Here is a 263,166-nt window from a genome sequence, read left to right as displayed (position 1 = left end):
AAGAGTCCATATCAAAGATGATATATAATTTTAGGGTTGATCAGTGTCTTCTTGCCAGTTTATCCTGTTTTATTTTACCATCAGAATTGTTTATGTTATTTTATCACATCCTTCTGTACATGTTACGTGTTGCTGTATACTTTTTAATGAAAGGAACACAAAGCCAAGTGTAATTAAAGAAAGTATGCCTTGTCTTGGACCTCTCTTGTTTTTTTCAATGTGACACAGCAGTGTAGAAAACATAAACTACCATTCTTACCTTTAGAAAATACTAAAAGTTAAAAGCAAATAGCAAGTTAAAGCTTATGTTGCTTTAGAAATTTCATGAAACAACACTATTGCCAATGTCTATATGTAGTCATTGGATATATATATATATTCACAAATATGTACATCAACAACATATGTACACAACATTAGTCACGACAAATCTGGGTCTGCATACAGACTCGAGTCCTTCGGGGTCACTCAATATACTGATCCGAGTCAGTATCATCAAGAACCTACCAGTGAAACCCAACTCCAAAGTCCTCTTGGGTCATTCAAGTCCAAGTCCACACAATTAAAGTTGCAGGCAATATCTCCATCACTATAAAACACCTAAACGATGTTTCACTTCCAACTAAAGATTGGAACAGAGCATAGTCCTATAGAATGTTTGCTTCCAACATGACACCAAAAGATATTAGCTACACGTTACATTGCTATGTGTCGTCATGTCTTTGGGATGAATAAAGTTAATGGGGTATTAAATAAACGTAATGTAATGTAACATTACTGCTGAATTGTGCCATTCATTGTGCTTAAAACCTACTCCATTCATTCTAAGTAGTTGTTGCTGTTAGCAGCAAGTGTGGGGCTTAACAGATCTGCGTTAATGTTGTTGGTTTGGTCAGTTTTTGGATGGAATAATTTCATACAGAAACCACAAATCATCAAGCAGCAGGAGACAGCTGATGATTTACAACAAGCTACATCCACCAGCAGCACATGCACAAACACTAAAACAAAGACAAACTGTGCTAATACAGGATGTAATGTGCCATCATGATGTTCTCAAGCATTCAAACAGTTAACTTGCTAGAAACAGATGAAAGAAATGTCTTTGTTGATGCTGTAGCAGAACACATATGGATCTCAGCTTCTCCTTGGCAAAATAACACATCACCATTGTAGTATCTGCTGAGCCCTAGCAGAGGAGATGAGTAATTTTTGACTAAAAGTATGCAAAGAAAGACTATTTTTCTTCCCATCTTTGTATTGAAGTATGATTATGTATTGTGTGTATAGGGCCAGTTATATTGCCAACATACTGACCTTATGTGGTCTGCCCATTTTTGTTTATTGATGGTTGTAAATACGAGTAAAAAGCTGCACTCCTGTGTATACGTTTCTCATTTGTCCAGTCTTTCTTCCAGCCCTGTCAGTCCCGTTCATTATAATCTAAAGGTGTACACAATGCAACACATTCCCACTCTCTATGCAGACAGGAAGTTAAAAGACAAAATAACACGGTTGGAGCACTTCCTTGCTGTTGAAACGTATAAGAACAACAGCGCAGGAGCAGATAATACACAACATGAGCATATTGGCATTACAGTGGATTACATGTTTCCTCTTGTGTATTTTAGATGTCTGAAGATGTTTGAAATAATCTGCTGTCTGATAGTGAGGAAGTTCACCCCCCACAAAGTAAATCTGTGTACTGAACACATGAGCCTTTAGAAGTAGGATGACCAACTTGTGTATGAGACAAACTTATAAACAATGGTTTTAAATAACAGCTCAACTTATGCTTGGGAATCTTTCTCATATGATCAAAAGTCACAAATAGATATATCACAGATCAGAAGCTGATAAGTCATTTTAAGGATTAGGGAACTCCAGGGACACTTAAAGTTTTTTCTTGGGTTGATGAATAAAAACAGTCTCTGTGAAATCTTTTTCATAAAATTGTTTCATTCATCTTATTTTATTAAAGGATTATTTTCCTTAGCACTGTCGCCTCATAGCAAGAGGGTTCCAGGTTCGAATCCCGGTCTGGGCCCTTCTATGTGGAGTTTGCATGTTCTCCCTGTGCCTGCGTGGGTTTTCTCCGGGTACTCCGGCTTCCTCCCACAATACCAAAAACATGCACATTAGGTTAAATTGCCCCTAGGTGTGAGTGTGAGAGTGTGTGGTTGTCTGTCTTTGTGTGTTGGCCCTGCGATTGACTGGCGACCAGTCCAGGGTGTACCCCGCCTCTCGCCCATAGTCAGCTGGGATAGGCTCCAGCTCCCCCGCCACCCTGACGGATAAGCGGTATAGAAAATGGATGGATGGATTATTTTCCTTTAATAAAATAAGATGAATAAAACAATCCAGCTGGTGTACCGGAAGCTGTTAAACACTCATCCCTCCCTGCAGCGGCGAGCCGGCTGCCCGCTTGGCGCCATTGCATGCTCAACTGAACTGAGAAACAAACGAATCACTTGAGGAAATAATTTAGTTCAGTACGTTCACTTAAAAAACACTTGTTCTTTCAGATCATTCACGAGTGACACAATACTAATAGCCACTAGAGGACTTGTCAAGGAAAACAGGTGTTTTGGGGAATTGGCTAAAACATCCAATGCTGTCATTTTTCTTGAGAGGACAGACTCAAGAAAAAATGCTCTTTGTATTGTGTTTAGCTGTGTTGAGTAGTGGGGAATTAACACTCTATATTGTTTTATTTACTTGGGTCATTTGATGAAAATTTAAACCAGAAAGTGATTTAAATACAAACACCAGGATGTGTCCAGCTGCTGTTGCTCCTGTTGTGGCACAAAAAGTGTTTGTAATGGACACAAGAGTTCTAGAACAGAGAGTCCAGTGACTCAGCAATGAGAATCTAAGAATCCTCACACATTCTTTGCCCTGAACACACTCTGTTCATTTGTGTCTGGAGGATCAGCTGTGTTTGAGTACTCTCGAGGGCATTATTCTACTTACAGTCGTTGTGAAATTGTTTTATCAGTTGCTTGCCAGTTTACCTTTTTCCATATTGTGATATACAGCAAGAAAACTGGTATGGAGTTCATCAAAGGAAGCAGAGGCATCTACAGAGCCATCAGGGTGTTGTTCAACACACCAGTATATGAACGAGCCCTTCAGTTCTGCTGGCACAGCAGCTCTTATCGATATAAGGTTGCAGTGATGACTGAACTTTTAAGGCTTCAGCAGAAGCAGCAGCTCCCGTATGAGGTGACTGCTGAAGACATGACTGACCTGCTGGTGGAGAAGAGCAAGACTTCACTGAGAGTGCAGCTCTGGCAGTTTGACTTGGAAGGCTTTGAAGAGGACATCCAACATCTTCTCAAGCTGGTTTGGGAGGTGAACACCAGCATGCAAATGAGAGACGTTGAGTTTGATGCCAGAAAGCTTCTTGACTCACCAGAGGACATGCCTCCTTCGTTTCAACACCGAAAAATCATCAGCCAGGCTCAGACGTATGCCAGGATACTGGTAGAGCAGAAAGAGGCTCCCAACTCTAAACGGTTGGGTCCACAAGAGGTGATGATGGAGGTGGTTCCCAAAGTCGTGCAAGCCCTCTGGAAGCCTCCTCGAAGAACCTTGCTCAATATGCCTTCCCAGAAGCTCAGTCAAATGGCTGTTGGGGTCACAAAAGCTGTTCTTGATCGAGTCTCCACTGCTCAGTCCACCATGCTCCTCAAGGTCAACTTCTCTCGCTCCACCAGAGATGAGATGGTCCTGTCTATTGAGAGTAAGGTGAGGCAGATGGACCCTCCAGACATTCTGCGGAGGAGGCTGAACTGCTTTGAAGCAGAGGTGTTGAACATCCTCAGTGATGTTGCAGCAAGGGAGATCTGTGTGTTGTTTGAAAGTCAGATTCACACAGAGGTTCCCACCACCAGTCACACCAAGAACTGCACCACCCAGGCAACAGATATGGTGGAGGATACACAGGCTATGATCAGACATGTTGAAGATAAGGAGCCTGGTCTGGAGGAGCCCACTGCACTGTGCAGAGAATCAGACTTTGCTGTCACTACTCCTTCACCAGCTCCTCTGACCCTCACTGCTGAACCTCCTGCCAACATTGGTTTGGATAAACCAGCACAGCAGCCTTTACCCAGCGCAGAACCAGTCTCAGTTGAACCAGTTGTAGCATCACCTCCTCTGTGTATTCCTGCTGAGCCTGTTGTCTCTGGTGACATGAATGAGGAGCCCAGCAAAGAACCACAGTCTGCTGTCATTCCTCCTCCACCTTGTTCTCTCCCCACTGCTGGACCTCTTTCCAACATTTGTTTGAATGAATCTACAGAACAGCCATCATCTTGTCCTGAACCAGACTCTGCTGTGGTGCCATCTCCAGCATCCCTGGCCTCTGCTCATGAATCTCCTGCCATCACTGCCAGCCAGGAGCTCCCTTTGACAGCCAAAGGGTCTGAACTAACTCCCAGCCTGAATACATACTTTGCTGTGGTGTCATTTCAGCCACCTCCTCTGACCCTTTCTGTGGGACCTGCAGTCACTGCTACACTGGAGGGTGGAGCTTTCACAAAGGAGCCCACCAGAGATCCATCTGTTCAGATCTCCCCTATTGCAGTGCATGACAACCCAAACCTCAAGCAGGGTGCAGTCACAGTGACGGAGGGTGGAGTCCTCTAAGGCTTCTTCGACTGGCTTAGAAACACACTCTGCTGCTGTTTCCAGTCTGAAAATGTTTAATGTTTCCTTTGTTCATAGTTAAAATAATAAATGCATGGTTTCTCTGCAGTCAGTTTCATTTTTATTTACTGTGAATGAATGAAACTTAAGCCAAAGACGTTCTTATACATGAAGGAGTGGAATGAAGGATGCATTTACTTGTTTGGCTCTATATAGGTGCAACATTTAAACAAAGCTTAATCAGCTACAGAGGTATGAAGAAGATTCCAAAACATGCATTTTTCGTGAAAGTATAAACAACAGAAATAATAATAGTGTTACCTCTGGGAACAAAAGACATCCAGATGTCCAGATGAGCAGGGCAGTCATAGAACACTGTTGGAGAGGGATATCAAACTGAAATCATAAAAGTCAAAAGGACACAAACAGGATTTTATATATTTATTTATTTTACATCAGTCAAAGGTGTAATGTTCACTTGTGGACGCTCATGGACAACAGAATAATGCAGTACTAAAATCTGGTCCTTGTACATATGCAGCCTCAGTGGGCATCCTTTGCCATTTAATCCTGTTGTTACTGCTTAACAAATAACTGAACCAGCAAGTGAACACATGCATCTGTTGAAGTGGTCATAAAGCACGTTACAAAGTCTGCTTAGTCTGAAATTTTTCAGCTCAGTTTTGTTAACAATCTGCATGACGTCTCCACTGAGGTTTTAGAACATTATAGAAACACTATTTCCGTCACAGTTTTAGGTCTTCGTTAGAGCCTGGGCAAATAACAAAAGGTAGAAAGCCATGTTACTCTGGCCTTTGCACTGAGAAACCATTACTGTGTTACTGTATTTCAAAAGGGCGGCACGGTGGTGCAGTGGTTAGCACTGTCGCCTCATAGCAAGAGGGTTCCAGGTTCGAATCCCGGTCTGGGCCCTTCTATGTGGAGTTTGCATGTTCTCCCTGTGCCTGCGTGGGTTTTCTCTGGGTTCTCCGGCTTCCTCCCACAATACCAAACACATGCACATTAGGTTAATTGGCTACTCTAAATTGCCCCTAGGTGTGAGTGTGAGAGTGTGTGGTTGTCTGTCTTTGTGTGTCAGCCCTGCGATTGACTGGCGACCAGTCCAGGGTGAACCCCGCCTCTCGCCCGTAGTCAGCTGGGATAGGCTCCAGCTCCCCCGCGACCCTGACGGATAAGCGGTATAGAAAATGGATGGATGGATGTATTTCAAAATAAAGTAATACTTCACTGGAACCATGTTTAGTTTGTTTGCTTGACTGTGTACTGTCTGCTGTGCTGGTAAAAAGTAGTCATGACTGAGAGAGGTTATTTTTGTACAAGTCTATACATTTGTTTTTTGGTAGAATCCAATTCATTCTGCTTTTAACAACATCATTTAGTCTAACTGTGTGCCGTTTTTGTGATGTTAATCGACTACAAGAACAAATCTGAAACCAGTGTCATGTTAAGAAACCTCATTCTCCAAACAGGATCTTTGGAAATCGCAATGGGCTCAGGCCCATCCTACATCCTGGATATGGTCAAGCCATACCCACCGTGCCCACAAACCTCTTGCTTGTCCCTCACTCAGATGGGGTCTCAGCTACCAATAAACAAAATAATGACTTAATGTTTACTACGTAGTGGTGGAGACAGTCTGCACATCTTCCATCACTGACTGAATCATCTGTTCAGACTGAGGCTTGGCCCATACATCCAAAAGCAACAACAACAACAAAAAAAACAGTGTATTATTGGCAAAATGTACTTAAAGTATAAAAAGTAAAATGATTATGCAATAAAATGTTCTCCTCAGTGTTTGAATGTTGTATGTGATGGTTTTGGATAAATATTACTACTGCATTAATGTGTATGTCGGATTTTACTGCTGCAGATGTCTGAGCTTGAGCTACTTTTAATGACTTAGTATTCTGTTGTCAAGTTAATCTACAGCAATGAATCATATTCTATGAGATCATCAATTGTTTGTACTGTCACAGTCAAAAGGAAATGAGTGAAAACAGCAAAGGGCAGCTACAGTCATTTAGAACTGTAGACCATCGGTTCACCTTCTGCTTTTTTGTATTTCTTATTAAAGTGACATATTTTGTCATTGGAGGGAACTCACTCCAACGAAATTTGTTCTCTGCATTTAACCCACCCAAGTGACGTGCACACACACACAGCAAACCCGGGGCAGTGGGCGACCGGTTTGATCTCTGCCAGTCATTAAGTACAATAGGTCAAACCCACCTAAGGCTGAGGTGTAGATAAAAAAAAAAAATGGAGGAGATGAGAGGGGATACATGAAAGGGAGACAATGCTAAATGCTACAAAGCCATAGGCATTTTCAAAGCAAGGGCTAGCACATGTTAGGGCCAGCCTCAACCCGTCATAATATCACGGCTGTCTTTTCCATTTTGATTCTATCTTTAAACAAACTAACAAATGGCATCTTCACTTTGTAATGAAGGACCTCTTTCATTACTGATTTTCCTAGCATTTCCTCTCTTTTGTGGGTATTGAAAAAATGTTTAGTTTGGTGATGTGGGAGATGCTTAGGTAGGTGCTTTCCCTATGTTTGGTAGTGCCTAAGGTCCTAATCAGTGACAGAGTATAAAAGGCTGCCAGTATTTGGGAGGGCTGGCTGTCAGAACTACATGCTGCTTGAGGGACATGGCGTTTGTTCAATGTTCTCCTGTTATGTCTTCATGAGGGTGAAATAAACACCTGGTTGGTCTGCACCTAACCTCTGCCTCAAGTCTTGTGTTTTTAAGTTCATCCACTACATGGCCATCCTAACACACTTAGTCATATTAGGAAAGCGGGAGATACACTATACTCTGTCAGGTAGAAACACCTCCATTTACTCAGAGCTTCATGATTAACCACATAAGTACAGTCAGAGCTCTGAGGAAAACCATAGACTAAACAAACACTCCATCACTAACCTTGGCTGCCTATCACTGTGAAAAAAGAGATTATAATCTTTTTAATTATTAGAAATAACTTCTAAACCATAACATATGAGTTGCTGAAAATATATGATCAAAGTGAAAGTTGTACAATGTTGAAATGTAGGCATTTTGCTCAAAGTTTCTCATGGAAAGGAAAAGCAAGAGGAAGGAAGAGGAACAAAGGGAGAGGGAGCAGTGAGGAAGTACTTGAAATGATTCTGTTGCAATGTGACAGAGGTTTTGTGGTTGGAAAACACTGACTGAACATGCGTGGAACCTGAGAAACAAAAGAGAAACCCACAGAGAAGAAGGGAACTGAACATCATTTCATCTGTTATATCATCATCATCATTTTACATTCACCCCACATGTTTTCTACACTGGGCCAGCCAGATTGCTGTTGCGGAAGTGGCCTCCCAGCAGGAAATAGAAAATATATTTCCCTGGCTGACTTAGCCTCATAGTAGTGGCTGTGGGTAGTTTTTGTTTTGGGTGGGTCTTCTCTTCCTAATAAAAGCCAGTGGGCTGGAAATCCCAGTATGACGGAGGCATGGACATTGTCAGCAATGACTGGTTTGGGAGGATTTCTTAGTTATTGCTATACTTTTTCAACTGATCGATAAAAACACTCGAGAATATGCACTCCTGTATGTAAACTCTGACTTGTGTGTACAAACAGAAGAAAATGTATTTGGTGAGTTGGTGAACTGAAGCCATGTTGCACAATGATGCTTCTCACACACTGAATTTCACATAATACCAATCATTACCATATTATCAAGAGTACCAGAACTAATACTGCACATATATGACCAAGTACAATTTTAATTTTCATATAGTGATGTGTGTAAATTGCTGCAGTGAATATGAATGTGCTGTCAAGTGCACAGAGGGCACTGAATCCACACACACACACACACACACACACACACACACACACACACACACTGCCTTCTCCAGTAACCTCACTGTCACACCTTCACCACCTGCACATATGAAGTGTATAAATTGTGTAAAAGCAAAGTCTGGAAGTAAAGCCAGTGACAGCTCACGGACAGTCATTTCTACAAATCTTCATTGTTAGTTCTAATCATATTGCAGGCCAAAACATCAACATTCATGAGGTGTTTCGCAGCGTCCTTGAATGTGGTCGTGTACTTTCAGGATGGATCCTGTGCACTGTTTTATAAATGAGATCCCTGGTGTGGATCTCACCCTTAGATCTGATGTATGCAATTATGAAGGAGCTAAAACCTTAAGTTTATTATTGTATAAATACAGGAAATAATGCTGTCTTTCGGTCTCACCCATTATCTTGAACATGTTCTTTCAATCAGACTTTCAAAACATTTATTCTTTCCTCGTCTTCATTTTTTTCGCAGTGAGCCATTGTAATTGCTGCAAAATGGACATAATGTGCATTTGATTGTGCTGTATGTAATTTTGCATGTCTCTGTTCTGGAGTGGTTTAATTCCACTTTTGGTCAAGTGTTTTATGTACTCGTCATGAGTTGCAAACTGTCTGTGAATGCAGCCATTGGTGTACTTGTTTGTTTGTGTGCATGAGAGGGAGAGCGAGACAGTGAGCACATGTGGCTATAATTCAGAACGATGTTCTGGGGACTTGCATGAAGTAGCCTCAGTTTATCATTGATCTTACACAGTTCAAGTGTTTTCTCAACTTCGGTCTAGACTTTGTGAACGCACATTTCACAATCATAAACACAGTCACAGCACTGCAGAAATACACTTGTAAATTGCTAAGTAAACAGATTTTGTACAAGCTGGACTGTTTTATCAGGACAGACTGATAAAAGTGAGTATACCTTAAAAAAGCAAAAAACAACAACAGCATACAATACAGGGGCAAAAGTACGTGGACACCCAAGCAAAGTACATGAACACCCAGACATAACATTCATACGTGTGGTAGTTGTCATTGTAAATCTGCCAGCCTTTACACTTCTGGCTTCATTCTTTCCAGCAGATGTTGAACTTCTGCAGGGGTTTGCTACCATTTAGTCACAAGAGCATCAGTGAGTTCCAATACTGACATTGGGTGATAAGACTTACAGTCTGTGTTCCAGTTAACTGGTTATGTTGGCTGAAGTTTATAGGGCAAGCCACAGTGCAGACCAGTCAAGTTCTTCAATACCAAACTGGTAAACCCCTGAAAAATAAAACACAGCAAAGGTACACAGGATGCAAAGGCACCATTTCAGGGTTCAAACTAGAGTTCTTCATTGACTGAAACAGAAAACAAGAACTGAGCATCTGAAAAGACATGAGAAGATTTGACCAGCTTGGACAGACACAAACAGAGAAAGAAAACCAGCAGCATGATGGCCCACCAATTCACTTGCAGCAGCAATATGTGTCCTTTTTCCTGAACTGCCGAGCTCACACTGTCCATCTCTAAAAATGAATTTCTGTGATGACTGTGACACATCAGAGCTGAGTCCACTCACATGCACTTGTGTATCAGACGCATGTCAGCCAAACCAGAGACCAGAGGCAACCAACCAGCTGAATTACACCAGATTAGATCCCTGGTTAGGACCCATGGAAAGCTTAAGCATGTTTCTCTTTCAAAATGAACTTATATCGTCTGTCTAATGAAGACTGATGAGCATGAGCTAAAGAGCTAATGAACACCACTACATATCTGGGTCACAGCTAATGGCATATTCTTGTTCTTCTTGGTTCAATTAATTTTCTTTAACGAAAGGTGTACATATTTTCTAAGTAATTAAAGAGCATACACTCGCTGCAATTAGCCAGCTAGTAGTTCAGTTCATATCAAACACTGTTAAGCTAGATTTAGTTGATATTCTTCACAGATATGGAGTCAACATTGTAATGATATTAAATATACACCAGCTTTACTTTTGTTTCCATGCCTTAGATTAATGGATTGATTTCTCTATTTACCTTATTGAGCTGTTTTTTCAGCCAATGACTGCTCTGAAGCAGTGTCCTGTGTATTGTCTAGTCATTTTCTAAAGTATTTCTACACATCGGAAGAATGTAAACCTGTCTGATTTTCCTGAGTATTTGTAAGGTGCTATACTTTAACCTCGTCTATATGTTTACACACTACACAACATGGCACAGTCAGTCCTTCTGGTCCTGCTGACCTCCGTCTCCTCTGGCAGCGAGCCGTGACAGTGGTCAAAGGCTTAGTGGAGATCAAACACTCGCTTTAACCAGAAAAGACAAACCAAAGCTCAATTAGCCCTGTGTACATAACCATCAGCTGACTGCAATCACACCACAAGGGATTGTCAGCGGAGAAAAATACAGAATCAGACCAGACTCACAACTACAACACAACTCTCCTCCTCTCCTCTCTTCCCTTGTGTTTTCTATTGATTTACAACAACAGTGGGCATCTCAACACAGTGAATGTGCCAGACATCATAGAGGAACTTTAATATGGGAATTGTGAGGTGTCTGTCATGCCTGCTGTGTAGTGGAATAATGCACAGTTATCCACCTTAGTGTTGCTCAAAATATGATGGCCTGCATGGTTTTAGCTGAGGGGATTTACATTTACAAAGGTAAAAAATAAAACAAAATTTAAAAAACAGAATTGGCTGTCAATGAACTTACTATGCTACCTATTTCACTATCACTATTAGAGAATTATTTGCCATAAAAAAAGACTTAATGCACCCATTTTCTAATCTTACCACTGGGTATGGGGACCGTACACCATCAATCACCAATCGTCTATCAAAAGACTGACACATACACACAGCCATTAACAATACAGACAATAGAGTCTCTACTTTGGCTAACCCCTGTGGGAAACCTGAGCTCCTGCAAGAGTACATTCAAACAGTTTTCGCTGTGAGGCAACAGTCCTAACCAATTAGCCACTGTCCCACCCTACACGTATGACCTTTTGCTTGTGTTTACATCCACTTCCTCTTCCAGTTTCCTGCTTATGTTTTCCCATCCGGCTGGTACGGAGCAAGGAAACTAACAATGTCAGAGTTATTGGATTGAACTTCCTAATACTTTACTTTGGACTGATTTATGTATGCATTTACTCTGTCTTCATCAATGATCAATGAACAACAAACAACAATGAATTATTTAATCAATACAAACACAATACAGTTACACATTTCTAGTGCATAATGAAACAAATACCACAGTTGACTTTTTAAGCAGAAAAGAGGAAAAATCTAAAAATATATTGAGGATGGGTTGAATCGCTGAGGATCCTTTTCCAGAATTTGTTCTTAGATTCCTCCAAACCCAATATGGCTGCACGCTCTCAAGTCCTATATAGACTAAAGGCCCAGATGCAAACTCAAATGCTTATTTGGAGCAATAGTGAGCGTAGCATAGCAATTAATGTCACTGTCAGTTACTGTATTGCTTTGATATGTCAAGTCTTGTGCAAATGACAGAGCTAACATGGAGAAAAACCATACACACTCCTCTTATGTTCTCTTTCTCTCTAACAAAAAAGAATTGGCAGCATGTCCACTGAGGACTGCAGTTGTGGTGCGCTGAGTTTTTATGTTGGCACAGACACTGGATGCTTTCTGTGTAGACAACGTTTCCTCCCTGTTGTGCAAAACGTGTTTCTAAGACTGGTGCTTAACCAACAAACACAATGTATAAGTCACAGTGTGCTATTGGCTTGGGGCAATTTGTGCAGGATGTATATGTTCTCCATGCCTTTTTTCCTGAAAAATCCAGAAAAATCTGCTCCTTGTTTAAACTAGTGAGGTCTGTTTGCTGCATGCTTACATAATCCAGTCTTCAGTCATTATTTTGGTAGTAGAGATCCTGTTTTCCGTTACTAACAGAACCACACCTACTGCTCATGAATGAAAGCTGAAAAAGAAACAGAAAGAGACAAAACAAGATGGAAATAATGTTTTCTGCAGCAGTAAGTGCAGTGCAAAACACCGAGAAGAATAGTAACATAAAATGGATGATTCAAGGATTATGATGTTGGTGTGACTGGGTGGTCAGCGCCTCAGGATTTGAGATGTGATTGAGCGGTGATGGGTGTTGCCTAATAATTTAATGATTGAGCAGGGGATTAGTCATCATCATGCTGGAAATGGGCAGGAGCATCTAGGGACAGACATGGTGGTCATTTGGACATTTTTACATTGATCCATTTGGGTGGAGTGGGTGGAACTTGGTACTTCATGTTATTGTTAAGATTTAGAAAAGAGACAATGTGTCAAACCGCTATGAGCTGAATTGTACTCCAATACTATCATTTCATTTCAGAAAAATAGGTGTGACTCTTCCTCAGTATGACACACTCTACATGCTGCAAATTTTAGAATGAAGTCATTAATAGCTAATAATCATTTTTAAAGTTATCCTTATAATTCGTCATCGTGAGGTCTGTCCTCTCTCCTTCAAATCTCAGGCTCTTCCCCTAAAGGAGCCTTTTTCCAAGTCTGACACTGTGGGCCTCCCTCAGACAATACAGTGACATCTATACACCTTAAATAACCTTACCATGAATCATATGTTAAAAATGCTACAGAGACATTAGGGAAACAGCTTGATTAACAAAGGAGTTGCAGGAGTTGCTCCCCAGTGATGATGACTGGCTGGTCCTCAGGCTGTTAGCTGCCAAAATGATTGTCAGTTTTAATGCAGCAAGTGAGATAAGATCTTACCTTTACAGTGCCAGGTTGGAAAACCGTGTGAAATCTATCATGAACTAAAAACCCAACTGATTCAAGATTGATGACTCACTTCCTGTCTAACAAGACACAACCTGTAAATAACAAATGAAATAAGCTACTTTTGATTTAGATCTATAAATAAGTTTCTATACACTTGCAGTCTCTGCAAAGCAAGGTTAAACACGTCCTGGACACATGTCCTAGAACATAACTGCTATGGTTTGTTTTAAACTTAACATGGTCTTAACCAAAGAGGTGGCTGAAAAGTAAACACTCCTGTGAATCATTTCTGTAGCAGTTGTATTGGTCACTTTGGAAGGTACAGACAACTTGACAAATGGACAAAGGTTAGCCTTTCAAAACGAACCTTGCTGAAAAACATTTCATATATTATTATGAGGACAGACATCGTGAAGCCATTGCACCAAAATCACTTGGCTAAGTTCAGGAAAAGATCCACTAACTATGTGAGTTACATAATTTCAGTCATTCAGTCAATTTCGAGTTTATTTGTTTTTAACTGACTTAAGTGACATGACATATGTTGGTTCCTGGGGAAAATCCTGTGCTTGAACCATCCAACAACCATGACCACCTCCCAGCTCAAGACTTTTCTCACTCTTTGTCCTCCTACAATAGAGAAATAGACAGAAATGACACTAGAGACATAACTGCAGCATTATACTCGCAAGGGTAGGGCCGCTGACCAGGATGCCATATTTGATGCACTGGGAGTGACAACCTATGATTGATGAACACAAACAGAAGTAACCACACACACACACAAACAAACAAGCAAACAGGCAAACACACATACACTCTCAGTCTGCAAGAAGTCCTCAAATTCACAATGATCATGTGTGCCTTCTACAGTAAAGTAAGAACAGAATCCACAGAATTCTGTTTCTTTGTAGACTTTGCAGACGGAGTCTACACCGACTGCTTACTGTGTTGTGTCTGTTGGTAGATTAGTTCAGACTGATTAATGACTGGCGACCACATTGCAGGTGCAAACACACACCTACACATGAATGCACACATACACCCACATCGCTTAGTCTCGTTAACTTTTCCTGTCTCGTTCTTTAAATCAGCACACAGCTGTTGTGTAGACTGTAGAGTACATTATGGCTTTACTCATCCTCCTGTCATTCTGCTCCCCACATGTGTCCTCTTTCTCTCTGCCTCACAGAGCTGTCTGGGTGTCCTCTTTACACAAGCACCCAAACCACCAGAACCTCTTCAGTCTAGTCACAACCCGTTATTAGAGGGAGGACCTAGACAACACTGTGGTTGACTCTTCAGTTGCAGTGAAGTTCAGCTGTCTGTGAAAAGAGCATCAGCAACTGTATCTTTCTTCAAACTCTTCATCAGTGCTGACATTTAAAAACTTATCTGTTTTCTGTGCTCTGACTCTAGTCTGATGTGATCACTCATAGGTAAGAACTCTGATATTTCAGGATAAGGTTTCAGTTTGGGACATTTACATGAATATGGGAGTCTTAGTTATTCAGCAACTGTATATACAGTTTCATTACCATAACATTATCCAGGGTTTTGATAGTCTGCATTTTATCAGAGCTATTACTACGACCTACTAATAGGAAGGTCAGTTAAAAATCTGACCTGGCAAGGTGGGGGATTTGCGGGTGGGGCAAGTAACTAGAATGATGCGCCACTGTTGTTAAGCTGTGCAAAAAACTAGTGTGTATGCTTATACATCATACTCACTATTGTGTCCTTGTACTTTTATACACTTGTTTTTATTTCCCGTATTATTTTGTGTGCAGAAAGATAAACAGGAAAACAATGCCACAGTATCACATGGAAAGCACCTTAGATGGGTTAGCAGGCCAATGAAAAAAGGTGTGACCCTCCTGAAGGGGAACCACAGTTGGAGACTTAACTTTGTGATGTTAATTTTTCTCTTCCATTTTCGTTTTCACTGATGTTGAAAATGTATGTGGAAACTGCAGTATGTCATGCTCCAGAATTTTGTTGGAGTTGACTTGTGATTTCCTTGACCTGAGCAATGACAATAAGACCAACCTGTCTTGACTTGACTTGACTTGTCTAAGGCTTGAGGGTGAAACTTTCTTATGACTTGCATGTGTGTGACTTAGCCCCACCTCTGTATAGCATGATGTCAGGGCATGATGCATGGGAATTTAAACATGGTGCAATATTTCTTCTTTGCTGGTGTGCTGCTCAGATGCAGCATGTTCATTGTACAAAGGCTAAATTGTAGCACCATTACTGAACAAAAACTTAGTTTCGCTATTGCCATTATCATTTTACTGTCCCAAAACGTGCGAATGTAATCCTGAGTGGACAGTTGGGTTTTTATTCAAAATATTTGCACACTTTTTAATATAAAGGTTTTCCAGACACGTAGTCAGGGTATTCTGTGTCAAATTATTTCCTGCCCTTCTGCCATTCTGAATTTGTACTGCAGGTTGTACTGCAAAGTTTATTAAATATTCCTCTTGCACTGGTTCAGTGGAGCAGCAAATGTACATACAGTACTCCTCTCTTACACGGTTCTATCTTTAATGGTCTGTTTGTTCAGACAAGTAGCCCACCAGGCTTGAATCTAATCCACGCAGCCCTTTCACTCCTCTACCACTTTGATGTCTTTGACTCTTTGACTCCCTCTATGTGTTGCCCCTTAGCCCTTTTCACTTGCCCTTTCACCTCAGTTCTTTTTCTATCTCACTCTTCTCTCCATAATTCTGCTCCTCGCGTCTGTTTATGTCTGTTGTTAAGTCTGTCCCCATGGAGACCAATCTGGGCCCTCAGACCAAAGTCTGGGCTCGCAAACATATCTGGGGAGAAAGAGTGGAAAAGAAGAGGAGGAATGAGAGAGTGAGAGAGAGAGAGAAAAGAGACCTGATCCAAAACACTCTCAAGACATGGCAGCAAAAAATACATCTGTCTGAGAAAGCAAGTCCAACTCTCCAGCTTTAATTATCTTTTAAGACGCACATGGGGGAAGTGAGGGATTCCAAAATGTAGGGATGAGGAGAGAGGCCAGGGAGGCTCATGCTGCAAGAGCAGTTTAATTTCTTCTTTACGGGAGACCAACAAGAATAAAGAATTACACAAAAGCCCACAAAGAAAGAGAAATTAACAGAGTTGGAGGGAAAAACATATCCACAGTGTAGAAGAAATGTGAGATCTTGTTCTGGTATCATTCTTTACCAGTTGGAGATGAGAGTAGCCTTAAAAGAACCTGCTGTGCAGTGCAGCACCTGTTTGCCAGGGAGTAACTGAGGCCTCCACCCTGGACCAGGACAACACTGAGATCATTGTTGTTCCTCAGCCCTCACTGGGCTCTAGCAGTGGGGCTCCGCTGTGGTAGGTCCTTGCTAGGATTTTACAGTATTTTCCAAAGTCATTTCTGCTCTGTGAGATAATACACCACAGACCATATTCACTCATCGGCCATTTTCCTCTGATGTCATTGTCAAGTCAAGTCAAGTCAAGTCAACTTTATTTGTATAGCCCATTTTTACAAGCAGTTTGAACTTCCAACTCATTGTCAGAGTTGGAAGTTCTGATGTTGTTATCAAAAAGATAATGTTGTAAAACTGTGTTCTAGGTAGTAAGTCCTCTGGACTGATGAGCAAAACAATGCATAATGGCAGGCCAGGGGGATATCTGGAAATACACTATATAGACAAATGTATGATACTTGATCATTACACCATCAGGGACTTTAGTGACATTGCATTCCAAGTGCATGGACATTGGTGTGAAGTAGGTCCACCATTTGCAGCTATGGCAGTTTCTGCTTTTCTGGGAAGGCTTTCTGTGGGTTTTGGAGTGTTTCTGCTGGTGTTAAACTGTGGTGAGGGAAGGGGGAATAAAAATAAGATTGCAGCGTAATGTTAACAGTTCTTCATCAGATCCTCAGAAACCTCTCCATTAAGTCAGATTTAATTAATAAGAACTACATGGCCCAACATGTACACTGGATTACTTACACTGTATTATCATATGTGTATTATTACCATAATGTCAGCATTTTATTTTTAAATATCATGGTTTTTGTCAGTACAGGTATATCATGACTTCCTTATTTGGCACATATTCAAATGAGATGCAGTTCCACAAGCCAATCAGATACCCCTCAACACCAGCCCATATGCACACAGAGCACAGCAGATTATCCTGAGTTCCCCTTGTTGGCCAGGGTAACACGACTACGTTGTTTACTGTAAACTCTTCCTCCTGCTGGTATTTATCAATGGATGACGATGTTGGAATAAAGTTAAAAACAACTGCACGAAATTCTATCTTATTGCGGTTTGCTGGCGTTCATTACAACAGAGGAATTTGGTCTTGGCTAACTTTCTTGCAGTGCCCACATGAATAAACATGCACACACACAATGATCATCCCGTTTCTTGTCCATAACACAACAGTGGTCTGACTAATGGCATCGCTCGCCCTGGAGAAGATTCCACAATGCTGAGTTTTGATGTTATTTCTTAATACATGAAATATATTTGTGTTTTTTGGTCCTATGACTCAGTGGTGTTGCCGGATATTTGGTAAACGTTTTCATGTCACAGACCTCAAATGAAGATCCATATCTTGTGACCAAGAGTGTCATGACACTAGTTCCAAAATTACAGGTTATCCTTTCTTTCCTCCATCCCCTTCTCCTTTGTATTCTCATTCTCCATCCCATCCGTTCCATTCTTGTGTATTTGGTTCAAGGTGTTCTCTGGCAGAACATAATCAGTGACATACAGAGATCACAACTATGATCTTAAACTCAGCCCAAAAGCATGGTTTAACTTTCTCTTTTGATTTCATCTGGAGGTGATTAAATTGAAAAGATGACACTGTTTTACATCTTCATAAGATCCACCCCCAATTTTTCCCCTTGCTCTTTTCAAATGTCTGACTCATCTTTTAGGATACACTGTATAGACAAAAGTACCTGGCCACCTGACCATTACGCCAACAGACAAAACGGTCTGGCTCAAGGTGCTGGATGGGGTTGAGGACAGGGTTTTGTACGTACCAGTCAAGTTCTTCCACACCAAACTCATCCAACCATGTTTTCATGGACCTTCACTTTGTGCACTGGGACACAGTCATGCTGGAATAGAAAAGGACCTTCCCCAAACTGTCGCCACAAAGTTGGAAGCATAGCATTGTCCAAAATGTCTTGGTATGCTGAAACATTAACATTACCTTCACTGGAAGTAAGGGGCTGAGCCCAACCCCTGAAAAACAGCCCCATACCAATACTTTTTTCTACATAGTGTGCCAACACTGGAGATGTTTCCACTCAACTGCATCAGTCTGTCTGAGGTTGGGATGAGATGACCCAACAGGGCTTGAAGCAGCTTCACATCAGTGGATTAGCTGAAAACGTTATAATTAATTATTGTTAGCTACCTTTTGCTTTACTGAGAAACAGGTGTTAAAATTTGATTCCAGAGCTTTACTGGATAAATTGACAAATAAAACATATAGACATATAGATAGTCTGTAGCTCCCAGTCTGAAGCTCACCAACAGGATATTTAGTTGGCCTCCTTGGCTTTATAGCTAAGTTTCAGCTATTTTCTTAGTTGGCTAGCCCACAGCTTAACTGTCTGATAACCCACAGTACACCACCTGCTCAGCGCCAAACAGCAGACAGACAGTTAGAGCAGGTGAACGTGATGGAGCATTTAGTAGCTAAAGAGACCAGTATTTTTCTCAGGAGAACACAAACATGACTCCAAACGAATGATGTTATTCAGTAACTGATGGATGGGTAAATAAGCAGCTGTTTGCTTATGATGAAGCAATATATTAACTTAAAAGGTGATCATATGGTAATGTTGTGTTCTCCACTTGATTCTGCTGCCCCATGTGGTCAAAAACAGTAAAGTTGTGGCTTTAGCAGAGCAAATAAGCTTGAAGATGACAAAACACGTCAGGTTTGTCATTACAGTTATCAGTTTTCAAACTAAATGGAGGCATTTGACTTGTTCTTAATATAGTAATGATTAAGTAGTGCATCTTTCAAGTTTTAACCAGTATGTTCTGTAGTTTCATCTATAACAGTGCATCATATTTTATTTTCTGATCATACGGTAGTAAAGTTATGTATAGTAAGTACTACCTAGAGACTAGCTATACATTCAGCACTTACAGAAAGGCTGAGACCACACTTAAAGAGTGGGACAGCACATACAGAATAGAAATTAAAAAGCGCAGTAGTGGCAGCTGAACAAAAAGAGTGTGTGAACGGCCTGTTGTGGTTGTAAACTCTCGGCTGGGGTTTTCCCTGACCTAATTCATCTTTAGTTGCACTGAATAAAAGTAAGATACAAGAACTTATCTGATCACGGTGGAAATATGTGTTGGTGAAACAAAGCTCAAGTTGTTATCTCTGACTGTGACTCACGGTCTTGTAGGTTTAAGGTGGGTGGCTCCAACAGGGAGCTTCAGCACGCTGAAATGAGAATTGCCCTGACCAGCTGTGGATGCTGCAACAAGACGGTTGTACAGCAGCAGTGTTGACAAAGAAGTGTTTGATGTGTTTCTCACAGGTTAATGATTTCGGGGTCTCACACACTCAGAACAGTCAAGGGACAGCACAGCTCTGATAGGACAAGCCTTTGACCGAATTCTCTCTTTCAGCTAATGATTTTTACAAAACAGGTCAGGGAAGAATACAGCCTAGAGGATCACTTTTCTCCATTATATGAACACGTGCAGTACAATATAAATGAGTGTAGTTTGAATGATGCTGCAGTCTTCTGGTATGGTTCCAAACTGCTGATAATGTACAGTAGTGTAAAGCCAGAGGAATGCTGCCAGAGAACAAAGGTCTCACTGTGTGGCAGGGAAAGATCTTCTCTATCTGCCTCTCTGTGCCTTGGAAATATTCTCCTTCTGTTATACAGCCTGTGCAGTCTCACAGAATGAATAATGCAGTACAAATGAGCACACATATGTGCTGTACTGTACATGCACGCACTCAAATACTTTGTTGCTCTCTGCTGAACAAAAATCCCCACTTGTGTTTTCCACACACACTCACACACTGCTTCCTTTTATTGGCTTTTTGATTCTTGAGCTTAAATGTCACACAGTGTGAGCCGTGGGGGTCGCGTGGCTGAGAGGTCATGGTGAGGGGTCAAAGGTCAGCGGTGTCAGATGAAGCAGCTGATTGTACAGTGGGACAGTAGCTCTGAACAGCAGAAATGTGTGAGTAGGTGGTGAGGCAGGAGAGTGGCGGAAAGGTCAGAGAACAGATGAGCAAGATCAGCCCAGTTTTGTGTTATCACATTGTTTCTCAGACACACGCATGCACGCACACACACGCACACACACGCACACACACACACACACACGCACACGCACACACCACTGTACAAAAAGACAGCAGCCACTATGCGAACTGTTAACTTCCTGCATTCTTCATTAAGTCATTTTTGTTTGTTGTTTTTAACAGTCACCAGTTTTGCTACACACAGAGAAACTTCTCGTGTTATGCTACACAATTTTATCGAAATGTTTTTAAAGTATATGTTGAGCAGCAACACGTAGGTGCATGGAGCCACAGGTGGCTGCTGTCTGTCTTTAGTTGCCCCTTTTTAGTTACTTTATATTCTTGGATCTGGATTTTATCAATGTTTAGTCCTAACAGAACCACCACCAAAACACAGACACGTGATGCGTTCAGAGGGGTTTGGGTTTTTTTTTTTCTTTATTTCCAAAACATACCAACACTGCCACCTACAGGCAATTGTTCTTCAACACAGCTGACAGCAAACTGAGGGTTTTTTTCCCATACAACAGAAATAGGTGCCAAATTTGTGAGTGCGCTACTTTTCAGTTAGTACTCAAAGAATCAATTTTGACTTTAAAAAGCAAAAGAAGAACTTCCGCTTTCTACATTTCTGATTGAATTTCATGAAATATTTGTGTTGAATTAGTCCTGCTTACATTTAACATTTACGTTTATTTTTGACATTCTCCACATTTTTATCAATGTTTTTTTTCTTGTACTGGCAGAAATGGGCTTTCACATTATTAGTAGACCCTGTATATTCTTTGTGCACCACGTTATGGGTCAGTGGAAAGCATCAAAAAAGCATTCAAAAATCACATGGATTTACTGTGCAAACAGACATCTTCATTCTTTTAACATTTCCTTAATGAGTGAACAAAATATACAAAACCTGTTTAGAACTCTATCAAATCTCTGCTTGTTCCTGGTATTATGATATTCTAATCTTTGATAGATTATATAATTAGAACAATGCCTAAAACTATGCCTGTGTGGTCATGCACACAGGCATAGAAAAGCCTGGTTGAACACAAGAGGGCACCCTAAACCTTCTACAAGACTTTGTACTGGCCACAACCTCAGTGGTCATTCTTATAAGAAACCTTAATTGTCTGGTCCTGGTGATTATTTTTTCATTTATTGTCAATGAATGAAATTAGTACATAAAATTTTAAGAATCCCTGGGCTATTCCTAGCTATAGATTGTAGTGGGATAGAGGGAATTAAAATAGAATAAAAAGAAGCACACATAATCCAAATGAAAGGATTTTAATCAAACAAATTAATTTTAATTAATTTTAAACAACAAAGTTAACAAAAGGTTGCTTCTAACAGCTGATAGTTGACAGAAAAATATGCTGTCAGGTTAACTAAGATAACGCTAAATAAAAAAGAAAATTAAAAGGACTCGGAAAAAAAAGGTCATGCATGGGACAGAGACATGCAGAGGATGTTAGAGAGGCAGGGGTCCAAATTCATAACAGCCGATTTTTACAAATAATGAAATAAATATATGCCTGAAATGAGCTCTTTTGTGACAGTATTAAAGGGATATTAAAAGTATGTATTTAAAACAAACCTATGACTCAGGCTGGTTCAAACACTGCCAAGATGACAATTAGTGATATGTGCAAAGCAGTGACGTGTATTTCAGTAAATTCTCCTCACGTTAACCAGCCCAGCTCTTGCCTAACACCTTGTTCTCAGCAACAAAAATAACTCCTAGCTGCTGCTTCCCAAAGCAGCAGGAACAACAACAGCCATTCGCTCTTTACTCTCTGATAATCACAGGTCTGCTATCACATGCAAATCACTGTCGCAGGTTTTACAGCTTCTGAGCATAAACATGTTCACTGGCATCTGGGAAATCGGTACTTGCAATAAACATTATTTCTACAATAACAGTCATTTTTACCCAGCTGAACTCCCACCTCTTAACACAGTGACACTCGTGACATTTTATGCAGTCTGTTACAATATCAGTATAAAACAAAAAATGCACAGTATTTTTTATACTTTGCTGAGATCATACTTGATGTTTGCCTCAGACTTACTCATCACACTGACTGACTCACACTAACTGTCGAGTGTCTATGTATGCATATGAATGCATGCAATTCTTTCACCATCAAAGGCTCAGTGGCCACCAGGACAAACCCACCATGACATCATGTTTTGGTTTGTGGACTGCTGTTCTGAAGCCTCAAAACTTCAACACATCATGGCTGAGAACCTGAGGACACTGTGGGCTTGTAAATTACTAGGTAGCCACACCCTAAAGCATAATGTGCATTATCATCTATTTTACCCTAAATGGGACCATAATTTTAAAAATGAACATCATGCTGAAGATGACTGGCGACTGAGACTGGAAACTCATTAGGAAACTTGTTACTGAGGTAATAAATTGAGAGAAGTAGCATCAATTTCTCACAGTCAGACTTCTCTCTTCAGACCTGGAAGCTCCTTCCACTTTTACACAATTATGTGACACAATTATGCTGTCTATGGCAGGGATGCCCTGTTGGCCCACCATAAGGTTCAATTTCACCTGCCAGATGTTTCTGAAAAGAAATAAAAATATAAATGTATTCTATACAAGGCTGATAAATCTGTGGCCTAAGATAGAAGTAAACGAATTATTGAGCTCTTGTCAACAGCTTATCAAATAAGGACAGCAGGAGAGTGTGCCACCGTCAGTCTACAACCTCTTCCTCACGATGAAGAAAATGCTCAGTTGTCACCATTATGACAGCAATGATGACACTCTCGCTGGTGTGGACCCTAATTAAAGGCTATGATCACGGAGAGCAGAGCAACACTGGCGCTTACAGCCTCTGACGTCTACCTATGCAAACGCAATGTATGTGCTGCATGTCATATATGCAAATATCATCACAAATGCCTGCTCAATGTGCACGTCTACCTGTTCTTCATGTGATGGATGTGAATGCATAAACGTCTAGTCACCAGTAGAGGTCTGAACATATGTGACGGTTGTTGGTAATGACTCTCGGTTTGTCTTGGAGGCGTCAAAGTTTCTCAGGACTTTGATAACTGCACGTGACGTTATTTTTTAAAGTAGCCTTTATTTTAGTCAAATAAACTTTCCCAGCACACCACTTCTTTGATACGAATTGAGTTGTTAGAGTAGAGGGTAGAAACGTTATTATGTAGCGGAAGAAGACTTCTCATATTTCGCTCCGAGCAGGCTGCGGTCCTCCTTAAACACAGGGGCTTTTACTTTGAAACCAACTTTCCCAGACGCTCGCGTGGAGCTGCGCGTTCCCCAGAGAGGGGCGGCCGGGCTCGAGGCGGCCTGTCGATCACTGTGACGAAGAAAATGACCGTATGAGGGGGTCACCTGTGCAGCATAGGTACCTTTTTAAAGCAGCAGCTTGTGTTTAGCCAACTGTTGAACATTTTTCTTTAGCCAAGTTACCGCGCTGCTGCATCTTCAGGACCACCGGCTGTCCAGTGTTCGTGTGGAGATTCATCAGCTTGCAAGCCCACGGGATGTGTTTGCGATAAATGACTTTAAAGAGACTTCAGTGGACTGCACTCGACCGGGAATGTGAATCATGGTAAGACTGCTAACGCTTCCCTACAGTCTGAAACAAGACGGAACTTTGAAACCCCGAGAAATTTGGGCTCAGCTGTCTGCTGAGTAGGCAGATTGTGGACCTGTTGATGCGAGTTCAGTTCTGAGTCAAACCCCTGAAGGCAATCAGTTGTTCTCGGTGTGAATTTTAGCTTTATTTTCTTTCAGTGTTTATGTCGAAATTAAGCCTGCATGGTAGGTTTAATAGCCAAAGGTACAAAGAATATTGCCTGCAAAAGAGCAGTCTCCTTTAGTGCCTTCACAACAATGTAAATTTACACCATTCTTCATTCAGAATCATACACTGGGACTTAAACTTGGGACTTTTGCTAAAAGTCTCTTGCACCTTCTTAAAAGCCAAAATATACAAAATCAGTCAACGCTGAATCAGCTAATAAACCTGGACAGAGTACAGCTGTTCAAGGCATTTGGTGTGTTGCTTTAGAAAAAAAAGGACATTCCACAGCTGAACAATACAGCTCTGAGTTAGAGCTGAAAGGAAGAGTCCACTAATCGGTTTGTTGATTGGAGGAAGCTGCTAGTGATTAGAAATTTGATTAATCATTGAATTTTTAAAATTAAAACATTTTCTAGTTGGAGCTTTCAATTTTAAACATTGGAAATCTTTGGAACTCTGGGCTTTTTTTAGACTGTTGGTCAGAAACATTTTGAACAAGACTTTACAGACCAAAGGAGCAATTGATTAGTTGACAATTGACATATAAAGTGATGGAAAGTTCAAGCTCATATTATCTTTCACTCTGTGTATCGTATCTGTGGAGTTTAGTCATTTCAGATGTAAAATGTAAGTAGAGGAAAAGACAGATCACATAATGGTAACATAATGGTACAGTATATTTCTGTAGGTACACAAATCGCTGTGTCGCCTGACAGATGCGTTCTGCCAAGTTTTTGTAAAGAGATAAACTTTGAGAAATGCTTGCTTGCCAAGTAAAAACAGCGTTTTCCTATCTGCTGTCGGTTGATCGTCTGTCTTTCAAGCTGTCCCTAAAGTCTCACGTTTCAAATTGGTTCCATATGCAGACAAGCTGCATATGCTGAGGCTCCTGGTTTGAACTGCCACATGGAAACCAAGAAAGAAACTCTTTGCTCATTGTTCTGTTTTCTTCTCTTCTCATATTTATCTATTTAGGACATTTCTGACTACAGCCTCTCCTTCTACTTTTGTTCCTACTGAAGGAATGTATTGGAAATGCAGGGCATACAAATAAGTTGGTTGTTGGTGCACATTAAATTCAGTGAAGGTGGCAGATGGACCCAAATGTAGACGTATCAGTGTTGCTTTTTAATAGAGCTGCATTCATTGCTGGCTTGATTTGTTGGAAGCATAGCTGTCCAGTCCTCTGCAGAGCTGAGGTCTGACTGGTTCCCACATTGGAATTCGGTGCTGGGTACACAGAGCCCTGCAGACCAACAATATAGTCAGTCAGTCTTTGTATGTTAAACACGAGGGACTGCTGCCCTGCTGCTGCTCATTGTGTTCTCAGCTGTGCTTTGCTGTTTCTTTGGTCCATGTCTGTGTGTGGACAGAGACAGAAAAGTAGAGGCTAGACATGCTTTAACTGACTGGAGCGATAGAGCCTTTTTCAGGTGAGCGTGCCCTTTTGAAATTGAGAAGTGTGGTTTGTAGCTCCGGGCTGAGTCAACCAATCGTTCTGTTTTCCCTGTCTCTCTATCTCTCTCTCTCTCTCTCTCACACACACACACACACACACACACACACACACACACACACACACACACACACACTTGTCTCCTTCACTTTTGGGGACATTACATAGACTCCCATTCATTTCCTTGAGGCTTAACCACCACCTAACCATAACAAAAACATTAAACAAACATTCTTAATCCTAACCCTTACTTTAACCTAACTCTCAGTTAGGTTAAGTCAGTCTATTTACATTGTGGGGACTTGCAGTTTGTCCCCTTAAGTAAGACTGGTCCTCACAATGTGACTGTGTAAACAGGTTTCTGTCTCTCTCTCTCTCTCTCTCTCTCTCACACACACACACACACACAGAGAGAGAGAGAGAGAGAGAGCACTCTGCACTCACTCTGAAACAGTCATGAACTCCACTGTCCAAGTATTATCTTTTCGATCGTCCTGCCAAGGGAACTTAATTGAGTACCACACACACATATACTTGATACCTGGACAAACCACACAATTTTAAATTACAGGAAATATCTGCCTCATTACAAACTCAGGTTTCTGACAATAATTAACAGTTTTGCCAAGGCATCACTCTGGTGCCAGATGTTTACCCACTCATAGCCTGTATGTATGTATGTATGTATGTATTCTCCCACCCACCCATGCTGACACACACACACACACACACACACACCCAGGAGGGCAGAACATTTGTTGCTCTGTTGCATTGTGAATTACCCATGAAATCGCAGCTTCTGTCAGCTGAAAATGTGCAGTGTTCTGCCCAATGACTAGAGGGGAAACTTAAAACAAATTTATCTCAAAACCATGACCCTTGTATTTAATCATTCATGAGCTGACCAGCAAGTATCTTTAGTATCTTAATTGGCAGCAGTATCGTAGTCTGTTGCTGCTTTGTGATCTGATACGAAAAGCATTACAATCAGCAACAAGTGACAGGCTCAGCATGACTTGTAGTCCCTATACATCAGAAAAGACTACACGAAGCTTGAGCCAGCATACACAGTGAATAAAAAACCTGTTTGATCTAAATGGATTGCAGTCCTTATAATTAGCTTAAAATTACGACGTGAAATATGACCATATTTGTCATATCAATGCAGTCGGTGTCTTTATATGTACTGAGCCTGGTTTACCATGACCCAGGTTAGAGGCTACATTTGAGTATTTGTTCAGTTCAGACACATTAGTTCTGTCAGCTGTCCGCTCTGTCGAGTCAGAGGTACAGCCTTGGATTACTTCTACAGTTAAAATAAGAAAGCCATACTTCCAAAGAGGTTGTAGTGCATGACAGTGGGCAGGGGGGATTACAGCAGTGCATGGAAATGCATTTTATGGTTAGCTGTGTCGCCCAGTCTCCCTGAGTAAGTTTTGCATGTAAATGCACTGATGCAGCAATAACCTGTTTGCCATGTCTGTTTCTATAAGACCTCATTTACACCTGGTATTAATATGTGCTTGTAGGTCTACAGGAAATGCGCACAGAATGTGTTGCAGTCAGCATGCTATGAGATCATCCAGGCCACATCTAGGGACGAGGGTGGAACAGATTAATCCGTTAACATCCTTTCTGGTCCATTTTTGGTTTATGCATCATGTAATTCATAAAACTCCACTCAGATTTAACCTCAGCTTTAACCTGTTCTAATTAGCCAGAGTCATGAAAGACCTTGTGTCCATATAGCATTAGATAGAGAGAGGCTTTACCAATATGGACATATTAGGTTTGTTGGTCTGTGTGGGTTTAAAACATGTGGGTGGACATTACTCTAAACACCTTATTTCATGTAAATGCATTTCCTATTATATTCCACTGGGTTTAATCCTTGATAAAATATCCCAGTCCAATGTGTAGCGCCTTTTCCTGCTGGCAGCTTCCATGGCAAAGATTAAATAAGTAGAGCCCGTGCAGGAGTGTTTCTTAACACTTGTTTTAGCAATCAGCAGTCTCCCTTTGTCTTATGTATCATAGTAGGTCATTATGAGGTCAAAATGTTGTGAAATGCTAAAAACATACTTTAGTTGCCAAATTTGTATCATGTCACGACATTGTGCTTTTGAGTGTCGAGCTTTTTCTACCAGCAAATAATCAGAAAAAACATTTGGTTCTCTAATCAAGGTTTTGTAGTGTAGAGTTAAGCAGGAGAAAGGATATTATTAGAGGCTATGTGTAAACTGTTCATTTAGCCAATTTACAAAAAGAAGTATGTCATCAAGCTAGGGAAAATAAACTTTCAACTCCCAGTGATTTACTTGGTTGACCCACAAAGACATTTCATCAAAGGCATATAAGCCCTGTGTAGGCCGATATTCTGCTGGCCTTATTGTTTATGATATATGGAAGCAAATAAACCAGTAATAGAATGAATAAAAGAGTAAGCACATTTACAAAAGCAGCAGTCAGTGGGAAGACGCAAACCCATGCTGTCTTACGACCTCTGGCATGAGTGAGTTGCTGCTGTCTGAAGCTTTGTGGAGTTGGCTTTGTAATAAAAACCAGAGAACAGAAGTAGAAATTTCACTGCAGTGAAAGCGACTTCAGAGGCACTTTGCCTCCCACTCAATCTGCGAGTACAACTCCGAGAGGGACACTGTCCATACAGCCATCTGCCGCTCGTCTCTGAGTGGAGGTGGCTCGTGTGCCGTTGAGCAGTCATGATGTGCAGTGTGACTTGTTGTTTAAGTAAACCAGCAGTGGGTGGTGAAAGAGAAAGACAGGCAGAGGTAAGGACAAGGTAAAGATGGGGGTGTTAACAGGGAATAAACAGAATGACACATAAAGACTGGAATAAGTATGGTAACACAGAGGTGTTTATAGTCAGCACTGGTCGTTATAGTGGAGGTGTAATAACAGCTCAGTGCTAAAAGCCATTTGTTTTATGATGCCTGATGGGTTGTGTTGCCATCTCCTCAGAGCAGTTAGACAGGGAGAGGTAGCCTTGTGAAAAATATTTCTGAGCAAGAATATTACACTTTTTCTTTCTTGTCTGCAGTATCTCTGTCTCCCAGCTTGTGTGTGTGTGTGTGTGTGTGTGTGTGTGTGTGTGTGTGTGTGTGTGTGTGTGTGTGTGCATGTGCAGGCAGATTACCCCACAGCTTGTTTGTAAAAATGAAACAACCAGGTTGGTTGCCACGCCATAAAAGTTACATATGTAAGGGTTGTATCTGCAGGTGGTGGCATGACAGTGAAGTACAAAGTCAGAGCCGACGAATGAGAGCAGAAATTGAAAATGTGGGAAGAGACTCAAGGGAGGAGAGGGAAAGGTGCCAAGAGCAGTCAGGCTCTTTACAATCTGCACTCTAAATGCTGAAAAATGAACTGAAAACATTATGAATTGTTGGGAACATACGACATGCGTATTTTTACACATCGCAGCTCCAGTAAATGGCTGATCTTTGTCATGCAACGTTGTTTGTGGTCTGCCTTGCTAGTGGTGAGGCCTATGTCTGTCTGTCTATCTGCACAAAACTTTGGCACAGAACAATTTATCCTGACAATACTGGCCAAATTGTAGTTACCCCTCCGAAATTGCTTAGCAGACGTGGTCAGCAATGATGTTTTCATTTTTTTCTGTGGTGCCACCATCAATTCTAATTTTATTCTTGCACTCAAGAAATATGAAATGCCACAGGCCACATTGCTATGAAATTTACAGAGCACATTTATAGTTCCCATAGGAGGAAACCATTTCCGTTTTGAACATCTCTTGTCCACTGCCACCTTTGTGCCAAAATGTTCAAGTTTGAGAGTCGCATGCCACAGAATGAGTTGTCAAAATAAACTGCAGCCAGTGCTATAAAGTTAAAAAGATGGATCCAAAAGAGGCAGTATTGGCTGTGGTAGCTATGGGTTAGAGATACTGAGTTAATGTACTACAGTATCACAGAACACCTCTCCGGATAATGCACAGAATCACAAACATAATCTCTTCGCATATTCCCTGTTTAATTGTTGTTTTGGATGTGGGGGGTGGAATCAAAAATTGAAGTAAAATTTATAAGCTTTAAGTTAAGTTAAGCCTTAAGTTTTTTTTATTTGTCAGAAGCATGGCTGAGAATGCTGAGGTCGCATCTTCCTTACCCACCCCGCGAGTTTGGGGAGTTTCTCTGCTGCTGACAAAGAAGTAACCTGTATTGGCTACTGTTGAATTTATTTGTTAAATCTGACATTAGCTATAAAGCTATTTTCTTTCAGACGTTTGGTATAAACGGTGAAATCAGTTGAAATAGTTTGTTCAGAAAGCTGCTAAATGTTGGCATTTTGCCTCCTTTTACATACAGTGTGATCTTGTTCAAGTTTTCTGTCTGCTGTAGTCTAAAACCTTCTCAAATTGCTGCAAATTATTGTTAAAGATATCCCAGCCATTTGAATTAATATCAAAAGCATGAATAATGTAAGACTGACCTCTCGGTAACCATGACTGATTTGAACTCTCCCTGCTGTTGGGTGTCAGTGGTAAGCTGAAACATGTCAGTTGCTTGCCGAATATTACTCTACATGGGCAAACCATACCCAATTTTTAAGTAACCCACAGTCTCCAATATCACTATTTTCTTTAAGAAACAGTCAGCTGCAGGTAAGGTGTTATTCACAGAAGGCCTGTAGGAATTTGGCTGTGAAAACAGAGCTACAAATACACTGAATGGCATGGACAGTTAGTAGTTCTGCAATGGTAGAAGTTCCAAAACCCAATAAAGCAGCAGTGGTGACCTCCACAGCCACTGACCCTTTAAAATTTAATACTTTAAGCTCAGGAGAGGGACTGACAACTACAGAAGTTGGATTTCTAGGAGTCTGCTAGTTTTCCTGTTTGAAGAACTGAATGTATGTAGCCTTGATAAGGTTTCTCTGTGTAACCAGAAGAATAAGACAACATTCGGGCTTGAATAAGTGTTGTGTAATTGAGTAACTTTGGTTACGTGAATGTGATTTGCTCACTGCCCAAATTTAATATGTTTCTTGTGTGTCAGCAATTGATAAGATATTGTTATTAATCACTCTTGTTATCTTTTGGCTTTCATTTTTCTCAGCAAATTCTCCCTCTTATGCTGCACCTTTTTGTCTTATGAGAATGGAATGTGCAGTGGGGAACAGATTCAACCACATGTGCACTCCCATCTCAACCATATGGAGCAAGGAATTTTGTGCCACGAAGTAATTACTTTCAGAGCTGTGATCTGATGTCTGGGCTTCATTCTACACACAGGGATGAGGAACATAAAGCACTGCAACCTTTCATTCCTTTGCCAAAGGGAAAACAAACATCAAGTCCGTTCACTCGCAATAAAGCTTTTTAACAAAGCCCCTTCATTTCAAGGTGAGATTGGTTTGGCACTCTGAACAGAAGGAGATGCTTTGTGGCTGCCTTCGATACATATTTTATTATGAGGTAGCTTTTGGAAAATGGGAAACAGTCAAGGGCAGTGGAAAGTGACTCAGATGAACTTTTTTTTTCACAAAGTAGACATGTTTAGAAATAACTTAGAAATCTTCCTCCAAAGAAATAAAGGAGTAAGACAAACTTTAAAATAATTACCATGTCATGCTCGGTTTGCAAAAAAATATTCAAGCTTATATGTGCATGGGTTTCTAGCACAGCTCCAAAGACTTGATATCTGCTTACACTGATGGTATTTTCAAAGGCTGGCTGGTTTCTTATGGATGATCCTTTCCCATTCCTGTAAATTTGTGTAAAACATAATATCTATCCAAGGCATACCCAAACTAAATCGAAAACTGTTCTTGAACCCTCTGGAGTAGAGGATTGGTTTTGATCTCTTTTGAAAGGTTATTCAGGATCAGTCAGAATCACTTTAAGTGCTACTAGCATTGACTTACAGAAGTGTGAACACACTGAATAGGTTTTTATTTTTGCCTGGACATTTTTTTTGAAAACGGAGACCTGCAGATGACCTACAGCTGGGACTTGTTAGCTGGAAAACACAATTGGACCACAGCATTTTGCCTTACCCAGTCCAAGTTCAAATACAAATACCACATGAAATCAGTATTTCACATGTTTTTTAAAGGGTATGTCCAGGCGTTTTCCCAAAAATCTGCCATTTGGAGACCCCAAAGTACCCATTTAAGTAACTAAAGCATGAACACATTATAGTGTTTTATTGCCTTAAATCTAAACTTTGTGCATATAAAAGTCCAAAACAAGTGCTGTAGTGGAAAAACAGTCTTTATAAAAAGAAGCATACAGCAAGCTTTTTTACATTATTTCCTTGTTGTGGTGTTCCAGAGCACATCAAAATGTCCATAGCCCATCAAAATGCATATGGTCACATTGATTGTGCCTGCTGTTGTGATTGTGTTATGAAATGTCAAATCACAAGAATCTTTGCTTTCCAACGATAGTTCACATAAGTACCCTCTTAAATAGTTCTATACATAGTAGGATTGTTATGTATGGAAGTATGAAGTATGGAAGTATCAATGGTTATTCATCACCCCATGTTTAAAACAAGATAATATCTACATTATATGGTGTCAAAAGTGCAGACACTAAAAAAAAGAACAGTAATATTAATAAATAAAAAACTGATCTACCATCAGATTTTCCCTTTTTCTCTACTGTGTGCAGGTTTGTTATCTTAAATCCAGATTTCATAGTGGTGACTTCAGGTTCTAGTATTACAATAATATTTTTCTTGGGTGAATGTAGTGTTTGAACTTTAGTAGTAATTGTGCAAGACTTGGAGATAGACTTCCCAGATATTATATGTAATTGTTTTATGTCCTGATAATCACAGTGAAGTGTTCATGTTTTCAATCTGACATTGTGTTTAATATTGGGAACTGTTGGACAGGGTGCTGTTTGACATAAATAAACATCTATAATTGTTGACAAAGTCCAGGGCTTCTGATTAGCCCTGACTGCTAGACACATTAAGTGTGACTTTAGAATCATTTGTTCATTTTCTACTGGCGTATCTAGTATCTTTCAAGCACAGACATGCTAATGTAGAGTTTTTTTTGTTTTGTTTTTTTTTTTTATTAAAAATTCCTGTCTTGTTAAGCACCAGTGTAAGATCCATTTCCTCGGTGCTGTTTAAATCTCGAATCTGCTTGGTCTTGAGAGGTTTTGTGTCTGCTTCTGTTTTGATGTGTTGAGCCTCTTGTTGACTTAAACTCCTGTCACATGATCCTCCTTTCATATCGTTTTTAAAGGCATATGAAGTAATCCATTGCCTTCATCATTATTTAATGGTGGCCATTAGTACTGGGACTGTTGTGAGCCACTGGCAGTGATCTCATGCCATTTTATGCCAGTACAGAGTCCAGGTTGAAACATGTTTTTTTACAAACAGGACTCTCAGTATTTAGTTGCTTTTGAGAAAAGTATGTTAATCTCTATATTGTTCACTCTGAGGCATAGTGCCGACAGTGAGGTGAGGTGTTTACAGGACTAGTGAGTCACTATAAAGGGATCAATAATCCTAGGCTCACTGCTGCTGTCACTCATGCACTTACACATACTAGCAAATGTTGTATGTATGCTGGCAAATATTCAAATTACAGAGTATGCAACACACACACACACACACACCAGCGCCACCCCTGTTGAGCACATCAGAGTACTTCAGTTGGCCAACTGAATGGCTGTCAGCAGATTGCCAGATTGCCCACTGTCACACATCAGCTTCTCATCTGACATATGATGGCAGGCAGGTCACCATACAGACAGACTAGACACACGCACACACACGCACAGACATTGGCATAAGACAATGGATGACAGCTGCCACCACAAAGGACATGTCTGTATGTCTTTATTTCTTATTCACACAGTCTTCACTGTGTGCTCATATGGTAATGTTTCAGTTTGTTATAAAGAAACTAGCATTCAGTTTTAACCAAACTTTTCTTTTCATCAAGGAAAAAGTCAATCAATTATCAATTATCCTTCCACACCCTGACTCTATAAGCATGGACAATATGCCAGTTTTGCCTCTGCCTTTGGTTGAGTCGTGCTTGTTGTCTTTGTTGCTTGGGTTGGTTAGGTTCAGGCATGAAAACTGATGGTTGTTTAGGGTTCGTGTAAGAATATCAGTCAAACAGATACAGGATATGGCAAGTCATTCTTTCACTGTCCTCGGAAAAGATATATCAAGTATGTTACATCACACGCTGCTTCTGCTTCACAGTAAAAGTTCCTGTGCTGCACAGGCTTACTTGAATACCACTTAAAATATCATTTTTGTTATAGTATTTATTTAAACTCACATTGATTCATTTTTTGTCAGATGGTGACAACTCAAGAAGTTGATGAAAACAACATTAACATATTATTATTATTATTATTAATATTAGTAATAGTAGTATTATTATGGCAACTTTGTCAGTAGCTTTGTGTTATTCAGAGCTGTTTCTGACCACTTTATAAATTTACAAATGTACAAATAAATCTACAATAAATTGATAAAATCCAATCATCTGTTTAGCTATGTTACACTGTCTGTCTCTTTAGCTGTGAAATGCTCCACTATGTTCACCCACTGGATGCTCTCCTAAGAGCAGTAAGACTGAACCAAACAGTAAAGCTCTGAAAAAATGAGCTGAACGATGCTGAGTAGCTGACAGCACTGTCATAATTGATAAACTTGCATGGGTGCATGTCGAAGAAGATTACGAAAGTCTTCATCATTATTCATAGCTGATGACTGACAGTAATGGATTTAGTATGTATCTGTGGGACCCCCACCAAAGGCTTATTGTCATCAATATCACAATCACAAAACTTATGTCTGACCCACGAGAACTTCTTTTGAATTAACGTAAGCATACCCTGCCTGCTACCATGAAAGCTGTGCTAATAGAAGTCAAAGGAAAGACCAAAGGAGGAGGAGGTATGTGTCTCTCCCAGTCTCATTGTCCCAGCAGATGTTCCAGGTTTCATCCTCAGCTTTCTCATTATCAGGGTCACAGCTAACCACAGGATAGTGGAGTTCAAGGAAACAGGTTCTTAGTATCCTAAGGGCTCTTCATTACTTGAGGATTAGTTTTCACCCATGAGAAGTACCTGGAAGAAAACAGTCATATACTGTCGTCTGTGAAAGTTAATCCCCGATGACATCATTTGGGTCATTTTAGGCTGGAGACAAATTAGGGATGGGCAACATAGCCTAAAATAATACAGTGATATTTCAAAGTGTGTCTGTGGTGATGAAACTTGACGGTATGAAATGCTCACACACTGACATGAGTGTTTACCAGCTTGGCCCACACTTTTTCAGCCACACTAGCAAGCATGACTCTTGGGGAAGTAATGTTCATCTGTCAGACAGTTTGTTGGTTGGTCAACTGTTTTGATCCAGACTGAAATATCTTAACAACTGTTGTTGTTTAGATTGCCATGAAATTTGCTACATACATTAACGGGAACATTAACTATGGACTTGATTTATGGTTGATCACGCAACACTTCCTGCATCATTTTCAGTGTTCATGTACATATATCATATATATATATATATATATATATATATATATATATATATATATATATATATATATATATATTTAGCTTATTTACCATAGGCTGTGAGTGAGCAGCACATTCCCCCTACTCCCTATGGTGGGTAAATAAAAGCAAACACTGCAGATTTTTTGCCTTGGAACAAAAAATATTTTGACTTGGTAAATGTCTGCTTTAAGTCAGCCTGATGAAGGCAGTTTGGCTGGCCACTGTCCTCTGAGCTCCATAGGAGCTGTTGCTGCTGCCAGATGGCTTCTTCGGTGGACGCTAAATGCATATTGGAGTTGTTGTTGAATGAAAACTATTATGTCCATGGCGAAGTTAGTAGAATACTCAGTCTCACTGCATGACAAAATGTGATTATGCCCGCGACACGAAAGGTGTCAAATGACTTCTGTCATCATTAGGTCAAGGCAAATTTGTCCAGTTGTTTGATTTATGAACAAAACTAATGCCATTCCAATTTTTTCACAAACAGTAAATAAAATAGTATGTTAATATGGTGAAAAGTAATACCTGTAGAAAAATGTACCACTTTTAGAAGACGTAATCCATTTCCAAAGATTTCTCGTCATTAGATATGTTTAGCCTTTCTCGTGAAGAACATCCCTCACTGAATTTAATCCATGACAGATTTCACCTTTGTAATTTGATGCTGTCAGTTGCATCCGACAGATGCTTTTGAGAAGAGAAAGTTGCTGACTTGAGAGCAGGACAGAGGACTGCTCACGTTTCACTGTACAGGAAGAGCAGAGTAACGTTTCTTTCTTTAGAAGGGTCACTGTAGAAGTCATTAGGTGGACTCTTATTCACAGGACAGTATTGACTGACGGCACTGAAATAAAAATCAGTGTACATGGTGATATCTAGGAGCACATACAGGATGGAGTCCATACTGAATGTTTTCATACCATCTGAATACCGCATTTGCTTGTCTGCACATTTAAGTGCTTACATGCATCATTTCCAGCTGTGTGACCGTTCACTCCTTTGACTGCGTGCTTTTGTCATATTGGTTCATGGTACTTCAGTTTTTCTACAGACTATTGATATATCCATCTGCTTCGGCCATGTTAGCCCTTGGTCTATTAAATTATTGCAGACCTGCTCCCTTTCTTCTCAGCACCTTACATATATTAATATCTTGTATTTATGCTTGAATTTTATCGCTCCAATTTCAAAATCTATTTACAGTCTGACCTTGGGATGCATTGTGCCTGTCACACCAATCACTGCATGCATGGCGTAAAAGTGAATGTTAAGGTGGATCAAAATGGCAGTTCAGTGCAAATTATTTGGGATTTTTTTTGAATGGTGCTTTGACCTTTGAACTACTACTTTATGGAATCACACAGCAACTGCATAGATCTATAGCTCTATATGTGACATTCCTTCTCTGCACAGTATATAGTTTGTGAAATTACATGCAAAAAATGTGATAAAAAAATGTGATGACGCATGACTGAATACATTGGAACGTTATTCATACCCCATTTGTTGGTATCACGCTGAGTGAGCAGTAATTTACATATGTGTCAAAATGTGAACGCACCGACACAAGGACATTTTTAGATTCAGTGTGACTTACACTTTGCGATGACATCATATCCATCATGAATTCACACCCACCAATTAGAAGTCAGAGACAAGTATGAAAATGATGCAGTTTTCTGTTCATTCAAGGATGCACAGCAAACAGGAAATGACAACAGCTGATTCAGGATACTTTTAATGGTGCCAGTTTGCCATCAACATAAGATTAAAAAAACGGGCTTGAGTTGGAGCCCACAACTAACTGACATTATTCTACCTTTTTTTATTCCGTTTTCTTCCCTTTAAGTCTTCTGCTTCAATTAACTTAAACCCTGCAGCACAGGTACTGCCTTCGCCTTCTGTACTGCAAAGCTGAAATTGAAAATACAGTCATTCTAAAATTAAGTAAGACAAAATCTTTCATCCTCGTCTCCTCTTCCTATGGCTGCAGTGCTCTTGTTATGTTCCATGTAGAAATATTGAATGGTATCAGACAGCGATCTCTCTGGATAGCTCAGCTCATTTATTTTTCCTCTTTCATGTGTTGTCGTCATCTTCAGACTGAAGCAGAACAGGAATTGAGCAGTTGCTGAATGAATTCTACATCTTGGTACATCAGTTTGCTTTTGTTACATTGCTTTTGCATTTCTTTTATCTTTGTTACATCCTTGCATCCTGTGCTCTTCTCTCTGTGTGTGTGTGTGTGTGTGTGAGAGAGAGAGAGAGAGAGAGAGAGGATCTGACTGGTTTGATTAAGGTTTGCTCTCAGCTGACAGGCTAGTGTTGACAGCTGAGACACACACACGCACACACACACACACACACACACACACACACACACACACAGTCCTTCTCTCCCTCTGCATCCTGAAGCTGCTTAGTTGTTTCGATGTGCTTTTGCCCTCCTTTGCTTTTCATTTTTTCATTCTTTCCTTCTTTTTCATTGTCTTTTCAACAATCTGAAAAAATAGTATTTCTTTTCCTGTTGGTTGAGACAAAGTAAATGGAATACAAGCCTTTTTTTTAATTTTAAGAAAAACAACATACCGTACATACTGTGCATTTCCTTCTTTTCTCCGAGTTTTCGCATTCTCTTTTTTTCCTGATAAATCTGTGAAGTCAACTTTCAATCTCACTTACGTGTTTAGGTGAAGTCTGAAATGTTTGATTCACACTGAAATGAAAAAAAAAAAAACACAACATTTGGAAATGTTAAATCAGTTAAATCTCCTCTTCGCCCTCTTAACAGCAAAATTGTTTTCCAAGTTACTCCACTGAGTTTCAGTTGGCTAAAACTCCTGGTAGGCTCCATCACCACGTATATTGTGTAATATAATATATGTAGTATAGCCAAAGACACAATTTAGTTGTTCTCAGCGACATATTGTTCTGTTTCTTTTGTCAGACATCTGAACAAGTTCAAAACAGAGATTTGTTTACTGCCTCCTGTTCACCGAGGAAGAAGCCACTCTGAAATGGCCAAATCACTATTCTGTGCTACAAAGATAACATGAACATCTAGACTGATGACTCGCATTTCTGTAAGCCGTGATTGGCTGTATTGACATTCAAAATGACTAATCTGCAGTTTCCTCATCCACACTGGACCCCAGTGTTTCCTAATTTATCCACTGTGGAGAGCATTTACTCAGTTTTTAGATATGAAGAACTTTGGCTTAGTGTGCACCAAAGGCCACAACTGCGGGGAAATTCTTAGTCATGCCAGAAGCGAGACTGCATTGGTGGTTAGTCAGTGGGTCCACCATTTTGATGGATGACACAGGTATTCAGGGTTTCCTGACAAGCTTTTCTAATGTCTCTGGTGGTCTCCTGACATGTTTGGGTTGAGTAAAATGTCAACTGTGCAGAGATATCTCCTGAAGTTGGCATGCTAACCTGCTTGCCTTGTGCTCTTCAAGAAAAGATAGTAAGGATAGGATCTATTGTAGACCTCAAGCCTCCAGAGATGGGCGCTGACTGATGCCCAACAGTCCTCCACTCGCACCTCTCCTGTCTCCACCTGACCATCGTCCACTGAGTCCCCTTCATGTCATCAAACTGGCCCTTGTTGGTCTTAAAGGCCCGTGTTCACTGGGAGGCTGCTGGGAGCAAAGCGTAAAAGCAGGGTTATGATCTGACTGCTTCTCTTCCTTTCCTTTAAGGTCACAACTGTCAAAACAGTTTACAGTCGTTCAACCTGATCAGTTTGAGTGTGAGAGGTCAGCGAATTTGAACTGTGTGCGAAAGCACTGTGTAACTTTACTTCATCCCTGCAACCAAATCCACTAAATGTGACAGCTCAACTGAAATGGACTAATTTCAGGCCAAAATATTGCTGTAATAAATGCAGATGTGACTGGGCTCTAACTGTGGACATGTCTGTCTCTTTCTGTCTCCGTCACACACATGGATAAGCTCACACGCCCACACCGAGACACTGTGTCTTCGTCATCTCAGTGTAGCATGCCTGTTAGTGAAATGATGATGCCTGTTAACACACGCGTGACGTCCCTCTCTCAGGGGACTGAGTGTCTCTCACACTGAATTAAGCCAAACTGTGTTAACCGATTATTCTCCGAGCCTGTGAAGCCTCTTTGATCCAGTTGGAGAGATATTTTTTGCTCAAGCAGAGATTGTCTGTGTGTGTGTGTGTGTGTGTGTGTGTGTGTGTGTGTGTGTGTGTGTGTGTGTGTGTGTGTGTGTGTGTGTTTGCTAGCTGATAATTGAAGCTAGCGCAGACAGAGACCTTCTGACCTCATAAATTTCAAACATAATTGCAGCTTTGATGACTCTATTAAAGCAATCTACCACAGGCTCCCTCTAACTACAGTGTGTAACAACAGCTCACAGCTCCCCGATGCCCTCATGTCAACTTCTTATCATTCATATGGTGTTAAACATCCTTTCTAAAATGTATTTAATTATCAGTTAACAACACCACATAATTTGTTTTGTCTCTTCTGTATACATGTTCAGAGTTTCAGAATAGATCCTATCCTTTTTTTTTTTTTTTTTTTTGGATTATTTGGACAGTGATACTATATTTGCTGATATCACATAGTCTGCCACAGTACGATTTTACTTTGATTCAGTTTAGTGGCCCTTGATTGATATGAGACGATATCATATGTCCATTTAACACAAAATGTTAGAGAAGAAGCTGCCAACAATACACAAAAGTAAAAACAACAAGAACATTTAACAAAAGTTTAACATTTGACTCAGCAATAGCTGTTATTGCTGTCATTGTTCAGGACAGTGTTTTTCTAGTCACCATTACTGGCTTAAGCCTATGACATTTTACATTGCATAAATTAGCTTAGCAGACATTTCTTCTACTTACAGCTTATCGAATTACATGTAGTATTTATACTTTTTAATGGTTGGTTTGGGTCACTGCATGTGCAACCTAATGTTGAAACAGAGCAGCTGACTTGACTGGACAGATGTATTGTGTTTTGACTGACTAGTCTATCTCCAAATTGCGAAATATCTCCACAATTACTTCTTACAGAGGGGAGTAAGCATCCTCGTCGTCTTTTTCTTGGCTGCTTGCCATAATCAGCCTGATAAAGTAGCACACTTGGAATGTCTGAAAGAAACTGTACTTGGACCAAAATGGTGAAGCTGACATGCCATAGTACTTTGAAATAAAGGTGTGTCCTAAAGATGGGGATGTGGATTGATTTTCACTTTGCATCTGTCATTGGACTGTTAATCACTGAATCGATGCATTGATCCAGTTCAATGGACAACCTTTATGCAAGTATCAACTCACTAGAGTGAGTAAACCACTTTTTCAAAATGCCTGTCTTGTGCCTCCAGCTTGTTTATTGGACGGGACTTCTGCAGTCAGAGTTCATTAGCTAACTCAGTCAAAGGTACTGACGAGTGAGCAGCCATGAGAGGCAATAAATCAAGTGAATCATATTTATACTCTCGTAGTATCTTTTCAGTCTGTTCAGTCCTGTAACGTTGGTCAGTCCATCCACTCTTTGGCCCAGACTTAAATCTCTCTACAGTTGCTGGATAGATAGACATGAAATCTTGTGCAGAGAATAAATATTTCAGTGGTTTGAGTGATTATATGAGGCAGTCTCACCTATTAAATTAAAGTGTAACTTTGTGTGGGAGTGGTTCAGGAGAACACTCAAAATGTAACACTGCAAATTATGTGCACTTTGAATACCGTGATAAGTATAAATTACCCTCTCCTAGCTATCATAAATGATAATGTGTGTCATTAAATTTCTTCTCTTTTTCTCTCCTTTTTTTTTTTTTTTTTTTTTTTTTTTGGTCTACTTACTATAATTTACCCTGATTTATAAGACACTCCACCAAAATATTTTTGACCTTTGGAAGAACGTATTGAGTGCCCTTCTTGTAAGTAAAGTGTTACGTTTCTTTGTTCCATCTTGGTGACACCTGCTGCATTACACCACGAGTTCCCTCCAGCATCATTTTCTGTCAGTTACATACAGCTTGGATAGAGCACATTCACTTTTGTCAAGAGGGATCTCTTTTTTACTACAATAATAATAATAATATTTTGTCAGAATTAAATTCATAAATATTTGTTCCAACTTAGGATTCACTCACTTTTCCTTGTAATAATTATCATTTTAACTTGATTTGAATACGTTTCAGGTTTCAACTGTTGGTCAGACAAAACAAATTTTGAAAAAAATATGAAAAATATAATTATTAAACTATAATCTAACTGATTGCTTCAGAATATAATCAGGAGATTAATCCAAATGGAAAAAAGCTTAACTGGAGTCTGAAAGCAGTAAAACAAATACATACTTATATAATGATATAAGATTGTGCTGCTTTGCAAACCTTTGTCTTTTCTACCTTAAACACAAGTTGGCTCATGACACTTTCCAATTAGAGCAGGCCTAGACTGACTACTCTTTACATTGCAGAACTGTGATGAAGTATTTGCACAATATGGCATTAGTACGTTCACTTAAGTAAAGGATTTGAAAAGTTCCAGCCCCACTGATGAAAGGTCTCATTGACAAGACAGTGTTATTGGGACAGATTTCTGCCTCCAGACTTTCTCACTCCTCCTCCTCTTCCTCCTCCTGTCCATCCCCTCCTAAGGCCGGCTGGCTGGCTGGCTGGCTGGCTGGCTGGCTGGCTGGCTGGCTGGCTGGCTGGCTGGCTGCAGCACCTGTAGCGTGTCTCGACCTAACGCTGCATACCTCCCCTGCAGCTCTCAGCTGGGAAAAGAAAGGGAGAAAAGGAGAAGAACTGGGGAGCTGTCAGATAGTCAGACACCTGGCCTGTCAGAGCGGGCAGGAGGTTATTAGGGAGAGACGTGTGTATGCTTACTATATGTATACGGTATGTGTGTGTGTGTGTGTGTGTGTGTGGGGGGGGGGGGGTTCTGGCCTTTGGCTGTTGTCAGAGCACTGCAGTGAAAAGAGTGAAGCCAGACAAAGAGGGAGGAACAGAGACACAAATAACCTGTCAGAAAGAAAGAGAACTTGGGCAGATAACAAGAAGAAATATATATTTAGCTTGCCAGTAATAGTGTAATATTTTTTCGAAAGAAAAGAGAAAACGTTACAGTAAGTTAGACTCTATAACCTTGTGTCTTTAAAGGAAACGTGATCCTTATCGCAACAGGAAGTGCACTGTGTGTGTGTGTGTGTGTGTGTGTGTGTGTGTGTGTGTGTGTGCAAGCACGCACACATGAATTTACCCAGAAATCTCTTTTTTCCTCTCTGTGTGAAACTTGTGTTTAAGTAAAGCTGTGTTTTCCTTCATAGTATTAATTCAGCAGGTCATAGTGCAGGACTGCATAGTCAAAGCTGAAGTGCAGCCAGCCACATCACATGAAACTGAATATGTGTTTTCTTATGTGAGTGGGTCTCCGGCTGCGCTCTGCCTTGCTCTCTATTGACCTTTCCCGTGGCCTTGCTTTGTGTGTTTGCTGTGCAGACAGGTTGAACGCAACACCGTTATCAACAGCGCGCTCTCATGTTGACACATTCACACTGAGCTACGCTAAGCTGCAAGTTTGGACGCTAATTAGTGATGCTCAGCTGAATCAGGTGCTAACAAAGAGGAAGCGTGAAAGCAGGGGCCGCTGGGTAAACAAGAATGAAGCGTTCCCACATTCATGTGCGGTGACTTGTGTTTTTTTTTGTGATAACAGCAGTTGTGTCAGGTCTCAATATGGACCAATACAAATGGAAGTTTTTTATCAACATGTGTTTAAATCTAACGAGAACCAGCTCAGTGATCAATGAATCAATCCAAACTCTCACATAACTGTAAGGCAGTTGTATCAGATTGAGGGTAATTCATTCATTTTTGTCATTCATTTTTTTCTACCATTAACATAAAAGGACTCACCAAGTAAGTGCAGGGATCTGGGAACACATACTGTTGGCCTTCATTTTCTGTAGATAACCTGGAGATTTATTTAAAACCTGCCTGGGTTATACTGCTCGTCCTCCGTTTGTCTCTTCTGACTCCCTTTGCTGCTCTGATTTCAGTAATCATGTTGGTTAGAATAGTGTTATTAGTGAGAAGAAGGATGGACAAAAGCTGTGCGAATCAATGGTTTTAGACCTACAAGTGAGGTTTAAAACTATTGAGTAATGTGAAAGTGCTCGCTCAGAGAAGAAGAGCTCTAGTGACCATTCTGTGGTCTTTCAGCTCAGTGTTTTAGTTTTACAGCCCTTAATGGGACTCAGCGGCAGGCAAAATGTAGAGAAACTTAATATCGCTCCTTTGCATATCCTACCCACGTTGTAATGATTCAAAACTGGTCTAAAATCAGTTGAGGAGCATGTTTGCTTTGGACTTGTTCCTCACAGCAGTGAGGCAGAGGCACTGCTGTATGATCCAACCCAGTGGTGTGAAATATAAAGGACCATTCTAAGGCCAGTAGGGACTGCTAGTCCTCTCAGCAGCGATTGCATTAATTTAGTGTTATTTACGAAGTCTCGCACCAACTGCCATAATGAGTCAGTGACATAGCAAGCACAAGCGTGAATTTATCAATAATCATTGTGTCGCCTCTCTAGATTATATCTCTAGATGTACAGTACATATATTTGAGTCACATTGAGACCCTACTGTGTTTATATAAGTTTGTATAATATGTCAGGTTCTCTCAGTCCAGTTCAGGGCATTCCAGTTCAGGGAAGAATAATGGGATTCTTTCACAGGTGGAGGGATCTGGGAATGTTGTTAACAGCTCCTAAGATGGGGAGGACGTCTCAAGGGTCTAAAACATTCCTTCACTGTGTGCTCGTCCAAACGGAGGAACAGAGAGAAGGACAGAGAGGCAGAGAGCAGTCAGGGGCAGAGAGGAAAGGCGGCAGCTATCTGGGTCATCCTGGTGGGAAATGAAAACAGCAGCGTTTCACCTATGACTTTACTTACAGGTGAATTTTAAAAAAGTGGGACATTCAGATAGAGCTCACACTGTTTGGTTCGGATTTCTCATGTCGTGTGGGGGTGTGTCCAAGTTTGGGGAATGAAAGGAAGCTTCGTTATTGGGATTTATGGTCTGTGCTTCCTCTACTGTTTGTCTTTCCACTGAACATGAAGTTAAGGCCACCCTGTCTGTGAGGCTTCTTCCAACACAAACCCTCAAATACTCAATAATAAATCTAAATGTGTATTTTATTTCATTATTTGGTTGAATTTTCACAAAGCTTCAGTTTTGCTGCCTCTGTTTAAAGGCATCGAAAGAAAGGAGCGCGTAATATGCCTACACAGCCTGACTCCACAGTAAACAAAGGCCCAGCGCTTTGGATTCTTAGAAATCACTTTTATAGAGCCTTCGGTGAGTACATTTTGGGGCAGTGACAGCATACTGTGTAAAATAAGCCTTTTCCCGTCAGTGTGCTTTGCATGCAGGAGGCAGCACTGAATTATGGACGCGTCGCAATCGTATTGGTCTCAGCTGGATAAGTCCAATTCCGCTAGAAACACAGAGCCGACCGACACAAGCTTTATACTCTGCCGCTTGCACGTTAAGAATTGTGCAGCATAAATAGAATGTTTTAGCTGTGCTTCCTCTTTGTCACCAGATTCCTGCTTTTCTCTCTCATTTCCATTTTGGGCAGTGAACACTCAAAGGTCACACATCACTATTATGATATCACAGAACAGACTAACATGCCAAAGAACAGATTGTTTTTTCTACTCCAATCCCCTTGCAGAGTGTGAATCATGAACACATTTGCTTTCCACATGCCCGTGGCCGCGAGATTTCAGTGCAGCCTTCACTTAACCCTGCAGGAATCTGAGTGCCTCATTCTGTTTAGTGTGAGCGCTATCTTTGCAATTTATGATACCCCTCCATTATAATCATGGTTCTGTTGGTCTCCCTCTAACTTGTGCTTCTTTTTCTTTGCGTCTATTTTTCTCTTCCAGGCCTGGCGAGTGCGGTCAAAAGTCTGCTGTGGTCCAAAATGGCTCCTCCTCCTCTCCCCCGTCTTCCTCCTCTTCCTCACAATCTCTGTGATGATAATGACCCTCCCCATTCCTTTGCCACCCGCTGACATTGACCGACGGTCGTCCCGTGCTCTTAGCTCCGCCGGGGGGTTCAGATCCAGACCCAGTGACATGGTGCACCCTCCAGCTGATGCCTTCCAGCGGCCGCTCGCTCACATCCACCGTGTGGCCTCAAGCGCTTGGAACGAGATATCTAAACATTCAGTGGCACCTAAACCTTTCAGGGACGCTGCTGGCGATGACGAAAACAGCATCAAAGAGAGACATCGTGCAGACTTACACAAAAATAAACACCGAAGCAAAGGCACCGCTTCCAAAAGGAAGGAGGTGGCAGGCGCCATCCAGAATCCAACCAGTCATCACCATCCCAATCTCCGAGCGTTTACAGTCAACAACACAGGGCCAAAGCATAGAATTAAGCCAAGCAACCACAGTGCTGTGGCAAAGCACTCTGTGCAGGCATACACTCATCTTGAAAGGAGCAAATCCAAAACAGCACATATTCCTGCTCCAGCAGATACCCCCATAAGTGACAGGCGAGCTGCAGACAGACATGCAGGCAGATGGGAGATAGATAGACACACAAACAAAAGTGTAGACACACAAATACATGACAGCCATACCAGTGCAAAGATAACCGAACAACGCCAGACTTTGAAAAGACACAAACCGCACTCTGGGAAATCTGACAAAGTCAGTAAGGAGCAGCAGGCTGTGAAAAAGCCTTTCAGGGATCTTAAACTCCATAATCTCTGGGAGGATCCCTCTGAAGTGCAGAAGAATCCTGGGTTGTTGGACCATAGAAAGGCTTTGTCCAAACCTGAGGCAGCCATAAAGAAAGACGACAGCAGCTTGTGTCTGAGCTTTACAGAGCAGGACTTCCCGGACAGTGACCACAGGAGGATCAGGATTAGTCCAGATCTCCAGCCTGTTCCCTGGCTGAGCGAGGACGACATCCAGAAGATGCTGCTCCTTGCTGGGGGTGAGGTGGTCAGCAAGACCAAAGTGCCTGCACATGGACGGGTGCTCCAAGTGGCGCTGGATCCTTTGGCAGAACAGAGGGTACGGTTTGACTGCTTTGCCATATGACAGCATCTTTCTCAAGACTCTTGGTTCTTAACCAGGATGAACAGCCATGCATTAGTAATCACATTTACAGAGTACACTGGAGTTGTAGTAGTAGTAATAGAATTTCAGTATTGAGACAGAAGGACATTAAAGATACGTGTAATATTTCTGCATTGTTTAAAAATGAACACATCTTTGTTATATATTTTGTTTAGTTGTGTACTAACATAACCCTACATGTCCCCAACAATGTTCAAACCACAGACTATTTATATAGAGTCTATATAGATAAATGACATGATCAGAACATCTTGATCGCCCCCTGGTGGTAGGCTCCAGCACATTTCATAAATCATCCTGCTCTGTGTTGATGGGGCTAAAAACTCCAAATACACATGAAATAAATGTTTCTGTAATTTTAAGTCATTCTTGTCACATTGATGTATGCTCAAGTGTTTTTTTCTGATAATTCTGGTTTTACTTAATTATATGATGCTATGAAAAGGGGGTGAAAAATTATGAATGGCAGCTAAGCGTTGCTTGAGGCTGGATCTCCCTGCCGGCTAAAAAAGTTATTATTTGGTTGTTTTATGTATTCATATTTTAATAGGTGAAGCCATTTCAGCAAAGCACTGCCTGAGGCACTTGGAATTTGTTGTAGTGTGTAATGCAAAATGCTAAATCAAAAGTATGATAAAACTTTTATGTCTACATCCCAGCAGCCATCACTGAAGAGGGATTCACCTCAACAAGGAACAGGCCACAGACATCCAGAAAGCCACAGTGAGCGCTGCCAGCAGGGGCACTGCTCCCTGGTCAAGCGCACAGATGACTGGTTTGAAGTGTTTGCCTTCCATCTGGACAGAGTGCTGGGACTCAACAGAAGTCTCCCCACGGTGCTGAGGACTTTCTACAGTGAGATTTTACCATATCGATACATCAGCGGCGTCCCCAGACCGGTCGTGTGGTGGGATCCTGATATTCAGCACCTTGCGGATAGAGACAATGATCAGAACTCAGTACCGCTCAGCTGGGTCAAGTACCAAAAGCTTCTGCAAGTCCACTGTGGGAGTGAAGCAGATCTGAGGTCAGTGCCCTGTGTGGGAATTCACCATTCAGAGTGGGGGAGACTGGCTCTCTTTGACTTCTTATTGCAGGTAAGAGGCTTTTTTTTTCCTCTCTGGAGAGAGACATAACCACAAACACAGACAAGCAGCATAATCTTTTAATTATTGTAGATAGGACAATAAAATGTTTTGAAGACAGGAAGAGGGAGGATTCCTACATAAAACAGGAGTGAGATCGAGACGCCTGGCTGTCTTCGTTGTGGTGTTTGTGATAAAATACATCTCACACACTTTTCTCAACAGTTTCTTCAGAGCTTCAATATGCCAGCACAGCATCAGTGCACCATGTCAGTGTGGTTACTCCAATGCTCCATTGATTGACAAAATGGTGACTAACTTAGGTGGAGAGCTAGCAGGTGAATTACTGTTGTTGTGAGCTAACCATTGACATGCTGGCTAGTTGGAGACATAGAGGTTTGGTCAGTAACAATACTCTTGATAAACCCCTACAACCTATAAGCTAAACCACTATGTTTTCACAGCCTGCTGGCAAACTACTCTTGTGATTGCAATGTTATCTAATAAATCACAATGAGAGTATTTATCATTATTTATGTGTTTATGTTTGGGGGAAAAAAGGCACATGAGTGCATTTTAATAAAATGTTATAAAAGATTACATCTGTTGTCTAATGTGCGCATCTGATTTTTCTCAGTCTGTAAAAATGAAATAAGGAAATAGAGGAGTAACATTTTAAAGGGGTTCCACGTGGTCCTTACAATCTGAAGAACTTTCAAGTTAGATTTGGATGAATATTCATAATGGTATCATATGTCGGGCTCACCACAGGTTTTCAGTTGGTCCCTCATGATAGTCATTTCTATGTTTTTAAGTATTTGTATTGTTGGCATCACAGCTTGTCAAAACTAAATAGAGGTGAAAGGATAAAATAAAGTGTCAGGTTAATTAACAACTTTTCTACATTTTTGTCTCTATGCTGCATGGATTTTCCAAGGACACTTGTAGACATTCTAGCAGTATGTCCTAGGTGGTATACCATGGGCACGTTACCTTCACCATGCAAGTCGTTGTTGTCTATCAAGAGATGGGCAAGCTAGCTAGCTTTTGTGTCTTTTTAAATGCTGGTATGGTCTATGACCTCTAAGTTAATGTTGTCAATCCAGTCTTCATCATTTCATGCACTTTCTAAAGCCAGTCATTTCTCAGGCATTGATTTCAGCTTTACTGGACACAGGCGCTGGACGGACTTGCATATTAGTTTCACACAGGCCATCAAAGCACACAAAGCACACACTTGTATAACCCTGTGCTTTGATTTGCTCACTGAATGGGAAGAGAAGATACATACTGAATAGAAATGACTCATGTCTGGTCTTTCTCTCTCATGCACATGCACAAACACATGCCAACTGATTTTACATATAAGAATCATAAAGTTGTTTGTAGCCGTCCTCCCACACTGCAGAAAGTTTCCTTATTCCCTGTGAGGATTACACAAGAGAGCAGCAAGAAGGCGCATGACTGTCAAAATAATAAACAAAATCCAGTTGACAGATTATTAGTGCCAGTCAATGTGTTTGGGAAGATTTCAATGTTTCGGTTAAATAAGAGAAATTCTGATCAAATTTTTTTCTGTATTTAAAAACAATTTACTGAGATCGCTGATGCAGCGCATCACCGACCCAAAGCTTCAACCTCAGAATGATTCACAACAATCAACTCTTATAATACAATACAAAGCATTAAAACTGTGCTTGTGTTCACAGAAGGCAAAGTAAGTTTTATCATTTGTGTTTCTTTGCCCCAAACATCCAGAAAACCTTCCTGTTCTTCAGCCATAAAGCACGCAATCAGCTGAACTAAGCAACATGCTGTGTGTGTCTACCATCTCGTCAACTCCATTTCAGAAAGATGGACATTAGTGATGTGTGTGTGTGTGTGTGTGTGTGTGTGTGTGCGCTTTTGTGGATTTTGAATGCCATCTCCCTGTTATGAAAGCCAGTCTCCATGGCCCGACCCACAATAATTTGCATTAATCATTGAAGCCGACCTGATTCATGAACTGTCAACTTGATGCATTATATTGGCACAATTGTCAGACCCGAGAACTGAGTCTGTGACAGAGACAAGACTGAGCGAGGCTAAATAAAGAGACAATTTGTTCCAAATTGTATTCTTTATAGTTGAATAGTAGCAAAACCAGTAGCCCTTCAGACATACATTTTATCATTTTTCTTACACACAGACAAACAATGTCAGAGACAGAGAGCCACATAGAGAGGCAGAGATACTAAAAGGTTGACTATTGCACACTATGTTCCTCTATGTTTGTCACTTGTTGACGTGCCAGTGCAATCTTGTGGTGTTTTCTAGCAAGTTGACCGACCCATAACCCACAGAACAATAGTAATTCATGGCACAAAAATTGACAATCTTTTAAAACTCCCCCCTAAATGCCCAAAGCAGGCTTTCAAGGAGTCGCTTGTGTTTTTTCTTGTCTTTAGCTCCCTGTACTTTGAGCCCAGCCCTGCCCCTCTCCTCGCCCTGCGACACAAGCGAAATGCACTTTGTGTTGCCTTTGTATATCATTGTGACATGCAAAAGAAATCTGAAGAGTTTTAAATTTTTGCATATGGAGTATAATAAGATGGGAAAAAAAATGAACGTTTTCTGAATGTCAGTTTTCTTCTTCCTGCTCAACTCTTCTTCTCTCAGTAAAGTCCAGATGTGCGTCATGGCCCAGTGTGAATGCATCTGCTCTTCTGATGAGACTGTTGATGTGACTGTGGCGTTGGTGTTCATCTCATTTTTGGCAGTGAACAGGTTCTGTAGAGTTACCCTGATATACATGTCATCCGTATCTACTTTTTTGTGCTCAGCACATTCAGCACCACAGCGTATCCCAGCACACAGTGGGTGGGAATACACTCTCGAATGTTCTGCTGTCTCACACTCGGTCTGGCGTCTGGCTGTGATGAAACAATAGCGCCGAGCTTGGAGCCGTTTCAGAACCGAGATGCAGCATCCACAATGTCTGTCTCTTCAAGCACAACAGTCTGCTGTGCATTCGTTTGGAAGGAGGTGCAAGTTTTAATCCAAGTTGTTGTCATGTAACCTTGATGAAGCTTGAAGTTAAATAAAGGAAAACTCACATTAGAATTAAAAGATTTGAAAAGAATTGACTTAACTAATACTTAGGTGTCCATAACTTCAGCCGTGCAGACTGTTGCACCAGCTATCAGTCCCATTGCATGCTTCTTGCTGCAGTCTCTGCAAATGTGCCCACTCGTTAGCAGTGGATTTGTCCACAGGGCCCACTGCGTTACATCGGAAGTCGCCAACTCTGCTATTGTGACTTTTGCTTTCATATTTGCTTGAAAAAAGATACAGAAAACTGGTTGCAGGTTGCATCGCAGGGGGCTTGTTTGGTAGTTCTTCAATTTTTTACATTTATGGTGCACTATTTCCCCCGGTGCATTTCCTGACACTGCCAGAGCTTGACAAATACAGTGGACTTAGAGTAGTTTGCCTTTTCACAAATCCCTACCTATCCCACCTCCTCCTCCCACCCCACTGGATAAAAATCAGTGCCATGGCCATCATGTTGTGGGATGGATTTTGCAAGTTGTGCAAAACACTGTATTTGTCCCCGGGGGGGCAGTTTAAACCATCATTTTGTTGAAAGGGCGTCCTCTTGATTCCTACAAACCGTGCTACCAATAAAGTGGTCCAAGCGTAATAAAAAAAAAAAAAGAAAGAAAGACTGGGAAGGAAAAAGAAAAGCGATATGTCCTGTGGGCTGGGATGAAAGTAAAACTAGCAGACCACGTGCAGCGTTTCTAACGCAGCAGAAATGCTAAGCCGTTTTCTTCAACGTGTCTAACAAACATCAGATTTGCTGTGGCCTATTAACACTGGCCATGACAGTGTTCAAGCTGCAACTGATTAAAAAAAACAAGATGAAAAAACCACATGATAGCATACTGTAGACTTTATTTGCTGTCAAGGCTGCACTGTTTGACATGTGACTCTCTGCAACAGTGTTTGGTTTCAGAAATCCTGAGCGCAATTAAATATCAGATAATTAACTTCTGACTGATGAAAGGCTCCACAGGTTACAGGAGGACAAAACTGCCAGGTTTATTTCGACATCGTGGTTTAACTTAATGAGCAATACCTAAGGAGTGTGTATGTGTGTCTTGGTGTGTGTTCAGGGCATTGATGTGTCGGTGTCTGCGGTACTGTCAGTTCAATTAAAAATCCAATAGAGCTCTTGGTCTGGATATCAGTGTGTGTGTGTGCTTTTGTCTCGCTCAGTGTGCGTGTGTGTGTGTGTGTGTGTGTGTATTTGAGCGTCTTTGGATTTACATTTTGAGAGCAGCTCGTTTATAAGGTGTCAGCTGCTAATGATCGTGAAAGAGCTGTTGTTCCTGTGCTAAATGACAGGCTGGTGGAGATATAGAGTCTTAAGAAGAGTGTTAGATGGATGGATAGACAGAGGTGGTTGCCATGGTGATAGTGAAGTGTTGATAGTGAAACAGAAGAAATGATGAGACAGAGTGAGAGTGAGAGGTGTAAACAACACCAGCTCATCTAGGAATGACACGATGGTGCAGTACACTGTTATGGAGAGAATGATTACATTATTATTTAACTTTGGTCTTAATCTCATTGTCCGTTGTCATTGTGCTCGATGACATTATGTGGACATGGAATCCTGCCTATTTATGTTTACCTGTGATTAAGAAAGTTTCATTCATTTATTCATATATGGGTATGTTTTACATCACTACAAACAGTGCGAGAAAAGCAACAGTCTGGCCGCTTACATCAGAGCGTACACTCAAAGCTCCCCACGATAATCCTGTTTACACCAATAGAAATACTGTTGTGATTATGCATAGGAAACAGTGTTCGAGATCCGACTAAAGTAAATAAAGAGTTCCAGCAGCTTTGATGGAGCTCAGGACGCAAATTATCTCACTCTATAACTGTGCAAACTGTGCTGAATTATTCACCATTCTGATGTGTTTGAAAGCATGGAAGGTTGTGTACTGAAATGAGTTTGTTAGGCCCTGGTGGTGCAGCATCTGAAGATTAATTCACATGTACACACACACACACAAATACACACATTGAAAGAAAAATTGATTTAAACTGAAAGAGATGAACCCTAAGTTTTCATAACCGCCTGTGAATTACATTATTAGTAATGGAACCCAGTGAAGATGAATTCAGATACAAAAACAAACACGTGAAACATTTTGTGATTTTGTTGTAATTTTGGCAAGGTTTCTGTGTTGACTAAAATCACGGAAATTACACTGCACTTGTGTTTACGATAAGAGGTAGTCTGAGATGCTTTCTTGGCTGTGTTTTTAAAGGGCACCACTTTGTTTCTGTGAAGTCGTGGTGATATATGACTGAAATTCACATGGAACATGTGGCTGTAAGAGTGCGGTCACAAGTCAGTGCACTTGGCAAGACAAACCAAACCTGTTGTTTGATGAATGGCAAAAAGAAACCAGTCAAATCATTCAGATCTCATAAAAAAAAACAACAACAACACTAAATATAGCTTAGAGCTGAAATGACTAATTGGTCAGATCACAGAAAATCAGTCAGCTGTAATTTTGATAGTTGAAGATTTGCTGCTTTTCTTTATGTTATATGATGGCGTGCTGATAAAACGATAAATCAAATATTCTGAGAACTTGTCAAATATAGAGTACTGATGGCAGTATCAGCCCTCATTCAGTTACCCTGCTAAGTGACTGCGAGAAATCAAAACCTGTTTGTCAAGAGGACCTGACCTCAGAAGCCAGTGGAGCTAAATGAGAAACTTGTTTGTTTATGTCATCCTCATGTTTTTTCTCTGAGTGTGTTGAGCCTGACCGCTGTGACTCCTGGCTGTCCTCTGAGAAGCCATTCACGTATCGTCCTTGCGTCCTTGCCTAGTAACATCCATGTATTTATTGTTGCTGTCATACATGAGCGTGTGCCGTAAATGTATTTCTTTCTGGTGAACGTTCCACTGTTGTTTTCACATGTCACTTTCTCAGTGTTGAGCTCACTCTTGACACATTCAGCTTCCACTGCAGAGGCTGAAGCATGTCGCTGATTTTAAAACCTCCAGTAGTACTGGTGTCCAGCTTTTTTTCTGTCTGAGATAGAATGTGTATCTAACACCCATCTACAGTGTGTGTGTGGGGTTGAATATGAATAACCCATGAGGCAGCTCTCCCCCTTGATGCCAGAAGTCAATCCCTGTAACAGGGCCAAGCTCTAATAGCCTCCTATTGATCTGCTGAGAGCCGATGAGCGCGCCTCTGAACACTTGTTCCTACCTGCTCCCTTAACACCTCCCTGGGCTCTGATAGCAGGGAACCAAAAACCAAAGGCATGGGAAGAACAGTGTGAAGGACACCCTCACTCATTCACACACACACACACACACACACACAGAATGGCAGTGGAGGACACCCTGGGGAAGATATGGGGACTGAGGATAAGGTAACAGTTTGAGTGCAGCTTTTCAGAATGGAAAGTAAACTGCTCCAGACTGCTATTGCACAGTTCCTGCTACAGCTGTGAGGGGAAAGAAATCGACCAGAGCTCAGCTCTTTCAGCATGTTTGCGATTGATTCAGATTATAGTTTGAAATCAGTCCAAAGCGTGATCGAGGTGAAAAAGGACTGCCGATCCGCCGTAGTGAAGTGCTGGATTGAACAAACAGCATAAAGTTAATTGTGTTTATCAGTGAGCCCCACCAGTGTCAGGATCCATGCAGCCTTGAATGAATGTGCTCAGAAGGTTTTCATGGCAGCTTAGCCATTAGTTTTAGATATTTCTTGTGTTTGGGTGGGATGTTTGTTGGTGACGCCAAAGAGGTTCAATCAACATTCAACTCTTATTGAGTAGTTAACTTCCAAGTCATTACATTTGTTTTGCAGGAAGCGATAAACAAGAGCTGTGTACCAACTGCATACTATTTTTTTATTTATTTTTTTTTTTTGCAGATGCTAAGTCTTGTTTAGCATGTATAATGACTTTATTGAATACACTGTCACCTTTCTAGTGCGAACACACTGCATATTCCAAATGTGCTGTTATTATGTAGTAGGATTTTAGAAGAGTTAGTAAATGAATTGTTTGAACTCGCTTGAACTGTGATAGCCAGTTGCTGAAAAGTAAAGAGCAGCACCCACACAAAGTTAAATTTCATTAGAATAAAACCTTAAAAATAAAAGGCAGCACGTACTACCCACACCGTTGGACACTATGAAGTTCAATCGAGAAACAGCAGAGCAACAAGCTCGTAGCACCAAACGCTGAAACAAGGAAGAGTGTGTGTACTGATAAGGTGAAATAAGGATTTAATGAGTTCAAGGAACAGTGTTAATTGTCCTACAGACCCTCAGTACACTGTCATGCTGAATATTTAAACTTGTAGTCAGAATGTATGTGAGTGAATTAGACTCCCCACATACACTTTACAGTTTGTTCTACTTTAATTTTGTGTTGACTCTGACCACACAGAGCACCACATCTTCTCTCTCCCTGAGGCTTGCTGGTGTTCAGTAACAGGCTAAGTCAATATTGGTTGAGTCTCTAGGCTGCTGGACCAAACTCAAAATCAGTGTATTCCAGTGTGGGATGGAAAAGTGGCAGCAGGGTGAGAAGTCTCTTGAAATCACCACACACAAGCGAGAAGACACAGTTAGAAGTACAGCATTTTCTCTACCACACACACACACACACACACACACACACACATACACATACGGCTGACCTGAGTGCACAGAGGTTGTGTGAGTCACTCAGGCACAGTTGCACACAAAACACACACACTACGCATACACTGAGAGAGAGGGCAAATACGCAAACCCACACAAACCCAAACCCTGAGGGCAGGTCTCATCAAGGTTGCATCTGTTCACTTCTTGGTGTGTGAGTGTCACACTTATACACCAGAGAGTAAATCACAAGGTTCTCAAACTGGAGGCTGTGATTCCCCGCAGCAGCCTGCTCAACTTGTTAACCTTCTACTCGGCACTTGTCGAGATCTCGGACTGCGGTGACGCTGTTCAAAAGACGTTAGACAGGGCATGAGACCTGAGCAGTCAGGTGACCAGTAAGGCTTTAAAGGTACAGTTCACCTCCAAATCAAAAAATGCATATTTTTCCTCTCACCTATAGTGCTGTTTATCCATCTGAATAGTTTTGGCATGAGTTGCTGAGTTTAGGAGATACTAGCTGCTAGCTCAGTAAGCTAACTAAGCTAGCTACGGTTACAGCTTACCTGAGGAGGATGCCTTTAATGTTTACATACCACCCTGTCACGAGCCTCTCATCCATAGTAGATACACATTTCCTTTTGTGCAGTGAGACCGTGTCGTTAGGGAGAAAGAAAGTAGAGTCAGTCAAATTCACCGTAAACATTGTTTAGTGTGTGTTCTGTTTTTGGCAAATAAATTCCGCTCAAAATGCGAGAGAGTCTGTAACCATAACTCTAGAGAAGCATCAAAAAGAACAATTACACTTAATGAATAGTAAAAAGACAACCAGATGAGCGGATATATAAATGTAACACATACCCAAGGCCTGCCATCTGCCCTGGATTATTTATACCATATACTCATATTTGTATTATTAATTCAGTATCAGTAAGACAAGATAAGCATTTATCAGTCACGCAATGGAGAAATTGTATATCAAAAGCACATTAAATAATAATAAAAAAGTAATTGTGAGTTTCCCAAGGTATCATCTGCTGGTCTGTCCAAGTCATGTGACCTGAATCTAAAACTACTAAAATTAAAACCCAAGTTGTACTGTCTAATTTTGGTTTTAGGTCTGATTAAACAAAAATAAAACAAATAACAAATTAACTGCTAATTATGCAGAGGATGAAATAGTACATTATATGTGTATGTGTCTGTGAATGCAGTTTAAAGTGAACTTAATACCAAACTGTACTAGACTGATATATCAGAAGTAATAACTGAATTTGCCCAAACGCAGGCATGTCCTGAGACGTTCCAAACTTCTAACTAATTATCTCTATGTTCTTGGCAGCGCTTGCACAGTATGTTGCGTCGACTTTCATTTCTGATTATTCACGCTATGGATGTTGGTGTCTGTTTCAGTTTATCCCATGTCAGAATGTTTTACTTGATATCCCTGTGATTTCACATCAGCACAGACGCTAAATGTGTGTTTCATCCATTTTCATACTGATAACTTCAAGAGATTATCTGTCAGAGTGGGAGCCCAAAGCAGATCACTGACTGGGAACATGAACCAGTGACAGTCACTTCAGACTAATCAAAAGCTGAAACTTTATTATGGCTTCATAATTATTCCACATCAGAAAAATCAATTCCACTCAAAAAGTGTCAGAGATTCCTCCAAAGGGGGAAAAAAAAGATTGCTTTTTATTCATTTCTGTGTGGCACTTTAACAAAGCAAATCAAGTAGTCAGATGAGTTATGCTTCTAATTAATAAAGATTAACAACTAACTGCTATCAAACCACTGAGCCACAGTCAAATGACACATCTTTACTGCCTCATCTTCCGTTAATATTCTTCAATCTATCAAAGCAAATGACTGCTTTTTGTCATATTCGTGTGTTGCTGCAGGTCAATGACCGGCTTGACAGGTACTGCTGTGGTTTCACCCCTGATCCAACAGAACTGTGTGTGGAGAACCTGCTGTACACCAAGTGTGGCAACATCAAGGATCTGCTGCTGGTCCACATCCTGGTACGTATCACAAACCGCAGGCTGTTATTTGATGATCTGATGTTATTTCAGCTCCACAGACTGTAAACTTTTTTTCTCTTTGGCCTCTGATGTATTTTCTCTTTATTTGTAATAATGAACCAAGACTAATAGATTTTTCTCAGTCAGGAGTTTACTGATCTGTGCTTTGACTGATGTGTTGCTGAAAAGAGAGAGAGAAAGAAACACTTTTCATCCTGCCATACCAACTTTTTGTTTGATTCCCTGACTTTATATGCGTTTCATCTGTTTTTGTTTGATTCCCTGACTTTGATTCCCATTCATCCACTGAAGCACAGGAGAATGGACCTGTATTTAAATGTAAAAGCAATACTAAACACATGGGTTGTGTGTGTTGTGTTGTTCGTAGCTTAACTGTGAGGCTGGCAAGTGCTAATTACATGTGATTTATATTGTTTACTGCAATATCTGAAAATAGATAAAGCTGTTCGTATAAAAATTACAGCAGAAACCTTTGCTGTTATTCAGTAATGTGATTCCAAGCTGACTGAGTCATGCACCTAAAGTTGAAAACACAGGATGCAATAGTGGGTAAAGCACAGGTGTTACTAATAACATTAATACTGGGAAGGTGAGCCCAGGACCCAGGACCCCTCAGCAATCATTCATTTCATCATTTGCACCTGCGACATTTCAAAATATCTTTAGAAAAACCCTCTAAAGAGCAACATTGGCCTATTTCATCTAATTCTTTTTTTTGTATCTCACCCTGCTTGTAATTACAAAGCTCCCAAATAGGTAATTAATGTGCACAAATGAATATTAAATTAATTAAAGTACTTCCCACTTCAGTTTATTGATATAAGAATATAATTATCATAACTTCGCGTTCACACTTGCACAGCCCTGTTTTAAATATAGTGTATGTTGTCAACTATTATTTAATTGCATGTTGTATCAATTCGTGTGCACATATTAGAGAGAATCAATTTTCAATTGTGCATATAAATCAGATTTTTTGCTCCTTATCTAGGCAAAATCATAATAAACGATATTATTTCACTCTACTACATGCTTTGTATTTTTTGCTGTTCACTTTAACCCACATATCATCCAGAATGGAAAGAGATAAGATACATTTTAACTACATTACAAATGCACTATTCCGAATACATTTTAAAAAAACAAGAGCAAAAGGATGTAAATCAAAATCCTTCAGACACAATAAAATTCACCATCAAGCTATGTTTTTGAACTGTGTGACAGTGTATGTGTTTGTGTTCAGGTGAGGAAGGCAGATCCCTCCAGACTGGTGTTCATAGATAACGCTGGCAGACCAAAACAGTCTGCTGACAACCTCAACTTCAGGCTGGTTGAGGGCATTGATGAGTGAGTACAAAGCGCTATTTTAAAGCTTGTGCATCTGAGGTATTTTATTGCTTTGTTCTGGCACCCAGGCTTAATAAATTACACCCCACAGAGTCTGAGACTTATTTGGGCTCACGGCAGGCACAAACACTGATGTAAGGAAGTGTTTCAGGAGAAAATACAACACATCTAACAACATGTTTCCCTGGTGAACAGCACACAAATCAGCAGCAGAGAAACGTCCACTGGAAGCTTGTTAGGGTTTTGTTACAATGTCTGTCTGATTAGATTAGTGTGCATTCAATTAGCCTGCTATTCAATATGCTGAATGAATCGGTTCTGATAGAAATTCCCCTTTGTCTGTCACTTAGGATTACTAAGCTGCTCTATAAAATGCTCTTAAATATCTTAAGCCTGGACGTGAAACTGAATAGAAATAGGATGTTTAAGTCTTGCATTATTTCTCATCGCTGAATAATAGGGAGCAAAATAGAAGGAAAATTGGTTGTTTTCCAGAGGCAGAGAGTGACTCATTTTAATTGCTTTTTCAATTGAACCTCTTGGAGTACATTTTATAAACACTGTCCAAACATTTTTTTTTCTTATTTGATATGTTTGCATGAACTGAAAAGGACCATGCACATGCGTACATGTTTGATGAAATCATATAACACGGTTTGCATTTTACACTGTGATCTATGGTCGCAGCTTGACTAGTTTTAGCCATTAAAACTACTCAGTAGTGCTGTTTTCTACATGCAAAACAAGTCAGTGAAAGCTAAAACACATTAAATTTAATGCTGTTTCTGTTGTCAGGTTTCCAGAGAGAGCAGTGTCAGTGCTCCAGTCAGGCTGTCTGGAGAGTCTGCTTCTGCGCTCTCTTTACACAGACAGGGAATTCTGGGACAGCCAAGGCGGGGCCAGCGGTCTCAGGCCTCTTATCCATACTGTGGAGCACAGAGGGAATATTCTCCTGCAGCACATCAAGGACAAGAATATACAGGTCAAGAGGGACCTGTGACTGAGCTGACTGGACAGAGCGGAAATAAAAATTACACTTTATTAAATTAATTAAATAACTTCATTCGTCACACTGATTGTCAAGATGACATTTCTTGAGTGTAATCCAAAAGAAATCTTTGGTGGTGCTGCATGAGCAGAAACTTAAGGAGATGAAATGGTTCAGAAAATTTGAAGCATAGCAACAACAAGTTTGGGTGTCAAAAAAAAGAAAAACTTTTTTTTATTAGGGATTGCGAATAATGCAATAAGTAAATATTAAGCTGTTTGTAACTGACCAGCTAACTGGCCCACAGTGTATGCTTTCCACTTGCTAACTTCGGGTTAGCATGCTGTGTGTCAGAATGCCATCAGCCTTGCCCCTGTGGGCCTCGTAGAACATGATGATCCCTGCTTTAGGCAAGTTTAGATTTGAAATGATTTGATGAAATATTTGCAAAGAATTCTCTGTAGACAGAGAACCAATGACAGGTTAATGCATAGACAGAGGACTCTGGAACCAGAACATTACATCATGGAACCTCTGGCATTATTGATCGTACACCATACAGAGGGTAAAATATGATGATTATTGCACATTTGGCAGTGCTGATAACCTGTGCCTAATGACTTTATTAATGGTTAATGAATCATTTACTAATTATTTTCTAAGAACAACTTTGGGTTGTACAAAGTCTTTGTCTGGTTTCATTAACAGTCAAGTCATTAAATGTTCATGAATGTCTCAATAAGCCATTAATCAGAGTAAATAAACCATCACTCCGCAGTCACAAATGTTAATAAAGGTTCACCGCATTGTATTATACGTGAGCCATTAGCAACGTATTTACCAAGAAAGTCAGTGGTGGAATGGAGGAGTCTTTATAATGAATGGGAGCTGTAGAGTGAAAGCAAAAAAGACAAAGGAGCTGTCGTGTTGGAAGAGGAGAAGCACCAGCCATGACGGGAGAACTTAGAAATTGTTCTTAAAGGACCGTCCACTCCAAGAACGATGAGTATGATGATAATGAGCATCCACACTGATGAACGATAATTTTCTGTCAAGCAGCACCCTTTCTCTGGGTACGTTGACATCCTCCTACAGTCCCAAAAACATGCATATCAGGTTAATTGGCTGCTCTGCATTGCCCCTGGGTGTGATTGTCTTTGTTTGTCGACCCTGCGATTGGCTGGCGACTAGTCCAGGGTGAACCCCGGCTGTCGCCTGTTGTCTGCTGGATAGGCTCCAGCACCTCCGCCACCCTGCACGGATAAAGTGAATTAGAAGATGTATGGATGGATGCACGAATGGTGTCGTTCTTGGTGTGGCTGGCTCCTTTAGAACAATTTTTAAAACAATATATTTATCTGTCTTGGTGTGGACAATCATAACTCATCAATAAAGTATAAGCTGATGATTCATTAACCAATAATAAAGAAAATTACATACAGCTTATAACCTCTTTACAAAGGTTGCCTTATTGAAAAGTGATACAGATGTGCAGTATTCCACTAAGCTGCTATGTTTTGTTTTTTTCAGGAAAAAGTGCATTACTGTAGACTTCAGTTAAGTCACTGAAGCATCACCATCTTATCATCAAAGTGCACACAGAGGACAAATGAATGTGCTCTGGAAACAGATTTAAACACAAGCGTCAAGGTTGTAAAAGTGTCTCTGAGTATGTTGGGTTGCCATAAAGCAAACGCACACCTAGGCTGACATCTTCAAAGTGTCTCGTTCATGTTAATTGTTTGATCATGTGCACCAGATGAAATGCCCCTGTAGCTCTGTCTGTTGATAAGAGACGATCGTCGCTGCAAACGTGTTCACGTTTCTCGTTCAGTGTTCCAACATCTCACCAACTGTCGCTTCACAGAGGGGACATGTGAGACAAGTTATTCCCCTGCTCCTCCGCGACAGCCAAGTGCTGATTTTTCCAAACAATTTAGTGTAAAGAAGCACGCTCTATCTTTTCTCCATTTTAATATTTCACAGCGAGCCAGCAGCAGATCGAGTGATTGATTTGGATGTCTGTTTTTATGAGATAAGCTTTTCTGCTTTTAATCGAGGGATTAAAAATGGCTGTCAGCAAATAGCTTCTGGACCGGCTCCTAGAAGCCTTTTGATAAAAATGGACCAGATTTATATATATATATATAAATAATTTTTTTTATATATATTTTTTCAACGCGGCTGTCCTTGCATGTTGTTAAAATGCAAAGCAGTGTATAGAAGCAAAAGATGAAAGAAAATGGATGAAAATTGGATGAAAATCAAGTGTCATAATGGAAGGAAAAGAGCTTTTCTGTCTGAGCGACACATTTCTAAAGCCGAACTGCCACAAAACATTCTCTTGGTATTTGGGGTCTTGTGAAAAGCGCAGATGATATCATTTGAAGCTGCTTTATGCCTTACCCACTCTGAATAGCAATTCCAGCCGTACTGGTAGTTCATGGATTAATGACATTTTCTTTGGCTCACTCTTTTATCACTGAATAAATGGCTCTAATGAGAAATGGTTCAAATGTGTGATCCTCTCTTTATCCCCACTTGATCTCTCTTACATGAAAGGTTTGGCTTTTTTCCATGTGTCAAACCGCCAAAGGGTGCTGCTGTCCACTGGCTTTAGATTGCATTAATTTTTCTGCTTCGGTCTGAGCACAGTTTAGGTCCAGCTCATTAATTAAACCCCATCTGGATTATATTAGACATAATGCATTCATACATACTATACATTTCAAAGCCTGCATAACTAAAGGATAACTACTCAACTTACTCAAAATAGCATGCTTTTGTGTTTAAAGCTAAAATGAGAGGGGAGGGAATATTTGCATTCTGAGTGAGTGAACTCAATAGCAGGATCCTAAAGTAGACAGACATACAAATTAGAACCGAAAGAGAAATTTATCAACAATAATTATTATGCTAGAGCTCAGGAAATCCGTTCAAATAGAGAAGGAAGAAGTGTAAAAGGTAAAGAGTGATGTCAGGGTTGCTATGTAAACCTGGTAAGGTACCTTGGTGAGTTTACCACTTCGGTTAAGATTGAAACAGCCAAACAATTACTGGAAGGATGCCTGTGATATTTGGTGCCAACATTCACGGTTTCATCACAGGACTTGATACTAGAGTTACTAGTAAAATCAGTCCCTGCATACATTTTCCTGGTCTGGTTACCGTGGGCTTTGGCTAAATTATTATTAAGTCAAAAGAGCAGCAGCAAATGGCTGCCAGTTCATGACTGTGTCAGAAGTAACTGCTCGATGTCTGAAAGTTCCTTTTCATTAATATTCCATGTTACATAGAGTGTGGAAAAATGAAAGTCCTTCTTTACACATATCAAGGCTATGTACTAGGCATAACTAAATAGTAAATGGATTGTACTGTAACCCTCTTCAAGAGTGACTGACCCCTCACAGCACTTTACAACATGAGCAGGTATTCACCCATACACACACACCACACACATTCATACACTGATGGCACAGGATATACAGGAGGGATAACCATTCACACAAACATTCACACGGATGTTGGAGACTTCAGGGGCGATTCAGACTTCAGGCTCAGTGTCTTACGGAAGGACCCTTCGACATGTAGACTGCAAGGACCAAGGGACTGAGCCATCGACCTTCTGATTGGTGGGCGACTGCTCTACCTCCTGAGCCACAGCACAAAACTGCACATCATGTAAAGGGTAAATCAGTGGGATTATTTGAAGTGGCTACCAAAGAAGCTGCATGTTTATAATGTAGATTGTGTGCCAACATCTACTTCTCTAGTTATTTTCATTAAATGAATGTTTTTTTTCCTTTGTACATGCATTTGCACATTTTTACATGCTGATGTGTTTGTTAGAGAGGGAAAGAGAAAGGTGAGGAGACAGAGTGAAATAGATGGCAAACGCAAACAGCCACTCGTCCATTACTCATCCGTAATGGCTATCATCACGGAGCAGTATGGCGAAGGTCATTATCTAGTGCAGAGTGAAAAGAATGTACTATTATAAGAGGCAGAGGCAAGCCACAGGTCTGCTGTCGCTACCCTGAGGCCGTGATGTGAACACGTGAATCACAGGCCTCCTCTCTGGGAAAAGGAGGCCACGCAGGTAATGAGGATATTTTTCCTCTCTTATTAGGACGATAGCAAATTTAAATTAGCTTCATTTTAATGCTATAACTGTATTTATCCAGCTTAATTAATGCAAGCAGTCCCCGTGTTTAACATCTGGATATGCTTTACCTGCTGACGTGCATTAGAGGTCACATTCACATGTTACTTGCTCTGACAGAAACCAGACATGTTTTTTCACGGCCACAGGTTGGCAATCTGAATTTGACCGTCTTAAATAATATGAGCCAGGTGACATTGTGATGGTTATTGTATGCAATGAGCTTTTAGTAGCTGGTACAGTCTTAAGGCTCCCCTGATGGCACTGGCTTGGTCCAACAGTGCCGACTCAGTGCATGAGACCTGGGGTTATATTCCCAACTATCATACACTTATCTTTAATCCTTCTTTGGTTCTTTGGTACACACAGCTGTTCCTGAGGTCGATAGTGTTGTAGCTTGAGTGGCTGCTGGGCAAACTTGCTGTTGAACGAGCCACTTGCCTCTGACAATGAATGAGTGCCAGTTTTTTTCACCAGGCAGTTTGTGAGCAGTAAATTGATATTATAGACACTAACAAATCACTATTTTCTGTGCCATCACAGACAGGTGCCATTTCGTGTTATTAACATCATTGGAACTGCACATATTGTACATGCTTTCTAGGTGTATACATGTATGTACACAGGATATATTGTTCTATTTCTTTTATTCAGTTCTGAATTAAATATATTAGATTTGACTGTGCAGCTTTGCTTTGTAAAATCACCAACAAATTAACCTTGACTTTAATCCACATCAAAGATGACAAATTGCATTTTTATTTTTAGCAAAAAGTATTGTGCATAATGTGGTTATAACATCCATATTTTACATCTGTACACTTTACACTTGGAAGTGGGACAGTTAATAGTAAAGGTTACATCACGGAGGAGGTTCAGTAGAGAGTGATTTCAGACCACGTATGAGAGCTGCGTAGTAGACTGCAGTAGATTTACAGCCTTTCAGGCAAATGACGAGTGCTCGCCTGCTGCATAAGCCTTAAAAAGTACTCGATAGTGACTCACACATGAGCGTGGGAAAGTTTTACAGATATGAAACCCGGTGGTTTAATACTTAACAAGACAAAGAACAATAAGTGAGGTTGTAAACAGACAAGGTTGTCCTGTCAACAGCTTTACAGATGTCTCATTTATAATAACAGTCTATGGCCAAACTGTTTTTTGGGCCTCCAGGATTTTTTGCTGTAGATCTGTGGTTAGCCACTGGGACTCACTGTAAACATACCAAGCTCCCTTTTTACATTCATCTTTTACGGGAGCCCAAGTAAAATCCATGATGGTGTGGGATTTCCTCTTTGCCTCCTCACTGAGTGATGCTCAGCAGCAGTGCTCTTTGGTGTGAACAACCATTTTAATCAGTAATGTTGCTGTAATGTGGCGTCTGTATTGACTGTAATGGAGGCTGCTGATCTGTTTTCTCACCTTAAAAAATGCTAGCGAGATTGTCTCATTATTTTCAATTTTCTTCCCCTGTAATGAACGTTATGAAGGCCTGAGCTACTGCGTTGTATGTCTTTTTCATCAGATGGCTGTGAGAACCAGGTGGAAACCCAAGATTTTTCATCTGACGGGCAAAATCTGAAGATGTAATTGAGACTGAAATCATGTTGGACAAAACAATATGGAAATATTACTGCACCTCAGTGGTGCAAACGAAGGAAGGAAAACTGTCAGAGCTGCAGAATATGATTCACAAGCTTAATCCAGACAATTTAACTCTACAACCGGCATGTTCATCTTCATATGAACCTCAGTCCCCCTCTCCCTAATTACTGCTCCATTCATGCATTGCATTATCGGCTGTGGTGATGAATGCTGCAGGCCTCCAGCGATTAAAAGAATATTTACACACTTTCTGCTCGTGGCCGTCAGCTAATAATGATGTTCTCACAGCAGGTAACAGTGAGCCATAAATAAAGGCTGTAGCAGAGAGCTCAGCCGCTCTCCAACTTCTAACCGTGGAGCAGGAAAAGTGGATCAGAGGTAGGTCGATGCCTCAAGCCTCTGCTGTTCTCTTTTTCTTCTTCCACACCCTGATTTCTGTTCCCTTTCTCCTGGTTATCTGTTTCCCTCTCAGCCTTTCTAAGCGCTGTACGTTTGGAGCACTATACATCCTGGTTTTGACTACCACAGCTCTTCTGGGAGACTCTTAGTATACAAGAATGCAACAGAGCTCTCGATGTGTCAAGTTCTGAATAACAGACCTTTAACACGATGTGTCATTATCTGTCCTCTCTCAGTATTAGAGGCCCCGCTGCTGGGCCACGGCGGGGGGGAGTTGCAGATGCTGTTGCGTGTTCAAAACATCTGTCACGATCACAGTTTTGGCCTTGATCACCAACCTATTTTAGTCACAAGCAGCATGGCTTCTATTGGCTGTGGTGATGTCTGAACATGTTGCCATGAAATTTGTTACAGATGTTCCATGGTGCCCAGAAGAGGGGTAGAAGCTGAAAAGACTGGCGCTCCAAGCGTTCTGGTTTCTGTTTTTTTGGCATGTTTGTTCTCTGGGTGGTGTTGATCAGTCACAATTGAGCATTGCTTTGGTTCTATGCTGGTCAAAAGTCAGTGTGAAGAGCAAAGGAAGCTGAATGCACTGACCAAAATGCAGTCTCAGAATGTGATGATAATTTAGCATTTTAAAACCTCCATTTATGTAGAGATTTGTTCACAGATACTATCTGAAATGTTCTCTCTTGTCCACTCTCAAGAGCGTCTCAAGTTTAAACCAGCCAGACTGTTATCTGCTTGATATCTGCTGGCCACACCAGAAGATTGTTGCCCTGAGGTGTTGTCTCAGATATCACTGGCTTCTGACTTGGAACCTTTTTTTGGTCTGAGGGAAATATCTGTCTCTTTAGATAAAATTGTAGTGATAATTCTCTGTTAGTTCATAATAATATTCATGTCTCCTTAAACAGACAGTTTTTGCTTTGTCATCTGAAAAAATTATTTTTAAAATATACAGCGCGGGCAGCATTAGCACTGTCACCTCATAGCAAGAGGTCTGGGCCCTTCTATGTGGAGTTTGCATGTTCTCCCTGTGCCTGCGTGGGTGAACCCCGCCTCTCGCCCATAGTTAGCTGGGATAGGCTAACTGGTGGCAATGGAAAAGCAATAAAGCTCTACATTTCTTTTTGCATTTCACTGTTTATTTAACCCAGGCTACTGTCTCTTGATGTATTTATAGCCTTTCACTGCATTTTGTCGGTTGTGGGGCTCCAACCATTTCCACCAATCACACTGTCAGGAAAACCACGTGGACAGTCCTTGAAGGAGACACACTTTTGTTTAATTGCTACAGACTTGCAGAAGTGCCTCTTCCGTCAGTGCCTCCTGATATCAGCATTAGTGGGAACCACTGATGCACCGAGCAGAATTAAAACAAGACAGCAGACAGAGGACAAGGATACACAGTGAGGTACAAAATGTTATTTCTCTCAACCCACACTCCTCTCACTGCTCACTCATTATCCCTCAGCGTGGAAAGTATTAAGTAATTGTGTTGGAGTTGGAGGCTGGGAGCCAGACAAATATAATGAGATGATAGAAACCAGTTGGAGACGTTGGCTGTTTCCTTTCCCAAAGTTAGTAAGGCTCCACCCTAGAGATTTGCTTGTATAAACTGTGTGTAGCACAGCCACAGTTGAACATTGGAGCTATAAAAAGAATGGTGGTTTACAACTATGGCTTGATATTAGAACAAGAAAGAAATGCTTGTGGTTATTATTCTGTGTTTTTAAAAATTCAAAATATAGTCATGTAAATGTACGATCTTTATTCTTTCATGCGGTTTACATTCACTCAGTACCAGCTTTAGCTCCTCACTGAGACTCTGCAGTGTGGTTTCTGTTCTCTAAAATTCATATGAACACACCATGTGGCCCTTTGATAAGACGCTGCCGCTGTGAAGATTCACGTGGAGGCGACTGCTGTTCTCTCTCCGTCAGGTCTTCACAGGTGAGTGATATGACAGGAGCCGACACATTAGCCCCCCACCTGCCACGTATTAACCACATGCCTGCAGCACAGACAGCAGGCACTGACCTACAGCCTGGATACCTGCACTTAAAATGCGGGTAATAATAATAATAGAAAACTGTAACACTATTATAATCATTTTGATCTTTGAAAAAGCTTTGCTTCGCCTCTCTCTAAAGTAGAACAGTAGGTCAGATGCAAACATTTACATAAACATATCAATTACTGCATGAAGTAATGTTAGTAGCTGAAACAACTGAAATAACTTTCCTTGTGTGATGATCTGTTAAGTGTGAACTAACCACATAAAGTCATGGCACCTTGATCATTTATTAATGGTGAGCAGATCACATTATTTAACACTAGATCCTGACTGATCCTGTCTGTGTGCGGAGAGGTGAGGCTGCTGGGCTTCTTAATGAGGAGATGTTTCACCGCTGCAGTCCATCAGATATTAATCATCATTTCATTTTTATCACCCTGCCATCTGATCCACGGATTAACTGCACTGATGGATGTCCATGTCGGTGGGTGTGCGCACACTGCAGCCAGCACCTTGATATCATTCAGCCTGCCAGCGTGCTGTCTGAGGGGGGAGGGCTAGTGAGAGGGGAGGGAGGGGCCTTGTGCCAGACAGTGCTTTGGAGGAAGGGGAAATGTTAAAAAGTATGCAAACGCTGTTAACGCACCTTTTTAAAGATCTCAGTGCAAAATATGCCAAAAGCAATCACAGCCTTTGGTCTCTTGGTAAGGCAGTCATTACCTACGAGCTTGTTAAAGTGTCATCTGCACCCCGCTCTAAGACACTTTAAGTAAGAGAGATCCCAGTCCTGAGTGGTATGAATAAAGAAAATAAGCCCTGTCTCCTTCCATGGAAAACAGGCTGCTGAGTGACATGAAAATGTGCCGGCTGGTCTGTTGAGTCTCACAGTCCTGGCTATTGTTGCTTGAAGAGCTTCCAACTAGACTGGCACAGCTGATGCTCCTGACTACTGCACTGATCCTGTGTCTCTGGCATGGCAGCCCTTCAGCCGCTGACTTCACTGTTTCCCTTAAGCTGTTTCCAGTTTTACTTTCAGCCCTTTGAGAATTTCCAAAACACCATTGTCAGCAAGCATTTTAAACCATTTTTTATGTGTAAAGTCAAGAACTGGTATTAATGAAGAAATTTCAAATTAATTTTTACATGTATAATCCCATCTAAGGTTGAAAAAGTGTGTACCACCTGGGTAACTTGGCCTTGTTTTTTTAATGTGTGCTTGTGTAGTTATAAAAAAGAGAGAATCTGTAACCAAGTCAGTATGTAGGAGATGCAGCTCTGGTACTGGTCTGTATCTCTATCAGCTTTGCACATATGGATCCCACATCTTTTTTCCTGTTCTTCTCTGTGAAACTGCTGAAGCTCTGTGAGATTTTCCTCTGGGTTTTCCCTCCACACTCACAAGCCTTCCAGGGCTTGAAGTGGATCACATCCCCCTCGAGTGTGATGCTGCCACCACCATGTTTCATGTTGGGAATGTTTGTGATGATGTGATGGCATTTAATCATATTAACCAAAAGCTTGGTGATTTCATGCATAACCTGTCACGAACTCTGGACTGTTTGCCTGTTTCATGTGGTTTGTTTTGGGCTGCTGTGAAAGCTGTCAGTTGAATTGCATCCTGCTGGACTCCAGTGCAGATTACTTGTTTAAAAGCAAACAGACCAGCTGGAGGATTTTATGATAGATTTGTGATGCTAGCATGAATTTAAATGCCAGATAACTACTAAATCATCTACTGATTCTGAACTGTACTGTATGCGATTTTATAAGCAGTCTGAATAAAGGATGTATGTATTTATGCAAATTATTTGGTAACCATGGTAACACATATGAACAGCAGCACATGTGAGGGGATTTTCAGTGATTAATCAGAAGTCTATTAAAAAACAGACCCACAGTAATATTAAAATAAACCCTGGAATACTGCTGTACAGCTCAGTGTCTGTCCTTATTCATGATATGACGCTGATTTGCAGTCTTTACCAGTTATTTCTTCAGGAGGTCTTTATGACACCAGAGAACAAAGAGACACATGAGAAGCAACCTGCTGTCAGTCACAAGAATTTGACGTCCTCACTTGTTTGTTTTTGTTCCTTTGGGGTACTAAAGCACTAGTGATGATGTTACATCACATCACCAAAACTGTTCAAATGAATCAAATGATCTGTGTTGTGTGTGTTATGTTCAGAGAAGGGTGGAAGGGCAGTGGTTAGCACTGTCGCCTCATAGCAAGAGGGTTCCAGGTTCGGTCCCGGTCTGGGCCCTTCTATGTGGAGTTTGCATGTTCTCCCTGTGCCTGCGTGGGTTTTCTCCGGGTTCTCCGGCTTCTTCCCACAATACCAAAAACATGCACATTAGGTTAATTGGCTACTCTACATTGCCCCTAGGTGTGAGTGTGAGAGTGTGTGGTTGTCTGTCTTTGTGTGTTGGCCCTGTGATTGACTGGCGACCAGTCCAGGGTGAACCCCGCCTCTCGCCCGTAGTCAGCTGGGATAGGCTCCAGCTCCCCCGCGACCCTGACCGATAAGCGGTATAGAAAATGGATGGATGGAAGTTCAGAGAAAGAAAAAGCCAGGAGGAACATGAATCAAACTGTAACTAAAAGGTAACAGCATATCTTCTTTTCCCTTGGTCTGCTCCAGAGTTGACAGTCTTTATCTCTCCTGCTCTTCCGTGAAGCTCTGACTGTTGAAGCATCCGGCCAGCTGCTGTGTGTGCCGTCTGAAGTCTCTGAAGCTTGGGAATCTGGTCACAGGTCTCTTGGAGATCTCTCGCACTACTCTCTTTCTTGCTTGATTGCTCATTTTTTGTGGACAGCCTAATTTTAAGCCGTTTAATGATTCATTTGACTGGGCTTCCAAAATATTTTCAGTGACGTTTAAATAGAGGTGTCACAATATACCTTTATTGTAGCTAACTGTGATATTAAAAAAAGCAAATGCTAATATCAGTTTATGTTATGTAATTTATGTTTGTTATGATAATATGGTGTGAATAATTCGGCATGGATGTTAAGCCTTGTGGATCTTTTGTTTATCACTTCATCTGGTGGCCTTTTCACTGTTCATTCTGCGTAGTTGTTCTATTTGTACACTTTTGTGTGGTTGTGTTTGCAGACTCTCTCCACTTCCTTAAGAGGCAAAACACACAACACTGTTAAAGAAGTCATGATAATATCATTACTGTCATTTTGTTTTGCCACGGTAATCATTCAGTGACAATCCGATATGACAGTTCTACTTCGGGATATTCTTGTGGTTTCATGTGTAATTGAACATTTTAAATCAATATATTAACTTTTACTTCATAAGAATTTTCATTTTTGTTAGGTCAAATGAAGCTATACAGGGTACTGTCGGTCTCTTTTAAAAAATACATTATTATATTAAGATTAAGACCTCTAGGCCTTTACTAGTCCCGCGGTGGAGAAATTCTCAGTGAGGAAATTAGGTCTAATATTTGTGTCACTGCTTTACTTTGACATCAACTTCTTCCTGTTTATGTCTACTTGTAATAGCTATGGCAGCCTCTATAGGACATATTTATTACCACAATTTTCTCTATGTGATTGTTAACCCCACAAGGTTTGTTGTTTTAATTGGCACTGTAAATTAACAAAAACTCAAAGTGAAAATCTTATCTTGAAGCAGCCTGTGTGCATCCTCTACAGCTGGCTGCAGGGTGCAAACATCTGAGGTGGATCTAAAGGATACCAGGAGACTCACATGTATTTACATTGTGTGCTAATGCTTTGCTGTCCATTGGAATCCCTTCATTTCTTGATCACACACAGACAGCTGATGAGGCAGCATCAACAGCACTCAACAGCCATTACCCAAAACGGTTTGTCTGATCCTCATGGAAACTTCTCTTGAGCTGTTTGTCAGCTAGGACACATTCATTCTCTTGAAGTGTAATGGAGCCTGAGGTCAGAAGAAAAACAAAACAAAACAAAAAAACAAGCCTGGAGCATTTTGTGAGCCATCAGTACCATTGTGGAGGAGTAGATAAGAGCCAGATCACAGTTCAGTTCCATTTATCGCTCTGATGTCACAACATGTCCTCAGTGGATAAGAAATGTGATGTACCGAAAAGGAGAACTGTCAGCAGCAGCTGAACTGAGCTCCATTCAACCTTCCAACTTCATATCTTTCATTTTCATCTTATGCTTTTGTTTTACCAGCATGAGACAGTGTGACAGTGTTTTTTGTCAACACCAAGTCTACATGAAAGAAAACCAAAAGTCATATTTACCTCCTCTGCTCTTAAGATTTCAGAAATATGTGAGGTTGTTAAAGTGTTGAGGATGGCCTGTCTGAAAGTGTTGATGATATACTCCCTGAGAGTTGTCTGCATCAGTCAGCGAGTCATTCACATCAGCTGTCGGCTTTCACCTCTAGAGACGCAAGGACACAGAACATATCAGGAGTCATCATAGGACCCCCATGAGGGAACATTTACAACAGTTTGTCCTGGCTGGTTTGAAATGACGCTTTCAGAAAAATACTATAAAAACACTTTCAACCTCAACAGGCCTCTCGTACAGAAGGGAAATATAAAAATATACTGTGTGTGTTGGTGAGGGAGACATGTGGACACAGAGGAAGAAACCTAATGAGGACATCAGAGCAGGGACATGAAGTCAGGGTCACATCATGCCAAAAGATTTTCTGTTAGGACAAGTAAAATAAGCTGTGAGCAGATAGACCGGAGTGTTTGGAGGTGTTGAGGGATTGAGGGATTCACATTTTATTTCTAAATTACATTAATTTGTTGTATTGAGACTTTTTTTGTCATTTATTGTCATCAATATGTGAAGCTGCTTCCAGTGACTTTGTTAAATTAGAAATGAATGGTGATTGAGAACAAAGTTTTATTATGCTAAGTTTGTATCATGGTTATGTGTATGTTTTCTCCAAACTACAATATAGAGGGATCTCTGCACAGCCTTAACCCTCAAACGCTAGCGTGTTAATTGTGCCTTTTTCTTTAGAAATCTATCTTAAATGCAAACTATGTCATTCCTGCCACTAGGGCTCTCTCAGTCAAAACAATAAGGACAAAATATTTTGATAAATATTTGTAGTAGCGATGACGAGGTGATGTTTTAAAGTTTTTTAGTCAGATTACGTTTAGTCACATCCTCACTCTCTTACTGTTATCACGACAGGCAAATAAATGAAGAACAGCGTTAGCTTGTATAAGATTTCACATTTCTCTGGATTTGAACATCATTGGAAACATGACACATAGTAACAGTGAGAGCTGTCTTATCTTAAAAGAGGCACTTTGAATCATTTATTCCTGCAGTTTTAATGGGAAACCGTCCACACCCTGAAACTGCGCTATAGACTGACCGGACTTGTGCATGTAAGGCACAAAATCAATTCCACATGCTTAGAAATCTGCCTATTAGAGATCATCTTCTGGTTACCACAAATTATACTGACAAATTAACAACGCCATCCCTGGAGCCTCGCCATTAACAAGATAAAATAAGATGTTGACCCTTTATTAGCATGACTAGAATGTCAGCACTAGAACTATAAAAACTCTTGGGCAGGAATGGCATGTACCTCTGCAGCTAAAAGCCACAGCGGTATCCCTCTTCTCAAATGATTTCTGACATTTATTTTGCAGTCAACCAAGTGATTTTGTGCATTGAATAAGCTGAGGTAATGACTCCCCCGGCCACCCAGGGGTGTAATCAGCAGTGTGATTTCTACCCATTTTATTTCCCTCTGAACATCCCCTGAGAAAACTGAAATATTAACCACATTTCGTTCAGGCACATCATAATGTTTGAGGTAAGGTATTTCAGCTGTGTGCAGCTGTATAGTATTCCATATAGTAAAATATTCAAGCAGAACAGGTCACATTCATCCAAAGAAGCTAAAAATGTTTTCAATTTTTCCTTACTCATTAGTAGGACAAATTTTTGTTATTCATTATTTTCTCCTTTTTATCCAAAGTTTAAAGATGTATTAATCATCAGCAGGATCTGTTCAAAAGGGGGTTTACAGCTCACCAACCCAGCTGAATTAATTCATAGTCCTCTGAATGGTTTTTCCAGGCTTTTTGGCGTCTCCCTCCTTCAAGGAAAACATCCCCGGGGAACCTTTGCCCTGTGCTCTCCTCCTTCTGATGGAAGAGAGTGGGTATGTCAGTGGTGTATGTGTGTGTGTTTGTGTATGTGGTAATGGTACACCACCTCATGCCTTATTTATGCTGATGTCTCTGCACTGGCTCCTCTGGCTCGGAGGGTAAAATGTTGAGATGGATGGATATTGCACAGAAGGGACGAATGGGAAAAAAGGGTAGAGAAGAGAGGAAAATGACATGACACAAATGCGGGGATTAAGAATGTCAGACGAAACCTTGAGGAGCATGCAGACAAAGAGATGGAGGAGCAGGAAAAACTGTGGAGTTAAAGGTGGAGAGGAGCAGAGCGGCTTTCTCTGCAGCCATCCATCCTCATGAAAAGGCGATGCCGGAGCTCACTGGAAGCTGTCTCATTAACCAGACTGAACACACAGATCCTCCCTTAGGTGCATTGCTATAACAATGATGAGCGGTGTATCACCACAATAACTCACACACATGCGCAATCACACAGGTGTACTCTGCCACAGCAGTAATGAGCAAAAGGATGTGTGTGTGTTCTCCAATTCCCACACAGAGCAGTGAAATTTATGAGGAAATGATTGGGGGGGGAATGATGCTAATGACAAACTGTCTCCATCTGGTTGCACCGAGGTTGAAATCTCAAAAACAGCATGATGCACCAGTCAGATTCTATCAGAACACATCCTTTGTGTTTTCTTGTGACATTAGCGCTGCAGTTCCAGTGTTTAGGTTTGCGCTAAGCACCAGGGTACCACACCTTCCTGTTGAGCTTTTGTGAAGGTGCTGTGTGGATCTATCTGAAGGATGACATGCTAACCCAATAAATGGAAATAAATAACCCAAAAAAGTGACATGCCTGCGTCTTAAATGCAAGTAAGGCTTCCCTGCTGCTGGTGGACCAAAGATAAAAAAATGTTTGGATACATTTTCTGTTTATTTCTGCAGAGGAGCAGCAATGAAAATATTTGAAGCAGCTAAATGTCGAGCTATTGAAATGCACTACTTCAGAGCTTTATCTTAAGCCAGGGCTTTTAGGTTTAAACACTGGGACTGTAAAGGCACTAAAGGGAGTTGAACTGCCAGTCAAAATGTAAGCGCTTAAAAGAGTTGAAGTGTTAGCTCACGTGAAAGTGCAGAAATATGTCAAAGTGTTGAGAGGTAAACACTGAAAAAGATTCAAGTGTCAGCTGAACAGCTTTTGCTGAGATCTCCAAACTGTCAGTTTAAGTGTACACACAAACTGTAAGCACCAACAGGAGTTTAAGGTGCTGAAATGTGAAAGAAGCTGAAGAACATTTGTAGAATTTTGATACAGTGTCAACTGAAGTGTATGCACAAATTACAAACCCTTAAAGTAGTTCAAAGGTAAGATGCATAGTAAGCACTGAACATTGGGTAGTACTTAGAGGTAATAGGTAGTACAGTAGTAATCACACAGATAGTACTACTAGTGTCAGTTGTAGGTGTCAGCATTTAAATTTACTCTTCTGACCTAAGTTATCATTAAGGGAGAGGCACTGAAGGGAACAGAGGGGTCAGCTAAGCCTCAGACACATTAAACCAACACTGAAGAACTAGCAGAACAATTGGCGACTGTTGCATCATGCTATCAACCTGTTTTTATGATAAAGCAACTGCTTGACTTTAGTCATCTGATCGCTTTCCTCACTACTGTTTCTCTTTGTGTGCACTGATTGTCAAACCATTCAGAACGTTTTCTCTCACCTACAGACTCTGCCAGCGATTCAGTAATGTCCAGCTGGCCAAAGAGCCAATGACCACCGAGGGCAGATAGTGCAGGACACACTGCAAAAAGTAGGGCAAGAGATGCTAACCAGTGACTCAAAATATGCGCTTAGTGCAAGACCTTAACGGGGTTGAGGGGTCAACTGAAAATCAGCTGTTGAAGTATGAGGAGCCAGTTAAGGATTAGCCCCTGAAAAGTCTTGGGGTGTTAGGTAAATACAAGCCCTGAAAGGAACTGAAATGTCAGTTTAAGATGATCTGTTGAAATGAGCTTTATTGTCAAATCTAAGTACAACATGTAAGTATAGAAGAGATTTCAAGCATAAAGTGCTTACAGCAAAGGGAGGGTTGAAGTGGCAGCGGAAGTGTAAGCACTGAACTCCAGGTAAAAGAGTTTGTACTGCTGGATTAGACATCACCCAGCTGACTATTAGGGGTAGTAACAGCAGTAATATTAGTAACAGTTGTTTTAGTAATGTACAGGTTAGTAATATTTAGTGAAGGGAAGGGAAGCCTATGGCTGAGGTATAATGCCAATATCATGTTGCTGTTTCGCATCTGATTAAATACAACAGGAATAACAAGTGAGACAGAAACTGCTGACATTTATTCAACATTAACATAGTTCTGAGGTCTGCAGTAGCCTGTCTGCTTTGATGGCATTTAAGTGAGAACAGTACACAGCATGTCAGATGATGTGATGTCATTCAAAAACATTATCCTGTTCATTATAGAATAAAAATGTCTGCAGATATGTCAGTATCTCAAAATGTCAGATATCAGCCCATCATTAGAACAGTTAGTATTGGGACTGCTAGTAGTATTAAATGTTGTTACAGTCACATGGATAGTAACATTAATATAGTAACAGGAGCAGTACAACATGAACTGTACTAACTGTAATCCTATAAGAAACAGTGATGCCCCTCTTAGACCCCATTCAGACCGAATCAGGTGTTAGAACGCTGTGGGAGGACACAACTGGGAGAGTATCATCATTTGATCCATAAACGTGTCCTGTATGGATTCTAGCACTCAGTTTGGGAGCAACAGCTCTTCCAGAGAAGCTTTTTCCATGCAGGACAGGTGTGCTGAGTGTGCCTGCTTCCCTGCTCATGCAGTTACCTTGCAGCCCAATGTTACCTGTGACACCAAACAGCATTAGAGAATTTGGATCAACATGATAAGAGTCTGAACAATAATACTGTTGACCAGCTAGTATGATTGTTGGGTCATGTGATTGGTCAACACAGCATTTCTCCAAAAGTCAAGGATGTTTCAACATTGCAGGGTCATTTAATTTTTTTTCTTTCTTTTGTTTAATCGGAACCCCTTCGGCTCACAGCAGCCTAAATAGGCTACCCACACTCACAATGAATGGGAAGACTGGTGTTTAACCTCACCGTGCTTGATTTGGGTACTCCGGCTTCCTCCCACAATCCCCAAAACTTGCACATTAGGTTAATTGGCTACTCTACATTGCCCCTAGGTGTGAGTGTGTGCGTGAGTAGTTGTCTGTCTTTGTGTGTCAGCCCTGCGATTGGCTGGCGACCAGTCCAGGGTGTACCCCGCCTCTCGCCCGTAGTCAGCTGGGATAGGCTCCAGCCCCCCCGCCACTCTGACGGATAAGCGGTATAGAAAATGGATGGATGGATGATCTTGTGTCTGTTAGGCACCTGTATCACGTGACTACTTGTAATGGGATAAATATTGGTGTAAGGCTTCTTCATTATAAGCATTAAATCTGTTTGGAACATTTAAAAAAATAGTCATGCACTGATGAAAGTGTTTGTGCTTTGTGAGCCTGTGAGGTGAAAACTTTTATTATGCAGCCAGTGGCCCTGGCAGAAACTCTTAACACACTCCCTCCCTGCCCAATCCCCCAAAGTCACCTTAACCTTTTAACACAGATCAAAGAGGGGCAAAGAAAAAATACAGAGTGAGACACCAGAAAGCTTTAGTCACAGTTCAAAGCACTGATATGTGTGTGTGAGAGCAAAAGAGATATGGAGAGAGAAAGAGCGAGGAAGAGATGAAGAGAGTGATGAGAGAAGAAAGGGAGAGTCAATGAGGCACAACCCTGACTTCAAACACTGAGAGATTAACCTTACACCCTTCCTCACAGCAGCACGTTGTTTCTGCGAAAAGCCAGAAAGCCATTAGTGAGTCCAAGCTCTACTTTGGAGGATCGTGACGGGGGGTACAGCAGCATTGTCTGAATACAAAGCTTAGTGGGAAAAAAAAAAAAAAAAAAACATCTGAAAACTCAGTTCACGTACAGTGGGTCATTGTTGCCAGCTTCAAGGTGATCCAAGCTGGACGAGACACATATGTACCGATGATGTGATCAAGCCAATCAGATGCCAGGAAAAAAAAGAGAAGAAAGAATATCAGCAGTGTCATCAAGAGGTAAATACAGGAGCTGCTCTGCTGTTCGTGAAAGGACAACTGATACGGTGAGATCTTTATTTCGGGAATAAAAACGTACCTGAATTTGTTAAGGTTGGATCTTCCACTGCAGTTATTAACCTGAGTAAAAACTAAATAACACAAGTGACCTCCTTTGAGGTCATTGCAAAGAGGAAGCTTGCATCAGGTCATCTTGGCTTGTGATGCAAGAGAATCTTTGGAAACAATGACAGCAAGGTGTAATCAGGGGTTGGGCATGTGAAGAGAAGGATCTGATGTGATGGCAGTATAGATGGTAGTATACGACTCTAAGCTGTACGAGGAAGGTGGATTCATCTGTGCCTGAAATGCTTGATCTGATGTTTGAACAGGGACAGATCATTTGCACTTATAATTTTGGCCTTGAAAAAGCAAAGACTCAAGATTCAACACAGAGCAGGGATTTGACAACAGAGACTTAGAGGCAACACACTGTAGAACAGTAGTAAAAAAAAAAAAGCTTTTAAGCTGGCTTTAGGGAGATACTTAAACATTTTTGGAACTATTTTTATTCACTCTATTACGGAGCGTTAGATCAGAGCACTGATAGACTAAACAAATTAGATATAACAAGTTGATTTTTAGCTCTGTTTAAAAAATGTGTTTTTATGCTGTTGTACTCTGCCTTGTCAAACTTTTTTAAATGCAGTTGGATACTTTCATGGATACCCAACTTTGAAGGATACTCATGGGTTTTGGTCAATCCCTGAATTTCCCTCTGCCACTAACAGTGACATTTTATCTCAAAACAACTCACCTTCTGCTTGATCATCTTAAATCATCCCCGGTTCTTATCTGATATGGTAAAGGTATGTTTTTAAATTAAATATCATTTCCATTAGCTCTACAAAGGGTTAAGGCCTGATTCAAACCAAATCACGCACTGCAGAGAAAATGGTTGTGTTCTCATTCATTTTTATTGTGGACAGTGTGTTTAGGCTGCTGCAGTGTAAGCCACAGGGGTTTCTGGGAAAAAAAGATCCAGTGGAACTGTAGTGAAAACATTGAAACAGATTCAACTTTTGGACATTATGCTATGGTGGCCGACCACATAAAAGCAATCAGACCAGCTGGTCAACACCATTGTTGTTCAAGCTGTTTACAACTCGCTCAGAGTTTCTAATATGTTGTTTGGTGCCTCAAACAGCATTGTGCTGAAAGGTAACTGCACGAGGAGGGAGAATTACTGTGTAAACTTGCTGGGGATGGAGAAGTAGCAGGTGATTTGCCTTCTGTGTTAAAGTTGCTTGTTGAAGATGTTGGTTGTTCACTGATAGGATAGACACAGCAGTCCAGGCCAACTCACTATACAAACAAGGAACTGTAACGCTCTCAATAAGAACTCATTAGGCAAACAAAAATAACTAGGCATATTAATATCATACTAAAGCCCTGCCAAAGTGAAGTACCAACCACTTTCTACATCAAAGCTTTATGATACATAATAAATAAGAAAAAGGAACTAGATAGAGAGCACTCACATACACAAGACAGATAGACTCCATGCAAGTACACTGTATACTTTGCTCCAGAGACAAGGGCAGCTTACAGTCACTATGTAATGTCTGTTTGTGGTGAATAAACACAGACAGCTAAAATAAGCATAAAATTGACATCACAGTCAATCTGACCACTAAAATACTACACAAACGTGTCCACAGTGGGGTGTGTAGCAAACACTGAGGACTCTGTGTGGCTTTAATTCTTTGGTATTGTTATACACATAATCCCACTACCCAACAAGAAATACTGTCAGTCTTCCATTAATGTATATTTCAAATGAAAAGAAGCATAATGTAACTAAACACTCCGCCTGCTCCCTGTATATTTTGCTTACATATTCATGTTGCTTTTCTGTGTTTGTCTATCTTTAAAGCTGTCTAGAATCCACTCATGCTCCATAAATGCCATATAAAAAGTGATTTACTTTTGAATTGCTGATGCACAGCTAGACTGCTTTATTCTTGGACAAAAGAGAGGAGATTTTTTTCCCCTTGGTTTTTTAAAATATGAATCAGCAGAGTCAACTGATAAGGGAAACCTTCAAGGGTACTCAGAAAAACCGATGTTTGGAGTGACGGTTGCAAAGAAATCTTACTGTGACCACTTCACATTATTTTACACTTGGTTGATGGATTCCAATATGATTCTTTTGATGCTAAGCTGTTCCCTGCACTGTGGAAAATCTTGCAAAAAAAAAAAAAAATATTCAGTATATATTTTTTCTGTTATTTTCTGCTTGTGTTTGTAGCATAAAAAAGGGAAAAAGTTGAATTCACAGTCTGTCACAGCTTCTCCTATTTTTCCACTCTGTGTTAACAACAAAGCTAATAGAACACTGATGGAGGGTGGAGGAGGGGGAAAGGAAGGCTGATTCCATGTAATTTCATTCCTAATGATGATAAATATACTCTGGGGAGTTATTCAAATATTCAACTCCTGCACAGGAGATGAGAAACATTTTCTTTCCCAAGGCTCATGAAAAGGCAACATTATTCTTGTCAAGTCTACAATCCAGAATTCTAGAATTCACATGAGGCTCAGATCATGTTCATCCTCACCCTGCTCACCAGTCAGTCAGATGAGGTCAGTTTAACTCCTTAACTACCATGAGCAATATGTGTCTGTTTTACACCCACCCACCCACACACACACACACACACACTGCATTACACAACAGTCCACTGCTGTGGGCTTCGTCTTCTCCTGCTCCAGGGAAGGCCACTGTCACTTAGCTGAGCGCTGCCCATCTGCACCTGTCAGACAGCATCTCATCTCTGCGGTTAAGCTGGCAGAAAATAGCCCTGGGAACAGAGAGCACTATGGGAACTGAAGAGAGGAGCGAGGCCGAGCCGAGTCTCAGCTCTGATTGTGCAGACCAGCCCATCATCCCGGAGACCTGAACGTTCACTGTGTTGCTGTGGGCCTCCTCAGCTGTGTTCACATCTAAACATGTTTTCTGGGCAATGTGCTCTTTGACAAAATGTTGACCTCCATAATATATACTGGGCTCCCATACACATAATGGGATATAAATGAAAAATGAATGCCACTGCTCTGCTGACTGATGGTTTATTTATTTGATCCAGTATTCCACTCTTAAAGGCCTTCTTCACAGTGGTTCCATATATTTGTAGATTCTGGGTATACCACAGACATTAGATAAGACCAAATAAGGTTTTATTAATGCCCAGAGAGGAAACTCGGTGTTGCAGCACAAAATGGGAAGGGCAAAGTCAGCTGGTCAGAATGACTGGCACAGTCTGTGGTTTCCACTGCTGTTTTACACTCTAATGGCAGTAGGTGTTCAGTTTCAGATATGGTGAACACTTTGGGAAACCACACCAATAGTCATCATTAGATCACACATAAAAAAGGAGCACATAAACACCTTCGTTCTGCCCCCAAACTGTGCACTCAATGAATAATGAATAATAATGAACTGGGTGCATGGTTTGTTCATCAGTGCGGAAGGGGAAACTGCTTCGGAGCTTTGGAGGAAGGCTCAGCCAAGTTCGTGTGAAAATCAGTTGCATCAGCTTGTATGTTTTTGCTGCTGCTAATTTCTAATTTCTTGGCAGCTGGGAGAGGAAGCTTTCTTGTTCTATTAGTTTATAGTTTCTTGAGAATGTTCATCTCTGCCGCAGGGCCATAGAAACCTGACCAGGAGGAGGTTACCTAATCACTGTTTAAGATCCACGAGCCTTTCACAAAGACTTAACTGAGCAATCAAAAAGTCCCTTGTTCAAGTGTTTATGGGCTGACCTAAGGATCAACGCTATCATGAACTATGTAATGGATATAGAGAACTGTTCTTACAGTTTAGTCATATAATTCTTCTTCTTCTTACAAAATGAATTATATAACTTCAACAAGAGGCCATTTTTCTGTGTATTCTCTTAACAAACTCTGGAAAAGAATAAAGAGAAGAATCTGGAGAGAGAGTCAAAGGAGAATTATCAGTACCAAGACGAGTGAAATATGGCTGCTGGTTGGTTATTAGATTATTAGTTCAGATTGAACATCGCAGTGGAAAATTTTGCTAGTAAGCTAACAGGCCACAGTCAAGAGAAATGAAGTTACTGAGACTCAAGGATAAAGAAGAAATTCTGAGGGAAGGAAAACAATTTAAAAGTACCAAGACTGATTGATTGACTCACTGTTCACCAGCCACGTTCTTCATGACTGATCGGATTTAACTTCATGTTCACGTTCAAAATGAAATAAAACTGTGGTATCTGCAAAGTGGTTATCATGTAAAAAGTACACTTCATCATCAATTATTCCAATACACCAGAATCAATTCATTGGACCTGTGCTGGAATTTCACTTTTATAATGAATCTTCTTCTTTGAAAGATGATAAAACACTGTACGCTAAAGACAAAGCTATTCCTTTGTCCGTTAGAAATCAGTGACACAAGTTCTAATTATAACAAACCTAATGATCCTGACTCACAGAGACCAGATGTACTGTATGGAAATATCATGTGTAGAAAATATGATGCTAAAGTTTAGCAATCCATGCGTATAGTTTATTAATCCACACCTAGACAAGGACAAGCAGTTCACAACGCTGACGACGCTGTTTAAACCTGTCTCACTCACACTGTAGTTTCAAATCTCTTCCTCTTCTGTACTGATAGCTGTGTCCTGTGAAGAGACAACACAGGAAATACTTTCAGCGGGTAGAAACGAATCCTTCGTCTCATTTAGTGTGGGTAGTGTGGGTAGATCATTTCCCTATAGGGCATGAGTATGGATAGCACCCAGCTGGCTGTTAGTCTACACTTTGGAACTAAGGTGTCATGTTGAGTGTTAATAGTCACTTTCCACACTTTTGTTCCAAGAGCTTGGTTTCATATCACAGTATACACAGGCCTTGGACTCTGCTATCATCAGCTCTTATATTAAAGCACACTGCACTCTTATAGTCTGAACGGTACATTCAGGTCAACATTACACCACTCCTCTGTTCCAAGGATGCTTTTACCAGCCAAACACGCACATCTTATAAACGCTTACAAATGCCTTCCAGGGGAGGCTGTCTGCATGTGCACTGTTAAACCCATATTTAAATGATGTTGTGTCTCCTTGCTCACTATGACAGCTCTGCCCTCCAGTGAGGCCATTAGAACAACTATAAACACATTTGATCGCTGATGAGGTTGGACACACTGTTGCAGGAATTACTTAATTTCAAGCACAAACACTTAGTAAGGTTGCCAGGCAACCAGCAGAGACTCCAGGAAGTCAAGGCATTCAAACATTGTTACACATCAGTTACTGTATGGATTAAATGATAAGGTAGAGGTTCTGGTAGGCCACACTAGCCCTTCACCCCTGTATATGCTAAGCTAGGCTAACAGCTACTGTCTGTACTTTTTTTTTTAATGATCTTGATAATGATGAATAATTTTTTTTTGACAGATGCTAAAACAGTGTGTTAAAGATAAACCTATTTCTTTGTTCAACAAAAATCAGTGCCACAAATGAAGACCTGCATTTGATTTAAGACAACATATGAAAGTGGTCAAAACCAGAATTGTGTGTGTCATGGGGAGAAAAACACAAACAAAGAAAAAAAAACAAAAACAAAAAAAACAAAACAGATCAAACATGGATTTCTTCCTGAAGGCTGAAAGTAGATTTATATTATTATTCTACTGAGAAATAATGAAATAATAATAATAATTTTATTCAGCAACTTGTGCTGAACAACCACCATAAAAACAAAACTTCCAATCAGGCAAAACAGATGAGCAAAGTAAAGTAATATAGAACATTAATCAACAATAAGCATAACAAACTAAAAAACTGAAAACAGTACAATAAAAGGGCATTTTTAAAAGACAGTAAAAAGACAATTTCACGTAAAAGCCTGTTTATAAACATGTGTTTTAAGAATCGATTTAAAAGAGCTCACTGATCTTGCGAGCCTCATCTCCTCAGGCAGGTCGTTCCAAAGTTAAACGGACAGTCAGGCAGCCAGTGGAGGGAGGCTAGGACAGGAATGATGTGATGTCGCCTGTTAAAACCGGTGAGAAGCCTAGCTGCTGCGTTCTGAACTAGTTGGAGGTGTGAGAGGGATTGTGGGAGATACCAGACAGAAGAGAGCTGCAGTAGTCTAACCTGGAGAAGATGAGGGCGTGAATAACTTTCAGACCTCTCGGAATGTGAGAGGAATGGTTTGATTCTGAATATGGTTTGCAGGTGGAGGAAACATGACTGGATGTTATCACTTTATTTTTGATTAAAAAAAAACTGCTGAAGCAAATACTGATAGGATAAGAAATAAGCTTCTTTATTCAACCACAGTTACTGAAAAGGAATCTCCAACTATTTGCTAATGTAGAAAACAGAGACTTGTGCACTCACTCTCGTTTCACTCAGCACATACAGTACGATGTCTCCACTGAGGTGGGGCAGGGATGCACAGAAATCGAATCAACAATACAAATGCATAAACCATCACATCCTGCACACGACAATGGCTTCAAATAATCTCTTAAACGTGCATCGACAAAAAGAACTGCATCTGAGAACTCTGGGGGGAAAGGGGGAAATCAGTGAAATAAAAAAAAAATGAAAAAAGGGATATTATGGCAAATTTAAGATGTCAGGTAAAGGAAAAGGAGCTCCCCAGCACTAAGCCCCCAAAACATTACAAAGAGGATAATGTCACATTTAGTGGACTGGATATGAAGCCCAAAAAACCCCCCCAAAAAACATGACATTTTGAACACAATATATTGGCGGCAGTGTTTTGTCAAACTTGTACTGTTCCATAAAACATCTCTTGCTACATATTTACTACCACATACTAACACCTCGGACTCAAATGTCTAAAATGTAAACACATTTTTTGCAGTCTATGAACAAGCAGCACTTCATTAACAAAAAAAACCCCACACAAATAAAACTTCCAACAGCCAGTTTTGGATGTAAAATTCAACATTAGACTTCAAATTAGCCTCTAAGGAGAGTGAAAAGACACATGGTTGGAATTTTTATTTTAATTGAGAGTTTTACACAAGGCATTGGAATCTTATGCTGCAACATACCTTGTTGTCTTAATGAAAATGCTTTTACACAAGGCAGTAACACTAATTATAGCCTGGCGTAATAGATTCACTCTCGACTGAAATGATAATTCCTACAGTTGTAATTAGTGCCAATTAGAGAAAGATGATTTATTTATGCAGTTAAACGGATGAAAATTATTTGTGGCCGGGCACTGTGGAAACAGCACTCATGTTGTAAGATGTAAAGTTTCAAGATAGTGCTGTTAAAGAACAATGTCTTTCATCAAAAAGTGCTCCTCGAAGGATTGTGAAATGACACCTATCTTTGCTTTTAAGGTCAAAAAACACAGTTCCTTCACAACTGTCCTTAGAGACGGGGTTTAAAACTGTATTAGAGGTATGAGAGTGTATATAACATGAATGTGGCATGAACAATTATTGGCTGAAACTATGTGGAAAAGGTTGCTTTGGTTTTGGCTTGGTTATGCAAATAACAGTGTATGGAACTCAACAATCGGTAGGTATACTAAGCCACACACACGTATCTCTCACACACAGCAGACACTGGACAAGTCAGAAAACATAAAAAATCTCGCTATTCTAAAATCTCTTTTGCTCTCCACACAAAAGCTACATTGCATACTGTAAAAGGTAAAGAACCAGTGTTTTGACTAATCCTAAAAAACATGTTATATATTGTTTTGCACATAAATAAATCTGCTGATTTGAATTCTAGTATTGTCAATAGAGTTGTGTTTTAGCACTTTCTTTCTTTTCAGGAAATACACTCTCCATTTATTTGCGGTTGTTGCGACTGAGTTCTGATCCTGTAGTTCAAGTCCTTTGCAGTTCATACAGAAATCTGTTCCATACACGTGCTGCCAAGGAAACATCACTGTGCAAGAGTTCAACGGCTTGCTCTAGGATGATAGAGATATGCCATTTATGACTGTCCTCAAACACTTCACTTTTCCATTTTGATTGTCTGGAACAAGCATGACTCAACTTTTGTGTAACTCTGCACAGCAACAGTGGCAAGGTGTTTTTACTAAGTCCGGCACATAAGAACATCTGCAAAGGGACCCAGGAGGTTCTTGTTGAAGATACACCTGACCCACACCAGGTAGGTGGTGAAGGGCTTAATGTTCTCTGAAAAAGTGTAGTTCTGCTGGGGAAGGATATAAGGCATGTAGGTGTTCTCTCCCTGCTCCTGGATCCACACCTCATATTTTACCTCTCTGACCTTCAGGTATTTCAGATTCCACGGGATCTGCCAGGAGACTGTAAGTTTAGCCTCATTTGTGGTTTGTACTGAGGTCTGACACTGGGGTTCTCTGACTCGGCCCGGGTGTAGTGTGCTGGCCGGCTTTGACTTCTTCAAGCTGGGCTTTGTCTTCATGCCCTCTTTGATGACTTCCAAAAAGGAAGGGATGTCTACCAAAGTATCCTGGTAGATACGGAAAAGCCACTCTGGGTTGCGGCAGCACAGGTGCCTGGGGACATCTTTGCTTGCCAGTATTCGCTCTTGCTCCTCCTTATCCAAGTGAGCGATACCCCCTTGTTCCCAGGGTCTGTCTGGGTGAATGATGGTGTTTTCCTCCTTAGTGTTCCTCCAAGAGATATAGTGAAGGTCCATGCCTGGAAGGGAAGCAAGGGTTTTGTATGGGGTGTACTGCTCTGGGTTCACAGCAAAGGGGAACAGCTCCACCACAGTGGCTCCTCTGGGGAGGAACAATGAGGTGATAAGCTGAGCTCCATGCATACTGACTAACATGGCAGCACCACTGATTACCTGCACAATACTGGGGAAAGACTGTTCCTCAAGGGATACTGTGACTACTTTCATCTGGAACTCCTGGGCCAGTGTCATGATTAGCTCAGCTTCATTCAGTATCAGCCTCGTTGTTGAGCGGCTAAACACAACAATGTATTCCTCCTTCTTTTCTTTCTCCCTCTCATCTTCGGCACTCCCTCCATCCTTCTCCACCTCCTCTAACCTGGTGATATTCATTTTCTCCATCAGAGCCCTGGCAAACTGCCGGATCTCATTTCCTGAGACCAGTATGTTGGCTTTGGGCCCCTGAGGCTGGACAAAACCATACTGGTACCAGGTGGTCATCTTGGACAGGCCAATGTACGATTTTGTGAAACACATGAGCTTGCCAAAATTCCGAAGCTGTTCCTTCAGCAGTGGCTGCTTGCTGCTGAGAAGTCGGTAGAGGTCAAAGTGCGGGCCTTCTCCCCAGCCCTCCATAAAAACCAATCGAGCTTCATCATCTAAGTCTGAATACTGTTTCATAGTATAGAAGGCTGGGAGCAGGTCATCATGGAACACATGCATTAGGTTGTCTGGATTAAACCGGTTTAGGATCAGTGTCACATCTGGTACAAACACAGGTTTGGGCATAAATTTTAAAGTCGCAGTTGGGAGCTCTAAAAAGTTGAAGTACTGGGTGTTGTGATCCTCTACTGAGGACAAGTCCAACAGGGCAGGTTGGAAGCGCCTAGACCCCAGGTTGGGCAGCATCACAGAGGAATTGGAGTGGAAAAAGACAAACTCCTCTGCCTCGGAACAGTAGCACAGGTAGTCGAAGCGGCAGATGCGGTCAGTGTGCATCTTGCCAGTACAGACCATGCGAGTGCCGTGTTCCTGGAGAGCCTGTAGGGCAACATGGTAGTCGATACGGGCCTGAGAGAGCTCCTGGGACTGCCGTGTCATATGCAGCTCTTCCTCCAGCAGGGCAGCATGCTCACTCAGCTTGGAATACTTCCAAAGCAGAGCCGCAACAATGGAGACCAGCAGCCCATTAAGGAGGGTGCCCACGCTCATCCTACAGCCTGTCACTGAAGCCCGCATCTCTGCTGCTGCTAAGGACCCACCTCCTGACTCCAACTGGCCTCCGTCCTCAGAGGCAGGCGACGAGACATCCGCCGCCAGGCAACAACTTAGGAAAGGGAGAAGAGGAAGCAAAGCAGGGCAGAGGGGGGAGGGTTGACCATAGGGGGAAAAGAGGACAGGGTAGGTGAGGAGAAGGGTAAGAAGGGAAAAGAAGAAAAGTAATAATAAGTAATCATAACTGTAATGATAGAAGCCAAAAAAAAAAAACAACAACAACACAACACAAAGTCTGAAGACCTGATTACCATTGCCACTGAGACAAAAGAGCACTGATATAATTAACAAATCAATAGTTAAGTCTATAATGCTGCAGTGCTATTTATGTAAGCAATACAATGCAGTGATTCAGAGCAGGTTTCAGCTCTCACCTTTGGGAATAGTGGTTGTTTACCTTGGCGAACAAATGAGACATTTTCCTAACCTTACATCTCCTGTCACCCTCCCTGGATATGTCAAGACAAATTACACCGTGAGGAGGCACAGAGAAAAGAACAAGAGTATTGCTCTCAACTCTACTCATCTGCATACTGAGAGAACAAGTGAGTCATTGAGAGACGGTTAACGGCCAGCAGCTGGCAACAAACACGAGGCAACTAGCATGCTAAATAGCCATCTGAGGGCCAGCCCCACCGTTTTACAACAAAGGTTTCACATGAATTAATAACTTGTCATTTTTTCTAAGTGCTTGATGTGCATGCGCAAATCAACATGCAACTACACACAGCTCGCAGTCTGTGACAAAATGGGAATTAGGGAGCCACGCTTTCCCTCTCTGAAACTGGCCAAATTCATACAAGTAGACACGCTGACACAAGCATGGACTGGAAACATGTTAACAACTTTATTTCTTTCCAGCCAATTCTCTCTTGGATCAGTAATATTCCATAATTCAATATATTGCTATTAGTGCTCTAACTTTTTGCTTATGCTCCCCTTTATCTTCTACACTGTTTCATTCAGTTTGCACTCATGCTTTGTTGTTCCTCGGCTGTCGTGCTCGTTCTCTTTCCGCTCCTCCTCCATTTTCTTGCGTGCTGCCTCTGTTCTGCAGGAGCTGGGTCTCTGGGCTATTTTTGACATCCCTGCAAGTACAATATGTCACTGGCAACAGGGTTACTCTTTGTGATCAAACTCAGCGAATACACACAGGTACAATATGGCCGACTCAAAATGTTGCTATGTTCAACTGCTCCAGACAACGTCAGCTGAAAAGACCCCACTTGCATTCAACTATAGTAGGTCGTAGTTCTGAACACTGAAATACACATCTACGGCATAGTGTACGGTATATACTTTATGATTAAAACAGCAATATTATTTGTACTATGTATACAGATGTTCCATCTCAAATGTTACTTTGTTTACAATTGATTTATCATTTAAAGTGAACCGAATGATGAACCGAATTGGTTAGCAGACTGAATTTTATTCATAGAAGTTTATAAAAAGTATTGTGGTGTGTGCACATAGAAAGCAATTTTTTTTCATGACTCTAGATGACATTCCAAAGTCAATACAAAGACATGAACAGATGCAAATTTGTGTCTGCTAGAAACATGAATGACATGAATGACCTGAAAATGCAAAAATTTTATTTTGATTTGTACAAGTTAAAAATATTCAGCTTCAGTGGAAAAACTGGTGCATCGTGGGAGTGTTGTGTGGTGAGGACCGTGCCGGTGCACAGCTGCTGAGAGCTGGGAAGCTCCGGACAGTCTGAGGAATAAAGGAAATAACCCGGCAGTCACATCGGATTCTGTTCTCATCTAGAGTCGTTTACCGGCGGCAGAAGAGCTAAGAGTCAACATTTAAACTTTGGGGATTAAAAAGTGGACTTATCTTCAACATCCCTGATCAACCTGTCTGCATCTCCAACACTCAGTTGAAGATGTAACGTTATCCACTGTCGGGTGATTTTGTACTGCTGATTGGAAGGGAAATGTAATTTACTCCATTAATGTACAGAAAGAAGAGAGTTAATCTGAGGTACCTACTGAGTGTTGAGTCCAAGCACTGGCTGACCTGACTTTAAACACATAAACACACACATCCTCACCTGCCACTGCTTGCTATCTTATAATTAATAGACTAAAAGACATAAAATCAAGAAAAAGAAGAACATATGGAAATGAAGCAGACGTAAACAACAAGGACAGAATACAATGTTTAGATGCAAATAAACACACTAAATTCAAAACTCTCTTTGCTGCCAAATAAACCAACACAGAAGCTTTTGTTATTTTCCATGGCAAAATGTCTAAACAAAATGTCATGGACAGTGAATTGCACTACAGAGACCATATACTGTAGTATCGCCTTGATGCTGATGCAGCAGTCAAAATAAAGTGAAATGAAGCGTGAAGAGGAGGCTGCAAGTGAGACTAACATTAAGGCAGTCATCCTGCACGTTCCTTCAGTCCACAAGGACAAGGGCAGCGTGAGGCTAACAGTGCCAGCAGTGCTGCTTAATCCCTCTCACTGCACACTGGCTCCCACAGGGACGAATGCCCTCTGCAATTTGCCCGAGCCAGGCAACTGAAAGCTTGGAAATGTCAAATCCCCTGCAAGACACCGCAGCATGCACAAGACACCCTCATTTGCATCAGCACATTTAAACAGGCTGCTACAAACAAGACAAACGGGACACTGTGAGCCGTTTTCTGCTTCTGGTATTTAGTTATTTAAAACACAACGGTCAAAATCAAGCTAAAGGATGCCTAAAACACAAAGGCACTGACATCTGAAGCCAACGTCTCTGTGCGTGTTTCTGTGTTTGTGTCTGTGTGTGTGGATGTGTGGTCATTTAAACTGACCTTGAAGATACTGAAGTGGTTTTTGCATCTCATCAGCAGACCAAAGGGGCAAGCCTGAGATATTGCCTGAGTGTAAAAATGTTCAAATTAAGAAAAGGTCGCAGCAGTTCCAAATATAATCAAATATTAGATGGGATCCATCTCCTGAGCTATGCAAACACTAGGGAACAGTCTCATATCCATATTCTATTTCTGAGAGAGCACGCTATTAGGTAACCCACTCATTCTGGATCCAGGTCTCTCCAGTCTGACGTCTCTTCCATCTGAACTAAGCAAATTCTCCTCTGAGCTTCCAAAATGTCCCTAGATGTCACCTACGGTCTCTTTGGCACATGTCTTCTGAACCGGAGTTTGGCCCCATTCATTACTGCTGTGATTTAAACTACAGTTTAATCGCTTATCAAAACAGTTAAACTGCAGTTCCACACATTACTGCGAAATATAATCCTGAAGTATCACCAAGCCCTACGTTTACTTCTCTCACACACTGGACCTTGGCTGTGTGCTGACAAGTGCATGCTCCCTCTCACTGCCTTTACATGCACGCGCAGAATCAGTTTATTTGGGGAAATTAGGTTAAGGGACAAACATCATGTTTGCCTGGTTACTGTTTATATACAGCAGCAGATCAGATTACTCCCCTATTCTCAGCAATAACTTCTAACTACTGTAAGGTGGGTGTATTAGTGATAGATGACGCTAACAGTACAGTTTTTTTTTCTGATGTATGGTGTGAGTGGTTTCTGGAAAGAGAGACAACACATTTTTCACCGTACCATTAGCTATGGACACTAATATAATAAGACTTCCTGTCTGCAAACCAGAAAGACTGGGAGAGGTCTGGAGCTCCTTACCCACTGAGCAGAGGATGAGATCAACTGCCATATGACAGGAATGGTAAATAGTTGTTATTAACATGTTATGCTACTATTTAGAAAGCACTGCCTGACACAAGTGTATGTAAAATTATGTGCAAACAACCCCGACACTTTTGCTTGTGGAATGCTGGCCATCTAAAGTCACACACTGAGGGGTGTTATGCCACTGCTGTTTCAAAGTCAAAACTGTCCAATAAGACCGGAGATGACCATTTGCGACACCATCTTACTCGACAGAGTACTGCCTAACCTTATCCGCAATTTGGCGCTGCAAGAATACTGCTCAATACATTCATTCATAAGCACCTTTACAGGGAAAAACTGCTGAAAATTTCCACCAAAATCAAAAGCAAGCTTTAAAAAAAAAGCCTGTAGAGCTGCACAATTCTTTGTGTTAGTCGTAGTCATTTCATTTAATATTAATGTAAAAACACTGATTAATTGAGCTTTAAAGGCATCCTCGATTAAAGCACTAAAACGTTGCTTAATTATGTGCACTTCTGTACTGAAACAAAGGACCTCAATCAGGATCCAGATCTGCTTTTTCTGAAGACAGTGCAGCCTCAGTTGTAGAACAACAGCTGTGTGAGCCAGTAACAGCCCCTTGTTAGCCTGCATACATCAACATTCGACTTTGTACTGACTATCATTTTCTAACAGGCAAATAATTACAAAGGGTTTAATAAATGCAATGGCTGGGCATACTCTGGTTTATTATGATGAAATTTATGCACTAGTTTTGACACAAATCTTCACATTGAAATAAAAATTCAAATCCAGAGCTCCACTGCACACCACTGTGCCTCACACACTCGTTCATCTGAGCACCACCATACCAGAAAACACACAAGCTTTTTGTGTCAGCACTTCTGCAGTTGGATTTCTCTGCCCAATAAACCTTGAGGCAGTCCGCCTACATGTGCTACATGTACACTTTCCTCTCGACTGCCTGGAAGCATACATAAGATAGCATACATACCTACATACATGCAACAGTGAACAAAATATATTTTCTGAGTGAAATATGATTTGGAGCAAAATTATTTTTGTGTTTGTACATTTTAGTGTAATCAGTTTCTTCTACAGTCCTAACCACAGAGTAAAATAAAAGCACAAAAAACAGGGCATTTTGGTCTTAATTGAAAAATTGTTTAAACATGTGCAGATGAATTCATGTTTAAGGTATGGGGCATGGAAAATGGATGAAAGTGTAAAAACAGATCAACAATGAAGCCAATAACATTGTTCTTAAAAACCAGCTCTTACTGGTTTGAAAGCGCATTTACAGGCTGACACAACACAAATAATCAGATGTTCGTTCCCAACAGAGTAGTCTGTCCTAAAAACACAAAAGGATATCCCTTGAACCAGTGTTAGGTTTGTCCATTCTGGGCTACTGTAGGGACACAGCAGTGAAATATGGTGAAAAGCAAAAGGACTCTTAATTGCAGATGATTATACACTAATGAAGCTGTGAATACTGTATTCAATTTCAATTTTCTGCCTAGAGATCTCCCTAAATCCCCCATACTGGACATTTAAGATGGGGAGTTTTCTGACTGGTATGACTTCCAGCTGCTGGGCTCAGTCAACTTAAGCTGATGTTTTCCCAAATAAAATCAAAACCTTAAGATTGTGTTTGGTTTTGCAAGGCTATACTGTATGTCCTCTCATACTGTGACAGTTTCCTCACAGTCTTCCTCGCTGTCTTCCAGCAATAACTGTCGGAGCAGAGCACGCTAACACCTGAAGCTGCTGTCAGATAGTGCTGACCACCTCCACCTCCACCTCTGTTGTTTACACAGCAGAAGTCTTTCAGCCGAGGGAGGGGGCAGCAGCAAGGCAAGGTGAAAGACCTACAGAAGGTGAAATGACCTGAGGTGAAGTGTGTCCTTATTTATTTTATTTGGGCCATGAGTTAATCATTTGTCAAAGCAGTGTGAAACAGAGTGACCAGCAACACACACAAAAGAAAGGGGTCAAAAGTTAAGAAAGTGTAGTTTTAAATATGATAAATATCTAGGGAGGATAAGAACTTTATCATAGCTTCAACTTTCCTCTTCTGCATGTCCACTGCTTTGAACATATAAACAAAAAAAATAAAAATAGTTAAACTTGGCAAAAAGGCACTTACTCATATTATTATTATTTACAGAAAGTGGTTAATGGTTACTCCCTAGATTTGGAGGGCTGGCATACTCACAACTACAAGCAAAAATTGGCACAGAGTATGGTGCACATTTTGGTTATTTCCAGTGGCCCCTCAACTAAGGAGCCTCATTTGTATACATTCTCAGATTTAGACAGGTCTTAAGGTTTTACATTGGATTCATAAAAGATTCTGAGCATTGTGATTGTAATCACCACTTCCATAACGTCAGCACAAATGAGGGTTTAGTCAGGAATATCCACAGAAAGAAAGAAAAAAGATCAGAGATGAAAACAAACAAAGACAAACATGCAGTTTGAGAGTGTTGAAGCTGTAGTGAACAAGGTGTTCCAGAACTGTGGCTGATAATAGCTCGTCAGTTGGTCATTTCCAATTCCAAGCTTGTCTGTTTTACGCATGTGCCGTACAATAACCTAGTCAGACACTGCAAACATCATCACCCAGCTGAACATGCCCAGTTTGAAGGAGCTAGCAAAGGAAAAGCGGCTAAAGCTAGCCAGAGCTCAGTGCCGGACACAAGCCAGCAGCCTCTCCTGTCTTTCCTCGGTATGAGCAGTGAAAAGACCAAAGCAAATACGAGGAGCATTATGGAGTCCACGACCCTGTTTGATCAGCTGGATCCATAGTTCAGAACAGAGGCTTCAGAAATCTGATAAATTATGTTTGTTCAAGTAAAATATGTCAGATAAAGTTGGATGTACAGCTCATTTTCAGTTAATTGTTATTTGTAGCTCTTTCCAGTTGCAGAGCACTTTATTTTGAGTTTGTTTTTTTTAAATTATGAAAGTAAAACTGTGCACTGAAGAAAAGTTGATTTTTGTTTGTATTTGCTGCCAATTTTAGTTCTCGGAATCGGCAGGTCATCCATCCATCCATTTTCTATATCGCTTATCCGTCAGGGTCGCGGGGGAGCTGGAGCCTATCCCAGCTGACTACGGGCGAGAGGCGGGTTACACCCTGGACTGGTCGCCAGTCAATCGCAGGGCCAACACACAAAGACAAACAACCATACACTCTCACACTCACACCTAGGGGCAATTTAGAGCTGCCAATTAACCTAATGTACATGTTTTTGGTATTGTGGGAGGAAGGCAGGAGTACCCGGAGAAAACCCACGCAGGCACAGGGAGAACATGCAAACTCCACATAGAAGGGCCCAGACCGGGATTCGAACCTGGGACCCTCTTGCTATGAGGCCACAGTGCTAACCACTGCACCACCGTGCCGCCTCGGCAGGTCATGCTTACAAAAAAAATAAATAAAAATAATCGGGGACAGGACAGCTGCATAGAGGAAAATAGCAATTGGTGCACCTCTAATCACATTGTTCTTAAAGCTCATGCATAGTTCACCACAGGCTTGGACACATACGCGTCTCAAAGTGCAGTTCACCTACACAACCAGCAGGAAGACCACTTGAATGTTCTTACTTTGTTTAGAGATGAGATCAATTCAGCATCAAAGTTAGGTTTTGCAAATAACTACTCACAGGACTAGTGGGAAAGCTACAATCAAAGATTCAAGAGTCTTTATTGTAATTATGAGAGCATAACGAAACTTTGTAAAGATTCTCGGCTTAAAGGCACACATATAAATAGCAGCAAAAATTTAAAATGAACACTTAAGAAAAATATAAAAATATAAAACACAAATTAAAGTAAATAAGTAAAGTAAATAAAGTGCCCTTAGTGCCAAAGGTAGGCTATAGTCTGCGAGGTAGAGCTGTAGCCTACAGAACACCATGGCGATGGCTGCAGCAGTACAGCAGCTTCCTGTGAAAGCATGTTTACGGTCGTGATTTAGCTGCGCGTGTACGACAGTGTCACCTTGCTCCAGAGTGTGTGCTTTCCTTCGGATTTCAAGAGTACATCCCGCATTCTTGAAAGAGTTACAGACTGTAAGTGTCACGTCTTCTTGAACATTTCATTCCACAACATCTTCAATAAAACTGGTTCAAGACTACCACACCCTCCTGCTCAACTGTCTGTCAGTCAGCACTCTCTCAGCACTGCCTTGAAGGCTGACACTGAAGCTCAGGCTTCCCCAGTGTTACTGGTTAGCATATCTGTTTGCTCTGGAGATGATAAGCCCTCAAATGATGATGTGGAAGGTGGCGTGGGGCAACCTGGAAAGTCTAATGCATTTTAATGAGAATCCTGGAAAGCCACAGCTAATGGGCTGTGGGTGGGTGGGGGGCTAGGGGCAGCCTGCGCTGTGGCAGCTCATTCAGCCCCTGGTGTTCGTCAGTCTTTGCAACTCACTGTCCCTATTCCTTTGGAGTTAATGCTCCCCCTTTCTCTTCGTTTCTCTCTCTTTCAAAATCAATTCAGAGTTGACACGGCTCTTCAAACGAGGAATTAAAAAATAAGAACATCAGCCACATTGCTTCAGTCCTTTCTCCTCCTTTATCTACCTGCTTTCCTTTCCCTTCGGCCACTTGATTGCTGATGTCTTCTGGCCGTGATGATGCATCCTTGTTCGTTGTCATCTTCATTCCTGGACCAAATGTGGCCTGTCAGGTTGGATCAAGCTGCTGGGAGCTCAGTGTAGCACAAGGGAGAATTAATGGCCCAGCAGCCATTATCTGGCTGTACAAAGACAAGTCTCATACCCTTTCTCTCACTTTGCATCTCTTTCTCAAACATGTTTGGACAGACAGGCGTGCGCGCACACACACACACACATGCATTGTTCTGTTACATAAATACAGTCCATTGCCATTCAGTCTAGTGGTGATAAATAGGCTTTCTGCTTCATAATGACCTGCGGTGAGTGTTAGAAAATGCCCCTCGTCTGTGTTAGCCACAGCCCATGTCTGACTACTCGCCTATTGCAAACTGATTACATGTCTGATTGATAGCCTGCTACTTTTTAACATTTTGTTCTTTTCTGTATCATTCCCTCGCAGTGAACAACTTTACCTTCTGAAATACAGCACATATAAAAACCCAAGACTGCACGGCACAACTGCATTGTGCTGTCGCTTCTCCCGGGGGACGCCGGAGAAACAGGGGCTGATGTGGACAATCTGCAGTATGTGTGTGTGCTTGTGTGGAAGTGACAGACAGACAAAGAAAAATAAAGTGAGAAGGACATCCCCTAAAAACACTGCAACACAGCTTTTCAGCACTGCCCTTGGACAACAGGCAATATTCCAGGAAGGGACAGAAATAGAATGCCAAGTCTGGATGTAATCGTGAAGATATTTCCAAGTGCTCAAGCTCTTAAGATACTGCTGTCATCCATTCTGAAAACTTTGGTGACCTGAGAACTCAGAAGGTTTTCGTCAGATTTGAGGAGGCCATCCTCTGGTGTACAGCTACCGTTAAAAAGCGGATTTCCAAGTATACTCCAACACGGATGTGGACAAAACGTGCCCAAAATCCTTTTTATAAACACACAGAGTGTTTGAAAATGTCGCTGTTTGCATGTTTGTCCATACACACAGACCCGTGACCATGCAAAGCCAAGTGGACATGAACAGACGATCGACTTTATGTCACACAGACCCTCAGGGCAGTGAGGTTCATATTAGTCTGATGACACCCGCTTACAGCTCTGAACCTTAAAGGTCTTAATTCAGAGTGGATGTGGGTGAGCGATCTGACCACAAATGCTAAGGATCTATTTAATTCACATTCACTACCACGATCTAAACTGCTCTCAAATCGTCACACTGATCACCTCTAATTGAGAGCTTTAAAAGTTAGAAGCTTAAATCATTGACAGATAATATACAGACAACATGTTTCCACTTCCTTCCACTGCAGAAAAATGATGCCAAAATATCCCAAGTACAAGTGCTGCCATTTTGCTCCAGTGACGATCATTTACAGCCAGAGCCTGCCCAGTCGTGATCAGATGGTGGAGTTCCTGCCAATACACCCGCCGACACAACTGCAAGCAGCGCTTAGCTGTCAGTCATGATGTTTCACCATCTTTTCATAGCATCAAAGTATTAAAACCAAACTTATCAGAACACTTCAAACATCAGTGTGAAAAATTTGTTTGACATGCACATCATGTTTTTAGTTTGGGTGATGTCGTATCTGCTAACATGGAGAGGGAGAGGGCTTCACACAGTGGGCTGGAGCCAGCCACCAGGGGGATGATCAAAGACGTTTTGACTCCACTTTCGAGGAAATCTCATGTTGTCCATCTTGTGGCTTAGAACGAGATTATCATGCCCTGAAGAGTTTGAGGTAGACTTTGCTCACCAGCTGTTTGCCATTTACAAGCAAAACCTGCAGATCTACTTTCTTCCAACTGTGAGGACTAAATCAAAAAACCTGCCACTCTGTTGGTCTTTTCTGAACAGCACAAAGACATATATCCTTATTCTACAGTCTGGTGGTATTTCTTATTCTGAATAGACAGTTTCTTACATGGATGACGCCTCTGACACTTGTGCTTTCCCTGTCCGTGACACCTTAGACAGGCTGAATAAAATATTAAGTCAGTCAGAAACCTGAATCTTCAGACAGAGGAATTGCCCAAAAGCTTGCATTCCATTTCACTGGATCATTACTTTGAAAAAGACTCCAAATTAGAACCTAGATAATTTACAACAGCACTGTGACAATCAGAGAATGTCTGTGTCTGTTTGAGTTCTTTGAAATACAGTATCTTTTGTTCAAGCTTAAACAGTGTCTGCATATTTCTGAATGTGCATTGGCCTTACACACATACATGTCCAGCCTCGTTTGGGACTGTCTCCTTCACTATGTGGGAGACCCACATGGTTCCCATAGACAAACTTATGGAGTTTAAGTCATGCATTTGCCAAGCCAAATGCTTACTCTTCATCCTAAATTTTACTCTGGTGAAACTGAAAAACATACTGTTTCAAAAAAAGTCAATCAGTCAATTCATCAATTCAGATGAAGCACAAAATTATACCTTTGTGTCACTTCACTTTGTGGTTGTTTCACTGAGGTTCACCAAGACACAACTGGATTACTATGCCCCCTAAACCAGAGGGTACAAAACACCCGAATAGAGCTGCAACAATTAGTCGATTTGTAGACTGATTAATAAAGATCAAGATCTTTTTTTAATCTATCTATTTTTTCTCTTATATTTGAAATGTATTATGCTGAAATAAAAGGGTTTATTTTCACTCTTTTTCTCTTTCCACTCCCTACAATTTATTTCTGCCATTGTTACAGATTACTACAAGGTCCATGCAGCACAACAACTAAATTCTCTGACTAGACATTGCAAGATCACGAAACACAACGTTAAGTGCATTTCTTTTTATGTCAGTTACAAATCATTTCAATAATTAACTTGTTCGAAAATCAGCTTAACTAAGGGTTAAAGTAACTAATTTTACTTGTATCGACAACAACTACGTTACTGTAAGCGCAATAAAAGCTTACCAGCAAGACTAAATAATGAATGTCATCCGCGTAAAATCAAAGATGGATGGAATTCAACCACAAACACCAATTCCCAACTACAACCGAAGACAAATGTTTGTTTTGATGTTTTGTGATGTACCCTAATGCCCAAGCTGTTATCTAAAAAAAGTACTGAACCCCATACTGTGTGTGAATGCCTCTGCTGTGACTTCTTTGAAAAGCCATGCAAGTCAACTCTGCTCAGCAGTTAGGGAATGTGGAAACACATGAATATCAGTTAGAGACAAGACTGCAAGCATATTTTCCCCTTGAAAATGCCAGAGTATTCACAGAGGGTGATCCAAACTCTGCACAAGTCAGCGTTTCAGTTTTGTGAAAAATTGCAAAGAAAGGCTTAGAATTATTCCCAAAGACAAGAGCAGAAATGCAGATCAAAGTGACAGCATAATGGGGAGAACTCTGGGTCTGTAACACCCAGACCCTGTTGAACGTCTCATTTCAGACATAAAAGAGGACAGGGAAAGCAAAAGAAATTGACAAATGATATCAGATCACACGTGGAGATGCAATCAAGATGTGACAAGATTTCAAATCAACTTACAGATAATACTGTCTAACCTAAGCCAGAGCAGTAAATCAAAAGGCTCAATTGCATTAGAAACAAGATACAAAATTGGCTTCACATGAATATAGCCTGCTAAACATGTCTTTCTCAATTTTGGGATCAAGACCAACACTTGACACGTCACTATAAACTAAAATATGTTTTCCATAACTGTGAGATCAGCCTCTGAAGAATGTAAGAAACTCCATGGACATGAAATAATGTCATGTCTGGGAACTGATGGACCATGTATACCACAACATTATGGTATTTTTCATTTTTATAGCACCAGCATCAGTATAATGGAACAGACAAGGATTCCTACGGTCATCAAACAAACCTTTCAAGCTGTTTTCATTTGCTGAAGCTGTTCAGCTACAATGAAGCAAAAAAATATTACAATAATTCTAACAACAATTATTCTTAATATTCTTATTCCTATGTTACTTACACACACATTTGTCAAAACAGTGGGGCAGATGCATCACTAACTCAATTTACTCATCTTTTTATTTGTGGACCGGAGTTTGATTACATCGTGTCAAGCAAACAGCCACAGAAAACACAGCAGTTACCATAATCAAATAATGACATATAGCGATATACTGAGGGATAAATGATGAATTATTTATGTTCTCAAAGAAGGGCACTGTTCTTCATATTGGCCTCAAGTGATCACTAACTAGAGGTCAGCTTTAACCCACCCTTAATAACCACCTCATGACTACTGAGGATCTACAGTGCAAAACACATTGCATCTAAGGCAGTTCTGAATATGTTTGACAATGTGTTAAACTGCGTTCAGTATTCAGAATAAATGCTTGCACGTTGCAAGTTTTTGCACCGGTGCGATGACAGACAGCCTATATGAATTAATCATGAATTCATTTTGAGAATATAGTTCAAATTATACATCTTAGAGGTGTACGATATTCACAGCACTTAAGAAGTCAGAGGAGGTATACATGAATTTGATAAAACATTTTCTATACTGGGTTTTGTATGTTTATACACACATCAATCAGCATGTGTTGAACTATAAGTGTATGTCAGCTGGAAGCTTCTTTCTTACGAGGTAGCAGCCGGAGTCACTCAACACCTGCACAGGCAAAGCCCTGTGACAGTCACGCTAAATGAATTGTATCCGAACAACCGCTTTATGATACGCAAGAACAAGCAAAAGCCATTATCCGTACAATAAATCTTACCTCTGGTCTCAGTGAAAATGTTGCTTTTGTCTTTGAAGACAGTTGAGATGTTAACGTTAGCTCATTTAGGCAGCATCAGTGCCTCACTTGGTTATACTGCAGACACGGTCCTAACCAGGAACACAGGACATATAGTGGAAATAAAAAGAAGACTACTAGCGGATATTGGGACTCGGCGGCGTGTTCATTCATTACATTCTCCGACACACAGCCGGGGTTTCTTGGTGTTGTTTACGAGCTAGCCTAGCTGTCAGAGAGGCAGAGAGAGGGAGAGCGAGACACAGAGAGCAGCTGCCTGGCGACCGACTCCACTGTGCCGTGTCCAGTCTCCACCTACAGCTGAGGGAAATCCCGCGCTCAGATCTCGCGATGACACTAGACCTGTCTGATTGTCAAATGTGCAAATGATGTTGATTATTGGATTTCGTGCAAATATAACCCTCTTAAAAGAAGTATTGAGATCCATTATTTAAGTTGTAAATATGTAAATAGATAGGTAAATAAAAATAAAATTGTTCCATCAACAAAAGTATCAGTGCAGGAAAAAAAAATCCGGGCGACGATATGATAATAATCCAGTCGCCTATTATGAAATGTAAATTGAAAGATAACAAAAAAAAATCTATATTTTAAGTGATGTATCTGTTTATTTTCAAAGGTAAGCATTTGTCACCATAGGTCTTTTTCATAGCAGGCGTTTTGACTCCGTAGGACAAGCACACAGATGACCTTAATTAATGCTTATAAAAATACAAAAAAAAAAGCAAGAAAAACAAAACACATCTATTTTGGATTTGCCCAAACAAGCCAACTCCCATGAATCTCTAGAGAAGTAAGTCTAATTGCTGTTTTGAGAGCACGACATCAGTGCACAGCGTGTTGACATATCAAATACAAAGCAACACTGCCATCTTGAGTTTGCAAAAAGAAAAGCAAGCACCACTGCCATTGCTGTTTTAGACTGCCATGAGCGTGGCACAATACAAATACTCCAATCCATCAGTATGTTTAATGGTGTGGCTCAAGTCACCGTATCCTTGTCTTTTACGTGTTTTTAAAATGTCAACAAATACATATCATAACAGTATTTTGAAAGATTCCACAGAGCAGTATAGAATATTAGCTTCTTAATTGTATCATTCAGTACAACTGTACGAAAGCACCTTATGTTTCTACGCTCAGATTTTCCTTTAATAACATTAATTATAGCTACAGTCCATTATGTGTGACAGTTACTGGTCTTGTGGCTGCTGCATGGTCCATTCACAAAATCTTTTTGCTCTATTACACTCTTTCTACTGTTAGACTACACTTCCTGTATGCTTGTTTTTGTACACAGTACTTTAACTGATCAAAAATAAATGACGTCCTTTTCATTATATACGTTACTTCTGTAAACACAGTACAAAACCTTTAGGACCAAGTTCAAGGAAACTGTTGATAGCAATAAAATTGATACGTTTATCACGACAGGCAATAAATGCACGAGCACAAACTGTTGTGAGGAAAAAAGTTAGGTCTGCAAAACAGTAAAACAGAAACAAAGAGATTTTGACATTTTTCTCCAAACACAGACCAGCAATTCTTTTTAAGTCACAGTAAACGTTCAATTACATAAGGAACATACTTTGGTTATGTCAAGACCAAAACAAATGTCACATTTGTCTGGCACTAGATGTCACTGCGCGCCGTTTATTAGGAAGACGAGGCGACACTGGCAAGCAAGAGTGGATTCATCGCAAATGCATGGACTTTGTAAATCTTATACGACACAAATATTTAAGTATGACTGACACATCTGTTGTCGGATCTTCTCGTCATGCATTCTAGACTGTTTGGGAGATACAGTGAACGTCTTGCTATGCATATCTCGAAACACACCAATTTGAAACTCTCCCAACCGTCATGCCTTTATCATTTAGACACGTATTCCGTTTTAAATATATAAGTATGGGTATAGTGTATTATTGTGTAAACAGAGTGATGATCGGCAACATTTCCGACTTAAAAGACTTAGTTTGACGTCAGAGTCGGATGCGGTTTGTGATGCTCTTATGCTGCCTTGAAATGATCCTCGTAAAGACCAAAGACAAACTGAAACATACATAACATATGAATGTATATGTATATATAATAAAAATATATACATCTTGCCTCTCAGACAAGCGCCTTTTAGTCAGACAATAATAACAAAATTGTTAAATAACAACAAAGTATTTTCTTGCTGTTATTGCTTATGAAAAAAATTGGAAATTGGAAAAGTTTGGCTTTGTATAGTACTACTTCAATATTTTAAAGATAACATTAGTAATACATAACCCTTGAACAGTGGAAATATTTTCAAATACGTGACCGATGTTGTACAGTAAGGCTAGCAAAACTCTGATGACTCTAGAAATCTCGACACTTTTTTGAGCACGTGAACGCAGCATCACAGCCCCACAGCCTCTGCTGGGAGGATACAACGATTCCGATTAGGGCTGCCGTTGCCAACGATGCAATGCCTCGTTTTACGGATGAACCTTGGGCATAGGCACCTTCCAAGTGCCGTGGTCACTTCGAAGAGACAGCACCATTTCCGAATTCTTTGTTAATTTGCTCTAAGCTTCAATAGCGAACACCCTAAGGACCCAACATACCCGGTAAAGACCGGACTCAGGGCTTTATGTTTACCGAAGGGAAGCTGGAGAGGTGAGCTGAGCGAGCCGTAGTAACTTTAGCTTGCTACATGCTAACTAACGTACGGCTAGCTGTGTGATATTTAAAGCAGCACCTGTGTACCTGTAAGACCAGCGCTCTGTCACACGACTAAACGTATTTGTATATAGATTATTGCTTGGTGAATTGGCAGGCGGTAGTCTAGCGTTAAAGAACGAAAGCAGTTAATGTTGCCCAGCCAGTAAGCTAACGTTGATCAATCAATGAACAACGAGCTAGCCCCTGGTAACGTTAGGCTAGTTGTTTGTGCTGCCGCTGGGCCCGTTATGCAGCTGACTTCTGGATTAGTCTGTCATACTCAATGTGGTGGCAGAACAGCTATCTATGTACACTACTATTGGGAGCATATTTTGAGTTTTAGAAAAGTTTTACGTGGTTCTTCGTAAAGCACGAGGCTGCTCTTTAGGATACATAAGGTAATGTTAGTGCAGCAGCCAACCTGTCAAAACATGCCCAACGTCGCCTCTGAAAATTCAGCAAGCTGAGCATTTAACATTAGGTATGACGTTTTTACGCACATTATTGTTGTTTGTAAAAGTCTTTGTTCAGTATGCTTAATCTTATTTCATTCTGTAATATGTCCAAAAATTATTCTGCTCAGTGCTTCACTCTGAGTAAGCGAGGGGGCATTCACACTGATTATAGTCTGTCAGATATTACAGTGAGGTGACCACTGGAAATGCTTTACGTTTTATTTTGCCTCATTTATGTCTCATTAAATTTACCAACGTTGCCTATGTCATGTCATCAGTGTTTAATGAAATTGTTTAAAATGTATGCGGCTTCTATCATTTAGGAAGCCGGAGCCATGGGTTTCTCCTTCAGTCTTCGATGAACTGAACTAAGCTGGACCCACGCGACTCAGCCAACCTGCCCCTGCCTACAGCAGGGGCTCCCCTCTCCCCATCGCCCTCTCCAGCTATGGCAGGCTTCAAGCGAGGCTATGATGGCAAGATCGCTGGCCTGTATGACCTGGACAAGACGTTGGGCCGTGGCCACTTTGCCGTCGTCAAGCTGGCACGCCACGTCTTCACTGGGGAGAAAGTGGCAGTGAAGGTGATAGACAAGACAAAACTGGACACCGTGGCCACAGGCCACCTTTTCCAGGAGGTCCGCTGCATGAAGTTGGTCCAGCACCCCAACATTGTGCGCCTGTATGAAGTGATAGATACTCAGACCAAGCTTTATCTCATCTTGGAGCTAGGTGATGGAGGGGATATGTTTGACTACATCATGAAACATGAGGAAGGTCTGAATGAAGAGCTGGCTAAGAAATATTTTGCCCAGATTGTCCACGCTATCTCCTACTGCCATCGGCTGCATGTGGTGCACAGAGACCTCAAGCCAGAGAATGTGGTGTTCTTCGAGAAACAGGGGCTTGTCAAGCTTACTGACTTTGGATTCAGCAACAAATTTCAACCGGGGAAAAAGCTGACGACCAGTTGTGGATCTCTGGCCTATTCTGCACCGGAAATACTGCTGGGTGATGAGTACGATGCTCCAGCCGTAGGTATGCAAAACATGTGACATAGTGAATGATGCTAAAGTAATGAAATGAGTCACACTGTTAGTTAGAAAAAGGCAGAAAGTTACAGTAAAGTACTGACAGACAGGATGCGAGTCTGCTGCTTTTGCACAGGCTGTCTTTAGTATTTTATTTTGTATAATCCTTCAACTCTTTTATGTTGGAAGGACCAGGCCCGTGGCACCAATTCAGTGTCCAGTTCACTTTTAATTCCCTCAACCTCCCATATAGCATGTCTCAGCGTCAGGTCACAGACTTTTGGCATCAGACCACAGAGGATAACTTCATCAAAGTTGTTTTAAAACCCAGCTTTAGCACAGTGGTACAGTGAGGTTGGCAATGTGGCTAGCACCTGTTTCACACTGTTTTGTCACACCTTGCTCTAACACCTTGGCTGTCACTTTGCTTACAGTGCCTGAGCATGTTTTCACCGTGGCCTGTTTGTGTTTAGATTTTACTCAGAGCAGCCGTCCATGATGTACCAGGGCCCTGTGAAACAGAATATGCAGAGTTGGACTAAATATCAAGATGTGTGTGTTCCGGTAGCAGAATACTGCTAACACTAGTTCATAATGATCATTTTGCAAGCTGCCATAAGCTGTGTGCTACAAGGTCAGCTCTACTAGTACTGATGTCTGTGGGTGTCCTATTGCATTAAATTAACTGGCTCATTGATTTTCTGTGAGAGCTGACAAAGTGCAGACAGACAGATTGCATGTCCTTCCATGACTTGTATGATATCTGTCACATCAGGTAGATTCTATGATGGCACAAACATGGGACAAAGTCCAACTCTTGAATTGGATAATGAGATGAGAGTTCATGTGGTGCTAATCCTGAAGGAGTCTGAAATCGGTCTCATGATTGTTTATGCGAGTGGAGAATGCTTGCAAACACAGTCAACTAGGTATTATTTGCTTCCCCTTTTTCAGTCATGGTTCTCACAAGCTTATGAGGTGTGGCAGGGGCAATGAGGAAGCTGTGGTTACTTTCTTATTGAAGTTTACACACAAACCCACATATGCTTAATCATTCCAAGATCTGTGATATGGTATTTTATTAATCTGTAATGTTAAGGAAGAGGTACATTGCTCTGCTCTACTGTTCTGTGATGTGTGAGCAGTTCACAAATGAATGAAATTTTAGGTGGAGAAAATAATAATAATAGATAGTCTGAATGAATGGTTGGTTGTGAATGTTTAATTGTCCATGTTATGTCTTGCTGCTGTTGACTGCATGTGGTGCACATAGAGGCTCCATTCAGTTCTTGTTGAGTTCTCATTTAAGCCACAGCTGGTTAAGCTTAATGGCATGTAATATGAGTTCAGATTTGATGGGTTATGCAGTGATGTTGTTGTTGGTTTTGAACATAGTTAGTCCTACTTTTACGTTCTTTGACTGTTTGGAAGTCTGATGTTTTCACATCATCGACCTGTTGATCAGGTTTGATCATTCTTGACAGTGGACATCACAAGGCAAAGCCTGAGTTGTCGCCTCTACACGCACATCACTATAGTCTCTCCGAACTGACATGGACATGATGAAGTAGCACATTGTGACATTTGTCTATGAGAAACAGAAAATCCTCCCTCACTCTTCCGCTCCCTTTACTGCAAACTGTAAAGTTGTTATGCTGTTTTCTGACTCCCAGTTAATCCCTGCTGTGAGACTTTAACAACAGAGTTTTGTTGTTGTGGCCCAGATGAACTTTTGGTCGGTCCAAGCAGCAGCACAACCCTACTAGAAGTTGTAACTTATAACAGTATTTCTTAACTTACTTTACGAATGACAAACTGAGTTAAAATATAATTCTGCGATATAAGTGTGCGTAAAACTCTTTATTGTCACAAATAGTCAGTTCTAGTCACAAGTGCACTTTTAACCGGCAGCTACTCACTATCAGCCTGATCTCATGTCGGAAATGCAGCTGAGGATCAGAGAATGTGAACAGACTCCCTGCAAAGTTGTTTCTGTGAAGAAATTCAATTCACTTAAACCGTCAGAAGTATCATTATGTCTTTATAAAAAAGTGGAACACACACAGTTAAAGATAATGAATGCTGACGTACTTTATACCCTTTAAATCTTAAGGAAGCAGGTGCATTTGAATGGAAATAGTGATACTGATGTAGCATGACAAATTCAAAATAAATGCACATTTTAAAGATAATGATATCGTTCAATGTTTTTACATCGCATTGACGACTGAATTTGATCATTGAATCAATCCAGCTACACTCCTGTACAGGTGCTGCACAGAATACTTAAGAACAGGGTTTTAAATATCAAGTGCATCTGCACCAAAGTGTACCTTGTGAGCTGTATGAAGCTGTTTAATATGCCCTTTCCATTCCATGAAATTGTAGTGTACATCCATCTGTGTTGGTAGTGCCAAGAGGCTGTTTGCCACCATACACTCACAATTATTGATAGTCACTGTCTACATACTTGATTGTGATGAACAGGTCTGTTTAGTGAGACTAACAATCTGTGTGCTCTACTGGTGGCTGTTGGGAGTGATGCACTTACAGGGTCTGATAGTAATTATGTAGATTCTACTTTTGGCAGTGCTATACAGCTATAGCCCTCTGCAGCTGTTGTGTGGAGAGTATCCGGAGCCATTGATGGCCACTCTCTGGATATGTGTTTTTTGTTTGTGCTCTTCTTTGCAGTTCAGTCAAGTGTTGCTGTGGTTTTTGTGAGACTTCGTGATGCTGTGGTCACGGCCATTAGCCTTGTGTGTTTGTTGCTCTGAAAATGAGTTTAATGAGATGAAAGTGCTTATTGTTTGCACATGTGCAGCCCAGGCCACAGAATGGTTTACACTGGTTTTCTAGTGGCCATCCTTTTTATCCTTTATATCGACTTTCTTGAAGCCAAAATAGGTATGAGATAAAAATGAAGATAATCCATATTACATAACTGAGAACAATATTTATTTTCTTTCTTCCTTATATAAATGACAATGGAGACAGAATAAAGTGTATTGCGATCAGTAATTAGTAGTTTCATTACAGATATTACCTTCATGTACCATCTGATAGTGGAGGCAGGTTAAAGCTTATATTAAGAAGTTCTGCGTGTTGGGCTTTAGTAATTCATTAGATGATGAGCAGTGCTTCACTTACAAAAGCCTTCCTGTGTACAAGTAGCCATCAGTGACCCATATCAACCTGTCTGTGTCCTGCAGAGCTGTTTGACAGGTCTGGTATCTGTAGCATGAAGGCATCAGAGCTGTGTCACAGCCCTTCTAAGGACATTCTGTCCACTCCCTATTAATGTTGTTGTACTGAAATTGGCTGTGGTTCACGACGGGTGCTTTCGTGAGGGAGTCCTCAATGAACAGGAGTGAATGGAGCTAAATGGCCAAAATAATTATTTACGCCTGCTTCTAGACAAAAATGCCCAAATTTTACTTTTAGATTTTGCAAGTATAGTATCAATTATATATCACTATTGCCCATTTGTTTTTCTTACCTTTACCATAAAGTGTTAGCATTCTGCTAATGTATGCTGATAGGTCAGTTAAAGATTTATGCCTAACAAAGTTACGTTATGGCAGGCTAACTTCAGTAACATAAATTTAGTGCTCGATTGATTTGTGAAACCGAAATGGCAAATGCTGTAAACTGGTGTGCAGTGCTGCAGATACAATACAAATACAAAACAGAAAGGTATTTCACTACAAAAAAGCCCCGAAAATCTAATCTAATGTAACTATATGTATTCTCTCTACCGCCTATATCTAAAACATAATGAAAATTTGTAGGATTTTTTTTTTTACCCCATTAAAGTTACATTTTGGGGCTACAGCTCCATAAGACCCCATTCATTTTGGAGTACCCCTGAGCGTGCTCTACATAAGCAGATGTTCTGAGAGTGGGAGTTCTTCTCTTATTAGAATTTCTTTGACTGTGTCTCTAGAGAGCAGCCAGAGGAGTTACTGTTGCCGGCTGCTAGTAGATGGGAAGTACAGCTAATCCATGCTGTTGTTTGGACTGGGCCAGGAGGGGATGAGAGCAAGGCAGGATGCAGAGAGTGCACAGTCCTCTGTTGACACACACTGCCTTGCTTTGATTAGAACTCATTAATCTGGTTCCCACCACAGAACCAAACACGGACTTCCTCATTATCCGTCCCATTTTCCTCCCCAAACAAAATGTCTGTGATTGCAGAGTTGGGTACCAGGAATAGTTTACATGATTACTCCTCAGGTAGGTTTGCTTTCTCTGAATCGCATTTGTTTGCTCAGAATTAAACCCTTTGTATTGTATCATGAGGATGGCAAGAGTTTGACAATTTACATCATGCGGTCCTGCATCTTTGTTTGTTCTTGTTTGCCTATTAAAATCACTTGTATTCTTGACTCAGTAGTGAAGATGTGCTAAATGGACAGAAAGCCTTTTCTGACCCTGCTGGCATTTGTTTTTTGCCATCAGTGTATTCAGTTGAAACAAAAGAGACTGAATATAACACTTATCTAGATGTTATCTGGTTTCGCTTCAGTGTTTGCACTTTTATGTCATTTCAGGGATGGTCTTTGTCTCTGTAAATCTATTTTTTCTTTGCTGTGGACTGTGTTTTATGGATTATTGTCAAGTAACACTGTGCTGAAAATGGTCTATACCCTGGTGTATAATAGTAATACAGAGCTAATGGCTATATAGGAGGATATATGATGCAAAATGAAGAGTTGTGTCCTTCCTATGAATCACAGGCAATGCAAATGACAGAGCATGCCATGGCACTGAGCTCCACAGCTGGTTTGCGAGCTGTGTCAATAGCTTGAGCATCTGTCATATTTTCTCTCTGTGTTTCCTGCCCCTATCCTCACTCTTCTCCTGGACTTCAGTTCCCTCAATTTTTTTTAACCTCACCTGATGAAAAATCAAAATGTACCCATCATCCAGTAAATGACAAGTAGCATCACTGCTATTTGTGGTTATTCTACATATTTTGTTGCGTCTCAACAGACAGCACAAGATACAAACACGCACACACAGACAGGCAGGAGAGAAGCCGCTTCCTGTTGGTCATCACACAAGGCAATGGTCTTTTTAACTTCATTGTTGCACAAATAGCAGTGCCTTGCTTGTCCAGGAGCACATAAATAGCTTTATGTTACAAATGGATAGGGTTATGGTAAATATCAATTCTGGAGAGAAATGTGCATCTGGTCAATTTGGACTACTTGCACAGAACATTCGTCAAATTCACCTTGTAATTTAGACTGTGAATACAGCACATTGAGACACTACACTTCTGACTGCCATTATTTGTCTTTGAGCTGCAATTTGCTCTGTGCCTGAGGCACATGTGCATGTAGAGACACACACAAATACACTATGCACTTTTTCAGTCTCTTTAAGGTGTGTGCAAACACTATTTGTTGTGGAACTTGAAATATCTCAGGCTGACTGTTTCAAAAGTTGGTAGGAATCATTCATGGTCAAACAGGTTCATCAGGGCAGATGACATTTAGCAGCTGGATGGTGTGACCATAGTGTGCATGTTGTTTTGTTTTGTTTTTTTTGGAGTGCAACAGCACAACAGTAACACAGTAGTAGCACATTATAGTATGAATGAGTAGTAGTAGTTGTAGTAACCTTTTGGCTGATGTAAATTTTATTTTATTTATTACAATGGACAGTTATAACTGTACTAATGGTGTCTAAGTAGGTTCCGATCACCTTCTTAAAATCTTCAATAAAAGGAAACTTAATTATATAATATGTAGCATGAAAATGTCTAAAATGATTAGAGCTTTGTTATATATTTTGTTGAGTTTTGTGCTTACGCTATCCTCAATGTTTCCAACAATGTTGAAACCAGAAAAATTACCAATTTCATTCATGGTAACGGTGTGTTTCAGTCGCTACAACATTGCCAAACATTACTTTGTCTGTGACCATTTTTGCCTGAGACACGTCAGAAAGATTTTCACAGCAAAGGTGGTCATTTAGCAATGGACAAAACAGCAACTCTTATAATCCCGTGCTACCTACCCGACCTTAATCAGTAAGCACTTCTCACAGTAGACTTTTTGACTTGTCACAGCAAGAAAAGCATAAGTATTACTAATAACATTAACAAAGGCTCTATTCAGTACCAGGAAGCCATGTCGGTGTGAGAGTGAGTGTCAGTATTTATTTTAATTACACCTGTCCTGTTTCTTGGCAGTAAACAAAAGCACTGAGCAGATCTAAAATTAGATGTCAGATTCATTCATTCACATTTCCCCTTTAAACCCAAGACATTTGCAAGGTATTGGCACGCTAAACTCTACCTGTCATTCAAGAGATGCTCAGTCAGAGTATGTCGGAATGATAAGTGGTTCACTGGATTGTCATACATGGTCTGGGGTAAATAATGTAGTTGTGTTGCTGAGACTGTTGCTTTCATTAAGTAGAACAGAAGTGGTATGAAAATGTGTTTTGGATTATTACTGAATATCATATTTGGTCCAGTCTTAATTAAGTGGCTGAGAAATGATGGGCCTACAGAGCCTGTTAAACTGCCAAGAGAAATTTAAGTGTGTGTCCCACTTCAACTCTGTGAGGTGACACTTGGGAGAAGAAGCTGAACCTAAAAGCAGAGAGAAGGCTGTGGATCAGTGTTGCATGCGAATGAGGATAGACGTGTCGGGGCATGTGCGTTGTGTGCCGTTTCCATTAAAACCAGTATCACTCTTGTTACCAGTTGGCAGGTGTCTAGTCTAGTCTAGTTCTTTATATTAGATCAAACTGTCATGCGCATCAAGAGCCCACCATATGTAGATCTGATCTCCTTGTGCCTTCCTCTGGTTCCACATTCTTGAGCTTGAACATCTAAAATGGCTAGTTGTTACTTAGTGACCCCTTAAATATCTTGCATTAATTTAAGTATAAGAATGCAGTAGAAGACACTGGATAACTTGATATGCGTGTGTATGAATGAGTGATTTAGAAAGCCTGGAAATGATGGACATTTACTTCTACAGAAGAGCCTGAGAGAATAAACGTTCAGCTGTCAGTCAGTTTTAGTGGGGATTAGTCAGAGCTAGATGGGCTCCCAAAAGAGTAAGATGAATAGAGAGAGAGAGAGACATAAAAATGAACAGGGTAACAGGTGGCAAAGGTTGTGAATATCGCTCAGTCTAAAGACATCAGTACATGCTCACTGCTAGACTGCTAGTTCATATTGGTTACAGGTAAATTAGTTGTATTATTCATTTCTGTTGCTGTTAGTTTGGAACTGTTGGATTTGTCAGGTCTCTCAAAGGAACAACTTTGTGATATTGGCATATGGTATCAAATTTAACAACAAACCTGGAGATGAGTGTAATTTTCTCTAATTGGCCTAATAAAATTAAATAATTAGGCAGTTCAATTAAAATATTCACTTTTTGAGAATTACTTCACATTTAACATTACCGTACAATATCATGAATTGTGTGCACACTGTGTTTTTGTTAAGCAAGGTTGAATTCCTACTGATTCATTCTACCTGTTGAAGCTTTATATAGAGTGGGCACTGAGTCAGACCTCACACTGCTTTTAAAAAATGCAGTAAGCAACTGTAACTACTTGCCAGCAGTGCCAAACAGTTTCCCTGATGCTACCATATATATATATATATATATATATATATATCTCAATTAGAGATGCACCAATTGACTGGCCAGGGACCTAAATTGGCTTGTTTTCAGAGTACTCGGACTGGAGACCGGCCGGTCAGTCTCACGTATGTCCGATTCCAAGCTGTTCAGTTTTATGCATGTGCCGCACATACGCACAGCAACGCAGGGCTGCACGCTAACAAGTTCTTTACCACGAATGAAGAACCGTCACCCAGCTGAACAAGCCCACTTTGAAGGAGCTGGTGACGGGGAAGCGAGGGTGCGGGGAGTGTCAGTTTGTATTTGGACTACAGTTGAAAATTGTGATTTGACAGGGTTGCAACTACAGTGCAGTTATTTTGCTCTCTTTTATTCCAGAGTTTACTAGCAAGTGATTTTTTAAGTATGTAAGGAACAATACAATATGTTCATGTGATCTTTTGCCTGCAGTCATTCCTCTGTACTGCACTCTAACCTGCTGATGCCCTCACAGCCCACTTTGCCTCCTTTAAACTATCACTCATCCTTGGCTTTTTGCAAGCTTAGACAGCGCTTCAAAATCGTTACCGCGGGGGCCTGGAAAAGGCATTTATGCTGTGAGGGAGATATTTGAAATGACAAGTTTAGTCATAGTGATAGTGATGGGCAGTGTCTTCGCATACTGTAGTCAGGATGAACTTGATTGTCCCGGGGTAAATGCCATTGTCAAGTAAGCCTTACTGGGAGAATGCTGATCAGTTGGTTTTAAATCAGTTTGCTTTCCAGCTTCTTGAGGCACTAAATGCAGGTCTGTTTCAAAAAGGAGTGTCTAAGGAAAGTTAGTTAACTAATACTTCAGACATTGGCAGACTGATGCAAACAATAATTTAATTTTTCTACAGCTGTTTGTTTATACCCTATTAAATATTTGAGAAGCTTGGCCTGGTTTAGGTATTGTTTTGGTTTTCTTATCAGAATCCATGTATTTTATTGGCACAGGTATTGAAAAATGCAGAACAATACCAAGGATTAATCCCATGTCTCAAGGCGTTATATCTTTTTTCTTTAGATCAATACATGAAAGCAAGTCTTTATTTATTTTGGAGTGGGAGATGGATAGCTCTGTTCTACTGCAAGTTGCTTCAGGAGCTGTATGTATATGTGTGTGTATATACTGCAACACCTGCCACAGATACTATGTAATTCTGCTTGATTTCATTGTTTTTTTTCCTGACCCACATAAACTCTGGATTAACTACAAGTAGGAAAGTGTGTCCTTAATTAGTTTAATTAGGCTTACGTTTGCAGTCAGTGCCACCTGTATTAACTACCACTGCTTTGATTTGCAGCTATAGTTTACAGTGTGGTCAGTGTGTGTGTCACACATGCTGCCATAACTAGGTAGCAGGATCTGTTTTCAACCTCAGTGTGAGGGGTTTCTGTTTTGACTTGTCCTCTTCTCTGTCATCTTCTTCGTTCCCTTCCGCTTCCCTAAGATCAGTCCAGGTTGAGCTGGCAGATATTTGCTCTACTCTGGATTCTGACAATTCTGCTATTAATACATACACTGAGCTCCTGAGTGGGACAGGCACTCTCTGGCTGACTTGGCCGAAAGATCACATCCTTGGTAAAGGAGTTAGCACTGCGAGCCAGTCCAACAGTTACTCCGTCAGATGTGTTCTCATTTGTTGTAGGTATCTCCACCATATAGATGAAAGTATACAACAACAGTTTAGGGAGGGTCCTTTTCTATTCCAGCATGACTGTGTCTCAGTGCACAAAGCAGACATGGTTGGTGTGGAAGAACTTGACTGGCCGACACAGAACCCTGACCTCAACCCCATCCAATACCTTTGGGATGAACTGGAACAGAGGTTATGAGTCAGGCCTTTTTACCAAACATCAGTACCTGATCTCACAAACGCTTTGCTGCATGAATGGGCAAAAATTTCCACAGAAATACCCCAAAATGTTGTGGAAAGCCATCCCAGAAGAGTGGAAGCTGTTATATAACCAACTTCATATTAATGTGTTTAGAATGAAGTGTAATGTTCAGATGTCACAGTACTTTTGTCTATATAATGCATTTCCACTAGAGTCAGGCCAATTACTTGGTACGCCAATTAATCTGTGCCAGTAGGATGTTTTACAAATTATCAGCAGAACAGAGCTCAGAAAAATCTGAAGGCTGTCATATCATGTTGACAGATTAAAACAATAAGGGAAATCTACCATGACATTAAGTGATTCACATGCCCCCCTGTCAAAAGCCACATGTAGATGTACAACGTGGACGTAACTAAATCTAGCAAAAAAGATTCCCCTCGGAGCATGTGAGCATCCTAGTTGACTTTGACTCCACTGCAGGGTTTGCTCCCGGTGTAAAGAGTGCTTAGGAGCAGGAAATTCCACATTCATGTTTGTTCATCTGTAATTTAATTGTCTAATTCAGTAAAATTGCATCGTTCATATTTGCCTGGGTAGGCACACTGGCTCTGTGAAAGCAAACACATAAAAAAAACAAGATTTCTTCTGCTTTGTGTGGTATTTTCTGTCTTATATCTGTCAAAACGAAGGACAGTAAGGAAGCCTAACAGGACCTCTAACCCAACAGTTGCTGATGTCTGTGCAGTCTCCAACAATCAACTTTTCAAAGGGAATTGCTAACTTGGAGAGAAAACAATAGTGCAAAAAATAAAAACTGCTCTCCGGTAGATTTTTTTTTGTGGTTAGTTTGTTCACGTCCTTGTTTATTTATTAATTACTACAGTTTGATGTTCAGTTTCAGACTTAGATACAAGGTTTGGTTCACTTTCGGCAGCGTTGAATGTTAATTCTTCTCTTAATCACGTACTAAATAAGGACTCAGGGACCTGTTGTACTTTGATGAAGAAAGCAAGATGAAGGAGAGGAGATGAAGAAAGAAAATGATGCTGGCCATAGCTATAACCAAAGAAGATTAACTATTATCACAGTATGGCTCCGCTGTGGAGAAGGGATGGCAGGCAAGTAGGCAAGGAAACGGGGATGATTAGGTGTAATTATTCCTTTCAGTGATCCATGACAAATAAGAGGTGGTGCTGCTGTGTGCAATGAGGCCCATCACTCTGTATCATCACAGGCCACTGGGTAGACCTAACTGGCTGCTTGGCATTCCAACTGACTCACTGGTTGATATGGAGACTAATGCATGTTAATTTACAGCCTGGCTACTTGGGTCCTGCTGTTAATCCAAAGAGGTGGCACGAGAGAGTGAAAACGTTTAGATCAGATCCACTTTAAGATCAGACTGAATCATCTGATTGGTAGAGAAGTCCCCGTTAGCTGCATGATGAGAATGTGATTTTTTGTTATTTTTTTAATTATTTTTTTTAAAACTTTGTTTAATATTGACAGACTGATAAAGCTTACTGAAGATTAAGCTGTCGTAAAGGGCCTTCAAAATATACATTTCGGACATGTTATTTTTGAGAAAAAACAATTTGATCTGCGGATTGAATTTGCTATCAGAACTGTGTTCTGATCGGAAGCTTTTCTGAATAACTCCTAAATGAACCTCTAATCTTTTTTTTCTAACTTAATTTTAGAATACCAGGGCCTTGATAACATTAGTGCTGGTACTAAGAGCAGCTACAGAACAGTCTTTTAAACTATTAATTTTAGTGTTACCCAGTGTTGATGTGACCCAGTTTGTTCAACACGCTCCCCTGTCATTGGTACCGTGACTCATTTCAAGCAGCTTGGTGGTTCATCAGAGAAAAGTGCTTGAATGCAGAGTAGGAAAGGAAATGATGCCAAGAGACAAATCCCACAGTCCCTAATTAAAGCATCATGGCGCTGCTGTAATACAGAGATGAGATGAAGGAGGAGGAGAGGATGTTCAGGAGATTGTACTGCATGTGTGTGTATTGGGGTAATGGGGATTAAGAAAAGTGTGATATGGAGGGTTCCAACACCAAGATGGACGATTTTGAAAGGCAGTGGGGTTAGAAATACAAGCAGTGGAGATATTGGCGTTGATGTTGGAGAGTTTGAATGTGTTGAAGAATGAGAAACAGAAAGAAAGCTGGTGTGAGGGATGGGAGCATGAGGGTGCAGGATGCCAGGACGATAGCTGGTGAAGAAGGCAATGATGAAGACAAGCAAAATGACCTCTGTGGTTGTAAAGAAGACAAAGATATAACAGCAAAAGAGTCGAGTATGATCATAAGTAGGGTTGAGGAGTAGGTGAGGGGGAGGGGAAGTAGAGGAGGATAAAGGAAAAAGGGGCTGGGTTCTCCCCTTCCTGTTTCCTCCAAGAACATTGTTTGTTTGTTGAGGCCAAGATGGGAATTAAGAACATGCTGTTTTCATATGTACAAACTGAATGCTTCAGTTTGTACATCGCTAAGGAACATGGCATTGAATTGTAAAATTATAATTGTTGCCTTACATGCCCGACTTTGCCAAACTGTTTGAGACAATAAGATAATAGACAGATATTGTGTCATTGGGTTGTCATAGGGTTGTCATTGTTATGGTGTGCAAGTGCGTGCTTTTGTGGACAGATTTGCCAGAGGGCCTGACAGAAGCCTGTTTCATTCGCTAATTTGAGACAGGGAGCGTTGCTATAGTAATGAATGCTGCTGCGATTAAGCCAGGTGTGAGATAGTAAGTCTGTGGTCCCTGGGGTCCTCTCCATCCATTCTCTACGCGTTTCCATCTCTTGGCTTAGGTCAAACATGGGCACATATCTGCAAATGCAGACTCACACAAGAGACAAAATCAAACACGCTCATGTAAATCGATAGCATAGATTAATCCTAACAGTCACATAACCCACTTATAACCTCTAAACCGTGAATGAATAAAATATGTTTATAGGATCAAATCAAAAACACTGATGGTTCATGGAAAACTGCTGCAGGATCACAAAGTATATGTCATCTCTTTTGTAACTAAATGCTTCAAGAATGAAGAACTTTGCCAGTCAAGCCCCTGACAAACATTTTCGTAATGTAAATACAGGTATGCGTGGAGCATAGACGCTCACACACACAGTCGGAATAGGTCTTGATAAGTCTACTTTGGGTTCCTTGTTCTTGGACAGGAGACAAACGATATGCTGTTGGGTCAATTAGATGTGCAGAGAACATGTGTTGCATGATCACTCTGCTTGGAGTCATTTTAAAGGCCTACATGATCTCAAGCCATACTGCTAATGCTGTGTTAATTTTCCTAGTACCAAGAGCAGAACCGGTACCAGCAGAGCTTAACAAAAGCACTTTTTTTTTCTTTAATAATTTAGCCCAGGGCCCGTTAAGCACCAGGTTTCAGTACACATGTATCATAGCTCACTTTGCAAAATGGCCTCTGTCAGTGTTATATTTCCATATTATAATATGATCAACAATTATTGATGTATTAACGTAACAAATACTTTATATTGTAGTTTGTCCATCCGGAGATAGTTTTTAAGAGTTAATGCACTGAGTAGTTTCAATCTCTGAAATGGTTCATATTTTCCTGCAAGAGCATATATTGGAAAAGTATATGGTAATTATTGCTTTCAAACTATAAAAGGACAAATTTTCACTGTAAAATGCAATGGAGTATAATGGAAAGTAGCATTAAGTGGGAAAAAAAACAAGTAAAACACAAGTCCTTCCTCAAAATTGTACTTTTTTACAGTACTATTATTTTCCACTGCTGGTTTTTAGTGCTAATTGATAAACATTGGCACACATTAAAATGAGGTGATAAAAAGTACGAGTATGGCAGAGATCATGGTGTCACACATCGGCAGTTTTTGTGTAATTATTCTCACTGGAAGAAGTGGGAGGCAGAAGTTCTGTAGTGCAAATTTGAGAAGCTGGAACCCGGCAGATGATTGCATTTTTTCAGTAACTAATCAGTTATTAAAACATCAAATTTTCTTTCAATTGACTAATCATTGTGGACTTTCAATCGTGTTTCCTTGATATGAGAATACAGTAAATATTGGTTTTGAGGGCTTGGTTAGACAAAACAAGCTATTTGAGTTTGTCTTCTTGGAATCTGGGAAATTGTGACAATACTGTATATAGACCAAACAATTAATCAAGAAAATGTTAGCATATTAACTGCAAGTCATGTTGGTAGGCTTAGAGTAAGAGTTAAGGATTTTAGTCTGTTTCATATTCAGAGCAGAGGAGAAGCCCCCAGCCATCATGCAAATATAAGCTAACATGAGGCAGGAGATGCCTGGGAGAGAACTTCACTTCATTCTGGGGCTCTGACTCTCATCCATATTCAGCAACAGCAGCTCTGCTCATCAACCCCCCCTTGTCTTACCCTCTCACCATCTTTCATTGTCTCAAGTCACTTGCACACACTTGCCCAGCATGCACTGATGCCGTGCACACACATACACTTGGTGTTTTATATTCTCTCACGCCAAAGCGCATCCTCTCCCTCTGATCAGTGACGCGCCGATGTGCTGTCTGCATCGATGCATTCAGGCTGCTCCTGTGTGTGTGCTGTGCTTCTTTTCAACATCTGTTGGTCGTCGTCTCACTGGCAGGATGAAGAGGAGAAATATGCCCTAGTGATACAATTAACATTTGGAATCTCCCAGGAAAAAAAAAAAAAAAAGGTCCCTCATAACTCTCCACCAAAAAAAGGGCTGGCACAGTTACTTTTCACGTGCTTGAAACCTTTTGAGCCTCCTTCAGTCAGTGTGTGGGGTTGTGCTTGTTGATAAAGTAGAGCTGTGAAAGAGCTGTGGCATGTCTGCCAGCCTAACCTTTCTCCCTATGTGTACTTCACACACTAGGCATCACGCACTTATTGTCTTCCAGTATTCATAGTGTTCTTTAGATTTCTCAGTGATGACTTGGTCTGTTCCCCAGATGCTACAATTGGCTAATGGCATCATAAGAAGCAGTAGAAGAATCTGATGATTGTTGAATGAAAATGTAATCGTATTAAAACAAGTTTAATGTTTGGTAATGGTGGTGGTGGTAAAGATTACAATGCTTTTGTTTGAAATTCAGCTCGACTGATGTGCAGTGCCCTCGGGTATCAAGACTACTGTCACACATTAACGATCCCAGCACATTTTTAAGCTGGATTTGCATGTGTGGGTACATTTTTATGATTTGCTGCGGGTTACAGCAGGATCATTAACACACTGAGACATAGGTAGGGATGCAACTATTATTATTTATTATTATAGATTGTTGTCAGTAAATGTAAATAAAAACTTGTGAAAAATTCTCATCACGGTGACTTCTCTAAATTGTTTCCAAACCCAAAGACTCTTCATTTACTGAAAAGGGGGGGGGGGGGGACAGTAAATCCTTACATTTAAAACAGACGTCGATGTTTTTGTTTGAAAAATGACTGAAATGATTAACCGATCATCAAAATAGTTGACAACTAATGTGGCAGCTCTCTGTCAGGAGGACATGTTTGTGTGTGTGGGAGAGGAGGATGCTTTGTGAAACACATCATGATAATGTTTCATCCTGCTGTCTTTTCCAAGGACTACAAGGACTGTTACTGTTGCCTGAATTTCTAGATCCTGGACACTGGACTCTCTATGATGCTTATATAATGGTTGTTTCGAACCACATCGATTTTCCTGGAACAAAAGCCTCTTTTATGCTGAAGACTACATTTCCTCTGTGACATTTTTAACCATTGATTTCTCTAAATAGAATCAGACCATGCTCTGGTAATTTCTTTGCCAACACAATTTCGAGTATAATTTTGTAGTTTGAATCCCTTCTTTGATAGTTTCAAGTAGAGGTTCAAAAATGTCAGACAACTGTGGTATTTTGATGTGCAGACAGGGTGCAGACCCCCCTTGGAAAGCCGAGGCGTACTTGATGAAGCTTCAGACAAGCCAGTAGAGGAAAGCAGCGTGTGGTAATGGCTCTGGAGTGTGAGGACAATCAGTCACTAACAAGGGCTTTATAACTACAGAGCAACACAAGATTCAAACCCTCTATCAATCAGGCAGGAGGAAGAAAATGTCACTTTTAAACACCGGCCCTGCATTTGACGCAGAACAGTGAGCATGCTTTCTACTCACATTTGACCCATTCATACCAGACTGCTGTAAGTGAGCCCTGTCTCCAATTTAGGTAGCATCAGCTTGTGTAATGGAATAAGAGGAGCCCACCAGTACCTGAAGCCATTGCAGCTGTCTTTGGTATGCATACAGACATGCTGCCTCTGCTCTCATTGTTTTCTGTAGACTAATGAAATTGGTCCAAAAGAGAAGTTCGGTCCCTGTTTAGTTCCTCTCACTCACCCACTCATGTTCTCTCTTTCTGTGTCTCTCACACTTTTTTTTTTTTTTTAACTTGTCGGGTTGTAGGTTACATAAAATATTATTTTTCTGTTTTAAACAGACTTTACTGGGATTTATTTGGTCGAAATTGTTTGGTAATGAACTGCTGTTCAGAGCATAAAAACTGGGTAGTGGTTGAATATCTTTGGAATTTAAAATGTTACAAAATGGATGAATTCTGAAGACGTCAACTTAGGTTTTGGGCAATGATCGATTGATGGATTGAAAAGACCATCAGCAGATTAATTTATGAGTAACTGAAAGTGCAAAAGGCGTATCTTGAAGAGTTTGTTGGTAAAACAGAGATACAATTAACTAATGAATCTTCAGAATTTGCATATTGAGAAGAGGTGTCACAATTCTCCAAATCTACAGTTTGGTTTGATTTTCAATTTAAACATTTTTTTTCAGCCCTCATGGCTATGTCACTGTTGCACCTGGATTTTTAGGTTAGCAATAGGCAATAATCTAAAATAATACACCCCTCTGGGATTCAGTGCTAAACAACAAAGATAGAAATGTAGTCTTTTACAAACTGTGGTTTCTTAAAACTATCCCAAATAAACCCTCTTCCAAAACCAATTATTCTGCGATCTCTGAAAAAGAACTCTGATCTCTTGCACATGGGGCAAGTGTCTGGAAGTATAGCTGCAGGCTTCAGGTAAGCTACCTGTGTTGTGTTTGACGTGTTCTTTTCCTTTGGACGTGTGCTATAAACATGCAAGTAGGTGTGGGTGGAGAGAAAACAATATTATGAAAATCAGGTCCTGCTGATTTTCTCTGATTGAAATTTAAAGCTCATTTCAATCAATGCTGAGCAATATATACTATATATGTAACAGCATATGTGATGCAGGAAAGCAGACAGCAGTCTCCTACATGTAGTGTAGATGCGGAGCTGCAGTAGTTCTGTATGTGACAGATGGAGATCTTAAGCAGATCTACAGCTGTCACCCAGCGTGTTCTCTCCACTTTATCTGCCTGACAATGACACTACCATTTAAATTGATGTGATGAGAGCATGTGTGTGTGAGAGTAAGGGACTGATAGTGTGTGTGAGTGCTCTTCTGGTTGACAGCTCTGTACATGTTAGTGACAGCCTCCAGAATTGCTGTCAGTTTCTGTGACTCAATTGTGTGTGTGTATGTTTTGCATGCAGCAATCTTACTGCGGTGAATTTGATATTAAGATTGATTGAAAATGGTTGTCTGATGTGATGGGCAAAACTAAATTGCATACCTGAACTGAGAGTTTTATCTGTTGTCTTTTATCACACACCTTAAATTCATTACCCGTATGGAAACTGGGTGTCAGTAAACATCTGAGAATTTAAATTGTTATCAGCAGATGTCTTCCTAACATGTAACTTTAAAACAAAAGGTTCCAAGGTCCTCAGCATTACATTAATCTACGAGCCTGGCTGTTTTTCTCTAAGTTCAACTTTGTTGGTAATGAGTTGTTTCCAGATAAAAACTGGTCTCCTCCAAGGCTGTATTTTGATCTGGCATTTAGTTATGCGTCTTGTTTGATCCACCACACAGCATAAGGAGCGGCGTTGCATTCCTTGCTGCTTTTTCCTGTTCCTGTACCCTTGTTTTCTATTTTTGCCAGAATTGCGTATATCCTATTGGGAATACACTGTTTTGTGGGAGTGTCCATACAGAGTAAATAACTAGAAAATCACTCAGTTTTCCCAATTTATTTATTGTGGCAGACCATATTTCCAGGTTTAAACAATGAACACATTAATCATAATCAGAACTTAGTAATACAAACTTAGTAGAAAGTCGTTAACATGCAATGTAGGTTCACAGAGTCTATAGTAATGATGTGAGAATATCCAAGTCTTCATTCTTTCATTCCGTGCGTGACTGTGAAGACAACATAAATGGAATATTCTGTAACTATTATGATTGAAATTTGCCACATGTACCAATCTGGTTTCAGCATCTATTAAATTTGTCTTTGGTGATCCATATATTGCTGCGTTAAATTAAGGGTTTGAATGCCAACTTTTGCTGTACAGCTGAAATGATTACCTGATTAATCTCGTAGTTGACTGACGGTGAAATTGAGATTAATTTGAAAATTGATTAACAATTTGAGTCATTTCCATCTCCTCATATGTGAGGATTTGACTTTGATTTTAATATTATTAATATCTTTGGGTTTGGACTGTTATAATGAGTTTTTTTTTCACAATTTTGCACTTTAAAGTCAAAATGACTCATATTAATCCTTCATAAAAATAACTGCCTTCTGCAGCCATAATTACTCAAGTAATAATTTTCTTGTCCTTCTAGCCTCTGATGACTGAAGTGACAGATTGGCTCAATGCTCCATGGTGAAGCAGATTCTACCTGATTTTTGTGCTTGCATGTATTTAAATGTATATAATGCTCCATAGAACTAGTAAGGTCAGAAGTTTTTGACACATTACCCTACATTTTTCTTGTTACATAACCCCCTGTTGCTACTATGCAATTTTTCTTTAGACAGTGCTGTGTAACCCCCTCTCTGTGGTGAACACACTCAGTGTAAAGTGAAAGCAAACTTGTATTTGCTGCTAGGCTGGATATCAGTGATTGTGACAGTTGGAGGCCTGAAAGAAAAGAGAGACTACCCACAGAGGAGGATTGTAATAAAGTCCAGAGTGTACAGGAGCACATTAGTTGCTCTGCTATGACCTAGATCCTTTGTAGGTATTGATTTCTTTTTAGCCAGACTGCCAGGCATCTTGTGCAGAGCAACATCAAAAACACGGTTGAGAGTGGGAGATGAAAAATGTACTCTCCAGAGTCATTTTTTTACATTTCTTACATTAGCTACATTTAACACTTTATGACATATTCAAACTTTATGAAATATCCAGACTCAAGCTGGAACAGCAGAAATGGTTAGAGGTAGGAAATTTAAATGCATCTTTAGCAGACTAGCAACAACAAATAACATGTCATGATATTTGGCATTGATGGCACATGGCATTGATGGATGGTTTATGTCTTAGCCTATCAACTTGTCCCTCAGATCAGTCTTGTGTCAATTTGGCTGAAATGCATCATTCCACTGCTTGGCTTTCAGGCTAAGCTTGCCATGTCTGAACAGTATGAGGGGAAAATAAAGAAATTATTTCACATCCATACTGGCAGCCTTGAGCATCAATAAAGTATACAGAATTTATCTGAAAGACAGTCCTGATAAATTGATCTTGCCATATTTTCAGCAACAGTTTGACTTGCAGGGACAATTAAGTGTTGTGGCAGTGTCAACTATAGCTTGATTAACTTATCTGAAAAACAATTCTTTTTCAAGTATACATATTTCTTTCTCCTGATTACTGTCTATGTTTGTTTCAGTGCAGGTTTCTTAAAAATGTTACCTCTGTTTACGCTGCTCTCGAGAGATGCATCTGCCTTGCTTATTGTATTTTCAAGTACTGATTCCAAAACCTAAACTCATCCGCCTTTGCTTTCCACAATCTAAAAAAGAAAAAAAAAATCCTCCTGACCGCAGCTAAGAAATTGTATTTGGTGTGGATCTACTTAATAAGGTCAGTCTTGGCACCGATACCTGTCCAGGGCTTCAGCTGAATATTAATTTTTGCTTAGGAATGTTGCTAATTGAGTGATATGACTTGAAAATGTCTGAATGGCAGTCATGATAAGAGCTAGTTGAATTCTTTAAATGGAGGACAGGTACTTCAGTGTTTCCTGTCTTATATCCTTTAGAATAGGTCACACTGGACTATCCTTAAATAGAAAAGAGATAATAGGGTCCCACACTTGCAACAGCAACATTTAAAGTAACGCATCATTTGGCGGGTAAAAGCAGACCCTCTTTAATAACATCGAATATAATTACATAGGGTAAGTGCAGTTGGATTCATTTAGTACTGTAATTTTCTTTATCTGAATCCTTATGAATACTCCCAAAAATACTTCCCATCTTTCTTTGATGTTTTCCATCAAGGTCAAAGTTTTTAGGAAAAAGCATATGATGTAAAGTTTTTTTGACTATTCAGCCACAGCCCCATGTTGTCACTGATAGTGCCACTGAAGGTAACCCTGTTATTAGCCCACATTTCTCACACATTTTCACATCTTTCAAAGTTGCATTCTTGGTAGGGAAGACACTGCTATCTTTAGACAGTAACCCGATAATCGCTTCTATTATACTCTTTATTTGATAAAGTTCTACTTAGAGCTATGTTAAAGGGCTGCTCTGAATTTTTAGCACAAACATTATAGCACTCACATGAAATTGTCAGACTCACTATGGGCAAAACCAGAAATATTGCTCTTTTTTTATTCCATGTACATATGCAGGCTATTGGACATGCATTCCACCAGTCATTTTATCATCCTGTACTCAAGCAGCTTTTTGGTCCATTAACATGCTTACAAAAATGAAAGGTTTGGTCTGGTTGACTAATACCTATTACACAAACTTTGGTCAAATCAAACCATTGTGGCTGCTTTGTAAATGGGGTTAGAGACACATTGACTGTACTGATGCATTTTTCATTTTAGATAAAATCATCAACTTCTGTTGTCCCTGTAACACCCCATTTGCTAAGCTTTAGCAGTGGCTCAGTGTTACTAATGCCTTTCCCTTTTGCCTACTCTCAGAACAGATGCCATCTGGAAGTCAGACAGAAAACAGGACTTATCCTCTAAACTGCCCTGTAGTCTTTGTTGTGCTTGTGGGGACTCTGCTCTCATAAAGGCCCTGTCGGACACAACTCGACGGTGGTGGTTGGAAATATTAACCATGATAGACAACAAAATTACTTGTCTCTTGTCGTCACAACAGCTCACACTAAGTTCAACGATACATTTTTAGTTTGGAAAACCTCCCCTTGATTAGATGTTGTATTTTGAGGTGTGTATTGAGGTTGCTCTTATCACCCCCTTAACATGCAGCTTTTCAATATTTTGGTACTAACCAATCAGGAAGTAGTACCCGTTTAGTACTTATTCCTGTTACACATCCCTATTTAAAACTGTGGACCACTATCTTGATGTATTCTTTGTCCAGTGTTAATGGACAAATTCAACTGGTCAAAAACACTCCTCTCCAATACCACACCATGCTTGATATAGAAGAAATGAGGCTTTGACTGGCAGGAAGAGGGAGCCACACAGATCTGGAGAAGGGCAAAGGATAGCTCCATAAACATGAGTATCTGTCATCAATATTGCTGGAGCGCAGGTGTGTCCTCAGATTGAATTTGATGGACTGTATTATAATCCAAACCCAGCAAATCACATTTACTTCAATCAACTGAGCCATTCAATCAAATGAGCGCTCTTCAAAGAGCTGTGACCTCCAGTCGTGCCCACTCTGCTTGCTTTCTGAATGGTCACTGTATTAGTTTAGTATACACAGCACTGCTTTGCCTAAAGCTAAGTTCTGCAATGCTAACTCCACAAAGTCAGGAAACTATCCCAATATGGAATTTGTCATTTCGCTAACTCAAGGCTAAGCATGCAGCTAATTTAAAAGTTTCATATGCCTTCCGGCCAAAAAATAAAATAAAATTAAAAAAAAATTCAGAGCTGGATTTTTCTTGTGCAAATCAGGGCTACATTCTGCCAGTCTATTAAGTAGTTAGGGCATCTGAGCATTTGAGCTTAATTAGAAAGTAACTTAAAAATCCCCATCTTGGTAATTACTTCAGAGCTGCCAGTATTTGACTGGAGCTGCTGTGATGTCTTTTTTTGATTTCAGCCTGAGAGAGTTGGCACTGCTTCTCTGCTAAACTGGGGTTTGTAGATGGAAATGTTCAAACAAATTCATAAATGTATTTATGATGACATAGCATAGTATATCTGCGCTGTTTGCTTACAACTAGTTATGGAATATAATGAGTGTGTTTACTGTCCTAACTCCATCCTGAAGGCTGTTTCTCACCCCCCCTGCTGTTAGTTCTGTTACCAGTGTTCACACTGCCGAAGTGAGGTGTGTGTATGTACGTGCATGTGTATTGGATTGCATAGTCTGGATGGCACGATGCTTCTGCATGCTGAAAGTTCACTTTCTCAGGGCACAAGTAGCACACACAAATATGCACACATGAACAAGCATACATCCGGACAGATAAATTGACTTGACAGCCATTTGACTGTCGACACCCTTGCGTGATGACGTGGCACAGCTTGTTTTTAGTTTCAGTGAAATGGACATATTATGGATGTAAGCACTCAAACCTTTATTTGGACACAGCCATTCCACATTCCAACTGTGATTAAACTGTCGTGAGAACCCAGGATTGGTTAAATGTCATGGGAGAGCAACTGACATTTACTGCATGGTAATGCAGTAATGTTTACCAGAGTCTCTGAGCACATCCCACTTCCCTTAATTGTGTCCCTCTTTCCATTCAGTGGCATCTTTTGCATCGTACTCCCCTTTTCTAAAGTCAGAGGTAAGATGGAGTATTGATGAAAAAAAAAATATTTGTAAAATGAGACTTACTTCCCACTCAAGCATCATTTGAAGTGACATCAATTAGTGATGATGTTTGCACAGCAGGATCCTCTGTTTGAGAGCTTTCTCTGTGACATTGATTGTTGCCTTAGAGTTTTTATTTAAACTGATAAGATGATCTACTAGGCAGAGAGAAAAGGTGTACGGGCACCAGTGTTACATACTGCATGACAAAACACACAATAGAAATGTCTGGCATTCATTCATAACAAATCCTTATTTCACTTTGTGGATTGTCCATACATTGTTGTATTTCAAATTTAACAAAAGCTTTGAGATCAGCTATTCCTGGCAGCAGTAAATCCAATCCGCATTTATAGATTTTCTATTATTTTGCATGTTAAATGGCAGTTAAATGATAGCTGAGAATTCATATTGATGTTCCATATTGTGTAAAAATGATTTACAAGTTTATTATCCATTAATCAAAAAAAGTCACCTGTAGCTCACATCACAACTGGAGTTTACCTAACACAGTGATTTCTCCATTCTGATAGAACAGAAATGTTTTTAATATTTGGTTATAGTTTGATCATATGCTGTATTGAAAATAAGCATCTCTGCACACATGGATTCTGACTGTGTTGTGTCTGTTTCGGTCCCTTTGTCACAGACATCTGGAGTCTCGGTGTGATCCTGTTCATGTTGGTATGTGGCCAGCCACCCTTCCAGGAGGCTAATGACAGTGAGACCCTCACCATGATCATGGACTGTAAATACACTGTACCAGCCCACGTCTCCAGCGTCTGCAAAGAGTGAGTGATACACGCACAGCATTCACGAAACAGGGCTGCTGAACAAATGCTTTGTGGACTCTGTGGACTGTTTTGGATGAAAATCAATGGAAATCAATCTGATAAAGGGCAGAGTTTTTGGTCAAACTTTTACAAGAACACATCTCAAAATTTCAAGCTTGTCCTTTTGCTTTCCTGCTGTGTTCTTCCGATGTTGGCTGCCATGCCTGCACTTCCGTTCTGCCTGTCACCACCTCAATTTGTTAGACAATATATCCCAGTTTTCTGCCCATGTCTGTGTTTGGCTCATAGTTGACATAATCTTTATGTGGATTGGAAAATAACCAAACACATTGAGCAGACATAGCCTGCTCTGTGTTACTGGAAACATTGAACTGTAACCATAGTGCGGTTACTGTAGCTTGCAGCAGAGACCAGATGACAATATGGGCTGGCCACATCGTGCTTTAGTATCAGCCTGTACAAAACACGATTTATATGTGATATGTTACAAAACGGTCAACACTTATTTCATTTTGTCATAAAGCTCAGCTAGCTCATGGGCTGATATTCTCAAGCTTTGTTGATCCACATTATCCCATGGTCTATGGGTGGGTGGAAGCTGACTCACCATGGAGCAGTGTCATGAACCAGCTCCAAGGCCAGACAGCACAGTGGAAGACCACACAGATAATTATGGATTCAAGTAAAACAAATTTAGTTATCCAATAACTAAACAAATTCTTCAAAACTATTTCCCCTTGAACTGTACAAAAATATGGTTAAATCTACAAATCGGTATCATCAGTAGCATATTGAGTGCATGGATGTGGGCAGGTTTAAATTCATGCATATTATGCGTTTAAGGAAACTCATGCAAATAGACCAAACACACAAAAAAAAGAAAAATAAGAAAACATCTTCACATTTGGACATGACATGCACAGCATTTCGCAAATAATGCAACTACACACACCACAGCATGTTATCGAATTAGTCAGTTGTATAAAGAATTGCAAAATTAGATGTAAATATGAAAGAAATAATGATTCAAAGTAGTAACCAAATGCATCATTTTGTTTCCGTGCTTAAAAATGAAAAAGTATCATAATACCAATATCAGCTGTAGTTAAACCCCTTCCCTCAGTGACCCATACATGAAAGGCACTGGAACACAGCAGCAGCAGCACTGATTTATTCCAGGCCCTGCAGACCAATTTGCTCCCGCAGCTGGCAGAGTCTAAAGCCCTGCCAGCAGTTTGGACAGCCCAGCTGAAGAGCAATACAGTCCAATTTCACTCAACAGCACATGTTCCATGCAAAATAAGTTAGGCAGTTAGACAAATAAATTAGCAGTTGCATAATTAACAGTGCGCGTTAGTAAGTCACACTCTTAATTTTGGGCTAATTAATTCTCTCAAGATATGCTTGGGTAATTTTTGAAGCGATGTTGGTTAATAGCTTTTCTGAAAACTGCGGCCAGGTTTAATCAAGAAAATATTCAGCCAGTCTGTTGTTGGCGCAAGTTAATTTTCAGGTTGATGAGAGATGACTCTTAACCATATTATCTGCATTTTCTTGACAATCACATTTAAACTGTAGGTTTGACACCACTCCTCACTTAGAGCAACTATGACAGAATCAGTCCTCAAAGATACATATACTGCACATCCCTGTATATTGGATGAGATTAGACAAACTGCTAGAGCTAAAAACTAAACCTTTTAAGTAATAAGAAGTGGCTGTTAATTCAGTTCACACCCATATGTTTTTGAACTGATGCAGTAGGTAATGAGTGGACTTGAGCAATGGCATCACAGGCACTCTCCTCAACATGTTGTGAAGGCCAATTCTTTATTTCCACTCTCACTGCGCATCAGAGTATTTTTAGACACAGGAAATCAACGCTTATCTGCTCTGAGTCCAAGGAACAATCTGACTAGATTGAAGTGGTAAGCTGAAGCAGCTGTGAGCAATTTGATGGGCTTTGCCTTCATAGCAGAAGAACTATTTATTGCATGCAGAGTCCCAAGCTTATGTTTTTATCATATCACTCACTGCTAACTTATTCTCCCATGTTGCAATTTTGGATTTCCAATCAGCCTCTGCTCATGCTGCAGTGTTTTTAATCTTTTCACAGTATAATATTAGTGTGGCTTCACACAGGTCACTTCTCATTGCCAGTTACAGAAACAGTTGAGAAAGACCCTGTTGTTATCAACTATTTCAACATGGTAGTTGATATGATCGTACGTGACACATGTGACAAATGGGATAGCAGTAGGAAAAATAATTGCAGGATATCACACACATAGGTTGTCATGCACCAGACAACCTCTGTGTGTGAACTTTGTGTTTTTATCAGCGGTTAAAGGTGCAGTTTATAACCTTCAAAAATAAAAAATAAACATTATCAACAAAATATGAACAAACAATAGCATTAATGTTATGTCAGAGACTTCTATGTATGACATTATGTGAACAAGTTAGCAACTTTCTACAAAAGTTAGCATCCTAACCATTTAGCCCTGGCCTGTCTTGTCTCACAATAATTCTTTGTACCTCTAGAGGAAGTTTTGTGATAGCTACAGTTACGTACTGACAATTTGCACTGAAATGTTATGTCTTCTCAGTCAAATTTTGATATATAAAAAGTGAGCATCCACTAATAGTGTGAACTGATGTCTCTAAGATCAAAGAATTTAATAAACATTATCAGATATGTTGATACACTGACACGGCTCACGCAAGTAAAACCGAAAGCATTTTTAGCAGGTTTTCTTCATTCCTGCATCACGTACTGACTAACATGGATGGTGAATCACTGCTGTCCCATTTTAAGCTAGGATAAATAAGGAGGAGAGCAAACTACAAATGCTTATTTTGGGGGCTGTGAAATCAGCAAAACAATATGCTTCAGAAACATGCAGATATTGTGTATGTTTTGTCTGGGCAAAAACAAGGAGAAAGATATGGTTTGTATACAGTAGGTGAGTGGTCACTTGAAATTGAGACTCAGAGAATGAAAGCAATATGAAAGTTGAACAAGTTCAAACCTGTCATGGTTTTTCTTTTACATCTCCTTTTCTCTCTGTCTGATCATGTGACACAGCAGGGTAACAAGATCTCAAGCTGTTGATACATATTGGAGACATCAGGGAGTAGATCCCGGCTCAGCGTTACCTTTCCTGGAAAGAGCCATTATTTCTAAGCAAGGAAGGACTATGATGAGTCATAGAGCAAAGTCAAGTAGACCTTCTCGTCTGTTGTCGTGGGTTTGTTATCCATCTTCTATTCTAGAGATGAATAGGTTTCCAGTTTTGTCACTCTGCTATGGTGTATGAGCTTTGGCTGACTTCCAGATGACATATAATTTGGCAGGTGAGTTAGCAACATAGGGTTAGTTAACAAGGACCCCAGGATAGCTGATTAACTCGGTCTCACAGGGTGGTGCTTCCTTTTGTTTTCGGAAGATGTGTTAGAATTGAGTTGAAAATGTAGTCCTGAATCTACTCTTTTCTGACTCGACTGCAGGAACTTAGAGATGTGTGCAGTTTTGTCAGTGATTGCATGCACAAGGTTACTCACTTTCACTACAACTTTTAACTGTTTTGCCATTAGTTCATCAAGCCAATACAAATTTACCAAATAATGGCCATATAGCATTGAAATTTATCAACATTTTTTTTTCAATAGCTTCAGTTTAATGGTCAGTGGGCAAATACTTTTTATTATAGTTGATAACAGGTGGAGCTGGTAGCTCCATCTAAACCGAAAGTTGTCAAAGCCAAGGGACTGCTGTTTCAAATGCAGGTGCACGCTGCGTGAGCTGTGCAGTTACTTGGCTAAATGTCTTCTGTATGAATTTTGCTTATATTCTGCAGCATCTTTTTTACAGGAAGAAAAGGGAAGAATAAAGAGTCAGAAGCCTTGTAAATGATGAGGTTAAAGTCACTGTTTTCGGTAGTCTAGTGTGCCTTTGGCAGTCTGCCAGCAATTACAAACTGGCTCTTTTGTCTCTAAGTTTGCTCTGTTTTAGACACAATTAGGGTTAGATTAAGTCTCTACTGTACTTGTAATCACTTGTCCTTTAGATAACAATTCCTATGAGGTCCACAGTCCTGTTCTCTTGCATCTTTTTGTGCCAAGTCGTTGGATCAGCATGGTTTTGCCTTTTTCTCTTCATGTGTGCATGTTTGTTTGTGTGTGCGAATGTTTCTATCTTTTTTGCTCTCCAGTCCCTGTTGACTCACCAAAATGCATTTACATGCTTCAGTTAATTAATTAATTATTCACCAGATCATTTTTGCTAACCCACGCCCTCGTCCTTCTGAGCCTTGTTTGTTTTTGTCATCCTTAATTTTAATTTCTAGGGATTACACTGAAAATAAAATGTTTGTTTTACAACCCCATCACCCACCAACCCTCCCTGCCACCGCCCCACTCGGCAAACACAGAAACAGACAGACAAAAGTACAGTAGCTCTCGTCTTTGTCACAATGTGACGTGTGGATGGCGATTGTGTGGGCTGTTTATGAGCCAATCACAACCCAACAGAACACTATGTTCCTTCTTTCTCTGTCATTATTGTGCAAACCACATGGAGCGCAGACGCACGAACACTCAGCCTCCTTTTCTCTATTTGCTTCGCACACATCACTGACAGTGACATGCATCAGAACTGGGATTTAGCCAGTTCATTGTCTGGTGTTTTCCATTGTTTGTATCTGGAGGAGTGCAAAAAATATCCATGCCTATTTTTCTCTCGCGGTCCCTTTCACACACTAACACTTTCTCTGGTTCGTGGGTGGTGGGATCTCTCACACATGTAAAAGCAGGCAGCCCTGTGTGACTGTCTGTAGGTTCCATGGGAAGAAGAAAGAGAGGGATCGGACAAGACGGCCCTTTGTAGGGAAGCAAATGCTGGTTAGAGTACCACATGTTGTGAGAGTTCAAGAGGGCATCCTTTTTTTTGTGCTGTAACACCACTGGCTGTATGTTTCATGGAAGGACTGTTGGTTTTTGGTACTGTGGTGGTGAATGTGTTTTACACTTCCCAGAGGTGCTGATGATTTTTTGCCCTTCAAAAGGAGGAAAAGATATTTCTGTACAGTTGAGTGCAGTTTTTAGGGCGATTAATGTGCGTGCTCTTCTAGCATAGCAAGTGATGTCGCACATGGACACAGCCAGCACTTTTTTTTTCAGTCAAATGAGAACATGCAGTGTTAAAAAAGGAAGATTTTACAAATGAAATTCAATTATTCTGGGCCGCTCGCTTCGCTAACACAGTTGCTTGCTATGGTTGTAACAATCATTGATCTGGATAGAAACATTGATTCATGGATCGATGATGTGATTGATTCAAAGTGAAAAAACTAAAATTGATCATATCATAAACTTTATGGCAAAGGCACACACTAATAACTTGCTCTGAATGCTTCTTTGTCACAAACCTGTGATATTTTCTTGCGAGCTGACCCCATATTTTTTTCCTGTTTAAAAAAAAAAAAACAAACAGTAATTACCGAATAATAGAAACTCTGTCGAAGTGAAGGGTATTTCCTCTGAGCAGTGTTAGGTTTGAACCACGTCCCAAGTATGCTCAGTCACAGAGATTGTCACCTGAGATTGGCAGTGCAGCTGCAGAGTTGCACCATAAAATGAATTTGTCTACCCTGGGAGACTGGTGGCAGATTCACTGAAACGTGTATGAATCACTGTCAGAGCTGTAAAAGCATTTGTCACTTCATCTTTTCCTTTAAAGCAGCATATTTGCTACAGATGTCGCAACCTGATCCTAAGGATCAGTATAGATTCCAATTTTCCACATTTTAATGAATTGACAACCAGATAAAATAAAGCTGATGAAATCCTCATCTTTTCTTTACTATACTGTGCTGTGTTATGCCCTCGTTACAGTGAACACGGCAGTGACGGGTATTGTTTGAGCAATGTAAACATAGAACCACATCCCTAACAACAACAGCGATTTTCTCCTCACAGTGCAGATGCAGAGTTGTTTCAGAATAAACTGCACTGCTCATGTTTATTGTTGTGAAGAAAGTATGTCAGTTAGTGTGACAGTGTTAATAATAATGCTAATATAGAAATAAAATAATGCTGCTGTCTAAGTGGGGGGTAGAAAAGTATGGGGTAGAAAGTTGGTTTTGAAGGCCGGAATTTCTTGAAATTACAGCCGATTCACAGGTATTGATGAACGCCTCCACAGATGCATTTGCATTCTTTTTTTTCTTTGAGGCAGTGAAAACCACATTTCATTTCCTGCAGAGCTGAATTTCTGTCATGTTCTGTTACGTTTTTGTAATGTCTTAACTCATGAGCACTGGGCCTGACCAATAAGCTAAAAAAAAAAAAAAAATAGGATCGTTCAGTCAGTTAATTTGTTCCAAGGTCTGTGTCACTTGCATATTCTACAAGTGCATTTGTACATGGTTTTAAAAATATGTATAAATGTGTGATGATGTGTGTACATGACAGCATGTTATTGAACATGCTTAGTGCAGTGCAGTGTTTTCTGTCAGTGTGCTTGCAGCATGCAGCTAGTTGGGCCTTTCCCTGCTGCCTCTGTCTCCCCTCCACTGCTCCTGCTGTTACTGCTGCTGCTTGTAGTCCTAAGGGAGCCTGTCTCGCTCTGACTAATCCCCAGCGTGACTGACAGACAGCCGAGCACCGCTCTGCCCAGGCTGTTAGCCTGTAGCCTCCATCCTGTGGTCTGCTCACACTGTAGCACAGATTCACTCGGGCTTTAGGTGGAGTTTAGATAGAATAAGTTCAGTAGAACCAAAATGAGCTGAAATGCTCCAGCTTGGTTGCACAGGTTTACATGTGTGAAGATGCAGGTGGATGTTTGTGTTTTGTGTGCAGCCGTCACAACAAGACCTATGGTATGACAGTAAACTAACCCTGCATTTGATTTGTATGCATAAGTCTTAACTCCGGACTTGGAGTATCATCACATCTGGTAAAAACCTAACAAGGCCATGGCTATATGCCTATAGGCTGCAGTAAGACAATATTGTGTATTCGGCTTATTAAATCGGACACAATAAAGACAAAAGCGGTGAAAAACATGAAAAACCACAGCTTTAATTTACAGTCGATGTTCTGAGCAGCCATCTTGGTTTGCGAAATCGGTATCCTCTGTGGAGGCTGCACCGTCAGGAGAAAATCGCTGTGTCAGGTTGATGTGAATCTTCTTATTTTATTTCTCTCCCCTTGTCACTATAATAAAGGAAGCCAAGAGCATGGTGGGTTCTACAGTTCAGCAGAGACAACACGTCCAGTGTGTCTCCTTATGAAGATCATTTAAAGCTAGCTGTCCTCACTGTGTTCTTGTCACATGTTTTCTTTTTATCCCCATTTGTCAGTCTGTCATTTGCAGAATGCCCAACCTCAGGTTCATGCCTGTTCTCCAGCCTTATTATGCAGATGATGAAGATTGCCCTACCTCTGGATGCATGATCCTTGTATCCATGTTTTTTTTGTTCTTTTTTTTCACCAGATTCCATATCCCACCTAATCCTATTAAATTGCAATCTCAGCTTTCAACAGTGTCATTTTTGTTGAATTTAAGCCGCCAGCTGACCAGCTGTAGTTTCATATCCTCAATTCTGTCAAAGCCAGTGACTGTCTGGTGCATTCTGTTAGTCTACATCATACAGCGTACAGTACATGTAGTGCCTCCATCTGCTCATCCTTGACATACCAACCAAACAGGTTGATTGTACTGGAACAATGAGTTCTGTTTCAGCACACATCTGAAATGTTGGATACTCTACAAAAAAAAGGATGTGTCCACCCAGGGAGGCGGGTTGCAGATTACTGAGCCTCTGACAAATGACTGTCTTTAAAAGCCTTTGTCACTTCATCTTTTTAATTCAAGTAGGGTGTTTAATACAGATCTCCCAGGCGATTGTGAGGATCAACATAGATGCCAGTCTGGGCATATTTTAATGAATCAACATTAGCTACAATAAAGCAGATCAAAATCCAGCTTTGTACCATGTTTTGTCCGCTCCAGTCTGTTGGTGCTGCAGCACACCTTTATAGCACATTTCGGTTGTATCAGTGATTGACTTCGGTTCTGACTGACTTTCACCAAATGCACAGTTTTTCTGTGCTCCCAGAGTAAAAGAATTTAATAACACATTATTAAATTGAATTATAATAATAATGTGTTTAATATCCAGCTAGTATTTCTGGAGTAGACTAGTGAGGACAGAAACTTTTAAGCAACTTGTCGACTAATCACACACATCCCTTTGTGCTCCATGTTTCCCACGAGCGGCAGCAGCAAAACTTGTGGCCTAAATCCTTAAGAGTGAAATTATCATTTCCACAGCAGCACAGACATTGTCAATTAATGATCAAGAAAAAAATTATACAGTGGACAACTTTGAATATTTTGTATTATATGAAGAGTGACTGCTTCACTCTGAATGCTCAATCTCATTCAATAACCATATTATCTTTACAGCAGTAATCAGTCAGTCATGTTCTTGCTTATTTTCATTTTTGCCTAATAAAATAATTAAACCAACCAAAACAGCTCTTATGTGGCACTACCATAAAAACAAAGAGAGTTCACAGTTCAACACGCCAGTGATAAGATGGTCAATAGTTCTGACATCAAGGTCCTGATAGGTCTGTTCCCTCAGGATGAAGGGGCAGGTTGTGGAGCAGGTGGAGACCTGGAAAGCAGTCAGCCAGCAACAGTATTTCACAACATACAGATGGGGTTTCAGAACCCAGCAGCATCTATTTTTCCTCAGTTCACTCATCTGATCTACTCTCACTTTGAACATAACACCTGGGAACAGCTGTCAAAGTAACCCACATCAACCAGAGCCAAATGTGCAGTTGGTCTGAGGGATAATGTGTAATAAGTATAATATTTACAAGATTCTTTTGACTTTTAGACTTTTTTTTCTTTTGACCTTTCAGATTTAAGTTTGTACTCTTTCTCTTTTATCCCCTCGATCCCCCTCCACCCCCTCCTCTTCAGTCTGATAGACCGTATGCTTCAGAGGGATCCCAAGCGACGGGCCTCCCTGGAGGAGATCGAGAGCCATGCCTGGCTGCAGGGGGTTGATCCGTCCCCAGCCACTAAGTACAACACTCCCCTGGTCTCCCACAAGAACCTGTCCGAAGAGGAACACAACAGCATCATTCAGCGCATGGTGCTAGGAGACATCGCAGACCGAGAGGCAATAGTCGAGTAAGTTGTGTTTATGTTTCCTAGCTTTATTTTTGAACCTGTGTTTTTTGGAAGGGTTCAACTTTTTAACATTTAGAAGTTATCATAACATATTCTTCCCTTTGCTTTATCAAATATAAAAACGGCCTGCATCTAGCGACTCACAACATATTCACGCCAACCTGTGCGCTGTGTGTGCCGTTTCAGGTACAGATGAGATGATGGCGTACAGTTCGAGGAGTACATTTGAAGTAATCCACACAATTAACACAAGCGAAAGGTTGTTTGTTTTATTTTAGGAGCCAATTGTTCTGCAATATGAATACAGAATCAATACATCATAAAAACATGCAAATCCTTTCACAGAATGGCCAAGCAGGAAATTATCTGGTAGTCCAACTGTAAATAATTTTCACTCACATTAATCGATGAAAACTAGGCCCAGTGTCTGCATACAGACTCATGCAATTGCTTGGATAGTGGTCACACAGAGTGTGCCTACAGAGAATGTGAGTCCACCTCTTCATTATGCTGACGTGTGTGAGGAACGCATAACAAAACACACACAAAACTAACACAGGTCCTGGCTGAAGAACGCTGATAGACGTTAACTTGAAGAAACCTATATTTTGTAACCCCGCAGCCACAAGAGAAACCTGGTGTGAAGCTACATGCTGAGAAAGAGACAGATAGTTGGATGAGAGGGCATTAAAGGAATAAAAGAGAGAACAGCTGTTGATTTCAAAGTAATGATTTCTAGTTCACACTTCCTGTCAGCCTTGTTTCACAGCATACCTTCATCTTCCACATGGTGTTGCATGTGGTATGATGGGAGGGTGCGTACACACACACACACACACACTATACTCACTTTTTTGAGTGTTGACATTCTCCATTTGCACCTTTTTGTGTGTGCGTGTGTGTGTGTCAGATGTTGTCTTACCACAGTGGTTGCTTTACCCTACATTCTCCCCTACTGGTACAGTAGGTCTTTCATAAGCTGTCTCATGGCAGAGACCCTGCCTAGCTATGACAGACTGTGCACTACAAACAGCTGTATTTCAAAATCCTGAGAGGTTTTTCATTCTCTCCTGTATTCAGTGAGCTCCACAGGAGGACTTTTGATTGCCTCTCGTACTTTAAAACACAATACCTCCGGGCTGTTAGCTTTGCCCCAGTTTGATTAAATGATGCAGCAGAACTACGTTTTGTAGATAGGAATTTATAAAGGAAAGTGAAATTTACTTGCAAGACATCTACCCTTGTTACAAACACAGCAAAGCTGCAAGTGTGAGTATAAACATGCACTCACAGTGCCCAAATGCTCACACTCCTCCTGTGTGTACAGCTGTTGGCCGCAGTCCTAAGGACTTAATTAGGTTCATTAGTATGCAGAGATTAAGCTCTAATGGTGCTCTGGGAGTCTAAGAAATGTGCTTCTCTGTACAGACTCCATGTCATATGGGGACACAGAGGTCAGCAGGTCATACTTCACAATGACATGTAATAGGATCCATGAAAATCACAATCAGTCCCATCAGGTTCCGTAGTGTCAGAAGTAGACTGTCAGAAGTGTGTTTGTTTATGTGCAGGTCATAAGTTGGTGATATTTTTTACAATGTAGAGCTATAGAATACTTGTTGCTTGAAGCCGATTGTGAATTTTGTTGTGCTTTTGGACTTCTAATTTTGAATTAGTATGTTACAGTTGGAATTTTTTTGTTTGGTTTTTTTTTCCACTCTTTGGTATGAAAGTTTGAAGGCATGGTGGCCTCCCACGTTTTGTCATGTGTGATAGAGTCTGCTGGAATGCAGGTGCAGCTTTGCTGATCTCAATGTTGTGGTAAGATAGAAGCCAATAAAAGGCGCATGTATCATCCGACATCCCAACCTGCTGGACAAGCCTGTCATTCAACTTGGTTACTTGGTGAAACCACTTTAGTTTCCAGCTTGTGTCTGCCAGAGCTGCTTGAACATGTTTTTCTCTGCAGTGCTGTGGTGTTTGGGCCTTCCGCTCTCTTCCTTCGTTTCTGACTTTGATCGACCACAAGTTATAGTTAAATTTCCCCCAGGGAGAAATACATATGTTGATCAGTCCAATGTGGCTTGCTGTTATCCTGTGGAAATGGAAATAATAATTCACTTGCTTTTGTATTTTCGCATTTGTTTCGTGTTAAAGCCGTGTGTTTGACAGATGTAGGGCTGCAGCTGTTGTTTTAATTGTTTAATTAATTCATTTGTCAATCAGCAGAAAGTTGCAGCTCTGTTAATGATCAAATAATCATTTTAGTCTTTTTTTTTTTTTTTTAAGAAAAATGCCAAATATTTGTTGGCTCCAGCTTCTCAGATGTGATGATTTGCTGCTTTTCCTTGTCATATATGAGAATTTTGGACTGTTGGTCAGACAAAATAAGACATTTGAAGATCTTCCCTGGGGCTTTTTCTTCAATATTGTCTGGCAGACAAAACAACTAATAGATTAATTGAGATCATAATCATCTGTGAATCATTAATGAAAATCATCATTAGTTGCAGAAAGCTGTAGAAATTGTGAAATTGAATCACTCACAGCCACATCGACTGTATACTGTGTCATGATTTGTTACAGTAGTGTTAACTGTTGCCCTGGAAAACACAGCATGTCATTTACTTTTGTTTGATTATTTTGGATGGTCTTCAATGTCGACGTCCAGCACACGTGTGTAGTCACCCTTATTTGTTATTATCTTTAACTCTGTTCGTCCCTTTCACCGTCATGCCTCGCTTGCCTTATAAGATGCTTTCTGTTTGTGCACATCCATAATGTGACTGTGTTGTTTCAGAGCCCTGGAGACCAACAAATACAACCACATCACAGCCACGTACTACCTGCTAGCAGAGAGGATCCTGAGGGAGAAGCAGGAGAAGGAGGTCCAGACCCGCTCCTCCAGCCCTAGCAACATCAAGGCACAGTTCAGGTAAAGAATAACACAAGCCTTCAATAAGAAGCACTAAAACATTACCGTTACAGGTTATATTTGAGCCAAAAGAGAGGGATCTTTGTTGTGCTGTGGCCTGTGCAGAATTCTAGTGAAGAGCGTGAGTAAGAAATATCACTGCTCATCGTGATAACGACTATCTGAGTCATAATATGAGACCAGAAGAGGGTAATTGACCTATCTTGCTCCACCACCTCACACTAGCCTGTCTGGCTCCACTGTGCAGAGCTTGCCACAGTTACTTAAGACTGGCTTACACCTCCAAAGGTTTCATTTCCATTTCTGGGTTCACTGGGCCTTCACCTGCTGGACTCAGGGGAGATGGAGCAGAGGAAATCATTCGAACAATCAGCGGACTCTTTTCTATCTGGGCCTGTGATTTTCCATCGTTATTCTAAGTCACTGTAGTGTTATACATTCGTCCCGTTTACTGGTGAGGTGAGTGACGAAACCCTGACTCCAGTCCGTCATCCTGATGGTAAGAAAATATATTGTAGTTTATCCCTTTAGCTGTCTAAGTATTTCCTCTTAGCCTCCTTGCCAACAATGTGCCTATGAAAAGGAAGAGCAGAACTGGATGGAGCACAGTTATAAAAGGAAGAGCAACAGAGGAGAGGAACAAATAAGGAAGAGAGGAGTGAGGAGGCTTCAGCAGGACAGCTGTGGTTGTGAAAACACTGGCACAACTCCCTCCACATTCCTCCCTCTGCTCTGCAGTCTAAGAAATCCTGTAATAAGCCAACCGTTTTTTACACCCAAGGTTTATTTTTACCGCATCTGCATTCTTGAAATCAGACAAGAATAGAAGACGAGAAAGACTTGAGGGTTATGTTAGGTTAAAGATATTAAATAGTACTTATTGATGGCAACACAAGTGCTGCTCATCTCGGATACAAAACAAAAGATCAGAGGAAATGCGAGTCATTACATTTTCCACAGACAGTGTGTACATAGCAACGGTGAGCTGCACAAACACTGTTAGTGCTGGGAAGCTGCATCATAGTCATAGCCCTCAGACTCTATCCACTTCCTCTATCGTCATGCTTCACAGAGCGCCTGATATGATGGCCTCAGTAGAGGAGCCCAGGCCTCTCAGCCTGGCGTTACAGAGCTCTTAGCCTACCGTGCTGCGAGTCCTGTCCAACAAGATGGTGACTAATGTGATTTTGGTCACCCAGACAGCGCAGACAAGGTGTGAGGACTCATCTAAGCAAAACCATTCATCACAAGTATTAGTGTCATGTGCTGGTGTAGGAGGACACATTTCGGCCGGCCCGGATAGCAACCGCTTTCCAGCTTCTGGCATGGGACGAATAAGTCCTTCAGACAGTGTTTTTCCTCCCCTGCTGGTGCAGTCTGCTCAGATCACTGCGTTTGGAGCAATTCGGGGGACCTCTGAATGTTTGTCTTTAATAACAATACTGTTGACCAGGTTACATGAGTGGTCGCTGCAGTTTGAAGGTCGGGTTGCATCTCTATGAAAGTTGATTCTATTTCATCTGTTTGCTGCAGGTCTGCTGTTTCTTTTTTCAGATTGAAAACTTTGCATACGACCCAAAAACTGAGTTTGACTGTTAATAGTCTTTTGCAGATTTCACTGATTTAATCTTAACGCAGTTGTTTGTCAGACGTGCCTCCCATGCAAGCGTGAGCTCAAAGAGTGAGAGTGCATTCGTGTGTGCTTTGAGCGAACAGCAATGCCTTTCACGTGATTAATTGTTTTCTGACTCGTGTGTGTGTGTGTGCACTTTTTTCCGGCCTTCCAGATGTGTTTTCATCAAATATGTGTCAATTCACCAGTAACTCAGATCTCATACAGTTGTACACTAAAATACCAGCCCTATAGTTTGTCAAGCAGCATTGTACAGCTCTGTAAATATCTCCATATGCCTGGAACAGCTAAGTATTGGTTTCAGTATTCAGTATGATGCCATTATGGTCTTGTCTGTGTGCCAGGTTTTAGAAATACCAAGGTTCAAGGTTGTTGACCACATCATAGCACTTCTTCTCATGCATTTACTGTAGTTCTCTCTGACACGAGTTTGGTCAAATGTACACTGATGTAAAGTGTGTAACTCCACACTTAAGGGTACTTTTACCTCTGGACTGTACTCAGCTGAAGTACTTCAGTACGTGTATTTACTGTGAAACTGCAGTTGACTGTTTAAAGCTTCATGTTCCTTTGAACAGAAACTCTCAGTGCTGCAGTGTGTTTAGCTGCTCTGTTAGCCAAACACACTGCAGGACTGCTAACTAGCTCTCCTCCTGACAACTTCAATATGGATTTGCTACGTCCTCTTGGTTTAACCAGCACAACATGTTTGTGACTGATGGGAAACATTTTAGCATCTTTTTATTTTATTTTTTTTGTAGGCCTTGAACCGAGTTGCCAGCCACAGATAGTACTTAAAAGCCTGAGAAAGACACGCTCCAATGAGGTTAACGCTCAGTTTAGTTTGTTTTTTTGTGATGCACAATCAAATTATTTTGAGCGAGTATCAGCCGAAAACAATCAGCAACCTATGAACTGGAGCAGCCTTAGTAAACAGAGACATTGTGCACGGCATGAGATATTCTGTATGGGTGTTTATGTGTTGAGTGATGACAAGTGATAATTCTCCCATAAGCTGACGCACTTTGTTAAATATTGTTTCTAAAATGCTTCTGTCAGTCAGCTGCTGGGTTACACAGCATAATGATATTCAGCTTTTAAACGGCTTTACGAATGCTGTTCCTCCTTTGTACCAGGTCTAGAAAGACTGGGTTTAATTGGCGCATCAATCACTGTCAGTGAATAAAGGAGCTACAGTTTAGCTAACAATGAAAACCGTTACAGTGTGTGGCCTTTGTGCAGTAGCACCAGTAGACGATGACAAGCGCTTTAAGAAAAAAATAAATAAATAAAGCACAGTGTGGATATGAACAACCTGTAATCACAATCACTTCTCTTGGCTTGATTAAGTAAAGAGTCCTGGCTTTCATTAAACAAATTAGAGTGCAGTGATGGCACATTTTTAGAGGATGTGGATTAATTCATCTTACTTGGATCTGAAACAATGTGTTGTGACATTTGCATATTTCAGTTTCAACTTGCATGGAGCATCTTTGACGTTATTCCCTTGCAAATTATCTGTATTTGTCTGTGCAATCCACCATATGTAGCTGGGAGAAGGTTTTTACGAGCAGATAACTTGACTATATAGTTCAAACTCTCCTGCCAAGGCCTTTTAATCACCAAAGACCTGAGAAAACCTAAAAATGGACGAAAGTTAAATCACTTCTCTCTTTTCTCCTCAGGCAGTCGTGGCCCACCAGAGTAGACATGCACCAGGACATCGAGGACAGTCTGGCAGCGTCCTCGATCTCCCATGCTGGAGGCCCTCAGTCTCCAGCCCGCAGTGCAGAGAACCTCCTCAATGGCCATCGCTCCAAAGGCTTGATGGAGCTGGGCCGACGAGAGGAAACAACGGTGACCGACTCTCCGGGACCGCCGGCGCAGGTACACTTCATCACACTCTGAAAATTCACTCTGCACTTATGCTTAACACCCTCTTGTATTCCTAATGCACACGTCCGATCTTTTGTCCATCTCATTCCAGGGAGCCTGTGCTGCTGCCTCCGGTCCCGCTCCTGGGTCTGGGTCTGGGTCTGGGACGGTCAGGGCCCCCGCACCATCCACCTCAGCAGCAGCCAAACAGCGAACCTGCCTATTCAGGTCTGACAATATGGATCTAGTTTTCAGAAGTGTTTTTGTTTCTGAAATATTTAAATTCTTTATCACCGATTGAAACAAAACAATTACCTGTTAGAATAATAATCATTTCATCAATCATCATTAGTTATTTTTTAAGGAAACAAATTCTAAAAATTCTTTGGTTCCAGCTTCTCAAATGTAATGATTTTCCACATTTCTCTGTTTTATATCATGTAAGCTGAATATTTTGAATCATTTAAACAAGAAGATTGATGAAAATAAAGATAATTGTTGAAATCCAGATGGTCTAACATGATGTCCCTTTGTGCTCTGACCTGGGAAATGAAGTCCAATCAATTATGTTTTTTCCAGGGTGGAGGAGGATGAGGAGGAGGAGGAAGAGCATGACCCTTCTCCCCTCCCGACCCAGGTGATCCTGCGCCGTAAGCCTCCCTCCATCACCAACCGCCTCACATCCAGGAAGAGCGCCCCAGTGCTCAACCAGATCTTTGAAGAGGAGGGCGAGTCGGACGACGATTTCGACATGGACGAAGGCCTGCCGCCCAAACTCAGTCGCCTCAAGATGAACATGGCCGGAAACGCTGCCAACCTCAGCTCGGGGTCCGGCTCCTCCTCATCCCCTGGGTCCTCGCAGAAGCGCTACCACCGACGCAAGAGCCAGGGGAGGGGATCGTCGTGTTCGAGCTCTGAGACGAGCGATGACGACTCAGAGAGCCACCGCAGGCGTCTGGATAAAGACTCGGGCTTTGGTTATGGCTGGAATAGAAGGGACAGCAGCGAAGGGCCGCCTGGTAGCTCGGGGGGCAATGGGGGGGGCAGCAGCTCGGGACAGAGCAAACCTCCCGGAGAGGGAGGGGGAACCTCAGGTCCGGACAGGGGGAGTCCTCCTGGAGGGGGTGGGAATGGAGGAGGGGGCGGCAGCGGTGGAGGTGGGAGTGGTGGAGGAGGAGGGAGCAACAAAGGACAAGACAGCCCCTCCAGTTGTTGTAACAACAGTAGCACTACTAACCCCTCCCTGGGCTCTCTGCCACGCTCGTCCCGCACGGCCAGCCGCAGCACTGAGCTGGTGGAGAGCCTGAAGCTGATGAGCCTGTGCCTCAGCTCCCAGCTGCAGCACCACCGCGGGGGGCGTGGGGGTCGAGGGGGCGGAGGAGGTGGGAAGTTCATCATAGACCCTCGCAGCCTCTCGGGAGGGAGTGTGAAAATCCAGGAGAAATCTGCCTGGAGGATGTGCATCGGCTCCACGGGGAGCCTGGACACCATCACCCTCCCCACCACCGCCGCCCTGCCTCGCACCAACACCGTGCAGCACCACCACCACCGCAAAACACCGCCGCACGCCCCATCGGGCCTGCAGGCGGGGCCGGCCGGCAGGGACGCTCACAGTAACCTGAGCACTTTGAAAAACGGCGTGCTTCAACTACCTCTGTGTGAGAAGACCATCTCTGTCAACATCCAGCGGGGTGGAGGCTCCAGGGATGGCCTGCTCTGTACCTCAGCTCCGGCCAGCTGCTGCCAGGTCATCTGAAGCCCTCGTTCGCCCTCCACAACCAGCTGAAAACCAACCTTCTCCACCTGTGGTCACCTCCCCACCTTTTCTCTCATCCTCTCAGACACTTTGAATACACTCCTCCTTGTATCTCTGTCTTGTGTTTAGCTGTAGCAGATAGCTGACCTCACATCAGCTCACCATCAACACACCCACCTTCTGCTGTTGGCACCTCACTTTACTGTCTCTGAGTTGTCCTGTGCTCTGCTTCCTGTTCACGTATCAGAGGTGCATTTTAAAGGTTTAAAATCAGTGTTATTGTTTTTTGTTGTTTTTTTTTTTCATCCAAGTTTTGTGTTCCCCAGCTGCTGTTTCACAGTCTTATTAACAACATGCTGGTTTGGTTTTTGAATTGGAATTGATGGTAATTGGATATGGAATGGAACACCTAGTAATACAAGTACACTACTTTACTGCAGAGTACTGTGTACTGAAAAAAAATGGTCAAAAAGCAGAATATTTTGAGAGCACATTTTTAATTAGTAGTAGTACACACTTCTTGCAAGTCTTAATTATTTAACAACATGAGCAAATTTGTAATTTTACAGAAATTCTAGTACTCGAAGAATATGTTCAAAAATTTCACGGAACAATTTTAGAGAAAACATTTTGAGATAAAGTTGTGTTGGTTTTCACCGAAGTCATTGTGTTGCGAGGAAGAAGTTGGAATATTTCAAGAACAAGTCGAGATTTCTTAAGAGAGTGTGTAATATTGTGACTTTCTTTCTTATTAAATTTAAATTCTCTTTTGCCTTTCTTGATAGAGACGGTGCAGAGGCAGACAGGAAATAACAGGCAACAAAGAGAGTCAAACAGGTGATTGTTGTGACCATGTAGCCATGTGCTGTTAGCTACCAAAAAACACTTCTCAGTTATGACTTTTTTTGCAAATGGCTCTTCTGATATGAGATAATAATCTTATATTAATTACAGCTTTATTCTCAGATTGTTTTGTCTTAAAACATTACGTTTTTCTCGTTGGAATGTCACTTTTTGTAGCCCTGTTGAGTGTGCCGTGCTTGTTGATAGTTCCAGTGCTGTAGTGTAGCCGGCAGCCGACAGGAAACCCTCCCCATGTTGATCCAGACCACAGAAACACTCCTGCCAACAGCATCGTTCCTCTTCCTCCGACCTCTGCCCCCCTCCTCTGAATGTTAGCTGGCAGCTGGATTCCATGTATAAGAATCCATACAGGTATCTTTGACTATTTCTGTCAAGGCTTTCATTTTGACTCCATATTGCACTCAGACAATCTATTTTTATGTTGTTCTTAGTGATTTTTTTTTTAACTATTTTCCCTCTTAGAATAAGCTCCATGTGTTCACAACAACTGCAACATTTTATCTGTCAATGCCCCTTTAAATTTGGACGAGCGTCTCTTCATAAACGTGACCGTAGGAGACGACCTGGTGGTTTGTTCACGTGTGTGCAGCAAACGGGCGATAATATTGATACTGTACCAAGACGATTTGGAAATGTTACTGCTGACCATGTATTTAAAATGAGCTATACTTATTTTTAAACTCATATTTGCGTGTGTTGCTGTTAGAGAACATTAGTTGTGTCTGTCTGTGGAAACACACTACCAATAACCAAGCAGTCTGTTCTGTTTTGACCTCTGCTGGCTTTCTTCTACTCAAACCTGCACCCACATGTCACCCAAAGCTTACTGTACATGTGGGTGCAGCGTGTTGACTCGTATGTATATACAGTATGTTGGAAAAAAAAAAAAAGTAAAATTTATTTTTAAAACTTGTACATTTTTTTTTTTTTTTTGGAGCAATCTGCTGTTTTGAAAATAGACAGGGGCCTTTGTGAGGTCTTGTTGGTCAGGGGTGTGTGTGTGTGCGCACACACAACAGGTAAACACACACCTTTGCAGGAGAAAGAAAAGCTTGTGACTTTTACAGCTTTAAATGAGCTGGCTAAGACATGAACAAATGAAAGACAGGAAAGGGGAAATGTGGAAATTCTTTAAGGGCATTGGCAATAAGCTATACCGTGTGTTGCAGCTATCTGTACAGAAATATTTTCATTAGTTTCACTTTTTAAATTCCAGACGTGCACGGCCTCACATCGGCCACACTGGACTGAAAAAAAAAAAAGGAAAGCTGTTTTAAATATTTTTTTTTTCTCTCTTTGTTTGTTGTCTGAGTTTTCTTTCAAAAACCAAATGTAAATAGAGTTGTAAATATGGTGCTCTTTATCTAGAACAGCGGAGTGAACCCTTCGGTGCATAGTTGTACAGTAATCTAGCCTTATGATAATAGTAAAACTGTATGGGTGTCTCAGCTAAAAATAAAGCCGTGTGAGAAAAACGACACTAGTTCTATTCATACTGTCGGGTCTCTTTGACTGTCGTCTTACTCAGCCGTATCCAGGTGAATGACGTGCATGTGTTTCAATGTTTGACATTCAGTGACACAGAGAGAATCAGCCACAGAAATGTTACTGGACCAAAAAAATACAACAGAAGAAGACGAGAAAGGAGAGAGGGAAAAAAACAAAAGAAAAAAAACAAAAAAAGTTGGAACTGACAGAAATATTCAGTGTATTATTCTGTAGTTGATACCTGTTGTCAGAAGTTACATATAGCTATGGTAATATCCCAAAATAAAATGTGGAATACTGTCTCATACGTTGTGGTCTTTTGGGTCTTTATGTTTGATTTCTCTCAAACTGGGTGAGATGAATGAGCCTCGAGAGCTCAAGTGAGATCTTAAACCTTGGACTGCAGTCATTTTCAGCCATGTTAACACTGTAGCTCTGTGGATAACAAGTCCAGTCCACCACTTTGGCTCAACTATAGGACTGGTTGATATGAAGCTTGGTACAGACGGTCAGTGCACCCCTCGGGATGAATTCATCAGCTCAACTACACTAGACCTTTTTTATATATTTTGTTGAGCTTTGTACTTACATTATCCCAAATGCTTCCACCAATGTTTAAACCTTAAGAAACACATTTATGTTACTTTTGGTCACCTGTCACTATAACTTCCAGGATGGAGTCAGAGAGTGACTGGCAATCTTATGCACCTAACACAGTTTGGAACAGTGTGATTAAGACGCAGTCAGCCATGTGGGTCAGAGACTCGAGGCTGTGATCCAGATCAGTGCAGGTGTTGAAAAGCAGTCGGTGGTGATTAACATGCTACATGACACTTGGGAGATTTTACTCTATGCTTGCCATTTATGTAACCCAGAAGCTTCAAGACCAGATGGCACGGTGTCACTTTATTCAGAGCTGATCCTTCTACGAACTCCCACAAAGCTTCAAGAGTGGTTAGACTGACGGTGTGAAGCGACAAACAGAGCTGGACTCGCATTGCCTTCTTTACATGTTTATTTAAGTTGCAGAGAGCCTCTAAGGTTTCAGTTTACTTCACTCTGCACCACAGTTTCGATACATTAGGTGAAGACCAGAGGACCGTGTGCAGAGCGTATAAAAACAAATGTTCAGACAGGCGTTGCATTTCAAGGCACCATGAGGTGTTAAAAGAGTGCAGGGTTTAAGCTCAAGTCAAGTAACACACTGATTATTACTAACTCACATAAGATAAGAACCTTGTCACGTCACATGCTAAATTAAGTCAGGCCAGAATAATCAACACTTGATTTCTTGGCTAAGGAAGTAGAGAAAAAACCTGAATACTTGTCAGATTTTTAAATACCACTAAATTGATGTCATCAACAACATTTTACTTTGAAAACCGCCTGAATTTGTGTGGCTTTAATACACAGAATGTTCTGCTATGTCAGTATCTCAGTGTCAGTTGCTCTGAGGTCTGATTGATTGATTTTTCTTTGCAGCCCTGTTCAAGTTTGGGTAATCTGATTTTCTGATTTGAGCTTAATCTGTATTAAGTAGTTATTGAATTTTACAAGTAGTAGTTAAGAGATTAGAATATTTATGGCCATCATTTGCTTCCGTACTTGGAGTGCAGAGCTCAAACTGAGAGTACAGTACATTGTCTCATTACAAACAGCTTTAATACTGACACATTTTAACATTTAAACGAGTAAGTTATCAGATGGAGTCTTTGGTGAAGCTTGTTTACTCTGTATGTTGGTTATAACTCAGTGATCCTATCTGTAGGTGGACAAACCTTAAATTGTACATAATCCCAAACCACAGTACAGATTAAAACCCCACCCAAAGTGACAACAGTGGCTGAACAGAACACACATATAATAAAACTTTTCTAAACAGTTATGGATATAAAATTAGTATTTGCTACGTCATGTAATGTCAAAATACAGCACTCTTCTGTGATTTGAAAGCCTCGCTTTTACCAAATGTAACTTATTTATCCCACTATTTATTCACTGTGCACAGCACTCCAAAGTAAAACCCCATTTCAGTACATTAAAAGAGCAACAGAACACATCAGGTGTACAAGCATGTATCTAAAGCACTGGTCTGCCATCAGACCCTTGGGAGTACTGAACCACAGTTTGCCCCATTTCTAACCTCAACCCCTTCAGTAATGCAGTCAATACATATTGCAGATAAATACGTGACACAAACTCTGAAATAGCATGTCGCTTTGTCTTAATACATACAAGTATATGTGTGTAAACAACGGTGTGATCCCGTAAAGCTGTGTGAAGCGGCCGTCGGTCATTTGTGCGCCTTCCACTCCTCCTCACTGGACCGTCTTACTGAGCTCCGAGGCTTCGAGCATCTTCTGAAACACAGATAAAAAAAAAAAACAGCAACACATTCAATGCAACGTGTTTGTGTGACGGAGAAAGAAATTTATTAAGAGGAGGAGAAAGGAGTTGGCATCCATCCTGCTTTGTTAAGACGTGCATTTCGCTGGAATAAGAAGCAGAAGCCCACCTTCCCACCAACCTTCTGGCTCAGCGAGATTATGTGCAAGCACCCAAGAGGGGGAGTTGGTGTCGTTTGTGTCCTTACACTATTTACAGGATAATACCAACAGCACGGCTGTTTGTCTCATTGACAAGCTTACAGGATTATTCAGGTTCACTACAATTTGAGTCTGCCATTAATAATCACGCTGCAGCTTCAGGTTCATTGCTGAGACTGTCCCCGAAAAGCAGTCAGACCAACGTCCCGGCTCTGCTTTACTCTGACTTTTCCTCAGCACCGACTTGGATGAGAACAATTTAACGCTCGAAAGGATCAGTCTCTGCAGAATCAGCAAGCCTGCATCCAATACCGGTGCCACAGACTGTTTTTGAACTCAAGCTAACGAACTAAATTCATTTGAAAAGAAATCCAAAATTCATGTTGATACAAGGGGGACGGGGGCTGAAAGAGTCCTGCTGAAGTGAGCAGCAGAGTAGCAGCGAGGATGCAGGGCTCAGCTGTGTTGTACGCAAACTGAACGAGCACCAAATGCTTGTATGGAGAGCCTCTCGTGAGAGGAACACAGGTCGAGGTTTGATTGGACTGGTGTATGCAACATGCTGCTAGAAAATGACATCTGTGTCCTGCTGAAATACTGCAAGTTGAATGAATATGAGGACCAGGCCTTAGTAAAGAGTCTGAAATCCTGTCTTAATTCAGTTTAAGATGACATTTAGGGTTTTTGAAATCATAAATACAGAAACTGAGACATTGTGTGTGTGTGTGTGTGTGCGCGGTAGAAATGTTGAGATGCACGGTATCCGACAAGAAAACGATACTCTACTTTGCTGCCTCCTCAGGGCCACACAGTGCACAGATTTAGCTTTAGAAATGAACACCGGTCATGTAAACTTGAAAATCTTCTTCAGTGGTTGATGTCACCTGTTTGTGAAGTTGCCAAGCGGCACAGCATCTCTCTTTCTCTCTCTCTGTTTGTTTCCTAAAATGACATTAAGTCCTGAACAGTGGTTTTTAAAACAGCATTACACATGAGCAGGACAGCAGCTCTGCAGCAGGCTGTGGCATCTGGACAGTCTCTGGCAGATGGAGTCCGTCAGCGACTGAGGACCGACTCCGCGGCGCCCACAGGGTTGTGCAGGTATTGTTTGTAGTGCTCTGCTCGCAGCACAAACCTCAGCGACGATCGTGGGACATCAGGAGCAGGAGAGCGGAGCTCGACGCCATTGACACAGGCTGGAGTTACACTGTAAGCAAAAACCCCATCCTGAAACACAGACCCGAACTGTCCAAAACACCAGGAGTGTGTCCGTTGAGAGTTTTATACAAGGTCAGACAGGAGTGGAAAAGGGCCATGTGTAAAATCTTACAGCTTGCGGTTCCAGCTGGCCACGATGCTTCTCCAACAGCTCCGGGTTGCTCTTTAATAAATTAGTACACAGTTTTGAAGACGCCCCTCTTCCCTAGATGCTGATCCTGGCAGAGTTACTTTTTAATCAATTAATTCCTCCATGCTTCTGGCAAAGCAGGCAAATTGGACGTTATTAAAGTTTCTGTCCCCCAGACTGATCCGCAGGGGGTTTGTGCTGAGGCAGCCGTTTAGCTTCAGAGCTGATTCTTCCGGGGGGAGCAGAGGGTTTAAACACAAACTGACTCCCCCAGAAACTTTAAGGGGCAATTAAATCAATCCATCAACAGGCAGAAAGACTGGATCCGTCCTCCAGACGAGAGTCCACAGAATGGATGTCCAAATAGTCCATGAACAGGATGTCCACAGTCTGAATTCATACTGTGTTCACTGATTTATAGCAGATGAGTTTGCAAAAAAAACCAAAGATATGAGCAGAAATGTAGATGGACTAATAACTGGATATCTTACTGACTAATACAAAAAGGTTTTGGTGTAGTTCTCGGTCCTGTCCGTGAAATTACAATAAGTGAACGTGAACATATGGAGGAACCAACATTAGTACCTGTATGATGAAGTTCTAACTTGATTTTGACATTTTTCATTAGTTAATACATGTCAGTCCAGAGAAGGTGCATCATTATGCATTATTGATGACTTGATTAGTGGCGAGTAGCACTGAAACAATTAGTCGGCTAATTGTCACTTATTTTGAATAACTTGTACAAAATGTCAACCAATCACTAGTTCCAGCTTTGTGTAAGTCTTCGTGTTGTGAAGCCATTATCAGTTCAGTCAATGTTGTTGTGAAAAATAACACACTCGTCAGAGAAAAATCACTAGCCTTCTCTTTGTGTGGTGCACTTCAATAGCCTCACAGCTCACTGCGGATGATGCCTTTCCTAACACACCGCCCCCCACCCCCACCCCACTCCACCCACTCGTCTATGGAGCCGGAGCCACTCTGTGCTCAACATGTCCTGCTAATTGTTCTGATATGTCAGTATTGATCAGAAAGGAGAGAAAGCAGAGATTTGCACTGCTTTATTCTATCTGCCACACCCTGCTATGGCTGTATTACTGACGAGCGTTTAGGTAACCCAACCATCAAGAGTATGTAAGTAACAGACAACTCCTTAGAATTAATTACTCATTATCTGTGGACATCGTCTGTCACACATGAGTGCTCTCCTCTGTCAAACACTGCCAGTGTTGGGGGGTAACTCGTTGCATGGAATTCAACTATGAAATAAATGTGACTGTAATCCATTAGTTAAATTCAGTGATTACAATGCTCATATGCAAATGAACATTATTTCTGTTGCTTCATATCTTTTCACCGCGACGGAATGCATTTTCTTCACAACTCTACAGGTCAGCAAAGCTGGAACAAATTTGAGTACAACACCACCAAAGGTTGGATGGCTAACAAGAAGATGTTGGTACGTCTATAAAGGCTCCGTTTATTGGGCAGTGAGTTCAAATTTTGAGCGTTGCTTCTGATTGGTTCTCTTGTTTCAATTCATATTGCTTCATCTGCCAATCAAATGATCTACAGTCACATCATGGAAACTGGTTGTGATTGGTTGATTTGATTGATATTTATGAGCTTTACAGATGTCTCTTGTCCTGTTTAAAACAGTTGCTAGAAAAGTAATCCAATGTAATAAATTACATTACTTTGACGAATTAATTAAAATAGCTTGATTAGCTATGACATTTTTAATGGCTAGTAATGTGTATAGTGATATAAGCTATATCAATGCCCCTGAATACTGCAATATTTTCTTTTGTGATACCGTACTGATTCTCAGAAAACCTTAATCGATTTTTAATAAATAGTTTAGATGCACAGATGCAACAAAGTAGAGGGAAAAAAAACTAACCACAGACTGGCCCCAGTAGGCCCCTGGATTCTCCATCAGCATAGAAATTTGTGTCTTTTGTTCATGTACATGTGAAAGAAAATCAATAACAATATCAGTGCCACTTTTCACATTGTCCGTCTCATAACCGCTTACTTCACTCTGCCACCTACACACACATGAAAACACTGACATATCCACTTAGTTTCAGTGTCTGTTCACTGTCAAAATATTCGAACCTCTGATGCTTGTATTTTTGCACTCCCCTTCCCTCAGCTGTGATGCAGAGAACTCACATCAACTTCACTGTCACTTTACACACCCCTCCCCTACCCACAAAAGTCACTACGGAGCAACAGCTTTGTTCCCTCTGACCTAAAACAAACAACTCTCACTCTTACGGCACTGTGCTACTGGACCGTACACATGAAGACATGAGTAAAGCGTGCCTTTTTACACTGGGATGACATCAAATGGAAAGAGCTCGGCTGTATAGTTTCCCTGTTTAATGAAGTCAGGGTTGAGGTATGACATGATCTGTTCTGTTGTGATTGACCTGCTCAGATGGCAGAGGAAGAAGGTGAAGTGCAGCCAAGAAAGTCACTCGTCCATCTGATCAAGTGTCTCCCGTGGGAATCTGAGATGTTTCCCTCTCCGCTTCATCCTACATACCCTGCTATGACTGTCATGCTGGTGCACACTTTATCAGCTATATTAATATTCTATGGAAACACACGGGGGAAAGGGCAGCTTGTTGTATTTTAATCAAACGCTACAGTCTAATTTTCAAACACACTGGAGGGATAATGACAACTCACAGCATCGTCAAATCTGTCAACACTAGTTTCAGGGAAGGCGGGGTACACCCTGGTTAATCACAGGTGTATGCTGACACATACACCCCTGACACATTGGACAAAAAAATCCACTAATAGCTACTAGACCTCTAAGTTTTTAAGTCTTCTGGTTGTAGTCTGAACAGGTGAATGATCTGCTGCTGTCTACTGATGCCTGTTTTCTGGTGTGCTTGTGACTTCAAATGTGATACAATTATTTTACAAATAGATTGTAAAAGAATGGTAACAGACAGAGATGATCATTTACACTTTTACTTTTTTTTATTTCATAATGTCTAATTTTCTACAATTTCATGACTGATAAGTCATGAATAATAAGTATTTCATGTAAGGTGAGAGTTTAAGTTGTTAGTTTTATTTTGAAATGTATTCTTTTATTTTGAAATTTGCTTGCGGAGCTAGCTAGCTAGCAGTGTCGGAAAATCGAGAAATGTAAACACAGTGACCGTGCGCAGTTTGAGCATATTATAAAGCTTTTTTTTGTTTTGTTTTTGTTTTTGTTTGCTTAGAACCTGATGGGGCACAAGGTCGATGTGGGTTATTTTTAATTTTGCACTAAGCTGTGGTACTTTTTTCATAGTTTTAGAGTTATGAATGAGAAAGTGGTGCGCTAGCTAAACTGTCACTTGCTATCACAACGCACCTGCTGCATGTTTCTGGTTTACTTTAATAGCATGTGTAGTTCTCATGTCACTGAGATTGTCAAAGAATCAAAAGGAGTTTAGCATGTGTATTTCATGGGTAAAATGAATGATAAAAGCTACTTTATTTTATGGAGCTTATTTTTATGGTCAGTATGAATGGGAATATACTGTAATTATATTTTTGTTTTCTCTTTCTGTTAGCTCTTACGGTGTGCTCATGGTGTTGATGGTAGACGATGTGTCAAGAAGACAAAAGTAAAGGGACACTTCAGATTAAAGATGACTGTGAACCATCAGTGTGAGAGCTGGGACTATCATTCAGCAGGGATTCTACACTTATCATCAGCAGACCCATTAAAAAACCCACACTGACACTGTTAGCTCTGTGCTCCGAGCCCACAGGTTCCAACCAAAGATCAAAACTTTTCAAAACCACAAAGTTGTAGTTTGACTTTTTAAAAAGATAACTGGACGCTGTAATTTCGTAGCAAACTGGAGGAAATAGCAAATTAATTGGGGACTATTTTCAGTGGTGGATTAATCCACATTTGGTGCTCTAATGACAAATAGCTGTGTGTTCACGATAATGAAGGAACATCAGTAGTACATGTTTTTAACAGTTTTTGGACAACTCTGGCACAGAAGAAAAAGATATATCAGGCTTTGATACACACACACACACTACTTGTTAGTAGATCACAGTTTTGCTCTTTTCATGGGATTTACTGATAGTAACATTAAAGAATACTTCCAGCTTTATTCTTTGAGGGTGCTCTTAATAAAAATCAATAACTCTAAATTGGTAGCCTTGGTGATGATCTGGCAAAATGAATGAATGATTTTTGACATTATTTTTGCTTTAAGGTTATTTAAGTTAAGTTCATTTCAGCACCCACTTTTTTAATGGCTAAACTAGTCTGAACGACACAAACAGGAAATTATGTCAAAACCAGATGTTTCTGCAGAAATTGTGTTATTTTGGTTTCCTCTCACTAAGCAACTACCTGATTGTTCTCCAGTTGTGTGAACAGTCTGTCTGCTTCAGTCAATGTATTGTAGTGCTTTGCCTTAACTTAGCACGACCTCTGTCTGAATACTTTTTTGTCTGTCTGCCTGAGGTCAAACAAAACATTTAAGTTCAAGTATATATATTTAATCTTGAATAAGTTATACAGTAGGTCAGGAGTGATAAGGTGACACACTGAGCAAAGAAATGTCCAAAATATGTCAATTTAACGTCTTTGTCAAACCTTCAGAAGATGTTCACTGAGGAGCCAGAATCAAAGTTTTTTTTGCCATCTTTCTTAAATATGTTTTTAACATTCACTGTTGACATCCAAATAATGTTCTTTCAGTTTTCAAAATGAAAGTTCTTACGACCTCATTTTCAGACATTGGGAGTACTGCCTGGTTAAAATCCATCCCATAGCACCTTGATGGATGTAACTAACCCCTCCTCCCATTCCTTCTGTCTCTGGGAGCTGCACTGTCTAACAAAAGGCTACAAAACTCAAGTCTGAAGTGAGTTCAAGATAGACGCCACAGAACAAGTTTGAACCACAGGAAACTGTTCTCTACATCTGTAATTGAGGTTCAAAAGATGGAAAAAGAAAAAGACTTTGCTAAAATTTTTATCCTGGCTCCTCGGTGACGTCTTTTGAAGGTTTGAGAACGACATGTTTTGGCTGTGTCTTTGCCCAGTGGGAAGTGTTTACAGCATGCTGACTGTTAAGTCACCAACACCTGGTTTTAGTCTCGGATCCAGCAGTGGAAAATGTGATCTTGTTCAATGTTCAAACAGAACTCATGTTAGGACACAGACGCAAGAACAAACTACTGGAGTTAAGTTATTAGACAATATAAAGTAATAATATCAACAGCGACACACCACGCCCTTTATTATTGTCACTCAAGTCTACAAATCAGTTTCATCCTAGCTCACACAGCTACTCACCCTCCATGGAGCTGTCTCTGCAAAACCAAGAGACCACAGAAAAACATGCATCAAACCAAACATCATTGATTTATACAAGAGAAAACAAAAAGATGCATATGGCAAGCAGGACTACACCCCTGTGCAGGACTGGAACGGAACTAAACACCACCAGGTTACTGCGGTGCAGTTTCACACTTTTCTTATTACCTGGAACAATGTGAGACAATGACCCCATGGCCATCCATAAATCACTCTTATGTAAACAGTCCTTCTTGGGGAAGTGGAAAGTGTATAGAGCCAAAGCTGTCGAATGTCAAATGGCTATGCACTGTGCAGCAGCAGAATTCACGGGAAAGAAATGATGAAGCAAAAGACAAACAGCTCCTCAGAGAAGCACTCAGGGCCGTCAGTCCACATCAAACAAATAGCCGCGGTGCCGACAGAGCTAATGCTTTACTGTGGAGCCATATCGATACTATTAACATAACGCATGCAATTTGTCTTCAGTAAAGTGGTCTGGGACAGGCTTCAAGATCCCATTCTGAATGCTAAATGGGAAGCAACAGACCAGCATGTTGTAATGCTCATATACATGAGACCTCCACCATGTCTACACTGTGGGCTGGTTGTTATTACAACATTTTAGGGAAGTTTTACAGCCTCAACAAAGCCACAAAATGTGTGTGTGTACTAATTTATGTTCGAGTCAGTCAACATATGATAACTACCTAATGGCAAGGTAAAATCTGATTATCAACGTACATGAGGACAGGACAACATATTCTATTAGCAATAACATTGCAATGTGTGTATATATGCAATATTTATATCTCAAAGGAAGTACTGTAACTGTGCATTAGGCCTGATCTACATAATACAAACAATTTATAGTGCTTTAAGTGTTATTAATAACATGGGAAAACTGTGCAGCATTTTGCAAAGATTTTCTGGACCAGCTTTTTTGGAGTTCACGTGTTACACTTAACTAAAGCTGTCCATCAGAGCCTGAGTGCTGTCAGCTCTGCTGTGTCTCTGGGATCAGACTATGTGCTCGTTCAGTGTGTGCTGCTGCTTTCCACAAAGACTTTCAAACGCTTTCAGAAATTGTTTTTTTTTTTTTTTCCCAAACATTAGTACTGACAAAAATGTTCTTTGTTTTCTTTTGATTAATACATTTCAGTGCGCATGAATGTGGAGCTTTATGTAACATGCCTAAGGCTTTTGTTTTGTGCTGACTTTAAATTATAGATATTCAGTTTTCTTTCATGCTCACATCAGTTTCAGCTGATTTTTAAGGGTCCATACAGGGTTTGTTAGTCTACTTCTTTCTTTTCTGCTTCTTCTTCAGAATCTGCACACAGCACATCTGGTGCAATTTAGAAAATCTGTACTTTTTTGGAATAATATAATAATATAACCAATATAATATAACCACTGCTCTTTCTTTATTCAGTGTGTAGCTCACTTGACCACCACTGCTCTCTCAGGCGGCAAACTTTGAATTGCATTGACAAAAACCAACCTAAATATTTTGCACATTTTGCCTCTAAGCTATTGAAACCAAACCTGGACAAACTTGCAAACATGCTTGGACCCTGATTATTGCTACTTGTGGCTAAATTTCCCAGACTTTTGATTCCCAGGCATCAAACAGTTCCTTGTATTTCTTGCTGACACTGTTGAGAACAGTTTACAGTAAACATGGCACAGCTTTCACTAATACAAATGGAAGAGAAAACATAAGAAATCTGCTGATTATGCTCATCAAAAATCTGAAAGTCAACAAAACGGACACAGCAGTGACTCCTCACATATGACGGAAACACCTACAATTTTACAATGAGATTTTCCAGCAAGTTTTTCCACTTGTCAGGTTATCCTTTTTGAACTCTATAGAGTGACTATTGCTGGCAGGGCAGCAAGAAAGTGGATCAAGGAATAATCATGTGTGTTCACATCGAGAACGTAAGATTCACTTTTACTGGATCATTTTAAAACACAAAGAATCTGGTTCTCTGACGTTGATAATGTAGAGATTCCGCTCCTGCTCCTGCAACTATTTATTTTTATTTTGATCTTTGCAGAACACTCACATACCCACGCAATATAACAGACTTGTTCTGACATGAAGGTATATGAACGTACGCTCAAGATAACGGGTCTGCTAATGCCTAATTGTGTTGCATCTCTGTTGTTTGTAGTGTGAACAGTTTGACAGTTTCATTGAGTTCAGAGAATTTTTACCTTCTTCTTGAGGGCCTCCAGTGATTCAAACTCAAGGCGGGCCAGTTTGATCTGGATGTGTTTGGGAACATCTGGGATGAGGAAGGTCAGGATGAACTTGAAGGCCAGCAGCCCGTGCTGAAATCACAGAATAACAAACATCACATTGACGAAAACACTTGAAAGTCAGATCTTATTTACATCCCTTTAAAACATATAGCGTATATAATGCAAGGATGCAAACATGCTTTGCAACGTAACTTAATTATGTTTTTATGAGATGATGTCCTTCATGAGATACGGTGCTGTAAAATCAGAGAGGACAGAAAAGGAGAAGGAGAACATCACGGTGAGACAGACAGTCTCCGAACAGATGTCCTTGAAGCTGAATAATCACAAGAAATAAAGCAGTCTGGCTCAACAAAAGTCAGTGTTGGTTCTGTACGTCTACATTTACAAATGAAACAATGACATTGGGGTTAAATTGCATTTTTCATCAACGTCAGTAGCTTTCCACTGATGTCTGTGGCTTGAAGTCTTCTGACTCTCTAAATTACAGCCATTTTTTCCCTACTTGCTTGTTTCAGGAGCTTTTTGCATTCAGTCGGATCTTCAACACATGAGCAGTTTCTAAAAAGGATGTAAAATGCCTCTTGTGTCTCAACAAAAAATGTGTTTCTGGTGCCAATCTGGTGATTTTATCAACAAGAGCAAACTTAATACTTGGGGCAAATGGATAGCGAGAATGCAATAACACATAACATTTAAATCTCCATTTTAATTTAACACTCTGACCAGCAGATGTTTATAAATCAGTATCAAAAATGACTTCTAATGTGCTTCAAGCAGGCTGGTCTGTAAATCTGCACTGTATAAATGAATATGAGTGATTCTTCCAGTATATGTTTTTCTTCATTAACTCGTATGCAAATGACACCAGGGTTCTCTCACACACCTTTGCCACATGAGACTGATGCACTACAACTCAGTTTGTTTATGTGAGAGATGTCTGACATCTCATTAATCCTGTGCAGCACAGCCTCCTTTCTGACTTGTTTTCAGCAGAAGTGGAACGTCATGTTTTATTCTTGAAATGCATACAAAGCAAACACTGCTGTGTCGCATTTTAAGAACCATTTACAGTGTGAAATAATGATCGAATAGAATACAGTCAGGCTGAGAAACTTGCCTTGGTGTATTTATTGATCACCACACCCTCTGATCCATATACACTGCCAAACAAGGAGGTAAAGACACCTACAGGATTAAAACAGGGCACTATAATTCTTATACCGTGCACAATATATCTATTTTGAGACACTAAAAATGGAAAATAACCAATTCAATTTCATAATAATTGGTTCATATCATATCCAATGGGCTTAAGCCAATGAAAAATGAGTTGCAAAAGACTTCTTAGAATCCAAATACCACAATAAAACCCCAGCAGTAACATTAAAACTGCTGACAGGTAAGTGAATAAAACTAAGCGTATCTCGACAATGCAATGTTCTGTGGGGGAAACCTTGGGTCAGTGTATGTCAGCATATGTCATATATCGTAGATGCACCTTTGGCCGCAATCACAGCACAGAGTCCGTGTGGATAAGGTTCAATCAGGCCTGTACATCTGGACACTGCACTTTTACTATTACTTCTTCTTTGCAAAACTGTTCAAGCTCTGTCAGGTTGCAACGGGGATCAGGTGTGAACAGGCCTTTTCAAGTGCAGCCACAGATTCTCTATTGGATTGAGGTTTGGGCTTTCACTCGGCCACTCCAGAACATTCATCTTTAAATAATTTCTGTGTAGCTTTCACTGTATGTTTCGGATCATTGTCTTGCTGGAAAATAAATCCTCTTCCAAGTCATAGTTCTCTTACAGACTGAATCAGACTGTCCTCCAGGATTTCCCCATTTTTTTGCTGCATTAATTTTACCTTTTACCTTTACAAGCCTTCCAGGTCAGTTCATTTTATTTATATAGCGCCAATTCACAACAAAAGTTATCTCATGACACTTTCCTATTAGAGCAGGTCTAGACCAAACTCTTTAATTAAATTTTGTAGCAGCGAGAACCCAACATTCCCCCATGAACAAGCACTTGGCGATAGTGGCAAGGAAAAACTTCCTTTTAGAAGGCAGAAACCTCCGATCGGACCCCGGCTCTAGGTGGGCGTCCATCTGCCTTGATTGGTAAAGACAAGATGAACTTTATTGATCCCGCAGTGGGGAAATTGGACCTTCCAGACACAGGTGTCTTTATACTATAATCATGTGAGACACATTCACTGCACTCAGGTGATCTCCATTTCACTAATTGTGAGACTGCTAGCACCAGTTGGCTGGACCTTTGCTGAATCAGGTCAGTCACTTTAAAGGGGGTGAGTACTTATGCAATTGCTGATTTTAAAGTATTTATATATTTTATATATTTCATTTTGACATTGGAACATCCACATGAATGCCAGAACCCAAAAATGTTGGTTAATTTTGATTTTAAAAAAAGCCAAATTACATTGACTGTGTTTTCATTTATAAAACCAATAAAATGGAATACATCCAAGGGAGTGAATACTTTTTACAGGCACTGTAAGCCTATTAAGCAGAATATTCTTTACTAACAAAATGTTCTCTGTGGAGATGTTCTTCTCAGATCACAGCTCTCCTCCTCCGTCAGAGTTCTGGTTCAGAGACAGCTGACCTGCATATATCTGAATCAGCAGTGAGTGTGTTTTCCCATGAAGGTGACGGTACACATTCACTTACATGTATGCTGAGCAAACACAGTTCTCAACATACACACACACACACCTGTGTCAACCCATCTGGAGGACAGCCAACTGCTATCAACAACTTTGATTCAGTATCCTTTTCCTCATCATAGTAATGGACTCATGTATCCTGCAGTAGATGGAACAAATGGTGTGAGACTCAGAGCAGATAAGAGGGCAGACTACTCCACAGACATGGCTTCCATGCTTATCAAACTAAGTGATTTGGATAAGATGAATGATTATAATCTTTGAGTGGTAACACATGCATGTCTAATACATTCTCCAACAAGGTACTATAGCTTAGCACTGCAATCCTTGCAAACACTCGTGCTAATATTAGCTGCCACCAAGTATGTTCTTCTAAATGTAGAAACAGATGATAATTCTACTTTCAGTTTTACCAATACCTGTAGGTGTAGGTCTACTACACATACAGGCCAGAGATTTTTCTCAGGGATCTCTTTTCTTGTTTTAGCCAGGATGTTATATATTATTTGTGCACAGGTAGGTTTCTGGAAATTACGTGGGACAGTGGTAACTCAGTTTTGAGTTCTGGTAATTAATAAAGGTCTAGTCTTTGCAGTCTGGTCTCAGCAGATTTTAATAGGCATAAGAGTTTAAAGAAACACAAACTAAGTTCAATCCAGTCAGCACAGCAGTTTCTCTAATTAATAAGCAAACAAGTGAACAAATCCCTGATCTCAGTGACTTGTCATATTGATTGAAAGTGCACAATATACACTCCAGCTTTTAGCTGATTGCTAATGCTATTCAAGCCTAATTTATATTTCTGAGTGCTCAGCAACACAAGGTTAGGCTGAGACTGAGAGGACGCCTGGTAAGACTGGAAGAAGAATGTGACCTCTGAAATGGTGCTGCTCTATTCAAGGTCTGACAATAAATTCTGTTTTGCCTGACACAAAGGATGTGATGGAACTTTAAATGCTTACATGGAAAGGTTTTGCCATCACTAGGTGGAAACAGTGAATCCTTAGTACCATCCAAAATGTTATTTTAGCCATTATGCTAATAACCCACAGACCCAGCTGGTGTTCTAACCTGAAGATCATAATTATAATACATGAGAGTAGACAGGTCTGCATGCAGCTACACTGCAGACAAGACTAACACGATTGAAGAGGACCACAGTGCAACTGTTATTTCCACTATTCGGTATTCAGCACTTCATGCTGTTTCCATGACACCCTTTCACTGTTAATTGGAAAATTAGCATTTCAATCCACCATCAAATGAGTTGATGAGGAACTGCTAATGCTGCAATTTCATGTGTGATGTGACATAAGCAGAATATGTCGTTCAAAGTCAAACCCTGTGGCAAATTAAGCTGTGGAGTTACCACTATAGTCTTCACTCCGTTTCCTTTTCCCAGACACACTGTTCCTTCAGAAACTGATCAGAATAAATACACACATGAGGACACAACAAAGTAAAGATAATCCTTTGGGATATAAAAGAACCTTTGATAAAATGCACTTTTGTCCACATTATGGTTTCAAGAAACAGTTTAAAGACTTTGCTGGAATAAATGACAGCACCAGATGTACTGAGCTACACATCATTGTTCATTTTAAAGTACCTCTAGCTGGATGATTTGTTAAGTGTCAGTTAAAGGCAGATTGATTTTATTTGGCCACATGGGGGCATCACACATGCTGCAGACCTAACACTGGCATATGATTGCCTAGTAAAATTCACATGGAGAATATGCTAGCAAACAGTGACTTATTTACACATTTAAATGAAACAAAGCAACATTAGCATTCGTTTGTTGTTGTGTTTCTGGCATCATTGTACAACAGCCCTTTTTGCACTGGTGTGAGAAATCTCTGAATCTTTAGATGCTAAAAGCTTCATTTTGTTTATCAGTTAGTGGCTAATTTTATGTAGGCTGATGCTAAAGGCTGTGCTAGTTAATTGGTGAGTCCAGGTCTGATGCTTTTGCAGTTGCCAGTGGGTGAAAGCTAATCTGGTTATCTGAAAAAATGGTGTAATGAGATTGCTGTGTGGTGGGCTGCTGAAAATAACCTTGAAGAAAGAGACACACTGAGAAACCCACATGAATGTGGCACATGTGGGCACCTTTATTACCATGTACAGCTACAATAATGATACGCTTTTCCTCTCAGTTGAAATAATAATGGAGGACATTAGTCTGTGCTTAATTAAATGGAATTACAATTTAACCTTTCACGCTAAAGCCAACTGAAAGGTAATAAAAGGAAATACTTGTAATTAAAATCAACCTGCTAAACCTTTAATGAATAAAGCCTCACCACGTTTGCAGTAACAGAATATTAACTGTTTAAAACTGGTATGTCTTTACTCCATCAAATGGTGTGAAAGGTGTTACTCATACTGATGAACACAGAGAATTATCACCCTTTGCAGTTCTACTCAGTCCTGCAGCTCAGGGTCAGTGTTTTAGCATCTTTTGGCTCATTGGTTTGTTTGTTATTTAAGCTCACAACTTACTTAATGTTGGTTCAGCATCATCATTCTCTCTTTTATAGCAGCAGCAGGCAGCTGTTTTCAGTCAAAAGTTCTCATTAACCCACTGCCTGCTCAGCATCAAATTGCAGACAGACACAGTAAGAGATGAGCTGGTGAACACAGTGTAGCGTTGAGGAGCTGAAGAGCAAGATAGTTCCCTCAGCAGTTGGCAGAGACAAAGCACAGCTAAAAGACAGTGAATATTGGACCTCATTGGGTGGCTAGAAACACATCAAATCAATGCTAATGTTGCTATACTATGTCTGTTGGATACGTAAACAGGCAAAACATTAACAATTTTACAGCTTGTTCTGCTGCCCCCAGTGGCCATAAGATAAAGTAACAGTTATTTTTTTTAAAGGAATATTTTATTTCAGCAGGGTCCACAGTCTATTTTGCAGGAGGCCCTGCAACAACACACTCATTAATACATTAATACATAAACACAGTTAAACCTCTATATGCCTTTTGTCTACTGGGCATAAGGCAGGACTTATTTCTACAAGGAATCAAAACACTAGATATGCAAGTATTTGCACAGTATTTGTCACACTGACCTTCAGTTCCAGGTTAAGACCAACTAAAGCCTCCTGGATTGAGTTAAAAGAAGTCTGTAAATATGAAAATCATGAAGGTCCAATAGCCTGAACATTACTCCCTAATGTGTAAGAGTACAGTGCACTTTGTTTAATGGCTCAGTTAAAACAATTGCACTTCTGTTTTGAGTTCTTAAGGAGGTGGAAAATGAAAGTAGTTGACATGCATCACTTATGCTTCATGCTGATTCAAAGGTGTTCAGCACTCAGCATTCGACTTTTAACACTGACAGACACACACCGATGGGACATCCTGAGCTGCTAGTTTAGGACAGTCCACCAAGTCCAAAAAATCATTCAATAATCATACACAGGCTACAACTCCAGAATAAAAAATGTCTTTGTAACAAAAGGTTTGTCAAAAAAAAAAAAAACTCTAGCTTGTTAATCACATATTAAATGACAAATCCCTTACTCTACTGAGCTTGTCAGTATGTTTTGATTGTGCTTCCCTTCACTTCTGAGGCTTTGTGAGCAGACACAGTTCACAGTCCCTGTTCCACTGAAATGAGTAGATTATAACAGACAGCCCCGTGACTCTGAAAGAAAGTCTCTGTCTGTTTCTGTAGCAGGCTGGCCGGTTGCCTGGTTACTGCTCACTGATGTGTGTAAGCCCTATACAGTAATTACCCAGGTATCATAGCACCGCTGCAAGAAAGCGACGACGCACTGCCCTCCCTCCAGCCCGTCCGTCCCCCCCGCCCCAGCCCCATAACCAAGATAAAAAGGACAGAATAATTTGATTTTAACCCTCAAATGTTTTAATCTCCTTTTCTTTACAGAATGGAGAATAAAACAGTTGCAAAGATGATGGCTGACTTAAAGAGAGAAATTCAAAACTGTTTGCTGACATTCGGGGTCCTCTACCAGCACCAATAATCAGGACTGGAGGTTCTTTTCCCACTGGAAGTGGCCTTCCTTAAAAATGCATGCACTTGCAGGCCTGTTAATGGCTTCAGGTAAAACATCTCTTTAATGGCAATATATTGGATGTTGCACCAGTAAGTGACATCTGCGTGTATTTGTGTGTAGCCCCTCTCGGTACACTACATTATAAAACCTGGCTCTCATTATTCCTGTTGCCCCATCTCTTTAATAGCCTGTGTGCTCTATTCTAGGAAATATGCTGGATGGTAACAGGGAGGGACGTGCTTAGATGTACAATCAGCTAGTGACTTGGGTTCATCATGCACACACATGCACTCATTTTTGCTCTCTCTCCCAATCCATCTTCCTCCTCTTCTCTCTCTCTCTCCTCAGACCTATCATTTCTTCTCCTAACCCTTTCCACCCAGCTTATTTCTTTGTCTCCTCCCTTCCTGTCTGTTTCCACCTTCATTTTAGCCTACTTGCTGACTATTTTTCACTCTGCCTATCTCCACTTTGATCTGAGTCTTCTGTCACAGGCCTGTGATATAGCAGAGCACATACAAATGTATACACGGACAGGTTTAACTGATCTGGCGTGTTGTCAAGTGCAAGATGCCATGGGAGAAAGGATTTCTGTGACAAGCACACAAGAAAAAACACACAGAAAAAGAGAATACAAAGTGAGTAATAGCCTAACACATGCTGTGGACTGCCTTCATTTTTTTCTCTTGTTCACCAGAGCAGCACCACCTGCTCTCCTTATTCAGGTGAGGGACAGAGTAAAAGTCAAACAGAGAAAATCATCCCTGGGGTCAGTGTGCAGTCTATTGCTATAAAAAGTCATGTTCACTTCTGCTCAGCCCAGGAGACAGTTTGAAGGAGGCAGGGATGGATGAGAGGAGGTATCCTTCCTGTTAGTATGACTTTCCCTTTCCAGCTCCAGCAGTCTGGATATTAAACTCAAATCTAACAATACACATCTGTTGGACAGATGAATCAACAGAAATGATTTACCTGTGAGGTTAAACATATAAAATGTGACCTAAGGAAGCTGCTAAAGGTCATGGTGTCATCAAAATAATAAAAAAAATGTTACCCACTTGGGAGCATAAGCAGGCTCAGTAAATGTCATGGCAATGGGCCAGTTAAAGTTGATACTGTGTCCTGAAGGTAGAGCTGCAGGAAGGATCCAGGAGGGGAGGATCTTCTCTTCTGAGAAGGATTAATGTGCTCAGTGGCTTTTCAGATCTACATTTCTTATGTACAAGTGGCACAGTTGGTTAAAGGTCTGTGGCTTACCAAAATGTTTGGAGTTCATCTTCTTAGGACAATTAATGTGCATGTCAATTTTACTGAAAAGCAAAACAAATGTAGCGCCCTGAAAACATATTTTTGCGTCAGACCACAGAGAATCTGTCAGAACTGAAATGCAGTCCTGTTTCTAAGGATGCTCGTGGCTCTATGGGTGGCAATGTCAGTCAGTCAAGCAACTTTGGTCCAGACTGAAATATGTTAACAGCTACTGGATGGATTACTAGATGTTATTTCAACACCAACAAACAAAACATAAACTAAGCAGCAATGTCTCTTTCCAGAAATCATGACCTGTTTACTCACAGACCTTGTTGTGAGCAGTTTGGTTTCGAATGAGAGGTGAAACATCTTCAACAACCTAAAGATATCCAGCTGCCTTCTAAACTACCACGACTCGGATGACTGAGAATGTGCATTGACATATTGCATTGCACTTTGGGAAGAATGCCCTTCAAGTGGTGCGGGAACATGAAGGGATTTCAAGGAAACTAGCCGACTACAGGAACCATGTTCGCTTCAACCTAATATGCAGACAGTCCAGACTAGTTCCCAGGAGCTTATGCCTTGGGTCAACAGTCAAAGGCCATAGAGCGGAGCAGATTCTCCTGACTGCATAGAACCAACTCCTGAGTGAAAGAGTTAGATGGTCCATTTGACTATAGACACACTTAAGGACAAGAGCAACCAGACCCTACAGAAACTGACGGCTCTCCTGTCTTCTTCCACTTTGGAAGAAGTCTCAAACTTAGTGGATAAGGCACAATTAGCACAACATTCTAAGGCAAAGGAACAGCAAACCAAGAAGTTTCAAATTCTACAAACAAGAGCATACAATTCCGTAAGAACACCCAGGTTATCTGGACCTGAACAGGATAATGCCACACTCTCAGACAGGTGTAATAAATGGGTGAAGAACCTAACAGACAGGAAATGAATGAAACCTGAAATGAATGTTCTGGCCAAAGTACCCAACTTTGTCATATCCCCACAACAACTGCCCATAGTAGAACTCATCAAATCCACAGAATCAGCCATAAGAACTAACCATATAGCACAACCTGAAGGAGAACAGATCAGCATGAAAATTTCTTATCTTAAATATCTTTCAGGAACGGAAAGCCATTACATCCCAGAGCAAAGACCAGAACATCACAATACTGCCGGCCAACAAGAGAAGAAGCACTGCAGTCCTCAACACCCCTGACTACCATGCAAAAATAACCTCACTCCTCAGTGACTGCAACACCTACGAAATCTTGAAATGGACCCGACGAGCTACTACAAGAAAAAGGTCATAGAGAGTTTAGAACAACTGGAAAAGGACAAACCCAGCCTACTACCACCTCTACCCCAGTTATACCACACCTTGTATATATGGACTTCCCAAGATACACAAGGAAGGAGTCCGACTCAGATCCATTGTTAGCAGTATAAACTTGGCCACCTACAACATTGCTAAATGCCTTGCCACCATTTTAGGTCCACCTGTGGGAAATACTCCCCATCACATTTATAATTCCAGTGACTTCACTAACAAAGTCCAGGAACTCAGACTGGGCCTGGACAAAACCATGGTATCCTTTGATGTCAAGGCAGTGGAAACAGTCAAAAAACAATTACAGCAGAACAACTCCCTACACACCAGAACTAATTTCACCCCGGATCAGATCTGCACTTACTACTTTACTACCACCTATTTAAAGTACAATGGAGGTACCTATAGACAAAAGCACGGATGTGCCACGGGTTCACCAGTGTCACCCACTGTGACCAACCTCTACATGGAGGAGTTTGAAAGCAAAGCACTGAACTCCTTCAGAAGGACAAAACTTTAGGCTGGCTTAGGTATGTGGATGACACCTGGGTCAAAATCAAAACCCGAGAAGTAGAGGCCTTCACTGAACACATCAACTCAGTGGACCATAACATTAAATTCACCAGGGAGGATCCTAAGGTCAGCTCATTAAGGACAATGGAAACTGTTGTTGAGTTGTTTTAAACTTATTTTTCAGGAGGGTTTAGGTTCTGCTTTGAGCACGAAAAGTAAAGTGTTGCAGAAAACTTTAATACACACTGATGTTACGTGCTGTGAATGCTTGTATGCTGTTATCAACAGAGCACAAGTATACTATGGTTCGCATAGTCTTTCTTTGTTGTAAAGGCCCCTTGGTAGCCAGAACATCAGCTTAAATCACTTGGCTGTTCCCAATTAGCAGTATATAAGAAATAGGCTTCACTCTAACCACTCATTTCTCTTACAGAGCAAACAGTCAATACTAAAACAATATCAGTGACAAAGGTCTGCTCAGAAGGGGGTTTCTAGGACTACATGCACATCTGGAAGTCGGTGCTTTAACCAGCAGTAGTCTGTGAAGCAGGGCAATGCTAAACGAACTCAATCTACCTCTTAGCAAAAGACAACTCCCACCAAAAGAGGTTTTAATCAAACACAATGAAAAGTTATCTCGACAATTGCTGAACAAGATAAAACACAAAGTGAACAACTTCTCCATGAACAGTGGAGTTTATCATTCAGCTCTGTGTGTGCAGACCACACACTCAATCAAACATGCAAGGACGATCAATACGACAGTTTCTGCCTCAGCAACAGCAGAGCCTTGCCATACACTGAAGTACAGTATAACTTTATACAGAGTGTTTTACAGGCTGAGACATAACTAGAAGTTAGAACAATCATCCCTCAGGAGCTTGTTAAGGCAGCACAACACGCAAATGTTTTCTCTATGAATGTCCTAAAGAAACCTCTCCATCCTGCATCATCCCCACATTCACTACAACTAAGCTATTTTTGTGTTTGTGCCATTATTTAAAGCTTTTTCTCTGGAGGCAGGAGGTACGTGTGTGTTTGTGTGTGTGTGTGTTTATGCTGCCTGAATAGAACACAGAGAAAAGAGGAGCAGGCTGATATAGATGGTAATAAATGAGGATTCAGGAGAGGAAGAATCTGGAGTAAGAATGCTGGAATTAACAGACACAAAAGCCTTAACAATGACAGGCTGACAGATATACAATGCAAAAAACCCCCAAAACATTTATGCATACATACTGAAGCAAAATCTCTCACTCTCCCCCTGTGTGTCTCACCCATCTCAAGATAGATTGGACTCTGGCTCCATCTAGTGAGCCAAAGTCTTCATCAGCCCCTCAACTCGCACAGAGCAGGGCTGGACTCTCCATGTCTCAATTAAAGGAACTTCACACCTATGGTACGCTCGCATTGGGGTTTAAACCTCTTGTTAGCAGAGTTTGCTCAATATTTCAGTGTGGAGCAGCACTGGTTTAAACTCTAACAACATTGTTACAGCCACCTTGAACCTTGTTCACAGGAAATAATTTGGTGTGTTATAGCAGGAAAAGCAAAGGTGGAATTTATAACATTAAAAACCACCTGCACTCCATTTGGGTGAACTACTTTCAGGGTCCCGCTGTTGTGTATGCTGGTATATTGCTGCAGCTTAATGAGACACTTGAAGGAACTGAGCCATCGTTAACAAAATTAGCTTCATCTGTGCTTCTTCTGTCTGCCATGAAAAGGGGGGCTTTCACTTTCAGCCAAATTCAATAAAGTCATGACTGTCTGCATTATGAACTAAACATCTCACTTATTTAATATTCAAGTTCTCCTACATTACACAGCTGCACAGCCTAAAGTTAGTCAGCATCAAACTGAGTAAAACCAAGACATGTCTGGCAGCTACACAGCTCTCCTTGTAGTTGCTGTAATCTTTTATATAGTGTCCTTGTGCTGTATATAATATCTGTAAAGTATCACAATTAACAAACTAGAATTAATACATCATGGGTGTATGCCTGTGTGTACCCCTCAAGTTTAGTTTATACCCATGTCTGTCCAGACTCATATATTATATGTATAGACTGATAGAGAGATTTGTCAAATTATGCAACTACAATCACAGGAAGCACAATATCATCAGAACCAATGAGCTTATTGTGGTCTACAAAGCTTTAAATAGGGATGTTACTGCAAAGAGGCTACAAATTCTAAAACACAGAGGCTTCATACACATGTTCAACAGCAGCTCAGAACATCTGTACAATCAGCAAAGTTTAAAGGTGGACACCCATGATTAGTGTCACCAACTCAGCATCTGAGCAAATGTGAAATATGGACACAATCTGCCTCTTTGTTCCTGAGTTATGGTGCTGAATAATGGACAGAAAACATTATGATGTCACACTGAAGTTGATCTTTCACCTTTTGGATCCAAAATGTCATCACTTCATTTTATTCTGTTAGAAATTTTGTCTAAGGTTTACTTAAGGCTTACTGATGCTTTGAGAAGTCACAGTGACCTTTGACCACCAAAGTCTAACCAGTTCATCCTTGAGCCTAAAGCCTGTCTCAAATTTGAAGAAAATTTGACAAAATTCCCCAAAGCCATTTTTGAGATATTGTATTCATGAGAATTAAATGGATGGGTAACCCAAAATAAATATGCCTTGGGCTAAGACCATCACAGGCATAAAGGCCTAAAAAGGAGAAATAGATGAGTATCTATTAAATCAGTGCTGGTCAAATTAAAAAAAAAAAATCCTTAATTAGCACCTGCAGATTGGCTCTGAATAGATCGGCTTTATTTTGAAAAACTTGTCCCAGCTCCTTACAGATTGTTCGTTCTTCTGCTGTTCTGATACAAGACAAACCAAGCCTAATTTCATGATAGGTCACAGCAAAACAATTACAGTAGAATGTCACTGATGTTCTGCAAAACACGGATGCTGTGTGACAAGAGTACTTGTTACCATGTTGATAATGTATGGGATCATGCACAAACAAGTGTCTTTGTGTATATGAGTTACCTCAACAGCCACTGTCCACAGTATGAGCTGTGTCTCTGAGTCGGGGAAATAAGCCTCAACTTGTGGAGACATGCCGATCAGCGCACAGTTGGTCACAACAGCTATCACACTCATGGCCTCAAAGGCGAGCTGGATACAACGGCAGAGAGACAGCAACAGTCAGTGACTTGTTATGTGATACGTTGTTCTTAATCAACATGCACTGTCAGCATGAGTAAAGCATGTTAAAATAGAGTATGCAGGTGTCCATCACTGGTCTTAAACTGTTTAAGAATATTTGATCCAAGGCTTCATTCTGTAGGACATCAGGTCTTGCGTTTAGCTTTTCATTCCCTAAACATAACATCAACTGTCTGAAAAATGAGATGAAACAAACTGTCACAGGGCAGTCTTCATATGTGTACGCCTGTCATGGTAATTACATTCTCAACTCATTGTACATATTTTACCTTACAGACTTAACAATATACGGACATTACCCAACAAAAAGTGGGAAAAGCTGGACTGTCAGCATATTACCTGTTAAGGAATGAATGAGTTTCATTGACCATTTGACAAATGTTTATTTAATTAATTTTTGTTAACAGATCATGAGTCCATTTTTTGTTGTGTGGTTTCATTTTATTTATATTTTATTTAATTAGGATATTTTAATTTTATTCCAATTCCAGTTTCTGAATATCACTAAGACTCATTATTTATTTAGGGTGCACTTGCGTTATTATGTAATCATATCATCATATCAGAGGCCTAAAAAGGTGCCAAGCTTATCAGTACATCTCACCTGCCAGACTCCTATGTTTGCTGCCGGGTCAGAGAAGGGTCGTTTAAAGACGTGGCACATCTTGAAGGCGTCAGAGTAAACCTCTGTGATGTTGTTCAACACCACAAGGACAGCAGCCAGAGGGTAGACGCAGGAGAACAGACTGACGTAACCAAACAGCAGGAAGAGCTCCAGGTAGTCATCAAATGTACCCTGGGGGAGCGAGAAGCACACACACACACACACACACACAAGTGGAGATACAATACTCATTTGTCTTGTGTATTAAAGTACTTATTTTACAGAAAAATGAGGACATCAAATCTGAGGGAAAACACCTCATGCACCTACCAGGTAGGTGCTCATGTCGGCCTCCAGCCGGACCTGCTCGACCAGAGGAAGCACTTTGTCCTGCAGAGTTCTTCTCTTCTCCACTTTGCGGATCATCTTCTTGTTGCGTCTCCTCTGGAGCCAGTAAGGCAGGAAGGCCTCCATGAACTGATTCAAGATCTGACTGGTAATCAACAAGGTGGCCAGACTCTGGAGACAGACAAGAGCAGAGAGAAGATGGAGCAGGTTGTGGTGGGAGGGAGGGGGTTGGGGGGTTGAAAAAGGGAAGAAACCTACCTGTCTGAGCAGCACCATGTCCTGCATGACAAAGGCGATGTAAAACAGCGAGGCGAAACAGTTGAAGAAGTTGAACTGTGAGGAAAATGACAAGAAAAGCTGCACTTTTCTCACTGAAGGATCAAACTGGCAATGTTGAGAAACATAAATACACGATTTATACTCACAACTAATACTTTGAGGACCAAGTGATTCTGATATGAAGACTCCAGTCTGTGATTTTCTAAATGCAAGGGTAAGAAAACACATTTGGGGCATGTCAATATCATGAGTGATTTAGTATTGTAATTCCACAAAGTTGAATTCAAGATCAGAATTCATTCATCCATGAACCACTGTAGCAGACTTTTAAAAGCAGATTTTTATAATTATTTGCCCAACTCTAACTGATTCATTTAAAAATGCTGTGCTTTGGTTCTGCTGCAGCTGCTTCTCTCTGCCTGTGGTCACCACTCTGTGGTCTCACTAACCTGCTCACAACACTATCTGATCTGGTTACACAATAATAGGGCATAGACAGTATAATAGTTACTTAAAAAAGTTACTAGTAGTCAAATCAATGCAATAGAAGTATTATTGTACGGTACTTAAGCACTGTATGTGAGTAAATTACGCTTCGTTACATTCCATTGGTTGGTTATTCTTAAGTGTTGTTATAATATACTGTAAATATAATTCATAATATACACACACACACACACACACACATATATATATATATATATATATATATATATACATATAAAACTATTACAGATCTCCTTGATTACTAATATTAGCCCTGAAAAAAACATATATAGTAACTCTACATTTCCTTTATAAACTCAATACTGTCAGATAACCAATGTCTTTTAGAATACATGTCTTCCAAATGAGATCAATTTTTAATGTTTTTGACTTAAGTTAGCCAACTAAGACTGAGTCCCATTTTTTGCAAACTGTCATAACCATTATCTTAGTTTAAGTTACTGTGGACCAAAGTGTCTGCTAACAGAATGTTAAATTAAGTAATGTAGCTGAAATATTGTTTTGATCTATTATAGTTCTGACTACACGTTTAGGATGGTGGACTTTGGATAATGATTTACTGCCTTAAACTGCAGTATCACACATCAAAACGACTGCATGCGTCGGTGCAGTGCACAAATCAATCACTACTACTCACCCCACTCAGTAAGAAACTCAGCAGCATATCTATAGATGAGGTTCATAATCTCTATGACCACGGCGTAGATAATACTGGGGATGAACAGCAGTATTCCTGTCCAGGATGTGGGGTCCTCACTGTGGACTGACAGCGCCCATCCCTCCATCTGGAAGTAGATCATCATGACGTAGAGGGACAGGTAGAGGCAAAGCAGGACAAAGGGCAGGGACACAAGGTAGACACGCAGCTGCCTCTTGGTGTTGGGGTAGAGAGGCTCCTCTCGGCCCGTCACAGGGTTGAACCCGAGGACGCCGTGGAAACCAGGACGAGGTTCTTCAAAGGCCTTCTTCCTGCTCAGTGTCCCCCAGCAGTAGGCTAGTGAGGCGCTGTAGCGCTTCCATAACTGGTGGACGAAAGGAAAGGTAACTCAGCTTTCAACAGGCGCATTATTTCTTCATTCACTTTTTAGAAACTGCTTAATAGAGAAATTTCTTCCTCTTAAAAAGAACAGTTCACCTCAAAATAAAAATTCGTTATCATTATTTACTGTTGGATTAAGTTTCTTCATTCCACAAAAAGATTCTGAAGCTACACAGCAATACAGTGTTACAGCATTCACCTGCAACAACTGAAGGAGCTGGGGATGTGTTTAAAAATGTTTTTAAAAAAAAAATTAAATAAATAAATAAACAATATGGATCCAACATTTGGTCCAATGTGATATAAATCTCTCATATCCCAGAGATGCCAAATTGATTTGAAAAGATGTTATTTAAACTCCCACTTTTTAAAATACGTTTTCAGCTGTCCAATGCTGCAACGTTGTTGAGCTGTGAAGCTCCAGAAATGTTTTGTGGATTAAGAAACTTCACCTGACTTTCTACTGGGGATGAACAGACACTGACTAGATTTTCATTTTTAGGTGAACTGTTCCTTTAAGCCCATCAAACTATAATTTTATCTATAATTGGTTTAGTAGTGACTACAGTCACTGTCCATACCTCCAGGATGACAGTGCACCAGACCAAGTTAAAAACAGCAAAGATGACATATTTGTCGTAGTCCTCCCAGTCAAACAGGTAGTAAGGCACTCCAATGAGAGCCATAGGCACCAGGGCAAAGGTAAAGTACTCCAGGAAGCCAAAGTAAAGGGCCTGACCTTCACCATAGTAGTGTCTGATGTCATCTATGGACATGGATGGAGAAGAAAGTAGTGGATAGAAACATTAATGAGCGTTTCTGAAAATATGACAAAGGAAAAGTATTATAAATTGGAGAGAAATAAAACAAGGAACAAAACATCCACAAAAGTTGAGAACAAATCGGAGCTGGAATGCAAATAGTGCATCATGATAATCACTGTGAAGGCAGAGGTACTTCAGTATATGGAAGCAGTAGCGATGAAAGATGTCTTAACACAGTCCCTCTGTACATCAAAACTGCTCATCGTAGATAATGTGGATTACGTGTGCTTATCACGCAAGGTTTTCACAAGGAAGACAATGGGACATAACTGGTACTTCTTCCACTTACCAAGAGGCTGGAGAGACAACTTCAACTTTTTGTACCAAGAAAAAGACAGTCTCTTGAGTTCCTCCTGTTCATGTAGAGGAAAGATTTGGATCAGGATCCCCTTGGACTGCAGTCTGCGAACTAAGATGCAAATAAAAAAAAAAATTGCTTGTTACTTCCTGTGTTGTATTTAGCATACTGTTCTGTGTTAATAAAGTCATATTAAATGAAACTGCTATGTAAAGAGTAGGTCGTTGGATAAAGCTTCATTTGCTCAAAGTTTGAATTATCAGACTTTTGAGTGACATGAAAACAGCTTCGTTGCAATTTTAGCCATCGCTTTTGTTTGTCTGAACTCACTTTTCCAACCAAATAAACAAACATCTTAATTTTCTAAAACAAGCACAGGAAAACAATAGCTTGGAGCCAGCCCATTGTACACAATGCAATGTCTATAGCAGTAATAATTCCTATTGTTTAATACAGAGTGACTAAATACAAGCACATGAAAGCTCTATCATTTCATCTGCCATTTCCTGAGTGCATCATTTGTCCAAAATGATTACATTCAGCTTTAACACGATTTGTGAAACACAGGCTCTGAATAGAGGCGTCCTATCTCAACTGCAAGTTCATTGCTTCCTTATCTCACTTTGGGAATATTTCACTGCATTTGCATATTTATTGTTTCCATACTGCAGCCACGGAGAAAGCGAGGGAGACGCAGAGGGGCGGGGGGCTACAGAGGCAGTACTGGTGGAGACATACTGGGCTCAGTCTGCTCCCACAGAGAGGTGGAGGTGAGTTACCTTCATCGTTTTTAAACTACGCAGGGGGAAAACTGCTGATGAAATAGTAAATTTCTGTTACAAGCTTCATTCAAACTCAACCTGTGAATTATTTTCCCAATTGACTATTCATGGTGAATTCTACAGAATGTCAAAACCTAATGACCGATGTAGACGGATGCTGACATATCTGTGCTGGATGTACTGTGACACCATACATTTTCGGGAACAATCAAAGAAAAAACTATTTCTTGATAAACTAACCACGTCTGCTTTTGTCCGCTCCACGGAGTCAAACGCCTGACAAATGAAAAAAGAAAAATGAATAAATAAATTTGTATCTACACTCACTGATAGATTTCCCAGGGTAGAGCTTGGCCTGGGTGTGTCCTGGTACATGAGTCTCATCTTGAGCTCTTAACGTATCCAGCTCGTGTTTAATGATGTACTGGCACTCAGCCACACTGAGGAAGCCGTCCCCATCCCCTGGAGAGACAAACAGTCATCACAAAGACACACTGACCAATCAGCTTCTGAAGAGCAGCTAATCAAGGACACAGCTCCTGAACATTTGCTCAGCTCAGGTCTATGGAGTCATAATCTATCAATGAGTAAGAAAATAAATCAAGGAATAAACAAAGAAATAAAACATGTAGAAATATCAATATATACATGAAACAATAAATAAATGGCAAAATATAAAATAATTATAAGCATTTACATTTATTTTCACATTTGTTCATTCATTTTTACATTTTTTAAAAAAATATATTTAATTAATTTATATTAAATATATTTATATTATAATTTATATCAAATTAATTAATTAATTTTAATGTAATTTTTTTGATAAATTTAATTTATGTCATGTAAAGTATTATCTTTATCCCTTTACTTTTCCTTATTCTGCATTGGCTATTAAAGGACCACACTACCAATCATCTGGCTCCGGACAGCCTTCCCACCAAAACTGAGTTGTCGGTTCTTGCACATATAAATAAGCTAACAATATAACAATACGTTTCACCCAGCATAAAGTATACTTGGGGACTAGGTTGTGGCAGCTGAGTGGGACAAACCCAAGACTATCACCCAGGAGACTGGGGTTTGAGTCGTGCGTGAAACTTACTGTTATATTGTTGATTTATTTATGTGAGCAGAAATTTGGTTGTTATTCTAACTGATTTCCAGACAATGGCTATCAGTAGCCCCAAGACGGTGGCTATTGCCCCCAGAGGCTAAATCATCATCAGACAACAGCCAGTGGGTGGCTACTGTCAAGATGACTTCTGTGAGTAAATTTACCTGATAGAAATGCCCTGAATGCAATGATAAAGCTACATGACAAAAGGAAATGGAGAAAGGTAGAAGGCACTCAGCGCATTGTGGCAGATTTAATTAATCTAAAGATAACATGCAGATGTTTTTATTTTCGCTTCACTCAATTGATTGGTTGAAAAGTAGGTACAATTTCAGTTTCTTTGGTCAACTACATCCCTGATTTACACATTCACCAATTTATGAGCTGAAACTCTGTTAAACCAAGGGCAGCTGCAGATTCAGGTCATAATTCTCTGAAGGGTCATTACTACAAGTGACACAGTTATAATTTTCACATGGTTATAGATTCCAGTTTCATTTGATACATCATTATGACAAAAACATTGATTATGGTTGTTAAGTAAGACTTTATTTTACAGCAGATATACTCACAACAGCCTTCATGCTGCGCCCTCCTGGACTTTACCTTTAAAATCAGTGAAGTTGTGTTTGTTGGCACAGGTGAAGCCTCTCATGGATCCATCATTGAACTCCTTGAAGAGGCCCACCTCCTCAGCACCAGAGAGCAGCCTCTGCAAGGTAGCTCCCACCAGGAACATGTTGGGATTTTCCTTCTCCTGACCCCCAACTCCAGGACCCAGCTGATCCACCAGCAGCTCAGCTCCTGAGAAAAATGACAGGATTAAGAACATGGAAAGTAATGGCACACAATGGAAATAAACATTAAGAGTGGAGCAGATCAATTGTTGGAATTGAATTCCACACCTCCATTCTGTTGTTTGTCTCTTATCCTCCTCAGCAGCCATGCAATGGCTTCATCCCTGGTGTCTGAGGCCAACTCCACCACCACCAGAGGAGTGAAGCTCGTGCCACTGCTGTCTCCTGACCCCCACAGCATCTTCCTCTCTAACCGGGGCACCTGTACCACAGATGAAAGAGACAACTGAATGCCAGAGATGGTGATGTATCTATAGAGGTCTTCAGGGGACTAGTGCACTTTGTGAAAAAAGTGAGGTTGCAGGGGTGTTTTTGAATTGTTTGTTGTTGTTTTTTTTTTGTTTGTTTAAAATTATGAACCACATTGGGCCTATTTACACTGTGAAGAGTGTTAGGCTATTTCTTGCAGTTAAAATGACATTTATAAAATAATAACAAACTTTAATAAAAATGATATTGGAACATGAACTTAACCAGGAATATTTTATCCATCCAAAATTACAGTCGTCATTGATCTTCTGTGCTCTCTCTCTCAGAGTCCAAAACACAGACAACTCTCAAGCATGGATACAGACTGTTTTATTACACTGCATCACTTAGGAATCTTTTAAAAACATTTTTCTTTTACATATTTTAGATGGTCTGTTGGTGAAGTATATTAACTACTATGGGGTGGCAAGGGGATTCCCTCCCCACTGTGGATAAAAATAATTCAGCAGAGGCAGAGCTATACAATCCCCCCGCAGCAAATTGCATCCTGTATATAATTTACATGATAATTATTAATTATTCAAGTATAATGGCAGTTTGAGAAGATTTGCAACAAAATCCCCAGATCTCTTTCCACATTTCACAGCTGTGTAACTCTAACCTGACATATTTTGGACTGGAGGTTTGGTGGTGGTGGTGGGACACACACACACACACTATCGTGTTCTTCAACAATACTAGGAAGTGTATCTTTAACTAAATAACCACCATGAAGAGTATGAAAAGAAACATTTGAAGGGAGTGATCAGGACAAAGTAGTAGTCCTATTGTCATTGTTCAGAAAACCCCACTGACAGGCTCACACGAGGTGTGTCAAGAGCTGCTCCACCTAACTATGCAGTGTCCTCCCAGCAACGATTACCACCATGATCGACTGTACGGGCTCAATGAATTCATTCCACGTCCATATATTGTATGATATGGTGTACTGACAGAGACAGCTGACAGATCCACGCACGCGCGCGCACACACACACACAGGGAGGGACTTGTGTTTAACAGACATTAATGGAAAGACGCACGCACTGGGAGCGCAGCAGACATTTGTAACAAACGTGCAGGGTCGACACGGTGCTGCCCGCTGGGCGCTCTCTCTGTGTACTCACCCGGATCTGTGTCTGTGTCACGGCTCTGTTCCAGCCTCGGGGCGGAAGCCGGCCCTGCTGATCTGCGGACAGTCAGATTAGAGTTTAAACGACATGTCTGTGTTAGTTTGTTTGGAGTCTGACTGCTGCTGCTCCCGGACTGGACTTCAGTTATGTTCCACGTCACGAAGCAGCGCAGCGAACTTCAGCTGTCACACCCATCGACGTTACACCGTCCTGTGTTCGTGCCGTCTGCACATGAATCACTGCTGCCTGCGGCTCGCTGACTTTAACAACGCGGCTGACACTTGCTTTGGGGGATTTTTGTCTTTTTTTTTTTTTTTTTTTTTAAAAAAGGATATCTCTGTTTCTGTGCTTCCATACAGACAACACGAAGATCCATAGACCGGGTCATGGGTCATTCCGCCTATAATCTTTGATATTTTCTTAAAATGGTCTCCTATTGGGCAAAGGTCAAAGAGGCACTAAAATCAATAGCATTCATCCTCTGGGGACCACGAACATCCATATTTCCTCTTTCTCTTACTGTATTTGTTGTGACTGTTATGCACCCAGCCACAATCCCTCCTACGAAAATCTACTTGGCAGTAAACTGATTTCTGATTCTGAGAAAATCTGGTGCTAAAAATGAAATATAATCTAATATTATAATATAATAACGCTGGGCATCTTCCAGAGCTCCTGTTGAGCTTCTGGACTCCCTGAATCAATGGCATAGCACAAGAATGTGGGCATGTACATATACAGCGTCAGTCATTGCTATACCAGTGCAAATAACTGAACCAGTGAGTAAACATATGCATCTGTAGTGGTCATTAATCAGTCAAATAATCAGCAATGAAATGTTGCGCTTAGGAAGGTTGCATATTATTATCTTAACGTACTGTGAAGCTTTCACCATGAGGTTTTACACAATGACAGTGCAGAACATTTGTAAACACAAACTGACAGGGGAAACTTTCTCTATAACAAGCATCTTAAAATTCTAATGTTTTAGCAGACGCAGGAAATAATAGGTCACACTATCACTAACGCAAAATGTTTAAATTACTTATTTAGAAACCAGTTCCATCGGTTCCATTGTGTTTCGCTCACTGCTAAGCCCCTGCCCCTCTCAGTCTTTCAGGGTTTCTCCACACCTTAAAGGTCCTGCTGGCCAGGAAATGTTGACATATGTTTACACTTCTCTCTAAACTGTGTGACAGGTGACTTCTATTTCATAATGATTCCTCTTCATATACTCACTTTTCTACTCAACTTTTTCAAGTTGAACTGTAGCCGGCTCTATGACCAACCCAATGTGTATTGTTGACATCTGCCTGTCATTCCTCTATGTACCGACTATGGGCGGGGTGGTTCTCCCTACGGGCCGAAATCGAACTGATAGGATAGTGATTCTCAACATCACATAAAAAAAAAGAATACATGAATGTTACAGCAGTTCATTATAATTTTCAATACTATAAATTTCCTATAACTTGTGAAATGTTAAAATCATATTGAGGTGGTAGCAAAAAGTGAAACTAAACAGTTGAGATTTTGTTTTGCTTATCTTTTTAGTAATGTCATTTCTCATGTTGCAAATTGCTTTCCTGCCTGTACAACATCCATTGCACGTCTGCCCGTCCTGGGTGAGGGATCCCTCCTCTGTTGCTCACCCTGAGGTTTCTTCCATTTTTTCCTGTTAAAGGTTTTTCTGGGAGTTTTTCCTTAGTCGATGTGAGGGTCGAAGGGCAGAGGATGTTGCTGATGTTATGTTAAGCCCTTTGAGACAAACTGCTTGTAAAAATGGGCTATACAAATAAAGTTGACTTGACTTGACTAGAGTGTATGCAGACTGCTTGATTAACATCTCAGTTTTGCTCAGGAACCTGAGACAACTTACTTTACAAATGTCTTTCTTTTCAGAAAACACAAAGACACAGTTTGACCAGGATGTGATGTCTTTGTGAAGGGAAAATCTAAGAGCAAACTGGCTGTCAATCAAAGACAGCAGAATATTATTAATTCTATCAGTTAGCATTACGCCTGTGTCTATTTGGTTTCAGTTTACCAACATATTTTACGTTAAATTTGAAAATTACAAGATTTATGTTAACATAACTATATTACGGTTCATATTGAACCCACTGTAACGAATATGTCGGTTAAGCAGACTGACATGACTTCTATTGCTTTTATGAGATATTACAAACGGGAGTAAACGTATTTGTATTTTTAACGATATTATTGACTTTTAAGCATTAATATTTAGTCGAATGAACGTGGGGAAATTGCTTTACTGAGGATGACACGCTCAGTAAGTTTCAAACATTTTAATGACTTGCAGATATGACTCAAAAGACTGCGGTTTTGTTCAAAATATAAATTGTAGCAAACGCTGTCACAAACAAACGATTAACCTTATAAACATTACAAACAATATAACTTTGAGCTATTTTTGTATTTTACCTACCGGCACTTACCAAAGCCCTCTCCTCTGCCAAGTAGCAATGTTTAGGTTATTTGACAGAAAAAGTACTTCCGCAGTGCCTCACGCTCTGCGGCTGGGTGCATTTGTTTATTTTTTAAATAAGAGCTAAGAAAAGAAATGTTGCGGTGAGCGGGGACAGAAGCTTCTTTGAGGTATCTGTGGAGTACGGAAAAACACCGCTCGGTGGAGTTATCCATACAAAAAAATCAAACGTCCACTGCCATTTTGTTTTACCCTACGTCGGCGTCTCTGAGGCCACGTGACCTCTAGTAGTCTCAGAAGTGGTGTAGCAGTATGGCCGAGCAAGCGGTGACAGCGAGCGAAGGGTGAGTGTTTCCTCTAACCCACGTCGTCTGTGTTTGTATTTGTGAAAGTATGTATTTAAAGTATGTCATATCTGTTGGTATTACAACGAAACTGTAGTACTTCTGTGTAACTCTCGCCCTGCATGTTATTGCCATGTAGCAGTAACAGGATGTTTAACTTGCTGAACTAGTGAAAGAGTTAGACACTACACTGTAGTTCAGGTAAACACACATATCAACATAACACTCAGAGGTTTTTACACTGAAGGAAAACATGTAAGATTTAACAGGTTTTTGCTCTTTTACACAGTGACATACGGTTTTAAAATGGTATCTGCCGTGAAGTGTAGTTTAGACGAGATGTCATCCGCATCGCAGTTAACTCGGCTGGCACTATTTATTGCACTGACACCCGTCATTTAGCACAGCACAGCACAGCACAGCACTGTCCTGTCCTGTCTGTTAGCCAGTGTTTTTTGGCCCTCATCCGCTTCGTTTCCTTTTGTTGTGGTCTCAGGCTTGTACAGAGATTGCTGTCTGTGTTTGGTGTTCACAGTCTGATCAGCAGTGTGTGGGGCTACGTGGACACCACAATAAGGTATGTCTGGCCTCTGAGCTGAAGCAGGTGTGTGGTGTAAGCCCCTTACAAGCACCCCTTGATACCAGAAGTCTAAAGTTTCTCTGTGCTCAGCTACAATAAATATGACCTTAGAATTATAGCTAATGTTCAGTTTTTATTTTATTTAATTTCCATGTTATTAAATATGGTAATTGTGGAGGAGATGGTATTGTCAAACTCTGTGGTGTTATACTGAGAGGTATTTCTAATAATTTATCCATTGATATTAATAAAATATTGTAACCTGGCACCTCTGCTGTCACCTGACAATTCGATTAGCTGATGGCTATTGAAACTAGAGTCCCTCTAGAGCCAATATTGGTCTGTCACAGAAATATTGTTACATATCTGTATTGGGGTATGTTATGTTATATGTCCGATAGGCAGCAATATGAATACTTGTTTTGCACCATGTAATGCAGAAAAATATACTTGGGGTAATTTAGAAATTATGGCATAAATTATATATATACACACACCTACATACAAGTATTTGTCTTAATTGCGTTTTTTTTTTTTTAATTTATAGTTATTTATAATTGGTTGGTATCAGTCTGGCTCTAACTAAAACACCAACATTATGCCACACGTGAACAGTTGCTTATGTATAATAGCTTAAATATTTGTTTATCATAACAAAGGATAATCTGACAGATCCAGTCACGGTCCAGGAAAATGATAATGAGGAGGAGGAGGATATAGGATGTGTTATGAAAAGTGGGACTTTTGTATGATTGCTTGTATGGTTGTGGAGTGTCAGGATCTTCATTGATGGCTTTTCTGGTTCAACTTCTCAATTCTGCAGCCTGATGATATATAGCAAACATATACAAAAACCATTCTGTAGAAAATATATTTAATACATAAAACAGATTTTACCTATTCGCTGAAATAGAGATTGAACAAAAGATTTGGTCATCAGAGTTTTTATTACAGCTTACGATATTAGGTAACAACCCTCTCATTCATACTGAGCAGCTGATGCAGAGGTCATCAGATATGACACTGAAAGTCAGTAAATGCAAACATTCAGTCCTTTTGCTGTCCTTTGCTGTTTTGTTGATATACTTTAATACTTTTATTTCTCTGTGTCTAAATCCTTTAAGTGTAGTCTCACACTGCAGTGACACCATGTCCCCACTGTAGTTCAGAAAGATGATGCTCATAAACCTGATGATGGAAGTTGAGCTTTTCCATCTGTGTAGGTGGTGCTGGATCCCCAGCTGGCTGCCACCGTGGTGTCCCACCTCTCAAATCCAGTTACAGACTGCAGAGGACATGATGCTGCGATGTAAGTTTGAGTTCCTGCGTATGGCTCAGAGTCAGAACGTTGGTGTTTTACACATTTATCCATGCCTCACTCTGCTTCTGACTGTCACAATCAGTCATCACTCCTCATGCCTTAAGCTACCCAGCCCAACCAACAAAGTCAGCAAGTATTAGCTATTCAGAGTAAGATTCAAGGATTCAAGGAGCTTTATTGTCATTTCACACACGTAGAACATGAGTGGAACGAAATTAGTTTCCCCGGTCCCAGTATAAGCCCAATTGCCTAACAAAATAAATATAAATATACACAACGCTATATAATATAAAAACAGTGGAATATAAGAGAAAACAGCAGATGATATAAACACCAGTGTAAACAGTATAAACAGTAGTGCAAATGGCTGACAGGGTAGTGCAAAATGACCGTAGTGCAATGGAACATGAGTACTTTAAAGTTCTGTAGAGTTCTAAGAGTAGGGTGGGTTGTTCTTTCACCATCTTAGGGAAACAAAATTTCATCCCATCTGATTTGAATAACTTCATGACTCAAAAACTGTGGCAACAACAAGCATGTGTATTGTTTTATTCTTAGATAGATAGAAAAATCATTCCTTTTTATCTCTACATTCTTCTCTTTCCTTCCCTTGCCCTTTATTTTCAGGTGTAAAAAGCACTTTCACCAAACAGCACATCCCCATCTCCAACGGCAGCCAGCTGTGGACCCTGACCTTTAGCAGTGAACATGTCAAAGACAAAACCCCCATGGTGCTGTTCCATGGGTTTGGAGGTGGTGTAGGCCTTTGGGCTCAGAACCTGGATGCTCTCTCCCAGCGTCGGCCCGTCTTGGCACTTGACCTGCTGGGCTTCGGACAGAGCAGCAGGCCTCTGTTCTCCACAGATGCTCAGAAGGCAGAGGAGCAGTTTGTGGAGTCTATAGAGCAGTGGAGGGCTAAAGTGGGTCTAGAGTCCATGATACTGCTGGGTCACAACCTGGGAGGATACCTGACTGTGTCATACTCTATTAAATACCCAGACAGGTGGGTGGAGATTATGGGATTTCTCTTATCTCACTGCAGGATTGTGTTGTTTTTAAATTAAAAGGCATCTTTTATCCTTTGGTGCTGATGATGTTGATATGAACTGCATTTAGTGTGATAAATGTTATACCAAGGGCAAGACAACAGTGGATGCAGTTCAGTACTGCAATGATGGCATGACTTGTGACAAAATATACAACGATTGAAGTGCTCATATTATCCGTTTTAAAGTATAAGTTGTCAGTCAGCACTTCTACCTACTCAGCATCGAACAGCAGACAGACACAATTAGCACCTAGCTTGAGAAGTTAGCATATAAAGAAACAGATGTGTCCTTCAGGAGTTGGTGGAGACTTAAAAACACAGATAAAAGAGAGTGAACATTGGATGTACACTCGGCAGGTGGCAAGAAACAAAACTAAAAATATAAATGAATGTGTATGTGGAATGTGTCAATAAGCAGTGTGTTTGCTGATGAGTTTGCCATATAGCTAAAATATGTGATCATTTGTCATTAGACAGAATAGGAAATAGGTGACTGAAGTTGTAATAAACCTAAAATATCCTTAAACCACTTCTGTTAATAAACAGAAGGAAGACTCTGCATAGAAGGAGAAAAATGACTGACCCGTGTTTTGAGCAACGATTCTGCCCCTTTAGTGTTAACACGACTGCATGTGTACAGGATACGGTTGTAGCAGTGTGCCATACTGTAGGCGCTGGCAGCCTGTGATAACAGCAGTGTCCTCCAAGCCTCTCTCCTCCCACTACACTCTATCTCCTGAATCATCTCGTCTTGCTGCGTCTCCAGCTCCAAGCTTCCAGCAGGCACCCGGCTCTCCCCAAGGGACGTCTGATAAAATGTCCTGAATGCCTTATCACCCTCCTTCATCACTAATGCTAAAAAATCCCTCTTCCTGTCCTCTTATTGTTATCTCAGTGTTCCAAATGGCCTTTGAGTTCTAACGCGAGATGCTCTTAAACAGGGACATATGTCCTTATTTAAGCTGAACTGTGCTCATTGTTCCTGTAATGGTCTAAAAGAAAGTTTGATGATAAGAAATTTCGTGCCTAAAAACAATTGTAGTATTATAGCATGTGATGGGCATACTGTAGATGTCGGATGGTTTCTGAGTTGAGAGCAGTGAATCCATATTGTGGTGTTCTCTCACCAGTTGCTGGTATTCATTCACTCCTAAAGTGTAAATCTGATTTAGTCTGTTCATCAAATTAATTGTTAAAGTCAGATCATACAGATTGTAGGAAAACCAAAAGTAAAGCCAGTTCTCCAAGCCACTTTATTTGCAGGTCAAACTGAAAATTTCACCTACAGTAGTACAAGTGCAGATGTTGAAAGTTGAACCGAGGAGTCGGCCTGTAAACTCTTGTTGGTGTTTACAACTGATAGTCTAGTATATAGTAGTCTGTAATAGTTTTACCCTTTGCCCTTGATTTCTCTTCCGTATGTGTTTGGTCAGGCTGAGGGTTTGTTTAAGACCTGTTTAATCATTACTACCAGAAGTGGGGTGTCTAATGCTGACTGTAATTTAAAGCTGAATTACCAGATTTGATTTTGGAGCAATCAGTGGAACTAAGCTACGAACACAAGATTGACCAGAACCTATCCTAACAGGTGTTGGCTGCTACTTCTGTATTCCCATTATTCGTTGCTGGGCAGACGGTGTAGACTGGGTTATTTATTTATTTGTTATGGTTAAGGATAGTGAAATTATTTGTGTTCCCCGAAACCAAAAAGCGAGCTAAAAGCAGCTCAAAAGCCCCGTAGAGCTGAATGGAATGGAAAATGAAGCATGTGTGTTTGTATTTGATTTCTTTGTCTTTGGCCTCCAGAGTAAAGCACATACTACTGGTGGAGCCCTGGGGCTTCCCTGAACGTCCGGACACTGCAGAGGCAGACCGTCCCATCCCTGTGTGGATCAAAGCACTAGGAGCCATGTTCAGTCCCTTCAACCCTCTAGCTGGTCTCAGACTGGTTGGGCCACTGGGTAAGACCGGGCCATTAAAGTGGTAAAAGCTAGCACATCTCTATATCAAAGACTCCCAACCCATCTTCATCAATTACATTAGATGAAATCTTAATGATCCCTCAGAGGAAACTAAGCAGCACAACAGGATCCAGTGAATAAAAATGGGCCTACGGGGAAGAGTAGAGCAAATTGAGTGGTATCACACACAGAATAGAACTGTTTCTATTTAATAAATTTCAATTGTATGAAAATGAGTAATATAAATGCAGGGAATGCAAAACAGTAGCTTAGCGTCTGGAGCATATGGGGAGAAAATGAATGAGAAATAATAAAATATATTTTTTTTATGAAATTAAATGAAAATGTGTTGACAGCAGTAATATAGTAAAATAGTATTTTATCTGTACAGATAAAAGAAGTTAAAGTGATTTGGTAATGTTATATTAAGTCTTATGTCTACATTGCTAGGAACAGTTTTCTTTACGTATTTCTGCACTGAAGGAAACGCAGATTTACTGTTAGGCATGATTTTGATGATGATGTAAACATTAATTCCATCCTTATTGACTGAGCTTTAACATTAGCTAGCTCAGTCGTCCTATTCAACTAGCTTCTTGTCTATGAGTTGATGCGCGTTTCCTTCTGTACTTTGGTTCATTTGATGGCTGTAGTTTGGCAAAAATAAAATAGTTCCTAGATGAAACTGCTCCCAACAAGGTCTATGGACTATTTTAAGTAACTGCATCGTGATTTCTGGAAAGAGACATTGTTATTGAGGTTTTCCAGTGTATTTTTTTGAGTTCCTGACAGTGGCAGCTTTACTTCTAAGCTATCCAAAACTCTGCAACTCACACACAAAAAAAAACAAACAAAAAAAAAAAATCCATATGAATAAATGTCATCTCAGGTAAGAGGATAATTACATATTTTTGATTTCAGGGTGAACTTTTTCCCTTTAATATGCAGACAATTAGTTGAAATACCAATTAAAACTAGTCATCTAATAAAGGCTCAAGAATTCTACTGTTGCTGCTTTCAAATGTTTTAGTGCAGACTTTGAGAAGAAAGTTGAGACAATCCATCCTGGTCCTGATTCTTTTCATGCCCTTCAACCCTCCTCATGTAAAATATAATGAGACAGCCTCATCTCTTAATGGCTACATGCTTGGTTTTGACACTTGAGCATCTCCTCTTTGGCCCCTGCAGGTCTCACTTTGGTCCAAACTTTGAGACCCGACTTCAAGAGAAAGTTCTTGTCCATGTTCAGTGACAACACTGTGTCAGAGTACATCTACCACCTGAACGTGCAAACCCCCAGGTCTGTCTGTGTTTCCCCATTACTGCTGTTTTCTTTAGTAAATTTAATGAAACCTTTGAAACCTTTGTTGCAGTCATTTGAGAGTATTACTACCAAAAACTATGCCTTGTCATCAACATTTCCTGCCCTTTGTCAAGTTAATTGTTTTCTATTGTCACAGTGGGGAAACAGCCTTTAAGAATATGACTGTTCCCTATGGTTGGGCTAAGAGGCCAATGCTGCAGAGGATGGACCAGCTTCAGCCTGAAATCCCCATCACCATCATCTATGGATCCCGCTCAAGCATAGACAGCAACTCAGGCAGCACCATCAAAGAGATGAGGCCACACTCACATGTGGAGATAATCGTGAGTTCATGGTTTACTTCAGTGGGAGTTTGACAAAATAATTCTGAGATTCCACTCTTTAAAGCCCAGAAATAATGTGCTACAATGGCTGCAGATGTTCTTTTACTATAATTTCCCAGCTTGAGATCAATAAAGTATATCTATCTATCTATCTATCTGTCTACTAAAATGTAATCCCACATAATCAGATAATTCCAAGGAATTGCGCTAAAAGTTTTCTTATTTAATGTACTTCATTAATGTCATGCATAGTAAACTAGAATTACCAACTCACAGTTGCATGGCTGAATTACTAGTCAAGTTGCAGTTTACATCTTTGTGTGACCAGACTCATGTAATACATGTAATATGCAGTGAAAACTCTGTAGGAATGTAATTAACGGTGACAGATGTAGTTCAATTCAATTTATTTATATAGTGCCAAATCACAGCAAAAGTTACCTCATGACCTTCCAGTTAGAGCAAGTCTAGACCAAACTCTTTCATTTATTTCTTAGTCCAAAGAAACCCAACATGAGCAAGCACTCTTTTTAGAAGGTAATGACATGCCTAAATGGTATATGAATGTGTATAGAAGGGACGTCCTCTGGCAGTTTAAGCCTATAGCAGCATGACTAGGGGCCGGCTTTGGCCTGCTTTATCATGAAAGAAAGTTTTAAGGCTGCTTTTAAACGCAGAGAGGCTATCTGGCTCCTGGACCGAAACCAGAAGGAGATTCCGTAGGAAAGGAGCTTGATAAGTGGAGTCTCCGGTTAACATTTCACTTTTGCTGACTCTAGGAACCATAAGTAACTCTGCATCTTGGGAGTGTACAGTTCTGGTTGGATAATAAGATACTATGAACTCTTTAAGATATGATGGCGCCTGACCATTAAGAGTTTTGTATGTGAGGAGAATTTTAAAGTCTGTTCTGATTTTTACAGGCAGCCAGTTCAGAAAAGACAGTACAAGAAAAATACGCTTTTTAATGTGAATTTTTGTCAGTACAGATGCAGCAGCATTCTGGATTATCTAGGAGAGTCTTTAGGGACTTATTGGGGCAACCTGATAGCAGGGAGTTGCGATAGTCCATTATAGGAGGTAATAAACGTGTTTCTAGTTTTTCTGCATCTTTCTCAGACAGGATGTGCCTAATTTTTGCAATGTTGCGAAAGTGATAAAAAAGGCAGTCCTTGAAATTTATGTGATATATGTGAGTTAAAAGACATTCTGACTAAAATTAAGCCCCAGATTTCTTACAGTGGGTCTGGACACCAAGGCCATCCATGGTAGCTATATCACTAAATAATTTGTTTCTAAGATGTTTATGACCCAGCACAATAAATTCAGTTTTGTCTGAGTATAGAAGTAGAGAATTGGAAGTCATCCAGGTTTTGATATCTATAAGACATGCCTGAGCTTTGGTTAGCTGATTGACTTCATCTGGCTTCATTCATGAATATAATTGTGTGTCATCTGCATAACAATGAAGATGTATGGAGTGTGTCCTAATGATAGTACCAATGGGTAGCATATATAAGGTGAAGGGTACCTGTCCGAGCACAGAACCTTGGGGAACTCCATGACTAACTTTTGCATGTATGGAGGATTCATTGTTAACATGAACAAACTGAGATCAATCTGATAACCTGATGATCTGACTGACTGATGAAGGCCAGTCAGTCCGCAAAATTGCAAAAACTTTGAATGTGTCCTCAAGTGCAGTCACAAAAACGATCAAGCGCTATGACGAAACTGGCTCACATGAGGACCGCCCCAGGAAAGGAAGACCAAGAGTCACCTCTGCAGCTGAGGATAAGTTCATCCGAGTCACCAGCCTCAGATATCACAAGTTAACAGCACCTCAGATTAGAGCCCAGATAAATGCCACACAGAGTTCTAGTAGCAGACACATCTCTACATCAACTGTTCAAAGGAGACTGCATGAATCAGGCCTTTATGGTCAAATAGCTGCTAAGAAACCACTGCTAAGGAAATGCAACAAACAGAAGAGATTTGTTTGGGCCAAGAAGCACAAGAAATGGACATTAGACCAGTGGAAATCTGTGCTTTGGTCTGATGAGTCCAAATTTGAGATCTTTGGTTCCACCCGCCGTCTTTGTGCAGCGCAGAAAAGGTGAACGGATGCTTTCTACATGCATGGTTCCCACCGTGAAGCATGAAGGAGGAGGTGTGATGGTGTGGGGGTGTTTTGCTGGTAACACTGCTGCAGCGACATACCATCCCATCCAGTTTGCATTTAGTTGGACAATCATTTATTTTTCAACAGAACAGTGACCCCAAACACACCTCCAAGCTGTGTAAGGGCTATTTGACCAATAAGGAGAGTGATGGAGTTCTGCACCAGATACAGTATAAAATACATTATAAAACATGTTTTGAGTAATTTCACACTTTTTTGTTTGCTACATAATTCTATATGTGTTCATTCATAGCTTCAGTGTGAATCTGCAATGTAAATAGTCATGAAAAGAAGAACCATTAAATGAGAAGGTGTGTCCAAACTTTTGACTGGCAGTGTACTTCTTAATAAAATTTCATATTTTAGTAATTTGCTTTACTTTTTGCATATGCTGTGTCATTATACACATTCTCAGAAGGGTGTTAATGAAAAGTAATTGTGCTTTCATAACGACTTATGACACTAACTGAAGTATCCTCTCTACTGATTTGTAATAACATAACTGTTTTTACTGGAAATGGTTGAAAAATTTAACATTTCTTTTATCTTTCATAAAAGTAATAAACCAAAGGCAGCAGGGCTCTCCAGTAAAAGCTATACATTCCTTTATGGCCTGTCTTTGTATATTGCTTCCTGTTTTTAATCACCTGCTTCTCTTTCCATTCTTTTTCCTCCCTGCAGACTATCCGTGGAGCAGGGCACTATGTATACGCTGACCAGCCAGACGACTTCAATCACAGAGTTCTGCAAGTGTGTGATAAAGTGGACTGAACAAGAGACAAATCTGGTTACTGAACTCTGGAGACAAAGGGGAGCACCGACAACAGACTGTATCTCACTGTAGCAGCCCAAATGGAAACGTGGGATCCCTCTTCCTTAAAGCAGGGATCAGGAGTGCTTGTACCTTTAAAAAAATGAAAAGAAGAGTTTTATGCATGCTTTTAATTCATCATCATGACAGAATGCAGTTCATGTCATGTCAACTGGCCATTGATTTAGTGATAGAAGCTAAATACTCTGAGCTCACATCACTGATAAAGTTCCAATTTGAAATTCGAGTATTCAGGTGAACACAACACAAATCCTCAGCGCTCAGTGAATGTATATTATTGTCCATATGTGGCCTTCAGGAACTCCTGTAGTTGTCTGATCTGATCCAAATGTGCAAAAATGACTAGACAGAATAAAAAAGTTTATTTTCATATCTTATCATTTTAAGTGTGTGCATGTAGATATCCATATTTTTTGCATATTTTTCTTAAGAAAAGTGGTAAGTATTCAGCCACACTTTGAATTATGTTACACTGAAACAGAATCAGTGTCAGTGTATTCAAAAAGCTCAGTTACAGTGTCATGTGTTAGTATTTCCTGCACAGCGCCTGACCCGTGGTTTGTGGTTTGTCCATATGATTCTGATACAGACAGGAAGTGTACTCTTTTAGAGCATCATTGCACCAGCACCAGGAAGCAGCCATAAATTTATCTGCAGCTAATAATAATCTTTTGGAGCATGTGTCCTCTCTGCATGGCTATTAGCCCCGTCAAAAGTTCACTTCAGTTTTATTAGTGGTGACTGTTGAATTCAAATGAGCAGTAGAATTAAGAAATAATGGTAATTTGAAACCCAGAGCAGCAAACTGTTTTACACTCTGATGTGGGTGCACAGGCCTCTGACGTATTTGACTGCTGTCTACAAAAAAATACAATTTAAACTTCAATTTCAGTTCACAATTATCAATGATCTAGCTAGTATCATTGTAAAAAGGTCTACATGTGGTCATATTGACCTTTCTTTTATTTATTTATGTAACCTCTTTTGTTTTTTTTTCCTCAAAACATTCAGTAGCACTGTTTGCACTCAAAGAATCTTTTGCTAATAAAGATTAAACCTAAAACTAATCATTTAGAAGTAATCTAAAGAAACCAACTTCAGACATCATACGTCACTGTTGGCTGTGGCAGAAAGATTCAAAAGGGTAGTTTTTCAAATCAGGGCTGTATATGACTACTTAATTTTATTACATATGACAATGTATTTCTGAAATACAAATTAATTTGCCTACCAAATCTTCCCTCCTCCACCCATTTTCCCTTTCCTATTTCTGCCGTATATGTAAATGTTAACACAAATAAAATGTGTGCTATAGCGTGACCGTGCTTCTCTGTTTTTCTGTCACATTTGAATAATGTAGGTCTAAGCTGTGTTTGCGTCACATGTTTATTCTTCGATGCAACACTTTGATTCCACCTCTCCCCCTCCTTTTGCTTCTCACTCTAATGGAGCCAGATGAATCAATATTTTTCCTCCAGCTCCCCTTATCATTTCAGAGCTGTCAGCCCTCTGCCAGTGAGAGAAATGATTCCTGCACTTTACTGTTAAGCTTCTGTAGTTTTCCCTCACTGCCACTAGAGAGCACTCATGTGCAGATGAGGGGATGCGGAGCTTATGGAGCATGTCCACACTCTTCCCTCTTGTGCACCAGTATCTGCTCTTATTTCCACCTTTTTATTTCATCTGCAGAGAGAGCAGTCCAGAACTAACATGTGACCTTCCACATTACCAATCATCAGATAGGTGTCTGGAAGAAAGTGCAAGGAAGGAGAGTGATCACTGCTCTGCAACAGGAAGTTAGATGGACTGAAGATGTGAGGATGTACATTGCCCTCCCTCCTTTCCATCCTTTGATCCAGACTCGACATTAACAGAGATATCGATCGCAAAAGACATCCTATCTGTTTTTATTCTCTCTGCTCTTTGATCGATACAGGGGGGAAATATGCAAGCTCGTGAAAGTATTTTCGAGTCATACAGAGCCAGTGGGGGTAGTTTTGTCCCACTCAGCTGTTTAGAGAATGATTGAGGTGGGTGTAATGAAGTCTCCTTTCGGTGGTAGAGTAGCTGTTGATTAGCCTTGGAAACAGAGGGACTATCTCTCCTTCCATTAAGGAACTTCATCAGGACTATGCATTTATATAAAAATATTACATCATACAAGACATCTGCCTCATACTGAGAGAATTTATTTGCAGCCTCAGTTGGCCGCTTATACCTGGAATGCATCCCTACTCACTAAGACTGCAAAACTGGAAATTTCCTAGGTGTTTTATCAGTGGTCTTAGATGTATATCAAGCAATTAACTTGGAGCACACCTCAGGGTACACTCTATAAAGCTACAGTAGAGTGATCCTCCCTCTGGCTTGAGACCATTAAACACAGCGTGGCAGGGTGGGGCGACTACAGACCTGTGAGTCATTTCACTGACTGAGAATATCCCACTGGTGAATCACAAGGTTGATTACTGGAACCAGAGTTTCATCCAGTCACAGTCAAATCAGATGAGAAGTGCTTCATTATCACAAAATCTGGTCCAAATCAAGGCCACTAAAACCCCTGGGGTAATAAGGGACCTTGTATGGAGACACAACAATGAGCAGTGAATATAGTTGAATACTGGTGCCATTGGAGAGAGCAGAGCAAAGCCTGCATTTTCACTTGTTTAGAAATAGTCAGTTTTGTTGTGTCATACCTAGAAGCCTTTCCTGTGACATGGAGATCTGAACCACAGTCCGCTGGGCTGTAATTTTCTGCAACTGTGGCGGTCCAGTGTTCACATGAGCCCAGACAAGTGAAGCAAGAGCTGATATGAACACACGAGTTTGTGAACTGCAAAACAAAACTCCATCCATTCTTTTACCTACAGTGACTTCATGCTTCACAATTCTGCACCATCACGACCTCAAGGAGTCTTTTGAGTGAGCATGTTGAAATTTATTTTTTATGCATAGGTACATAATGTATAACATACTAACATACTGTATAATCCAACAACATTTCTGTGTTCCAATTGAGTGCCCTAGCTTGGTATAAACAAAAAATGCAACTTTGTGGACCAAAGGTCTGTTAGTACAGATGGGCTGATGATGTCTGGCTAAATGTTCCTCGAGAATGGCCCCCAACTGACCTCAGAAACAGTTGCCTGATTTGACATCTGCGTGACTCAGGTGTTTGCTCACAATGCCCTCCTCTTACACCCATTGTCATGACTTGGGAATCTGAAAAAATGCATATTTCAGCTCCGGTCTTCATTTTTCTTCAAATGTTTTTTTGCAGGTCCACTGGTTATGAACTGGCACTGACAAACATAGAAGTATTTCAGAATGATCAACTGAATCTCAACACAGATGACCTATTTGTTTGCACAGACCCAAAATATCCATATGCGTGTATGGAAAGGTCGAATCATTTTTGTATATTAGCCTAGCCATTACGAAAAAATTACATTTTCCAGAGCTCAAGAATTGTTTTAAGGCTTACCTAGTGGACTGTTTGTATCATGTACAAAAACTGAGCCCTTAGCAGAGGCCTGGGGTCTCTTCTCATCTATGGCCCTTTGCTCCAAGTTGTTCACCCCCCACCCCCACACCCCCACTCCCTGTGACGTTTAGCTATCCTGACTAAAAAATGGCAATAAAGACAATTTTTTAAAATGAAATATTACATATAATATGTAATATAATGTAATATAATTTAATATATAATATTTCCCAGTAGTTTTTGCAAGCAGTGACTTATTATATGTGATTGTTATTTGGGTTAAACTCATCGTATAGGACACGAGAAAGGAGATTGTTGTCTTTATAATCCCATAAATTTTTAGGGTATCATAAGATAGAATCATAAATAAAAATTAGGGATGAGTAATGCACCAATCATAATGACTAATGAGTAACTAATTTTATTTTGAAAAGACTGGTAAAAACCAGCGATTTGCTTCTGGAGTAAACGGACCTGCTTCCTCTAAGTATCCGTGTTGTAAATCTGTGGCACCATTTTACCTTAGTACATGAATCTGCTTCTAAATATAGTCGTCTGTCACAATGACTAGGACAGTGATTGTGCCCAGTGCTGATATGAGTGAGCGGAGGAGGAGGAGGTGGAGGGAGGAAGAAAGGTAGAGGGAGATGGGAGAAGAGGCGGAGGAGAAAGACCTTTACTCTGGAGCACAGACCAGGCCAGACCAGGCTCGTCTGGGTTGCTAGGAAACCGGCAAGGCGCCTGATCTAATTTATTAAATTCAGCCTCTCGCCTCCTCTATATCTCTCTCTCTTTCTCTTCCTGTCTCGCTTGCTCACTTTCGGCCTCCATGCTGCTTTCCCTATCTGTCGTTATCTTTCCCACCCTCTAAGGCGCTTATCTCCCTCCCTTCCTCTCCTCACTCTTTCTCTGTCTCCCTCTCTCTCTATCAGGCGCTCCCCAGCTGCCTGTGTGTATGTATGGATCTCTCTCTCTCTCTCTCTCTCTCTCTCTCTCCTACCCATCCTCCCTCCATCTCAGACCTCAGACAGCGTGTCCTCTCAGGCTGTGCGGCAGTGCCACCCCCATATCTTTCACAGCGAGCCGTGAGTACTGCCCTCAGGCAGGCCAGACCTTCTGTGACTTACCAAGCACACAAAACACACACACATGTAAACACACACAAAATGCATTACCATTTAGACTGTGACTTTGTCTTGCTTTGCTCTCGAAGTCTAGATTCATAAATGTTGATGCACCAGCCTTTTACTACCAAGTACTCTGCTGTGCTCATTGCCTGAATTATTCAACATCGCCATCGCTATCTTCAACCCGATCGATGATCATTCACATTCGAGATAATCGATAAAGGAGGTGGTTTACACGGGGAATGTTTGTGAGTGCTATGGAACAAAGGTGTACTTTCTTCCCAGACAGAAGCACTTTGAGCATATCATAAACAGTATCTTTGCTAGGTTCTCCAGGAGCTGCTGGTGTTTCACTGTCACCTTAACAGAACAGAAGCAACATGACTCTAAGTTCAGACTCTTAGGATGAAAGTAAAAGCTGATAAATAGTTTAAGAGGTTCTACACATGATCATTCATAATAATCATGCTTGGTATTTGCTGAATGTGAAAACTAACTTTAACTTTAACTGTAACTTTTGCTTATTTATTTAAGCAACACTTTGCTTATTTAAGGTGATTAAGATATATGATGAACTTTGTATTTGACATTTTAGTGCACTGACATTCATTATACTGTGATGAGTGATATATGTACATTATAAGTCCACATTACACAGTTATGAAACACCATTACAATCTGTGCCAAGTCCCACTGTCAGATGTTATATGTACTGTACATCATATTATCATTTCTGCGTTTCTTTTATATTGCATTTTGTATAGCCAGCTGATATCATTTGGTTTGGTCAGCTGCACTAGAGCAACACCTTACATGTGATTGGTGTAAATTATAAGTAAGAGCTCAACATTACAGAAGAAATAGTTTTATATTATGCTATACCTTTAATAAATCCACACAGCACACACTACATTATAACTAGGCTACATGTGAACCTTAGACAGGAAAATAAGTCAATGGAGCTGCATTTTAATGGCCAGCAGGGGGAGACTCCACTGGTTTCAAAAAGATGTCTCATTGTATGTACACTTTAGATAAAATGAGTCGACTTCTCTCTTGACTTATCACTCATCAGTTTCAAGTCTTCTTCAATACAGCGTGACGTTCATTCTGTAAATTACCTTGTGACTGAAGCTTGAAATAGAGATCCACAAACCAATGACAAGTGACATCATGATGGCTCCTTCCATTGTTTATTATAGAGTCGATGGTTTGAACCAACAAACAGCTGGGCAAACTAGCTCAATGTGCTGTTTGTCTTGCCAGTTGTATTTTCTTGTGAATGTTCTTTCAAATCTAGAGTTGATACTGTGTGAATATGTGTGAAAAATCAATTTCAGGGGTATGTTAATATTGTTGTATTCAACATGGCAGTCACGCAGCAGTTCCCATCACTGGCCAGCACAGGTCATGAGAAATGAAAGGCTGTGTGATGAGGGAACACTTAGAACAGAACACAGAAATGTGTTTAAGCATAAGTGCAATAATCTGCCATCTACCCTCTGTCTCTGTCACACACACACACACACACACACACGAGCGAACCAACCTGCCTCTGCTCCGTCACACAGGACTCGGCATGTACATTATAATTGGAATCTGCAGTCATAAAATGGAAAAGATGTACAAGGCATCACGCTGAAGTCAGCCACAGTTACCCTCAACATCCTGCTGCCAGGAAAGAAGACAGTTGCCCCCCTGGGAAATGTTGTTCTTCTCATCATCAAGGGTGTAGTCGATCGTGACCTCAGCAGAATGAGATCAGTTGCACCATGAGATCAGTGTGCACATAAGCCTCAGTCATCATTTTGTGTGTCAACCACAGTGACACAGCAAACTGGGAGGTAGCAGTTTGCCCTGAAATGCAGTTAACCAGCTCCCAGCCCCGGGTGAGTTGTGAAGCCTCAAAACATCAAACGCTCAGGAATAAAAGGCCATTAAAAATGCTTGTTAAACCAGAATTTTTAACCGTCCCCCTTAGCCATTTCATCCCACTATGACTTGGGTCTCCATGAATCATCACCTCCCATAGGTGCTCCTGTGTGTATAACAGAATCAGAAGGTGATGAAAAAGAGAAATAATACCCGCCCACTGCTCTAATGCCCCTAGGGAACGGAAGATTTGAAAACATTTTCAATAAGAAGATGTAGTAGCTTGTGTGGGTGTGCTTCCATTTCTATGTGTACATTTGCATATGTTTTGTGTGTGTGTGTGTGTGTGTGTGTGTGTGTGTGTGTGTGTGTGTGAGTGTGCATGTGAGTGTTTGGAGATCCAAAACCTATAATGAGGGAACTTAGCTGCTGCTGACTGAATGGGGGTGGAACATTATCACTGATGTTAACATATCATAGAGAGTGTTTAAAACAACACCCTGTGCTTCTCCTCTTCACTTCCCAACCTCTCTGACCTCCTGGAATCAACATGTGATCTCTCACATCTGGATTTCCACAGATGGAGCTCGCCCACAAGATGAACTGTGACATTTGACTGTGTTGTCAAAAGTGATTGAAACACAGTTCCCTGATTTCCATTTGAAATTATTCTATAATAATAATAATAATAATAGTAATGAATTGAGCACTGAGGAAAACAAACAACACTCTGGAAGAAACAATCCAAACAAGCCTCTCAGCCTAGCAAAATATTGGGCAGAGAAGATCCATCATGTTGTTTTAGTAAAGAAAACATTTGGCAGTTTCTTCTAACACTGATGTTTATTTCATTTTCATTTATGACATTGCTATGTATTGTTGCAAGAATGACTTATTCTTGTAGGCCTACCCGGAAGTCAGCGGGGTTCCCGTGAGAAAAGCCAGTGGAATTTTTGCACTGGATTTTGTATTATTACAGAAAATAAGTTCTGTGGCAAACAAAAGTTTATGATATTTTTAGGATTTTTGAAGCATAAATCAAATTGGCAGCAATTTAGGAGCTAATAATAAAAGGCTATCAACAAACACCACATTTGCATGACTTCAGCATCACCACCACTTTACTCTAAACTGATGAGTTGGAGTGCTTGAGTCAGAATAGTTTGCAAGAGTGCGAGGAGACTGCAGTGAGGAAAGAAGGAAGGAAAGGAGGAAAGGAGTTTCCATGTTTGACGTGACAACCTTTAATGTCCTTGAAAACCTGTGCAGTCTCATTTAGCCGGTTGTTAACAACCACTTCTTTTAAGGACTCAGAAAAGCTTCAAAATTCACGAGTGGGGTGTTTACTGCCATTTGTGTTGTAGAATAAAACCTAAAAATCTCTTAAGCTTGTTTTAAGAATTTATTTTAGGGATATAACCAAAACCCACTGATGTCAAGACACAGGAACTGGAAGTGCAAAAATGCTGACTCATTTCCGGTTGTTAGGACTCCTGTAGCTTTCTCAGTATGCATAAATTGTATCAGAAAGGTTTTGCATCATTTAATCTGGGTCATATGATTTTAAAGTTGAATTTATTTATTTTTCTTGTTTAACACTTGGTCTACCAGAATTCTGCAACTACTAGAACGACCGTGGCAGTGATTTTGACTGCTTGGACATTATTTGTATATAATTTGGATTATCATTAAAAACATTAAAAACAACAAGAATAAATTGGTGAAATAGGTAAAAACACACATGAAAACTATAATGATTGAGTGTTTTATTTATTTAATTGACACATAACATAACTTCTCTGCAATTACACCGCCGGTGGCTATCTTCGTGTAGGTGCTTTCACTGAGTATTTCCTCGCCATTTGATCAAGCACATCTACTCCAACCTTGGTTCTGTTGTAGTATGTAACAGTCTCGTATGTAACAGTTTAGCCTTACGGCCACTTGTGATGTTGACAGTTGTGTGGTCAGTGCTTAGAATGGAGACATTTTTCCTTGGTTTGCATTGATACACTGTTAGGGTTGCACTGTCACATTTCAGCACCTCTGTGGTGTGCAGGGCCCTTTGCTCCTTTACAGATGGAGGAAGCTCTCGTCTGCTCTTATTTACTGTACCAACCAGGCTGGTTTTCTGGGCCTTTAGTGCCTTGGCAAGTTCAAGGGAAGTAAAGAAATTATCAAGTGTCTCATCTTTGCCCAGATATGGTGCAGCATTTAGCATGTATTTGGTATCAACATCAGCAGCAAGCCAGAACTTGATACCAAATTTATCAGGTTTGCTAGCTATATACTGGATGAAGCTGCACCTTGCTTTTGTTGGGAAGAGCTGCTCATCAACAGTTATATCAGCACCTGGTTTGTAGCAAGTGATGCAGTTCTGGACAAATCTCTCCCAAACTTCAGATACCAGGGAAAACTTGTTCTCCTGCAGACGTGTGCGTCTCGTCTCCTTTTTGTCAAAACGCAGGAATCGTAAGATTTCCTGGAATCTGTTTCGGGACATGGTATCCTTGAAAAATGCACAGCCCCAGTCAGCTGACCAAAAGCTCGCCAAGTCCAGGCCTTTTCCACCTTGTGCACCACGAATGTAGATTAGAGAAATGAAGGCCTTTAGCTCATCGACAGTCATATCCCATGAACTTTCCTCTCTGACTCTGTGTGCCTCAGCAACAGTGCAGGCCCTGATGTGTTTCAGCATGGCATCATCAACCAAACACAGAAAAGAGGTGAGGGCATCCTCAATGTTGCGTTTGGCATGTGCTGTGGGGCCTGAAGCTTCTGTAAAAACATTATGACTCTGACGCCTTCCACTGTTTTCACCTGACTGTATTACAGTCCACACTGTGCCATCTTTCGCTGTTTCATGCCTCTGTGCTGAAGGTTGTGGGACAGCTTCTTCATCCAATGGCAGGCTGAGTGCTCTTGTGGTTGACACAGTAGGTACCGCTGAAGTTTCAGGATGTTCCACTGTCACCAAAACATTATAGCCTAATTAGTTTTATTTCATGGAATATTCATCTTATCAGGCCTTTTCCAATTTATGGCACACTTGATAGACCAAAAAGCTGTCTATCAGAAAATCATGCTGTTTTGTAAATTACTTGGAGGCAAATGTAGCAAATAGTGAAATATGACACCCCCTGTAGAAAGCATGCAGTCAATTTGACTGCTATGGTCATTCGAGGTAGTAATACTCAGATCTCTTTTGTGTTTTGAAATTTTAATGATAAAACAATGTTAGAATAAAATATACACATATTTAGGAAAAGTCAGGGTCCTATTGGTACATAGGTTTTTTTTAAACCAAGTTATGACGTTGCAAATTTTGAAAGCAGTCAAAATGACTGCCTCGGTAGTTCTAGTGTTAAACAACAAACCAAACATCATAGATATGACTAATGAGTGAAAACAAACAGATGTGTTATACACATCCAGCACTAATTCTGAGTTCTGCTTCTGGCAGTCTGATAAAGTTAAGTCCAGTATGAACTGAAAAGCTCTGTTCTGGTGAAAACAACAATAGTTCGGTAAAATAGACACTTGAATTCAGAAGGTGTTAGGTTGTATTTTTTGTTTAGTTTAAGTAAAATAGAATATCAGTTTCTGTACATTATGTGAGTTGGTTTTATTTATTTATTAAATTAAATGCTAAGGGAGCTTGTGAATCATAACAAACCTGCTGCTTGTAAACATCTCCCAGCTGGAAATATCGGGAGCTAACTATTGCCTCTAGCGGTACAAGGTGGTATTACAAGGCAGGCCAGAGCTACCTGGTTAGGAGGCTCATTTCAGATATCTGTGCAGCACAATGATTAGATTTGTTTGACATAATGTCAGCACTTGTTTTTTGTTTGTTTGTTCCATTTCTGTTTCAAATGGCACCTTTAAGATTGATGTTTTTTTTTTGGTTTTGTTTTTTTTTTTTTAAATGCTGATTCTAGTTTTTATTAGTCTCATTTAGATTTGTTCTGTCATTGTGTTTTTGTCTCTGGTGTTTTTTGTTTCTTTTCATGTTTGCCTGTCCTCGCTTCCTCCAAAGCACAATCTTGCCTTTAACATGCTGTGGATGTCAGAGTAGCATCACTGCTCCGCTGAACAACGCCTAGTTTGTCTCATTGTAATTCCTCACCACCGACAGTACTGCAGAGTTCACAGAGAACTGTCAACCAGATTAATGAATTAGTTCACTGGCCACACACACACATGCACAAACACACACACACACACACACACACATAAAAAACACAAACCCGTCTCTTGTCTTAAGCTTTGACTTTGTGGCAAGCTACTTTCACTTCTGTTTAAAAGCATTTAAATTCACATCCAGGAGTTTCTTGTCTCGTCTCTGCATCGACCTGTAGAGGGAAACAGTAGGATGGCTGGAGAGCTGCAGTGTCACTCCATATCAGGTTTCACCCATATCATGCAGATGGGCTCAGATTCTGTTTGTGGTGTGTGCTGACAGTGGCAAATTATCACACAGTATTTCTTCTCACACTGCATGCAACCAGTACCAGTAACTCTGCAATATACTGCAGCCTGTTGCATCTTGGTTTCTCTGGCAAGTACACCTCAGTTTTATATATATTGATGAATTAGAATTTTTTATGCTGATCTTTTCAGTATTGTGATCAAGTTTGTGTGCTTTCAACATGACATCAAATAAAATAGGTGACATAAATTAATATAAAGACATACAAAGACACAAAATGGCTGTCATCAAAACCACAACAGGTAAAAAAGGGTTGAACTTCTTGGTGGTTTGTTTCAGCTTTGTTCAAAGTTCAGAAACATATGTACCCTCAGCTCTAAAGATCACCAATTAATTCCTGGAATTTTATTTTTCTCTGTGAAGTTCAACTGCAACCGAGCTGGCACTGTATATGTTAAAGGAAACCATGGATTGACGTTATGACACCTGGTCAAGATGGCTGCCAAGCAAGGAACCACAGTTTAAGACATGAGGTATTTTAAAGTAAAATATGGTCTTTTTACGGTATTTTTTGTACCTAAATCAAACCAAAAAAACATAAAAACTGATGTAGCCTAAAGAAATGTAAAGTTTCAACACATCATAGAAAGTAGAAACACAGAGTGTCAACATTTATTCTGACGATTGAAAATAGTCATTTTGGACAAAGACAGAGTAGCTGCTCCCTCTGCTTCCAGATTTTAAGCTAACCTAAGTCAATGACCATAAAAGAAAAATTCAAGGCACTGTTCTGTGAAATGTATAAAAGCTTTTATTCATCCAGGGTGGATAATCCAATCAAACTGGAATCTCATCAAAAGTGGTCAGTTTTTCCTGTCCTCTCTTAAGCACAGTTTTAAGAGGCCCCCCTACATTACAGGATATTTTCATCTCACTGTTAAATCTAAAAAATTTCAGTGACCATTAAAGGATTCTTTAAAATGTGGTTTCTGAAACCATTGCACCTTCATCACACTTTATTTTGAACATCTGAGCACTCCAGACTGTTTTTGGTTTTGAAAATTCCATTTATATTAACATTATACTGCAAAAGCTGTGCACTGAGACCTCATGAAAAAGTCACATAAGATGAGGAGATCTACTCTATTCAGTAGAAGTAGATGTATTATAATGTATTCAGATTCATATAAACTTAATTGTCCTTGACAGTTGAAAAAGACACACATACCAATAGACTCAGTGCCTTGTGTTCATTGCAGACAGATTTAACATTGGTATTTGGAGAGAAAAAATGTGTCCTTGAGGAACCAGCCTCAAGAAGAAGCACCGATCCTGACAGCACCGAGTATTACAACTGTTACAACACTGCTGCTCATTAAGATTCATTAAGAGGTTTTGTCATGTGGTTGAAGTTACTGAGTTTAGCCAGTCAGGTTGTACAATCAAAATACTGGGGTCCATCTGAGCACACGAGCTGGTGGTGAGAAGTTCTTCCGGCCAAAATGATCGACGAAGCCAGATCATCACAGGTAAAAAGTGCTGAGAGACGAGGAAAGCTGACAGCGAGTGTATGAGGAAAGTTGTTTCACACACTGAATTTTTTTTCAGTGTCAAGAAATGGCAGACTCGGCCCAGACTTAGATTTGTATCTGACTGCATCTGTCAGAGGATTAAAGAGAAATCACCACTCAGTAGGTTTCATTATCACTATGCAATGATTCATTTATTTTATTTATTTTGTTTGTTCTTGTAATTTGTGACATGCAGATTTTTGTACTTCTGCTACTGCTAGTCTTTGCTAGTCCTACCTCAGATATGTATACATTTCCCAGAATGACATTTGAAAATACGTACATGCAGTTAGGTCCAAATATATTGGGACAAGTATACGTTTTTTGGCATTTGGCCTCTGTACACCACCGCACTGAATTTGAAGATGTGAGTGAAATGTGAAATGTAAAGCACCTGCCCAGAGGCTGTTTTTTCTTCTTCAATGGTAAAGGGTTGCAGGATGGATTTTCTCTTTAACACCAACAAACACTGATATCAACACAGCTGTGGACTGTTTCAGTATGAAAAGAGACAAAATTATCCAGAGGCCATCTTGGGTGGGATTTTACAGTTTGAAAAGCACCACAGATGCCTACAAAAACTTGAGCACAAACAGGCAACAGTAGAATTATGAGAAACATAAAAGGCATCTGGAACAGAGATGTATTTTTTACATCTCTCTTTCTCTTTTTCTTCCCCGCTGTGCATTCATCCTTTCTTCATCGAATGGCAATGTGCTTTAGCACCAGTGGAAAAATACAGTTTATTGCCCTACGGATGTTGTTTGTGCCTCCCACCCCACAGGACTGCTGGTATTATTGTATACTCTCGTACAGACACGCACACATATCCAGGTACCCACAGATTTTGCTCATGGCAGGCCTCAGCTGCTGTGACATGGCACAGGGAATATGAAAGCACAGGAAGGAGAGAGAAAGATGAATAGAAGAAAAGCAGAGCGCTGGAAAGACCGCAAAGTGCCAGAAGCGGAGAGAATGTACAGAAAGGATGGGGATGGTGGCCGAGGAAAACAGATGGAGAAAAATCTAAGAGGGAGCAATGGAGAAGGAATGCTGAAAAGAGGTAAAAGGAGGTGTGTAGAAGACACAGAGGGAGGAGGAGAGAAATCAATGTGAAACGGGCTGTGTCGGGTTATGTGCAAGTGAAGAGGAAACAGAAATACACACCTAAAAATACCCTGCAACTACAATCGACAGCGGGGGAGCGGCGAACAAAGAGGGGGGGAGCAATCCATAATACATGATGGCAATGATATTGTATAGGTGAGGAGGTGTGTAGTCACCTGTTCCAGCATTTGAGACTGCCAGCAAGGCACCCAGATACATGCTGGTCTCCATGGTGATACATGGCGGTAACAACAATGGTGATGATGCTGACGATGATGATGATGATACACACCTGCCCAGAACATGTCTGTCTGTGTCTCAATCTGGCAGCCTGGAACTGCTCAGGTGAAACATACTGAGAACCCTCCCCCCCACCCAACCAACCAAGTGTGGGGTTACCATAGCAACCAGGGGAGTCCCGGCTGAAAGCGGAGACGTTGGCTGGTGACAGAAAGACAGGCAGGTGTGCAGACGGACACAGACATGTAAAAGGAAGTCAGACAGGCAGCAGTCGAGAGACATGAAGACATCAGAAAGGAATCCTAATACTGGCCCTTCGTTAGAGGGTAACTGGACAGACTCGGGTGTCCGGCTCTTCTCTCCGAACAACTGCAGTGTGAGGAGTTTACAGACACGGTCTTAATGACTGAATCTGCACTCTGAAATCATTTAGTGTAAACATCAAGTGTGTGGTTCTCAGTCTTAACCAAATCATCTGGTGTCTGCGTTCTTTTTTCTGAGCATATTCCTGTGGTATTTTTCCATTATTTAACGACAGGACAGCTTAGAACATAGAGACGGAAAGAGGTTTGGAATTAAACCAGGGCCACTGGACTCAGGTCTCAGTGCACTGGGGGTGCCCCTTGCCGGTAGTTCATCTAGTAGAATGCGTCCAGTGTATCAAGGCTGAATCCTCACCACAACAGCCTGGATTCAATTCCATTTCGTTGCATACTGATCTAGTACAGAATGCCAACTCAGTGCAGGTTTTGAATCTTCTCAAGTCTTAGTGGTAAGGGGAAACACATATCAACAGGCAACCAGATTACACTGAAGCTCTGTTGAGTGAGTGCCCTTCTGTCCCACCTTATTTTACCTCGTCTTTGCATTCCTTGCCTCCTTGCAGGGTAGAGTTCCCGCAGATGCTCTAGTTGCTCCACCATTACCTGGGGATAGATACCAGGGAAAACAAATCTTCTTTCTGTTTTGATAGAGCAATGGCAGACATGCTCCCTTTGTGATTTAAATTGATCCTTTATCTTTCCAGGAAAAATCCTGCCCAGTGGCAGACAAAATTGCATCGTGAAAGTGAAGCATATAGATAAGGTAGTAATTATAATATATATTTGGGAGACACATCAAAAAGGCTCAAAATGCCCCCCATCCCACTATATGGATACAAAAATATATATATAAAAAAATGCAAATTGCTATGCTACAATAGGCAACCACATGCAGCCATCCAAAAAATGACTTGCTAACAAGTGGCCTTTTAAAGGATGGAAGATTTCAGCAAGACCATAAAAACAAAAAGCAACTTTACTAACTTTGTAATAAAACCTAATGAACACTCATTTAAAAATCATGAAACATGAATCATAACTGGCTTGCTTGGCCTGTAGCTGGTTACAATTCTGTCAATAGCATTTCACTCTCCTCAATCTCATGCATTAGGTTTTAGTGAAAACAACTCCACCTGCCCCCAGTATTTCACATATTTACTTTAGGAGCTAATGTAGTGCTGAAATAAGCCAAGTGAAGGAGCTTTGAAATTTGCACTGATAGATCGTTTTCTTGGCTAGTTTTGAGGTGTAGCCCTAGACATATACTGCAAGAAAAAGACTAACAAAATGTGCTGAGGGTCATAAATACACATATGTAAACCAGAGAATAGAACTGAGAATGAATTTCTAAAGTACAAAGCTTACTGATGCCAGGGGTAGAAGAGTTCTTTGATGTAAGGATAAGACTTCCTTACGATTCTCCTGATGGAAGCAGAGAGGTCTGTGCTGATGACATCCACTGCAACTCAGAACAGACTGTCCAGCCCTCTACGACTTCCTGCTGTCTCCAAAGCAGGTGTAGCGGTCGCTTCTTTTTTAACACACATTCTCTTTTGTTTTTATGTGACGCAGAATAACGTAGCATGTTTAAAGTAGTTAAACCACTGAATTATACATCAGTGCAGGATGAGCGTTATGTCTCGATGTACATGTTCCTCAGTTATTTAACGTAGAGTTTAAGAGCTATTATGTTCCATTATTCATTGTATTAAGAGTCAATTGACCCGTACTGTTAAAACACTGACGAACACACAAAAAGACAGTCTGTAATATTTTATTTGAAATTTAAAAAGCTTGTCAGAGATTTCAGAAAGACCAAAGACGACATGATTTGGTTTACAAATTATATTTAATTTTTTTTTTAACAAACTATGGCATTTTGTTAGGGTTTTATGTCAGTCCCTTGTGTTTCCCCTCTCCTGTGTTAGTTCTTGCTGTCTGTTCTCTCCATGTGATATGTTGATGTGTGTGTTAGCAGGGCCTACATTCTCCTCATCAACTCACCTGCACAGCTGCCTCTACTCTTCAATCAACTCCACCCTCTGCAAGCTATATTTAACAACCGGCTCATTCCTCCACTCCTTGACAGCCTGAACAGTCACCTCAGCGGTACGACTTCTGGCCTGCACCTGCAAAATGACCTACTCTAAACTTGATCTGTTTGCTAACCCTTTTTTCTTGTGCCTTAAATTATGTTTTGTACTCCTGACTCCGTGCCCTGTCCAGATTTGCCTCCCCCTTTGTCCTCTGTGGATGTTTTTGTTATATTTCTTTCTCTCTTCATCATTGACTCTCCCTCACGAAAGTCATAATTCATCCTGACAGCTATATAAATGTCATGGTGTTGGTACAGCAAATGAAAAGTTGGCATTGCCACAGTCAAGAGGATTCATCTTCTGGGGACCATAAATATCTGAACCACATTCCATGACAATCCATCTAATCACTAGTTCTTTCCCATTCAAAGAACCACATAGCTAGCATGGCTAAAAGTCATAAATGACATACAAGTTGTACATTGCAAGTATAAAAGAAACCGCTAAAGTCTCCAAATTACCCCCATGGGATGTTTGTGCAGAAGCATGTTCCACCTCTCATTGGAAATCGATGAGAGGTGTGTACTGAATATGATTCATGTTGATTGGACACCCAATAAATATAGCCAATATTGCTATTTTTTGTGAAGGCCTCAATGCATAAAGATGAGGCATCTAAGCCAGTGTGAAAGCACGTCTATATCTACAGAAGGTATTAATGTTGCAAACAGATGTTTTAAAGGACATCACTATGATGCACTATATTTAGTTTAGGTGGACTGTAAACTGCGAGAAATATGGATGCTCAAGTCTTGAAATACAGAGGTGAGCAGCAGCACAGAAGTCTGCATGGTTATTTTCCAACAGTCTGCAGCTGGTTAGACAAGATTTAATCAAGGTCACCACTGTGGGTCTGGCATGTGTAACAATGATTTGACAGTGTGTTTCAGTGATTAGAGAGGGAAGATGGAACACATACCTGCCTCTTTTGGTTGGTTGAACAGAGAGCAATCAGCTGGAAAGAAGGTCCTTCGTATATGGAAGCAACACGCTGGAAACAATAAGACTACAATCTTTACTCTGTCTTGCTGGCATCACTGTCAGAATCGGGGAGAATTGCCCACTGGTTGAGTAGGGTGTGTTGAAACTGAAAGAGAAGAAAAGTAATCTTCTCACCAAGCTGCAGTTCAATATTGGATTGAAACTTGCACCAAAATGCACAGGAAATAACTTCTTTAGGAAAATATCTGCTGCAGCTTTCGAAAGGTTTTCTGTAACAATTTATCTGAAGGGATGTGCATAAGACTGACATGACACAATCGCAACCATGACATGACACCTGTTGTGAACGTAAAGAAGTCTTTATGAATGTTAATGACTGGAGTCTTTAAGTGTCAGTTCTGTCACTTTTGATTGAAGGTCGACATTGTTTATGATTATTAGTCATGGCAACTTGACTTTAATATAAACTTAGAGAAACTATTTATCATGATGCGTTAAAGATATATTAAACTGCCACGTGTGGTAGGTTTTGATAATGATTGTGTCATTAATATTTCTGTCGACCTCAACTACAGCAGCACAATTTGGACTTGTCATTACAATGTCATCTTGTGTTATTACACTGTCAAATCCTTTTGTAATGGTGTCGTGAATCATTTTTTGACCTCAACTAAAGTGGTACAATTGGGCTTGTCATTAAGATCATTAATGTTAAAAGGCCATTTTCACAGCAGGGGAATAAGTTGCAAGATGATTTAGGGAATTTTACCTGTTGTTGAAGTAAACTAACAGCTAATTGTGAGCTAGTTAGCTCAGTTAGCCATGGACTTAGTGCTCCTATTACGTGACTCAACCCTGAGCATCCAGAAACAATAAAATCACCTCTGTACTGTTATTCCTTATCTTCAAACTGTCCTCCATCCATAACCATAGGACGCCATATGTATATGTGCTTTGTAAAATCTTAATCCAGAGCAGCTGTGTCTCCTAGAAATGTCTTTCTTACCAAATTTTCATTCTCCTGCTGTCACGATATGCGGGTGTAAATGCATGTGATGTGAGTATTCAAATGCACAGCAAGGCGTTGGTGAGAGAAGCGTGCATGCACAATTAACCTTACCAGAGACAGACAAACACACTGACAGCAGATCTGCTGAAATCTTTAAAGCTAAAACCCAGAAACGCTGTTCAAAATACATTTCATGGAAGTGGAATAGCAGCTCTAGACATCAGTGTCTCAGGACCCTAAACAGTGTGTGTGTGTGTGTGTGTGTGTGTGTGTGTTTGTGTGTATTCTCCAGACTTTATTAATTTACTGTGCCAGTGAGTCAGTGTCCATATTTAATAGCTGTGTGGTTTTTGTGTGTCACAACCCTCGACCCTGCAAGTATTGAGATGTGATTCAGGCAAGGGGTGACAATCCACCACCACCACCAGAGTGAGAGAGAGAGAGAGAGAAAGAAAATACCCATCCACCCACACCAACACACACACTGACACTGAGGCACATGCAATGCTTAACATACACCAGCACACAGCACAGAAACAGATGATTCATTCCTTAAACTGCAGGCAGTATCCAGGTATCTGAAGTGCTTACTGGACTGTGAGAATCTCCAGTTGAAATGCACAATGAGACACAGTGATGCTGCTCAACACTCAGCAGTCTGACCTCGGCTCTGCTCCCAGCACATGCACTTACACTGAGACATTTTCACCAAGTGTTTATAATGAGAGTTTGTGAATGCAGCTTGCTGTAAGACAGGGGAAAGACCCAAACTCAGATAACTGGAACAGGGCTGGTGTAGTTCAGTGATTTACTGGGTAAAAATCAAAGGAAGAGGCTTAGGAGCTCTAAGAAGAGCAGTTGTTACTGAGGCAACTACAAACTGATCAAACAAAAACAATTGGACAAAATTAAACAAAAATGGTAAGAAAAAAAATAGGGTTAAGAAAACATTTCAGTTAATACATTTCTTGAAATAAATATCACTTTTTATGCACAATATATGATCAACTGTTTTCTCAGATTTCTAAATTGCAACTCCCAGTTGCTTATTAATTTCACCATATGAACAATGTTAATGTCTTTATATTCTCATTACGGAGAGAGCCATTCCAGGCCCCACCATCTTCTTTTCTTCTTCTTCTTCTTCTTCTTCAGTGTTGTTTGGGTCATAAGAACTAGCCTAATGCTACACCAATGTTTTGGCCACTTGGGCGCAGTACTTCATAACAATTTTAAAGGGAACCTCCACTGATTTTTACATGTCCAAGTCTCATACAAGTGTGAAAAAGAAACAAATCTCAGGGTGTGGAATTATAAAAAAGTGAGCTTCCAAAACAACATAAAACCCAACACAATGACAGAAAGACCAAAGGAAAACAACATCTTTGGCTCTGCTACACTGATTTTGAAAAGGAAAAAAAAAGACAACAAATAAATATTTGGTGGATCAACCAAACCCACTTTGGGCAGCCCTGATCTAGGCTAGCCTGGAGTAAACTGATGAATTAAGTGAAATAAGTATATGGTGGGCACAAATTAATCATTTGGGTGAGAGATTTCTCGAAAATTTCTGCTTATGTATTTATCAGTCTCTGAAAATAACTGACTTGAGAAAGATAAAAGAACTTTACTCATCTGATATTGCTTTGGTAAGTAGTCATCTAATTCTGTTTTCTTTATGAGAAATATTGTATTTAATTTATTAGGAGTCTGGAGTTGTGAGTTCACTCCCTACATTCTTCCTTCCTTTCTTTTCACCTTTGTCTCATGATGTCACATTTTTGGCAACTTCCTGTTCGATTGTTAGGATTTTTTATTGGAACAACAGACCTGAAAAGTGCCTTTAACTTAAACAGTCTTAACTTATTCAATATTTTCCCAGCTGCTTGTGTAACCTTTCCAGTCTTTCTGCTGCTCTTTCTTGTGTTTTATAGTGTGTTATCTCAAAGGACCTACTTAGGACCTTTATAGGTGCTCCTATTGTAGTGTTTTAGTCTTGTTGCTCTATTTTGTGTTTTAGCATATAATGCACATGTTTGTTTAAACTATGATCAATGTCAGTTGTTCTCCATCTCTGGTTGAGGTCTCAAGGTCATTAAAAGGAAAGAAGAAATAACGTTTTTTGTTTTCTATTGCCTTTCTAAAATACACTAATTGTACACAGCATTGATTTTAGAGAACAAACTGAAGAGAAATGAAACAATGGAGGTCAAAAATCTGCAGGTTTGCTGCAGGTTAGATGAATGTAACAAACCTTTGAAGGTGCTTTGCTGCCTTTACTTCATTTCAAAACTAAAACGTTATGTTATTACACTAAAAACTTTCTGAGGAATTGGGAATTTTACTCTCTAGATATTTTTTGCAAAGCAAACACACATGTACAGCAGAAATACACGTCTGAAATCACTCAGACACAAGCACTGCCTTGTGTCGAGCTCAGCACACACACAGCATCTGCTGTCATGCATGAGCTAATTGCAAGGTGGAAGGGGACTGTAGTTTGCTGTTTTTTTTTCTTGAAAACACACAACTCAGACACACACATGCATGACAGAGACATGCATGCACAAAACAATTCAATTTGTCTTTAATTCTGTGCTCGTGGACAAGGACTACAAATATGTGCACACAGTACAAACATGTGGAAACAGACTCTCTTTTCACACACACACACACACACACACACACACACACACACACACACACACACACACACACACACACACACACACACATTTGCACTCAATACACAACCCTAGCTGTGAGTGTTGACCCTCCAGATGTAGGTCTAGTCTGGTGTGCTGAGCTTTGGCCTCATTGCCTTGTCTGCATGTCACTGGTCTCATGAGCAAGTCTACACACACACACACACACACACACACACACACACACACACACACACACAAATCAAAAACAAGAACCAACATAAACACATGTTGCGAGTGCATTTATGACCTGCATCCAAATTGCTTCAGCTCCTTGGCATCTTCAAATAACGTGAATGCATCAGTGTGTGTGCATCACAGACAGGCAAAGTGTGTGCGTGTACAGCATCAGTGTGTGTGTTCCTGCCAGGCCTGCACTAATAGTCTTAATGCTTCCTGAGGAGTTGCCCAGAGCTGCATTAGCCTCTGGATGAGGCATTGATTTGACGCAAAGAGCCTCAGCCCTCCACCCTCCTCATCCTAACAAACACACACACACAAACACGCGCGCAAAACACACACGCAAAACACTCCACCCATCCAGCCCCTTAAAGCTCTATATGGCCAGGCTTCCTGTCTCGCGCCGACGGGGTTATCTCCCCAATGCAATTAAGGTTCTTTAAAAGTGCATTTTCAGGAAGAAGAAGCATGGGGGTAATGAGGGAGAGTGCTGGCTGGACAGCTCCGCCACTGAGTGCGATGGGAAGCCCCCGCTACTCGCCAAGAGCCTGGCCAGATGCTGAGATGGATGGACACACCCCGACTAAGAGGAGGGCGAAGGGGGGAGAGGAAATGGATACATTACTACTGGGGGAAAATGTGTGTGTGTGTGTGTGTGTGTGTAATATTAGAAGGATGGGGGGCTTATAGTGCAATAATACTTAAAGTAAAATAGGTTTCACAATCATCTTTTCTCTGCTAAGGTAGATCCGCCTTGATCATTGTTGATGTGCAGATCAATATGCAATTCAAAGTTGATTATATCATTCAACTAATAAGGTTTGTTCGGTTAGAATACTCCATCAGATGTCATATTCCATCTAATTCAGGCAAAAGCTTGTCAGTTTGTCCTTTCTGTGTGTTTTGTTATTTGGAGCCAATAGCTTTGAAAACAGCCCTGCAGAAGAAGCATCAAAGTGACAGAATGCTAAACTACAAGTTCTATCTCATAAATAAGTGATAACTAGGACAACTAGTGTTACAACAATTTTTATTTATTTATTTGTTTATTCATTAATCGAGTAAGGGTTATTTAAAATTAAGATGGAAACATTAGAAAAGCAGCAAATTCTTACATTTGGCATGGGGACCAGTTCAGTATTTTTCCTGGATAGATTCCTTTTTTTAATCTCAGACAGAAAAGTATCTACTAATGTTATTAATTTTGAATACAGATGTAACACACATTGTCCTAGAATAATTATGGTGAGTTTATAACAACAATATAACTAATAAATAACAAGGATTAATAACATACAAACAAACATTCACTAAGAGTAAGGTTCACCTTTACCTTTCTGAGTTTATAGTTTATAGGTTCATCCCTGGAATGTGAATAAGCCTCTTTCACACAAGACATTTTAACATGTCACAGAGGAAATTACGCCGGTGCAATCAATAAAATGAATGATGGCTGAATTCCATTTAGCTGCTTCAGTTTCAGGGTCCTGGCATGCAGACGCCTACAGAAACTGCAGTGCACACAGCATTGTTTAACAGAGAGCTCTGACTTTTGTTGTGCAGCGCTTCAGCTTAAAATAATAAAAATAATACTAATAATGCTATAATAATTTCATTTAGTACCTTTAAAAACAGAGTTCACAAAGTACTCTGTTAGACAAGCAGGAGGAGGATACTCAAGAAGACAAAATATCAAAAGAAAAAGTAACAACAAACAGAAACATGATTGGCTGTGCAAAACATAATTTATCATATCATAAAAAAAGCTAATAAATACAAATAAAAGAATAAGAAGAGTTAAAAAATTAAAAGAATAACAAGATGACATCACATAAAATCAAGTCTAGAAAAATGTTTTATAAGAAGTCTCAGTGCTTCTGTTTGGGTAACATTTGCTAAAAACTACAATGTCCTGCAGTTTTAGGAAATCACTGAGACATTTTTAAAAATGATTTGTGAGCCATTTTTAAAAATATATATATATACACACACACGCACACACACACATATATATATGTAATTGAACGGCATGCCATAATATATATATATATATATATATATATATATATATATATATATATATATATATATATATACACATATTTACATCTTCAACCTCATTTAACTGATAATTCAATTGGAAAATGTATTGCCTGTTAAGATTTTGGAAATGAACCATAACTCAGCTAGTGAACACAGAGAAATAATCTCAGTTGAAAATCACATGACACAAAGATGAGTTTATGTCTGTCATAATGTGGGTTTTCAGGTTGACTTTGGTCCTGTAAAGTGGTGCGCCTGCTTGTGCTAAGCCATTTCCCTGTCCAGATGATTTAGACACATTAGGGTTAATGGGCTAATTACTGCGGCTGCTCCAGCTCTCATGCTGCATGTTATGCAATATCTGGGAGGATACAGACAATTGGGTTTCAGCATCTGACACTGATGGAGAATGTCTGTCTGACTGCTTCCCTAAGCAGTCCTCCAACCCATTGCGTGAAACACCACGTACAGTGATTGGATTGGAGCACTTTTTAAAAAATATGGGGGCAATAAACTCTCTCATACTGTTTGGCTCAGTGTGAGGGTCTCCATGAGCGTATGACTACGTTTCCTGACAAAAGAAAAGAAAGAGAAATTGAAAAGGGGACTGTATGTATAAGATAACCTTTTTCAAATGACGCACAAATTACAGCTTTAAAGTTTCGAGTAAAAGAAGAGAGATGAGGAAAAGGGAAGGGGAAAAAAAAGGGAGAGGTGAGAGCGACAGAGAGGGAGACAGACACGGCAGATGTCCCCAGGCTCAAATGAATCATAATGGATTTTCATAAAAAAAGAAAATAGAAGGAAAAAGCAGAGGTTTTGGCAAATGAAGGCAGGAATAATGCTACTGTAAAACTTTATGCGAGGTCAAGGCAACAATCAAAAGCGGGAGGGAGGGCGGGTGAAAAGAGAGTAGAAAAACAAGGATGGCAGGTAAAAAGAATAGAAGAAAAGCAGGCAGATGAGGAGGAGGTATCACTAACACACTAGAAGCTAATAAAGTGGGAGTACTCTCCTCTCGCAGCCTGCCTCTGGTCCTGCTCTGCTGCCCTCAGTAAAACTGCTCTCTTTCTGCAATCAATAGCCCCATAATTTCACCCAAATAGCTGCCCCGGCTGCTGTGAAATGGCGACAAATCACGTGCACAGCAGCGACGGTGGCAGCAGCACTGATGCAGCTCGCTCGGCCCCACAGCTTTGACGACGAGCCAAATATTCTATTTATCTTCCTTCAGATCACTGAATGCAAACTGTGAATAAGATTTGTGAGAAAGAGAGGAGATCCATGAGATGGAGAGAAAAAAAACATGAAGAGCGAGTGCAGCGGCACATATTTAGACAGGACTTACAGGCTGGAGGCAATGAGGCATTTTATACCAGCTGGCTTTGAAGCAAGAAATGGTGTTTTGATTGCATTGTTAGGGCTTTGTTTGAGGCCCGGGCACGTCTCTTCGGTGAGGAACGATGACGTCGCAGCCTATTTTGCGCTTTTGAAAAAAGCCTCGGTGGAGTTTTTCTTTCGTTTTTAGTCACACGCGCTTCATTTGAGGCTCAGAGCACTCCAGTCAGGGTGTGCACATCATGCATCACAATGATAACGAACAAAGAAAAGACAGAGGAGGATTTCTCTTCTTCTGCCTTGAGATGTTGGTGGTGGACTGCTGTCTTAATGGAGCCAAAGTAAAATCCACTCTCTGGCATTTTTTCCTCTAAGTAGGGCCTATAATGTCAAGTTTTCTTCTCCACCACTGGGAATACTTAACCCATCTTAATAGCATCTAGATCACATTTAGAGCTGTTACAGTGACCGTAGCATGAGGCAGGAAACAGGTCAATATGTCGACAGCGGAGATGGTAGGAGAGAGGAAATGCTGGTCTGGGGACCATTACGGAACATAAACCTGATATAGCTATTGGTGGCGGTCACACCTCGAAGGATTAGATATAAAACAGTGTGCACAAATGCAAAAGCAGGCATGCTTACAGATAACATACATAACATTCAAAATCAAAGATGTGATTTCTGAGACATGCGAAGCATCCATACCTCTGAAAGCCTCACTGTGTGTGACAGACAGGCTCTGCTCTCTGAAATGAGTCTTGCAGCCGAGTGCACTCCCCGCCTGTCCCCAAACATCACAATGATGATTACGATCTATCACATCAAACTAGCTGACCATTACTGAGTTGGAAAAGAACAAAGAAAATGATTATTTCTGCTTAACACTTTCCGTCGTTATTATGACGTAACATATATATATATATATATATATATATATATATATATATATATATATATATATATATATATATAACATATATATACTGGCTAGGATACCACATTACATACAATATGGAGTAAAATAGCAGCTGCTAAAATAAATGATTATTGCAATTTTTTTTTTTTTAAATTCGGTTGATTTCAAAGGGTTCTTCTCAAAAAGAAAAACTCTTTCCAGCAATATTCCTTTCCAGAAATAGTGCCTTATTGGTAGAAAATGAGTTGCAATGCAAAGTGCTGAGCCTGTGGAGGATCCAGAGTGACCAGGTAGTGGCACAGTGAAAAACATTTGCACACTGAGGAGCAGTGTTGGATAGCAATGCATTATTTAGCTATGCAGATATTTTTTACATTTTTCAGTGACAAGTTGTGTAAATTTGGAAGATAATTTCTGCCAGTGTGATAGATAGATAGATAGATAGATAGATATACTTTATTGATCCCAGGCTGGGTAAAGAGGAGATCCTGTACATTATTATAATGAGAAACTTTATCCATCCATCCATTTTCTATACCGCTTATCCGTCAGGGTCGTGGGGGAGCTGGAGCCTATCCCAGCTGACTACGGGCGAGAGGCGGGGTTCACCCTGGACTGGTCGCCAGTCAATCGCAGGGCCAACACACAAAGACAAACAACCACACACTCTCACACTCACACCTAGGGGCAATTTAGAGTAGCCAATTAACCTAAGGGCCCAGATCAGGATTCGAACCTGGAACTATCTTGCTGTGAAGCAACAGTGCTAACCACTGCACCACCATGCTGCTCAGAAACTTTATCAAAATATAATATACAATGTATATAACAATGACTTAGTATCTCAAGATAGCGAATTGGTATTTCAAAATCATGAGATATATTTACAAAATAATGAGTTAGTATATCTTTCTCTGTTATAATAACTTCCAGGGTTCTTTTTTTAATTGAATAATTACATCACGCTTACAAATAATGCTTCAGAAAACAGGCGATGCTTTGAAACTCTGTGCCACTGATGAGTGGCATTTACGTGTGACAGAACTCTTGAAGCATTTACATTAAAATGAGCTGATGCTGGCCTGAATCCGTGTGAGACGTAAACTCACATTTTTTTTTAAATGTCATTTTTCAGCTGTGAGAATTACAAATGCATTTATATTCACCCACACTGTAGCTACCGAGAACGAGACAGAAATTCTAAAATATGGACAAATAAAAGCAAAACCATCGGCATGGCTTATTTTATATTTTGTATCTTTTTAAATTTGGGAGAATTGAGCTTTTATGAAAATGTCTTTCCCAGCTTCCTGTCCCTTGGCAGGAGGTTACTGAAACCTCCAACACACAACCTTCATCTTCTCAGACTTTGTGCATTGCAAAAGGTAATGTAAGCTGGGCAATTTTTGTATGCAAAATATTCATATATGCAGGCAAGCCTGCGCCGCAGCGTTTTACACCTACACACAGCACTGTGACGGGCAGACAGCCTGTTACACAATAAGATGCCTCTCCCTGGAGAGGTCTACTAAAGACTGGGAGTTAAATCTGAAATGGCTCGCTGTTAAGGAGGAAGAATGTTTTTGTTACAGCTGCAGATGAGGAGAAAGTGATTGAAGGCTGCAAACGGGGGAGGTGGCAGAAAGGGGGATGGGGGGAGAGGAGGGGAGGGACGGGAAGTTGGAGGATGATGAATACAACAAAGACACTGTAGTTTAGGTTATGATGAAGCGTCACAAGTGCACAATAACATGAAGATTATTCACTCCCTTCAGCCATGCAGCCTCAGCCAATGAATCCGAAGGCATCAGTCTGGGAAATGCTCCTGCTTTTATTTTTCATGTCATAGCTAATGCAAAGCGGCATCTGACTGGAGTGCAGCGGTTTTGAGTTGGAAGCTAGTAACTCTGGATTTATGACCAGATTACGAAGGCACAATTTGTTTATAAAACATCCTGTGGGGGAGGAAGAGAACCTACTCCCTCTCTTCTTTGTTTCAGGTAACTACACTAATGGAAAAATAGTTATAAATATTATATTCTATTTCTGCCCCTAAATCCTACACGCTTCACCTTCAAATATATCTTTGTACAGTTTTCAAATGAGAATATGCCAAAAACGGATTGCAAATGACCACATTCGTTTTTAGCTATGTTCTACACAGCATCCCAACTTTTTCTTGTAAGTTTAGTGTCTAAAACTGGACATGGTGATCTGCTCCTCCTTCCCGCATCTCCACCTGCACACCTGATGCTCGTCTGCTCCAATCTACTCCACCCCTTGCCTGCTGTATAAAGAGATCAGTTCATTCAGTCCATCTTGGCCAGACTTGTCAGTCACACTTTGTGGTCCATCTCCAGCCCTGTTCCTCTCTCACCGTGCCCAGCTCTCCTAGTTCTCCCTCTGCTCCTTGGATAAGCTCCTTGCTTATTTCCCACTATCTCATTCAAGAGTAGACTTAAAACCTTCCTTTTTGACAAAGTTTATAGTTAGGGCTGGCCCAGGCTGGCCCCTAGTTATGCTGCTAGAGACTCAGACTGCCAAGGGATTTCCCATGATGCACTGAGCTTCTCTCTCCCCCTCTAACTGTCGTTCCACACATATTCATGTCCCATCAATGCATGTCACTAACTTCACTTCTTCCCTGGAGTCTTTGTGCTTTCTCGTCTCTCAGGTTCCCATGGATCGCGTCTGGACCTCCTGCTGCGGTCCTGTTTGACACCAACGACTCTTATTAACACCTGTTATATTTCTGCATTATTACTATTACTGCTGTCAATACTGTCACTGTCATTCCAATACTCTGTTGTTATGCATCTCAGTCTATGTGAAACCCCCCCCCCCCACAACTCCCTGACTCTCTCACAACCCAACCAGTCAAGGCAGATGGCCACCCATTTAGATCCGGGGTCTTCTCCAAGGTTTCTGCTTCGGAGAAGACCATCCATGCCTTTGGATCTTTGGAATAAGGCCTTTGTAAATCCCTGGACTATTGGTTTTGATTACTTCTTGTCACTTGATTTGCATTAAAAGATCTTAACTTTATTCTTTGTGTCCATGAGTGTTCTGCTTGTTAGAGAATATGATACTGTATTATACAATTTTAGACACTTTGTCAAACTTTAATAAGTGAATTTGTTTAATTTGTTACAGACTGAGTCACAACAGAACGAATCAAGCTGAGAAGGAATCAGCTGCAGCAAAGCAAAAATTTGAGTAATGAAACCATGTGGACAATTAATTTGAAGGGAACCAGCTAATGTGGGGCATCATAATTGAATTATATCATATTATGAAACCATATAAACTATTTGATGTCTGTGGTTATCACTTGCAAATTACATGGACATCTGCACAGCAGAGTGGGGGAATGGCAGTAGTTTAACTATCCAGGCACATGTGGAGCATTAAGGATTAAGCACTGCAATAATGTACCTACAGGTTTTAATGTTAGAATAATAAAATGTTGATATGGGTTGAGGAGAGTGAGGAAGCAATGTAGGCCATGCAGTCGCCTCACAGCACTAAGGTTTCAGGTTTGAATCTACCAGCTGACCAGGTACTTTCTGTGTGGAGTTAGCATGTTCTTTGCATTAGATTTTACACTGGGAGCTCCAGTTTCAGTTCACAGATGATTGAACTTCCTGTTATAAAAGCGAATGTGAATCAACACTGAATCTAAAGTCAGGAATCTGAAAGATCTGTTGCCTGAAAAAAGACAATCCCTTCTCTCTCATTGTCTTTTTTTCTATTAACAGTTTAATCATGCAGAAATGCAGCTAAAGTCTCTGAAAGGGAACTGTCCCTTACTCAGGGGAGTCTGGAGGTATTTGTGTTCTCCTCCTGAGAAAGGTTGTGGATGGCTGCTTTCAAAATATTATTTTAGTAAGCTTGTGTGAAACAAACGATACTTACCATGTCAAGGCACAAAAGCCTGCATTCTAACATTTCTGACATCAAAATGTTAGTGAAATACAATCCAACTGAAACAATAAAACTAATGTCCACACACAACAACTGACTCGTCAACTGACTTCTGCCTTAGTCCATGAATTGATTTTTAAGTATTAATGCAGATGCAGCTGTCTAGAATTGCTAGATGATTCATGACAGCTCTCAGTCAGAGCCCAAGCAGATCCTGTAGGTCCATGCTAGGACAATTCCCCTTTGATGACTCAAACCAAAATTATACTTTCCATAGCTGGAAGCACTCAAGGATCTGTTACAGTCCACATGATGTAAATTTTATCATCAGAGGATGCATGCATAGACTCTGTGTACATACCTCCAATATTTGTGACCTACAACAACCTATTGGATATGTCTGCAAATTGTGTGGAATGGGTCCTGCAAGCAGACTCCAGAAAGCAGTATAAATTGAATCAGAACACTTTGATGGTATCCACCGCTATCATTGTACATGTCTGTGTGGGAGTATATTAGGTCCTTTAGTGAACGCCCTTATTTATCCATCAGGAGGAGCAGTGATTATAGAAGCTTAAACTGCTCACTGCCATCAGACCACTGTAGAGTGACCATTTTACCTTCAGTTTGCCAATTTCCTCTGGATGCTTTCATTAACCCTGTGAACTAGAAATCAGTTGTTCTTATCATATTTTCTGTGAGTGAGTGTTGTTTTTCTTCCTGCCTTTCAGAAGAAGAGGTGGTCATCCCAACAAAGAAATTACATTTCTGTACTACTACAAAGTGTTTTGCCATATATGTTTTGGAGGAAACATAATTTCTGCATTGAATCTTTTCACTGACAACAGTTTTACAGGCCACATAATCTGTGTGTGGGGGGGATGGGGTAGACAGTTGTAGGACTTGCCTCCCATTTGTCTTGTTACCCACTGATTTGCTTTTTTTCAAAATGCCTTTGCAAATTAACAGCATCTGGGTATAACTTTTAGGAGACAGGCTGAAAGTGGCACAACAGTGAAAAGAAAAAAAATCACAGTGAAATAAAAGGAATGACAGTTTCCTGTGCACTAAGCTCTTCCTGAAAATAGTGAAGATCTCTATAAATAGTTTTGTGTGCTATTTTAAAAGCAGGACCCACATTACAAACAAAGGTAATGCTGTAAAAATGGATGATGTAACAAATGGCAAGAATATTTCACATTTAAAGGGGGATGATTTCCATTATGTGGTCTTGAATTGTTTCTATGTATTGATGCAAGCTGCTGATAAAATGCAATTTATGTCAATCAGATTTTAATAGCATACAGATGATAAAATACTGTGTTAAATGCCATGTTCATTGCTTATACAAACATTATAGCTTCTACCACTTCAGGTTATAAATGTTGATGTGCTATTTTTTTGAAAATCTGATTCTTGACAAAGATTCGTGGTCCCATGCAGGGAGATCCATGTCAAGCAGAGAGCCAAAAGATGGAGGATAAAAAGAAGCCCAAAATTCAACAAGCAATTCAGATGGTTGCAACTGTAGCCAGACAGATGAGCAGAGAGCTCTGATGGAAAGCGATCTCCACCACAGAGCCCTGCGCTCATTGTACTGCCTTGATTAAAGCCTTCAGCATCCACTGGCTCAGTTAACAGGCAGGGGAGTGGAAGCGAGGGAGGGAGGGATGGTGGGAGGGAAGGGAGGGTGGACTGTAGGGGAGGCAACCTGAGGAGGAGACAAGAGAAACAGAAGAAGAGCCAAATGCATGTAAATGGGCATCCATATGTGTGTGTGTGTGTGTGTGTGTGTGTGCGCGTGCTGAGAATGAGGAGAGTACCTAAAGGCTGCAGACAGGAGAGGCAGCAACCAGCTGCTCTCAGTCAGGCAGCAGCCTCCTCACTGAGCAGTCCAAACTTGTCAGTACCTCTCAACCCCCCCCAGCTGCTTAATGCTGGGTCCACACACACACACACACACATGCTGACACCATAAGTGTGTGCATATGTGTGTGTGTGTGTGTGTGTGTGTATGGAAAGCAAAAAGCTCGGGTGAGTGAATATGACCCTTTTGACTTTCCGTAAATACACACATGAACCTGTCTTTAAGTGTGTGACTACTAGTGTCTGTTCATGCATGTGTGCATATTGGATGCATGTAAGTAGATTGGTGTGTGTGTGTGTGTGTGTGTGTGTGTGTGTGTGTCTGTCAGGGGACTGGTGGTGAGGAGGAGGAGAAGAGGCTAACAGCATATTAACAACGCTAAGAGTAGGTGGGAAGAGAAGCTTAGTGCCTATTTTACAGCAATTAAACACTGCAGTCACTTTTAGCTTATAGTCTGCTGCACCTCCCCCATCTCTCTTTGTGTCTCCCTCTTTCTTTATCTCCTTCTTCCACCTCTTCCTTCTCTCTGTCTTTCGTCCTGATTTTTTTCCCTCTGTGAATCTACGCTTGTCTCTTCTTTCTCGGTCTTGGCTCCCTGCTCCCCCTCCCTCTCTCTAGCTTTTACTGATAATGATTACACTTTTGATTTCCTGCTCTGTGATGATGATCATATTTTTTTTTTTTTTTTTTTTTTTAGGGTGTTGCCACTATAAACGTCTGTCACATTTATGATCGTGACTGCAGCTCATCCCGGATCTAACGCAATATAGTTCTATAATTCATGCGAAAAAGAAAAGGCATATGTTTGATTATTATTTGTTGTCTCATTTTTTATTGACTGGTGATAGAAAATACATGTGAAATATAGGGAGTATTGAATATTGCAATATAAAAATATGAAATTTTGCAGCTCCTTTATCATTTGTGAACCGTCATAAATGACTTGTTTATTGATATTTATAGTTTTAAATCAATGCTCCTCATTGACAGCATTGTAAACATATGTGTTGGAAATTTTTCATTTCGTTTCTCATTTTCTGTTTATCATACAGCATGTATTGCTTGTAGTACTGTGAATCAACATTTACTGTGAACAAAGACATAACATATGTACTGAATACACACTACAAACAAATTTCTGTGAATTACATTCTTATGTCCATGTCTAGAAAATCCACCAATTTAGCAAATCTGACAGAAAGTCATGGCAACAGGACCCTGGATCAGCTGACCAGCATGGCTCTGTATCATTCCTCCTCAGAGGAGGCTTAAGGGCCTTGCAGCGGTGTGAGGTAACGGTAGGAAGGCTGTAAGCCAGAGCATGCTTCTGTGGACTGCCTTAAGCCAGTCTACCTTGATGTGGACAAGGAGGGGATGTTAAGCCGGGTAACCACACAGAGAACAGGACTCAAATGCGTGACTCGTGAAAAAAGGTTCAAAGTCAAGCTCACAGTCCTTAATGTCCAGTAAAGTGTTTGGGCACACAGTGTGGCAATCCAATAGCAAACAAATTCAAAAGGGCACAGACAAGGACAGGGTCAAAAAAGGCAGCACAAGTCCAAAAAACCAAACAGACAAATGACACAAGGAAGATGCTGCAACACTAGATGTTGAGGTACAAAGGGGAACTGACAACAAAGGGGAGGAACAACATAGCTTATATGCATAAGGTAATGAGACACGGGTGAAACCAGTCAGGGCAGGGCAAAAACTGATGGGAAAACTAAACAAAGACCAGAAATGGAGGTTAAGAAAAAGACAGACCAAAGGAGTAGCAAAATAAACCAGGAAATCAAAACAACACACAGAAATGTCCACGCATGACTGGATGTATCAAGGGGTTTACGAGGTCCACTGTGGGCTTTTTGGCAGATGAACACGTAATCCATTGACTGCATGAAGGCCAGAAAATGGGACTGTGGGAGACTGTGTGAACACACATGAGCCGCAGAGCTGTGGCATTGGGAATGAACTCCCCAGGGACAGCTGTTAGCCTTGACCCAACCCGGCACATGAAGCTTGAATGTCTTCCTTGTGAGAAGTCCTGAGACCCAGCAGGACACATGGGAGTCCGTTGACAACCGCAGTCCTTCGAACTGACCCTGTTATTGACTTTGATGGGGTGAGCAGGCATGAATGTTCATATAGACGGGAGGGAACCACCCCATCTTTAGTGATGCAGTGTCCAAGGAAGTTGATAGTTGTCAGCCTGAACTGGGATTTTGTCATGTTGACAATCAGGCCTTGCTGACTGGACTGCTCAGAGTGTGGAGGTGATGCACATGCTCCGCCCAGGAGGAGCTGGAAACAAGGATGTCATCCAGATAGATGAATAGGAAAGGCAAACCTTCAGCAAAGTGGCTATGAGGCATGGGAGGGATTACTTCGCATCTTTGAGGCCTAACAGCATTACAGCACTCAAACAAGGCCCCCAATGCCAGACTTTGGCAACATGTGTACAGGTGAAGCCCATGTTCTGAAACTCAGATTTGGTGATGGTGAGCTTGGCTGGGTTGAGGCACTGGACTTGGGAGTACACAAATAGGTACTCCACAAGGAGGAGTGGCTGTTTATTCACACACTCAAAACTGGCGTAACCAGCATGGCACCATCCTAATATCCATTTCAATATAAAAAATGGCAATACTGTTACTGTGGTTACACTACGCTATGATGAACTCTACACTACAACAAAGTTTCAGATTATATTAATATTTATAAACAAACCAGAAAAAAAGAAGATAGCCCTCTTTGATTTGCTGACACCTTTGTACCCAATAAATAAATTGTACAGAGACTGGTGTGTCAAGGATTTGATCGTCAAAGGTATAAATTGCTTCATAACAGTATGCATACTATGCATGTATTTGTGTATTCGTGTTTGCATGTGAGTGAGAGAGAGAGAGAGAATGTGTGTGTGTGTGTGTGTTTTCCAGCTTATATTTGGCCTACAGACATGCTCCAGTGATTCAGCCATTTCTCAGTGCCAGCCAGTCAGACCTGCACTGATCCAACGTTCCTGTCTCTCAAAATCCCACTGAGGCCTGGCAGTTACAAATAGATGAAACACAACAGCAAGGGAAATACCTTAATAAAATGTTCATGTAGTTCATATGGTATCTTACAAAACAAGAGAGATTTAATCTGTGCAATGACTCTGCAGATGAACTGAGTGCTCTCTGTCAGTTCCCTGGCACTGTCACTGAGGCAGTTCCAGAAAATTAGTTATTTAATTGATTACTGTGCAGTCTGGCCTCTATAAATTTTGACAACTTGTGTGTACAGTTTAACAGTTTAAGGCTATCTTTCGAGGATATTGGACAGATTTATCCATCAATATTTCCTATGTGATTCGGTTATCTTTTTGTAAAGCCTAGTACTTAATTCAGCACAGACAAAAGTCCAGTTAAATTAGCTAAAGGAAGGAACTTGGGTTGCTGTCTCTCTCGAATGAACCGACAGTTTAGATCATGAAAAATACAGATGCAGTCAAACACAGTGTGCTTCACAGTGGGGTAATTTGCAGCCCTGTGTGTTGCCAGACTTGATTGATTGTTTCCCTGGTGTTTCATGATGCACAATCAGGCATGAAACAGGAAAATGCAACATATCTCAAGTTGCTGAATGATATTGATTGGTGCAGACAAAACAACTTGTCTAAAAGGCATATGGTTCCTACTTTATGATGACTTTTCAATCAGGACAACCTATTTACAATAAAATTTTTTTTTTTTTTGTCCAAAGTTTATGAAATGGAAATATCTCTGATTATTTCACTGCTAATACACAAAAGCATTAAGGAGCAGTGTGTTTGGTGGAATCAATAAGTACCTTCATACACTAAAATATTTATTCGGTACTTTCACATAATCAGTAAAAGTCTTTGCTTTGCTCTAAACTGATTTGTTCAATGAACGGCTGATTGTGTTTAATTTTTACACACTGTGTATACTTATCTGAGATTAAAGAAAGTATACAGACGTGCAATAGATATCCCATGCATAGGACAGACCAACAACATCACAGCAGGTTGTGGTGTCGTGAAGGGGTGTCTAAGCCATATGAAGAAGATTAACTTAAAGGATGGGAATATATCCAAATTTTGATGACAAAAATACACATATATGAAGACTGAAAACACAAGTTAGCGATGACCCATAAGGGGCCCTGGACCAGATCCAACATCTGCAAAAGTAGATGACACCCAGGAGATACAGAAGTTATTAGGTGACTGATTGTGCAGAATAGGGAATACAGGAGCCTGAGTAAAAAGAGAGGAGACCGAGGAGAAAACTAGAGTGGGAGAGAGAGGGAGAGAGAGAGAGAGAGAGAGAGAGAGAGAGAGAGAGAGAGAGAGATGCACACAGCTTGCAGTTAGAGGGAAACAAAATATAGTATTTATCAGCAACATAAAGAAATGCAACAATCAAAATGAAACGCAAACAGGATACTTTTATGCTAAATCATAATTCTATAATAACTAGTTTAGTTGTAATAACACAAATTAGCAATATAGAGTATGTGGAGTGCTAATGACATCAGAGATCACTTAACATATGCACACTGTAAATATAAGATGAGCCTGTGCAGCATGTTGTATTGCTGATCCCATATTGCAGTTGCAAAACCGGCATATAAAATAGACACTTAATAGAATCACATGAAGACCATTAGAACCAATCTAACATACAGAATCCTCTCTCACTACTATGATATTAGCTGACCGTTCGTATTGATGATTGCTGACAGTTTTTAAGATTTTTTTCAACATTTTGACCAGTAAGCACAGCTGTTACTAGCATCAACAAAGGCTCTGTTCTCTTAATGCTTGACAGTAAATGCCTTGTCAGACACGCGTTTCAAATTATTATTAATATTCAGTTAATTCCAGTGAAATCACTTACAATGACGTGCAATGCGTGCACTGCAGTGCAGTCTCTAACAGGTTGGACTTCCTGCTGTGGTCTGTTTGATGCTGACTGCTACCACTATTAAGAGTCATATTTCTTAATACTACAACTACTACTGCTATTATTGTTATTATTAATAATAATAAAAATAACAACAACAACAACAGTAATAATAAGAATAATTAATGGTACTTATTATTATTATTATTGTTATAATTCTAGGTGTTATACTAGATATTAGTATTAGTATTAGTAGTAGTATTAGTATTAGATTAGTATTAACAGTTACAGTTCTGTTATTTTTGTTATTGGTGTTGCTTTCCATTTACATCTTCTCTCTCTCTCTCTCTCTCGATTAGTTGAGAGTGCTTGTTAATGAGAGAGTATTGAAGATTATATTGAAGAGTATGATCTAAACCTGTTCTATCTGCAAAGTATCTTGAGATATGATACTACTTATATATACACATAGATTTTGTTTGTGATTTGAAGCTAAATAAATAAACAAACTGAATTGGTCTGAATTGGATTTGCTTGTTGGGGAAAGTAAATCCACATGCAGTTTTTGGGTTTGGTTTTACTTTGGTGAACTTTGACCAGTAGCGATCTGTCTTGATAGATTAGCTGGAGAGGTCAAAATGAAGGAAGCTATCTCTATTGTATTAGTGAATGAAATGGTATATGTTAGTGCTAAGCTAACGTGTGGATAGATGTTGACATAAATTGCAGCGGCTTACAGGATAAAAAGGACAAGGTTTGTATTTCTGCCTGACCTGTCTGGACATCTTACAAACGTAGGATAATGCTGTCATGTCAATTCCAGGACAATGCTGTCACTGTCCTGCAAGGATAAATAAATAAATAGATAAATATTTATTTATAGTACATTTATCTGATTACGAAAAGGTCCAAACTAATCACACTGTAGTCGTCAGCCTGATGGCACAGTGACCTGACTCACAGATGATGTTGTTTCTGTTGGTGACAATACTGATATTTCTTATGACAATTACACTGATCACCACGTTCAGGTTGAATCAAAGTGTATGAGTGATAAGGATAAAATATGCCCAAACAGACTAGTGTGCTTGGACACAGAAAGAAACGATCCAGGCTGAGAGGGGAGGCTGACTCACCGGTAGGTAAAGAGGTAAAGGAGATGACAAGTGGACAGCTGGTGGCTGGTGTCTGGTGGCTGTCATATTAATGACGATGGAGACTCAGAGATACAGGAAAGTTCCACCTGCAGTCTTCACAGAGGGGTGTTTTCAAAACAGCAGAGCACCCGAGTGGTTTCACTTTTGCAATGAAGGCTAATGCAACACCGACAGAATGTTACAAACACTGATAATATTGATGGGAAGTAATGAGTCCTTGGTAATGGCCAGGTCGGTTTAGCCCAGGGAGCACATCTGAAATGAGTCCAGCTGATGTAATTCTCTGTGTTTCACTGTCAACTACATGACACTGGCTGTGGCCACAATATGCCAGTATAAGACACTGCTTGCACTGTAGATATCATTTAAATCTACAGTGTGGTGAACATTAAACATATTTAAAAGGCCATGTAATCTGAATGTAATAATAATGAGAGATGAGAGACTGTCTGTCCAAATGCACACACCTTATTAGTACGTCAGTGTATTTCCAGCGTTAACTCCTTAACCAGCAGCTTCATGTTGGATGTTCAGTACAACACAGATACAAGACACATACATGTATCAACCATATGCCACAGATAATGCACACCTCAGTGCACACCCAAGTGCGACTCGCCACCTGTGAAAGGGAATGTGACCAATAGCCATTATTAACTGGTTAGGTCACTGATAAATGAACTACTTTGATGCCTAATAACTACTTTCTGTGCAGTTGGAAGTAGATATGCGAAGTGTATGTGCGTAGCAGCCTTCGTCATGTTATTACAATGTTGGCCATGTATAGTAATAATCAGCCATCCATCCATCCATTTTCTATACCGTTTATCCATCAGAAGAGCCCAGCTCGGGGTTCGAACCTGGAACCCTCTTGCTGTGAGGCAACAGTGCTGCCTTGGTCCTACTGATGGTGTTTAAAGTAATTGTATTTGTAAACTACAGTAAACATAGTATAATGTGTACATTGGTGTTCATGTGTGTGAACTAAGTGAACTGTCATCCTACAACTTGTCACTTAGAAAGTTGACTGTACTGTAAGGGATACCCTGAAGGCTTCCCAGACAGGGAATAAAGAATAAAGATAGAATAATACTAAATACACAAGTGAAGGAAAACAAATGAGGTGGAAGTCATCAGGTAAATACAAAAAGTGGGACAAAAACAGGAAATGTAGAAAGCAAGTCTCAAGAGGAGAAAACAACAAAATAAAACATGAACTAACTAAATCTTCAAATCATGATTGAAACAGAGAACATGGGCAAATATTGCAGACACTACAGCTATGGCTCCATGATCTATGCATCAATATAAGGTTTTAAATCAGCAAAATATCGCTTGAATTTGTGATAGTGAGAGCTTACAAGTGATATGTTTTGACCACTTTCACAACTGACTAGCCTGCATTTTATTTTATCAACCATAAATTTTGTTGAAATCAGTCAGTCTAAACTGCCTCTCTAAACTTACTTTGTAGGTCATCAGATAAGCAATCATCTCGCATCCCATTTGTTATTCAGCTCTCTATTTCAGGCTGTTGACAGTACACATAGATGTTGATTGATTTGGAGATGGTGGCACAGCTGGATAGTTACAGTTAAGGTCAAAATTATTAGCAGCCTTTATAAAATCAAACAAAACCCTTCACTTTTCCATGGAAAAAGCGTTCGCTGCAGATTCTCAATGGGATTGAAATCTGGGCTCTGAAAGGGCCATTCCAGGACCTTGATTTTGGTGTCTGCCAAAAAGTTTTTGAACCAATAGGACTAATGTATGCTTTGAGTCATTGTCTTTCTGGAAGAACCAACTACCTAAAGCTAGACTAGCAGCAGATTTCTTTACACTATCCTTCAAAATTTCAAAATAATAATAATAATAATCTCTTCATCATTCCATGCACCAGAACAAGGTTCCCTGTACTTGCAGCAGCAAAACAGCCCCACTACATTACGCTCCCACCGCCATGTTTAACTGGGGGAACTGTGTATTTAGGGTTGCAGGCCTCTCACTTCCTTTGCCAAACAAAACTAACATTGATTTCCCCAAACAGCTCAAGTTTAGTTTCATCAGACCAAAGGACAGATTTCCAAAACTCATTCCCACGTTGCAAATGTTCATGGGCAAACTTCAGTCTGGCTCTGATGAGCCACTGTGTGAGTAGTGGAGTTTTACGTCAATGATGACATTGAAGCCCACCGCGATAAGAGCCCTCACAACAGTATTCCTTGAAACATTAAGTCCAGAAGATGCCAGTTCAGCAACAATCATCTTGGCAGAGATCCAGGGATTCTTGTTGACATCTCCAACTATTTTCCTCTCTAAAGTTTTTGGGATCTTGCACTTTTGACCACGCCCATCTTTGTTTCTAACAGAATTTGTCTCTTTGTGCTTTGCTATGATGCAACATACAGCTGTTCTAGACACTGTGAAATGCTTGGAAATGGCAGTACTTAAAGGGGAAAACTATTCTCCTCCCCTCCTCCCCTCCAGAGCATGACCTGACCCAAGCCCTGCTTTCCTTTACAGGGTCATCTAATGGTTTGCCAGAACTTCCATTAGGGCAACCGACTTACTGTATATTATTGAGTGCTGAGCACAAACACCACTGCGTGATATAAATACATCCACATTATTCCCTGTTGAAGTGGTGTTGGTGACAGTAAACTACAATGAGAATGTGCCTGACTGAAAATGCAGTGAAATACACAAACACCTAATCTACCTTGTGAAAAAATTGAGGTTCTTTGTTGGGTTACTTGCCATAGCCCTGTAGGCTATGAGAAGAGACAAGAGACAGAAATCACGTAGATGAAGAAATCCACTTCATGCTGCTAGAGTTTATCTCTTCTCATCTTCAATTAGTATGTCTGTGGTGTCGCCTTTCTTTATTCCCCCTAGTGTAGCTTTTACAAGTCTTCCTCCTGTGTCTCCTGTATGACTCAGCAACTCTTTGAGAATCTATGAAGAGCCTCTCGTAGGTTCATACTCAAGCATTGATGAATAGCAGTGATGAGGTTTTATTCCTGCCTATTTTCTGATCTCAAACTCTATGTCCAGATGAGTATAAGAGCAGATTTTCTGTAATATGAATATTAACACACTTTACAGGGTCCTTTTTTTTAATGAATGTGATCCTAGCTGGATTAAGCTACAAAGGAGTCTGTAGCAAATGTATACCACTGGGGTCATTTTAAATCCAAGTTTCTCCATCTTTGTGCAATGTACATAATATTCATTTTACTGGTATAATGCATGACCCCAGGTTTGCTGTGAGCTAATTTGGTTAACAAAAAATAAAAAATGAAGGTCTTTAAAAGATTTTGATAAAGCACCTGCATTTAAGACAGTGCCTTAAGATCAGGCAATGAAACAATACCCAACTTCTGACCCTTCACGTCAGTTAATATTATGTAGAAATTCCCATGTTCTCAGTCATGGGGCAATTTTAATGGCTGGTTGAAGTAATAATAATAATAATAATAATAATAATAATAATAATAATAATAATAATAATAATAAAAAGCATCCTAATCCCAAACAAGAAAATGAAAAATTCACAAATAAGGTTTTATGGCATTGTAAAAAATAGATTGAATTAAAAAAATATATCTAAATTTTAACATGGGGTTGCTTCAATGACTGAAAACCTAAACACCCAAATTATTTCTTTGGTTAATGTCTGTTGTAACTGGTGTGGCACAGGAAGGAGGACCCACACACACGTCTCAGAACAGTTGACAGTGTCCAGTAAATTCAGTTCCAAGACAGAGGTTTGATACACATGAAGGCAGCCAGACAAGGGAAAGAAATCCACAGCAGGAAGCAGAGTGGACAAGGCAAGCAAAAGTCCAAAGACCAGGGAGTCAAACAGACCAGATGGATTGCTCATGACACAATTGAACATAAGAAAAACAAAAAGCTGAGAGACACTCTAAAACTCTAAAACTATTAAGCCATACAGCAACTCTTTCACAACACCAGTTCAAAAGACCACAATGTGTTAAGTGAACACAAGCGATTTAGCATAAAATAATGTGCGTATGAATATAGAATGACTTCTGTTTCTAATTTCACCATGACAGTACAGTATTAGGAAGCTCAAAAACATAGTTTTTCTCATACTTAAAAATGGATAAGTCACAGGATAAAACACACCAAAATAAAAGAGAAAAGGCTGCAGGCTATCTCTGTTCCTAAAAGACAGACATTTTGTTTATGCAGAGGCAGAAAAGTAAACCTGTTGACCAGCTTCAATGCAAGAAATGAATAAAAATAAGAAAGAAATAAAGCCTTTTAGACTGCTCATCTGTAAACACATAAAATCCAGGTGACCAATTTAATAACACATTTATTTCTATTTAAGAGCTGTGTTTGGTAAATATGAGAAAGGCATACAAACAGGCCATCATCACATGGTCCATCATTACAGCGTTAGAAGAATCATTCTTGCTGCTTTTTTTCTCTGTCCCATTAGCATTGTTGGGTATGTTAATATAGCAACTAGCTTATGTAATCATAACACAGGCAGAGGAGTGGGATTACAGCCTCCTAATGGCCTTATCAATGTAAATCTCCTGGATAATAATAAGATGAGATGTGGGTACATACACTTACTAATGCTGCATATTAATAACAAAATAACTGACACACATATCACCCTTTGAACCTTAGAGTTTGCTAACATGGCCAGATGTACATGTGTGCTGGTGCAAATTTAGAAAGAAGCATAAAGCAAATCTCCCATATTGAACCAATACCTCCTGGTGGCTTGGCATGATTAAAATTCTTAAATCACTGTATTTGTGTCCCTGAAAGGTTTTTGCTTTGTCACTAGTTATTTGTATATATCAGGTATTTAACCATAGACTGTTTTAATCATATTCACTGCTACGTAGTTATATTGAAATACCGATGTGCAAATGAAATTAGCTGTGATTTTTAAATTTCTCATGTCCAATTTTCAATTGCTATTTAGCGAGAACATACCGAGGAAAATCTTTACAGCTGACGGTTGGGCACTTGCATGTATGGATGGAGACAGATGGAGAGCGGGAGAAGAGAAGCCCTGTTGAGTGCTGCATATAGGTGTATCAATGGCCTGTGTAAAAATAACACCTCTCATCTTTCTTTCCCTGCTTCTCACCCTTACAGAGCCTATTCAACTTCAATTGCTCCCTACCTAGATGTTTTATCACACACTCACCATTCTACATTGTGAAAAACACCACGATCAGTAAGATTTGAAATGGTTATTGGACTGTCTAGATCTTCTTGTGCTTGACTTGAATCATGTTTTGAATCCTATTTTTTCTATTTTGTTCTATCTTTTGTATGTGGTTTTCTTTGCTATCTCACTCTGTTTGCTCTTCAAAACAGGTGAGCTGACACTAGAAAACATGTCAGCACTTCAAAAGTGTCACTGTGACACTTTGTGACATAAAAGTAGATATGATGTTAAATTTAGTATAAACTAAGTATAAATTGAGAATGAATAAAAATAAATATTTTTTTCTGGTTAATATTTTCTACCACCATATCTAGACCCCTGAGAGAAATTGTAAAATTATATAGTGCCAAATCACAACAAAAGTTTTCTCACGACACTTTCCAATTAGAGCAGGTCGAGACCAAACTCTTTAATTAAATTTTGACTTGAAGACAGTTAATGCTCAATAATGCATGTTAACTTCTTGGTCTGAGGGTCCATGAGCAGCTAATGGCTGAGAAATAACATGTACAATAATCAGAATCACCTTTACTGGTACACATTAAAATCTGACTCTGGTTTGAAGTTGCTCTCAATGTAACACTCAGTTCCAAGAACAATTTACAGGTAGACAGAAATAGATGGACTGTGAAAAATAGTGCAAGGGTGGAAAAAGCAAAGAGTGGTGGATTAAATACTGACAAGGTAATGTTGCAGAATAGTTTACATGAAGAGGGTGCTTATGGACTGTGTTTGTTTATATACAATGTATGCAATGTGCTTATAGACTTAAAACTATATTTTAACTGTAAAATAAATCATTTTTATTTTCATTTTTATTTGCAGATGAGTGGATGTTTTAGTTTTTAGCTTTTATTTTAAAATTCTTGCTGTTGCACCTTTTCAGCACTCTGGTGGTTTCCCCCTGCCAGCGTCTCCTTCAAGTCCCACAACGGTCTGCTTCTCCTCCAGCTTAAATCTCTGCAAACATTCGGGGGGGGGGGGGTAAATCAATGCTAATATTAGCAAATTAGATTAACAAGCTTGAACTTCCTGACTTGGGTGCAAACTTAACAGGACAAATGTTGAATGTTGTAAAGGAACGCACAGCTTAAAGCTAATAGTTAACTGCTAACGCTATGTGCAAAAAATACTCTGTAGTATTCTTTATAAACGATTCAATCTGTCCAGTCAGTAGCACAATCAGTTGAAAGTTTCAGATTAAGACTGGCTCAGTTGATGGTACATAAATTTTTTTAATAAGATAAAATTTCTATAATGACATATTTTTTTATTTTAAAATTGCTGTAATGTAATTTTCTGGGGAAAAAAAGTGTTCCAAACTTGCAAGTACATTACATTTGTGAGTCATCAAATCAGTATGTCCGAATTTGACTGTGATTTTTTTCGGCTTTTTTTTTTTTTAACCGTCTTAAGTAATGCATGTGCATATGTCCATTCAGTTGGGGACAGGGACAAACACACACATCACATCAGGAAGCTCCCAGAGCCATCTAATGGTGCAAATGTTCTCATTCACAGCTTCGCATACACAAATTCACAGATGGATGCACTGAATTCAAAACATGAATTCACACACTGAAACGTAGAACATACGATGTGGTGTACAGGAGCTGAACGGAGGGATTGAAGAACGCCTCATCTCACCACTCTCACCCACACCGACTCACTCAGACCAAGACAAAGACTCAGACGGAAACATATTCAATAGATGCACTTGTGACTGAGCTACATACACATGAGATGTGTATGTGCACATTCTGTGATATGCACATATTATTTCCTCATGCTCCTAGAGTCTACTGCATGGAAGTTACATTGGTGTCTGAGCCATGGATCTCCATTTGCAACTGAACACTGCAACGATGTCCTGTAATTGAATTTAAGGCTTTAAAAAATACCTTTGTTTGTGAGTGGCATCCAGCAGTGTTGTCATCATCAGCTACAGCTATCTAGTTTACCACAACGGTTAAATAGGTTCATGATTCAATTTGTTACACAAGTGTAGAGGTGAAAACTGGTTTCGGAGCTGCACATCACTCCACATGGCGGCATGCACATGGCGCAGCATAGAGTATGGCTGCAGCGAGCTCAGCCTTAACTGCAGGGCTTCTTTGTGCATCTGTCAATCACACAGGCTGTCAATATGAGCCCCAGCACCCATTAGCCTCGCTGTGTGGTGCTAGAAGCCCCAGGATTCTGCTGCATGTGTGTGTGTGTTGAGTAAAGCACTCACATACATCAAATCTGTCCACCTACTTGGTTTAATGAGGAAATAAGGACAGTTGTCTGTCTGTATATCTACTGTGTGTGATTACTTGTTCATTTTAGTGAGGGCGTATAGAGCTGAAACCAGTGAAACACAGTTGACTAACAGAAAATTAATGAACAGTTAATTACTCATTTACAGTATGTTTTGTGTCAAGCCAGACTTTCACTGGTTTCAGCTTCTCGAGTGTAATGTTTCGCTGCATTTCAACATTTTTTTTTCTTCATTGTAAATTGGATAAATTTTGGTCTTGGATTATTGGTCAGACAAAACAAATAATTTGAAAATGCCATCCTGGTCTCTGGGAAATGGTGATGGGTTTTGAGATGAGACTATACTTTTACTTTTTAAAGATTAAGCGATTGAAAAATCTACAAATGAATCAGTAATTATAATAGAACAGAAAATAGATTAGCTACATCTGAAATATTTTAATAAAATGTGAAACCTCTTACTACTTTTGATATGAAAATAATACAATAAATACATAGTCCCTAATATAGATCTGAAATGCATAACATTCCTTACATATACAAGAATATGGAGAATTAGTCTCAGTGTTAAAACATACTGAATGACATATAGTTTGACCAGATGCTTATAAATCTCTATGTTTTAGTGAAAAAGCCTTTTATATGACTGCTGATACACTGGAGTGGAGTTTCAACCAGCACCTAAATGCAGCATGCATTTTTGAATTAGAAGTCCTAAAAAGAATCATAAAACTCTTTTAACAAATGTAACCAAACCTCTTGTGAGGTTAACTGGAATTCCGCAACCTGTAAATGAATGCAATACTGCCTTCCTCTGCCTGTTTGCTTAAATAAAATTACAGACTTCTCTGAGTTTGCACATTACTGGAAACATTTAGGATGGTGTAAATCCACAACTCAACAAATCAAAAGGTCTTGACATTTTTAGACATTTTAATGTGGTAATGTGATATATTATGTCTTTAACTCAAAGTATCTACTGGAAGTGGAAATGTGTTGCATTGTGTAGAGTGACATCTGCTGCTAGTGATCTCACTAAGCCTACATCTCAGCAAATTTCTGCTCAGTTTTATAATGCAGTGCACATTTTGAAAGACTGACCGAGCTGTAACAACATGGGAGACTTTCTTCTACCGCAGTGTGACAAACATTTGCCGCTGTTTAGATCAGTGCTTCAGCACATCTCTGGGACCATCTTACTGTTATAATAATCAGGTGACTGGTCAGAATGTGTTTGTGTTTTATTATGTGTTCATATAAAATATTGTAACAGTATGGCTATTCAAAACATTTATTAACATTTCTTCAAATCGACTCCATGTTTTACCATAGAAGCCTGACATTTGTGGTGGGTGACATATGTATCGTTCAACTTCGAGCAAAACACTGAAGATCGAGGACTTCAGCTTATTGTCTGGACCACAGGTAAGCAGATCACGATAAGCAGCAGCAGAAGAAGAAGAACAACAACAACAACAAGAAAAGAAGGCTGTCAGCTAAATTGTGGAGGCCACACTAATTTCACAGTCCATTGTGATAGCCCCTGGTAGATGGCAATCAATAGCTCATCTTAAAGGCAGAGCTAACCTGCTTCAACTAAAGCTGTGAATTTGCATCAATCCATATAGCACACATAGATTTGATGAGTGATATGACTACACTACACTCTGAACTTTACCTCGATTACTGGAATCAGTTCAAGATCGAAGACTTCTTCTTTGTTTACAACATAAATGGAGGACTGAGGCATGGCCACTGTGAGCTTTTTCTCCAGTTCACATCTTTGATCCACTACAAAAGGATTTGTCTTTACATCAAAGACTGTTTGCTTATGTGCTCTCAGCACCTTACTGTACCCTATCCATCCATTAACTGCATTTATGCTTTCACTTTTCTAACAACACACAGATTTGATGCATAGTTTTTGGATGCCACTTGACAGCTTAATGGCACTGAACAAATTTGAATGATTATTAACTAAATTGTATCACTAGTAATTAGTGATTGAAAATAAATAGATTATTAAATAGATATACATCTGATATATAGCTTTATTTTCCCCGTGTGGTGGTTCATGCGAGAAATCCCAAATTTCATTGCAGTTTTTATGAAAATGTCACACCAAATTCGTCATTTAACGTGGAAAATAAAACGACGTTTTCACAAGTGATTGGCTTCTTTACATGAGAAGGATTAAATTTCCACCTGGAAAAATTACACTGTCACATGTGAATTACATACGTATACCCATGGCTGGCTTTTTTCACATTTCTTCACATTTATTTCATTAATGAAAACAACAACAACAGAGGAACGTAAAACACTGTGATAAATCCGTGCTTGTGCTATGTTGTATTCTGCCAGCCATTTTGTCTGCTGTTCAATTTGAGAACACTTAACCAAGCGAACAGTTCAAACCATCTGAAAAAATCAGGAGTGCTGCTCAAGACACAAACACACACACACACACACGCACACGTACACACACACTCACACGCGCACACGTACACACATGCACACACACACGCACACACTCACACCTCTGGCTCACCTTCCTTCAGGGTTCAGTGGTTATCCATTCAATCACACTAACTTCACTCTTTTAAACACACGCAGGCACACACTGACACAGCCACATTAGCATATCCCGTGGCTGCGTTTAGACGCAGCCTACTGTAACATATAGGCAAAGCTCAGTCAATTACAGCAGATTAAAATGTGCTTACATGTATTAACATGGGCAGTAATGTGTAGCTCAGTTGGCTATGACCCCATTCTCACTGCTGCAATACAGTATGGAAAATGCATGAAATTGCAACAGTGTCAGTCTTACAAAGACATATAAAAAGGAGCATTAAGCGCTATTTGAATACCAAATAATCATCATTTCAATTGTGGAGAGAGAAAAAAAATGAAGATCAATCAGGACTTGTATAACAGGTCAAGAAAAACCAATGACATTGACACTCTGTTTAATAGTTAAAACCACTGATGTAAAACAGTAATAAGTGCACATTTTATATCCGTGCATAATCACAGGCTGCTCAGCACATCAGCTAACCTAGAGACCAATGAAGGATAAAGGTGTCAGTGGCCAAGTCAAAGTGCTTAGTGAATCATCAAACAGCGTATGAAACCCTCCTCAGAAATAGCAGTGGTGGAGTGTTTGACAATTTTTATATCTTCTTCAAGACTGTTAATCCATCAATCCCACCAACTTTTCATGTGATCACTACGTATGATGAATTTTGCACCTTTATACCCATTTGAACAATTATGTCTTGCCCCACTCTATGCGCCAGGATTTTTCCTCCACCACAAGTGGCCATTCAGAGCAGCTAAAAACATAATCTTTCACCAGTCACAGTCAAACCCAAACAACACCATCATCATTAACCCTGTCACCAGACAACATCAATACTGGAAAATTCTATATAGTCACAGATTATATTAAATGACCAATGTAAACATTTTTCAGAATCTCAAATAGAGGATCTGTGAAAGGCTAGTAGTCGGTGAAATATAATGGTGACTCAAATATACCACAGTTAATGTACTATTAGGGTTAGGTAGCGAAAAACACTCGTTTAACGATTGAGGAAGGTTGAGCAATTCAGTTTTGAAGATAATTTGAAATCCAATGGGGAACTATTGTGTTGAGACAAGCACAGGGATGATGTGATTTGTGTCCCTTTATCCTGGTTTACCTCTGACAGGTCAGTCCAATGCCTGACCTCTTTCATCACCACAGCTTTCTATGCAATCCTTTGCTTATGTACCAGAAGTCTGTGACAAGTTGCAAATGTTTTACACACCTAGACACCATCCCCCAATCCACACCTCCACCTCATGAAGGACACACTGCTTCATGCACTGACACATACTGCTGGCAGTGGACAAGTAATGAGGTGCAGAATTGTCCAGTATGGACCAGTTCATTATTTAATGTTTGCACTTAGTTCATTTGTGGCAAATACATTTCAAGTTTTTGAGTGTAGTTCTCACAACCACAGCTGTCCCCTTAATCTTAATCATACCAATATAACAGCAGAGCCGGTGGTTGCAGAATTGTCCAATATCAGCATTCTGTGTGGTGTTCGGGCAAGCCTCTCATGTCCACTCAATTCTGACTGTTGAAGAACAGCATCTTCCAGAGCTGACTGAGGTGAAAGTGAGGATGAATGGATTGCAGTTTGACCATCTGTGGGAGAGATGACAGCTCACAGCGCGTCAGACAGACAGTCAGTCACCCTGAGACCTTACCTCCGTCTTTTTCTGTCTCTCACTAGCTTCCTCTCTGCCTCTGCTGTCTGTTCTGTCTGTTCTAGAAACTCACTCACACACAATCAGTGGCGCCAACCATGTGGCTCTGTTGTAACTATACAGCATCATAAATTCATGACTGGACTCTTTCTTCATTTATATTGTACATATTACAGTATTACTTCAAAATATTTCCTGAGCTAAGAGGTTTTCATTGATTCAGTCTACAACCTTTGGACGCATCCCTCCCCTCATATCCATCTTTTATTCATCTTTCCTTTCATTCTCATCCCTCCCATCTCCTTTCCTTGCTCATCCCTCCTTTCATTCTCACACTTCCTCCCACTGCTATTCTCTCTTTTCCTTCCTTTCTTCCTCGTTCCCTTCCTTCCTCGCCTTCCCTGCTCGATCAAAAAACCTCAACGCGCACGGAGGATGTAGAGAAGCGAGACCTCCTGTCGTCGGTGGGAAAAAAGGGAGAGACCATCAGCTCGCAGACGGAGGGATGCAGCGAAGGTATAGGTTGGAAGGTAGTAGTATAGGCCTGCTCAGTCCTCCCTCCCCATCCCCTCCCTCCTTGCATCCCATCAGCCCCCCTCCCCCTTTTCTGTGCCAGGGTGGTATGACCTGCTGGATTACAAAACAGCCCTCCCATGTGTCTGCCTGTTCTCTGTGCCAGACGAGAGACAGCGATACCAAGCTCCAGGAGCGCTGGTGAGGGCGACAGTGAGAAGAGAAAGAAAAGGATGAAAGAGGGAGGGAGAGGGAGAGGTGAGTGGAGAGGAAAGAGGGAGGGAGAAAGTGAAAAAAGTAAGAGATCAAGAAGAAGGGAAGACAGAGAGTAAGCAAAGAAGAAACAGAAGGAGGTGAAGAAAGATGGAGGCAGAAGGAGAAAGATGGAAGAAGGCAGGATGGAGATTGTACATGAAAGAAGAAGTAGGAGACAGAAAGAGAGAGTGCATTTGTGGGAAAAAATGAGGGAGTTATGAGTGATAGCGAACATACTGTAGATGAAAGCTTTGAGAGGAGCAGAATGCTGAGAAGCATCAGCGCTGTCAGAGCTCGTTCAGCCCTCAGGGACAGCCGGGGGTAAGTCACACACCACTCCTCTACACATACAAGTGCATCTGATACACACACACATTCACCGCTTCACACACTCATTCATGCATTTACACCCCACAGCATCCTAATGTACGTCTACTACACCCCTTTCTGGGAGGTCTGGAGGCTAAGTTTGGCAGACATATGTCAAATATGTTGGTTTTCCACAGAGCTGTTCTGATCTGACCAAACCAGCAAGTCAAAAGCTCCATGGTGCTTTTAATGAAAAAAGATCTGAAAGGTGAAAGCTGGACTTCTGCCACGAAAGTGGTCCTGACAATGTTTTCTGCGCTTTTACATCCTCCATTTGTCTGCACTTCTCTTCGCTGGCCCAGGATAGTACGAAGTGGGCCTTTTCATCTCTATTCAAGTTAATAAGAGATAAGAGGGACTGATCAAGAGCGGAGTCATCAGGGAATCAGGATAATGGTATATAGAGGGAGAGGGGAGCTTTTGCTTCAGTGGAATCAATTTCAGATGATGCCTGACAGGCTGTCATGGAATCATTACAAAACCCCCAGAGACAAAGGGATGTTTTAAGAAACTGTGTGCGTGTGTGTGTGTCCATATGAGTGTTTGGATTGTACTTAAGTGCACACACATTCCTGTAGCATAGAATGGTCCTCTCATTTCTACGCGCAAACAGCACTGTTTCAGTATAACCAAGCAATTGGGCCCTAAACCGAGTTACAGCAGCCATTCGAGGAATTTTCCCACAGCCTGCAAGCTGGATGAGTTGAATTTTTTTTTTCCAGGCTTCAAGAGAGAGACGTTACAGTTCCAGGGAGTTGTTAAGTCCTTGTTTAGTAGCACTATACTGTAGATTCAATTGATTCCTGCACTTGGAGGCGAAGGGTCGCTTCACCCGCTGAAACTATGAGGATAGAAAGGGTTTTATTGTCTGAGTCAGACGCACTTCCTCAGATTTAATCCCCTGGGGTGGAGGAATTACAGGAAAGAAGAGGAGAAGAGGGTGTTGGTCTCTGTTTCCCCGGAGGTTCTACAGCAGCCATATTAGCTTCGTTACAGGTCTCAGGAGAACAGCTGGGTGACAGAGGTCGTCACGGTGAGAGAGGGGGGGTCGTCATGGTAAGTGGTTGTCATGGAGATTATTGGACGTGGTGTTGATGGAGCTGAGCGGGTGGGGACTCCTGTGGATGGGGCTCACCTGGTCTGAGGACACAATTATGCTTGTGTTCTACCTGCAGCTCCTGTTTTTCTTCCTCTGTGGAATTATGCTGTAAAGTTGTTTGTTTTTATACACAGGAGAAAAATGAATTCAGCATCTTAAGACAAAGACGTAGTGCTGAAAATGTATAGTGGGATGTCAAAAAAGGCGGGGTCAGTGCTCCTTTTCTCTCAGATTTTTTCTACTTTTCTGAGGTTTGCTCTCTATCAAAAAGCTTTCCACTGATGTTAACACAGGTTTTAATTTGTTTGACGGTGCAGATTTAAAATATCTGATCTCTTTCAGTGTTTTAAATGATTTTCAGCTTTTATTGCGCTCTAGTACTCATTTTGTATGAAACAGCACAGAGACGAGGAAGCGTTTGTGTGTATGAATTGTCATTAAGGAGAGTTAGGTAGCTCATTAGCAGGCCAGGACAGCTCAGGTACTGTTCATGTAACACCAGGCACCCCCTCACACTGCACCCCCAGGTATCTATCTGAGTTGATATTTCAGGACTCACACACATGTACACAAACAGACATATTTTCTCTCTACTCTTGTTTTCTTTCCAGCCTTTATCTTAGCACTATCAGTATATTTCCCCCTCCCTCATGTAGCAGCTTCTTTAATGTGCTAATAATTGCCCACAGCGTTGACACTGATAGCATACGAGTTTGTGTATTTGGCCAGTTTTGATGCCCTGAAGTCTCTGCGCTCTCACATGCCAGCAAGCGAGCAATAATTTGAATATCTAAATGTACAAAGCATTTACTGTTGAGAGCGTGTAATGCAACAAAGCCCCTTTGGCTGTGACTCATTATCAACACATACAAACTCGGACTGTAAAACATTAGAATATCTCTCATCTTCATAGTTCGGCTCATTCTGCTGATTCGTCACTGAGATCTGTTTATCGTGGGAAAGCAAACCTGGGCTTCAAGCTGTATTTGAATTTAAAAATCTCAAAAAGGTGATTTTTGACAAAAAATTCAGATATTAAAGCAGACATTTTACAAAAAATACACATCCCCCAATTCAATTTGTTTTGTTTGATTGGATCAGCAGTAATTCAATGTAGTTTTCTTGCTGAATGCTTGGTCATTCTTCCCTGTCTCCAAAAGGCTGCGAGGCACATTAGCCGCGCCGTGCTTTCTCTCTGCCGACAACAATGTGGGGGTACACCAGTATCATTAAACATGGAGCTGCTTCTTATGTTTCACATAGGAACACTGGCCACCAACACTGTGGCTGTGTGTGAGCCGACCAGTAAAGGAGAGGAGTGTATCATCCATATGGTGTGTATGGGTGTGGCATTCGCTGAGAAAACACAGAAACATATTGGTGTCTGCACAGTGAAATTGCATCAATTGATAAGAAGATTAATTTTATATATATATATATATATATATATATATATATATATATATATATATATATGTGTGTGTGTGTGTGTGTGTGTGTGTGTGTGTGTATGCAGCATATATATATATATATATATATATATATATATATATATATATATATATATATATATATATATATATATACACACACACACACACCCATAAATGCAAATGGCACTAAATAAATGTGTCTGTTTGAGAAATATGTGAGCAATCGAACAATTACAAAAATATATGCACAATATATGCATGTGTCATTTGCGCATTTGTGGAATACATATGTGTGTGCATAAGTGTCAGATTGTCATTATCAATTTTAATTTCTAATAATTAAAAAAAAAATCAGGAAATTGAACAAGCCCTGACACAATCACATGTACTGTTAATAAGTTCTATTTTTTTTTTTTGTCATTTTGTCCTCCTGATCATGGCTGATCAATAAAATATTTGAATTGCACTATTTGTTTTTTAACAGTGACAGTCATTTCTGTTACACATCCGTATTATTATCAGTATCAGTAACAATATTTTTATATTGCATATATTATAATTTTTAAAAAGAATTTCCAGACTGAAAACCAATACAAATACAGGGAACATCATTTCCTTAATCTCATTCTTGTTTTAAGTCAGGCACTTAACTGCCACATGACCAGGGGCCTGGTGGAAATGACAGTGAACTCATGAGGGACAGTGTTTAATAAAGACTGACAAGTATTACAAAGACAGTACTTTACCGCAAAACACTGCATAATATACATTTTGCCATGTTTTAACTTTTTATGATATCGTCATTTAATTCTAAAGCCTGCACTGCCAGTTGTTTAGTGTGTGGCCTACAGCAACAAAGACGATATAACAAAACTACTGGGCTATCATTTGAAATAAAACTTAGTTACATGTAACTATAGCAAACATTAGTCAGTTCAGAAATAATAAAGGGTGGCAGAAACAAGAGGAACGACAATGTGACACTTAATGCTGGCCTTAATACTATTGTACCACCCTGCAACATTACATACCTATAAGTACAATTCCTGTAAGAAAGCAATAAAGGAACAAAAATGAAATGGTGCATTTACTATTCAAATGGCAAATAATTACCCTTCACCAGTCACTAAATGCACACATCAGACCATGTGTCACTTGGGTATGTGTGTGTGTGAGTGTGTGTGTTCATGCATGCATGTGTGTGTCACTTAGAGGACGTTGAAATCCTTTGTTCTCCATCACAGAGTCGATAACAAAGACAGTTGCCAACAAATTTAATTAGATTTTTAATGAGTGTTCGAACACATCTGTAGTCTGACTTTTGTAGAGCAAATTGCTTTAGTGAACACTGAAACATGTTGTAAAATTGTTTAAATGTCAGTTCAATTGCGGTGTTAATAATTACAAATGTAACTTAATTTGTCCCCTTTTATTTGATTTAATTACATATCAAATGAAATCATTTGAAAACGTGTTTAACAAAACTATTAAGGAAGGTGTATCAGATGGAACTTTAATTAATTTAGTCCTATAATTGAAAAAAAATAAAATTCCAACAGCGTAACAAGTTAAAGTTAAGTTATCAGTGTTAAAACATGCTTTCAAGTTTTCCACCTTGAAAAGTGCTTTACTGTGATTTTACATCACAAATAATGATAGTATAGCAAACGCATATGCAAATTCACCAAAAAGTGCAGTTTGGTTCTACAAAGGAATGTATATGGTATGAGTGTGTCTGTGTGTGTGTATCTTCATAATTAGACTGTAAACATTATTCTCACATGACCTCACAACCATCCCTGGTTTTGCTCCTACAAACACGCAGGTGAAGGCCTGAGAGAAGAGAAGCTTTTTGTTACAGACACACACACACACACACACACACACACACACATTTTTACCAACGCACTCTTGCTAAAAGGTAGCAGTCCACTGTTTTTAAGATTTACGTCCATCCGTGCTGCTTTAAGATTTATACCAAGTCTGCACTATCACAAAATACAGACAGCTATGTTGGCGACTTGGCTGGACTCAAACACCTAGAGTCAGCAGAAAATAACCCAGACCGGGCTGATTCACACCAGTACAACTTATCAAACAGTTTGATTGCCCTCCTGTGCCTCTATATTGCCATAGTAAAGCATCTATCAGCTTTCTATCTTGTATAATAGTGTAATCAGTAGAAAGTAGCCTGATGCAGTATTATTTTGGTTTCAGTCCTTGTTAAAGAGACTCCCTCTCCCTTTTTAAAGAGCAACAATTGTGAAGCCAGTGAACTTTGATTTCTCACGGATCCTCATCAGTCCTACATTAAAACATCAACCAGCTTGTTATGCTGTTGTAATGGTACCATTACCAAGCATCAATAATGCAGAGGGGGTAAGTACATGTAGCCATACTGCCCCTCGGGGCTAATAGAAGGGATGGCCGGGCAGAATGAGGGGTTGTAAAGGTGCCTGTTTGTTTATCGTAACACCTGACCCCCACTTTGGCGAAAAACACACCGACTCACAAATGTGTGAATATAAACACATTATTCCAGGGTGTTGTAATGCACACATGCACGGATGGAAAATATCTCAGCATGGTGCACAAAAGCACACAGGATAGACAAAGTGACTGAGAAGGAACCACATGCTCTCACATGCATGCATGCATCGTGCATCACACACATCACATGATCACACGGTCTGTGAGTGGGAGTCTTTGTGTGCTGTAAGCATATAGGAGAGGAGGATGAGTGTGTGTAAATGTGTGTGTGTGTGTTGGAATTCCTAGAGAAGAGGGAGGCTGCAACATGCTAGACTGTTGATGCTGCATGGTTTTTTGAGCCAGACACTGTGAGAATATGTGTGTGTGTGTGTGTGTGTGTTAGAGAGATTGCTACTCCTACATGTTTCCATCCAGACAGCGCTACGCATCCGTGTGGGAGGGGTTATGAGAACAATGATGGGTTCTCGCTTCTCACTCCTTGCACACGGTGTGTGTGAGCGCATAGGAGCGTATGTGTGATTACTGTGCGTGTGTGTGCGCACGCGTGTGTGTGTGTTTGTGTGTGAAAAGCAGTGGACTCTCTCACATGTGGCTGTGGAACTGAAAGGTAAGCCTTTATCTTTTTCTTTGTCTTTGTGTTGGTGGATTCCTTTAGTGATTGGCTGCATTTGATCCTGACATGGATGTGTTATCATTTTTTCATATTTAGATTCCTTCTCCAACTGTCTTTTTATTGTTTGATATTTGAATTCTAACTATGAAAGCAATGGATGTTAAATGTATGACCATGTTTCTTTGTTACCATCTCCACACTTACCGTTAGCACCTGCTAACCCTCCTCTACTTTGCACTTACTTTGTGTAAGTACTTAGTGTGGCTAAGCGGGTTTGAATACATTAGAGAGCTTATTGGCTCATAGTAACTCCATCATCCACACCTATCATTTGTCATGTGTCAGTTTGATGTGTGTGTATATTGGCGGTGGGCTGCAACAAACCCTCCGAGATAACATGCCCTCAGTCCCAATTTGTCAAAACGGTTTACGACAAGGTTCCCTGAGGATACACCCTCCATTTTTCATTGTCTTCCCACGCTCAGCTCACACACACTTACACACACACAGAAGGCAGACGTGCAGAATAAAATGTAGTGCATATGTATGCATCCTACACAGCAACAGAAGCATTTCCATATCAAACGTTGTCTTCAACCAAAGGAGCTGTAATGGGCGGTAAACTTTTCATTACAATTTTTTGCAGGCTAATATTAGCTCCTGGGTTTGTGGTGGATGACATCTGAGGGACAGCAACGGAGAGTACGAGTGTGTGTGCTTGCGTGTGTGTGTGTGTGATTACAAAGAGAGGAGGTGGAAAGGTAAAGGGTCGTGGAGATGAGGTGAGCACATGAGAATGAAGGAAAAGGACAGCAAAATGAACAAAATAGAGCACAAAAGAGTCAAGATGACGAAAAAAGGAGGAGGAGGAGAGAGTCGGTGTGGAGTATTTTCACACGCCTGGTTGCTCCCTGCAGACAGCCCCCCCCCACCACCAATCCAAAACACACATACACACACACATACTGCATCTCTGTCCTCCCTCCCCCAGCGCGGGTTGTATGGACAGCAGGCAGGCAGGCGTAGCAGGCCCTTTGTTTGACATATAGCCGCACACAAAGACCTGAAATAGCGCTGGAGAGCAGAGGCAGAGCACACACACACACACACACACACACACACACACACTCACTCACACACTCTCATCAGGACCACTTCTGATTGGCTTAAACCAGGCTTCATGCTGATACTGGATAAGCCATCAAACAAACAATGCCTTTGGTTAAATAGCAACGTCAGTTATGTTTCTGATTAGAAATAGCGTTTACTGTCTCCATAGACATTACTTTATGATCTGCTGCTTTCAACAGCAGCTGTATGAGACCTTTGTTCCTCCTCAGACAAAAGATACGGTATTGACTCCCCAGAGCACATCAGCTTTCTCTGACATCGCTCTTCCTGAGGCTATGTGACTTGACTGTCGCTGGGATTCTTGTGGAGATACGGCCTGAGTCGTTAGGCTGAATGCACAGTTTTCGGCGATCAATTTTTTGTTTCCAATTTTGTATTCAGAGACCAGAGCTGGAACATTTGCTGTGTGCAGTTTGATATGTATAGATTTCAGAGTAAATACAGCATTTCAAACCTGCAGACCTAAACAATGCAGAATGTCATATTTTGTGCAGGATTTGCACCAGGATGTTACCAGAGTAATAACCTAGGACTAATGTGATTGATGCAGCAGTGTGTGTTTTTGATCAGATCGGTCACAGGTTAAATGCTGGGTGCATTGACAGAGTCTGCGTACACCAGCAGCCCCTCATACTGAATTAAAAGAAATGACAAACCCTCAAATATGCCTCAGGGATCAGGACTGTATAAAGTCTCTTGACACCTTTTATAAAAGATTAACCCCTATTGTGACAGAGCATCTATCTTTGTTTACCACCAGGAGACACTTCTTTCTCACAGGAAATTGAACAAGAGACAAAGAAAAAGACTGATAGGCAAAGAGGGAGAGAAATATGGCAAGAGAGGAATATCATACTGTTTTTTACATCTACAGTAAAGGCTTCTTCCATATTTCAGGGGGATCTTTTCAATGAGATGACAAGCTTTCTGCAGGAATCTGTGGTAAATGGATTTCACACCATACTCCTCGCAACAGGGGATTTAGGGCGCTGGCGGGCAAGAGAGCAATATCTGCTACCGGAATGTCAGCAGTTTCCAATCCGCCATTTGAACTGCAAAACACTGTGGAAAACACTGTACAAGACAGTTCATGGCATTAGCCCTGCTTGGCGTTATGGAATCTAAAAAAAAAAGAAAAACAAATAAAAAAAAAAAAACCTGCAGCGGAAAAAAAGAAATAAAAACAGCATTCTGGTATTTTAACATGATAAAACTGGAAATCAAACTTAAAAAAGGCAGATGTGGTTTAAGTCTGGGGGTATATACGAAATGTAAGGCTATTCTATTTATAAAAGCTAAAGTCTTTGTGAATATGAAGAAGCCCAATCTTGCATTTTTCAATATGGAAGTTATTACCACAGCGCCTAATCCCACACACAGTGCTTAGCTACTTAGAGAAGAGGAGAAAAAAGTGTGTGTGTGTGTGTGTGTGTGTGTGTGTGTGTGTGTGTGTGTGTGTGTGTGTGTGTTGGCGGAGGAGGGAGAGAGGTGAGGCTTTAATTCCAGCTGAGGATGGCAGGTATGTTAAAACCAGATAAAACGAGACATTAATTGAGTGACAGAGTTTGCTAGTGGGTTTTATCAGAGGGTGTGCGTGCTTGTGAGAAAAGAGAGGATTTATGTGTGGTCTTCCGAGTCCTCCTTCTCTTCGCTGTCTCTTCAGTTCTGCTGCTTTTCACCCCGTTTGGTCGAGCCATGCGTCTCGTGGGAGGCTGGAGGCTGCATGGTGAGGAGAGGTGAGCCAGGTGCACGCTCACATCGACGACATCAGCATAAATGGCTGTCTCAAAAGCCTCTTGATCCCAACAGAAACTTGAAATCAGAGGGCTTTGAAAAAGCACTCGGGGGCTTTAGAAGACGTACAGGCCCTTGTTTGTCGCTTTTCTAAAGACTTGAATGATTTCTGTCGAGATCTTCAGATTCTCACACAGTTCAAATCACTCCAGAAACAAAAATCAATCTATTCAGCTATTCTTCATAGAAGAATGAGTGTGTGATGCCCAGATCGAGTGGTAACCAGTTTGTGAGTCAATACTCAAATGTTCCTGTCACTTCAAAGTGATGTGGTTGAAAGCTAATGCACTGTGCTATTCAAGGCCTTGTGTGTGTGTGTGTGTGTGTGTGTGTGTGTGGTGGTGGTGGTGGTGTTGATGGGGGGGTGAGGTGGGGGGTGCTTTTATCAGAGCTGTGAGGACACATTTGCTTTCATTTGAGGAGCAGACTGAGGTAATTTTGACCAGACCCTGGAGCCTCGACACTCATCTTTCTGTTCCAATCTCTTTTTTAGGCTGCCCTAATTCCATATCCTCATTTCTTGTGGAGGAGGTGAGGGATTGTTGCGATGCAAAGTACAGCATTCAGCATGACTTCAGCAAAGATACATGTGCAGGTAATGCACCTTAAAGTGCTTCTTATTCAGCTTTATTATAGTTCATGGATTGAATGTAGAGGCTCCACTAAGTTTGCCCAAATTATGACCAGACATGTTTTCTTACTTAGCTGGATTTGCCTAGGTTTGCCTAAGATGAATGGTGGAAACAGTTAAACTGTAATGTGGCTAATCAGATGTTAAAGGGAACGTTCACCGAAAAATGGAAATTCAGTCCTTAATTACTCATCAGCATTACAATGGGAAGTTGGGTGAAATTTCATAATCCACAAAACATTTCTGAAGCTTTACTACAAAACAACATCGCAGCATTCCCCTTAACGACTGAAGAAGTGGTGTATTGTTTTAAAATGTTTAACATAAACAGAAGAAAAAAAAAACAAACCAAAAAAAGCAAACCATTGTTAAAATGGCTCCATAGAGCTCATCCAGCATAACCTGATTCTCCCATAGCCCAAAAACATAATTTATGCCCTTTTTTAAATCTTGATAAGCTAAAATCATTAAAGTCTGTCTGAGGTGTGCGCACAAGCTATAGTGTGCGTACATGCGTTAATAAACAAGTTCAGTTGAAACTCGCAATCTCTGCATACCTCAGTGTTTACCTGCTGGCCCACATAAAACAGAGAGAGCTCTACTAAAGTTCAGTGAACTGTTCCTTTAACAGGGATACTGCTTTTGAACTAATGAACTAAACCCCACTGACTGCTATTTCAGTTTTTTCTTGAGTAAGTTCTGTCTCATAAATACAATAATTACAGCATGTGTGTGTGCGTGTGTGTGAGGTGAGGTGATCAGTCAGATAATCCGCTTATGACTTTGGGGACAACAGTATATTTCGCTGTCACTGAATTGAGGTCATTCCTTTTCGTTTCTGAGCCAATCAGTATTTTAATTAAAGCACAATATATACAAACAGTAGATTAATAGGTAATTACAGGCAAACACTATGCATTTAAATGGCAATTATTTTGCATTTGCCTTATTTGAATATCGTATTCAGTTTGTTAATGCTGGTAATCTGGTGTCAAATGAAGTAACTGTGGCAGCTCTTGTGTCTTGACTATTTCAGTTATTGCAGCCTATTTACGGTAATGATGGATATTTAATGTATGTGCTCAAAAATAATATTGTCAGCTGAAATCTGGCCTTAATTTGGCCTGCTCCTTGACATAAACCATTCTAACCCTTTCTCTCCCCTGCTTTGGAGGTTGTAGCTTTACACGGAAAAATGTTGTTTATTTCATTTAGTTTTATGTTTAAAGCAAAATCCTTAATAGGCAACTTGATTTACCGGTCAGGTGTTATTAAAGTAAGGATGCACAGAATAAAGTGTTTTGGAGCAACACTGGAGCAAATGTTGGATGTCTGGACAGACACAGATTATATGTAACATGCCCTACCAAGCTCTTTTAACCTAAGACAGATGAATTTTTAAATTTTTAAACAAAAAGTTTAAAACTAACAAATTTTGACTTTCCATTCACATTCCCTCCATGATGTTAATATGTGTGCTTAACTGCTTTCTACATTTGCCATTATGAATGAATATATATATATATATATATATAAACATATGTGCCTTCAGTTACATCCTGGAGTAATATCCTGAATAAACCTGAGTCCATCATCTGTGCATTTATTTCCTCCTGACACCTCGAGTACCACTGATAACGGTCTCATCTCAAAGGCAAAACATTCAGGTTCCATTTAGTCTCCTTTCATGCTTAAATCGATAGCCGTCCGCTCATCTGTTATTACGACCCAGCAACCTCTGCTTCCATTGGTCCAGAGTCAGCGGCTGCTTTCTCCTGAGCCAATCAATGTTGATAATCATAGCTGGGATATAGACGGCGAGCTGCTGGCTGTATGGCTGAATGATTAATGAGCTTATTATCAACGCAGAGTGGACCTCATCACAGGCGCACCGCCTGGGAGAGAGACACAGTCAGGAGGGAGGCAGCATGCACAGATGGGCTATAGGGACAATGCACAGGCATGCACAGACTTACACAAACACAGACATACACACATGCACATGCACATGCACATGCACATGCACGCACACGTTAAAATAAACAGGAAATTAATGTACAAGCAACCACAAGCATGCAAAAACGCAAACACTTGCATTTGATGCCTGTGTGAATTCACTGACGACCCTCAAGTGATTTATTACACTGAATTAAAAAAAGCTTTGCATGTGTGAGTGTGTGTGAAGAGTCACAGTCCATCCTGTGAAACACACACCGCTGGCCCTTTATTATTATTCCTAAAGGAAAACAAATTAATTACCTTGACATTTGCTTTCTTCATGCAGGCCAGCCGTCAGCTTTTATTTGGGGAGAAGATAGTTTTCTACCTACAGCCCTGGAATCAGCTGAGAGGTAGGGAATTACTGCAAATTAAAGTGTTTACTGCCTTTCTGCCGCCTGTTTACTTCAGCAGTGTGGAGATAAAGGTCAGCTTCGTTTGGGTTTGATTGCACTGATTTGATCGGATTGAAATTTGTTTGTTTTCAGTTTCTCCACTTCAAATTTCATTCAGAAACTTGAGGCATTTACAGGAACCGTGACACATTTTAACAACAAGTTCTATTTCTAACATGAAGATATTTAATACTATCTTGTTTTTCATTATACTAAATAAGAATTACTGAGTAAAGAGAGTAATGTTCAGAAAAGAGAGCACAAGAGAAAGAGAAAAATTTATTTACATTAGCACATTAAATACATTTTGAATAAAACCCAAACCATATTTCTTTATATTTAACAATGTAAGACTTTTAAGACTGTGCAGTGAATGAACAATTGAAGACTTAATTAAATAAGAGATTAGATTTTTTTTGCATTTTCCATTTAGCTACACAGTTGTTACATCTTTTGTTGTTGCCAGACAATTCAAGGTCACTCTCTCCATCACTCCCTGTTTATTCTAAGCATTGAATTACCTGCTTGTTCAGCTAGGACAGGTTTTCCATTGCTAAGTCGGAGGCCCTGTGGCCAGTAGCATGAGGAAGCTGTGATGCGACTTCTCATCCCTGAAACTCATATGACTCAGCTAAAACAAGTCATGAAACCTATTTAAGGGCTACTCTGACATTTGGAATTGTCCCTTTATTGCTAATAAGTAACACTAACAAGCCACCTCAGGGAGACTAACAAGCCACCTTGGGGACCTGTTTAAAGTCTGATGAAGAGAAAAATACTGAGTGAAGTCAAACTGTCAAGGATTATTCTTTTGACTCATTAAAATTGACTTTGGTCCCATACCCTCCTCCTAATTTCCAGCAAGTATTCGTGATAATTCCTTGCAAAGAAGCAGGTGTGTAACTGGTCATTCTTAGTCTATTTCCTACAAATTGCTTTGTAAATTGTCAGCATAATCACAGGGATAAGAAAAAAGCACAAAGTACGCAGTTGGTAATGTTGGTAATATACTCTCTCATTATAGGGTTTTAAGAAAAGAACCTATTATGCAAATACGCACTTAAACTCACAAAACAAAAAAGTTTCCAGTAAAGTAAGTCACAGGTAAGTTTAAACGGGTGTAACTAAGAGATGGATAATTCATAAATTGTTGGGCAGAAGAAGATCCTTGTCAGTTGAAGCACTGTGTCATGATTCTGTTGCTTGTGGTCTTGTGTGGGTCTGCATCCCCAGATTGGTTAATATCTGGAGCTACTGTAGTGAAAGAAAGATTTTTTAAAAATGTCTGAAGGTTCCTCGATATTAACAGCTACTTATAAAGTACATCACTCCTCCATTTTTTCCATCTAAAAACTAAATCCACCAGCACCATAGACTGTATAATAAATAGTAGACAGGGGCCCTCTAATGTCACAGCTCAGTGTGGGTGGCTTTGACCTTCACCATCCTGGCTTTGTCTGACTCCTTTTTTTTTAATCCAAAGATTGGCAAATAGATGGTGCGTGGGTGGAGCTGTCCTAACTAAGCCTAAAAGTTAGGCTATTGCTGTTCACACTATAGACTGTATAATCAATAGGTTTACACAGAAACAGATGCAAATGTTTCTCTGGTTTGATCTCTGGATTATTTCTGTTTATTCTTGTCACTTGTGCGAGGTTGATTGGGGGATTGTTCTGCCAAAACAGTCAGAATACCTTACTGTAACAGTAGGCGGGAACAGTGTTGGCGTCTGTGCGTTTGTGTTCAGTTTAGCCTCTGACTGAAGTCAGCACTCACCCGAGCATGGTTTCCTCCTGTTCCTTTTTAAAATTTCTTCTCTGTATGTTCATTAAGCAAAGTACATTTTCCCTATCTATAATTTTTTAATCCTAAAAGTTTACAAATAAACTGCACTCTTCTCAACTCCAGATTGAGTTGGTTCCACTGGGCATTGAGCAAGTTGAGATATGAATTAGCCGAGTTGATGCCTAGCAGAGAGCCTGTGCCTAACTCTCACTCAAAGTGCACAACTTCACCTGTGCAGCTCTCCAGATCAGGCTAATTAGCATGAGGCAATGACTTGGCTTCGGAACCAGCCTCAAGAGGCCATTAGTGGAACTGCAGTTTTTAGCGCATGTTGGTTTCATTTTTCAGCCCTGGAGGTTACTGCTTGGTGCAAAGAAAACAAAGAATAATGAAGCAAAAATAAACCTGAGCGGTCACGTAATGACCACGGGTAGAAATGAAAAAAACATTAAAATAAACTTTCCTTTCATTTTTAAAATTATTTCACTCATTATTCACTCCTAAAAATATTACTCAAATGAAAAAAAAATGATAACATCTGATGACACAAAGGAAAAAGAAAAATATGACACAAGTAAAGATTACAAACACCTAAAAAAAACATTTTTTCACAAGTCACACAGAATGAGTGGGTCATCAATAGAAGAATACTTTTTCTATTTTCCCTATATTTGCAAACAGCAGATTTTCAAGAAATTAGCAGATTTCCTTTGGGTAATACTTTCAATAACCCTATTTAACAGCAAAAAAAATATCTTCATTTCTTGTTGACTTCTGTCAATTCTGACCATTGTATGGCCTATCAATTACTTTCTTGGTGAGTTTTTAGCTAACTATTGACCCTTACAACTTGAGATATTGTGTTCATCACACAAACTATGTTCTACTGTACTGTTTCCCAGAATTGTGACCTACATAGTTTAGAGGCTTCTCTCTAGGACTTGGAGCACATATAGTATGAAAACTGCAATTATCCAACCAGCTGAGGTGCAGAGCCTGAGCATGTCAGGCCATCCTCTGGTGCGACTGCGTGCAGGCTGCACAGAGAACGTGGCTATCAGTCTGGCCATTTAGCAAATCCTGCCCTGCTGGAACTGCTCTCCATCCTTTCTCTTTTTTCAATCTCACACACACACGGTCTGTCATGAGCTTGGCAGACATCCTACTCAGTTAAGTAGAAGGAAAAAGTAAACTGTGGGCCACACTGTGGCTCTCAGGGAATGCCACAGAAACCTCCTTTTTTCCTGCAAATAATCCTGCCCTTCACTTTTATCCCTAAAAGTTCTTACTTTATTGGCAAAATTCTATCTAAATATGCAACAAACTTGTTCATAAAGACGAAGAGATAAAACTCTTGTGTTTGAGGATGTTTTAATTAGTTTTGAGTTCTGGGTGGGATTCAATCTGATAATCCTGCCTCCATTTGTGTGTACCTGCTTAGTAGCCATGAGTCACTGTATTCAATTTGCACCCTTTGAAGTATTTAACAAATTACATAATTGCATAAATGCATCAATATAATTTTTGTTATGCAACTCTCACATCATGCAGCCCCTTGTGGGATTAATCATTTAATCACTATCTGACTTCATTTTTCTTCCATCATTTTCACATTAGGATTAATATAACAAGAGCTCTCTCCTTCACCTGACTCAATCAACCAAGCTATATTTCAGTCTTATTACAGATCCTATCATTTAATGTGGCCTGGAAATGACTCCAGCCACGGCGCAGCCTAAAGGTAGTTACCTTCGATTTAAATTATTCTGCAGGAAGGATTATAAAAGTACACATTTCGGGACGCTGAGGCTCTGAGTTCACATGGAAGCTAATTAGGAAAAGCTACAATTTAATAGGTGCTGGTAATTCGGTACCGCTGGCTCTGCAGATGACAACTCAATTTGGTGCTGGTACACACAGAGAAATGGGACGCTCGGTCGCATCACCTGCAAGGGAGGAGAGATGATGGTGCTGCAGAGTGAGGTTTTGCACTGTCAGTCAGAGACAGATATTACATTTCTCAAACCTTCTATGTGTGTGCGTGCAAAGAATGATTGTCGTCCCCTCTTTCCTCCCTTTACATTCGTCTTAACCTTGCCTCTCTCTCTTGTCTCTCAGCTGTTTTGCTACTTGCATCCCCCTGTCTTCCCCTCTCTGTCTCTCTCTCTCCCTCTTCCTGTCTGTCTGTCTGTGGATGCCAGCTGGTTCAGTCCTGCTGCAGTGTGCCACGCCTGCCAAACATCCAGTCTAAAAGGCGAACCAGTCACCACTTCTCTCTCTCCCTCTCTCTTTTGTCCTTCCTCTGCAGCTGCTGTACAATAGCTCCCCCATCATGAAATTATCAGTGGCTCCATGGCCTCGCCTTGCCATTTAGTGACATGTCACGTTGTTTGTGACTTGAAGGCACAGGTTCCTACTGAAGATTTAAATCTTTAGGAAAAAGTACATTTAAAAAAATGCTGATCATTGTAGTTTTCATTGTATATTTGGATGTCAAACTTTTTTTATATTGAGTACAGTTTATAAAAATGTATCTACTGCAACTCATCACTTAATTTGTGTATAAAATCTGAACCCATTAAGTAGCGAGTAACTATCAGATAGATGTGGTATGTTATATTTAATGTATAAATATTCAAAGTCGTACAGTATGTAATTTATTATAACCATATGTTGCATGAGAAATTCTTGCAGTTGATTAATCCGTATTGGTACTCTGGGCTAGTATCAAAGTGGGGTTTGGGACCCCGGGGAATTTTGAGGGGGTTCCAGGGAGTTCTCAGCAAAATTTGTTTTCTCTAAAATTCCATACATAGTAACACAGTAACATAACAGTAACACAGTGACATAATATAGGGCTATTTTGGTCATAGGTTTCATATGCCTTCTGTAATAAAACATCTAAAATCAAAATCTTATGAAATGGGGGTTTGTGGTCTTATTTGTGTCATTTTAGGGGGTCCATGTTGTGAAAATGTTTTAGAACTACTGCTCCAGTGAGCATATGTTGTGTCAGCATTACAGTGTACGTGAGACTGAGTGATCAAAATTCATGATAGTGAAGGACCGTGTCACTCAGTCCAACAGTATGGCTCAGTGATGTACTTTTAATAGTTGGAAAATCTGAGGCACAGAAGAAGTAGATATAGCAGACTTAAAGACTTGTTAGTAGAAACCTTTATTGCTGGTTATCATGAGATCTCTTGCCAATAAGAAAAATATAATATAGATCATCATTCTTGAAGACAGGGCTTTGTCTGTGTGTGTGTTCACACACCTATAGTGTTCCTCTGTGCATCTGTAGCTTCCTCTAAGCCACAGAGACTTTAGTAGCAGCCCATGCAGAGCGACAGACACAGACCAGTGGCTTCTTCTAATGAGCAGACTGTTGTTGGTCTGCCGTTGGGACCCTGGCACACAAGACTTTATTAACTAATTACTAAAAGTTGACTTCTTAGACATGAAAGAAACAAAGAAAAACTAGCATGAGAATAAAAAATATGCAATTTTCCATCCATATATTTAATTTGCATTCAGATACAGTCTGATAATGGCTGAGGCTGGTTCAAGTTTGGACTGTCGGTCAGCCCAGAGAGAATGTCTGTAAAGAACTGCTTATAGGCATTAATTATTGTTCCTGCTGCTCTGCCTTCTATTGTCATCTTCACTTTGGAAAATAAATGTGGATTGTTCCCATGCGGATTTACAGATATTCAGTTGGGAGAAACAGTCTGGACAATGACAAGTCAATATAGTCTTGTTTGCTCAAACTGTCAAAGTAAGAGTGTAAAACTACAGACTTTGCCTTTTATACATACTGTATGTGTTGTCATCCAGCACAAGGCTGCAAGTAACAGTAAATTAACATGCATATTCATTTCTCAATCTATAAAATTCCAGTGTTTTTTGTGTCAGTATTTTTCTTTTCTACCTTTTTTTTTTTTTTAAAGAAAGAAAAATTAAAATTCAGTTTACATTTACATAGAACACAAAAAAGTGAACTTCTTGGTACTTTGACATGAAAAATGACAGAAGAAAAAACAGTTCTAAAAAATGCTGACTTTAAACTAAACTATAGACTAAACTATTAATCAGTGAATTGCAGCAGACCTGGAGTCGTTCTGATGTCAGTATACCAGGATTGCACATATTTTTCAGATCTAATTTCACATACATTTGAAAAATATTAAAGATCAAAGAAAATTCTTGATCATCCTAACACATGGAACTGTTGGGGAGATTAGGAATATTAGGAATATTGGAATATCATGTTTAGGACTGTTGTTATTTATCATTATATTATACAATAATATATGGAAGAATATTGACCCTGCTGCTGTTACTGGTTATATTTTGGCTCAGTAATTTTAGGTTTAGTAAGTTTAGGTTTTAATTTTATGACATTACCAATATACATATTAATCATTTTGAATATTGTAATTTTGTGCACATTACTCACTTTTGGGATTTATCTGTAATTTTTGCTTGTTTGTTTTTCATTTGAGCAACATAAAGAAAAACTGAGTAACAATTAAGGTGAAGACTGGATAAAACTGAATGTCAGCAGAAATGACCTGCCTGAGTCTACATGAACCTCAGTTTCAGTTTCTATTTGTTAAAATAAGGATATATTCATTTCTTCAACTTCAGCACCAATACAACAGTTTAAAAATACTCAATAACAAGTAACGACAAGTAAACAGTAAAAGCACATTAGTATTAAATGTACCTAAAGTAAATAAAAGCAGCCCATGCAATTGTTATACTCTACTTTATATTACTAAACTATTGGTATTGATGTGTAATGTAAAGTAACATTACTGTTGTGGTTGATTGAGAAGAAGTTAATTTTTATGACATATGTAATCTATATTCTTCTATATAGACTGTTTATATGTTTTGTAATGTAAAATCTTTGTCAGCAAAGTACCTTGAGCTTTCAGATAGTAAAAGTACAACATATTCCTCCAAAATTACAACACAGTAATAGTGAAGCTGAGGGCAGAATTTGAGCAATATTTGAGTAACAGAAGGAATTTTATGTGAGATCATGTTGTGTGTCAAGATGTATTAAATCCTATTGTATTAAATCACAACTGTGAGGTAGTCAGATTTTGCATTTCCCACGTTACACAGCCTGTGACGATTCAGCAAATGCAACTCATCCATCATCAAATCACTCATATGGCTATGACTTTACATTGACCGCTACTTTAACTGCAGAGCTTCCTTCAAACGTCTGTCAGTGGAGCTCTCTCCCCCCCCCTCGCTCTGGGGATCCACAGAGATGCTGGATTGGCAGGCCGGGCTGCTGTCAGCATCATCTCTGTCACCTGTCCTGCTCGGCAGCCAGCTGCTCCTCCTGTGATAAGACTTGAGTTTATTCTGGGGCTGAAAATACTGGACTCAATCTGGCTGTCCGCCGATCGCTGGGCCTCTGTCTGTCTTCTCACAAACCACAGTCCATATTCCTTGCTGTCAGTCATGGCCAAAGCTGAACGAGCTTGTTTGTAAATCTCTTTTGTATTTTTGGAAAATTTGTTTTTCACTCGGCAGCTGTGAAATTGCGTTGATTTATTTTACAAGCCTGTTTCAGTTTGCCAGAATTAAAGAATACGCTCCATGTGATGAATTAATTCACAAGAAAACCCTTAAAATAGAGAAACATCTGCTCAAGCAGTGAAACGAGCTCAAAACTGGCGGTAAACTTAAATCAAAAGCCTTTATGATTATATAGATCATGCTGCATACATTTAAGTTATACTGTATTAAAAAAGAATGTGACTTAATGAATGACTTGACTGAATGCAGCATCTCGGTTGCTTTCCTCATTTCTCAGTGTCAGCCACCTTCATCTCCTCATTTTCCTCCTCCTCCTACTTACAAAATGAATGATGTTAAATCAATGATGCCAGTGTCAGGCACCGTCTGAATGACTGATCTAAATAAAATAGGCGAAGCTCCATTAGGAAACAAAAAGCTTGCTTTTATCCAGCAGCAGGCAGACTCTATTTCTCTCCCCGTCTTTTTCTTTCCCACCCGCTCTGTGTAATGCAGAGTAAGCACAGCTGTGTGAAAGCAGTGTGAAGGATGGAGGCCTCCTACAGGATGGGGGGTTTCAAGGCGGGGGCCAAGAGACACAAGAGACAGCAGTGTTAACTGGGTGTGGCATAGCCCTTTTTTGATATATTTTTTTTTGGCTGCACTGAGAGGAGCTGTGGCCAAGCTGCAACACGGCCACTGAGCGTCTGGCTGCTGGCCATGAAGTCAAAACCCTGTCGAAAACAACTGAGCCAGCTACACTGATTTTGCCACCATTTACCTTTACACAGTCTGCAGTCTCTGTGCTAAGATGTTCAAGGATATTCTGGTTTGTTACAGCTGTGGTGGAAGAAGTATTCAGTGGCTCAAGGTAAAATATCTCCACTGCAAGTAAAAGTTTTTTCATTTAA

At 40.4% G+C, this 263,166-nt stretch overlaps 6 protein-coding genes across 19 annotated transcripts; 3 read left to right on the top strand and 3 right to left on the bottom strand.

Moving 5' to 3' along the window:
* The first annotated feature begins 23,568 nt into the window (after positions 1 to 23,568).
* gask1a (golgi associated kinase 1A) lies at positions 23,569 to 62,186 on the top strand. Of its 3 annotated transcripts, none has more exons than XR_006844362.1 (6): positions 23,569 to 24,171; positions 45,312 to 46,454; positions 47,180 to 47,547; positions 57,192 to 57,314; positions 58,579 to 58,682; positions 59,478 to 59,514. XR_006844362.1 is itself a non-coding variant. In XM_046400115.1 (6 exons), the coding sequence occupies exons 1-6, from the start codon at positions 24,169 to 24,171 to the stop codon at positions 59,680 to 59,682; spliced, it is 2,013 nt and encodes a 670-aa protein (XP_046256071.1). In that variant the 5' UTR covers positions 23,571 to 24,168; the 3' UTR covers positions 59,683 to 62,186. The 3 variants fall into 3 exon arrangements, 2 of the variants coding, with proteins under 2 accessions (XP_046256071.1, XP_046256070.1); XM_046400115.1 differs by having other exon boundaries at positions 23,571 to 24,171; positions 47,183 to 47,617; positions 59,478 to 62,186; XM_046400114.1 differs by having other exon boundaries at positions 23,571 to 24,171; positions 47,180 to 47,617; positions 59,478 to 62,186.
* Positions 62,187 to 84,458: 22,272 nt separating this feature from the next.
* Positions 84,459 to 101,485, bottom strand: pomgnt2 (protein O-linked mannose N-acetylglucosaminyltransferase 2 (beta 1,4-)). Of its 3 annotated transcripts, XM_046399876.1 has the most exons (3): positions 101,136 to 101,485; positions 89,016 to 89,181; positions 84,459 to 88,145 (listed from the first exon to the last, which is right to left on the bottom strand). In XM_046399876.1, exon 3 carries the CDS (start codon positions 88,055 to 88,057, stop codon positions 86,249 to 86,251), a length of 1,809 nt encoding a protein of 602 aa, XP_046255832.1. In that variant the 5' UTR covers positions 88,058 to 88,145; positions 89,016 to 89,181; positions 101,136 to 101,485; the 3' UTR covers positions 84,459 to 86,248. The 3 variants fall into 3 exon arrangements, with proteins under 3 accessions (XP_046255832.1, XP_046255831.1, XP_046255830.1); XM_046399875.1 differs by lacking the exon at positions 89,016 to 89,181; XM_046399874.1 differs by lacking the exons at positions 89,016 to 89,181; positions 101,136 to 101,485 and adding an exon at positions 88,468 to 89,005.
* A 2,076-nt stretch (positions 101,486 to 103,561) lies between these two features.
* snrka (SNF related kinase a) lies at positions 103,562 to 148,585 on the top strand. 7 transcript variants are annotated; one of them, XR_006844279.1, is made up of 10 exons: positions 103,562 to 103,826; positions 104,650 to 105,363; positions 128,374 to 128,515; positions 137,520 to 137,732; positions 140,533 to 140,667; positions 143,986 to 144,187; positions 144,288 to 144,403; positions 144,755 to 146,180; positions 146,717 to 146,768; positions 146,982 to 148,585. XR_006844279.1 is itself a non-coding variant. In XM_046399085.1 (8 exons), the coding sequence occupies exons 2-8, from the start codon at positions 104,775 to 104,777 to the stop codon at positions 145,929 to 145,931; spliced, it is 2,574 nt and encodes an 857-aa protein (XP_046255041.1). In that variant the 5' UTR covers positions 103,562 to 103,777; positions 104,650 to 104,774; the 3' UTR covers positions 145,932 to 148,585. The 7 variants fall into 7 exon arrangements, 3 of the variants coding, with proteins under 3 accessions (XP_046255041.1, XP_046255038.1, XP_046255039.1); XR_006844277.1 differs by having other exon boundaries at positions 146,717 to 148,585; XR_006844278.1 differs by having other exon boundaries at positions 144,755 to 146,768.
* Positions 148,586 to 149,928: 1,343 nt separating this feature from the next.
* Positions 149,929 to 183,393, bottom strand: ano10a (anoctamin 10a). Of its 3 annotated transcripts, none has more exons than XM_046399103.1 (16): positions 183,296 to 183,393; positions 180,841 to 180,902; positions 179,514 to 179,667; positions 179,215 to 179,412; positions 177,819 to 177,953; positions 176,701 to 176,820; positions 176,169 to 176,353; positions 175,186 to 175,570; positions 174,188 to 174,243; positions 174,021 to 174,095; positions 173,745 to 173,933; positions 173,415 to 173,606; positions 172,631 to 172,759; positions 159,744 to 159,860; positions 157,518 to 157,534; positions 149,929 to 150,643 (listed from the first exon to the last, which is right to left on the bottom strand). In XM_046399103.1, exons 3-16 carry the CDS (start codon positions 179,644 to 179,646, stop codon positions 150,577 to 150,579), a joined length of 1,998 nt encoding a protein of 665 aa, XP_046255059.1. In that variant the 5' UTR covers positions 179,647 to 179,667; positions 180,841 to 180,902; positions 183,296 to 183,393; the 3' UTR covers positions 149,929 to 150,576. The 3 variants fall into 3 exon arrangements, with proteins under 3 accessions (XP_046255059.1, XP_046255060.1, XP_046255061.1); XM_046399104.1 differs by having other exon boundaries at positions 183,306 to 183,389; XM_046399105.1 differs by lacking the exon at positions 157,518 to 157,534.
* Positions 183,394 to 183,522: 129 nt separating this feature from the next.
* Positions 183,523 to 194,530, top strand: abhd5a (abhydrolase domain containing 5a). Of its 2 annotated transcripts, none has more exons than XM_046399106.1 (8): positions 183,523 to 183,639; positions 184,136 to 184,216; positions 185,443 to 185,528; positions 186,168 to 186,543; positions 188,395 to 188,549; positions 189,738 to 189,849; positions 190,010 to 190,196; positions 193,060 to 194,530. In XM_046399106.1, exons 1-8 carry the CDS (start codon positions 183,608 to 183,610, stop codon positions 193,147 to 193,149), a joined length of 1,119 nt encoding a protein of 372 aa, XP_046255062.1. In that variant the 5' UTR covers positions 183,523 to 183,607; the 3' UTR covers positions 193,150 to 194,530. The 2 variants fall into 2 exon arrangements, with proteins under 2 accessions (XP_046255062.1, XP_046255063.1); XM_046399107.1 differs by having other exon boundaries at positions 183,552 to 183,639; positions 184,175 to 184,216.
* Positions 194,531 to 201,569: 7,039 nt separating this feature from the next.
* Positions 201,570 to 202,632, bottom strand: LOC124064204. Its single transcript, XM_046398437.1, has one exon. It carries the CDS (start codon positions 202,389 to 202,391, stop codon positions 201,570 to 201,572), a length of 822 nt encoding a protein of 273 aa, XP_046254393.1. The 5' UTR covers positions 202,392 to 202,632.
* Between the last annotated feature and the right edge of the window lie 60,534 nt (positions 202,633 to 263,166).

Source organism: Scatophagus argus, chromosome 9 (assembly GCF_020382885.2).
Source record: "Scatophagus argus isolate fScaArg1 chromosome 9, fScaArg1.pri, whole genome shotgun sequence".
Classification (NCBI taxonomy): Eukaryota; Metazoa; Chordata; class Actinopteri; family Scatophagidae; genus Scatophagus; species Scatophagus argus.
This window is presented reverse-complemented; position numbering and strand designations above follow the sequence as displayed.

Excerpts from the sequence above, each read along its gene's own strand:
- gask1a (XM_046400114.1), top strand. Across the intron at positions 46,455-47,179 it reads ATCCTTTGGCAGAACAGAGG|CAGCCATCACTGAAGAGGGA; the intron begins GTACGGTTTGAC and ends TCTACATCCCAG. Across the intron at positions 58,683-59,477 it reads CTGGTTGAGGGCATTGATGA|GTTTCCAGAGAGAGCAGTGT; the intron begins GTGAGTACAAAG and ends TTCTGTTGTCAG.
- ano10a (XM_046399103.1), bottom strand. The coding sequence starts at position 179,646 with ATGCTGTGGGGGTCAGGAGACAGCAGTGGCACGAGCTTCACTCCTCTG. Across the intron at positions 176,821-177,818 it reads CTACCCTGGGAAATCTATCA|TTCGCAGACTGCAGTCCAAG; the intron begins GTGAGTGTAGAT and ends TTTGCATCTTAG. Across the intron at positions 159,861-172,630 it reads TGTGGACAGTGGCTGTTGAG|CACGGGCTGCTGGCCTTCAA; the intron begins GTAACTCATATA and ends CTGTGATTTCAG.
- abhd5a (XM_046399106.1), top strand. The coding sequence starts at position 183,608 with ATGGCCGAGCAAGCGGTGACAGCGAGCGAAGG. Across the intron at positions 188,550-189,737 it reads CAGACTGGTTGGGCCACTGG|GTCTCACTTTGGTCCAAACT; the intron begins GTAAGACCGGGC and ends TGGCCCCTGCAG. Across the intron at positions 189,850-190,009 it reads CTGAACGTGCAAACCCCCAG|TGGGGAAACAGCCTTTAAGA; the intron begins GTCTGTCTGTGT and ends CTATTGTCACAG.
- LOC124064204 (XM_046398437.1), bottom strand. The coding sequence starts at position 202,391 with ATGCTGAAACACATCAGGGCCTGCACTGTTGCTGAGGCACACAGAGTC.
- snrka (XM_046399085.1), top strand. The coding sequence starts at position 104,775 with ATGGCAGGCTTCAAGCGAGGCTATGATGGCAAGATCGCTGGCCTGTAT. Across the intron at positions 105,364-128,373 it reads GTACGATGCTCCAGCCGTAG|ACATCTGGAGTCTCGGTGTG; the intron begins GTATGCAAAACA and ends CCTTTGTCACAG. Across the intron at positions 144,188-144,287 it reads CTCCGGGACCGCCGGCGCAG|GGAGCCTGTGCTGCTGCCTC; the intron begins GTACACTTCATC and ends ATCTCATTCCAG.
- pomgnt2 (XM_046399874.1), bottom strand. The coding sequence starts at position 88,625 with ATGCAGATGAGTAGAGTTGAGAGCAATACTCTTGTTCTTTTCTCTGTG. Across the intron at positions 88,146-88,467 it reads AACAACCACTATTCCCAAAG|TTGTTGCCTGGCGGCGGATG; the intron begins GTGAGAGCTGAA and ends CCCTTTCCTAAG.